At 38.1% G+C, this 280,540-nt stretch overlaps 2 protein-coding genes, 1 long non-coding RNA gene, 1 other non-coding gene and 1 pseudogene across 4 annotated transcripts; 4 read left to right on the forward strand and 1 right to left on the reverse strand.

Annotated features, from left to right (window-relative positions):
• Positions 1-24,190: 24,190 nt before the first annotated feature.
• Positions 24,191-40,966, forward strand: LOC123810310 (annotated as a pseudogene).
• A 28,798-nt stretch (positions 40,967-69,764) lies between these two features.
• On the reverse strand, positions 69,765-131,260 carry ACTR3 (actin related protein 3). Its single transcript, XM_045826024.1, has 12 exons — positions 131,018-131,260; positions 104,959-105,014; positions 101,761-101,885; positions 94,030-94,140; positions 90,411-90,506; positions 88,882-88,989; positions 81,837-81,980; positions 78,559-78,732; positions 74,843-74,935; positions 74,511-74,636; positions 72,088-72,171; positions 69,765-70,981 (listed from the first exon to the last, which is right to left on the reverse strand). Exons 1-12 carry the CDS (start codon positions 131,059-131,061, stop codon positions 70,886-70,888), a joined length of 1,257 nt encoding a protein of 418 aa, XP_045681980.1. The 5' UTR covers positions 131,062-131,260; the 3' UTR covers positions 69,765-70,885.
• LOC123810297 (A disintegrin and metalloproteinase with thrombospondin motifs 12-like) lies at positions 83,486-84,037 on the forward strand (the record flags this gene model as incomplete). The annotated part of the gene is given in 1 exon segment (XM_045825907.1): positions 83,486-84,037. A coding segment is annotated over 1 exon segment (552 nt), but the record flags the coding sequence as incomplete, so codon positions are not given.
• A 133-nt stretch (positions 131,261-131,393) lies between the features above and the next one.
• On the forward strand, positions 131,394-197,405 carry LOC123810364. Its single transcript, XR_006784236.1, has 3 exons — positions 131,394-131,803; positions 181,974-182,047; positions 197,265-197,405. It is a non-coding gene; the product is annotated as an uncharacterized LOC123810364 (long non-coding RNA).
• Positions 197,406-254,016: 56,611 nt separating this feature from the next.
• On the forward strand, positions 254,017-254,120 carry LOC123810535. Its single transcript, XR_006784262.1, has one exon. It is a non-coding gene; the product is annotated as a U6 spliceosomal RNA (small nuclear RNA).
• Positions 254,121-280,540: the final 26,420 nt, after the last annotated feature.

Below are 280,540 nucleotides of genomic sequence, written 5' to 3' on the forward strand. Positions count from 1 at the left end.
TAAAGAAACTGTCATTTTCTGTTAAACATTAAATGGGCTGGTATTTCCTTGGGGTTGAAATTTTTTAAGATTCTAAAAGCAGATAATTACATACAATTTCAAAAACATCAAGAAACACCCAAAGGGGGTAGAAGGAGAGCAGGAGATAAAAAGAACTTGAGTAATCAGGAAAGTAGACCTGCCTATCCTGCCTAGGTGACAAGCACTGCTGAAAAGGTGATAAGGTGAGTGGAAAGGCTTCCTGATCCTGATGCTGATCTCCCTGTGACCTTTAGCAAGTCACTGCTATTCCCTGATCTCAGCAAAGCAGGTGTGGCCTCAATGGTCATGGCCACTAATTCCCTCCCAGCTGTGAAATGGACTTTAGTTAAATGAGAGGGACTTAGTTTTCCAGCCTTCATTTACACCAAAATAAGTGTGTCTCCAACCTTAGAACTCTAAGCAGAACTGATTCAGGTCTACTGGCCTATTCAAGGTCTGTCTTCAGAGGTCTGTATGAAGTTCTCCTATTTAACAAATGTAAAAGCCAGTTGCAGAAAGCTCACTTGAGTTTCATGAAGGCAAAGTGGATTCACTTTAAGAATGTGTGTGAAACTGTAACACCATGAGATGAGAATCTGAGACAGCTCTAGAGATGATCCATTGCCCAGTCTCTCATAGCAGATTTGCTTCTCTTCTCTCTGCTAAACATTCTCTACTCTTCTTTAGTGTTCTTTCCTCTTACAACCTCTTACAACTTCACCTTGCATGGGTCCTCTCGTGGCCTTCCCTGTTTCTCCCTTTATCACAGCCCATCAGCTTCTTCTCCCACTGTTTAATGCACTGGTCACACAGCACTGCACAACTATTTGTGCAGAAATCTCTGCACAAACTTCATCAGCTCAGGTTAGCTTTCTAGTTATAGGCCATGTCTTTGGTCAGTGACCATTCTACAGACTGGCTGCCATTGTGTTACAATGCCGTCTCAGATCCCATCAGTGGTAGCAAGGGAGATCTCACACTGCAGCCCAGGACTTCTCTGGAGCAAGGTCCATAGAGAAAGGAAGCTCCTTGAGGGGTGTGCCCAATATTCTATAATAGGATTGCCACTGCTTACACCCTATTTTCAGTTTGAATGAAATTGCAAGGCAGTTGAAAAAACTGTGGTTGTAAAGTCTGGGATCAAGGTGACATGGACCCTCTCAAGCTCTGCTTCCTCATCTGTTGGGTAGAGACCATCATTCCTGCCTGCATTATTCAGGAATCTCCAGAGAAACTGAATCAGTAGGATATATAGGGATAGAGATTTAGTTTTAATAATTAGCTTACTTGACTGTGGGATTAGCAAACCTAAAATTTGTATGGCAGGCCAGCAAGCTTGAAATTCAGGTAAAAATTGATGTTACATTGTTGAGTCTGAATTTTGCAGGGCAGCAAACTAGAAACTCAGGCAGGATTTTTATGTTGCAGTCTTGAGAGAATTCCTTCTTTTTCAGGAAACCTCAGTCTTTGTTATTAAGGCCTTCAACTGATTAGCTGAGGCCCACCCACATTATGGAGGGTAATCTGCTTTACTTGAAGTCAACTGATGGTATGTGATAATCAGGTGACTCAGCTGGTTGGTACATCATCCCGCACACCAAAAGGCTGTGAGTCTGATTCCTAGTCAGGGCACATACCTAGGTTACAGGTTTGATCTCCAGTTGGTACATATGCAGGAGGCGCAACCAATTGATGTTTCTCTCTCACATCTGTGTTTCTCTCTCTCCCTGTCTGTCTCTGTCTCTCCCCCACTTTTTTTCTCTCTCTCAAATCAATAAACATATCCCTTGGGTGAGGATTGTTTTTAAAAAGTCAATTGATGGTTAATGTTAATTATACAAAAAAAAATACTTTTATATGGACATCTAAATTAGTGTTTAACCAAACAACTACTCACCATAGTTCAGCCAGGTTGACACATAAAATTAACCACCACACTGCCCTTCTTGTTTCACAGGCTGTTGAGAAAACATCATTCTTATGTATTTTATTCATTGCTTTATCTCTAGCACCTACATAGTTTTGGACACACAAGAAGCACAAAATAAATACTTGGTGAACACATGATGTAATAACATTTTGAAACTATGAGCAATTATACATGATAGGCTCTGATGGCTGTGGTTTGTGTATATTTTTGAGCTCATTTAAGTCTCACTCAGCTACACTTTGAACTAATTATTCAACTAACACACTAGCCCAGCGATTCTACTTCTAGAAATTATTTTTATGAATATATTCACACAGATGTGCAATGACTTAAGAACAAAGTTATTTATTGTAGCATGGTTTATAAAGGAAAAAGTTGAAGCCCTGACTAGTGTGACTTCAGTGGGTTGGGTGCTGACCTGCAAACTAAAAGATTGTCATGTTGATTCCCTGTCAGGGCACATGCCTAGGTTGAAGGCCAAGTCCCTAGTTGAAGGCATGCATGAGTCATCCATCAATGTTTCTCTCCCGCTCTTTCTCCCTCCCTTCCTCTCTCTCTAAAAGTAAATAAATTATTTTTAAAGCAGAAATTAAAAACAACCTCAATGCCCATAGATACAGAATTTTGTTAAATGAGCTTAAATTTTTTAAATAATTTTTAAAATAAGGAAGTTTTTTATTATGTACTGATGTGGATTTACTAAATAGATATACTATTAAGGAAGAAAAGTGAAGTGGATAACAGTATAAAATGTTACCAATTATATAAAAGAGAGAAATGAGGGTTAAATAAGATGTCCTTCTTTATGCATAATATATTCCTGCAAAGGTACATAAGAAATTAATCCTACTGGAGAGTGACTAAGACAGGGAGGTGGGAATGAGAACTTTTACTTCATACCCACTTACACCTTTGAAATTTCAAATCACATAAGTATATTACTGATATAGAAATTAAATTTTTAAAAAGAAAGAAAATAAGTTCACCTAGAACCTGATATAAAAGTAAATAAGCAAACAATTGGGTGGATAAACATTTTTTATAAACTTCTATCTGCTCCTGAACTTTATGTCATCTCTTCTGGAGTCTGAGGATAACTATCTCATAGAATGAGAACTATTGAGAAGACTGATGCAGGCTCAATTTCCATAGGGAAAGTCCTAAATTTTCGATTTTGGGATTGATACTTGGCTTGTAATAGATTTTTCTCTGGAGAAAGAAAAGAAAGACAGGGAGCAAAGGGTTCACTTAAAAGAAATCCCAGGAAATTGATCTGAGTCAGAAGTAGTAAGAAAAGTTTTTTGAGAAGACAGCCAAAATACATCAGCCCAAACATAATGAGAGTTCAAGAGAACCTCTAGTTATTTAGTTGAAAGACAGAATTCCAATGCTTTTTTTTATATATATGCAGCCCATCAGAGCTGAAGCTGAAGAGCCAGAAGACTGTAGACAATATTGTAAGCAGCATGTCCTTAGAAAACACAGCTTGCAAGTTCAGCCAACTCTCAGTTGGCCAGAGGTTGGCAGATCAATTCAGACTAATTCTTCATCTCTTTCAGATCCCTGCTATCTGCTTTTTTCAACACTTCACAGACTCCCTCAAGCCTGGGAGGAAGCAGAAAAAGAAAAATCAAAATAGTTCATCCTGGAATTTGGATTATCTATGCTGCTTTTCTTCCTGTCAGTAAAGTGATATTTCTCTAGATCACAATCTCTGCTATTTATCAAATTTTGTGGTCTGTTTCTTTACTAGTCGGGTTATATTAGGTTACTCTGCAGTAATTAACCCCAATATCTTAAACACTTAAAAAACAATGGCTTATTTCTCAGTCATGCCAACTATCCTGAAAGTTCTGGCACCTTTCAGGGAGCTCTCTTTGGTGCTGCACCACTGTGTCATCACAGTGGTCATTGTCTACTTTCACTATTACTGCAGGAGACCAAGAGAGAGGGTAGAGAACCACACACCAGTTCTTAAGCACTTCCACCCTGAAGTGACCTACACTGCTTCCATTCACATTTCATGGACAAAAAAAAATTGCATGGAATGTCCACCTTCAGAGTCTGGGGAAGTACAATTTTACTCTTTGCCTAGCAGAGGTGTCCAATTTGTGGCCCATGGGCCACATGCAGCTCAGGATGGCTATAAATGCGACCCAACACAACATCTAAATTTACTTAAAGCATTAAGAGGTGGATTTTTTGTGTGCTATTACATGTTGCAATGCATTTAATGTGTAGCTAAAGACAACTCTTCTTTCAACATGACCCAGAGATGCCAAAAGGATGGACACACCTAGTCAAAGGAAGGAAGGCAGAATGCATGGGTGAACAGCACTAGTATCTGCCATACCTGCTCTGCTCCCCAAAATAAAAAATCTTGTTACTGTTTGATTTTTACTCTGATTTTTGAACCCCCAGTGTGTGGTTGGGAGGTCTATCCTAATGCTGAAGGTATGAGTGCTTGAGTACATTAACTTCTGAAACAGGTCTGGTCGACTTTGTCCTGCCTATCTGACATAAATCACTTCTTCAAAGCTACCCTCCCCACACTCAGGTGGCTCTCGGGGCTCCATCAGTAGTGCACATTCAATAGGGTTCCATTTTAATGAGCTGTTCTCTTTCCTTTCATGACTCTTCCTTATAAATAATGTCAAGCACCTATAAAGCTAGAGTCTTTTGAGAGTTTGTAACCAAGTTTCAGAATGTCTAAACTGATAAAAACCATTAGAAAACACTTTCATTTCAACCACTGCACGTTACAAAAGAGAAACTTGATGTTCAGAAATGAAGTGCCTTGCTCAAAATCAGAACCTGCATAACATGAGTATTAAGTCACTAAATGAGTGTGATTTGTTATACAGTGGTAAAAAACCAATACACAGTTATTATCTCAAGAGTAGTTATATTTTAATTAGGTCCAAATTAAAACATAAAGCACTAAAAGCAGTAAAAATACCTTGACATCCCACAGTCACTACCATAAGTAATTTAAAACAAAATGTTCGTTTTTTAAATTACACACATAGTTTACATATATGGTATAATTACATTTCTTAGAGATTTTATGATTTCAAAAATCTTTATCTTTCTATCAACATAAAAATTTTTTACTCTCTTTTAACCATTAATTTTTAAGATAAGATGTTGCGTGGGTCACCGGCCAGCAGTGACCACAGAACGCTGTAGATGGCTCGACGAAAAACACGTGAGAAAAAACATGCACAGAGACAAACTAGTTTCTGTGGAGAAGTAGGGACGGTGGAAAGATCTACTTCCCTGAAAATTCAACGCATCCTATGACATGCCCGAGAAAAAGTACGGGGTCGTCGGCCCTTACCTGGGCTGTTAGCACGCAAATCCACCTGAAGTTGATGCGTTGTCCACAGTGACGGCTCATAGTCGCTGGTTCCAAGTGGTCTCGAATGGGGTCCCACCTCTGTGGCCCCAAATCGTTGCCCCACATTGGGCGCCAGCTGATGCGTGGGTCACCAGCCAGCAGTGATCACTGAACGCTGTGGATGGCTCGTCGAAAAACACGCAAGAAAAAACATGCACACAGACAGACTAGTTTCTGTGGAGAAGTAGGGACGAAATGGCCACCCCTTCTAGTGAGGAGCACGCCAATTTATCATCCATACCTGCTTTTATTGGGCTCATTTTGCATAATAATTCAGGTAAAGTACAGTACTCATTAGGGGGAAGTAAGGAACCATAGAAAACAAGGAACTCTGAGGGTCTATTTTGAGTTGGGGTCAAAGAGCTGTAAGACTTTGAGGAACAAACTAACTTCCTCCTTGGACCCCTCTCATTCAACTGAGAGCATTCTAAACAAAGAAGGGTTCACAGTAATTTACATGTTCTTTCTTAGGCCTGATCACCCGGGGAATCCGCCCTTTTCAGCACAGAGCTGCACCACTCTGTCATTGTTTCAGGCTTAGGTGGAGCAAGGGAACTAAGGCAACCAAGAGATAAGGAGATTTTCTCCCAGACGATGAGAACTCAGGCTATGTCAAAGCCAAGGAGCGAGGGTCCATCACCCCCTTTTGCTGCAGCCCCCCCAAGTCCTTCTTTTGGGGGGACCTACTAAAGTGATCGTGCCTGTCTTAGGTTGTTCCCCCCTTGGGGAATCTTACCCATCTTTGGCTAACCGACCAAGCTTTTGGGGGTTCAGTTATGAATAAAGCAGCAGAAGCAGCATTCCTGCCAGGGAGATAAGCTTTTGTCTCCTTGCTGGTTTACGGTTCCAAGGGCGTTTCCTTAGCCTTAGCCTAGGCGGGGGTTTCAGCTTCTGATACCAGTCAGGGCGGTTCCCAACAATAAGATAAGAAGCCTTAAATTTAAAAAGCAAACATCCATTTATGGAATTTGAGAGATCAGGATAGGAATGGGGACAAGTAGATGTCATAGACAGGGACCCTTCCCCAGGGTCCAGAAACCACCTCAGTCTCCATTATGCTTCCAGTCAGCAGCCTGACTACCTGGGTGACCTGGTTTCATGAAGCAAGGCATTACCAGATGGTCCCCTTATAATCCTCATTGGGTTCTCTCACTCCTTCCACACTGCTTTTGATTGATGGGTCTACTGCCAGCCTTTCCATATGCATCAGGAAACTAAACACACAATGGAATTGTCAGATGCCATTAGGACCAGAGGTGAAATCATGGTTCAGGTTGCCTCTGAGATGGGAGGAACCAGTGAGGCATGGTTGCCAGTCTCAGTGTGGGCCCATGCTATCACCCACCTACAAATAGCTCAAAAGCTGCTGAGTCAACATCCCTATTCAGGGTAACCACTGCCACTGCCATCACCACCCTTCATAGACACTGTTTATAGAATAGTGGTTTGGGACCAAGGCAAGGAGAGAAGTAGAGAGAGCAGGTGTTGATACCCAGATTAGAGAGAAAATTTCAGGTTTCTGCAAGTTTTACACACCTTAATCATCAGCAGAAACCAACAGGGCCACCATCAAAGCAGTGCTGTGAAGCTTCAAAGTATGGCTTTGGCAGGCTGCACTGTATTTTTTGCTGCCTGTCGTCCTGGACAAGTTACCTAACTTTAGAGGAGCATCTGTTTCCTCATCTGTAAAATGGAGTGGATGATAAGACTAACTCCATCATGGCAGGGTGGGGTGAGTAAATCTGTCATGAGGAGGGAGGTTGTTGAGGATTAAACAAATTAAAACATATAATGTTCTTAATGTGCTTGGTCTAGCACATAGAAAGTACTCAAAGTGTCTAGCGGATAGAAAGTATTCAAAACTCTATTACCAAGGCACTCTTTCTAATATTTGGTAAACTTTCTTTCACCATGGAAGGAAAAAAAAAACCACCTCCACCTTTCTTCATACTCTTGTCTCAACTCCCAGCAAGAGCCTAGGTCTTGTTTAACCATATCCAGTTCCCTTGCTTACAGGATGAAAGCAAGGACTATTAGTTGAAGTTTATTTTGTGTTTTGAAAAAGCAGCTTTTGATTTTGCACCAATCCTATGTTTGAACTTCAACCACTGCTCATCAAGTCAGACCCCAGGAGCTGCCTCCAGTGCAGCAGGCAACAGATGGGGCAATTAATTTTTTTCCCTAAATTGGTGTCCACAGGCAATGACTTCTTTTGAGCAAAGGAATCATAGCTCTGATAGTTCCCAATGGAGAGGAGATCTGGACTAAGTGCAAAAAGAGGTTGTGTCTCCTTCTATTCCAAGTTTCCTGGGGAATGAATCTGTGTGGAGGTGAATCCCAGCATAAGCATGCAGCCTGAGTGTTGATGCCCACCTGAGAGAAGAATGCACAGATCCCGTTACACAAAGGAGTTAGCAAGACCCAGAACAGCACCTTGAGCTACAGAAAAAGCAATGACTTGTAAAAGAAGAAACACAATCAACAGCATTGTGACTTTAAATTATGCAGTCTTTATTTAAAGAGGTAAATTGCTTTTAAACCAATATAGATAGAAAGGCTAATAGAACCACAAACACCAACCAACTTCTGAGTCCAATTTGCAAAACTGCATCATCATACTGGAAAGAAATTACTCAAAAGGACTTTAAAGTCATAGTTCAAAAATTACATTTCCCCAGTCAAACTTTCTAGCTTGTCCTTTGGAAGAACTCTCTCTTCTGCTCAGGATAAAATGAAAATAGAAATAAAGGGTTCTAGTGAACTATGATCCCCACAGGGCAGGTCCAAATGGCCCTAACAAACTCCAGAACCTCAGAGTAAAATTGTCTGTCACTCAAGTTATAGGTGGAAAATTCAGATTCCCAGAGTCTCCATGGATGAGACAAACCAGCATACATACAAGGAGGGACAAAAAAAATGAAATTACCTTCTGGAGGGCAGGCTTCTTGTAGTACAAGCTTCCCCTGCTAGGTGAGTGTTCTAGGAACCCATCTCTATCAGGGTACCAATTGACATTGTTATGAGATCCTGCATTCGGCTTCAGTGAATTTTTTTTGAAGACTCAACATGTTTGCCCATTTCATGAAGAGTGATTTACAAGCACATTTGCTCACACCTTGCTGAATGTTCAGCAGTTTTTGACCAAAACCAACTTGACCCCTATGCCCCACCATCCCTATTCACTTGATCTCACCCTGAGAAATTATGTTTCCCTGGATGAAAAAAAATCCCCAAAGGGAAACATTATGCCAATGTAAAAGAGGTAAAACCAAAAGAAGAAAGGAGAGGAGAGGAGAGGAGGGGAGGGAGGAGGGGAGGGGAGGGCAGGGGGAGGGGAGGGAGGGGGAGGGGGGAGGGAGGGAGGGGGAGGGGGAGGGAGGGGAGGGAGGAGGGAAGGGGGGAAAAAAACAGCAGAAGCACTGAAAGGCATCAGAATCAATGAGTTCAAAAACTCTTTTGAGCAGTGGAAAAAATCTCAATAGGTGTATTGTGTCAAATGGAGAGTACTTTGAAGGTGACTGAAGTTTAAACATGTAAGAATAAATACACAATTTTTTATAAATAAATTCCAGTTTGGAGGAGTACCCCCCTCCTACTCTCTGAGCAACATTAAGTTGAGGAAATTTTTCCTATTTCCTTTTCAATGTAGAATCATCTAATGTTCTAAACCTCATGGTTAGGACCTGGAGAGTTATTATTCCAAAATGCACTGATTCCATTTGTCCATGAAGTGGATGGTAATGTGCTCCTTCCCGAAGACAGCAACAGCAAGAACGGAAATGTAATTTATTTTTATTGCTGAGCTGGGCTTTTTCAAATGATTTTTGCAGAAGGATCTTTAATAGATTTTCAGACATATTATATTTGTTGAAAAATTTCCATGCCTTGCATAATTTCAATTATTCAGTAGAAACCACAGTTTGGGGAATTGTTTCCAGCCACTTATTCAGCCTTTTGAATGAGCCAGATTCTTAATTTGAATTGATTACTTTGTCCATTTGGAGATTAGTCCGGACGAAGGGGGATTAAGAGAGAACCTGTTTCAGATCCCTTTTCCTTCTGCAATCACAAAGGAGCCTTTCATTTCTTTGGAGCAGCCTGCAAACAGCTTGCAGTCTGGCCTTTCAGGCCACTGGGGAGCTGCAGGAGAGGGCAGGTGTCACTGAAGATTCCAGGATGTGTAGCTGCAAGCAACAGAGGTCTGTTTATTCACAAAATAAGAAATCTAGAGATGGGCAGTCACTGTTCCTGGTTCAGGAAATCAACAAGGACCCTAGCCAATGTCTCAGGGTGTTTTGTGACCAAAGATGGGTGCTACAATACAAGTTGTCACAACCATGAAGAAGATTAAAAGGGAAAGGCCACTTCAGCATGGTCTTTGCCTTTTCACTAGGAAATTAAAAACTTTTCCAGGAGTCTCCAGCTGATATCCACTTATTTTCACTACCCCTTTGCCCAAACCACTTTCATATCACCCCATTGCCTTCTAGTTTTCTTCATAAACCTTCTTTCCCTGGCCCACATTCTGTCTTTTCTCAACACAGCAACCAGAATGAGCCCATTAAAGTCAAAATCAGATTATGCCACTCCTCTACTTTGAAATCCAATAGCTTCCCTGCACACTGAAAAACCCAAATCCCTCAGAGAGTCTTAGAAGCTACTTGATCTGAATACCTTGTTTCTTCTTTGGCATCACCCCCACTGCACTGACCTTGCCCATTCTACCCCAGCCACATTAGTTCCCATTATTTTATTAAGGCCAGCCTTCCCCCTGTCAGGGCATTTGCTCTTCCCTTTGCCTAGCATGGTTTTCCCGTCTGCAACTATATGGTTGGCTCAACTCCTTCAGCCTTTGCTCGCATTCAACTTTGGTGGTGAGACTTTCCCTGACCACCCTATTCATAATTCCAGCTTCCCTTTCCTCATTCCCTTTCATGTTTCATTCAGTTGTTATTATACCACATTATCTAACAGATATACCTATACCTATTATTAATTTTTACCTATTTATAATTTTTATACCTATTTATAATTTTTAATGTTTCCCCCAATGCTCAGAACAGTGCCTGGCACATACAAGATGGTCACATACTATCTGTCAAGTGATGTGTAGAAACATGAAAAAATGCTGGGACAGAACTAGCTTCATGGCCTCTCCTAGCAAGTACTTGAGGTACTCTGACCTCTAGGGCAAGAGGCTTTGAGGAGAAAAGGGGCTAGGAATGACCTGTGAGTGGCCGACAAATAGTGAATGATATGGACCTGCCCACCCTACTCCATTAACACAAATTCCCAGTCTTCACTACTCATGAATGATCATAGCAAAACTGCTAAAATTAACCCTGGATTTTCTAATTAAGTGAGGATCCTGAAGATTAGAGTGTTAGGGTTAGGGGATAAAAGAAAAAATTAAAACATAAGTCTTTTCTTTTTTCAGCTATATCACCTTTCTTTTTCTTTTTTTCAGTTTCTTTTTATTGTTGTTCTTGTTCAAGCTGTCTCCAGCTTCCCCTCAACACTTTCCACCACCTCACCCACTCCTACCTCCTCCCCTCAGTCCTACCCCACTTTGGCTTTGTTCATGGGTGCTTTATACATGTTCCTTGATGACCCTTTCCCTTCTTTCCCCGTTATCCCCCTCACCCCACCCCTATGGTTACTGTAGTTTGTTCTTTACTTCAAAGCCTCTGGTTATATTTTGCTTGCTTGTTTGTTTTGTTGATTAGGATCCACTTATAGGTGAGACCATATGGTATTTGTCTTTCACCGCCTGGCTTATTTGGCTTAGCATCATGCTCTCCAGTTCTACCCATGCTGTCGCAAAGGGTAGGAGCTCCTTCTTTCTTTCTGCTGCATAGAATTCCATTGTATAAATGTACCATACTTTTTTGATCCATTCATTTACTGATGGGCACTTAGTTTGCTTCCAGCACTTGGCTATTGTAAATTGTGCTGCTATGAACATTGGGGTGCATAGGTTCATTTGAATTGGTGTTTCAGGATTCTTAGGGTATAATCACAGCACTGGAATTTCTGGGCAAAAAAAGTAGTTTCATTTTTAGTTTTCTGAAGAAATTCCATGCTGTTTTCCACAGAGGCTGCACCAGTCTGCATTCCCACCAACAGTGTACTAGGGTTCCCTTTTCTCTACAACCTCACCAGCACGTACTTTTTGTTGATTTATTTATGATGGCCATTCTGACCAGTGTGAATTGGTATCTCATTGTGATTTTAATTTGCATGTCTCTGATGGCTACTGATACTGAGCATCTTTTCATATGTCTATGGACCCTATATATGTCCTTGGAGAAGTGTCCAGGTTCTTTGCTTGTTTTTTAATTGGATTGTTTGTCTTCCTGATGTGGCATCCTATGAGTTCTTTATATATTTTGGAGATCAAACCCTTGTGAGAGGTATCACTGGCAAAGATATTTTCCCATATAGTTGATTCCCTTTTCATTTTGCTGATGTTTTCTTTAGCTGTGAAGAAGTTTTTTATTTTTATGAAGTCCCATTTATTTATTCTTTCCTTTATGTCCCTTCTTTTAGGGGACATATTGGTGAAAATATTGCTATGCGAGATATCTGAAATTTTCCTCCCTGTGTTCTTCTCTAGGATTTTTATAGTGCCATAACTTATATTTAAGTCTTTTATTCATCTTGAGTTTATTTTTGTGTATGGTGTAAGTTGGTGGTTGAGTTTCATTTCTTTGCACGTAGCTGTCCAGATAGGAGCAACTCTGTTTGTTGAAGAGTCCATTTTTACTCGATTTTTTGATTCTGCCTACTTTGTCAAATATTAATTAACTGTAGATACGTGGGTTTATTTCTGGGCTCTCTACTCTAGTCCATTGGTCCACTGTGTCTATTCTTATGCTAATACCACACTGTTTTGATTACAGTGCCCTTGTAATACAGTTTGATACCAGTTATTGCGATCCCTCTGACTTTATTCCTCTTTCTCAACATTGCTGAGTCTATTTGGGGTCATTTATGGTTCCACATACATTTCTGAAGTGTTTGTTCTTATCTGTGAAATGTGTCATTGGTATTTTAATAGGGATTGCATTGAATCCATCAATTGCTTTGGGTAGTATGGACACTTTGATAATGTTAATTCTTCTAATCCATGAACATCATATATGCTGCCATTTATTTGTGTCTTCCTTAATTTCTTTTTTTTTTTGGTGTTGGGTAATTTTCTGAGAACAGGTCTTTTACATGCTTGATTAGGTTTATTCTTAGGTACTTCATTTTTCTTGTTGTTATAGCAAATGGGATTTTTTCCCCTAATTTCTGTTTCTGATATTTCATTGTCGGTGTACAAAAATGCCTTTGATTTCTAAGTGTTGACTGTGTATCCTGCTGTTTTGCCAAATGCTCTTCTTACCTTGAGTAGTTTTTTGGTGGAGTCTCTAGGGTTTCCTATGTACACTATCATATCATTTGCAAATAATAAGTTTTACTTTCTCCTTTCCAATTTGTATGACTTTTATTTCTTTTTCTTGTCTGATTGCTGTTTCTAGAACTTCCCACACTATGTTGAAGAAGTGGTAAAAGCAGGCACCCTTGTCTTGTTCATAATCTTAGTGGGAAATTTTTTAGTTTTTGCCCCTTCAGCATGATGTTGGATGTAAGTTTCTCGAATATGGGCTTTATTATGTTGAGGTGTGCTCCCTCTACTCCCACTTAGCTGAGTGTTTTTATCAAATTCTTTTTCCATATCTGTTGATATGATCATGTGACTTTTGTCTTTCCTTATATTTATGTGATGTATTATGTTTATTGATTTGCAAATATTGTACCATCCTTGCATCCCTAGGATGAGTCCCACTTAATAATGGTGTATGATCTTTTCACGTATTGCCAGATGCGGTTTGCCAATATCTTGTTGAGGATTTTAGTGTCAATGTTCATCAATGTTATTGGCCTGTACTTTTCTTCTTTTGTTGTGTCTTTTTCTGTTTTGGAAATTAGGATTATTCTGGCCTCATAAAAAGAGTATGGGAGTCTTCCCTCTACATGGACTTTTTGGAATAGTCTCAGAGGGATAGGGGTTAGCTGCTCCTTAAATGTTTTGTGAAATTCTCCCATGAAGCCATCTGGTCCAGAGTTTTTGTGTGTTGGGAGTCTTTTGATTACTGCTTCAATTTCACTAGCTGTTTTTGGTCTGTTCAGGCTTTCTGCTTCTTCTTGATTCACTTTTGGAAGATTTATGTGTTTCATTTAACCCAGGTTTTCAAATTTATTGGCATAGAGGTGTTTGTAGTAATTTCTTTCAACATTTTTATAATTTCTGTAGCATTAGTTGTTATTTCTCCTCTTTCATTTCTGATTTTATTTATTTGGGTGCTCTCTCTTTTTTTCTTGATAAGTCTGGTTAAATGTTTCTCAATTTTATTTACCTTTTCAAAGAACCAGCTCATAGATTTATTGAACCTTTGAATTGTTCTTTTAGTCTCTATATCATTCTATTCTACTCAGATTTGGTTATTTCCTTCTTTCTACTCACTCTGGGCTTTGTTTGTCATTGTTCCTCCAGTTCTTGTAGGGTTAGGTTGTTTATTTGAAATGTTTCTATCTTTTTTAGGTAGGCCTATATTGCTATGAACTTTTTTTTTGAACTGCATTCCCTGTGTCCTAGAGGTTTTGGACTGTTGTGTGTTCATTTTCATTTATTTCCAGAAAGCTTTTGACTTCTGTCTTGATCTCATTATTAACCCATTCATTGTTTAATAGCCTAGGACTCAGTCTCCATGAATTTGAAAGCTTTTGAGTATTTTCCTTGAGGCTGGTTTCTAGTTCAGGTCCTTATGGTCTGAGAAAATGCTTGATATGATTTCACTTTTCTTGAATTTGTTGAGGCTTGTTTTGTGTGCTACCATGTGCTCTATCTTTGAAAATGTTCTATGTGCATTTGAAAAGAATGTGAATTTTGCTTCTTTGGAATGAAAGGCTCTGTATATATCAGTAAAGTCCATTTGATCTAGTGTGTCATTCAGTGCCACAATATCCTTGTTGATATTTTGTTTGGAATATCCATTGTTGAGAGTCGGGTGTTAAAACCCCCTCCTACAATTGTGTTGCTATCTCTATTTTTCTTGAAGTCCTCCAAGATTTTCCTTATGTATTTGGGTGCTCCTATTTTGGGTGCATATAAGTTTACAATATTTATGTCTTTGTGACAGATTCTTCCCTTCAGTATTATGAGGTGTCCTTCTGTGTCTCTTTTTATGGTCTTTGCTTTGAAGTCTATTTTGTCTGATATAAGTATTGCTGCTCTACCCTATTTTTCTTATTCATTTATCTGGAATATTTTTTTCCATACCTTCACTTTCAGTCTGTGTAGGTCTTTTGTTCTGAGGTGGGTCTCTTTTAGGAAGCATATTTTTAGGGTCATGTATTCTTATCCACTCAAATACCCTATGTCTTTTGATTGGAACATTAATCCATTATATTTAAGGTTATTATTGATAAGTACTTATTCATTGCCATTTTCCCCCTTTGTACCTGTGTTCCTGTCTCTCACTCTTTTTCACCATATTCTTAAAGCAGATTCTTCAGCATATCTTGCTGGACTTGTGGAGATGTATTCTCTTTGCTTTCTTTAGTCTGAGAAACTCTGAATTTTGCCTTCCATTTTAAATGAGAACCTTGGTAGGTAGAGTAGTCTTGGTTGCAGGCCTTTGTTTTTCACTGCTTGGAATTCATTTCTTGCCGTTCCTCTCTGGCTTGCCATGTTTCTCTGCAGAAGTCAGCTGCTAGCCTTTTCAGAGATCCCTTGTATGCCACTTCCCATTTCTCCCTGGCTGCCTTTAAGATTCTGTCTTTGAATTTTTCCATTTTAATTATAATGTGTGTTGGAGTGGGCCTCTTTGGGTTCCTCTTGATGGAGACCCTCTGTGCTTTCTGGAATCATGTGACATTTTCTGTCATCATTTAGGGAAGTTTTCTATCATTTCTTTTTCAAACAGGTTTCCTATCCTTTGCTCCTCTTCTTCTCCTTCTAATACCCCTATTTTACAGATATTATTACATTTCATGTTGTCCCTCAGTTCCTTTAACCCCTCTTTTTTCTCTTTGATTCTTTTTTCCTTTTCTTGCTTTTTCTGGGAGTTTTTTTTTCCTACCATTTTCTCCAGCTTGCTGATTCAATCCTGTGCTTCATCTAGCCTGCTTTTGATTCCTTCTACTGTGTTCCTCAATTCAGAAATTGTATTCTTCATTTCTTCCTGACTCATTGATAGTTTCACTATCCTTTTTCATGCTGATGTAGTTGTCAGAAAGTTTCCTGTAGCTTCCATGTAGTTTTTTGTTATTCCCACTGAGCTCATTGATCTTCCATATAACCATTGTTTTGAACTCAAAATCTGATAGTTGATTTGCCTCTATCTCATTTAGTACTCTTTCTGAGGATTCCTCCTTTCCTTCCAGTTGTGGGTTGTTTCTCTGTCTTTCCATTTTTGGGGAGACTCTTCTTGTTTGTTTCTGCTTCTTAAATTCATCTGTTTTGACTCCTAGTGGTGATTACCTTCTTTGGTAGGAGACCTGTGAAATTCAGTGGTGCAGTCTCCTTGATCTCCTGAACTTCATGCTTTGAGGATATCTTTATGCTGTTTATGTTGGCTCTCTGAATGCAATTGGGTTTTGAATGTTGTTGTGTCATTCTTTGGTGGGTCCTTCCCTCAAGCTGGTTAACTGTCACCCCACCCACCGAGTCTTGTATGCTGTTGTGCAGATGCTTCCAGAACAAAACCACAAAGTCCAGGAAACAAACCAACACCCAAACAAATAATTCCCCCTGTAATCCCACTATCAACACCAAATGAACTGTATTAATAAGGGTGTAAAGAGATTAAGACTATTATTAAAAAAAGAGAGTGAATATGAGATGATCTACTGAGTAAAAAGTGATTTTGAGAAGGTGGAGCCAGGAGCACTAATAACAGCAGGGAATCAGAGCACTGCAAAGAGAGGAAGTAAAATTTACATCATAAATAAAGAGGGACTGAAGAAGGTAGGATGGAGTAGGACGGGATATATATAATATTAGGTTTAAACAGGCATTTAAAACAAATAAAATAGAGTGAAAGTGAGAAAGAAAAAAGGAAAAAAGGAAATAAATAATTTTTTAAGATTTTATTTATTTATTTTAGAGAGATGGGGAAGGGAGGGAGAAAGAGAGGGAGTGAAACATCAATGTGTGGTTGCTTCTAGCACACCCCATACTGGGGATATGGCCTGCAACCCAGGTATGTGCCCCAGCTGGGAATCAAACCGGTGATGCTTTCATTCGCAGGCCTGTGCTCAATCCACTGAGCTACACCAGCCAGGGCCGAAAAGTAAATAAATAATTTTAAAAAGAACCAAAACGGAGAGAAAGCTCCACCACTGCACTATCAACAACAAATGAGATAAAATTAATATAGGTGGGATGGAAACAATAGGGGTAAAAAAGAAAAAGAAAGAAAGGAAGGAAGAAGGAAGGAAGGAAGGAAGGAAGGAAGGAAGGAAGGAAGGAAGGAAGGAAGGAAGGAAAGCTTAAGAGATGTCTAGAGGAAAGGGAAGTGATTTTGAAATGATAGAGGGAGAAGCAATACTAAGACTAAGGAACGAAACCAGGCTAAGACAGGGAAAAGTTAAAATTTGACATGGAAATAAAAAGAAAAAAAAGGCAGGATGAAAAGAGGGAAGAAAAACAGGCTGAGACAGGGCAAAATTAAAATTTGAGATGTAAAAAATGTAAGAGAGGGGAACCATAAAACTTGAGATTTGAAGTACAAACTTAGTGAACATCTAGAGATAAAATTGAAAAAATGCAGCAACTACCCTATCCACAACCAACAAGCAAAGATTGCTGAAGGTGAAGAGATGACACAGATATTTTAAAAGCAAGAAAAAGAATGTGAGATGACCATTGGCAAGACATTGGTTTTGAGAGGCTGGACAGGGGAGAAATAGTAAGAGTGCAGAATGGAAATAAGTTGTAGCAAGAGAGAAGACAAAATTTAAAATGAAAATAGTAAGAGGAAAAAAGAAGGTAAAATGGGGTAAAAGAAGGGAGGGGCAAAATATGTGAATTGAAGTGAACTATAGTATAAAATCTAGTGACTTAATGCACAAACTTGAAGGACAAGAAGTGAATGTTTAAAAACTATACAGAGAAGGAAAATATTGCAAATCATGTAGAAAACCATGGTGGATTTCATCTTGGTAGCATCTAGTACCTAACACTGTTTTTTCTCTCTGGATCCACCTGTGGTGACATCAGATCATGCCCAGTCTGGCCTTAGGCAGCTTGTTAGAGACTTCCAGGCTTCTACTGTCTGTGGCTGACTCCTTCGGTTGTTAATCCAGTCACTCTTTACTCAGCAGTCAGGCTTAAATACCACAGGGCCGGTCAGGGTGCTTCCTGGGATCGGGGTATTGTTTGCCCTCAGGCTGCTGCCACTCAGAGGGGAGCGGACTGCCTGAGCTTGATGGCTGCTGCAGTATGGTGGATGACTCAGCACCAGGATCCTGGCAGCTACTCTTTCAGTTGTCTTCCCAAAGCCTCTGTCCCCAGTCTCTCCTCAAGCATCTCTAGCCACTTCTGCCTTTACCAGAGCCCAGGGTAAGTGGCTGCTAGTAAACATTTATGTGTTGGCCATTTATGTGTTGGCTCTTTGTGTCTCCAGCCATCATCTCTGGCAGACAGCAACCCTGCCACTTTTCACACCTGAATCTCATCTCAGTACTTTTCGAGCTCTAGTGCTCTATGCTGGGGATCCCAACTGAGGGCTTAGACCCCCACTTCTCAGTGGGATCCAACTGGCCACTTAAACATCTCTCCAGTACCTCAGTGTCTGGGTGCTCAGCCAGCCCTGTTGTGTCTCCATTGCACTCCTTACCAGTCATGTCGTGCTGAAGCAGATTCTTCTGTTTGTCTGTGCTTATAAGGCTTCTCTCTCACTATTTTTCAGTTGTTTGTTCTGGGTGATTTCTTCACAATTTAGTTGGAATTCCAGATCGGTCCTGGGAGGAGGTTAGTGTAACTGTCACTCACTTGTCTGCCATCTTGGATCTCTCCTACTGGAAAACTCTTAATAGTTTTTGGTATATAAAACAAATGCCTTTCACAATAATCATTCATTCTTGCAGCACTTTATTCTGGCAGTATCATTTTTTCCTTAAATATAGAATTCCCCAATGAAAACATATGGGCCTGCTGCTTTCTTTTTGAAGGGTCATTAATTATTGATTCACTTTCCTTGAATATAACTACTCAAATCATCTATTTCTCCCTGTGCAAGTTTTGGTAGGTTGTGCCTTTGAAGGAATTGGCCCATTTCATCTTCATTATCAAATTCATGGGCATGGACTTTTAACTAACATTTCTTTATTTTCCTTTTAGTGTCCATGGGAATGATAGTAATTGTCCCTCTTTCTTTTCTGACAGTAGTAACTTACATCTTCTCTCCTTGGTTAACCTGGGTAGGGGTTTATCAATTTTACCGATTTTTTTTTAAAGAACCAACTTTTGGTTTTGTTGATTTTTCTCTATTAATTTCCTGTTATCAATTTCATTGATTTCTGCTTTTTTAAATCACTTCTTATCTTCTGTTTGCTTTGACTTTATACTGTACTCCTTTCTCTAACTTCTTCAGGTTGAAGCTTAGATTATTAATTTTAGATCTATCTTCTTTTCTAACATGTTCACTCAATGCATTAAATTTCCTGTAAGCACTGCTTTTGTTCCAGCCTACAAATTTTAATAATTTTCATTTCCATCTGAAACATTTAAAAATATTTTCAAATTTTTTCTCTTTTGAGCCATATGTCATTTTACAATGTGTTGTTTAATCTTTAAATATTTTGAGATTTTATAGCTATCTTGTTAAATTTCTAGTGTAATTCAATTGTGGTCTGAGAATATAATTTATATGATTTATATCCCTTTAAACTTGTCTAGATTTGTTTTATGACCCAGAATGAGGTCTATTTTGGTGAATATTCCATGTAAGCTTGAGAAGAATGTATATTCTGCTCTTAATGGGTAAAGTATTTTATCAATGCCAGTTAGAACTAATTAATTGACGATACTGTCCATTTTAGCAACATCCTCACTGATTTTCTGCATGTTGAATCTGACAACTACTGATAGAACCACATCTGTTCCTCTTCTTATAACACCAGTCACCCTGCTTCAGCATGACCTCATCTGAACTGATCCTATCTGCAATGATCCTATTTCCAGATAAGGTCACATTCTGAGGAACTGGGGTGAGGACCTCAACATAGTCTTCTTTTTTGAAAGGGAATAAGGGGTACAATTCAACCCACAAAAACATCATTCACAATCCATCCCTACCTCGTGGGTGGTGGGCCATGGAGCCTGGTGTGTAAAAGCAGAGGCCTAGATCCTGAGAGATCAACTTCAAATCCCAGCCTTCTTACCAGCCATAAGATACTGGGCTGGTACCCAACCTCTTCTTCTGCCAAAGTGGATACAAACATAAGTACCAACCAGGTCATTACAAAAATAAAACAACCTGTAAAGTGCCCATCGTTGTGCATGTTGCAGGGTCCACAGGTGTCTAAATTAACTGTACCGAGCGGTTCAGTGGGCACAAGTGAATGACCAGCTGTTGGATACAGACTCCCCTGTATCGTAAGGACACATCTGCTGAGCCAGCATGCATAGTGAAGATCATCCAAATGCCCCATAACGAGAAGGGTGACTTTGAAATCTACCATCTCTTCTTTTCCTTTGATTTCTTTTCCCCTCCATGGAGGAAGTTACATTTCAAGGCCAGTGGACTGTGGTGAGGTGAAGGCCTGGGGTGGGAAGTCAGCAGCGCATTTCAGGCTGAGGGGCTTAACCACAGAGCCCCTCAGATTCCACGTCACTGTGGCTGAAGTGTGGAGTGAGGAGAGTGAGGAGTGAGGCTGCTGCAGAAGCAACAGCCAGGTCAAGAGTCTCACCTACCTCTTGAGGAGTGTGGACCCTGCTGAGTGAACATGCAGAGGCTCTGAAAGGTCTTCGGTAGAGGAAGAGAGGAGCAAGACTAGAGGCTGGCCCACTAGGAACTGCAGTGATCACTGCAGTGAACCTCACAAGAGGTGCCTTGCAGTGGCTCTGACCTATAGTGGTGGTAGTGAAGTGAGAGTCAGTAAGTGATATTGGCAGGACTTGCCCAGTCCTGGATGCCCTGAGGGGCCAGCTGCTCTGTTGTGAGAGGGAAGCACCTGGTCCAGGATTTGTGACACATAATCAGCCCCGGCACAGCCCCCTGCCACCACAGCAGCCCCCTAGCAGCAACATGGTTCTCTCTGTAGTCCAGTTCACCCCCCATTCTCCCTGGTAGATGATACACAGTGGGACAATATTTCATGAGCAAATGCCCTTGACTTCTGTCTGGTGGCAGAAGGAAGGAGATTCCAGCAGTACAGTGACAATCCCAGTCCTCATAAGAGGATATGGGGGCATTATATCATTATCTACTTGGATATCTACCTTCATCACCAGGCAGCCATTGCCTGTGGCAGAGAGGATGTCTTTATTCACTACCAAAGACAATACACACTTCACTTCTTAAACTTGGTGTGATGGGCCCATGGCTTCCTCATTTTTTCCAGGGTTTCATTTTTGTTTTGAGGGTACTTAGTCTTGGTTAACTCAGGAGTCTTTTCCTCTTTCCCCAGGAACACACAAGTATGGCAGGTTGGGGCTTTGCTGTGATGGGCAGGGTCAAGCCCAAGCCTCACAGGCTTCTTTGGTCCATTCCAATCAACATGCAACATCCCTGAGAAACCCTAGCCAGCCAGGGCCTGGACCATCAATTCCACAGGCTGTGCTAACCCATCCAGAGTCCTCTCTGCTTGGATACTGACCTGCTTCTTGCCCACTCACAGGCAGAGATCATTCCATGTTTCCTAATGTAGAACCCAACCCCAGGACTGACTGGATGAGGTCTCTCATGGTTTCCCATCACCACCATGTGTGCAGGGGTCAGCCGGAGTTCCTATGCCAGGCTGTGTGGAGGATACCGGCCAGCAGTATCCATCTCAGCTGCGGATGTTCATTGAAACATGCTAAAAACATACACAGAGACAGCCAGGTCCTGTGAGGGAATAGGAACAGAAGGGCCACTCCTCACGTGGGGAGTGCCTTGTGTCCATACCCAAGCAGCTTTTTATTGAGAAAACAGACTTAGTTTGTGGATTCACAGTCTAGTAGAAAAGATCAAAAGATGTAAACAACTTACAAAGGTAGGGACAGAACTCCTGCTGAGATTCCAGGCAAGGTTTGGGGGTTTTAACATACTGCTTAAAGGGCTAGTTTTGGTTTCCTGTCTGTGCTTTTAAATTTCAAGATAATAACATTCTCCAGCAAACAGATCTCACAGGATCTTGCATATTCTATGTCCCAGGCCTGATTACCCCGGGGGTCTGCTCTTTCTGGTCTGGGCTGCACCGCCCCTGCAGGCCTGAGATAACAGAGAAGACAAAGGCAGCCAGGAGACTTGGATTTCTTACATGCAAGAGCAAAGACTCAGGCATTGGCAAAATTGGTAATTGATGTCGATCACCCCGTTATTTCCACAGCCCCATGAGTCTTGTCCCTGTCATTCCTTCATGAACGCATCTGTCTCAGATTCATTCTCTATCCAAGAGAATTGTTACCCATCATTGACTGACGTTCAAGCATGAAAAGGAATGAGGCATATGAACGGAGAAATGCCAGGGAAATAAGTTTTGTCTCCTTCAGTGGCTCCTGATCCAGAGGTCTTTCATTTAGCCTAAGTTATGGGGGGTTACAGCTTCCTGAGACTGTTACAGAACAAACAAGGGGGGCCTGGGACGATATATTATTATTGAAAAAAAAGCCCCCAGGTCTGTCATGTTCGCCACCTGGGGAAAGATGTCTCTCAATGCCAAAGATTCGTGAAAAGGAAAGGAAATGTTTATTTAATGCTATACAAACTTAAAGCAGTGATCTAATGTCTTTATCAAAAAATCCTAAAGTCCCTTAAAAGACCCACAAACAGACATAGTCCTTCCTTCCTTCCCCCTTTGCCCAGTCCAAAGTACCATATCTCAGGAAAGGAAATAGAAGTCCATGGCTCAGGCAGTCCTCTGGTTATTCCCAGCTAGTACTCAGTCTCGACTGGGAGACCTCCCTGGGTTCCCAGCACCCTCAGCTGAGTCGCCAGGACCTCTGCTAAAACCAGGTGGTGGTTCCCCCTTCTAAACCTGCGGGGGTCCCCACTCTGGCAAAGGCACGAGGTCCTCTCTCCCAGGACCACGGGAGTCCCCACTCCGCCAGAGCCACATGGTTCTCTCTCAATGGCTGCCGTGTCTGGGTTTAAATCCCCGTGCCAATCTTCTTCTGCAGCCCCATTTCCGACTCCTCCTACACTTGGGCACACTTTGCCCTCAATCTGCTGTCTTCTCCAGCTTTTCTGGTCACCATCATGGGTCTGATGGTGACCAGAAAAGCTGGTCACCATCAGACCCATGGCTCCATGACATGAGGTGTCACCCCATGTCATGGAGCCAGTCTTCTCCCAGCTCCCACGCAGGTGCTGTAACTCAGGGGACCTGCCTCCCAGTCCCATCTTGGGGGGAGATCCCTTTCCATTCCCCTGGCCTTGAGCCTGGCCATAGCTATTTAGCATATCTAAGCAACCAGCCAAAGGCTATAGGTATGTTAAATGACCACGCCATGGATTAGCTGCAAAACTGCCCTGCATGCTCTTGCTCTGTGTGCCCCTTCCCCCAACTCATACCTGTGGGGGAAAGGGTGAAGACATCTTCAAATCTCCTGGACACCTTGAGTTCTGGACCCCATTTCAAATGCCCATTTGGGGTCCCCCCTCTTGGTTGCACCCTGTAACAAGACCAGGCAGGGTGGCCTACAACAAGGCTGGGCCACTGTGATCTCTGGGAAGCTCAGCACATGGCCCCAGCCTCCACCTGGGCACAGGGAGCAGCCTGGCCCTTCTGGCTTTCTGGTGGCCATGCAGTGCCTGAAGCTCTGCCATCCCCTCCACACAGCTTCCTCACTGTGAGGTTGTGAGAGGCCAGCACAGGGCCCCTTCTCAATGACCTGCCAGTGTCTTGGGGTGTCTGCAAGGGAGCCATTATGAGTGCACATGGAGGGGGAAGGCAAGACAGTGAAGAGCTGGTGGAGTAATGGATGGGGCCCCAGGGCCCTGAGAGGGGCTGGGATGGAGCACTGGGGCCAGTGTAGGTGGTGGCATCACAAGAAACAGACATGAGGGTTGGATCTGTGACAGGACAGCTGCCATTGGTGGCTTGATATGGTACTGGCTTTCTGGGGCATTTGCTTGGGGACAAACCAGCACCAAGAAAAAATAAAGGGTCACTGAATCTGTGAGGTGAGTCCCTGAAGATTCTAGGCCCCTAGATCCCTTAGCCCCAGTTGTCAGGCTCATGGAAGTTCTAGGAAAAATCATTCAGTCACATGTGGGAGGGTGTGGGTTTGCTCCTTTCCATGTCACATTTCCTGAGCCTGGGGTCCAGTGCTAGGAAATTTCCACCATTGTCATGGAAGTCTCCTCAAGGTCCTTCCTGAGATCCAGAGAGCAGGGGATGTTACTGTGTGAGTGACAGTGACTGTACAGAGGGGTTTCCTCCCTGACTGTGGTCACTGGTCCTTCTCCTGGGCCAGACAGGGAGCTAGGGAGGACAGGGTTGGGCTTGGGGCTTGTGCCTGGCTCACTGTGTCCTAGCATACAGCCCTGGGAGGACTCAGCCCTCTGAGCTCTTGCTTCTGGAGCAACACTCACTGCTGCCTTTGTTGCCCTGGCCCCACCCCCACCCCTCAGCCTGCAATGCCCAGAAACAAACTGGACTGCCCCTGTTCATTCCAGGAGATTCCTCAGCCCAGACATCTTCTGGGCACCCAGGCTCAGGGACCAGCTGAGCCCCTTGGCCCTCCCATGGAGCAGCTACTGGAAGAAGGTGAATGTGCCCAGGAAGGAGGGGCCACTCCAGATCACCAGCCAGCTTGGCTCTCAGGCAGCCTCCCCAGGCAGCAAGTGGGCCAGGATGCAGCCCCAGCCCAGGTGACTCAGGCTGTAGGAAGGACATGCTCTTGCTCTGGCCCAGGCAATGCCTTCAACAGTCTCCATTAAGACCTTGGTTTGCTGATCCCTACAGTGCACACAGTTGTGCTGCAGTCAGGCCGTCCAGGTCACTCTCTCTAGAATTCTCTGCTCCTGAGGTCACAAAGACATGACCTGAAAGAACAGAGGCAGACATCTGAGATTCTAGAACCCCATGCTTGAGTTAGACTTTCATTCTCTGCATTGGCAGAGATGAAGAAGAAACATGTTTCTTTTGCTCATCTCCCCAAGACCATATTCTCCCACCCCTCTTCCCTCTCCCTCCTCCCTCTCACATTTTTCCCTCTCCTCCTGCTCTCAACATGCCCCCCACTTCTGGATCTCTGCCTGTCCCTCCCACTGTTTCCCCACCTGGCCAAACCAATTTCTCAACTGTCACCAGTGGGGCCACTCCTCTCCTACCAGGCCACAAGGCCAGCAGCCTCCGCAGGTCCTTTGGGGCCTATAACACCCCCTGCCCTGTCAATGTCCCTTCCTCTACTTCTCTTCCCCTTACCCAAGTGGTCTCCCACACTGCTAGTCAGTTTCCTCTCCTCCCAAATCCCCTTCCTGGTCCTTTTCTGGCCTCTGGCCCTCTGGGCATTGGGTCTCTTGAGTGCCCCCCACTAGGGACATGGCCCATAACCCAGTAATTTGCCCTGAGAGGGAATTGAACCTGTGACCTTTTGGTTGGCAGTCTGGCACTCAGTCCACTGAGCCATGCCATCCAGGGCTTTTGTTTTATTTTTAAAATTTTTTTATTTTGTCAATTACAGTTGTTCCCATTTTTCTCCCATTATTCTCCCCTGCCCTACCCACCCCCACCTCCCACATTCAATCCTTTCCCCGTTTTGTCTTTGTCCATGGATCCTTTATACAGGTTTCTTGATTCGACCCTTCCCCTTCTTTCCCCCGTCGTCCCCCTCCCCCCATCTCTGGTCACTGTCAGTTTGTTCTTTATTTCCATGTCTCTGGTTCTATTTTGCTTGCTTGTTTTCTTGATTAAGTTCCACTTATAGGTGAGAGCATATGGTATTTGGCCTTCACCACTTGGCTTATTTCACTTAGCATAATGCTCTTCAGTTCCACCCACACTGTCATGAAAGGTAGGAGTTTCTTCTTTCTTTCTGCTGCATAGTATTCCATCACGTAAATGTACCAGAGGTTTTCTTTAATCCACTCATTTACTGATGGGCACTTAGTTTGCTTCCAGAACTTGGCTATTGTAAATTGTGCTGCTATAAACATTGGGGTGCATAGGTTCTTTTGAATTAGTGTTTCAGGATTCTTAGGGTATAATCCCACACTGGAATTGTTGGGTCAAAAGGTAGTTCCAACTTTAGTTTTTTGAGGAAATTTCATACTGTTTTCCACAAAGGTTACACCAGTCTGTATTCTCACAAACAGTATACTAGGGTTCCCTTTTCTCTACAACCTCACCAGCACTTCTTGATTGTTGACTTGGTTATGATGGCCATGACCAGTGTGAAGTGGTATCTCACTGTGGTTTTAATATGCATCTCTCTGATGGCTAGTGATGCCGAGCATCCTTTCATAGGTCCATGGGCCCTGTGTATGACCTCCTTGGAAAGTGTCTATTCAGGTCCTTTGCCCATTTTCAATTGGATTGTTTGTCTTCCTGGAGTGGACTTGTTTGAGTTCTTTGTATATTTTGGAAGTCAAACCCTTGTCTAAGGTATCATTGGCAAATATATTTTTCCAAACGGGTCGCTTTCTTTTAATTTTGCTGATTTTTTTCTTTACCTGTCCAGAAGCTTTTTATTTTCATGAAGTTCCACTTGTTTATTCTTTCCTTTATGTCCCTTGCTCTAGAGGAAATATGGGTGAAAATATTGCAGCATAGGATGTCTGAAATTTTCCTACCTGTGTTCTCCTCTAGGACTTTTATGGTGTCATGACTTATATTTAAGTCTTTTATCCATCTTGAGTTTACTTTTTATATGGTATAAGTTGGTGATCGAGTTTCATTTTTTTTTTTGCATGTAGTTGTCCAGCTCTCCCAACACCATTTGTCAAAGAGGCTATTTTTACTCCATTTTATGTTGCTGCCCCCTTTGTCAAATATTAATTGACCATAGAGACTTGGGTTTATTTCTGGGCTCTCTTTTCTGTTCCATTGATCTCTGTGTCTGTTCTTATGCCAGTGCCAAGCTGTTTTGGTTACAGTGGCCTTATAATACAGTTTGATATCAGGTATTGTGATCCTTCCTTTCTCAAAATTGTTGTGGCTATATGGGGCCACTTTTGATTCCATATAAATTTTTCAAATGTCTTGAAACACGTCATAAGTCTTGATAAACACTTAGTGTGTTATTTCATTCTTTAAACTCCCAAGACAGCCCTGGAGGAGTGAAGTTCACAGGTGTTGAGTATGTCCACAGACCTCAGCTGGGATGTAATGCTAAGGGTTTTATTCCAGCAAAGTTATTTGCCACCCCACTGTAGAAGCCTGCACCACCCACTACAGGGTTCATCAGCCACATGGGCACTTGAAGTGTGGCTAATCCAACTTGAGGTGTGCTATTAGGATAAAATATGCACCAGAATTTTGATAACTTAATATCAAAAATGTAAAATAGCTTGCTAGAACTTTTTTATATTGATTATATAATGAAATGAGACTATTTTGGACATCTTAGGTTAAATAAAATATACAATAAAATTAATAACACCTGTCTGATTTTACCTTTTTAACATAGCTACTACAAAATTTTAAATTACATTTGTGTCTCAGTATATTTCTGTTGCACAGCACTCATAGGGACAATTCATCACATGATGTCATTATTTGTTTTATCTCTAGCTATCCCACTAGACTGGAAGCTCAAGGCAGAGAGGAAGAATATCTTCCAGTGCCCAGAGAGAGGCTTTATTTATAGTATATATTCCACAAAATGCTTGTCAAATGAATGAAGCTATGACCAAAATAAAATAAAATAAATTGAACCTATAATGATTCAATGATTCTGAAGTAACCATTAAATCACTTGGAATTATATGCTATGAATTGTTATTGAATTGACATTAATCTCTTCAGTGTGCAGATGACTTTCAACACATGGTTGGTATGTGTGCCCCTATATTCCCACTGGTGTAAATATTCCAAAACTACACTTAGCCTTATGTAACTCAAGCTTGCACATTTATCCTGTGGGTGAGTTGGGCAGGCTATTAATTTATAAAATGAAGTTAAGTGACTGTTGCCTTTTCTTGGAATTTGGCTGTGTAGTCAGTTGTAGTCATCTACTCCTTTATTACCCTATTGGTGATTACAGGACCAGCAGCATGAGCATCACCTGGGAGCTTGTTAGAAATGCAGAACTTCCATTTGTACCTCAAACTTATTGAATCAGAACAAAATCTATTGCTAAATGTATAAACTTAAATTTTGAGAATCCCATCCCTCTCCATTCTCTACAGACTTTTTTGCTAAAAAAAAAAAAAAGTTTGAGCATTCAGTTTGGGTAAGATGCTGTCCTAGGCCCTGAGACATGAGAATGAACCAGATACATGGCTCTGGGTTCTGATACTTGTTTTTCCCATTCTTGAGCCCTCACTCTTTGTGGAGTCCCAGAACACAGTGGGTACTAGAGTCCCAGAGAGCCTGAAGGAGAGGAGGACAGGAGTGAAGGGGTCAGACATGGTGCAAAATGGCCCCCTGTCTATAGTGAATCTATAGACAGCTGCTTCACAAATCATGCATTATGAGGATGTCCAGAGGAAAACAGCCAACACTACCCTTCTCTACAAGAAGGAAACTTTCCCAGAAACTGCCCATTACCTTGGAGACACAAGAAGCTGCAGAGCCTCCATCAGCTTTCCAGTCCCTAGGTTCATATTCAAGCCACCTTAATTCCCCTTTGTCTGGGCCTCTGGGGATCATGAGTTTTCTTACTCTGGAGGTTGTGGGTTTTTCCCAGTATTATCTATGTGTTGTGGAGAGCAAAATCAACTCAAATTTGATCTCAATAACAGTCCTCTCTCTGTGGCTGGTACATTGCATCATAACATAAATCAACTCTCACCCAAACAATCAGAAGTTCAACTACCAGAATTCTTTTCCTCTATTTCTACAAATATAATTGTATTAACCTCATTAGTCAAATTTCTTGAATACTTACGGTGCCTACTATGAAGTCTACAGAATAGCACTTCCTAACAAGAGAAACTGATGTGTAAACAAGAAATAATTTAATACTCTCCCATGGCTCTCATTACTTCAGATATGGAAATTATCCTACAAATGCTTGTCTTACCCAGATCTGTGTCTTTGACAGCTCCTGGCTCATCTCACCCACTTCCTCCCTGCACCCTGCACTCCAGCCAGTCTAGCTGCTCACTCTTCAAGGGCCTTTACCTAGAATGTTCTTCTCATCTCCCACCTCCTTCACCTCTTTTTTTTGCCTAGTAAACTCCTATTCATCCTTCAGATCTCAGCTCAGGGATCTCTTCCTCAAGGATCTGGATGCTCATCATCCTGCTTGACTTGGGTCTTGCCCTGTGCTCCCAGGGCCTTTCTCCTCTCTCACACCCTCACCACTTGTCCCTTAGAGTGTGCACCTCTTTGCTGACTGATACAGACTCTAGTCTACAGACTCTGGGAATCTGAAATTTTTTGAGCAAGGGAGAGATCAGATTAAAGTTTGAGGAAGATAAATTGTCAGCTGTGAGCAGAGTATATTAAACAAAGGAAGAGATTGCAGGCACAGGAAAGAGACTAGAATGATTATCTTTTAAATGTCAGGCCTGGGGCTATTTTAAAAATATTATCTTCTTTGTTCTTCATCACATATCTCTGAGGAAAGCATTGATGTCCCCATTTTTTAGCTGAAGAGACTGAGACCGAGAAGGGTTTAATAACTTGCTCAAGGCCACACAGCTGGTATGCCAGACTTGCCTGTCTTCTACAAGAGTCTGCCTCTCAGGGCATCTATCATAAAAGCTCCTTTACAGGAAGATAATGGAAAGGAAAGTATTGACCTAACAGAGGTTATAGAGGAAAATTAACAGAATGTATTGAAGACATAATGTGGGGACAGAAGTATAGGAAAGGAACTCACCCAAGAGGACTGAAGTTCTTAACTGGCCACTTCCTTCTGGAAGCATTCCCAACACCTTTCCCTGTGTTCACTCCATCAGAGCATTTTTCAAATAGTTTTCCAATTCCCAGTCTTATCTGCCTGACTTCCCAACTGAACATCCACAGTGAGGGCGACAGCCTACAAGTGCCCAGTAAAGACTTGCCACATGAGCACAAGGCGATCGATGAACAAAGGACTAGGTAGGCGATTGGGAGAGTGGGAATGCCAATGACAGATTCACAGAGAGAAGAGCTCAGAGTAAAATGCCAATGATCAGTCAGCCAGAGCATGTAGAGCAGCTCTCTGAGGCTCACCTGGAGTGTTTGTCTGTGAGGACCTCTGTGACTTAATCCCACTAAAGAATAGGATCTTCCTTGTAAGCTTTAGTGATTGGACAGGGCAGGGCTTCCTCATCCAACTTTAGAGGAGCTCAGCTTGGTGCATCCAAGGCTAGGTACAAAATCAATAATACCACAAATCTCAGAGAATCCCCTTAGTGATTTATTGGTTGCTACATTTGGCACTTGAACAACAATTTATGCCACAGCTTGTAAAACTTTAACAACATGAAGGATTGATTTCTCTTGAGAGTTTGCAAAGATGCCCTCCAGAGATAGAGGATCTGTATGTTGGCTCTTAAAATGGAAGCTACCCCAAACTTTCTCTATTTCCAATCTGGGAAAGGGCCAAAGAGCCCTACAAACCTGTGACCACCACTATGTTACCTCTGGAAATTACAAAAACTCCTCCTTGCACTCCGGGGAAGTCTCCATATCTCCTCCACATCTTTGTACTGGCCAACTTCTCCATTATCTCCCGAACAAACCACAGCAGTCATCTCTTAATCTGCTTCCAGTAGGTCTCACCTGCTTGCCTCTCCCTCCACACTGTTAGAAGATAAGTTTTTCTAAACACTGGCCAGAACTAAGAGTAAAAATAACAATGCCTTAGGCTGTTTGGGAGGTTGGCAATGAGGAATAGAAAGGTGATAGGTAAAGGGTACTGAGTTTCTTTTTGAAGTGATAAAAATGCTCTAAAATTCAGTCTGGTGATGGTGGTATCTGTGAATATACTAAAAAAAAACTTTGGATTACACATTTTAAATACAATTATTGTATAGTATGTGAATTATATCTTAAAAAAGCTGTTAGAAAAAGTTTCAGCCATTGTCCATTGGGGTCTGTTTGTTACAACAGTTCAGTCTACCCTAACTAATACAACCCACAATTTCACAATCCAGTAATGTGCTTATTTTGATATATACCCTCTTTACTTTGTTTTGTATGAACAGAATTTTTTAAAAAACAAACCAACAAATATTCTTTAACCACATTTATTCATTAGTTAATTATAACTATCTTGCTTTGCCAATACATATGGTCCTTTTTCATTTAATGTAATACCCAGCATTAAAATTTTTCAGTTTTATTATAGATTGAAATCTTGTGTTCAGTAAACAGCTAAAATTTATATTTTTCAATTTTTCTTTTATTATAATAATATCAATTTTTAACTTTGTAAATCTTTGTTGTTGTTATATTTTACATTTAAAAAGTCTCCTTTACTTTGTATAACAATCCTTCTGTCATCAATTTTAAATTGCCAACCTTCTATCCTTTTCTCTAAACATTCTTTGCTTATAGCATCCTGTTCTTTTTTATGAATGTAAAGGCTCATGTCTCTAAAGATATTAATTACATGTTTTTGAAGTTTTTGTCTGATATTCATATTACCTGTTTTCTCTGAGTTCTTTTGTTTTTTCTCCTGTTAGTTTTGCCCTCTTTCATCATAGAGTGTTCTTCTAAATATACATTCTTGTTTGGCTTCTGTTCACATTTAAAAGTGAAACACTAGCCTCAGCCGGGTGACTCAGTTGGTTACAACATTATCCCATACACCAAAAGGTTGCAGGTTTGATTCCCAGTCAGGGGATGTATCTCGGTTGTGGTTTCCATCCCCAGTTGAGGCTCACATGGGAAGAAACCAATCGATGTTTCTCTTTCACATTGATTTTCTCTCTCACATCAATGTTTCTCTCTCTCTCTGCCCCTTTCCTTTCTCTCTAAAAAGTCAATAAGGACTATATCCTTGGGTGAGGATACACACCCACACCCACCCACCCACACACACACATAATCCACCAACTCTCTTTTTAAAAAGCTTAATAAATAATAAAATAAAAGTGAGGCACTAAATCATGACTAGAACCTGTGTGTGTGAGAAAGCAGTATGCTAACTTGTACACACACTGTATAGTCAGGGACTAGTTACTCCTCAAATGTCAGAATCTGGAGTTCTTCCATCGTACTCTAGACAGTTTCTCCAGGCAGAGGTCCTCCAAACTCCAGCCCTGCACACCTAAGTTATGACTGCCACATTCTGGTTGCCAAGGAAGGGAAGTAAGTTGGAGGTGATGCTACTCAGTATGTAGAGTTTCTTTTGATCCCACTTTATCCCCTTGCCTTACTTCTGTCCTTAGCTGCGTGGCCATCCCCAAGCTTCTCATTCTCAGTCTTTTCTCAGCACACCTCTCACTCTTCAACCCATTCTGATTGGTTTTCCATCCTGACCTCTGCCATGAACAGTCTGTTCTCCAAGTCCTCAATGGCCTCCAACTTGCTAACACCAAAAGTGTGTTTTTTGGTGTTATCTGTCTTCATCTTATGTGACTTCTCAGAATTTTTCACAGTTTTGTAATCCCTCTTTGTAGAGACTCCTTATTTATTCCACAACAAGAAATCTCTCTGCCAACTTGCAAACCATTTCCCAAAATCTTTTGTAAGTGTTTTAGGGTTCTTAGGACATAATCCTAGCAGTGGGATTGCTGGGTCAACAATAGGCAGTTCCATTGTCAGTTTTCTGAGGCAATTCCATGTTGTTTTCCACAGTGGCTGCACCAGTCTGCATTCCCACCAACTGTGCACTAAGGTTCCCTTTTCTCTACATCTTCTCCAACACTAGTTGTTCATTGTTTTGTTTATGATGGTCATTCTGACCAATGTGAAGTGGTATCTCATTGTGGTTTTAATTTGCATCTCTCTGATGGGTAGTGATGCTGAACATCTTTTCTTATGTCTCTGGACTCTTTGTAGGTCCTCCTTGGAAAAGTGTCTGTTCAAGTCCTTTGCCCATTTTTTAATTGGGTTTTTTGTCTTCCTAGAGTATAGTCATAGGGCACCCCAACATTCATAGCAGCACAACTTACAATAGACAAGTGATGGAAGCAACCTAGGTGCCCATCAGTAAGTGAATGGATCAAAAAACTATGGTACATTTACACAGTGGAATTCTATGCAGCAGAAAGAAAGGAGCTCCTACCTTTTATGACAGCATGGATGGAACTGGAGAGCATTATGCTAAGTGAAATAAGCCAGGCAGTGAAAGACAAATACCATATGATCTCACCTATAAGTGGAAGCTAATGAACAAAACAAACAAATAAGCAAGCAAAATATAACCAGAGACATTGAAATTAAGAACAAACAGACAGTAACTAGAAGGGAGATGAAAGGGGGTAATGGGAAAATGGTATAGGGTTCTCAGGAACATGTATAAAGGACACATGGATAAAACCAAGAGGGGTGGAAGCAGGGGAGGGAGGTAGAGATGGCTGGGGTGGGAGGAGTAGTGGAGGAGAAAGGCAGACAACAAAAAAGTTTTGTACTTGAACAACAACAAAAAAATTAAAAATAAATTATATAAAACAGAATCTTTTGTAAATGTAAAACAGAAATGTCACTCTCCTGCTTAAAACACACTAAAGTGTCTCATCATATCTTGAAAGTATGCAGTTTCTCTACTGTGACCCATAAGGCTCCATATCATCTCTGATCATCTTTTACACTCATTCTGCCCAACCAACCTGACTTTTTTCTGTGGTTCAAATGTACGCAATTTGGTCACCTGTTGGAGTTTTGCACTTATTTCTTCCCCATTAAGCACTCTTTTCTCAGATCTTCCTGAGGTTAATTCCTCATTTTTCAACTCTCAGCTCAAACATCATCTTCTCACCCAATCCAGTAATATATTCCTACCATTAATAGCTCCACTACACTTACTGTATCAGTCTATTCTATTGCCAACATGACATTTAAAATTAATGATATATTGATTTTTTTTATCCACAATTTGGTCTAAATCCCCTACATGAATGGGAGCCCCACACGGACAAATGTCTTGTTCATTTTTCTCAGCAGTGCCAACAAATGGTGTCTGGCACATAGAGGGTCCTTGAAAACTAAGTGTGCACTGTGTGAATAAGTGAAGTGGCTACCCAGTCATATGCTGCTCACCCTGTGAAAAATCCCTGCAATCCAGCTCAATGAAGTGTCCATTTCACTTCAGAGTATCACCTGGATGGAACTCTTACCAACAGAACAGATTTAAATTCTCCTTTACCATCATAGTTCCCAGAACTACTCATCACTTCATGGAGCACAGAACTTCTATCCAGAAAGGCAGAGAACATATCTCACAGAGCCATTTCCCCTCAGTAGAAAAGCCTTCACTAACAAACAGAAAGATCTTCTAAAGAGATTAGTTAAGGAAAACTTCTATGCTTTAAGACAGAACTTTTCAACAATTAAAATAAAAAATATTAAAAAAAGAAAAAAAGACAGAACTTTCGACAAGTACACAAGTATTTACTAAGTTAGTATTTATTTACTTAGTAAATACTATTTACTAAGAAGTTAGCATAGATAAGTGCAACACGAAATAAGTAGAAGTATATCTAAAATAGTCTAAAAGAGACCCCTGTGGTTTTAGCCACTTCCTTGGTGTGAAAGAACTAAAATTTGCCATCAAGACTTGCTGTAAATCTTTTTGCTTTTATGTTATATAAATATGCATGGTGAATTGTATATAGGTTACAATAAAATGGTGATGGATCAGTCACTTTCAACAAATTCTGAGCTGAAGAGTATGTCTTGATGTTCCATATATACAGCACACAAACAAATGAGCACTAATTGTCACTTCTTAAAAGTGTGAACACTTTGTGGCCCTACAATTCTACTTTAAGGAAGTTAATCAAAAGAGCCAATTAAGAATGTAAATTTTTGGCCATAAGGATAGTCATCACAATATTGTCTATAACAGCAACCTAATGTCCAAAAACAGAAGGCAGTTATAGCCATTTCAAAAGTTATTCTGTGGATAAATATTATTGGCATTGAATGAGTTCATTAGGTTGAAAAAGTAGGTTTTAAAGTAATATGATACCACTATTTATACAGTGCATATATATAGTTCAGCTCCATATATAGGAACATATATATGATATAAATGTAACAGAGAGTGAAAGGGTAAGGAAGAACATACACTAACTGAGATCTTAAAAGATCTTAAAATAAGCTTCTCTACATAGTAATATTACAAAGGGTTTTTTAAGTATATGTTTTGATTTTCTGTATAATAATTTAAATTTTCTCTTTTTCCTAGAAAATAATGAATAGTTGCTACCTTTGCAGTACAAAGAAAAACTATAAAATTTTAATAAAAGCCTTTTTGGTGATGAGAATGAGCACAATCAAGTAAAAAATATCCTCTAAGTGTTTCTTAACTAGTTTATTCCTCCTAAAACTGTCATATATCATGCACACAGATGACGACACAAAGATTTAAGCCCAGAATAAACTAATAGAGTCCAAAAAACACCTCCAGTTAGGACCTTTTTTTTTTATTGTTCTTCAAGTACAGTTTTCTGCCTTTTATTCCCATCCCAGCCCATCACCCAGCTTTCCCCATCTCCCTCCTGTTTCCACCCCCACCCCTTGTTATTGTCCATGTGTCCTTTATACTTGTTCCTGCAAACCGTTCCCCTTTTCCCCTGAAATTCCCTCCCCTCTCCCTCTTGTCCCTGTCAGCCTGTTCTCAATTTCAGTGTCTCTGGTTGTATTTTGCTTGCTTGTTTGTTTTGTTGATTGGGTTCCTGTTAAAGGTGAGATCATATGGTATTTGTCTTTCACTGCCTGGCTTATTTCGCTTAGTATAATGCTTTCCAGTTCCATCCACGCTGTTGCAAAGGGTTAGGAGCTCCTTCTCTCTTTCTGCTGCATAGAATTCCACTGTGCAAATGTACCATAGTTTTCTTATTCATTCATTCACTGATAGACACCTAGGTTGCTTCCAGCACTTGGCTATTGTAAATTCTGCTACTATGAACATTGGGGTACATAGGTTCTTTGGCATTGGTGTTTCAGGGTTCTTACCATTTCTTCTTATATCTGTCTAATCCTTTAACCACCAAGAAGCCACTATTCCATGCATGTCACTTTAGCCTTCTCTTCAGTCCTTTCATTCTTTTTAATAGGCTTCATGCCTTAGCTCAGGCTACCATAACCAAAATAAAAAAATAAAAAATAAAAATAAAAAACAGTCTGGGTGGCTTAAACAGCATGAATTTATTTCTCACAGCTCTGGAGGCTGGAAATTTAGGATCAAGGTGCCAGCTGACTCAGTCCCTGGTGAGAGCTTTCTTCCCAGCTTGCAGACAGAACCTCTCTATGTCCTCACATGACCTTTCCTTGGTGCATGCTTGCAGGGGGAGAGATATTTCTCTCTCTCCCTCTTCTTATAAGGCCACTAATTCTACTGGGTCAGGGAGGTCGCTCTCATGACCTAATCCAACACTACCTCCCAAAGGCCCCAACCTTCAAATGCCATCACTTTAGGGGGTGAGAATTTTAACATATGAATTTGGGGGGAACATAAACACTCAGCCCATAACACTTTACTTCTTCTTATTAAATGTGAACATTTTCCAGGGCTCTGTCCTGATGCCCTACACATTCTCCATTTTTTACACATCAGTGGTTTCTGCCCCATCTTTTTTGAATTTCAAATATGTTCCAGAGAGACCCAAAGTCCAAATCCAGACCTAACTCCCCCTCCCCGCCAAGTCTCACAAACCACTCAAACTCACATACCTTAAAGCATCTGCCTTCTTCCAACCCTACTACTCCTGTGATGCTCAGCACTTTGGAGGGTGAATGGACCCATTTGCCTGGGCCAGAAGGCTGGAAGATGGCTCCAATTCTTCCCATTCATTCCTAGTGGCTTATCAGTCAGTATGAGTCGGGAAGATTGAAAAATGAAAAGATAAAACAAACTATCCTGAAAAGATTTGAAAGCTCCTGAAATATTGATTTGGTGACTTTCTGATATCTATGCAGAAACACTGCAACTCAAACCCATCTTTTCTTAGCAAATAAACTACAAAAGATGACCCAGGGAAACAAATCTCATTGAAAACAATAGCTCTTACATGTGTGCTTTAATCAGAGGGTTTGAGATGTGATCTTCCCAGGCAGCCATTGACCTCTTCTGCCATTTTACATTTCCTTTTTAATCAAATCCCTACATTCTACAGCTCTCACTTGCAGAGATTTAAAAAGACACTTTGATTAATGGACTTGATCAGTGTCTGCTCTGGTTTAACCATGCTGTTCTCCTCCACATTTCACATTTCATACCTACATAGCACCACTTCCATTTCATTACAGGAACTGAAAAATGTGATAGCCTGCCAGACAGCAAAGTAATTTATGAAAAACATATTTTTAAAAAGAGTATTAAAGCTTGAAAAAAACCCTCACAGCCTGTTGCTGTTGTAACTTTAAATGGGCTATGCAAATAATTAAATGTCAGGTCATATTGACACTATCAAATTTAGGGGAGTATAGATGCTATACAACCCCAAAGTCCTAGAAGATATTAAATCAGAGTTTGATTTCAACATAAAACAACAGTACAACTGAATAAAAAATGACCCCATTTCCAAAGGCCTCTACATACTACAAATGTTTCCATATATACCACAATTCTTTAAAAAGAGATAAAAATATAAATGAACTCATAAAGACATTTAAGTACTAAATCCCTCTTTGGTCTTTTATTTTTCTCAAGCCTCTGCTGCCTCACACTAGCCTATTTCAAATGTTGACTTCCAGGAGAGGATGGATGAGAACAGAAAATAATCAGGGCTAAGGTAATGGATACTGCTCACTCTACTTTAGAACAGTTTAATTTGGACATATACCTGAACTTTGCTCATAGCTTTGTACACTTAAGTCTCAATTATTCCCACCAATGTGCTCTGTGTACTAGGTACTGCTTAGTGTATACTAGGTACTGCATAGTGTGTACTATGGTACAGTATTTCAGGTTAGCATCAAAGTTGAAAATCCCTTTAAGATAACACTAAAAAATGGTCAGTAAATAAATATTTATTGTGTAAAGCATTTTGTTTTATCGTATAAGTCCTGTGATAAATAAAATATACTGTAGAGGAATGACAATAACAGCAGAAAACTTGCCTTTTTCTGTTTAAATTATTAATTGGGATTAAGGGGAATTCCTATTTCCAGAGCACCTATGATTTGTCATCAGAAGTAGGACCAGAATCAGGCTGACAGTCAAAATGATTCCAGTTCCACATCCACAATTGGTTAGCCAACAACAACCAATCCTATAATGACAAAAGCTGGCCCTGATATCATGACGTGCCCCTCCATAGTCCATAGCAGACATCACAAACCAATCACAACATTGACTATGTAGTCCACAAGTGTTTACTGAGTGTTTTCTACATATCAGCATCTAATAAGCACAGTGGACACTGCGGTGGACAAGGTAAACCAAGTACCTGCCCTCTTGGAGCTTACATTCTGGTGGGAGAAGGCAGCACACAAAAAAAGACAAGTCATTTCAGATAATGTGAGGTCCTACCAAAGGAGACAGAGTGTGGCTGCAAGGACGGGAAAGGGAAGGCACTTTAGCTAGAGTGGTCAAAGTCCTCTTGGTAGAGGTCACATTGGGAAGAAACTTGACCAGGAAGCAAGGGCCAGACTGACTCCTCAACACAGCACTCCACACAGCCATTACCAATCAATTCCCAGTTGGCTGTGCTATTGAGGAGCCCCGTGCAAAGCATTCAGTGTAGCTATGGGAACATATTTAATATCAAATGCACAAGATTTTGACACAGAGGGAGGAAGGAAGACTTGGAACACTTGTATTCTAGTCTTCTTTTTAACCTTTTAAAATCTTGGTTCCCTCATCAGTAAAATAAGAGGGTTGGAGCAAATGATCTATAAAATTTCTTTTATATCCTATGGTCAATAATTCTAACTAAAAAGTGAAGTAGGGCTTTAGACAATTAGAGAGATAGAGAAGTCTTTCTGGAAACAGGATCATTTGAACAGTTAGAAGAGAAAAAGATGTAGCTATAGCTTCTTAGAAGCTTCTTGGTGATTTCAGAAGGAGCCATAGTCAGCCCCAGGTTGTGCAATCAGCTTCAACTGTCAAAATCCAATGCATTTTTCACCTTGAATTCTGAATGAAAATGAACTGGTGTCATCTTTTCAACCACACACATAGCCAAAATCACCAACATCCCAATATGTCATTTGGTCATCTTGGAATACCAAGGGCTACACAAAGGCAAATCATCATGTCGCAGAATAAAGAATAAAGTGTTATGAGAGATTCACCAGGAAGTATCCACCTGTCACTGCCACCTGCCAACAAGACAGACAGACCTCAGAAGTGCCATCCATAGGAGAGGGTTATAAGCTTGCATGGTAATGGTGTATCTAGATCAAGATGCAGATATTTGTTTTAAAATTTCCTGAAATTGCTCCATAGCAGCATTAAAAACTGTTCCCTAGTGCATAAAAATGTTCCCTTTCTTACAGGCAGTAGTTCAGTTTGGGTCTTCAGCCATAACACAAATACTTATATGCTACTGTGATATTGTGAGTTTAGATGATAAATGATTAAAATTCACTTTGTGAGTACAAAGTGCTTCATAAATACTTAATCTCCAGAGAGACTTCAACTGAGAGTTTCTGACTCAATTTGGTTTCTGTTTATCCAAGTCACACAGGGTCCCTGTTCGATTTGTACGTATTTCAAGTTCCACACTATCCTTTTCCCACTTCCCCTTGCAGCTGATAGATGCAGACTTGGATCTTGCCATTGAGGCAGACTGAGAAATCCAGGGCAAGCCAGGAATGGCTTTGAGTTATTTATGATTTGCAAACAGCGCCACCAATGTACTGTTTCTCTGTTTTTCATGCCCTGAATCAAATATGAAACTATCTCTGTGACTTATTGCAGACCACAGGGATGGATGGTTTCACAGGAGGACACTTTCTCCAGAAAAAAGCTCATGCTACCAGTCTAGCACTTTGGGCCCACCAACCCTTTATCAGCCAAAATGCAGCCTTCCACCCCCAAGCCAAGAGCCAAACAGGAGAATGACCAAAGACTCACATTCCTCGGAAACATACAAACAAGGGCAGTAGAATATCAACCCTCTAGCTCCTTCCCTAAGAAGCAGCAATTCTGAAGACACTCGCTCAACACAGCTTTGGTCTATATTCTAGAGCCTTTAGGGCCAGGCTGGAGTCTTATTGGCCAGAGAATTCGTAGTTAGTAATGCAGCATAGCAGTGATACTACTTCATTTTCTGGGTCCTCAGTCTTCTCATTTGCAAAATGAAGGTGTGCATCTTCTCCTGAAGTTTTATAAATGATGCTTTGTGGATAAACTGTGTTCAAATCCTATCTCTGGCACTTACTGCTTGTGTTGCCTGGCTTTACTTATCTGTGTAATAAAATAAAAAATGCCACACAGTGTAATTCCAAGGAACAAGTTAACTAAGCATATGCATGCATTGTTAAATTGGTCGGCTACACATTTAAAAAGTCCAGCCATTGGTAACATAACAAGAAAGGTTTGTATGACATTGATGTAACCTGGCAGCCAAGGAGAGTGGACTGGAATGTGCATGCATGAACAATGACAACTTCACTGTACTAGTCAGTGAGGGTGGTAGACACTGTTGAGTGAACATGTGTACTGTGGGGCTGTCACATTCAAAATGACTGAGTGCTGAGCTGTAGAGAGGCAAATAGTAGACACGGTTCTGTTCGAGTTTCTACATACAGAGATGGTGGCAGAATTGTGAGTGCACAAACCCAACCCCGATCCCAGGCCCCAGGGAACAGAAGATGAACCTGTTGGTGCTGGAGAGCATGGACTTCCACATGGGCCAAGCCCTGGGCAAGAGGTTGCCCTGGGAGACGCTGGCCCTCAGGGAGGAGCTGGATGTCCTCCAGTTGCTGTGCAAAGACCTGTGGGTGGCGGTGTTCCAAAAGCAGATGGACAGCTTCCACACTAACCACCAGAGAACTTACATCCTACAAGACAACAGTTTTCCCCTGCTCATCCCGGTGGCCTTGGGCCTGCAGTATGTGGAGGAAGCACCTAAGTTCCTGGCCTTCACCTGTGGACTCCTACGCAGCACCCTCAGCACGCTGGGCATCAAGAGCCTGGTCACCACCTCCATGGTAGCCCTGACACCTGGCTTCAGGTGGTGATGCAGAAATCCTGAGGAGCCCCAGACCCCAATCCCCAGACCCCACAGAATATCATCCAGGGCTGCCAGGGAATCCCAGGCCCTGGGGATAGAGAGCAAGGCAAGCGATCCAGCTACCTCGGGGTGTCGCACATAATCAACAAATGGGTGTCAAAGGGGGAGGTGTGGGCATCCGGGGCAGGGAGGTCACAGCCACCATCAGGCCTGGTGTGGAAAAATTCCTGTCTGGCACATCACTCACTCCGCAGCACAGAAGCTCAATAAAGGTTCTGTGTGTCTGGAAAAAAAAAAATGACTGAGTGAGTAAAGCAATGAATCTGTATCAAATTTTGTGTTAAGCTTAAACATTCCTCTGTGGAAACTATTTGGATAATTCAGAAGGCTTTTAGGGATGATGCAATGAGTGCAGCACAAATAAAAGTGTGGCACAAACACTTCAAAGATAGTCAAGACTCTGTTGAAAGTGATCCACATTCTGGGAGGCCTGCAACAAGCAAAACACCTGAGAATGTTGAGAGTGTACATGCTGCAGTCAACAAAGATCAGGAACTGACAGTGAGAACTAGAAGCTGATCTGAGGATTCCAAAAACTAGTGTCTGAGATTTTGGCACAGAATCTTGGCATGAAACCTGTCATGGCAAAATTTGTTCCATGGCTTCTGTTACCAGAGCAGAAGGAACACTGTGCTGTAGTTACCAGTGGTGCTGGGAGAAGGGTGTGAGGTCCCAAGGTGACTACTTTAAAGGGCACTAAGCCATAGCCATACTTGTCCTATGTACAATGTCTCTTTTATCTTCTTCAATAAATGTCTCTACTTTTCATATTACATAGCTGAATACTTTCTGGACAGATCATATATATATATATGTATATGTGTGTGTGTATATATATAGAGTCACCTCATATATATATATATATATATATATATATATATATATATATATATATATGAAAGAGAGAGACCTCTCATATTACCATCTATCACAGTTTTCTCCCCCATAGACCTCACTAAACACTAGATTGGCTACTTCTTGAATTTAAGCTGAAAACAGAGTTGGACCTGCAGTGTAGCCCAATCCCTGCTTGAATGAAGCGTTTATCTGGACCACCCCTGTTGAAGATGGAGATCCCAGGCTAATCATACCTTCCACTCATGAAATCTGGTCAAAGCATCCAGGCATGCAACATGAGGATTGAGATAAAGAGGAAAGGAAGATCATATACCTAGGGGTGACTATAAAGTGTATATGTATCAGTTCTATCATCTTAGTTGCTAAAGACAAAACCATATTATTATATCTTGTGATTTTGTCAGTCAGGAATTTAGGCCAAGTTCGGCTGGAGGACATAACAGTTCTATGTGGTATTAGCTGAAGTCAGTCTGTGGTATTTAGGTGGTAGCCTGGACTAGAGGGTTCAAGACAACTTCATTCTTATTTTGGGACTGGCCAGAAACCTGTGCTCAGCTGGACTGTCAGCTGGAGCACCTACATGCCAAGCCAACATGGCAGTCTCAGGAGAGTCAGACCTCTTCAAGGCTTCCTCGAACCTAGACTTGGAAGTCATGCAGTATGACACTTGCCACATCCTATCCGTCTAGTTGTTCTATTGGAGCTCTAAGGCTGGTCCAGATTCAAAGAGATGAGTAGCAAAGAATTTTCAGTCATCTTTAATGTACCTCAATACTTGAGACTCAGTTTCACTTCGTAGAATCAACTGTGGGTACCACCTCTTTCATCCTCTCATCCTTCCCAATGTCACACCAATATCTTCACTTTGTAATGAGGAAGTCAAGACTGAGGTGTCGCCAGAACAACAGAGCACCTCAACAGGTAAGTTGACTTACTCTGACTTTCCACCATCTCAATTTTTCATATGCTTCTTTTATTGTGGGTTGGCTGTGCCTTTGTTCTGCATCATCTTCACCCCAAGATTAAGACTGAGAAAGCAGCTTCTATATGGAACACTGCCTATTGTCATAGCAGAGATAAGGATGAACAAGTGGCTCTTAATGCTTCTGTTCAGAGGTGACACCTGTCATACACACAAGTCATTGGTCAAAGCAAGTCAAATGGTCACACTGAATTTAACAGGGGATAGAATTCTCCCACCACAAGGAGAGGTTATGCAGAGAAGGGCACCCCAGTACCTGGTTAATAGTAATGTAATTCACCATAGTCTGTTTCCTGGACACCAAATGTGAAATTCTCTCCCCTTCCCAAACAAAAAGACACTTTTCCCTCCCCAAGGGAGACAACCCAAACCTCCCCTCCAGGTGCTGCTCTGAGATCAAAGTCCAGGATCTGTGTACATGGCAGGAGCATCACTATGACAAGTTTGGGGTGCTTCCTTTGGGTGGGGACACCTAAAAAAATTAGAAAACAAGTCCTCCGCTCCCACAAGCAAACCCAATATGAAATTAGGAAAAAGACACAATAAGCATGTCCAGTGGAAATGGAAGCATAGAAGCATACAGCAGGCCCTGACCCATAGTAATTTGAAAGTCCCCCAAGGCTGTGATGTGAGCAGCAACTTTTCCTGAGGGTGAGGCAATGTCCTTGATTAGCCCACTCTGATTCATTCTTCAGAAAAAACTCCCAGTCTGTTGCATTCTATCTTCTTTGGCTCTGTCCACTGGAAGTTCCTTCTTTTCTCATTATCTTCCTTGGCTACATATCAAAAAAAATATGCCAAGTGTTGGAAACAACCTAAGCACCCATCAGCGAATGAGTGATCAAAAAACTATGGTACATTTACGCAGTGCAATACTACACACCAGAAAGAAAGAAGGAGCTCCTAACCTTCGTGACAGCATGGATGGGACACGAGAGCGTTATGCTAAGTGAAATAAGCCAGGTGGTGAACGACAAATACCATATGATGATCTCACCTTTAACTAGAACCTAATCAACAAAACAAACAAGCAAGCAAAATACAACCAGAGACACTGAAATTAAGAACAAACTGACAGTAACCAAAGGGGAGGTGGGATGGGCTAATGTGGGGGGAAAAGGGGAAGGGATTTCAGGAACATGTATAAAGTACACATGGTTAAAACCAAAGGGGGTTAGGATCAAGGGTGGGAAGTGGGGATAGCTGGGGTGTGGGGAGTGGTGGGGGGGTCAGTGGAGACAACTGTACTTAAACAAGTATAAAGAAAAGAAAGAAAGAAATATGGTCTCTGTTGGGGGCTGAACACAGCTCCCAGTCTCTGTCCTACCTATAAAATGTTAGGGATGCAAGGTCGTTTTAAGTATCAAGTGGGTACAGTCTGTTTTTTTCTCCAGACTCATAGCTTCTTTGCCCATACAATTCTCTTAAAATGTTAGTTGGTTTTTTATACGTTTGATTCTAGTCAGCATCCAGAACTAACCAGAAAAGATAATAACAAAATGATTACTTTTGCTTTAAGCCCTTTAGTTTTGGGTTGGTTTGTTACATAGCCATAAATTAGCAGAACACACTATGAAAAAATACACACACCCAGGCCCTATCAAGGCCATTGAATCAGAATGTCTGGCAGAGAAGCCTGCACTTCACTAATTAATCTCTCCAGTGATTCTATAGCAGCTGAGGGTTGAGAAACTGCTGATCATCTGCAGGCAATGCCCTTGATCAAAAACAAAGAGCTGTGCAAGAAGTCATCTTTGGCTTCTCTTTACAAGAAAGTACTTTTCCATTCCCACTATGTTCACTGAATAGTCAGATATAACTAACTAAAGAGTGACTAGATGGTAAAGGGTTAGAAACAATATTAGAAGAGGAAACAATGGGGAAGTGTTTAATGCAAAGAAGAAAAGATGAGGGGCAATATTGAGTTGCCTTCACATATTTAAATGGATATGTCTGCTTATTAGAAATGAATGGTAAACCATTAGATAGAAATGACAAGGATAAAGATTATACTTGATATTATTTATTACAGTATAATAAGCTTGAAAAAGTAGTATTTTGTAGCAGCTTTTACCAGAAAATAGTTAACTGGGGCAGCAATTTGAGCTTTTCACAAGTAGCCTGAAACTGTCTCATCATGAGCACATTGTTGAATTCTATTTCCCTACCTTTTTGAACTTAAGAAGGCGAAATGACTCACTTTGACCAAAGAAATGTGATTGGGAAATTATGTATATTACTTCCAAAGGAAAACTCAAAGCCAGTTGCCACAATCTCCTAATTGCCACATCTCCTTTCTTGCTGAAATATTCACATAGTGGACACACCATTAGCCTGAGCCCAGAATGAGGATGTTAAGCAGAGACCCAATATGGAGTGGCCAGATAAAATACAGGCTGCCCAGGTAAAATTTAAATTTCATAAAATAATAGTTTTAGTATGCACTTTTGGAGATACACATGTAAAAAAATTCATTGATTATTTGAAATTCAGACTCAGCTGGGGGTCCTCAGTTTATTTATTTTTTTGTTAATTCTGGCACCCCTATCCCCAAGGGACCCACATAGGTCATATAGAAAGCATTAGGAAAAGTAAACTTTTGTTGTTTTAAGCCTAGAATCTTAGGGATTGTTTGTTATAGCCAAATAACTTAGTCTATACTGACTTAACTATTTTCCATCTTTGATGAGATGTTATTTTGATGAGGCACAGGCTAGTACTAATATTTGAAATAAAACAGGACATTTATCTATATAATAAAAGAGATAATTGAGAGCTCTGGGATATAATTTGAGAAGGAGAAATGGATAGAAAACTGTTAAAACACAACATTAGTTATCAAGGAATTTTTTGTCTAACTAGAAAATAAAATTAGAAAAAATGATGGTAAAGAGTAGTCCTGAGGGCCTAGAGGTCATTGTGGGCTTGAGTAAGCATGGAATGACTTCATGGGAAAAGTAGGCTTGCCTGATGTAGGGATGGCCAAGTAGTAGGATTTAGACTACTGAAGAGCTGAGCACAGGAATGCACTGTGAGGACATGGCACAGCCACATTTGCTCTACGCTGCCACTTTCCAGCTTCTGGGCAGGGCTGGACATAACAGGGTAGGTGGCCAGCTATGCACAAGTTCACAGGACTGCTCTGATGCTGACAGAATGCATTCCCCATTACAGATGTCTGTGACGTTTCTGGGCTTCTGGACATAGTTAAGTACTTCGGTGGGGAGTTGACATTTCAACACACAAATCCAAACATTTTTGCTAATTTTTGTTTAAAATATCTGTGTTGCCCAGCTGGCGTAGCTCAGTGCATTGAGCATGGGCTGCAAACCAAAGTGTCGCAGGTTTGATTCCCAGTCAGGGTACATGCCTGGGTTGCAGGCCATGACCCCCAGCAACCGCACATTGATGTCTCTCTCTCTCTCTATCTCCTTCCCTTCCCTCTCTAAAAATAAATAAGTAAAATATTTAAAAAATAAAATAAAATAAAATATCTGTGTTATAGAAGACTCTTTGATAGCAAGGCCCTGGTTGTCTCTATCTTCAGGGGCTCCAAGATTAGTGCTTGGTAGGTGAAATATAGAGAGAATGTAATTAACAAGACAAGGCCCTAAGTGTGTTGTGACACACCATTAGCCACTGCAGCTGCTCCTTTTGGCCACCAGGGAGCGGCATGGCATCTTGAACTATAAAATGAGTTTCTAAATCAGAGTGGACTCAGTGATTCTCAAAAACAGTTGGTACCAGAATGCCAATCTCTGCCTGACATTTTTCTAGGCCCTGAACAAAGGGAGACAGACTAGGGCAAAGCAGTTATTTTTTTCCCATAAATCTCTATCCAGTTTAAAGGAGCATCTTTTATTCTGATTGTCTTTCCCAATGTTTTGTCATTAAAACATCCTTTCTTTATGAAATGAAGATCACCATTTGTGGTAAGGGTTTTGGTTGGTTTGTTTATTCTTAACATTCTTTTTTAGTCAAATAAATAATGACAACATTCTGGTGTTCCAGAATGTTATTAGAAAATAACTTTAGGTTTGTAAAATCAAAAGTCAGAGATCCAGTAGCATAGGCTGTCAGAATCAGACAGGGCTTATGACAAAAATAAAAATAAAAATAAAAAACCTAGGGGAATGTATAAACTTTACCTTTGAGTCCCCTGGGCCTTCTTTTCTGTTGCCCACTGTTACCTCCTTTTCACTCACCCATGGTTCTCTGCTCTCTCCCTGCCCAGCCTCCTCCCTCTGGTTGAAACCTGTTCTTAGAAAAGAATCTGCTATCAGCAGCTTAGATGTCAGTGAAAATTTAAATTACTTCTTCTCCCTCCCAGAAAAACCTGCCTTCCTGTCTTATCTCTGATTCCAGAAAGCAGGTGTCTGTGGCCAGTTCGAGGGATTTCAGACATCAGCAGACAGGAAGGTACAAGAGTGAAGAAGAACAGCCAGTGTCAGGGAAGCTGGCAGACCAGGTCTCAGACAGAGAAACCCCAGAAGCTCATTCTGCCTTCACCCCTCTGGAAAGTCACAGGTCACACCAATTTGTGCTTATAATATTCTTGCCCTGATGTCAGAGAGTCTTCTGTCTATTGGACTAGTGCCACTAGTGTCAGAGACAACACCCCAATTCATCAAGGGCCTGCTGCAGCCACAAACCAGGGGATACTATCCCTAGAGCATTGTGGAATACAGTGGTGTTTTTAATAATGATTACACCAAACAAATAATGTCCCTGTAACATTAGCTTGGTGCCCACCTACCCTGTGAGACTTGCCATAGAGGGGGGCACCAAGCTAATACTATAGGGACACCAAGGGTAAGGAAGTGGGATGGGGTTGTTGCTAGCACAAACACTGCAAAATGATTGCCAGAGTTGAAAAAGAGATGACCATCCATTTGGAAAACTCAGAAAGACTTCACCAGCTGGGCCTGGAATAACAGGTAGAATTTTGACAGGAAATAGGAAAGGAAGGACCTGTCCGGTGAAGAAACAATCTGATTTAAGGGCTCAAGGAGAAAGCACAGGGCTGTGTTCAGGGTCCAGGGTCCAGCCCAGTTTGGTCAAAGTATCAGGCACATAGTAAGAAAAGAACAGAAATGATAGTGAATGGCAGGAAGGCTTGGCAGAGGTGGCCTTGAGTCCCACTACCACAGCAGACCCTTTGGTGGCCTCGACCCACTCCGTGTTCCGTTCCTTGACCATCAGTTGTGGATAATGGTCCTTAGTCTTCAGAGAATTAAATAAGGGAATGGGTTTGTAATTGGTATTAAATTTTAATCTACAAACACAAATAGTTTTTTAAAAGTCTTAAAAGTAATGGTTACTTTTTTATCACTCAATTTCTGTTTTAAGCCTTGTTTTTCCTGATGTCAGAAACATCATCTCATATAGTTTGGGACTCCTGCTGCAGACAACCTACGCTAAGGTGGTCCCACCCAGTGCTCAGTTGTCCTCTCTCTGTACTGGCTTCTCCAGAGACTTCTCTCTCCTCACCTGCTCCTCGGGTGTGGCCCACATGATTGCTTCCCCCTCAACCTTATTCCTGTCTGCATTACTTTGCTAGGGCTGCTGAAAGAGAGAATCACAAACTGTGTGTCTTAAAAATAACAGAAATTTACCCTCGCACACTTCTGGAGGCTGGGTACCTGCAATCAAGTGATGCACAGGGCCACGCTTCTTCTGAAGGCTCTAAGGAAGACTCCGTCCTTGCCTCTTCCTGGCTTTGTTGGATACTGGCAATTCTTGGCATTCCTTGGCTGCAGTCCTCCAGTTTCCACCTCCATCTTCACAGGTCACCTTCCATCTGTGTGTGCATCTCTATGTCCAAACTTCCCTTTACTTATAAGGACACTAAATCATTGGATTACAGACCCCTAATCCTGTATGATCTCACCTTAACCTGATTACATAAGGGGGCACCAAAAAACCCAGGAATTTATTTTTTGAAATATTGTGTATTTATTCTCATTAAACTTCAGTCACCTACAAAGAACTCTCCATTGATGCAATACACCTATCAAGACTTTTTTTTTCCACTGTTCAAAATAGTCTTTGAACTTGTCAATTTTTGTGCCTTTTAGTGCTTTTTCCATTTTTTGTTTCACCTCTTCCACATCAGTAAAACGTTTCCCTTTGAGGACTTTTTTCATCCTGGGAAACAAGCAAAAAAAGGTCTCTGGGGGTGAGATCAGTTGAATAGGAAGGGTGAGGCATGGGGGTTATGACGTTTTTGGTCAAAAACTGTGGAATACTCAGCATGGTGTGGACAGGTGTGCTCATAAATCACCCATTATGAAATGGGCAAACACACTGAGTCTTCAAAAAAATTCACTGAAGCTGAACACAGCCTCCCACAAGAACACCAGCTGGTACACTGATACAGATGGGTTCCTAGAACACTCACCTAGCTGGGGAAGATTGTACTAGAAGGTGCTTGCACTCCAGAAGATAATTCCAGTTTTGGGGGGATGCTCCCCTAGTACCTGCAAAGACTCTATTTCCAAATCAGGCCACATTCTGAGATTCCAGGTACACATGAATTTGGAAGGGATTCTGCATCCCAGTACACTTTCAGAGGTACATTCCAGGCACAGATTCTGTGCTTCTTCTTCTTCTTTTTTTTTTTTTAATCCTTACCTGAGGACATTTTTTCATTGCTTTTAGGGAGATAGAAATGGAGAGAGAGAGAAACATTGATGAAAGAGAGAAGCATCAACTGGTTGCTTCCCGTACATGTGCCAGACTGGAGATGGCACATGATGGAACTGGGGACTGTATATGCCCAGACCACATCTGGACCATGCCCAAACCAGGGATCGAAACTACAACCTAAGTATGTGCCCTGGCTGGGAACTGAACCCACAATCTTTGGTTATGGGATGATGCACCAACCAAATGAGCCACACCATGCTGGTTCTGTTCTTCTTAAAGACACCTGGGTTTCTCTGGTCCTCTACTCTGGGGCAAGAGAATAGCCCTATCCTCTCTGAGATTTTCACAACCTTCCTATGTTCTACCCAGCTGGGACAGCACAGGCCCCTCACTGGAGATGCCACAAACCCATCCCTCCTCAGAGAACATGGGTAAGGGTGGGTGAGAACAATGCAGCCTCCCTGCGCACAGGCCCACCAGCACCCAATCTCTTATCACCACACCACCCTCCTCTCTCTCCCTAAGCTAAGAAACTTGCACAGATCTACCACATCTACTGATTTACCCAAATCTACTGAGTAATGCCTAAAATTCTGAAACTCAAAAGCCAAAAAGAACTTTCTTTCCTGACATGCACCTCACTGGCTAAATGGCACAAGGGCATCTGGTAAGAAAATACCGACAATAAAATGATTCATAACTTGAAAATATTATCCCACTGTCACTCTCCAGCTCGTCTCCAGTGTGTACATTCCAGGCAACCAAGAATGCCAATCACATAGGTTTGCTTTACACTTAGTGTTAAGAGTAGGAAAGCACCAGTTAAAACAGGACACAATGGTCTCCGCACAGTAAAGGTTCGGTATCTTTTGGTATTTTCCCTGACCAAGGATGCTACACAACCTAGGGAGATTATGTCTTGGGCCTTAGAACCCAAATGGTCAAACAAATGAGGAAGTCTCTCCAACAAAGGCTTTCTTTTACAGGACAACTGGCTAGCATTCCTGAGCACTCCAACAGCCCTGTGCATACTCAAAGGTACTTGCAAACTGTGAGATAACACAAAGGCATCATTGAGGACTTCTATGGCCAGGCCCCTGGGGAGCTTACCTCAGAGCCCTTCCCTCACCTTGGCCTTCTCTGTAACCCTGTTCCTCACACCTGCAAGTGGCTCCCCCATCACAAAAAAGACACTACATTCTGATCCATATTCTTGAAAATAAAAACACTGTAGGGACCCCCACTGCCCCTGCCCCAAGATTCATTCATATGATCTTTCTTTTCCTGTAACCATAGCCAGAGTAGGCATCTCCTTCTATAGCTTGTCTGTGGGGCGGAAAAACAATTTGGATTTCCACAACCTGAAACCTAATTTCTGGTGGGAAGGTACCATCTGGTGGATATTTGAGAAACTGCTCACGTCCTGGGTTTGAACATGAACATCAGAGGGCAGCTGTCCTAACAAAATGCCAATGGAAGTATTACTTCCAGACTGAATGAGAGCTCAGCAATCAAATATGGGCTGATTCCCTTAAATAGCTGACTCCACACTCAGGCGATTATTCTTAGAACTAATCAGAGGCAGCTCACAGAGTCTTCTCTGCTTTCTGGTCTCCTTGGTCCAACTTATAATAAATTAAAACAGCTATTCATTGTCTATCCTCTTTCTTTCGAAAAAGAATTCTTATTCCTCTTTATCCTGGATATTTATCTGTGAAAGTTGTATCTTGAGAAATCTAGTCAGACCTCATTCAGAAGCCTTCTTGTCACACATTGGCCTTGACACTGGTTGGTTCCCTCCCCAGCTTAGCAACAGCCCCTGGCTCTGAGACAGTGCACCCTACTGAGGTGGCGGAGACTTGTGCAACAAGTCTCAGCTACAGGTGGTTGGACAGGGGTGGCCATCTCACTCCCGCTGAGCAGTCAGATGCTCGCTATCCTGGGATTTGGGATTTGGAAACAGTATTCAGAAACCATAACATAGTGAAGCTAAATCAGTGATGAGGTGGACTCCAGCACCGCGGGGCACTGCTGCTGCCCTACACATAGGAAAGCAGCCAAGGCTGACCTGCCAAGAGTGGACCCCAGCCCAGAAACAAGTGAGCTGAGTCACCTGGGCCCCAGCTTCTGTGCCTTTCATGTCCCAGGCTGCCCGCTTACCCTTGGGCTTGCTGAGTTTCACTGTGTCTAACAGGGACGGGCCCTCTTCTGCTGGAGCAGGCCCTGGGGGTTACTTGCCCTTTAAGATGCACACGCCCTTTATGAAGGTCTGATTATCCATAGATCCTGAGCCTGAGCTGTCAGAACTTTGAGGACTCCTGATAGATACAGGGACTTTTCACCTCCAGTGCCCAGAGGACTTCACAGAAATGAAAAATTGCATCCAATCAAAAAATTCTGAGGGCCTTCACTCTGTGTAACAGAACATCTGTGATAAACAGTGAGATAAACCAACCGGCCCTGTGCCTGTCTGAAGATTCTAGCAAGAGAGGTGGTTACTCTCTGCCCAGCTGCTGAGCAGGTTTCCTTTGATCATCTTCCCTGATGCAGACGGTCTGGGGAGGAAGTGCAAGTGATGGAGAAGTACACACTCATATCCCAGCAGCACCTGGAGTGTCAATGGAATGACAGGCAAGGCAGCCAGAGGTTCCAGGACTGTGCCTGGGTTCCCAGGGAAGCTGGCTCTGAACAGCTAGTGGGCAGGATATTGCGGGGTGGGGTGGGGTACAGGTAGAAGCAGTAGGGGTAGAAGCAGTGGGGAGCAGAGGAAAATGGAGCTGTGATACAGTCTAGGTACAGCCTGGATGCCCCTGGCGGCCTGGGGTGTAAATGGCTGGCTAGGGCTGCCTGACTTGAGCCAAGATGTCCTGACCTTTATGTTCCAGCAAGAGTCAGCCATTGGATATGAGTCACATGGCAATGGCCAGGACCTTGGACAAGGAGGTTTTCTACAGCTGAAGGCTGTCTGTTGGCATGCCTCCTAGCAGAGGTGACACTTGGGGTGACAGTTCCAATGGCTCCTTCCCTGAAGGAGTCCCTCATCTATAAAAACCAACTGGGCTCTTAATGTGGTGTTTACCCCTTGTTAAGCTCTCTTTCCCATTAGGAAGTGGCATCTTTCATGTTCTTTTCTTCCTTACCCTCATGCAATGAGAAATCAACTTTGGAATTTACCTAAAGTAAATTAAACCACCAAGACCTGGACCTATGTAAGGAATATTGTAAAGTCATCAATATCTGTTCCACTTCTACTTTGTTCCTTTGCCCCTTCCCTTCACTGTACTGTTTCTCTCTTTTCTTGGTTTTCTACCCTCTCTCCTTTCCCTCCTTCTACGGTGAGAGTTTTTGTTTCCTAAGAAGATAAGCAACGGGACAGACTGATTCATACTATAGAATGAATGCTTGCTAAATGATTATTCCCATTCAATGCAAACATCTCAATTCCTGCTATGGTCCAGATGTTCATCACAACTGTATTTAGACAGTCTCGTCCTTGGTCTCCCTTCTCATTTCTTCTCTAGTTCACCCTGACCACCAAAACCACCCAAACCAGTAATTTTTAAATGCACTTATGTCATGTCACTCCCATATCCAGTGTCTCCTCAATCCCTTACATGTGCAGTCCAAGGACAAGGAGCACTGGACCAGGAGCCAAAGACCCAAGGGGACATGCAGCTCAGAAATTTAAAAAAGCACAAGTTCTGGGGTCCAACTTCGTGGTGTGAGTCTCAGTGCCATCTCTTACAGGCTCTATGGCTTTGGGAAAAATACGTGTACTCTTCTTCCTCAGTTTCTCCATCTGTGAAACAGAGGTGAAAGTAACCTAATATGCTATATAAGCTAAAGCACTTAGAAGAGTGGCTGGTGTATAGTAAGTATGGTGCTCTATAATCTTAGCACCATTAGCACTATTATCAGTAGTATTGTTACTAGTATTTTTATTACTCTCATTCATATTATTAGTTATTAGTACTAGCAATAGCAGTGCTATTAATCACTGAGTGCCAAATAAGAGAGTGACCTTGACCTTGACCAAACCACTTCATCTTGCTAAGGAAGGGCTTCAGTTTCCTCATCTTTAAACTGAGGGGATGGCCTAGTGTTACTTCCAGCTCCCAAATATTGTTTCTCTCATCTTCTTCATGTCATTCAAGCCATCAACACACATTCCTACATTGCCATATAGTGGCTACTCAGTAGCTGTGAAGACACCAGTGGATGTCTGTAATCTCCAATAGTACTATATATACTCCAAAAGCCTATATATACTATGTTTTTTCCTATACATATATACTATATACTATGTTTTTCTATACATATATACTATATACTATGTTTTTTTCCTATACATATATACATACCTACAGGCTCAGTAAGATTTTACAGTAACTAAAAATAAAACAAGTATAACAATATACTGTATAATAAAAGCTCTCTGAATGTGATCTCTCTCTCTCATAAATCTTATATTGTACTCAGCTTTTCACTTAGAGGAAGCACTTTCTGGCCTGTCTTTGGTGTGTCTGAGTAACCAGCATCAGTACTCTCAAGCACTGAGACCATTATTTAAAGTGAAGTAAAGGTGGCTTGAACACAAGCACTGTGATACCACGATAGTCCCCCTGATAACCAACAGGACTGCGCAGTGACTAATGAGGGGGAGCAAACAGCATCCACGGTGGGGATGGACGAAGGATGGGTCCGCGTCTGGGGTGGAGCTGATCTGGACCTCGAGAGGTTGCCTTGTGCTACACAGCATGGCCTGGTTTAAAACTTATGAATTGCTTATTTTTGGAATATTTCATTTAATATTTTCAGATCTTGGTCGACTGCAGATAACTGAAACCAAGGAAAGTAAAACTGAGGATAAATAAAGGTGGACTAATGTAATTTTCAGCTCACCCCTACATACGCCTGTTTTCCCTATTCCTGCTCTGCCTTGAGTTGTTCCTGAGCCATGTGTGTGGTCAGTCTTCCTAGATGAAGGACAAAATGTAGGTCTGTGATCTCTGAGTGTGCCTACAGTCTGGAACAGCTTCTTCATCATAGGCAATCAGGAAGTGTTTTTTTTTGACTAAACTGATTCCAAGCACCAAAAGTTTTGGCTACTTTCCAGCTATTTGTCCTGCCTGCTCTCCCCCTCTGGAATCACTCCTCCAGCAGAGGGCCAGGAAACGCTCTGGCTTTTTCAATTGCCAGTTTAATTTGCCACCATCTGCCACGGAGTATGAGAGTTCCCAGAGGTCTGCAGCACATCTTTCAGGGGCTCAGCACTGTTTCCATTCCAACTCCAGGCAGAGAAATAAATCCACACACAGAAAAGCCCAGGATCATGGTGGGAGGGGAGAGTGAAGGCGGAAGTTGGAAGGGGTCACACAGCTGCAGCCTCCAGTTTCTGAACTATCCCCACTCAGTGTTCATTGACAGAGTTTTGGAAATTGATTTCTAAACATTTAGAAAAATGAGTATCCTTAAGTAATTTGCCAGAAAGATAGCATCCTAGATATATTGTTTATTCTTTTGTGTGTTAACACCTATAGTACCTACCACAAAGCATTGGGGTTAGGCCATGCTAACGGAAGGAATGGATAAATCTTAAGATCCACAGGTGTGAGAAAGAGAAGTGGAAGGTGACATTTTTTTCCTATAGGTATCAATGATCAAATCTGTAATATTGGATAAAGAAACTAACATAATGTGAGGAAGTGGAGCAGCCTTAGACCAGTGTACTCTACCTAGAACATCAAGTATATTTATAGCACTTTCAGTTTGTGTATACTTGGGCCTGTTACACTGGCCATACTGTGTATACTTGGGCCTGTTACACTAGAATACTAGCTGGGGTTATTAAAAATTATAACATTCCTTTTGAAAAGCAGCCAGATTTCTAGCAACTTCAGCCCTCCAGCACACAACCAGGAGCCTGGAGGTCAAGTAAAAGATGTCACTGCCTCTCTGTACCACCAAATGGTGTGCACTCAGGACAGAATCATTCTAGCCTGGGCAAACAGTGTGCCCACAATCATCATATTAAATGTGAAACCCACTTAATCTTCTGGGAGTCCCTTTTGTGCTGCAGATATAATTTTGAAAATGAACGCCGACAAGAGGCACTTCTGAATTCAAAGTCTGACATGCCCCAGTTTCGCCTTGCCAACCTCCTCAGCCAATACTAATCCCAATTGTTAATGCTGGGTAATTCCATCCCTGATTAATCCAATCAAAGAACATGTGCCCAGTGTCCCTTGTTAACACATCATGGTTTGGTTCCTAACCTACAGCTTGCTGCCATCTGCCACAGTACAAACGGTTACAGGTTGACTCTTGCGAGAGCGATCTCTACCATGTAGCCTTGAGCAATTGAAAAGTCCTCTATATGTGCTGGTTTGAAATTCAACCTCCTAAACGCTAAAAGGGATATTTTATAAACTTCACATATTCAGAGTAAATAGAACAACAACAACAAAAATCTCTTAAGGAACCATGTCATGCTGAGGACAACCCACTAGAGCTGAAACTTCTCCATTCCTACCCAGGAATGCCTCACCCATCCTCTCCCCTTCTACTGCTTTCTGAGAAGAGAACCAACCCATCACTCTTTTCCAGGAGCTACCCCACCTCTTCTCTCTTTCCATACCACTGTCTCTTACCTCTTCTGGAAACTTGAGTCAGAAAGCACTCTCTCTCACCTAGTCCAGGGCATGCTCAATTCTCCTCAGGGGAACAAAACCACACAACCTGTCCTCCATCCTTTCCTTCCATCCTCCTACCATTGAGCCCTTTTCTACTCCTTTAAATACTCACTTCATGGGGAATAAAAACAGCTATTTACAATTATTGGATCTGTCTCCGCACTCTCTCTCATCCCCTAGCTCCTTGTGATCGGCTTCAGTTCCCATTTCTCTTCTGAAATTGATCCTCCAAAAGCCACCAATCATCTCCTAACTGGGAGATTTAATAACTTTTTATTCAATCTTCACCTTGGTCAACTCTGCAGCTTTTGGCATTTCTGTCAGCTATTCCCTATATGTCCTCTGTTGTCCTGGTTCCCAGGACACACCACTCTCTGCAGTTCTCATCCTAATACCATGACTACCCCTTCCTTCCTCCTTTGACTCTGTCTGCACAGCGTTGTCCAAAGACTTATCCTTGGCTTATTTTCTTTTTCAACTTTCTTTTCTCAAGATTTCAGCATTTACTTCTGAGTGGTGAATGCTTAATCTTTGCTTTCAGTTCTGAAGATGCTATTAAGCTAGTATTTCTATTTGCACCTGCCTGGTGGACATTTCTATTGTTACCTTTCATATACCCCTTAAAAATCAGTAGGTACCAAACTGAACTCATCATTTTCCATACTAAACTTACTCTAGGCCTATTTTTGCTATTGCCACCAACATGCATTCTCTCCCCCAGTCATCCGAGTCACCACCCAGGCGAAGCTACGCAGCATTGTCCTTCCTCCACCTCTGCCAGATCTAATTATGTACCAAACTCCTCCAATGCTGTTTCTGAGCTAGCCTTCTCATACCACTCCTCCCCCTCTTCCCATGCTCCACTCCCACCCAGACCCTCAGCGTCCCTTCTCTGGGTGATTCTATGCATTTTGTGTTGCCTTTCCCCTCCTCTCTTCTATGAAAACAGCTAAACATCTTGTGCATCCTTAAGCCTTTCTGACTTTTATTGGAGAAAGTAGTTAATGCCTTTGAAGGCAACAAGAGGAGAAGGAATGCTTTAAGGAAAGAGGAGGAGAGATCAGCAGACTTAAAAAAGAAAACAAATGGAATACTATTCAACGACGATAGAAAGTAATACCAAGCAAAAAAAAAAAAGAATAAATTTTGACATACACAACGATGGATGCGTCACACAGGTACACTGTTGGATGAAAGAAGGTAAAGGATTTTATTCATACAAAATTCTACAACTGGCACAATCCTCTATGGGGATAGAGCTCAGAAGAGTAGCTGCCTTGAGGCAGGGGGAGGACTGACAGGAAGGGGGCACAAAGGAACAGCATCCTGTGCAGGGTGGGTTCCACCTAGTACCCTGAGCTTGCAAGACAGACCACCATGACCCTAAACTAAAATAAGTGAACTGGAAAATAATCTTTCATCTTTCTTAAATATATGTAAAGCTCATATTTATTTCAATGTTTAATATTAGAAGTGTTTTGGGTCTTTATTTAAAAGTTTGGTGATGATTTGGTGGCCAGAAATATGTCATAGTAACTTAACTCTTGTTTATATCAATTAGCTTATGGTAGCACTGGTTTCATTATACCTTGTTTACTTAAAGTCAGAGCTTTCAAAAACCTATTGATGACACTGAGGACTTACCTGCATCTGGCCAGCCTCATTGTTGGGGACATCAAAGGTACCTGAGATGGGGGTCTGCAGCTTGTTGGGGCTGCCACAGCAGGGGTGAACTTCAGACAACTGTGGGCATGATGCCTCCAGGCAGAAGACACCGAGGGCACAGGCCAGGAATTGTCAGCAAGGTCTACAGTTCCCATCAAGCTATAATGAATCTGTAGGATTAGGGACGAGACTGGCAGGAACAGCTTGTGGAGGACAGTTAACTTCCCACCCTCCCAGCCCTCAGGGAGCCAGCAGGGAAAAAGAGCAACAGGAGGGAAGCCAGGCCCTGGGCCTCTTCACCCCAAGTTGCCTAAGCAGCCTCGCCCAAGTTGAGCTGTTCAAAAGAGCAAGAGCTTTGAAAGGACTTGAGACTGCAGTTCACATAACTCCGTCAGACCACAATGTAGTGGTTCACAATGAATTTAACAGAGTAGGTTGGGATTTACTTCCTCCTGGTTTCTTCACAGGCACTTAGTGGAGGGGAAAATAAAACTGTTCCAGGTGTTTCCATCAGTGATCTTGATTCCTCAAACCAGTTAGCCCAGAGGAATGCACAGACAGAAACACAGATAAGTCTCTCGTCAGTAGCTCAGAATCTAATGTACCAACATTCCTTAGGTAACCAAATACCAGATAACAGAGCTTTCAGACTGCATGTCAAGCATGAGGGAACTGAGACCAGCAAGGAAAGAGGATGGACTCATGCAGAATGTGGACTTTTATCAAATCATTTCTAGTCACCGACTTCTTCCTACTATTTCCTACTTCTGCTAGTTTATGAATACTTGCATACCGAAGTCTCAAGTAAGGAAAAGTGTAACTTCAGGTTTAAGTAGGTGACACAGATTCCCTTCGGACCACTGAGAGCTGTTTCTCACAACTCCTCTGCATCAAGGGCAGGGCCCACCCGGAAGGTAATGTAGTAAATTGAGACTGCTTTTCAATGCTGCTGTATTCAGATCTATTAATACTTCAGTGGTTTCCCTGAGTTATATTTAATTAATGGTTTATTTCATTGTACCTCAATCAACGTGGTGGATGAACAAAAGTAAATATACAAAGGTTTGAAAAACAAATCAAGTCCCAGCGCATTTACTCTGGCCCATTTTCAACTGCAAATGACAATCTGTATTTCCCTAGATTGGAAATCTGACAGCTTATCACCTCTTTGAGTCCCTGTGCATCTATTTTATCTCTAATGATAGTGCTAATGGGGGGCCTATTTGCACTCATTGCACATTATGACAAACACATCTATCCATTGACATTTAGGTAACTGCAGACAAATGGAGCTATAAAAAGCTTCAATTGTGCATTGCCTCATTGCCTAAGGGTGATTTGTACTTCATTAGACAGAGGTGGGATTGTGATGAAGAGGATACCACAATCTGTTAGGTTTCAAACTTGGGTAAAGGCTCAAGGAACCAGCTAAAATGTGAAGCTTTTGATTCAATGTAGAAAATTTTTATTGAACACCTACTACATGGTCAAGACAAAAAAATCAAATGGAATTTTTAGCACAGACTCCACCCTCCAGGAAGAGATAATTACTTTGTGAAATAAAAGTGTGTACATGCAAAACCATTATAAGTGAAGAAACAGGACACAGGCAGATATATAATGTATATATTATGTAAATACATTACGCACATACATTTAATGATAAATTGAGAATTGTCAAAACAGAAAAAATTATTTCAGTGTACTTGGTCTCATATCTATATTAAATAAACTGTTAAAAGTGACATCTAAAAAATTAATGCAACTGCCTTCTTGCAGTGTACCTGATATTCAGTTAAAATCAGTTTCTCCATCTTTTTATGCTTTATACTTGGAATATACTTCTAGCCCAACAGGTTAAGAGTGCAGGACCAAACCAATAGTCTGACAAAGTCAAGTTTGTTGACCCACTACTATAAAGGAGACTACATGTGGAGGAAATGTAAAAATTATAAGATTTGGGGTGTGGACCCTGAGAAGACAGATTGATTCATTCTGTAAATGCTGAGAAAGAATTCATCTACTGAAACAGACTCCCTAAGAAGAGCCTAGTGGCCATTTGCTGACAGAGGCTCCTCAAGTACTCTATACCTAGAAAAAGCGCAGACTCAACTCTGGGCTTCCTGCACAATGCTGGGCTTATTTATAGCATCTGCTTAACCACAGCAAGGAAACCCTGGTTTTATGTACCACCAAATTGAGACCTGTCCTGTCCAATCAGAACAGCACAATTTGGATTACTTATTTACACAAAATGAACCTAAGAACCTGGGCAGAAACTTTCACTTTAAAGGAGTCCTCCCCTTTGTATTGGTGGAACAAATTGCTACCTGAATCTGTTTCCTGGGCTACAGCAACTTGTTGGCTCAAATAATTTTTTTTTTATTTATTGCAACCTAAAATTAATTTTGATTTACAAGGGTAAAGGTAAAATTTAAATAAATCAGCACGAGAACAGGCTCAGAGCAAAGCAGGGCTGTGTGTCAAGAGCCAAACCTGAGACTGGAAATTGGACCTTAGGGCCCTCTATCCTTAGAAACTACCAAGTTTAGATGTTGTGTCCCCAAACCCCTTTTCTGAGGCTCTGAATCTTGTTTGGGAATTGAGGCAATTTTTGTGTCAAATTATGTTATAGTGTGCACTTTCATTTCATTCTAATATAATTTCAAATAGCGAAATTTCTGATAGTTTATGATTTTGGAGAGCAGCGTTTCTCAGCAAGTAAAAAACAAGTAGTCACTCAAAGGGAGCCATTATGACATGTTACAGCAGCAGCATGTTCTTGGGAGAAACACTGTTTCCCATTAACTCTGCAGCTGACTTTATCTGTATCTGATAAAGGGGAAGGCATATTTACATTTTCTCAGTCTAAACTAATTTTCTCTTTCTCACCTCCATTACAACCTCAAACACACAGCACCCTGAGTTTTGGTGGGTAACGTTCAGGACTCTCTCCATGCTAGCCTGTAAATACAAAAATGCTCAGTGTCCCCACCAAGGTCTAGCAGTCTTCCACGTGGTGGATGCTCAAAAAGATTTCTCGGACTGAACTTGATTACCAAGAAATAGCCACATTTCAAGTTCATCAAAGATGGCACATCGGGTCCAAGTAAAATGAAGATTAGGCCAAGTCAAGTGGCAGGTTAAGGAGCTCTTCCACAACAAAAAGACCTCCACACTTGCAAAACTGAAAGATGGGCATTCTTTCTCAGCTGGAAGAAACATTATTTTAACAGGATTTCAACAGGAATCCATTCAGCACAGTTTCAGCCTACAAAGGGAACTTTCAAAGGAAATGAGCTGCTACACTGCCCGTTAGCCTTCTGTGTAAATCCTGCTTAGGAGCAATACTACTTTCAAAACTGTGTTCTGACTTTGCTTTTTATGAATGGTGACAGTCATCAGCTTTTTGTCTTATCCCAGGAATACATTAATTGCTTTAAAAGGCAGAGCCTATCAAGTTTTTATTGCTCAAGTAATATATGTTCAATCATCTCAGCTTAAATGTGTCATCAATAAACAATTACACCCATTATAGAGAACATAATGAAACCATTGGGAGTGGAAACTGTTCTTAACCCTACAGAACCCCTTAAGTAAAGGGCTTTTGTGTCAGAGGAACACTTTCCACTTCATCTCACCATGAAATGTTAACACACTGCAGAGTTGTTTGTAAACTGGTTTTTTTTGGTGTAAACCAAAGAACAGAAAGTACAGAAAGCTGTTGTTCATGAGACCTAAAGGCATGACTAGAATCCCTCACACATTTAACAATTCTAGGGTAACTACTAGGATTTGGTGAACACAAAATTTCTCATCTGATTAAGCAGTTCTGATTCACACCAAATTGCAAGCAAGAGTTCATCAGTCAACATTTAGACTACTAAAAAAAAACAACTGGTTTTAAAACACATTCCTCACCAAGTATTCCACAAAGTCCTGTTATCAGTCACAGCTGGGGGAACTGGCCCTCATCTCAGGGCAGTCACATAAAACACACATTCAGAAACAGCAGTGATAACAAATGTCAGCAATGCCGCTCGGATGAAAGATTGCTTTGTCTTCATTCAGTGTGTGGAGCCCCCTCTTGAGAACAAGGCGACGTGACACATGTATTACTGCAGCTGTCTTAGAGCCCGCAGTGCCCTTCTTTGTGCAATTCAAAAGCTCCCTCACTAGAGGGTATCTCGAGACAACCTAAAATACTTACGTACTGTAAAAACAATACACGGACATTTACTCCATTTTTAAAAACATTTGTATCTCAGGCAGTGTTCATCTAAAAGCTTGTGCTATTTGAGTTCATTTTACAGGTTTTAGGAAGATGCACCATATAAGAAAGAGCACAAAGAATGACTTCTTTTTCTTGAGAAAGTATAACTTCAGTCCATGTCCACTTACTTAAGGAACTTGAATCACTTCCTTCTGCTACAATTGCTCACTTCTGAGAATGAGCCCAAGCAGGAAAGCTGCTTGGAAATGAAAAATAATCTAGCCAAGAATGTAGGTGACCCAGAGCTCACTAAGTCCAAGTCTCAGAACACCACAAATTTTCAGTTGTTATAATTTCATGATTTTGACCAGCTAAAATGTTAAAGATTTTCTGTGGGATATACTAACCACAGAAATGATCAGAATACCAAAGAGAGATTATATCCTAAATATATTCTGGAATATAAAATCAAAATTAGTCCTCTCCCATGCTAAAGCTTAAGTATCTCAGGATTGGGACACCTATGGTTAGTTCTAGGCTAACATAGCAAGATCAACTGGCTAATTTCATACATAAATGTAAAACACATCATTCATGGAGTCTAGGTCACATGTTGTAAAGTGAAAATAGTTTTTGAGCTTTTTTTTTGGTATAAGAACCTTCATTTACACTATATACAGTAGAAAAAATGGAGGACATAAGTTGATGGGTGTCTCAAATCTGCATGAATAAAAGGCAGTTATCATGTCTGTGTAATCTAAGTAAATCAGTCTTACATTTTTGTTGACTTTGCATCTTTTCAATGATCTATGCCACTAAAGAGAACTTGTACAAAGTCTTACCTTAAAGAAACAGAGAGAACACTAGTAAGTACTGCTAAAAACTAAACTTTAAGGATGAAAGTAAGCTTAAAATGTTACCCAATCCCTTACCTTTTCTTGCTTTCCTTAATGCAAGAATATAAATGATTTTGGTTCCGATACTGAAATTTGAATATACTTTGCTGTGGCTTGGACATCCTTTTAAAGGGGTGTCAAACTCATTTTCACCAGGAGCCACATAAGCCTTGTGGTTGCCTTCAAAGGGCCGAATATAATTTAGGACTGTATAAATGTAAATACTCCTTAACTAGGGGCAAGGAGCTCAGCACTGCTGCCAGGTAGAAACAAGGTGCTGGGCTAGATAAAACAAGTTGGAAGGCTGGATTCAGCCCACGGGCCTTGTGTTTGCCACCTGTGTTTTAAACCAGGTTTGTTTTGCTCACTTATTATATCCTTAGCACCTTGAAAGTGTTTAGCATATAAAATGTTCCAAATTGATTTTGCTGAATAAATAAATCCCACTGTGAATTACTGTTGAAGCCTAAAAAAATCTTTGTTTTTACTGGTTATGGATCCATATTGTAATATGGATCTATTACATTCTTTAAATGGGAATATAAAATGTGTTATTTCCATAACCCAGATCCAATTTGCTTTTCACAGCAGCAAATCTAATTGATGTAAATTCATTTATCAACAAAGGGAGACAGGAGACACCTAGTGGATGGATTGAGAGACTAAACTCAAAACTCGTATCTGCCACTCCTTCTCCTGCTGTCTGAAAAAGTAATTTGTCTTTGTGAAATAGGTCAAATGCAAATAGTTACTTCAATGTCAAGAACACCAGATCCTCTGCTTGGGGTTTAAGAAGTCATTCCCTTCCCCTTGGGGGAAAAAGAGAGTGCTACTTAAAACCATTTCACTCATGCTTCTAGTGCCCCGAGGAATGTCAAGTTGCGACTCCATTTCATAGAGATAGGAAAAGACAGCACTGCTCAGATCAGATGCCACACATCTTTCTAAAGTAGACACTACTCTGCCTGTGTCTTAAATATTCTCTTTAATTACTGAATCAAAACAGTGAGAGGATCAGAAATACCATTTTACAAATCTTTTTTAACCCATATAACTTTATTCAACAAATACTACAGCATTTGCCACAGGTCAAGAATTGTATTTCATAACATTATCACAAACTTCACTTTTATTTGTAGCCTAAAAATGTTTTCCCAGGCTTAAAACTAGTTGACGTACTTTCTAATTCGCAAAAATCCAATTATGTCACCAAGAAGTTTAAATTTCAGTAAGATCTGAAATAAGGTACACAACTTTTAGCACTGATTTGGAGATTTGTGGACCAAATATGCAAAGAGCTCAAATAAGCACTTGGCCTAGATCAAGACAGTTTCAAGTTCCAATTGTTCTGTATACAGAGTCCTTTTTGTCCAATTCAGTCTTGAATAGACTGGTTGAGTTTTAGGCTCTTGCAATGAGCTCAACACTTCAGCCTGGTAACTATAGGCCTCGTGCACGATTTGGTAGACATATTTAGGTCATTTGATACCTCTCCCCTCAGGAGCATCTACCACAATAATGTTGATATCAGCTCTCCCAACAAAATGAGTCAGAGGCTAACTAATGTTGCCAAATAAATTTTGGAGGGAAAAATCTAATAAACCATATGCTATTTAGTATAAATAAAACATTAAGAGAATTATTACTGAGTCCTACTCTGCCACTATTTATATAGTCTTTGCAAATTCCCTTAAAATGTTCTCTCACCTGTAAAACATATTTGGGCTAGACCAAACTCTAAAATTCCACAATGTAACTAACTGATGTCAAGTGTGTGCATGTGTGATTTCCAGTTTAACAGCATCAGTTTTTAAGTTTTTCTGTCAATGTTTTAGAGTGGCAGATACCCTCCAATTGTATCCCTTAGTCTTCTAACTCACAAATCTCATCATGCTGACCCTTCCCCCAATTACTTAGACTGTTTAAAAAACATCTTGCTCACCTACTTTCCATCTACCAAATTTTATTCATCTTCCAAGGTCGTGGGAAAAAGAAATCAGTCTATTCCAGGAGAAACTGTCCTGCATAAAATAATTTAGTCAGCTCATGAATGTATATGACATCCCAACAAAGCACATGGCACCAAAAAACAAGTCTCAGATTTTCTTACTGCCCAATCCTCTAAACCGATGAAGAATTCGGGGAGAATACCAAGTACTCTCAGTAAGAAAAAAAAAAACATGTATGGTTCCAATTCCTGTATCAACTTTCTAATAAACCTCCAAATTAAGAGTAACAATCTACTGCACCACTGACTCACACATTAAAAATGAAGAAAACTTTCAAGTCATCTCTAAATTAATTGTTTCGAAATGGGATTTAGACAAAAGAAAATCAAAATTGTTAAATAAAATTTAGATTTGGGAAATAGCGTTTCTACTGTTGTTCCATGTTATAAAACATGTAAGAGCATTTCAGTTAGCATGGTACAATGCTGATTTAGAGCACCCAATCATTTACACTACGGTGACTTCAATGTGATCAAAGATGCCCTGATGGAGCAGCTCAGTGGATTAAGTGCTGGCCTACAGACCAAAAGGTCACCAGTTCAATTCCTAGTCAAGGCACATGCCTGGGTTGTGGGCCCCAAATGGAGACCTGTAAGAGGCAACCTATTGACGTATCTCGCACATTGAAGTTTCTCTTTCGCCCTCCCTTTCTCTCTCTAAAAGTAAATAAAATCTTTTAAAAATCTATGATCAAAGAACTAATTAAGGAACTATTGAAAACATACATCCAAAAACTTATGCTAACAATAATCCTCCAGTTTTATGTAGATTGCCACTGTTTTATTTTAAGGCAAACACTGGTGGAATAGAAAAATGTAATAAACCATTCTTACTTTCTTGATAAATAGGTATTTTTAAAGGAACAAAAGTTGTAGTTCAAGTAATTCAGTTTTAATTTCAAAATGAAGGATTTTATTCACCCATTCACTAATCTATCAGACACATTCACTGAACCACTACTATATGCTAGGCAAAATATAAGGCACTAGAAATACCAAGTGAGTAAGACAGATCCTACTGTGGAATTACTTTCTTTAATGCTTCTTGTAACATTTATCATTTTAAGAATTTTAGGTGCACACATTTAAACCATAGCCACACTTTACCTAGCTGAGTTCCCTGCCCCCCACCATCAACTTTGAGAATTTTTTAAATAACATTGCAAGGGATTTTTAAATTTAATCCTTATTGTATTTTTTCCATCACCATATTAGTCCTATAATACCACCCTCCTCCCAGCAATCACCACACTGTTGTCCATGTCCATGAGTCCTTTGTCCTTTTTTAGTTCAATCCTGCCACCCCTTAACCTCCTCCCACCACTAGCTTTCATCTGCTCTCCATCTATTTCCTTTGGAAATTTCTCCATCAGTCTTTCCCCATTTTCCTTTTAGTTCAGTTTATTCATTAGATTCCACATGAGTGAAATGATAAGCTTAGTAAGAACTCTCAAATCTTTTTTTTTAAACTTTATTTATTTTTTTAGAGAGGGTAAAGGAGGGAAAAAGAGAGGGAGAGAAATATCAATGTGTGAGAGATACATGTGTGCCTCTCACATGCCCCCAACAGGGGACCTGGCAGGCAACCTGGGCATGTGCCCTGACTGGGAATCAAACTGGTGACCTTTCAGTTTGCAGGTTGGTGCTCAATCCACTGAGCCACACCAGCCATTAAGCTCAGAACAGAATGTTTTATTCATTTTCATGCATAGTACTTGAACAACAGTATACAATCAAGAAATATCTCTGGGATTGGAGGCCCAAGATTTGATACTATTACATAGTTGGTATAAATGATTTGTAGCATTTGAATAAAAGTGAAACTATTTTGATTCAGTATCTTATCTTAGTTTCAATGTAATGTGTAAGTGACCAAAAGTGGTAGAAGACTAGAAAACAATAGAGATTAGTAATTTGCTAAATCAAAAGAACAGAAACAGTACTTCTAGTTTTGTTTTTGCCTTTCACGTTTCTTTTCAGTTGTCATTTTTTCTAAATCATTCATTTCTATTTTTTGTTCCCTTTTATGCTGCTCCTGTGATCACTGAACAATGTTAATAGAATTCTAAATTCAGATAGGTATTATTTAATTTCAGCTTCCCAGTTCCAAATGCATCAGTTAAATTGGGTTTTGGCATAAAGATTACCAAAGACAACCACAGATTTTAATTTTTCATGGCCAAGCAGGTTTTAACAAAAGATCTGGTGTGCTGAAAAGCAAATTATGGAAGAGGGATGAACATTTCCACAGTACCGAAGTGTTATCAACAGTGAGTAGCAGAAATTCCTTTTCACTGAGGTCTAAAAACTTTCCAGACCCTCCAGCAGATTCAAGCAGTCCTACATAAGGTTAACTTAGATGTGGTTATGTCCCTAATTAGAAAAACAAAGTGCTTATTTTCAGGATATGCTGTGAAAGTTCCCCATAACCTCAGTAACAACTCTGTCCTTAACCAACTGTATAGACTAAGTGCTATTATAGATATATGTTCTAACACAGGTTTCCAATCTGAGTGGGAGAATGTTTCACTCTCGAAGTTTTTGCACATATTTTAGATTGTACTTTATCTAATATATTTGGTGCCCATTAACCTAAGTTGGAATCTGGGTGCTAACAGTTGAAGAAGACTGCAGAGGGCTATCCAAGGTGCTCATGCCTGTTGATTATGAACTATAATAAATGAGGGAGCAGAGGGTCACAGAGGTAAAACTGGGCTGGTAACAAAGAAAAAAATCACTGGACTTTACTACTGACAGATTAGTCCACTACTGAGAATGACAACTCTTTACAATGGTACAAGTTTTTACACTTCATTTCCTCAATGTTACAAATACTATGATACCATTTTTAGGGTAATCTGAAAGTTTCTATTTATATAGATATATTCTCTAGGACTTCTCTGTCCTAGATAATATAGTCTATTATCACTATAACTCATATTACTTTTAAATATTATTTCTAGAAATAACTGCAAGAAGTTAGTTCAATAGTTAAAGTAGTCTTGAAAATAAACCAAAAAATTATATTGAGAGACCTGAATAACTGTGTTATCTCATGAGAAAGGAAGATAGATCAGAAGAGGGTGATTACTTGCAGTATATGCCACTTACTAATGATTACGGGTTAGGTTGTGAACATTTGCTTACTAAAAAGAGTAGTCATCAGGTTAGCCAGGCATCATCTATTTTATTTCTGTCCATTAATATTTCCCATAGATCAAAGCGCTATTAAGAAGAAGACTGCTGGTTATATTCTCAGAACTCATCAAAACTGCATAAAGCTAGATATCATCATTACCTTACATATAAACTAAGGTCCAGAGAGTTCAAAGAAATTTGTCCAAGATTACACAAATATGTCCTTTATGTTTTAAAGATAACAACAAAAATAGCCCTGGCTGGTGTAGTTCAGTGGATTGAGTGTGGGCCTGTGAAGCAAAGGGTCACCAGTTTGATCCACAGTCAGAGCCCATACATACCTGGGTTGCAGGCCAGGTCCCCAGACATGAGAGGCAACCACACACTGATGTTTCTCTCCCTCTCTTTATTTCTCCCTCCCCTTCTAAAAATAAATAAAAAATTTTTAAAAATAATCAAAATTGAAGGAGTTGTTATCAGCAACTTGGAGAACTAGAATGAAAATTTCAACCACTGAACTGTTTATTCAATGTACCATGTTCATGCAGCCTAACATCAAACCAGCGTTACAGATTTGAATTCATCTTGGTCAACCTCTACACATATACAACCAAAAATTCTATAAATTGGAAAAAAAAAGATACACAGTGACAGAAGATGAAAAGAAATGAGCACTGTTTCTATCATATTATTTCACTACTATAAAAAAGCAGGGCAAAAGTTCTATCAGGAGTCTTGTTTTCCCAAATAAACATAAACTTAATAGAAAAATTTTGACCTTCACATTTTCACATAAGAGCATATTTATTTAAGTACGCATGAGATTGCAATCTGCAGCTTTGTAAACATGTTTTCTGGGCTCCCTCATTCACTATTTAACCATCCCAGGTGTAAAAGACGTTTATGACAATGCTAACAATACTTTATGGAGCCAGGAGCGTGAAATTTTTAATGCTTATAAATTTAGGTCTATATCAAAAGATACTTACAACAGTATATATAGTAAAGCTCCTATCTGTGTAAAGGAGGTATATTCATTTCAATATGTACGGAAAAGTGTAAGGACACATAGACATGTCTAACAGTGTAATGATGAGAAAATGAGACAGGCTAGGATGGGAAAGAAACCTACTTCCACTATTTATTAGTACTATTTAAATAGCTTTTTTTAATGTTTATGAAATATTTCTTCAAGTAAAAAAAGATCTTTGATAGTCATACAACTACAGCTATAGGATATATAATGTTCTTTACTCCCACACTCAATTAAGATTCATGTAAATAATTAACATAATTTTAAATATCCAGTTTCATTCCAAATAAAAAATAAAGTTTATACCCCAATTCTACCTTTATATTAGAAACAAACAAGAGAAACACTTTGTTCTTTAACTTCTGGATAGAAGTATGCTAATCCTATGTGTTATTTTCGTGGGTAATGAAGTTCAAGGGTTTTTTGGTACTACTGCTTAAGTTCTAAAAAAGCCTGTAAAATCTTCCATTTTTGTCTTCTATAAATAACAGGTAAAATTTGAAGTTCACAAGAAATTTCTAATACATACAACATAGAGATTTCAATGAATCCAACAGAAATAGAAATCACAGAAAATACATACACAAAGTACAATGACACTACTTTAAAAAAAAAACATTAGAAAAGATGATTCAGTTTTAATTTATTTTCATGTTTTCTTCATGATCCAAATATCTTAAAATGCAAAGAAAATTAACTTTTCGTGATATGTCAGGGACTGGCACTAAAAAAATTTTCAGACTGCAAATGAGTTATACAAATGAAATATCAAATGGAGATCCAGTTATCAAAATGAAAGCACTCAACATATTAAGAGTTCACAATTATTTGTTTAGAGCACATAACAAAGTCAACTTGCTAACCAACTGTTGTGATTTGAAAACTACTGCAGAGATTTGAAAATAGATTGTTAACCATTTATAAAGATTAAAGAGCTTGAAACAAATATTAAAAAGAAATTTGTGCCTTTATTAGAATGGTGTTAGGCCTTAAATATATGAATTTTGGTAATCAAATGATTCACTTTTTAGTAAGAAATGACACTACAGAACTGCAATACAGGTCCAACAATCTTGTCTTTACTTTTCCTTTAAAGCAACAAATAGAATGCGAGTAATCAGAAAGCACAACCAGGGATCAGTTCATCCAAGATGCTAGCTTCTTAGTTCCAAAAGCACTTGCAAAGAAAACCACTGGGGCAGCACAGGGGGATGGCAGCAATTCATAATAACTGGAATCCCATGAGCATGTGTGTATGTCAAGTCTCATGAGGCTATTTCTTGAATTTATCCTTACTTGGTCACTGTTTTTGTACTCAAATACTAGTTTTTCTTTGACTTTTTTCCTCAAAGTATAAAAAGTATGAAATATAAACAAGCTCTTGCATTGCACACTTAGAAGTGTACAACTCAAGCATTATAGAGCTATCTACATACTGATAAATCCCATCAAATCTCGGATAATTCAATAATATACAAAATATCGGGGCACAGAAAGAACTAAAACCCATTTCTTTTTGTTATACATAAGATTCAAATATTCAATCTAAAGAAAAACACAATCATTTTTGGCTTTCCTCTACATTCGCATGTTGATATAGTTATTAAAATATTCCTGTATAATTATGTTTGGTCTCATTATTTCAAGTCAGGTTTAAAACCTCAAAACCAGCCATCCAGACAAAACAAGTAATCAGAAAGATTATTTCTTTCCCACCTCCCTAACCCCAATAACTATGAAGTCAATTTTACGACATGACTCCAAACACTGGATTGTGACGACAAATGCTAGGTCCGATTTCTTCATAATCCTTTTTGGTGTGGCATACTTGGTAGAACTCAGGCTGAAAACAAAAACATGTATTTTCATAAAGTCAAAAATCTACCATTTTTCAATATACTTTAAAATAGATTTGATCTAAAATATTTATTAACAGTCTATGAATAGTACTTAAACAAAGCTTAGAAACTCTAGCAACCATGACTTAAAATCATCTATAAATCTAACTCAGAATTGAAAAGGAATGTTTAATTCATGGCTTTCCACCTCAAAATTGTTTGTCCCAGATTTTGAAATTTTGAAGAATGGAAGGTTGATTCTCAAATGCCAAAATTACTGTACTGAGGTTTTCCCAAACTATATATTGAATTAATAATCTAAAGAAACAGCATTAATCTGAAGCACAGATAAACTACTGTTAGCCATTCTACAAAAACTTGTTGTCAATTTGCTTTCCTCATTGTAGGTCTGGTATGCACAGACGTTCCATGCTCTTTCAGTTATCTCATTTCTATCAAAGGGCAAAACTGCAAACTCAACTAGGTCATAAAGCACAAGTGAAGACAAATAAAATTAAGGAAAAAAAATATTTTTATCTCTTATTTTTAGTGGTTCTAAATTCAACATTGTATAGTTTTCAGTTAATTCAGAAAAAAACACCTTCATTTTATTTAACACTTGTGCATTATGGGATAAAGTACGAATATTTATTAGGCTAATGATACTAAAATACCTTTTAAAAGAGGCTTTAAGATGTTTTGGTTTGGGAAGAGGGCTCTCAGAATTCCCTTTACTTGGTTTAGATCATGATACTTTCTATATGTGAAACATTACTTTTAACTCAATGCTTTTAAATTATTTACACAGAAAGAACAATGACCTTCTGGAATCTGCATTACCACAAGGTTAAAAGAATTTTCCCTACAGATAAATTTAAACACTAAATGCTCATTCTAAAAAAATGTCTACCAAGCGAAGAAAACTATAAACATTAAATCTAAATGACTTGTACTTTTAAAAAATACCATGTACATATGTGTCCAATTTAAAAATTTTAAAACATTTTTAAAAATTTCCTTTGTTCTTTGAAATTTTTTAAGTACTAAAAGATTCTTCTATCTAAAACGCAAACAAAAATTAAATTATTAAAATAAGCTTCATCTCATTTACCGTGGAAGCCAGCATCGACCCTCCAAACCAAACTGCGTATCGCTGCATGTGGTGTGTAATCACTTGTACATCAATAGGTTTTGGCTAAAAAAGACATAATAAGATCAGTTCAACAGCAAATTAAAATAAGTTTCTGTATTATTTGCCTTAAATTTAAATTTACACTCATTAAATGTAATGTTTCACATACTTGAAAATAAATGAAACTTGAATTTAAAACATGAGGCTGCACACTGGGCAAAATGATACAGAGGAAAAGTATTAAGCTCATTTAATTTTTTTAAAATGCATAATCATACTGAAGTAGGGGAAGAGACCAATCCAAGTGACTTGTGAATCCAGGATTATGATTATGCCCTCAGAGTGAAGAGTGAAAAACAAAACAAATGCTGAACTATAGTTAGTGGGCCTATTTCTCATAGTGGTATGGATCAACAATTCTAAAATTATTATAAACACATACTCCAGGATTGAGCAAAAACATAAAATATACTGTAGGTAACGGAAGCCAGGTTTCTCACTGTCAGAGACAAGCATTACAATTATGGAAAAGTAGAAGGTTAGAGTGAACCTTCTGGTTTTCTGGAAATGGCAGTATCAGTATGAATTCACAATTCTAATTTACAAAGAGAACTAGATATAGATGTGCATGCGCACACAAACACACACACAACCTAACTTGGATAGCCAAAAAGGCATAGCAGTGACACCCAGCAGGAATGAATACATCTGGTGTCCAAAACTTGATTTCTTAATAGCATTCCCCATTAAAATGAACAAGGATGTCTTCAGGGTAGGAAAGGGCTGATTCCTAGACTGGAGAAGAGAATGCATAGAATGAGCCTGGAATATATCTTGCTGTGCCAAAAAAGTAAGAAAGTGCTTGAAGAGTACTGGGACCACATCAAAAAAGCTAGGCTCCATTGCCTAAATCTGAGAAAATATGAGCATCAAAATTAATGATATTAATAGTATTAATAATATGTTAATATTAAATCACAGTATTAATGATGTACCTTATGGAATAATGTGAGAAGTCAGCATTTTACACAGAAATTACTGAATGAATGAATGAGAAGAGAAAACTTGTCTGTAGGTAAAATGAGACTAAAAACCATAAAAGGACTGATAGAATTTGCAAAATACCATTTGGCAACTACCACAGTAGTAACTATTTTAGGAAATATGAATGTTAAAACCAGTGGTTGAAAATTTGATGAGGATCGTTGGTTCGATTTTCAGTCAGGGCACAACATGCCTGGGTTTCAGGCCAGGTCCCTAGTAGGAGGTGCACGAGAAGCAACCATACACTGATTTTTCTCTCCCTCTCTCCTTCCCTTCGCCTCTCTCTACAAATAAATAAAATCTAAAAAGAAAAAGCTTACAAAATGACTATCGAGTAAAATAAAAGGGAAAGAAGCAGAATCCTATGTCAAGTTTTCCCTATGTCACTAAATGTCAGTACACTGCTGACATCACTGGCGGAGGGGAATCCCTCATTTCTTATTTAGAAATGTACCAAAAACTTTAAAATATGTTAAACAGTTTTCCTTTATTGAAATACTATACTCAAAAAACAGCACTTCTTTTTTCATTTCATGTAGCTGTAATGAGTCCATTCACTACAAACCAAACCAGCAATTTTCAACTGGTGCAAGAATTTTTAAAACATGTGCTAAATACCTGTTTATAGGAGCACTGATCCCTTTTCCCATAGACTGTCAAATAAAATTATAACAGACAACACAACAATAGCCATCTGGTGTGAATGAATCAAAATTATACCAATTTTTTGGTCAGATCAGCAAAAAAATGTAACATTTTTGGTGTGCCACCGAATTTTAGTAATTAATTTGTGTGCCATGAGATTAAAAAAGCTGAAAATAGCTGAACTAAATAAACTACTGCTTAAACATACTTTTTAACTGCACTAAAAAGAACAGGTTTCAGATCATCAAAATTTAGGAGCTGAAAACAGTCAGCTGCCACACAATTTCTCAAGAGACCGCAAGTTCTAAAGTGCTATATTTTACTTTTAAGTAATTCTGACTGATTATGGTAGCCTCAGATGGATCCCTCATTCTGGTAATTTTCTAATTGAATAAAATGTGTTTTATTCAGCAACATATCCTCTGAATCAACATTTTTGTTTTAATATTTGACACTGAACAAGGATGAAACATAGATCTCTTATAGCTACAATTAAAAATATAGAAAATGTACATAATATTCTAAGATTGGAGGAATCAAATGATGAACAATATGGATATGAATCTATAATATTAACCACTTTCCATTAGAATATCTGACAGGTTCCACTTATTTTCCTAAGTAAAGCAAAACTAGGCAGACATTTCACATTCCCTTTACAATAATTAAGGCACTCTCAACCTTCCCACCAATAATAGAAAAAAAAAACCAACCTTCAATCTACCACCACTCAATTCCTCACTCAGTTTCAGCCTGGCATCTACAGTTCTTTTCAAATCTCTTTGCAAGCGACGTCCAAAGTCCCTGAACATGGTTGACCCTCCGGAGAGGACAATATTCTGTATTAATGGAGAAAAGTAAATTAAGTAAGTATGACCTTTATTTAAAAAGAAAGAAAAATTTCAAAGATATAAAAATTGTACTAAAATCCTATTATAGCCTATTGGAGAGAAGTGTTTTGAAATTAACATTCAACAAGGGAGAGAAGATAAAAGAAGTTTTTACTAGTATGATCTTGAGTAACAATTTAGGTGCAAATACTGACCTTGTAGAGAGGACGTCTAACATCAATAGGACAATTCTGAATTACTTCATCTACAACTTCTGAGATAGGTTGAGTAAAGTCTGGATTAGCAAACTGAAAAGTAAGTAAAGTTGGATATATAATAGAGGTTAGAACATTACTGACTTAAATATCACAATTAAAAATTAGGTTTTAAAAACATTTTTAACCTCATTCCATTTCTGTAATGATTTAAAAACTGTCAAACAACTTTCCATCTCAAACCTACCTTTTTTTAACCAATGTTAAAAAAAAATGTGAAAAGTATGTTGTCTAGCACATATTTACCCACCACCCCAAATAACCTCTATAGCCTGAGAACCTGTCAACGGCTTAAGAGATTTAATCTGCAAAACCTAGACAGACAATACTAACAACCTGACAGAAAATATGTTGTATAATATTCATTTTAAAAAATGGTATCAAGATATAAATATACAACTTATAATTCTCTACACTAACTTTTGTCAACCATAGTTTTCAGTATTTACCTAAAACAACACACACACACACACACACACACACACACACACACACACAGATAACCTTCCCACAATACTTTCCCTACCTTTAAGATAGTTTATGTGCTATACCACGAGCAAGTAAAAAGCAGGGACAAGGGTCATTCATTCCTGTGCTGTATCTCTCTACACCCTTCTCATAGCAGTTTTTAACTGAGACTATACAAAAATAAAAAATTTACAGAACCTTTTAATATTCACATAACCTGGATCTACCCACAGAAAGAAGTAAAATCTGATTTGAATATTATGTTTTGAAAAATTTCAGGGACTAAAGTATTATAGAACCTCAAGTGATAAGTAGAATAACATGAAGTAAAACAGCAAGCAATGAATATTTAATACATAAACAAAGGAAAAAAAACAATAAAAAAATTAACAATAAATTGTTGGAGGTTATTCAATACTTTAATACTAATAGGCTCAACCTAGGGTCCCTATTAAGAATCTTTTTGGGCTTACTGGAAGTAAAAGGATCAGTTCTGCCTCCAACTGCCTCAGATTAGGTCTTCATATTACTGAAAGTGGTTATAAGGGACAAATACTCTCAATTCTCTGAAAAATTTATGACAAATACACTCAACTAATAAACAGCAATCCAAATAGCTCTGGGTGCCCTGGTTGGTGTGACTTGGTGGATTAAGCACCAGCCTGTGAACTGAAAGGTCACCGGTTTGATTCCCAGTCAGGGCAATACACCTGGGCTGCAGGTCAAGTGCCCAGCTAGGGACATGGGAGAGGAAAAAGAAAGATGTTTCTCTCACACATTGGTATTTCTCTCCCTCCTTCTCCCTCCTGTCACTTCTTTCTAAAAGTAAATAAATAAAATCTTTAAAAAACAGCTTTGTCAAAAATGTTAATCTCCTTTAAAAAACAAAAAAGCAAAGTGCCAAACCCATTCCTTCTAAAAACAGTTCTTGTATTTGTGATAAATTTAGCAGTTGAAAAATAAATATCCGTATTCTTGCATACATTTTATCTTCACTATTCAAATTCAGATGCCTATACTTCCATCTAATCAAAACAAAAACCAGAGTGTCCTTCAACAACAGAGGACCTATGACAGAAATATCTCCAACTGCAACAGAAAGAATCTTAAAATTCACTTGGGAATGACACAGTTCATATGATACAAAAAACAGGTCTATTCTTGAAAAACATGGTAAACCGAATGCACATATCTAATCTTGTTCTTTCTCTACTTAAAGTACCACTAAAGAGAATTTTTTTTAAGGCATAATCCCAGGACTTTCACCTCTCACTGATGCAACAAGCTGCTTCTATCAAACCATTCCACTGAAACTGCTCCCCTAGAATCACCAATAATCTGGATGCTAAAAACCTATGAGTACTTCTCAAGTTTCCTCTCTCACCATACTGTGTCAACTGACACTACTATTTAACCTCACTTCTTGAAACATTCCCTTCTCTTAATGTTAACACCACAATCCCTTGGCTTGGCTTCTCCCATTCTGCAATCTTCAGTATTCTTGTCAGGCTCTCTTATGCTGCCCGTCCATAAAGTGCTGGTGTTGACTAGGGGCCCGTTCTTCCTCTTCTTCCCACATCCTCTCCCTGACCAATCTCTTCCTTTGTTTCACATGTGGTGAGGTCTTCAAATCTATCCTCACTCAAGAACCCACCACAGTTCATAACCCTCAGAATTAAAGTGTTCATTGTGGAACCTTTTTAAGATTCATAATAGTCATTTCACGTTTCCACCTCACCTAGTCTTCCCCTTCACTGTTCCTAATTTGAGTGGATAGCACATCTTAGTTGCTCACATTACAAACTTGGGAATCATCATACTCATTCCTCTTACGTCAGAGCAATCAGTAAGTCATTTTGATCCTATTCATTTATTCTTACCTCCTTTCCCATTCTCATTGACCTACTGACATTATGTATCTTTCATCTGAAAAACTACAATAAACTCACCCATTTCCAACACAATTCACACCTCTCTTACAACCTATCCACTCCAGTGCAGCCAGAGTGACCTTCCTAATACTATACATAAATGTGTGTCATTCCATGCTGAAGTTTCCTGCAGGGCTACAGAATCCTGTAACTCCTTTGCACAGCATATTAATCCCTCATGAGCACCTATCTACCTGGATCCATCTCCTACCACTTTCTTCCTTATATTTTATTGTCTTGTTCTCTCATATACTCCAGACCTCTACCCAGAAAGATATTCCCTTAGCATACCTGCCTAAGAAATACCCACTCATCTTTAAGTCTCAGTTCAACTGTTATCTCTAGAAAGTTTCTCTGGTTCTCCCAAGCAAATTTAGATGCTCTTTGCTTCTATTCCCTCACCTGATACATGCATCCACTGAAGCAAGTACACCTGTTTGGATATTCATCTCTCTTATTCTTTAAGCTGGGTAAGAGCAAGACAAAGTTTCTGAATATTCACTGCATAAACTGAGACCATAGCAATCATATTCACTCACTATTTGCTAAATGAATAAATAACAGCAGGCATTTAACATTAGTAATTCTATTAATAAAGTGAAATTTCTAATAAGTTACAAGAACCTGTCATTATTAAAAGCACATATTATTAATTTAAAATAGCCTGTGTATTACTGACATTTTACAGAGACAGAAGACTATTTTGCTAATAATTTATATTTTTATGTCAATTGAAGGCTCTTTTACAGTGGTCATTTTACATTTTGTTTAAATAATCACAAATTTTAAGGGCTCCCCTCTTTCCATGACCCTAAAAAACAGCCACAAATATTAAGTTTTATTTTTCTAAATATATAAAAATAGTAAATGTTTAGCCTGTCTTAATATGTCATTTTTTAAAAATATTTTTACTTTAAAAATTTTTTTAAAGATTTTATTTATTCTTCAGAGACAGAGGAAGAGAAGGAGAGAAACATCCAAGTGTGGTTGCCTTTCGCACGCTCCCCAATGGCGATCTGGCCCACAACCTAGGCATGTGCCCTGACTGGGAATCGAACCAGTGACCCTTTGGCTCGCAGGCCTGTGCTCAATCCACTGAGCTACACCAGCCAGGGCTCTTTCTTGAAAAATGTAACTCATTATAGCATTTTAGTATACAATAGAAAGTTCCTGAGATTAACTCTCCCTGAATAATCTTATAGTTGACTAATATTTTGTACTGAATATTTTTAAACAATTCCATCTAAAAAATATTACCTCTGGATGAAAGAAGATCTCAGGTCCCAAGAACCTCTCATAACCAACATCAATGGAAAATTCTTTCTTTGAGATAGCATTGATTCCAGTATACTGTTTAATCCACTTTGAACCATCTGTGTCATACTTGTTAAATTCTTTTACTAAGTCTGGGCAGACATAACTATAGCGCTCCTAAAAAACAAACAAACAAAAAAACAAACAAAAAACAATTAATTTTCTTCCTCATATCAGGAACGGCAAAAAAAAGGCATAGTTTCAGTAAACTAGAAACAAAATACAATTAGGAAATTAAGCTAAAGAAAATTTTGTTGGAATATCAATGTATATGTAGTACAAATAGACAACTCATTTCCTATATATAATTCCTGGCTTTATATATGAATAGGTTATGATTTGATAAATTAAAGAGTTAAGTTCTACTATTTTAATGTTATTTCATGAAAACATTTATGAACATTTATGTTGGAAAACATTTATAAATGTCATCCAACATTTTCTACTATTTCAGTAATTAATTGAGTCTATATTCTAGAGAGAGTATAAAATACACAAGAATTGAAAAATAATAATTGATTAATCCAAATCATATACATCCTAATTACCTATCAGGAACAAAATTGATTATTCTCTAACTAAATAAGCAAAAGAGAAGAAGGCCAAAAATATAAACTATTCTTTCTCACTCTATCACCCTCAAGGCTGGATTATTGTATATTTGGTCATATGTCCCAAGTAAAAGTTATCATCTAAAATACAATTCAAAAATGGTTATCAGTTATAACATTCTATTTTCAATTTCTGGACTCTTGACTGCCAATGTCATTATTTCTTTACAAAGAAAAATATACATTTCACATATTTTTACACATCAAGAATTGTACCCAAGATAGATGCAAACATTATTATTGATAATCAAAGGACATAAAATGAAAAAATATTAGAAAACAAAATATTAGAAAACAAAAAAGATGGTTATGTCGTATCAGGTATTCTTTCTCTGAATCATAGAAATAGGAATTATAAAGAAATAATGATCCTTAAAATACATTCAGACTGAAGATCAGTATTCTCTAGAATAGATTTAAATCTTTGGTATTTTGTTTTTTTTAAACTCCATGTACTTCCGAAAGATGCTAAAACAATAGCGCTCATGTTCATTTTTTACATATTTAATACTAATGTCACCAACTTGAGGTGACTCTTGGCACTCATTTGGTAATTCCTTTACTACTTAAGAAGTAGCAAATTCATTTTCATCCCTAACACCTTTACAGCAGGGGCGTCAAACTCATTTTCACCGGGGGCCACATCAGCCTCACGGTTGCCTTCAAAGGGCCGAATGCAATTTTAAGACTGTAGAAATGTAACTACTCCTTAACAGTTAAGCCAGAGCTCAATGCTGCCACTGGGTAGAAACAAAGTGCTGGTGTTACAGGGTGCAGCCAAGAGGGGGGACCCCAAATGGGCATTTGAAATGGGGTCCAGAACTTAAGGTGTCCAGGAGATTTTAAGATGTCTCCATCCCCCCACCCAGGGTGTGGGTTGGGGGAAGGGACAAATGGAGCAAGGCCATTGAGATCTGTTTTGCATAGCAACAGCCTTGCAGCTACCCTCTGGGGTGGTCATTTAACATATCTATAGCCTTTGGCTGGTCGCTTAGATATGTTAAATAACTGTGATCATCTCTGAGCCAGGGGAATGGAAGTAACTTCCCCACCAACAGGTGACTGGAGCAGATCCCCCCCGCCAAGCTACAGCGCCTGCGTGGGAGCTTGGAGAAGATTGGCTCCAGGACATGGGGCCACACCTGCCCAGACTCAAGATGGCAGCCCAGCAAAGCTGGAAGGATACGAGTTCCGGCATGTGAAGCCGAGTGTGGGAGGAGTCAGAAATGAGGCTGCAGAGGAAGATTGGCCGCGGGGATTTAAAACCCAGACTTGGTGGCCATTAGGAAAGAGAACCACGCGGCTTTGACGGAGTGGAGACTCCTGCATCCCAGAGAGAACCGTGCTGCTTTAGGAGAGAGAAACACGTGGCTTTGGCAGAGTGGGGACTCTCCCCTTCCCGCAGCCCTGAGAGGGAGAACTACGAGGCCTGGGCAGAGTGGGGACCCCCGCAGCTTTAGAAGGGGGGACCACCACCTGGTTTTAGCAGAGATCCCGGCGACTCAGCCGAGGGTGCCGGGAACCCAGGGAGGTCTCTCAGTCGAGAAGGAGGACTAACGAAGAACCAGAGGACTGTCTGAGCCATGGACTTCGTTTTCCTTCCCTGAGATACGGTACTCTGGACTGGGCAAAGGGGGAAGGAAGGAAGGACTGTGTTTGTGGGTGTTTTGGGGGCCTTTGGGATTTTTGATAAAGACATTAGGTCACTACTTTAAGTTTGTATAGCATTAAATAAACATTTCCTTTCCTTTTCACGAATCTCTGGCATTGAGAGATGTCTTTCCTCGGGCGGCGGACATAACGGACCCAGGGCCTTCTTTCAATAATAGTATATCATCCAAGGCCCCCCTTGTTCTGTTCTGTAACACTGGGTCTAATAAAAAAAGGGGGAGGGCCGGGTTTGTCCCACAGACCAGTGTTCACCACCTATGCTTTCAAGAGTGAGAAAAACCCTATAATCATGCAAAGATAAATAACCTAATGACGTTTTTTGCCAGGGAAGTTTTCCTTGTATTCAAAACATGTGATAGACACACTGAAATTTTCTAGGTATGTTGACAAATGATAAATTTAAAAAGCAAGGCTAAGTATTCTGATAGTTTGTATGAAACACTGATATAATAAAGACTTATGTAGCATTTAAGTTGTTAAAATAACTTACACACAAGCCCTTACATTTTTCTATTTGTCATTAACACTTGAGTCAACTATTCTATAGCCAAAACAATCACATCAACAACACTGTTAACAGAAAACAATTAAAATCAAAATAATGAACTCAGTGAAGAAATTGAGATTGAGAACTCTGACGTAAACTAATTTATTTTACAAAAGGAAATAATCACCAAAATATATGTTAGTCAACTGGCAGAAATGTTCTTTTATGCTAAGTCCTCTCAAATGTTGAAATGTGAAGAGACCAGGCAATGGTTTGATAATCCCCCAAAATTTCCTTATAAAGAAATACAAAAAATATATACATAATTAAGAGTAATGATTTGTAACTGGTTAACAAGTTTTTTTTAAAGTACTGTTCTTAAGAATTTGTCATGTTAATATTATAAATGTAATTTTAATTTCTAACGCAATTACACTCTCATCACTCTTTACCTTTACTGCCTTAGCAGTTTCCAAGGACTGCTCCGGAGGGATTCCTACTTCTCGGTCTCTCAGCAATTGCTGAATAAAATATGTTATATCTCGTCCTGCGATGGGAATGTGCTTAATACAGCTGCCAATCACATACCCTTCAGCCTACACAGAAGGGAAGAAAGTAACAAATTTACTGTCTTCAAAATTAATATAACCTAAATAATTAGCTATTAAAGACCAATACCTCAAGTTACTGTATTTGTATCTTAATTATTGTTTTATCCCAGGATAATTCTGGCAGTCTTTATTTCTCAACTGTATTCTCCATAGTTTCCTTATCACAGAATTTATAATACTGTACAGGTAACAAGAATGGCCAGCAAATTTATAACAAGACTAAAATGGGTCAATAACAGAAATAATGATTTTCAGAAGTATTAGATATTTTACATAGCAGACTTCAGATAAGATGATTTTTAAATAGGTTATATTGAAATAAGTTTCAATTTCTTGCTCTTCCCCTTCTGGTACCCCTATGGTTCAGATTTTGGAATGTTTTAAAGTTATCCCAGAGGTTCCTAAGCTTCTCATTTTTTTGGAATTCTTGTTTCTTCATTATGTTCCAGTTGAATGTTTACTTCCTTATGGATTCATTAATTCTTCCTTGTGGTCCAAACCGTTGATTTGAGTCCCCATTTCCTTCCTTCACTGTTGGTTCCCCATATATTTTCCTTTATTTCACTTTGTATAGCCTTAATTTCTTCCTTCATTTTGTGACTGAACTCAATCATTTCTGTGAGCATCCTAATTGGCTATCTCCTCATCACTTAGTTCTTTTTCTGGAGTTTTGATCTGTTCTTTCATTTGGGCCATATTTCTTTGTCTCGGCACACCTGTTATGCTGTAAGGGACAGAACCTTATATTCTCCAGGGCAGGGCAACCCTCTGTGCTGTGTTGTGGTGCTCTAATGTGGGGGAGGGGTTAGAAAGGGAACAGTGCCGGCTTAACAGCTTGTTCGGCTCTCGCTTTCCACAAGCGGACTATAAACTTTCAGGTGCTTATTTGCAGCGGGGTGGGCTTATGGATGTTCTAGGATCCCATGGACCTCTCCAAAAGACTCTCCTGTGAGATAGTGAGTTTCTCCCACTGCCATAACCCCCACAAGTTTTTTAAGCCAGAGGTTTTGATGTTTTTGATTTCCCCACGCTGGAACCCTCGGTTGCAGTTTGTTTCGCTCCGCAGATGTTCCTCCTGGGCTTATCTGCATATGAATGTGCAAACTCCTGTAACCCTACCTCTGCCTCTGCCTCACCTGCCTGGTCTCCAGCCACCACATTGCCACCAGTCCTTGCTAAGCTGCTGTCTCCGCTCCTCCCACCACTCTGGATGAATGTTTCTTCTTTAACTCCTTTGTTGTTGAACTTCCATGTAGTTGTGATTTTCTGGCAGTTCTGGTTGTTTTTTTATTTTTAAATTGGTTCTTATCCTTCTTTTGGTTGTGCAAGGAAGTAAAGTGTTTCTACCTATGCCTCCATCTTGGCTGGAACTAAGAAACTTGAAAAATACTTATAGGAGGCCACCACTCTGCCCCACTCCTGGACCATGCACCCCGGCGTCTCCCTGCTCAACCACAGGCGAGGACTCAGTTCCTTAAGTTGAGAGCTAAAACTTGGTGACTTTTACTCTCCCCAACAACGTGCCCAGTGCCCAGGTAAGCTGGCTTGCAAACCTCTCGGTGGTGTCTCAGCTCCTGACCCTTATGGGGCTGTGCTATGGCAGACACCCACAGCCCGGCCAGGTGTGCTTCCCAGATAGGAGACAAGAGCATTTCATCAAGGTCCTGCCAGAGTACCACATGGTAGCACCCATCCGATTATATGTGTATGGGAATTTTCTGTCACATGGCTTGCACCATCCCTTCCTCAGCAGCAGGAGGAAGAGGGCTGTGGATGGCTCAGAGGACCGGGTGTACTATAGATTTTGGCATGAGAAGGACCTGTTTTTCAACTTGATGGTCAATGAGGGATTTTTTCCCAAGAGCTACATCGTGGAGAGAAAACATGGCAGTCTCTCCCATGTTAAAATGATGGCTTCCTTCAGGCCCCCCTGACACCTCAGGGGCACCATTCTGTAGCAAGGCACCAGAGTGGGGACTGCAGCCCTCAGTTGCTGCCACGGACTGATCATTTCTGCTGCAGGTCACAAACTGCATTGTTGATGATCACCTAGACCCTGAATCTGCAACCCAAAGAATAGGCCACGGTGCTCAGAAGGTGGGGTGCTGTCTTAGTACCAGTCACCCTTCAGGGATCCTGTGTCCTTGTGTTACCATTCTGGGCAGGACCCTCCCTGGGTGTCAGGAGGTATTTGAGAGGACCTGTCCAATTCTAGATTTTGCAGTGGCCTTGGCCATGGGGCAGGGCTGTCAGGACTGTCTCTGTTACCTGGAGTTTTCCTCTTGGGGAACTATTCATTTGCCATGACAAAATATTTTGTTTCCTCTGGTAGTAACAGTGAAGAGTAGCCAAAATAAAAAGGAGGCAATGAAGGGGTCAACTTCACCTACACCCATCATAAAAAAATAAGTATATATTTAAAGGAGTCCAAACATCAAGGACCTAATAATCTGAATATATAGTACCCAATCAAAAATTATAAGCAAGAAAGAAACCAGGAAAATACAACCCCTGACCAGCAGAAAAATCAATCAATAGAGAAACAGAAATGCTGTGAAAGATACAGAATTAGAAGACAAGGACATTAAAATAGCTAATATACTCCATATGATCAAGAAGATCAATGGAAACATGAGAAAGAGAGAAATGGAAGTTACAAAAAAACCCAAACAGAACTTCTAAAGACAAACATAAATGATCTGGTATTAAAAATACATTAAATGTAATTATAGCAGATTAAACAGTAACTAAAACATAGAGAACATGAAGACAGAAATAGAAACTATCCAAAATGGTACAGGGAAAATAAGGTTAGAAAAAATGAAAAAGATTATCAGTTAACTATGAGATAAGGAAGTAAACGAGGGACAGAGCAGATATGTGAATAGGGAACAAAACCTTTCCAGATACGATGAAAACTACACACCCATAGATCCAAGTAGCTAATTAGAAGAAATGAAGAAAACATTTAGGTACCATCCCAATCAAATGGCTGAAATCTAGTGAACCCAGAATATGTAAGGATATAACCTGAGAGCAGACAGACAAGAAACATTACATTCAAAGGAAGGAACACTGGAATTACAGTAGACATTTTCAGAAACAAAATAAGTCAGAAGACAGTAGACCTACATCTTTAAAAACAGAGCAAGGAAGAAAACTATCAACCTAAAATTCTATATCATGTAAAATAATCTGTCAAAAATAAAGGCAAAAAAAAAAAAAGATTTTGTCAACAGATGTACAGAAGTTGAAAGAATTCAGTCAGTAGATCAGCATTATAAAACCACGTTAGAAGCCATCATTCAGACAGAAAGAAATGATGCTAGATGAAAATACGGACGTTCACAAAGGAATAAAGAATACTAAAAATTTTATGTGAGTAAATATAAAAGAATTCTATGTGTTTTTCAAAATCTCTTTTAAAGACAACTTTTTGTTATGGGCTGACTTGTGACCTATCCCTCCCAAAATTCTTATGTTGAAGTGTTAGTCCCTAATATAAGAATGTGACTGCATTTGGAAATAAAGGCATTTAAAGAGGTAATTAAGTTAAAATGAAGTAATTAGAGTGGGCTCTAATATGAGACTGAGACACAAACAGAAGGTTTATAAATCAAAGAGAGAAGCCTCAGGAAGAAGTCAACCCTTCTAAGAACTTGATCTCAAACTTTTTAGTTTCAATATCTGTGAAAAAATTAATTTTCTATTGTTTAAGCTTCTCAGTCTGTGGTACTCTGTTATGGCTACCCTAGCAAAACTAACATACTATTTATAATGAAACAAATTAATATGAACTATTGAGTAATAACATGTAGAAGTAAAACAAGTGATGATGACAATATAGACTAGAAGAGTTATGAATGTTAGAATAGTATTTTGAGTTAGACTGTGATAAGTTAAAGATGTTTACTATTTATAAGCCCTAGAGCAACAATCCCAAGAAACTAGCAAATGACATTTAAAAAAAAGACAGCATAGCTAACAAGTCAATAAAGAAGATAAAAGAGAACTATTAAAATAACCTATTATTTCAAAAGAAAGCAAGAAAATAGTACAAATCTGAGCAGTCATTTTAGATCTATGAGGCACAATAAAAAAGTTAATATGTTATTGAGATTAGAAGCACGAAGGCCTTGGCAGAAAAATGCTATCTGGGACAACAACCCAATTTGACGCATTTTTCTTAATATCCTTTACTAAAATTCAAATCATAAAGCACAATCTTAAGTTTTTTATTCAAAAAAAACCAGTTCTCTGAAAGTCATTAATGGTCATATGCTCACAAGTGTCATTTAGTTAATATACACACCAATGTGAAATTGTTGATCAAGGATGAGAAAGACTATCAACTGGCTAACAGACACAAACACACATCAAACTGGAACACAGAAGTCCATGTTTAAGAAAACAAGGCAATGTATTCCATTCTAGATACTCCAATTCATCAGTTCCTAATTATGAATTAGAAACTATTTCTAGTAATTTTCTAATTATTTTCTAGCAGTAGTGCAAAACTATAGCAAAAGAAATGTTTTAGAATTTGTTTATAAAATTTTAACAATGTGAGCAAAATACAGCTATAGCTGAACAAATGGCCAAATAACAGCAAATTTTTAAAATGTACCATTTAATGTTTTTAGAAGTGGTATTAATTCATACATTTTAACTTTGCCAAATGTATTATCTGATGTCCTATTCAGTAATTTTAAAATATCCTGGGCCAAGACGGAGGCATAGGTGGACACTGTGCCTCTTCCCACAACCAAAATTAAGAACAACATAACTTTAGAAACAAAAAACAACCAGAACAGACAGAAAACTGAACTGTACAGAAGTCCCGACAACAATTTATCCAGATTGGTAAGAGGGATGGAGTCAGCAGCCAGCAGAGAGGGGTCGCAGCAGGAAAAAGCAGTGGCTAGCAGACCCTTGTGGCGGGCATGGGGAGGCAACGAGCAGACCCAGTGAGGCATGCAAGGCAGCTGGCCATACACAGTCACATGTTAGAGTGCAGATAAACCAGGTAAAAAACGGGCAGCAAGACAGACCGTGCTACCCAGGGCCCCAGTGCCAGGAAATAAAGCCTAAAAGCACTGATTGAAAACACTTGTGCAGGCTGAGGTGCCAGAAGAGACTCGAGCCTCACAGGCGAGTTCATTTGAGAGACCCACAGGGTCCTAAAATGTACACAAGCCCACCCACCTGAAAACCAGCACCAGAAGGGCCCAATTTGCTTCTGCAAAGTGGCACAGGGGACTGAAATCCAACAGAGAGCAAAGCAAGCTCCGTTGTTCCCTCTCTGACCCCGCCCCCACATACAGCGTCACAACCCAGCCACTAGGTTGCCCCACCCTGGTGAACATCTAAGGCTCCACCGCTCATATGTAACAGCTGCAACCAGATCCCCCCGCCAAAAAAAATGGCTCAAACAGAAGAACAAATCAAAGTTCCACAGCCAATACTTTTAAGTGATCAAGAGATAGCCAACCTATCAGATGCACAGTTCAAAGCACTGGTGATCAGGATGCTCACAGAATTGATTGATTTTGGTTTTAAATTAGATGAAAAAAATGAAGGCTACACTAAGTGAAATGAAGAAAAATGCACAGGGAACCAACAGTGATGGCAAGAAAACTGGGTCTCAAATCAATGGAGTGGACCAGAAGGAAGAAAAAAACGTACAGTCAGAAAAGAATGAAGAAACAAGAATTCAAAAAAATAAGAAGAGGCTTAGGAACCTCCAGGACATCCTTAAACGTTTCAACATCTGAACTATAGGGGTACCAGAAGGAGAAGAGGAAGAGCAACAAGTGGAAAAGTTGTTTGAACAAATAATAAAGGAGAACTTCCCCAATCTGGCTAAGGAAACAGGCTTCCAGGAAGTCCAGGAACCTCAGAGAGTCCCAAAGAAGTTGGACCCGAGGAAGCACACACCAAGGCACATCATAATTACATTACCCAAGATTAAAATGAAGGAGAGAATTCTAGAAGCAGCAAGAGACAAGGAGACAGTTACCTACAAAGGAGTTTCCATCTGACTGTCAGATGATTTCTCAAAGGAGACCTTGCAGGCAAGAAGGGGCTGGAAGGAAGTATTCCAAGTCATGAAAGGCAAGGACCTACATCCAAGATTGCTCTATCCAGCAAAGCTTTCATTTAGAATGGAAAGGCAGATAAAGTGCTTCTCAGATAAGGTCAAGTTAAAGGAGTTCATCATCACCAAGCCCTTATTACATGAAATGTTAAAGGGACTTATCTAAGAAAAAGAAGATAAAAAATATGAACAGTGGCCCTGGCTGGTGTAGCTCAGTGGATTGAGTGCGGGCTGTGAAACAAAGCATTGCAGGTTTGATTCCCAATCAGGGCACATGCCTGCGTTGTGGGCTAGGTCCCCAGTGGGGGTCACGTGAGAGGCAACCACACATTGATGTTTCTCTGTCTCTCTCTCCTCCTTCCCCTAAAATTAAATAAAATCTTTAAAAAAAATTTGAACAGTAAAAAGACAGTAAACTCACAGTTATTAACAACCACACCTAAAACAAAAACAAAAACAAACTAAGCAATCAGCTAGAACAGGAATAGAACCACAGAAATGGAGACCACATAGAGGGATAGCAACAGGGGAGTGGGAGGAGGAAAGAGGGGGAAAAGGTACAGAGAATAAGGAGCATAGATGGTAAGGAAAAAACAGACAGGGGAGGGCAAGAATAGTATGGGAAATGTAGAAGCCAAAGAACTTATGACACATGGACATGAACTAAACCAGGGGAATTTGGGTGGGAGGGGGTGTGAAGGTTAAAGGGGAATGAAGGGGGGAAATGGGACAACTGCAATAGCATAATCAATAAAATATATTTAAAAAATATTTTTTTAAAATCCTTACCACAGGAATGACATGAGTGACACCGTCTCCACTGTCTATTACCGTACCGGTCAATGTCCGTTCTCCTACTTGTCTTGAGGTCCAGGATGCAGCTAAGGCAAGAACGGCCTTGAATAAAAAGAAATATTACAGGTAAAAAGTGAAAACAAAGGGAGTTAAAAAATAAGTATTTTACTCAAGTACATTATTCAACTTTAAATGTAGTATGTCTGGAAAGAAAATAAGCAAAATTAACACTATGCCATCAAATTGTTTACATCCTACATTTTATTATGACAAATTACAGGCTTATGTTTGCTTTTATGAGCATGTTTAAAAACTTTCTATATTTTAGTGGAGGCTATTTTTCTCTTAAAGCCAAGACTAACATGAAATTGTAAATTACTAAGATTGCCAAGACTTAAACTATGTTTATATGGAATAGCCTGTTACAAACAACAGAATACTAGAAGCATACAACCAACCACCCAATCACAAGACTTATTCAATACACAGATGGTCATAAACAAGTATCATTCTTAAAAAAATTATCTCCACATTTTCTAAGTAGCATGATTTTAGGGATATATATATTTATCCACAGAAGCCCTGGTACACTTCCAAATACTATGATTTAATTAAGAAACAAAGTTGATAACATTTTTCTGTGAAGAATTGTGGCATGGGCAATAAAGTGTAATTCTTCTAAAAAGGTGTTTGCAAATTAATAAATTAACACAACTAGCTCATTTTTAAAAATCTAAATTTCATGCAATCTAAGCCTCAAACAAAATATGACTAATAATTTTAAAAAGAGCTAAACTGGCTTTATTTTATCTACTTTCAATATATAGCTGAAAGGAACCTAGGAACATGTCTAGGCCGACCTCCAATTCTAACACAGGATCACACCACAATCACTGTAGGCTAAGAGAACTACACAATAGTTTATATACTCATTAAGCATTTGTGATATGCCAGGTATCGCAATTACTATGGGTTTAAGAAAATAAGAGGTGAGTTCCAGTACTGAGGGGTGGGACAGAAGCTGAAGATTATATACAAACTAAGTGCAATAGAGTATTACAGAGATTTATGATATACGGGATATGAAGAGGCACAAAGCACAAGGTGGTCAAATATGCCTAGCAATAAATCAGTCAAAACGGACTATTAAAAAAGGACACAACAAATGTTATAAGGATAAATGAATACATATAAAGTTTTTGACATGAAGTAAATAATATTAGTTCCCTTTTTTCTGTTCTATAAAAGACCTTGAATTAACCAAACACCATTAACTTTGACACTTCTCTTTTGCTGACTAGATAACTCAATTTACTATAATATGATTTCTAAATTATCAAGAAAGAATTGTGATTTGCTTTGAGATTATTTTATATCTGTGTATATACACATATATAAATAGAAAAAATATATGTGTGTGTATACATGTATATATATTTACATATTATATATTTTAACAGTGAATTATTAAGCCAGACTAAAATTTAAAAGTCAAGCATATCTTAATTTGTGAACTTGCTTACCTGCACAGCAATGTACAAGCCTGGAACATTGAAGGACTCAAACATTATTTCAGCAGTATATTCCCTGTTTTCTGGAGTATTCAGAGGAGGTTCAGTCTATTAAATTGAATAACATTTTAAATAAACAATATCAGATTATTTTGATAACTTTATAATTTTAATTTAAAAAATTTATTTCAAACACTGTGTTTAAAAGGCATTAAACTCAGAGATAAAGACAGACACATAGACCAAAGAAAAATACAGAGAGTTCAAACAAATTTATACATGAGAAAATAATGTAGTTATTCACATAAAAAAAAGAAACTATTACTATGTCACAACACTCACACGAACTAAACACTGAGAAAGAAAAGGAGGAAAAGAGAGAGGAGACCCAGTCAAATCACCTTGTAAACATAGTAATCACAGACCTCCAGGCAAACTTATCAATGGTATTTGTTAGTGGAAGCATCCTTATCTATGCAATGGTTATAGCAGGATGTACCTGGTCTGTCTACAACTGTAGTAAATAAGCCCAGATTCTACAAATTTATGGTACAGTTTCCTGGGAAATGTTAATGAAGTTACATAACTATTAAGTGAGTATAAAATGTTTACACAGTTCTCTTCAGTTTAAGTTACGGGGCTGCATACATCACTTAGGGTTAAGTCTGAGGAAAAAAGACCTAGAAAACAGCACTGGTAATCCTGAACTTCATGTTTTGCCTATGCCTCATGATCATTTAATTCATTTAAATTATTAAAGTTGGAAATTGGGTAAGACCTATTATTCTTGTGAGTCTGGTATGACAACCCAATCCTTTTTCTTATCACAACGATCTGAACTTGAAAGGCAAAACTGTTACATTTAATGGAGAAGAATTGTCTTTTCGACCTTGAAATCAGTCACTGATCCCTGAGAAAAAAATTACAAAAAAAAAAGAATGACAACATTTGAATTTATTACATATTAAATCTTTTTTCAATTTTAAAAGATACCATAGAGAAAGTTTTTAAAAAAAGGAGTAGACTTTTTTTTAAGATTTTATTTATTTATTTTTAGAGAGGGAAGGGAGAGAGAAAGAGAGAGAAAGAGAAAGAAACATCAATATGCGGTTGCTGGGGGCCGTGGCCTGCCACCTAGGCATGTGCCCTGACTGGGAATCAAAACTGCGATGCCTGGTTTGCAGCCCGCGCTCAATCCACTGAGCCACGCCAGCCAGGGCAGGAGTAGACTTTTTCTATATGTGAAACCTGTAATAGCTACACTGCCTGGTTTGAACTTATTTAAGAGAGTTTTAGAACCATGTTCAACAGTATAAAGATATTTAGCAATACATACAAAAGTAAGCAAACTAAAAAGCCAAGGCAAGTAAATTATAAACTCCAAGACAAACAGAAGTACCATGTAAAATATAGTCAGAGATTTCACAAGGAAAACATACAAATAGGTAGTAAGTACACTAAAACGTGCTCAATGTCATTAAACATCAGGAATATGCAAATTAAAATCAAAATGAGAAATCTTACACACCCACTAAAATGGCTAAAACTAAAAAGACTGACATACCAAATGCTGAACAGGATATATAGCAAACAAATCACTAACACATTGTTGGTAGGTGTGCAAAAAGGTCCAACCCCTTAGAAAAAGTTCTGGAAGTTTCCTATAAAACCTATTACTCACCTACCCTATGACAGAGCAATTCCATATCTAGGTATTTACCCAAGAGAAATGAAAACACAAATCCACAAAAAATTCGGTATAAGAACGTTCGCAATAGCCAAAATAATCTCAGTAGTCAAAAACTGAAAACAGCCCAAGTGATCATCAACAGAAAATACATTAGTAAGGCATATTCATATCATAGAATACAACCCAGCAACAAAAAAGCAACACACTACTGGTACCTTCAACAACATGGATGAATCTCAAGACTATAATGACTGAAGTGTTATCAAAGAGCACATATTGTATGATTTCATTTTATGTGTAAGCATGAATCTATACTGAAATGTAAGCATGAATCTATACTGAAAAAAATCAGAGCATCAGTTGCCTCTAGGGCATGGGGGCAGGGATTAACCAGAAAAAGACATGAGAAAACTTTCTAGGCCATAATGTTCTAGATGTCCATAAAAGTTTAGATTAGGTTACACAGATGTATACATATGTCAAAATCAGGGGATGAGCAAACTACATCATGCATCTTGTAGGCCAAATCCAGCCCAATACTTGTTTTTATAAATACGATTTTATTATAATACAGCCATACCCATTCATTTCAGTATTGTCTGTGGCTACCTTCCTGCTTACAATAGCAGAGCTGAGTAGCTGCAACAGAGACCCTATGACCTACAAAGCCAAAAATATTTGTTCTCTGTTCCTTTAAAGAAAGTTTGCCAAAACCTGTCTACTCAAAACCCATAGAATGGCAGGGTCAAGATTTGTACATTTTACAGCAAGTATATTCTATATAAAACAATAAATATAAACAAATAATGAATTCTAGTTGGTGTTCATGCTAAACTAGGGGTGAAACGACTCCATCTGAGACTCATTATGATTAAAAAAATAAGATGGAATAATGAATGGATAACCCAATAGATGTCATAAAGCAATTATAGTAAAATTAACTGTTGAGCCTAGTTGTGGGTATATGGCTATTCACTGTCAAGTTCTTTCAACTTTATGTTTATGGTCCAGCCATAAACAATACATGCATACCTTGTTTTAGTGCACTGAGTTTTACTGCACTTCAGATGTTGTGGTTTTTTTAATAAGACTTCAACCAACAAAAAGATTATTACTCACTTTACTGCAGTGAGTAAATATCGCAGGTTCGGTCTGGAACCGAACCTGCGATATTTCCAAAGTATGCCTGTATACACAAATCACTGTAACAAAATGTAAAACATTGATTTAACCAAAATCTATGATATAACTATACTGAGAGAGGAGAGGGAGAAGAAATAGATTTCATGTTAAGGGAGGGGAAATAAAAGAAGAAGAACAGAACATCATCACTTTCACTAAGTAGTGAAGAGTGTCTAATATTTATAAAACAAAAAATAGAAGAAACATTGTTTAAATTTATAAAATACTATTCAGAAAATAACTCTGAAAATGTAAAATGTTTGTCTCTGGGGAATACAAATCAAGGGTTGGGAGAGGTAAAAAAGGAGAGAGCTAATTTTTTGTGTTTTAAATCTCTTAAGATTTGATTTTTCTAAGCTATAAGCATGTACTACTTTGGTAAAAAGAAGAACAAGGTTTAAAAATGAAGCTGATTATATTTTTGTTATGAAGAATTACAAAGAAAATAATCAGACTAGAAATAAAAAAGGGAAGTGATTTCTGACTTTTTTCTAAATCTTACTATTCCTATCAAAAAGATCACATATTAATTATCAAAAGAACTCATTAAGTACCTAAATTTTGGTGTTTCAACATTTTACTGGTCTAATGGAACCTAGACCTGAATGGTCTTAAAGATGATAGAGCTTTCTAACAAAGTTTTTCAGACATATGACAATTTAATAAATAGTAACGTATGCCCTAGTGAATATAGAGATGTGATGAAAACATTTTCATTTAGCTTCAAGTTTCCTCACTGAAATTACAATATGTACTTACCAAGAGAAAATAATGGTCTTCAGGTTCTGCCCTTAAATATTTAAAGATCACTTGTTCCATAAACCTTTCCATCAAATCCCAATCTTCAACTATACCATGGCGAATTGGCCACTATAAAACAAAAATAAAACATAAATATTATTAACATCAAAATAAAACTACCAAAAATTAAAAACCAAAGGAATACTACATCATTAGTAGATATTTGATGAGGACAGCATTTCTTAGGTGTGATAATCAAACTAGAGATCATTCTTAAAAGATGAATATATAAATACTTACAAATAAAATTATTCCTACAAAGTATTTTCAGATGGTTCATTATATTTTAGAAAAATATGATGAAAACAAGTCAAAATGTTAAAAATTGTAACTTTCGATGGAAGGTCATTACACTAGTCTTTCTGCACATGTTTCTGAGCTCCAAAGGCCAACTATTTGTCTAACAATGTATTAGATGTCTTTCAGATACCTAAAACACAACTTGGTAAAAACTAAACTTATCCTCTCCTCCCTATACCACACCCCAGTCAAAAGTATTTCTCTGTAAATCTCAATCTAAAAAAATAAAGAAGAGCAAGGAAACTATCCAAGAGCTGGGAATTATCCTTAATTATAATGTGCAAATTACCACCAATATCTTGTTAATCATGCCCTGTTACTCCATAAATATCCACCTTTTTATTCTTGGCCAAAACAAAAACAATGTTTGTACACACATCTAATGAGACTTCTAGATTTAACTATCATTTTTTAAGTACCCCAAAAGTAAAATATAGAAAAGTAGAGGATCATGTTAAATGACACAAGGATGCAATTATCAAAATACAGAATGAGACATTTAACAAAAAAATAAGCAAAATTTTTCCATAAAGAAAGGCAAGAAGAAATAATATGCACACAGAAAAGAACCTATAGATAAACAAACGGAAGTGACATCAACCAAATCCAATGAGTAGATGTTGTCTGAATCTTGATTCAAACAGATTAACTTTCAGGGAAATTTGAGCACTGGCTAGATTCCAGATACTAAGAAATTGCATACTGTATTTAGGTGTGATATATTTAAAATACATTTACATTTTTGAAAGTGCTTATCTTTAAATAATATATGTAGGTAAAATAATATCTGGGGATTTACTTTGAAATAATCTGGGGGGAGATGGGTAGAGAGAATCAGATAAAACAAGGTTGGTTAATAACTTCCAAAACTCTGTGAAGGGTACCTGAAGGTTCACTATATTCCTTTCTGTACTTTCATGTATTAATTTTCCTATGATGAAATTTTTACCATTTTTAAATCATTTTTATTTTTCAATTACTTATGTACATTATTGTATTAGTTTCAGGTGTATAGTATATCCCAGTGATTAGACATTATTAAGTTACTAAGTGATCATCTTGATAAATCTCACAGCCACTGGATACCAAACAGTTATTAGAAAATTGACTCTATTTCCTGTATTTTAATATTCCCATGACTATTCAGTAATCGCCAATTTGTACTTAATACCTTCACCTTTTCCACTCATACCCCCAACATCCCTCCTATCTGGCCACCATCAAAATGTTCTCTGAGTCTGTTTCTGTTGTTTGTACTTATTCATTTGTTTTTTTAGATTCGATTCTTGATATGTATTTATTGCCATTTTATTGTTCATAGTTCTTTTTTTGTCCCCTCTTAAAGATTCTTTTGCATTTCATGCAATACTGGTTTCATGGTGATTAACTCCCTTTAGCTCTTTTTTTATCTGAAAAGCTCTTTATCTGTCCTTTTATTCTGAAGAATAGCTTTGCTGCGTAAAGTAATCTAGATTGTAGGTCCTTACTTTTCATCACTTTGACTATTTCTTGCCAATCTCTTCTGGCTTGTGAAGTTTCTGTTGAGAAATCAGCTGACAGTCTTATGGGAGCTCCCTTGTTAATAACTGCTTTTCTATTGCTTATTTAAAGATTCTATTTGTCTTTATTCTTCGGCAATTTAATTATGATGTGTCTTGGTATGGGCCTCTTTGGGTTCATCTTCTTTGGAACTTTCTGTGCTTCCTGCACTTGTATGTCTATTTTCTTAACCAAATTAGGGAAGTTTTCTGTCAATATTTTTTTTCTCACAGGTTTTCAATTTCTTGTTCTCTCTCTTCTCCTTCTGGCATCCCCATGGTGTGAATGTTGGTATGCATGATGTTGTCCCACAGACCTCTTAACACTATTCTCATTTTTTTGGACTCTCTTCTTTTTGCTATTTTGATCAGAGTTTTGGGTTTGCTTGGTTTTTTGCCTCCTTATATTCTAAATCACTGAGTTGATTCTCAGCTTCTACTCTACTGTTGATACCCTGTAAATTATTCTTCACTTCAATTAGTTACCCTTCATTTCTGTCTAGTCCTTTTTTATGCTGTTGAAGTTCTCACTAAGTTCATTGAGCATCCCTATAACCAGTGTTTTGAGCTCTGCATCTAGTAAATTGTCTTCATTTTGCTTAGTTCTTTTCCCAGAATTTTGTTCTTTCATTTGATGCATGTTTTTTTTGGTCTCAATGTTTTGGCACCTTCTTGTGTTTGTTTATATTTATTAGGTAGAGCTGCTATGTCTCTCAGGATTGGTAGAGTAGCCTAAGTAGTTCAGTGTTCCGTGGAGTCCAATGGAACAGCTTCACAATCACCCAAGCTGGGTAACTTGGTGCACCACACCTTGTGTGGCCTGTGTACACCCTCCTGCTGTAGTCAGCCTTGATTGCGTATGGCATGTCAATGGGAGGGATTTACCCCCAGGCTGATCAGCTGCAAAGACTGGGTGCAACCACCAATCATTGTGGAGGTTCAGCTGTGAAGGGGTCCACCACAGAGCAAGACTTACTTTAGCCTGGCTGATGCCCAAAGAGTCTACTCCTTAAAGAGTGTCACTTGTGAGGTGGTTGGGTACCGATGCTCTGATACAGTCTGAAACTGTCCACTGGATGCACTGGCTCTGGGGTGTCTTTGGAGATGCAGGCCAAGGTCAGTTGCCACATGTGTTCTGCCCAGGGCTGCCAAACATGAGCTACAAAGTGATCTGCAGAGGACTGCTACTTGTGCTGAGGTTGGAGGTAACCAGGTGAGGCCAAGCTGTGAATCAGGGCGAGAAGCTTCTAGTGCTGGGCCTGGAGCCACTTTGCAAAAGGTATGAGGCACACTGGGGCCAAATGCTACTTTTTAAAAATATATATTTTATTGATTATGCTATTACAGTTGTCCCACTTCCCCCACTTCACTCCCCTCCACCCTGTACACCCTCTCCCACCCACATTCCTCCACTTTAGTTCATGTCCATATGTCGTAAGTTCTTTAGCTTCTACATTTCCTGTACTATTCTTACCCTCCCCCTATGTTCTACCTACCATCTATGCTACTTATTCTCTGTACCTTTTCCCCCTCTCTCATCCTCCCACTCCCCTGTTGCTAACCCTCCATGTGATCTCCATTTCTGTGGCTATATTCTATTCCTGTTCTAATTGATTGCTTAGTTTGCTTTTGTTTTAGGTGTGGTTAATATTGTCAGTTTTACTATACATGTTTTTTGTCTTCTTTTTCTTAGATAAGTCCCTTTAACATTTCATAAAATAAGGGCTTGGTGATGATGAACTCCTTTAACTTGACCTTATCTGAGAAGCACTTTATCTGCCCTTCCATTCTAAATGACAGATTTGCTGGATAGAGCAATCTTGGATGTAGGTCCTTGCCTTTCATGACTTGGAATACTTCCTTCCAGCCCCTTCTTGCCTGCAAGGTCTCCTTTGAGAAATCATCTGACAGTCTGATGGAAACTCCTTTGTAGGTAACTGTCTCCTTGTCTCTTGCTGCTTCTAGAATTCTCTCCTTCATTTTAATCTTGGGTAATGTAATTATGATGTGCCTTGGTGTGTGCTTCCTCGGGTCCAACTTCTTTGGGACTCTGAGGTTCCTGGACTTCCTGGAAGCCTGTTTCCTTAGCCAGATTGGGGAAGTTCTCCTTTATTATTTGTTCAAACAACTTTTCCACTTGTTGCTCTTCCTCTTCCCCTTCTGGTACCCCTATAATTCAAATGTTGAAACGTTTAAAGATGTCCTAGAGGTTCCTAAGCTTCTCAGTTTTTTGAATTCCTATTTCTCCATTCTTTTCTGCTTAGTTGTTTCTTCCTTCTGGTCCACTCCATTGATTAGAGTCCCGGTTTTCTTCCCATCACTGTTGGTTCCCTGTCTATTTTCCTTTATTTCACTTAGCATACCCTTAATTTTTTCATCTAATTTTCAACCAAATTCAACCAATTCTGTGAGCATCCTGATCACCAGTGCTTTGAACTGTACATCTGATAGGCTGGCTATCTCTTGGTCGCTTAAAAGTATTGGCTCTGGGGCTTTGATTTGTACTTCCGTTTGAGCCATTTTTTTGGCAGGGGGATCTGGTCACAACTGTTGCATATGAGGGGTGGAGCCTTAGGTGTTCACCAGGGTGGGGCAACCCAGTGTCAGAACTGATGCTGTATGTGGGGGTGGGTTCAGAAGAGAACAATGGTGCTTGCTCCTTTCTCCATCGAATTTCAGTCCCTTCTGTTGCTTCCCCTAAGCTAACCGAGCCTTTCTGGTGCTGATTCCCAGGTGGATGGGCTTGTGTATGTTCTAGGACCCTGTGGGTCTCTCCAACGAACTCTCCTATGAGGCTGAGAGTTTCTCCCTGCGCCTTAACCCCCACAGGTATTTTCAATCAGTGTCCTGAGGTTCTGTTTCCTGGCACTGTGACCCTGAGTTGCGAGGCCGTTCTCACTACCCAATTGCTCCTGGTTTATCTGCACAGGAATGTGGCCCAGACAGCCAGGAGCCTTGTGCAGTGCCTCGCTTCACAGTCGCCTCCTCGCTGGGTCTGCCAGCTGCCTGTGCTCTTGGGCTCAGGATGCCTTACGCGTTTGGTCCCACCGCTTTTTATGCCACGACCCCTCTCCTCCTGGGTGCTTGAATCCGCCCCTCCTACCAGTCTGGATGAATGTGTATATTTTAACTCCTTGGTTGTCCGACTTCCATAGAGTTCCATTTTCTGTCAGATCTGGTTGTTATCCTGTTTCTAAATTTTTGCTGTCCTTATTTTGGTTGTGTGAGGAGGCACAGTATGTCTACCTACGCCTCCATCTTGGCTGGAAGTCCCAAATGCTACTTTTTTGAGAGATTTTTTAAAAATCTGAAGCATAAGCCAGACAGGACACTCATATGGAAAAGCCACTGGAAACAGCTTGGGTGGACCTGAATTTGGATGGAACAGGGTCTCAGGGAATCACTAGGACAGAGCAAACAGAGTAAGACAGGTTAATGAAGTCTCAGATATGGTGCTTACCTATAGGCTCTGTGGTGGAAGGGCTCTTCAAAGGAACAATGGCCTCTGCCAGCACTTCTCTCTTGGAAAAGGTTGCCCTCCCCACCCCAATTCTTGCCCTGATGACAGATAATTCAGTTCCTCCCCTTATAACCCTGGTACCTTTCAAGCTTCTGCCCTAGCACTGGAGCACAGAGGGAATGAGTCTGAATACGTCCAAGTGCAGGCCCTTGAAGTAGAATTGCCTCAGCCTCCAAAAGCCCTCTAGCTCTCTCATTCTCAATCCTCACTAATTTTTACAGCCAGAAGTTATGGGGACTTCTCTTCCTGGCACTCAGCCCCAGGGTGGTAGGGGGTGGGGGTCTGGTATGGGGCTGAATTCCTCATTTTTCAGGGGGGATCTCTGTAGCTCTGATATCCCTCATGCAAGTGGGATGAGGCATCCTGCACCTCCGTCCCTCCTACTACTCTGGATGTGTCTTCTTTTTTAATTTCCCCACTTGTAGGACTTTCACTCAAGCAGATTTCAGATAGCTCTGAATGAGTGTTGTTCTGTAGTTCAGTTATAATTCTGATGTGGTTGTGGAGGAGGCAGGTAACAGGTTTACCTATGCTACCATCTTGACTGAAAGTCCCCATAATGAAAGTTAAAAGTTTAGTCCTGGCTGGTGTGGTTCAGTGGATTGGGTGCAGGTCTGAAAACCGAAAGGTCACTGGTTCGATTCCTCGTCAGGGCACATGCTTGGGTTGTAGACCAGTTCCCCACTTAGGGGCATGCAAGAGGCAAATGATCAAAATATCTCTTGCTCATCAAGGTTTCTCTCCCTCTCTCTCCCTCCCTTACCTCTCTTTAAAAATAAAATCTTAAAAACAAAAAAAAGAAAGTCACATGTTTGTGTGCATACACACAATTTCTGTTTGTCTCTATCCCCACTGCCATCACTGTAGTCCACTAAGTCCTTGCCTTAGCTATTACAATAGTCTGGTCTTCCCAGAATGATGCTGTGTCCCCAAATAATAAAAACAGCCAACATACTGAGTTTTCATTATTTTTAAACACCATAATGATTGCTTTGTATGCATTATTTCATTAAGCCTCCCAACATTACTATACTAATATCTCCATTTTATAGGCGAAAATGGAGATATTACACAAAAACCTAGAAAGGTTGAGTTACTGAATGGTATCACAAACTAGAAAGTAGCACAGCCAGAATTCTAGCCAAAGGAGAAAGACTTCAATATTTGTGTTTTTAATTAGTATTTTTAAACCCATTAATGTTGCCCACAGGACAACATCACCAAACACCATGTTGAACTATCTTATCTTGGCCTACCTATCCAGCCTCCTCACATGTTTCCACCTCATTCTCCATGCTTCAGACACATTGGTTGTTCACTTCTAGGCTCCCTCATATTTTAAAGCCTTCCTTAATATTAGAGTCTCTCCCTAGAATAACTGCCTACACAATTCACCTAACTTGTATTTTACCATTCAAGCCTCAGCTTAAAAGACTTACTCCTCCAAGACTTTCCTCAGTCCACAAACCAGGTTAGCGACTCATGATATATATTCCCAGAGTATGCTGTACTTTACTTTTTGTAACACCCTTAACACTTGTAATTATTTCTTCCCACCACACTGCAACAGCCTCAACATCAGGGAAGCATTTTTTGATTTACCACTGTATTCTCAGCACTTAGCTAAGGTTTTCCCACATGGCAGTTGTTCATCAATGAATGTAAGAGAAGAAATGAAGTACAAAGGAGAAAATTTGCAAATCAGACAAAGTCAATGTTCAAAAATAATAAATGTCAGAATAGTATTTACCTTTTGGAACAGGTAGGAGCGGTAACTAAGCGTGGGCAACTGGGTTACTAGATTTACTCTGTATCCTAACCTTTTATGATTAGAGTCATAAAATTTTTTTCATTGTATAATTAAGACTTACCTAGTTTACTATATATAAATTACACCTCAATAAAAAGGAAGCAGGGGCAAGAAGGGTAAGAAAGGGTAAAAGAAAAAAAGGGATAAAGAGAGAGGCATTTCCAGATGTTACAAACTTCAAAAATAAGAGAAATGGTATGGTTCTGAATACCAGTGAGGGGGAAATATCTCTAAATGTGGCAATGTTGAAGTCAGAGAAAGCCAATCACACTGATGGTTCTGAGATCTAGTGGGTATGGAAAAGTAAATAGTTCTGCTCACATGAACATGCTTAAATTTTCCTCTTGGGGGAAAAAAAAGCTAAGTTCGGAGGGGCTATAAGGAAAGAAGAAATTTTTACTGTAAAGAAGTTAAGAGTATTAGGCCTATAATTGAATGAAATTTTAAATGGTACAATCATTAAACACGCTAATTTTTTGAAAGTATATATATTATTTATTTTTACAAATCATAAAATATACCTTTGTTGCATATGTAGGCTTTTCTATTGCTTCATCACCAATGAAAAAGTCTAGGTCATCAACGCCTTTCATCACCCTCCTTTGAGCTTGATCACCCACTTTTGCTGACTCCTTAATAGCAATACCTTTAAAATAAAAGTTTTTCATACATATCAAAAATTTTATTATTTTCAATTGAAATAAATTTATAATTTATACTTCTTCCATTATAAAGTGCTATTAAACAAAACATGATCTAGCATATTTAAATTATCAAACTAAAGCACAAAGGTCATAAGAAACCAATGAAAAAATTCATTTAACACAATGAAATCTCAACCTAAAGACCCTAGGGCTCAAATGTTAAAAGCCAAAAAAAGAAGCACTACTCTGGGAATGTGTAAATGATACTTTTTAAAATTATGTTAACATCTATTTTAATTTTATAATCCCATCGAATCAATATATGCTTGATGGACAATCAGAAAGAGAAAATTGAAAAACACTAACAAATGACAACAGGAAAATTTCAAGGGGTATTTTTTCAAAAATTAGTTTTCTTCATATTCCTATCCTATTCACACTATTAGGAATTAGTAATTTAAATATAACACTAACGTAAAGTTCTATTAAGCTTTAAATCATATATGAAAGAAAAATCTCAAATCATTTAGGTAAAACCCACAATTATCTCCTTAAATAACTTCAGAAACTCAGCATACAGATTCTAGACTTAAAACATTACATATTTCATAATTAAGATATAAATTTCTGCATCCTCCTAGTTAAGCAGTCCCTTATTACTATAATCAACTATATATAATACCTACATGTAACATCTATAATATAAATAAAAAATATTTATTTGCATACATTTAAAGTTAATCTGGCATTCAACTTACACTTTCATTTAGGAACAATTATATCCTTAATAAGGTGGGTAGAAAATATGGAAGGAAAGAAATTCTAAATCTACTTCTAAATGTTAGAAATCTTCTCTAGCAATTCATTTATAATGTACACACACATCCAGATAATTCACTGTAAATTGCTAAATTTATTCACTAAATTAAATTTTTAATGACATAATGCTATTAATGTTATAATGCCTTATAAAAGATTACAAATTAAAAGACTGCAAAATCAGCATTTTTGTGGTTTGAATTGTGTCCTGCAAAGGACATGTTGAAATCCTAACCTCAGAAAATGACTGATCTGGAAATAGGGTCTTTGAAGTTAAAATGACGTTATTAGGGTGGGCTCTAATCTAATGCCTGGTGTCCCTAAAAAAAGGAAAAATTTGGACACGAACAGCCACACACAAAAGAAAGACAACAGGAAGACACACAGGGAGAAGGGATTCAAGTGATTATATATACAAGCCAAGAAATGTCAAGGAATATCAGCAAATCCCAGAAGCTAGAAAAAAGTTTCGCCCCTAGAGATGTCAGCAAGATCATGGCCCTGTTGACAATTTGATTTTGGATTTCTAGCCTCCACAACTGGTAAGTTCCTATTGTTTTAAGCCACTCAGTTTTTGGTATTTTGTTATGGTAGCCTTAGGAAATTAATATATACATAATATAATAGTCTAACAACAGTAAACTCAAATTGGGGGGCAAAAGTAGGTTTACAGTTGTAATACAAAGAAATAATATAATAATTAATAAATAATATAAGAATAAACTGTTTCAAGCACTCACAACTATTAACCCACTTTTGCCATCCTGTGTAACTAAAGTCAAGTACTAGTCCACAACAGTATTTCTATGAGTCAGCAATTGGGCTAATATTTGTCATCAAATTCTTTTTAAAAACAATCAATAAACTGATACATAAATGTGGGGAAAAAGTAAAGAAGAGCAAACCTGTCTTTCAGTATACACGAAGACAACAGTACCACCAAACTAAGACTCTCTGAAAGAGCCTTTTCATTAGTGTCACCTAAAATCCATTCTAGGTATTAAAGAATTAGACTTAGATGTTAGACTAATTACTTACAAAAACAATTCCTAGAAAAGTATACCAAAAGTATATCAGAAGTGCAAAAGTCAAATAGGTTTCCAAAGTGTAAAATAAGTATAAATCAATCAATCAATCAATCAATCTCCCCTTTTAGGTAGACACTAAAAGGGGAGTATCTTTGATACTATCTTTGATAGTATCTTTCTCATATTTCACACATTTCATTTTGTTCTTGCTATATAAATTATAAAACAATTGACTTGTTCATGTCCAATGAGTGCCCAACTGAGACTAAAAGATCTGCAGTTTTTGGCAAGCCTAATAACTTCTCAACTTCACTAATTCTGAAACCTAAGCTGCTTTCAGTCCTCTCTGAGTGTTCATTTTTCCATTTCTTTCTTATTTTCATAAATTAGTAATACACAAAGATATTCAAACAGTCACATAAATACTACTGTGCAAAACAAGTGACACTCCCAAAATTAAATTATCTAGGAGTTAGCACCACCAAGCAAAGGTTCAAAATGTTTGTCATCTAATAGGCTCAAGTTTTAATTGAAGAGCAGGATAAGTACATCAGAGGTGTTACTATATAGCATGCAAAAGGCAAATCATTTGAAAATCAAAAGCACAAAAGCATGCCCATCAAGAACGAAATACAATAATTTGTACTAACAAATAAAAGCACTAACAAACCAAGTGTAAGAGTATTTTTTAAAAATTACTGAAACACAAACTACTGGAAGTTGATGGTCAATTAAACAAAAATAACACAGAAAAACAACACTGTGTGTAGTATTTTATAAATACTAGAAACACCTGAAGTTAACATCAAGATGAGATGCAATCCTTATTTTGAAACACAGGCTCTTGTCAGGGAAGTTAAGAAGCACAAGGCCCTGCTGGCATTAATCAAATCCACAAACAAAATGAGTCTTCACAGGTGTGTGATGGAGGCATCACTTCTTAACAGTTAGTTCAAGCACACCCTGTTAACAGTGATGTCTTTAAAGCAGAAAATTAATTAATTCATTTCTTTTCTTTAAAAAGATATTTGGGAGATTTGGTAAATGAAGCTACACAGAGATCTGAAATGAATGATTACAGGTGCAGAACTGAGGCCACACTTAAACTTCACAAACTCTGTATTTAAAGGATGAAATATTAAAAGATACAGAAATGATTCTCTCTTATTTTAATTAAGAAAAACGATCTTTAAATCAGTTTATTTCAGGCTTAAAAGAAAATACTTACATGAAGGGATGATAAACTGTGGTTCTGTATTTCCAGCATATCCTAGTTTTGTATACCTGAGAAACAAACAAAAAATGTGTAAGGAATTTACTTACATCTTAACAATTATGAATGCAATCCCTAGATTTCCATTTATTATAAAGCGAGGTTCCATGGTAGGTAAATAATACATAAAATTCCATAGCTTAAGTTCATTTAAACACCTCTACTTTCAAAAATTATGAATACCCATATTTTTTGTTTAAAATCTTCGCCCAAAGATATACTTATTGATTTTACAGAGGAAGGGGGGAAAAGAGAGAGAAGGAGAACATCAATATGAAAGAAACATCAGTTGCCTCCCTATGTACCCTGACTGGGTATTGAGCTTACAACCTAGGCATGTGCCCTGACCAAGGATCAAACTTACAACCTTTTGGTACAATGCTCCAAAAAACTAAGCCACCCAACCAGAGCAATATCCGTATCTTTTAACCAGAAATTCCACTTCTAGAAATTGATCCTACAGGGATATTCATACATATTTCAGTGAACTAACTTATAATAAGACCATGTTATTGTACATATATGTGTGTGTAGATATATATACTGCATCTTTTCTGCTACAATTCTGCTTATAACAGCAAAAGACTAAAAACAACTGAAATACTCATCAAATGAGAAACTAGTTAAATATGCTAAATTTATACTATGGAATATTATAGAGCGATTTAAACACAGACTGAAGCAGCTCTTTGTGTACTGATAGGAACAATCTCCAAAATGTATTAATTGAACAAAGCAAGGTACAGAACAATGTTTTAAGTATTCTGTATTTGTAAAAAAGTAAAGGGACAAGGTAAAGACATATAAAATAACAGTTGATTGTACAGGTATAGAATATTTCTGAAAGAGTACAAAGAAATCAGTAACTGTAGTTGTCCCCAGGGAAGGGATCTGGGGTAGGTGGTCAGGGTGAGAAGGGGATTTTAATTGTATATAGTCTCATACCATCTGAATGCATCACTATTTAAACAATAAATATAATTTTTAAAATGTTTTGCCACAGTGGATACAGCCTATATTCTGACAATAACAAAAAATAAGTAACAAGCAGAACAATGGGGGCTTACTTAGGAGACAGCTGGACACCTTATGGCTATATGGGAAAAACCTACTAACCATGACCAGGCTTTAAAGAGAAAGTAACATACTATTATATCATTCCATATTCAAACCTACTGCTAAATAGTAGGCAGGTAAATTACTGATATTCTTTGTATTCTAATAATATCCACAGAACTATTTTTCTTATATAAAAGGAGAGAAAATCTCTTAGGGGGTATAAGGCCCCAAACATTAAGAACCTGAGAGTACCAAATAGAATGAATCATTAAAAATAACAAAAGCATAAACTGTTCAAAATGTGATATTGCTCTACTGACTAAACTCCTTCAAAAATTCCCCATGGCCTATGTTTTTTAAAATTATGTTTTATTATATTTTTCCCATTACTATTTGTTCTCCTTAAACCCTCTCCCACCTCCACCCACCCCATTTCCCTGCAATCACCACACTGTTGTCCATGTCCAGGAGTCGTTTTTCTTTTTTGCTAGATCCCCTAACCCCACTACCAAGTCTGTCAGCCTGCTCTCTTCTTTGGGGCTGTCTCTATTTGGCTTGTTTTGAATATAAACAAACAAAATATCTCTGCAAGGCATACAAGAGAGCTCCTTTAATACCTGGCTCCTGACAGCCTCCCTCAGAGGCCCTGACACCATACCAGCCTTCCTCCCTAACCATAAAACTGCTGAGTTTCTGAGCAGACAACTCATTTCATGCCATGGAGCCACTATTAACACTGTTCTAACTACAGGAAATGAGCTCCTTTCAATACTGATTACAACATCTAAATTCTTACTCATCCTGAAAAATTCAGGTTAAATATCACCACCTCTGTAAGAAAACTTTAAAAACTTCCCAGATAGTGATTACCATATTTTCAGACTATAAGGCACACACCCCCAAATTTGGAGGGGGAGGGGTGCATCTTATAGTCCGAATGTAGCTTACCTGGCTCGCTGTGGGGGAGGGGGCAGTAGAGCAGGGTCACAGGTTATTAAATATTTTACCACATTTTTTGCTTCAAAAGTTTTTTTCCTATTTTCCTCCTCTACAACCTGGGTGCGTGTTATAGTCCTAAAAATACGGTACCTCTGCCCTTGTGAGTACAAGTATTATTTAATAATAATTCCGAAGTCTTAAGACTCCCTCATCTGTAAAATAAGAACTAACTCAGTACTGTTCACAGTGTCAAATAAGAGAACAAGATAAAGCATTAAGCACAGGACCTGGCACAAAATACCCATTCAATACATGTCAACTGTAATTACTATTACTCTTTTCATTTACTCTCTCCAATTTTTCCATTCCTCCAATAATCAGTTAAAAGCCATGCAAGTACCTTAACTTTTAAATGCTTATAATCATAGTACACGTTATCCCTTTACCCACAAACCAAAGTCAATCTGTAGAACATTTTTCAGATTATAGCTCATATCTGATATATTTTTATCACCCTTCCAAATGTTTTTATTCTTCCAAATCAGAGTCTTTTATTAACATGAAACCTTTGTGTAAAGTAAAACAGAACCCCTGTAATAGATGGATGTCATCATGATTGAAGAGCTCACATTCTCCTGGTTAGAAGACAGAAAAATTAGAATTATTCAAATGCACAAAACAACCATCAACTGGTATGAATCTGTTCCCATTGAATTCATTGAAAATCAACTGTATGATGGTGAAGTAAGAGTGTAGAATCATTTAAAACAGTACCTGAAAAAGTAGAGACTACAGTGGCCCTGAGAAGAGAAGGGTCAACAGTATACTTAGCCCTTCCGAAGGAACAAATGAAACCCTGCCTTATCAAAATAAAGGCTTGTTTAAATAATACACTGCCTAAAACTGTCTGAGCCACAACACCCTAAAAGTCTACTGTCTAACCAACACTCAGAGGGAGGATTAATACCTAATTATTCCTTCTGCTAATCCTTCCACTTTTATTACCATTTGTCACTACAGCAGTTCATTATGTACAATACCCTAAGAAACAACACAAAGAACATCTTGTTTCCAATTCTATGACCCCTACAAAGGAGAACAGAACAATCTCCCAAAAAAACTCACTGCTTAACTCAAAAATCTTCACCCAAGGCTGTATTGCCTACAAAATCAAGCATAAAAATTGTGCCCATTTCTATAAAATAACTAATTGTAAATAGTTCCTAAAGTCCTTCCCAACAAAAATTATGATTCTGATTCCTTCAGCTGATTAAGGTTCTCCATAATAAGTCCGAATTCTACTTATGTGTCTCCCATTGTTTGCTTCCATGAACACAACTCGAGGCCCACTTCTTTTCGCCTACACGACTTACACATTTTCCCTTCACATAATATCTGTGCTTACACTTCACCCTCTCAAATACCTCTCAACCTTCCTAGGTTGTGAGCTTCCTCCATGAAGTTTTTGTGATCATTTTAGCTATTAGCCAGTCAACCTTTCCTTCAATAAACTATCTCTGCCACTTGTTGAACATGTATACAAGCCTGTATTACTTTTGTGTATAAATGGCATCTCCCAAATATAACACTAAGCTATCTGAGGAAGAAACCATATTACTGTAGAAAGTCTCTTAAGAAACCTCCATTTAACAAATTCACCAGATTAATCAATACTCCACTCTTGGTCAAAATCAAATTCTTTAGGTTGAGCATATTCAGCAATGAATTACTTTTAAAATAAAACCAAAAGAATCATCTAATTAACTTATTAATACAAGAGTCAAAACAAGTATGTTTTTCCTCAAAACACATAAAAACTATATGAAGCATATCAACTATATAAATATATCATTACAACTAGCCATTTCTACCACAATGAAAACCCCATAGCAAAATAATTTTCTAAACTGAAGGGTGGCGGAACGGCCAAATATATATACTAATGTTCTACTGCCTTGACTTGAAAATTTAAGTAATATTTCTAAAGAACAAAATCATGTAAACCCTAAAGACACTGGATAGAGATCACTAAATTATAGTATTTCATGATTATCAGAGATGACAATATTTTCACTTTTAAAAATGAGGGAAAATGTCCTAGTTCATTTAACTTTAAAAGTTGTTTGGCCTCTAAAAGTTAATTTGGTTCCTGGCCCAAAGAAAACTGTAGTATAGAATACAATATTAAAAAAAACGGAGAAAATCATATACTAAAATCTAGAAAAGACTTCCTGAGTTAGACAGAACACTCAAAAACTTGTATTTTTCTCTGGTGGCAGACAGCCAAGTGTTAGGTGACAAAATAAGAATTTGACTCTTTAAAAAACAGTCCCTTATACTGTTACAGACTTTCAAAATTGGTTTGGAAACTGAGCTTTGAAATTACTCACAAAAAAAATAAAAGTTAAGAAACAAAGTACAGAAAGCATTTAGAAAATATGTCACAAGAATAAAAAAATCAGATTGGGACTACAGAACTGTCAAACTTAAACACAACGCTCATATACGATGAGCAGAGGTTAGAGGCATATAAGCAGAGGAAGAGAGATGAGAGGAAATGAGTCTAAGATTTGAGGGAACTGAGTCTAACAGCTAAGTCTAAAAGGATGAACTGGAAAATGAAGTATATTTCCAATCGGTTACATATCAATGCATAAAAAGTGGTATTTAAAAAGCACATTCTAACAAACTGGAGGAAACTTGGATACAGCTAAAAAAAAGGTCTGCTTAAAAACTTCATTTAAATTTACTTTATACAAAATTATTAGAAAAATATAAAATAGTAATTTTTTAAAACTTTAAAATGAAAGCTTTTCAAATGCATGCATCCATTAACTTAATTTTATCAATTTTTATACTTAAAATGGCTAATTTTATCAAGACATTGTTACAGTAAACTTTCAAAATGTTTGATGGATACCATAGAAAAGAAACTGAACAAGATGGCAAAAAAGTTCCGTTCACTTTTTGTCTGATTAAAAGAAACTCATTTCTCAAGGTGGCAAAAGATATTTCATGCAAATAGAAATTAAAAAGAAAGCTGGGCAGCAATACTGACATCTGACAAACAGACTTTAAAAAAACACTACAGTAAGAGACAAAGAAAAACACTACATAATGAGAAAAGGAGCTATCCAACAAGAGGATATACACCTTATAAATATTTATGCACCCAAGAGCACCTAAATATGTAAAGCAAATCTTGATAGGCATAAAGGGAGAGATCAACAGTAACAGTCATAGTAGGGGATTTTTAACACCCCATTGACATCAAAGAACATATCTTTCAGATAGAATATCAACAAGGAAACAACAGCTTTAAATGACATACTATATTATATCAATTAAATCCATCTGATCTATTCAGAGTATCTGACCCCAAAGCAGCAGAATATATATTCTTTCATGTGCACATGGAACATTTTCTAGGACACACCATGTATGAGGACACAAAACAGGTTATCAATATATTTAATAAAATTAATATCAAGCATCTTCTCTGACCATAATGATATAAAACTAGAAATCAGTCACAAGAAAAAAACTGAAACACACACACACAAAGACACTAAAGCTAAATAACATGTTACTAAATAATGAATGGGTTAAAAATGAGATCAAGGGAAAAAGAAACCAAAAGATACCTTGAAAAATATGAAAATGGGAACACAATAACCTAAAATCTATGAGCTACAATGAAGCAGTCCTAAGAGAAAAGAAATTCACAGCGTAACAGGGTTATCTCAAGAAACAAGAGAATCTCAAATAAACAATATAAGTTTACAGCTAACGGAATTTAAAAAAAAAGAACAAACAAGACCCAAAGTGAGTAAAAGGAAAGAAAGAATTAAGAATCAGAGAAGAAACAAAATAGTCTAAAAAAATACAAAAGATCAGTAAAACCAAGAGCTTTGAAAAGACAGATAAAATTGACAAACCTTTAACCAGACTCACCAAGAAAAAAGGAGGAACCAAATAAATATAACCAGAAGTGAAAGAGAAGTAACAACTGACACCAAACAAATACAAAGGATTGTAAGAAAAGTTTACAAACAACTGTATGCCAACAAACTGGACAACCAGATAAAACTGATAAATTCCAAGAAACATACAATCTTCCAAAACTAAATCAGGAAGACTCAGAGAACCTGAATAGACAGATTACAACTACTGAAATTGAAGCAGTAATCAAAATACCCCCAACAAAAAAAAAAGTCCTAGACCAGATAATTTCACAGGTGAATTTTACCAAACATTCAAAGGAGAACTAACACCTCTCCTTCTCAAACTACTTCAAAAATTGAAGAGGACAGACTCCTAATATCATTCTATGAGGCCGGCATTATCCTAATTTCAAAACCAGATGAAGACACAACAGAAAAAAGAAAATTATAATATCCCTGATAAAGACACTAAAATTCTCAACAAAATATTAACAAACCACATATAGCAATACATGAAAAAGATCATATACCATTACAAAGTGGCATTTATTCCAGGATGCAAGGTTGGTACAATAGCTGTATATCAATAACTGTGACACAGCACATAAACAAAATGAAGGATAAAAGCCATGTAATGATATCAACAGATGAAGAAAACCTTTTGATAAAATCTAGCACCCACATACGATAAAAATTCTCAGTGAGAATAGAGAGAACATACTTCAATGTAATAAAGGCCATGGCAAACCCACAACCAACATCATATTCAATGGGCAAAAACTGCCAAGTGTTTCCCTTAAGACAGGGAACAAGACAGTGATGTTCGCTTTTATCACTCTTATTCAACATAGTACTGGAAGACTAGCAACAGCAATCAGACAAGAGGAAGAAATAAAAGGCATCCAAATTGGAAAGAAGTAAAATTATCATTGTTTGCAGATGATATGTTACTATATAATCCCATTTACAATTGCTTAAAAAACAAAACAAAACAAAACAAAAAAAACCTAAGAATAAATTTAACCTAGGATGTAAAAGGCCTGTACTGAGAAAATATTAAGACACTAAAGAAAGAAATTGAAGAACATATAAATAATTGGAAGCATATATCGTGTTCACGGATAGGAACAATTAACATCATTAAAATGGCCATGCTACCCAAAGCAACCTATAATTCAATGTAATTCCTATCAAGCTACAAATGGCGTATTTCACAGAACTATCACAAATATTCCAAAAATTTATATGGAGCCACAAAGACCCCAAATAGCCACACAGCAATGCTGAGAAAAAAGAACTTTAAAACAAACACTACAGTAAAAGACAAAAGTATACATGGGGGGGGGGGTGTGGACCATAGCACTTCCTGTAAAGTATGCTGTGGTTCCCCTGATGTTTGCCCCCTGCTATCTGACATCCAACTACACTATACTATCTAACATCAAACTATACTACAAGGCCATAGTATTCAAAACATCATGATACTGCAATAAAAAAAGACACAGATCAACAGAACACAATAGAAAGCCCAATAATAAACCCAAGCCTTTATGGCCAATTAATATTTGACAAAGGAGGAAAGAACATATAATGGGGCTAAAACAGTCTATTCAATAAAAGGTGCTGAGAAAACTGGATACATACAAAAAATGAAATCAGACGACCTTCTTAGACCACACACACGCACAAAAACAAAAACCTCAAAATGGATTAATGACTTAAATGTTAAGACTCAAAACCACAAAAACTCTAGAACACAATATACACAGTAAAATCTCAGACATTTCTCATAATATCATTTTTTTCTGATATGCCTCCTCAGACTAGGGAAACAAAAGAAAACAATAAACAAATGGGACTATATTAAACTAAAAAGTGTATGGACAGTGAAGGAAACCATTAACAAAATGAAAAGACAACACACTGAATGGGAAAATATATTTGCTGATGATATATCTGATCAGGGGTTAAAATCCAAAATTTGTAAAAACTTGTAAAACTCAAACCAAAACACAAACAACCCAATTAAAAAATGGGCAAAGGACCTGAAGAAATACTTCTCCAAAGAAAACATACAGATGCCAAACAGACATAAAAAAATGCTCAAAGTCACTAATAATCAGAGAAATGCAAATTACAGCCATAATAAGATGTCACCTCACATCTGTCAGAATGGCTATCATCAATAAATAATACAAACAACACATGCTGGTGAGGATGTAGATAAAAGGGAACCCTGGTGCACTGTTGGTAGGAATGTAGACTGGTGCTGCCACTATGGAAAGTAGTCCAGAGATACCTCAAAAATTTTAAAATGAAACCTCTGTATGAGCCAGCAACTCTACTTCTGGGAATATATCTGAAGAAACTTGAAACAATTTGAAGAATATATGCACCCCTATGTTCATTGCAGCTTGATTTACAACAGCCAAGATATGGAAGCAGCCCAAGTGTGTGTCAGTAGATGAGTGGATAAAAAAGCTGTGGTACATTTACAGAATGGAATACTACTCTGTTATAAAAAAAGAAGGAAATCTTATCCTTTGCAAGGGTATGGACAGACCTGCAGAAAGCATTATGCTAAATGAAATAAGTCAGTCAGAGAAGGACAAGTGCCATATGATTTCACTCATATGTGGAATCTAATAAACTAACAAACAAAAAAGAAACAAGCTCATAGAGAACTGACTGATAGCTCTAACAGGGAAGTGGGGTTGTGGGACTGGGTGAAAAAAAAATGAGGTCTAACACACACACAAAATAGCATGAATAGACCCAGACCAGTATGGTGATTACCAGAGGGAAAAGGGTGTTAGAGAGATAGAAGAGGGTAAAGGAGGGTATTAAGTGGAGACAGGAGTCTTGACTTGGCATGGTGAACATACACTACAATACAAAGATGATCTATTATAAAATTGTAAATCTGAAACCTATATAATTTTATTAACCAAAGTCACCCCAATAAATTCAACAACAACAAAAAAAGAAATTCCTTTCTCTCAATTTGCATTCAATAATTCAAACTCTTTAAATTATAACTCAAGGATGTGATCACTTTATTTAAACTAAAAGCTCTTGCTTTTCATTGACACAGAAAAAATCAAATTGTTTGTAACAAAGCAAATAAAAAATTCCATATCAAACATTTTTATATTAAGAATTTCTCTAAGCATACAAATATAGACCTCTCCTAGTTATAAAGTTCTTTAGAATTAAAATACTGACCAAAGACCACAGTGAACCATTTTAACCTTACTTTTCCAAACTAAATGTTTTGCTTTGCATTCATAAATTTTGCCAATATAATTTATATTTCCACAGCCCTTGTAATTTTCTATTAAGTTTGTGTGTTCAAAAAAGTCATTTATATAATTAAACAATTTCAGAAGGCAATACCCAACTAGATATAAAACACAAATATGCAAAAAAGCATTCATACACACATCAAAATCTTTCTATGGTGCCTTCAGCAAAAACTCTTCCATTAGAAATTTAGCAGACACTTTGATAACAATGCCTCTCATTAAGTTTGAAACAATGGATTAAATAGCTTGGGTTTTTCTTAAATTTGCATCTGGATAACCTCATTTGGTAGAGGATTCAGACTTGGGACATTTAACATTTTCAAGAAATTTTCTCAAACTGACCTACAGATTCATGAAGTCCCTATCAAAATCCCAACTAGGTTTTTAAAGAAATAGAAAAATCTATCCCTAAAATTCATGTGGAATCTTAAGGGATCATGAATAGCTAAAACAATCTCAAAAAAGAACTTTGGAGGTCTCACACTTCGTGACTTCAAAACTTAATACAAAACTACAGTAACCAAAATCACATGGTACTAACATACAGACAGGAATACAGACTAATGGAACAGAAAAAAGAACAAGAACAAACTCTCCCATTTATGATCAAATGATTTTTGGCAAGGGTGCCATAACCATTCAAATGGTGAAAGGAAAGTCTTCTCAACAAATGGTATCAGAGAAAACTGGAAAACCAGCTAGCTGCAAATGAGTAAAATTGGAGCTATTTAACTCAAAATACATCAAACACCTACATGTTAAGAGCTAACACTACAAATCTTAGTGGAAAGCATAGAGAAAAGCTTCATGATACTGGATGTAACAATGATTTCTTGGATGTGACACTAAAAAGCACCAGCAAAAAAAATATATAAATTCACTGGACATCATGAAAATTAGCAACTTTTGTGCACCAAAGGGCACTTATCAAAAGTGTGAAGGAAAAAGTAGTAAAAACCTTTTCTGAAGAAATAATGACTGAAACTTTCCCAATTTAGTTTAAGACATAAGTGGCTCAAGGAAACCCATGCAGAATAAATGCAAAGAAAACCACAGTAGGACACATCACCACCAAACTACTGAAAATCAAACAGAACAAGTCTTATAAGCAGTCAGAGAAAAATGGCCCATTAACAAGAAACAAAAATACATATTACACCATATTCTTATGAGAAGCTACTGAGACCAGAAGACAGTAGAATAACATTTTTAAAGTGTGAAGTAGGTGAGGAATCAGTGAACTGAGAAATCAATATAAACAAAAATGTCCTTCAACAATGAAAGTTGACAATAAAGACAATGCAAGATGTCTTCTATTCTTTGCATGAAGTTTTAAATTATTAACTCTAAATGGTGAGTAGTAACTTTTTTAAAAGATGTATATTGTAATCCCTAATCACTAAAAAAAAATTGAAAAGAGATTTTTTAAAAGTCAAACAAAATCAAATGGAGTTCTGAGAAATTCAAACGATATAAAAAAAGTGGGAAAGAGGAAAAGGACAAGCAACAAAGAGAACAACTTTTTAAAAATCAATGAATAAAATGGTATACCTAAATTCAACCAAATCAATTATCACATTACATTAACCCTCCTATTAAAAGGGTAAAAATAGAATGTTTTTTTTAAGGCAAGCCCCAACTATATGTTCTCTGTATGACATGCATTTTAAATAGAGATGGAGAATGTAAAAAGATGTATGGAAAGCAAACAGTAAGCATAAGAAGGTTGGAGGGGCTATATTGGTATCAGATAAAACAATTAAGAAAAAGAGTAACACCAGAGATAAAGAAAAATTTTGTAATTATAAAGAGTAAAATAATCAAGGAGACAGCATACTCTTAAATATAAGAGAAACTCTGTCATCTGGTCTCTCAGTAACCAATAATTAAATTATCCCCCCCAAAGAAAAATTAGTGAAGGCACATAGAGGATCAACGCTAACAACCATTATGACCTAACATTTATAGAATATACACTTAAAAACTGCAGAATGTGAATTCTTACTAAGTACACATGGTATATTCATTTGGACAATGGATCAGCAAACTGACCCAAAGGCCAAATCTAGCCTGTGCTCTGTTTTGGTGTCACAGGTCAGTTTTAAATGGCTTTTATATTTTTGACAGGGTAGGAATGGCGGATAAGGGAGGGAAAGCGGCAGCAGCAGCAGCAGGGACAAAAACTGTATGTGATCCACAAATCCTAAACTATTTACTATCTGGCCCTTAACAGAAAAGGTGTGCCAATCCCTGCCCTGGACCAAATGCTAAGCCATAAAACAAGTCTCAAAAAATATTAAAATATTATTATTAAAATAATAAATAACTGATGTTCTCTGACTACAAATAAGTTAGAAAACAGTAGCAGTACCTAGAAAAACCCCAAATAGCTAGAAATTAAACACACTTCTAAATGTAATTGATCAAAGAAATCACAAGGGAAATTAGAAAATATTTCAAATTGATTAGTAGTGAAATTTTTTTTTTAAAAAATCAAAATTTGTGGGATGCAGCTAAAAGCAGTGCCTAGAGGGAAATTAACAACTTTTAAGTGCTTATGTTAGAAAAAATATATAAAGGTCTAAAGTCAACGACCTAAGATTCCGATTCTACCCTAAAAAGCTAGGAGGAGGACAGCCAAGCAAATCCAAAGTAAATGGAAGAAAGGAAACTAGTAAACCTAAGGCCAGAAATCAAGTTAACAGGAAACCAATATAGAACATTAACAGGTCAAGAGTTGATTCTTTGAAAAGATCTGTTAGGCTGATCAAGAAAAATAAAATACAGAAATAGCTAACATGATGAATGAAAAATTGGTTAACCCCATATACCATACAGACATCAAAAGGATAAAAAAAAGAGTATAAAAAAAACCATTGTATCAAATTAAACAACTAAGATGTAATGGGAAGATTCTTTGAAAAACTTACCAAAATCAACACAAGATGACACAAAATCTATTTGAATAACCCCATAGCTATCAATTATCAGTAACCTTACCAAAAAGCAAACTCCAGGCTCAGATGGTTTCACTGGTAAATTCTGTTACACATTTAAGGAAAATATAACACTAATTTTACATAAAGCACTTTTAAATAATAGAGGAGGAAATCCATTCCAAATTCTTTCATGAGGACAGAATACTTCTATTATCAAAATCATATAAAAACATTCCAACTAAAAAAAAAAAAAAAAATGGCAGACCAACATCTTCAATGTTGACTTGAATACAGGGGGTTAGAGGTGCCAACCCCTCTGCAGTCAAAAATCCACATATAATTTTTGAATCCCCCAAAACTTAACTAAGAGCCCACTCTTAGTCAATTAATACATACTTTGTGTGTTACATATTATATACTGTATTCTTACAATAAAATCAGCTAGAGAAAAAATGTTAAGAAAATATAAGGAAAACAGATTTTCATATTAAAAAAATATGTGGACTTTAACAGTTCAAACCTATGTTCAAGTATCAACTGTAGATGTAAAAATCCTTAACCAAACAAATACAGCAATATGCAAAAAAGATAACATACCACAACTAAGTAGGGCTTAGATAAAGAATGCAAGCTTGGTTTAACAGTTGAAAAATCCAACCTCACATTTTAGAAAATCTCAATGAATTTAACTCGTTTAAAGACTAGTCCCAAAGAAAATTCATGCATAGACATGTATATATATTACTTTAATTTAAGACATGTCATTGGGTTATCTCAGAACTCAAATTATGAATCCACTTTACTTGTTTATGCTATCCTACACTTAAAAATGAAAGTGTCATGTTTTAAAATGAGTTTTAAAGAGGCTATAAAATGAAAAAGGCAAAGCTATCCAATCTAACTTTATAAAAACTCCCAAGGTAAGTATAATATTTTGAAAACCTAAACCAAAACTTTCCTTTGTGGTCAAGGAAAGCAAGGTAAATATTTAAAAAAAAAATCTCCCTGGATTATGGAAGCAATGAAAAAAAAAAAAAAAACAATGCTGATTTTGTCTCAATTGGAGGAAAAGGGACTTGGCAATTGCTTAAAGAAGGGAACACAATAAAAAGGAGAGAATTCAAAAGCACTTTTTAATTTAACAAAGATTTGATGGCTAGAACAGGAGTAGAAATGTTATAAAATTAGCCCTGGCTGGCGTAGTTCAATGGATTGGCAACCATTGTTGTCAAGCACTGGCCTGACAACCAAAGGGTCACCAGTTCGATTCCCAGTCAGGGCCCATGCCTGGGTTGTGGGCCAGGGTCCCCAGTAGGAGGGTGCACGTGCGTGAGAGGCAACCACACGTTTGTTTCTCTCCCTCCCTATATCCCTCCCTTTCTCTCTAAAAATAAATAAAATCTTAAAAAAACAGAGAGAAATGTAGTAAACTTAGCAAGAAGGAAAGACTGGACTGATAGTAATATAGTCCAGTCTTTTGGCAAAAAAAATGAGTTTTATAGAAGAAATAGTTAATATCTATTATGATCCTTCCTAACTGCCTCTGGGGAGAGGAAAAGTCTTGTTGATAGTCAACAACAATGTACTTTTACTGTTAAAAAACCAAGAGAGATTAAACAAACATAGTAAACTATTAACAGGTAATAATTCTGATAAACAGGAGCATATTGTTATGTTAATCACTGTACTTTTCTAAAACTGTTGAATGGAAGAACCTGGCCTCCTCTGAGTCAACAGAAACCACATTCTGTTAATCTTTTTAGGCCTAAAAAAGTACAATCTAATTCCTTTTCAGTACTGGCTAGTAAAGAACATGAACCTTAGAATCAAAAAGTCATGAGTGAAATGTCTGTTTCAGCATCTACTATGCTGTAATCATAGACTTTATTTCTAATGCATAAGGAATAAAAGTGAATTCACAAGGATGTTATGAGGATTGAAGAATAGAGTGACTGGAACTAAGTGTTCAGCAAATATGTCCTTGCCCAGATGGTTTTCCTTTATCCATAGGATTCCTTTCATTCTTCTATCCATCCCTGTAATTACTTTTTCAAAGATTCTTGGCAATGTTTTCCCAAACTTTCTGCTAGTACACCAACGCAACTACGCACCACTAAAGATGTAAATAACAGGAGTCAATACTTGTCTTCTGAAAGAAGCCAGTCAAAAAGAGCCACAGACCATTTACAGGAAATAGCCAGAACAGGCAAGACAGAAAGTAAATTAGTGGTTGCCAAGGGCTGATAGCAAGGAGAATGGGAAGTTGATGGCTAGTGGGTATAAAATTTCTTTTTGGAGTGATGAAAATATTAATCCCGAAATAAGGCAGAATTTAAATAAATAACATAAACTACTTGCTGTCCTACCGAGCAAGTAAGGCAATCCTAACTGTCCTCTCCCCCTCAAATATTGTGGAACTCCTTCCTGACTTCCCTTCATCAATAAAATATTTACTGGGAATTATCAAATACTGTGCACAAGGTCATAACTTGGAGAGAAGGTAAACAAAAAAGACATGCTACCATCCTAGAACTTTCAACTTAGTTTACATATCTTACATTGATAGTCTTCCTTCCCTTCCACCTATCATATCCTATTTATGCTCTTCTAAGCATTTGGTCAAGTTCAGCTCCTTGATAAACCATCCTCCAAATTCTACAGCCCTTATTAACTTCCCCAAACAACTGAACACTAAAACACCATCCTTAATTATTTCACATACATTAGTTTTATCTCTGGAACTAAACTGTAATCCAAGTGTAAGATCATGCTAGTTTTCTGTATATACCATAGCACTGAGAATATTCTAAGAGTTAAATAATTATGTTCAATATACTTATGTAATTATAACCATAGCTGCCAATAATTATTATGTCAACTATTTTTGCTACATGCTTTATATTACACTAATCTTTATCATAACCCCATATAATAGCTGGACTATCTTTGTTTACATAATATTGGGAAACTGCAGCTCAAAAAAGCCACTTCAGAAAAGTAGTAAAGCCAGATTTGAACTCAAGTATCTATAATCCTCCAAGTCAATGCTCTTTTGTAGTTTCCCTTAAGCATGGGTAGTTGCAACCAAAATAAAACCTGAGAAAGAACAGTATAGTCTAGCATGCTAGCTACGTGATCTTTGGCAAGTAATTTATACTCTGTGTCAGGTTCATCTGTAAAAGAGTAACAGTATCTAACTCAATAGGGTTAGGTATCAAATAAATTAACATACGTAAAGCAATTAGAACAGTTCCTGGTACATAGTATGCACCATATAACTACTGGCTTCTACTTCTAGCTTGATAATTCACCATAATAAAGCCATCATATATACTCTCTACTTTCGTAAGTCTAGTTTATGATAGTTTATCGTTTCATACTACCTGGAACATAAATACCAAAGTTAGTGTAGAATTCAAGAACCTTCAAAATTCCATAGTCCAGCTCTAACATATATTTTTAATTTAATTCAACTCAAGAAGCACTTACTGAGTATCTACTATAATCAGACTCTTCCACTACTTCCCTGTACCATATCAATCATTTCGATTCTTTTGTGTACCATATGTACATTACTAATTCCTTGTATATCAAACCTAACATACACAAATTCAACCTTTACTCTTTCCCCACCTCCTTTTGTTTCCTCTCACAGTTCTCTCACCTGGTACACTAGCCTTATAGCTGCCTATCAATCATTTACTCATCTTTGAAGGCCTACTTAAGTTATTATCTCTACCAGGAAAGCTTTTTTCATCTTCCCTGGAAAATATAAATGCTCCTGCACCTGTAATTCCAAAAAGTTCTAATTAATGCTTTCCAGTGCACTTACCACATTGTCATAATTACCTGTGCACATGTGAGCTTCCTAAAGGTAGGCACCATTTTCTATTCATCTTTACACTCCCCACAACAAAAAAGTACTGCAAAAGTATTTATTTGCCTAGTTGATGCTTACCAAATATTTACTGAAGACCAATTTCTCCAACTACAAACAAAGAGATGCATAAACTATTTCCTTCGTTTCATATGTGTATCTCATTATCTTTTGAAACAAATGAGTGCAGCTCAAATTATTTAAATTATAATTCTGGTTCACTATTAAAAAAAAAACTAAAGAACTAGCCACTCATATTACTGCATTAATAGATCCTATTTTCCAAAATATTCCATAATCACAAGATTACTAGACCATTCTACTTCTGTTCTAACAAAAATCCTCTATTATTCACACCATCAATTATTCCTTAAAAAAAGAAACCTGCTCTTTCACATGTTTAGAATGAACACAAATTCTAAGGGTTTTTGCACTTTTGGAAAAGAATGTTAATTCAAACTGCTAGTTAGTAACAGATCAAGCAGTAATTAAAATGAAATAATAAATTTAAGGTAACATAAAGAAAAATGGTCAACATATTTTCCCATACCAGTCTTTTTCCCTATAGCGGACACTCATCTTCTGCCAGCATGGAATTCCCATTCCTATTCTGAAGGACCCACCTATTTTTAAGACTTGGCTGGAGGCAAAACATCACATCCTATTACAGGAGGGAACTATCATTCCCTTGGTGTCAGCTACTATACATCGTATGATCCATGTCAAGCCAATCTGAGGTTAGGTCAGAACCTTAAATCTTGACAAGATGAAGAGATGGGTTAGAATTCATATGGCTAGTGCCTAGTTAATAATAGAATCCTGCAGACCTTCTGCAGCTTATTGGCAGACTGTTATTACCCAGCCTCCCTGAGCCTGGTTCTCCAACCTCATCAATTTTGTGATGAACACCACAGCCTTTCAAGTAATTCTTTTATTTGTTTGTTTATATTAGCTAGAGTCATTTTGTTATTTGCATCCAAAATTCCTCACAGGTACAGCAACGAGCTACATTTCTCTCACTTCCCAGAACCTTCCCATCAATTATACATTCTGTTCACTTAAATTAAAAAAAATCAAACCTTTGTTTTTGTCATTGTTTTTTAAGTAACTTTCCTGACAGCAAGGCAATCTAAAACAAGCAAGGCAGGCCCCTTATAAAGTCATTTTGGAAGCAATAAAATTTTCAACTAATCTTTTAAACAAACAATAAATTAACCAAAAAAAAAAAAAAAGGGCAAGGAAAAAAGTCCCATAAGGTCTCTCTTCTTTGCTCTGCTACCTCTACCATTTTTTATTATTACACAGCAAAATTTTAAAATACTTTCAAGCAGGAAACATACAAGCTTTTACTAAAACTGTTTTTTTAACAAAAAAAAGCATCTAAGCCCATCATATATACTCCAGAGAGAATAATCTCTTTAATTCTATTTTTAAAAACTTTCTAGTAACCCATGAGTTTCCCTTAATCTATATATTAAGTCTTCTGAGTCTAATTAAAATAATCTAGCAGTCCTATATTATTAAGTTATTCTTAGGTTGAACTATTTCATTTCTGTGTTTTATGTAATCATTTATGAGGGGACTGACTTTTTTAAAGCATCCAATATTCCTTTTCAAATTGCAGCTTCAGAAATATATATACCTTCATTTTAAAGTTATATGTAATTAAACACCATTTCCTCAATTGAACTGTCCTGAATTCATCAGTAATTGTCAGTTTTATTGTGTTAGATAGAATGTATGCCCTTGCAATATTCACACAATTAATAAATAAGTCTATGTCATTTAACATGCATGTGTTTCAGGTTAATCAAAGTAATAAATTAGTCACTAAGACATCTCTATATACTTCATATTTGTACTGAAAATTGGTTCTAAAAAGATTATTTATTTATATATATAATCCATATATAATCCATATATATATATGGATATAAACATACATATATACATACATACATATATATATATATATATATATGTATGTATGTTTATATCCAAACATGCTTGAAAAACTGGGTTAACAATTTAACCACCCTTGTTGTATATATCCCAGCTGGGAACAGTATAGCAGCTGACTCTGGAATTAAGACTGCCTCAGGGCTCAAATTCTAGGTTTACTGCTCAACTGTATCCACTATTTACTTTAGCAAGTTACTTAAACTCTCTCTACCTCAGTTTCCTCATCTTTAAAATGATAATAGTAGTTATTCATAGGGTTTCTAAAAAGGTTATAAACAATTATCTCAAAAGTAAAACTATTAAAGTACCTTGAAATGTCTCATTTGTACACATCCCATGTAAATAACTGAAATCCAAAACTAAAATATATCTAAGATTTATATGACTAAAATAATAAAAAGCATATTTCTTTATAAAGAGCATTCATTTTATGAAAATCTTCTCTAAACTTACTTTAAAATGTTATGTTGGGGAACATAAAACTAGTTTTTCTTATCTCTCATATAATACATGTTTGTATTACAACAAAAACACTAAAGAATTTCGATGCTAAGCACTGCATCAGGCCTCAACCAAAACTACCTTAATAAATAACATACATTATACCAACTACTAATAAGAAATTTCAACTACTATAACCCATGAATGTGAACTCCAAATAAAATTTAAGAAAATCTGACAATGATGTCAATGAAAAATTAGGAACACTCCTGAAAAACTTTTCTCAACTCTAGACCTCTACTTCATTTGTAAAGTGTTTTAAATTATTTCTCAAATTATCTTTCAGCTCCGTATTTTAATGTGAGTCATTAGGCACTTCCCTTAATTCACAAAAAGTGTCACAAGTACAAATTAAATTCTACTTTTGTAGCCTCGAAGTAAATGAATTTGAAAAATGCATATATAGAAAAAAATGCCCTGTATTTAATACTAAGCTCTAAAAGTTTAAATGAGCGAACGCTTGTATTTTATCACAGACCAATACTATACAGATTATGTTTTAAAATAATTTCAAAAACCAACCCTAAACTGAATTTCCCCCTTTTAAGATTTTATCTTCCTTGTAGCAACCTCTCATTAACAGTAATTAATGTAACTTACAAAGTCTTAAAGACACCCTTCACAAAGGGCAAGAAGCCTTCAAGAAGAGAATGTTTAACTACAGAATATTCAGCACAAGAGCATATAGAAACAATGTATTTTTGAGGTATGTTTCAGGGATAGGGAAAAGAAGCAAAAGGGAAAAAGAATATATTTGACCATACAAATTCAAAACTGTTCCTTTCTTGATTACAAGGTGTAAATTCAAGAATGATTTGAATTTAAGTCAACAGTTTGAAATTTTTTAGAAACAATTTTTGAAAGAAAATTGTTAAAATTCTGCAAAAATGGCCCTTTGGAAAAATTAGGGTATTTGTCTTTTTGCTCTGGTACAATTCAACTATGTAAGTACCTTTTATATATTTTATGATATAAAGGCCCACATAAAGATATAAAACAAATAGCACATTATCCTATTATGAAGAACCAAACTTAAAACATTAGTCCACTAACATCCCCTTATCTTGCTTTGTTACTAAATAATGTATTTACAAGTGATCGGTAAGCTATAAAGCACATTAATGTAATATTACCATATTACTTAACTGCTTTACTCTTGCCTCTTCATATCAGTGGCTATTACAGATCAGTAGTAGTAGTATGAAAAAGCCAACAAGTTCCAATAGAGTTATTGGGGAGTATTCAAATGCCTTTTTTTAAAGAAGAATTTTGTTTCAAAAACCATACTGCTTAGAGCTACATTTTAACCATTCCGCACTTCTGCCCTAGTCCAAGCATTTATCAGCTTCCACATATTGGAGGAGGTGAAGTTAAGGAGGTATACTGTGTGGAGGAAAATTTAGCCCTATTTTGAGCAAATTTTCCTCCTAAGCAGAAAGAAATAGGATGAGATAAGACAAAGGCTGTCAGCATGGCTGATCTCTCACCCCTTCAAGCCACATGTGTTCAATCATGCCTCTCACTGTGATATTCAGGAAGCCATATCACATATTCAAGATTTTTTATAAGGAACATTAACATTCAACCTTTTGTTTTCTCTTTAAATTGTCATTTTATTAGCTTCAATGTACAAATTATAGGAATACTTGCCAAATTCTTCCCTTCATTCCTGAAGTTCCTGTATTTTTAACTTCCTCTAGAATATTTCCAATTATGGATCATGATTCCAAAATCTCTAACGTATTTCAATTTTACTCAGCTTCTTAAAATCAACTCCCCGTCCCACTCAAATTCACAATCAGTAAAATATTCACTGATGCCTATTTACAACCCACTACAACCAACTGCCAAGTCTTAGTTAGACACCTCCACTGTGCAACGAAATGAAGTAAGCAAAGGCACTGCAGGAGATAAAACAAGCATGACACTGTGTTCCTTTCCTTAAAACCTTCAATTCAATAATAAAAGGTCATTTTTATTGATAATTGAAATAATTACGATGTACTGAGCTCTTACTATGTGCCAATCACTGTGCTGAGCCACTTTCATTATCTTAAAAAAAAAAAATTTGGATGCTATGATGTCCAAATAACACATAGAAAGTACTATGTTGTCCAAATTAACAGAAGGGAAAAATAAGACCTGAAGAATTCAAAGGGTCCAGCTTCAGGTCATCCTAAATGGTAGAGCTTGAACTGAAAAACAACTATCCCTTACAAAGACCTTGCTGACCATAAATAAACAATCCAAAACAATGCCGTAAGAAAGGTACAAATTAAACAAAAGTAGCAACCTTTCCCAAATTCTTTCTTCTTCTCCATTCCCACTGTCAATACCCTATATTTCAGCCGTCTCTGCAAAGCTGGCACTTAGAGGGCTTCTTAAAAATATCTAAGAAGCCTATTTAAATCAATATTCCAAGGCCCAATCCTTGAAATCCTGAGTCACTGGGTATGGGTATTTCTGAAGCAGTTTCTTAAACCACACCCCTAATTCTTGCTCACTCATTCTACAAAGATTTAAGTTCTTACTCTGAGCCAAGTTTCATTAACTGCATCCCAAATACCTTTTACATCTGATCCTACTGTATTGCACCCCGAAAATATTCTGAAATCCCTATTTTCAAAATTTCACTCCTGAGATTTTTATTATTTATCAAGTAAAATTATTTTGAATCAAAGTTCTACTGACGTATAAGGAACACCTGGGTACACAGTAAGTACTCAATAAATGTTAGTATCTTTTCACATTACATAATCTAGTCTGCATTATGTTATTATGTAGTCCTCAATTCGTAAGGGAGGTGGTACAACACATGCTAAGAGGGTTACAGACAAGAACCAGTTACTCTCCCCTTTTTCCTAAATATGCTTTACCCTCTGAATCCTTCCAAGTCCTTAAAGAGAGAGCTCATATCCTACCTTCACTAAATGTTCCTTGACTAATGACAATGGTCTCATTCTTCCCTTACAACCTACAGAATAGGTATTACTGTCAGAAAAGTATCTTAATATTTGATTAATGTAGTCTTCTACCATGCTCTAATTGTTTAAAATGATTTTTATCTCTTGTCTCATTAAAATTCTTGAGAACAGACTGTATTATATATTTTCATTGTATTTCCAAGAGTGCCTGGCCTGCTGCTAAGAATATACACATAATTCTGGATAAATATTAGCTGTTAGTACCTGATAAAACCTTTTTTGTTTCTCTCCTCTATTTTATAAGAGAATACATTTTTTTCTGGGGAATAAATTTAAGTTACAAGGAAATAAGGCTAGGAATCCACATATCCAAGAAAAAAAAATCCTAAATCAGAAAGATTTACTGTTTGTTTAGGAGAAATGCACAGTAATGTTTCTCTAATTAATTAAAACAAATGCATAATGCTAGGGTTTTTAAAGATTAAACAAGAATAAATAATGTTAACATTACTAATAAAAATAAAGTAAAGTACACAGTTATGAAAAGGGGTTGAGTCCCCATGGTACAATAGAGAAAACATAGGACTTAGGTACAGAACTGAAGTAAAAATAGCAACCCTCACCAGCTGCTAACTGCATGACATTTAAAAAGCAATTTCAATTTTCTAATCCAGTTTTCTCACTTGTAAAATTAGGTTAAAAAAAAAGCTGTCACAAGATTAAATAAGATAAGGTAAATAAAAAGCATGGCCAATACATCTACTGGTGGATCCTTCCCTTCTATGCTTAAAAATAAAATTTGATGTATTATTTTACAATAAGGCTGAAAAGTTCATTAGATGCAATATATACCCAATCCAAAAATCAACGTTTCAACACAAAATAGAAAAAGAAAGGAGAAAGACTTTAGGAAAATGTAAAGACGACTCTAACTTCTCAAAAAGAACATGTCTGTTACACTTACTTCAAACAGTATGCAAAACATGACCAATTAAGAAATAAAAATTTTCGATTCCCAGCTAGGGTACATTCCTGGGTTGCAGGCCATAACCCCCAGCAACCGCACATTGATGTCTCTCTCTCTCTCTCCCTCTCTCTCTCTCTCTCTCTCTCCCCTCACCCCCCCCTTCCCTCCTTAAAAAATAAATAAATAAAATCTTTAAAAAAATAAATAAAAATTTTAATAAACTTTTTTGAGGTAACAAGATATTGTGAATGTTTCTTCCCTTGAAGATGGCTGAAGAAATAAGTAGCATTATAAAATATTATATACAGAATTTATGTAAGAAACATGAACTTTCTTATTTTTCCCCCTATGCACTCAGCTCTTCCTCTCTGCTTTCAAGATCATCCCATCTATCCTCATTGCTAGAATGTGACTACAGGATGAATAAAATAAGCTCCTCATCCACTGACTCCAACAAAATATTTGTTTACATTTTAATTTTAAGATTGCTCAGAAGTTTAAGTCAACTAGGGAAATTTTTTAATTCACTCTAGATCTGAATATATCCAAGAGTTCTAATTACAGTAAGGCTATATTAACCTCTTCAATCATAGTTAATGGAACTTGTTTATCAAAGCAGCATGCATCAGGGGAAAAAAAAACAAAGTCATAAAGGGGAAAAAGAAATTTCACCATGCAAAGCTCTGTAACCAATCCACAACATAATAAAAGTACATAACAAGCTCCCTCATTTGGCTTGAATGTTAAAAAAATCTGAGTGAAACATACAAAAAATATGTAACAGGACAATTTTAAGTGTTATAATGTGTTTAAAAGCACTTTAAAAAATAAAATGTTTTCCTCACCACTGGTATTAGGTTTGAGTTCTCTAATGTAGTTCTTAAGCAACCATCTCTATCAATGAGAATCTTTGTGGCCAAATTTTATTCTACAGCACTATTCTAGTACCAACCAAAAAAGTTGTGGATATGGTATCAATATGAAAGAGTATTTCTCTCTAAAGTCTTTTCAAAAGGAATTACTTTCTTTTATGATCTGAGCTTAGATGATTCTTCATCTTATATTGAGATAAAAGATCTTTGCTGAAGGATCTTTAAATTCTGGAATTAAGTGTTTCCTAACTCTCTTTTCTTATCTAAGACCATCAAGTTTCATAGATGGCCACTTTTTTCAGTCACCTTTCCCTAACATATAATGAAACGGAATGAACAACCTGATTAAGGTTTTCATTTTTCACTTACATTAAGTGAGTAACTGCAATTAGAGACCTAAGATATGAATGCATTCTCTACAGCACAAGGAACACAGAAATTACAGGTGCACAATTTCCATCTGGATACCACAGTACTCTGAGACATAAAACTCAATTCTATTTAAGGCCTTACTCAGAGATACTTATCCCAGGTAAAATCACAATGAGCTATCCTCTACATGCTAATAAGGACTTGTATTAATATGCAACTGAAAGACCAAAATAAGTGGATCCCTAGAAATGGAAGCTCAGATTAGGATAGACAGTAAAAGAAAGTGATGGGCAATGGAGAATCCTAATTAGTTCCATTCAAACCATAGTTAAGTGTCCAGTTAACAACCTCTGTGAGGTAAAACTAATATAATTATGGAAAATGTAATAATGTATTAATAACTGAAATATTTAAAAAACCCTAAACATAGATTGAACCCCTCTCTCCACGCCTCCAGGTCACAGGTGTTTTAAATTCAAGGTTGTCTTATCAGAAAGGTCACTTAAGGACCATTAACCTCAATGAAATACCTGTATAATTTAAAAATAACAAAAATTGTATTTCAAAAGGGAAAAAATAACATCCCAGTTAAAATGTTAATTAGGGTAACAATTACCTACACTAATTTTATTGAAAACCGAATAATTTCTAAAGCATAAAATATTAATTATGTAGCAGTATTTTTCACTGTAAAAAAACAGACTTGAAAATTCCTTCTCAAACTAAATCTAATTTTAAAACTAACCCAAAACATAAAAATATTCACCAGTGGAGAGGAAAAAATACTGGTTCAGGGAAGTGAGACTGGATTAAGAAAAAAATTAATGAGCTATCCAACAAAAAAACATACACAGAGGCTCCAAACCTAAACTAGGCTAATTTTTCCCAAGGGAAATTTTTAATAGTTCTGTTGTTTCCCTATGCGTAGCTGGGATTTTAGAAACAGTCTAACTAGCATGAAGTTAGAGAAATTTTACAGAGGGCAAATAGGGGAGCATCCTTTAATAGTTTGCCCAATAATAAGAGTGGGGGAGATGAAGGCTGGCAATCCACCTGTCCCAACCTCTCTCCCCCAAAATATTTTGGGAGTATTTTGGGAGTTAACATACGTAATAATAAATCAGCACAGGACACATCCACAAAAAGAAAATACTTCCAACATTGTAATATCAAGAAGTCATTTTACATTTTAGAATATAGACAATATTTTCTATGTAACTCTAAAGTGTGGTATTAAAACGCCTTACAAATGGAAAAACCACTTTAACGCCACTCCATACTTCAGCAAACTACACTACAGATCTATTACAAACAACTCCTTGCAAAGCAAGCACAATCCCTTATAACTCTGTACCTTACTTCTCACTTTAAGATACCGTCACTGAATGAACGTACACAACTTAAAATTATTTTCCTGGGTCTGCTTCCCTTCCTTCTTCGCCGTAGAACACAAATGTATTTTTTAACTTTACATAAATCGACATCTAGCACCAGCAACTCAGTCTATTTTAAATCGGCTTAATTTTGAAAGTTCTAATAAGAAGAGTTCAGGTTGGAAACGAAAAACTACCTTATAAGGGTATAAAAGACTGAAAGCAGGAAGCGGCTTTGACAAAACTAAGGAAGTTGCAGCGCGCTTGCTCACTGGGGGACTTTTTTAAGGCAAGAGAAGTAACACATGACATCCTTCTCAAAGTGTGACTTGGTTCACCGGTTAAAACGCAGTGTAAGACGGTAAAGACCGGGAGTTAAAAAGGAAGAGGAGGTGGGTAGCTAAAGGAAAGCCCGATTTAGGTTCCCATTTTCAGAGTCTGATTCTTCCCATTCTCCCGCCCACACCCGGGGCAGTGTTGTCACAGCAATCTTGCAAAACCTACCAAGAGCGCTTCTCGTTTCTCTCTCCTCTGTCAAGCCAGTCCCCGCGCTCGATCCCCTAAGTCCCCAAACCCTCGAGCAGGAAGGGGCACAAAGAGAAAAGGCAGCCGGGTGCCGGGCTCGGGGACCACCTCACGACGTCCGCGCGCCCCGGGGAGGCGACCACAGCGCAGCTCCTAAGACAGCGCTGCCCACCGCGGTGGGGGAAGGGCCTGGAAGGGTAGCTCAGAGAAATCCTTTCGGGGTGGGGGGAGCGGTTCTCGGCCCCCGCGCACCCGCCCAAGTCCCAGAGGGTGAAACTAGGGACTGAGGGAGGCCCTGTTTCTTGGGCCCCACCCCTTGTAACCCGGCGGGGCTAGGACTGACACCGCAGGCTGCAGCACCTGGCCCTACCATTCATCTCGGGACTTCCTCCCCCCCCCCTCCATTTTCCTACCCCAGCCTCAGTTTCCCCATACCTGCCCACAAGTCCGCTTACCCGGTGCCACAGTCCACCACACAGGCCGGCAGCCGTCCCGCCATCTTCCTCCTCGCCTGCTGCTGCCGATGCCGCCGTCTGCTCCGTACTGGTTGTGGTCGTGGATTGGCGGCGGGAGATAGGAGCTATCTGACCATCCACAGCCAGGCCGTCCTCTGCGTCTGTAGGGAAGCCGGGAAGCTGAAGCAGTAGCGAGAAAGAAGCGAGCTCGGTCAGCGGCTACCACTTCCGCAACCCAGGCGGGCAGGCAGTCCCCGCCCTGCCCCGCCGCGGCCTCCACCCCCTCCTTCTCCCCTCCTCTTCACTCCTGCCCCCACCCTACAACTTCTTCCCCTCGCGCCGCCTTTCCCGGGGAAGCCAAGATGGCTGCCGTTGCCGACGCCCTGGCCCGGCCAGGCCAGGCCCAGGAACTAGCGCTCCCCCTTCCGGCTCAGAGCGGGAGGGGCGACAGGGCATGCGCAACGAGGTGCAGTTGCCGGAGGCCGCTTCCATCCCTATGTTAAAGAAATCCTCTTCGGGTTTTCCTAGAGCATGGGGGGCGGAGAAGTCAGCCCGATCCTTCAATTCCGAAGCTGAAAAGGGCTTTTAGTTTCAGTTACCTGAGGAACGGATGGAATCGTGTCCCGCAGCCACGAATATCTTCTCTCGTGCCCCGAGGAAGACGGCCTAGTTGAAAACGTTGTCATCGGCACACAACCAGTCTTATAACTTGAGTGGCTGCTTTTCTGGGTGGTAAAGAGCGATATCACACCGGGGGTGAGCAGTCCAGGGACGGATGAACAAAAGGTTTGACCGCGGCTCTTACGCCTCTGTGCCCAGGTTTTATTCAACTACACTTGTGCGTTATTAAAGCATTGCTTTAGAGTTGTTCCAACCTGTTTAGATGTGTAGGCCCTCCACAGAGCAGGCCTCTGCCCACGAGGAAGGCAAGTCTCTGGGGAATATCCGTGTATTATACATAATATACAAAAATAGGCCTTTATGCAAAGCTTTTGGATGATGACAGAGATTTTCTTGTGCAGTAGTTTAAGATTATACTATTCTATTAGCAGGATTATACCAAGGATTAAGTACCAAAAATTTTAGTTAAAAAAAAAGAGGTTAAAAACTGGAAAGCCTAGAAGGATGGTTTTCAAACTTAAGTGTGTATCAGAATTATCTGGAAGGCCTATTCAAACATAGATTGCTGGGCCACACCCCTGAGTTTTCTGATTAGGTGATTTGGAGTGGGATCAGGTGATGGTCAGGAATTCCACCTGGGGAAACTATTGTAGAAGTTTATTAGCTTTCCTCTCCACCAGGCTTATCTTCTGATAAACCTTGTTTGTATGAGGATGTATAAAAATATCTTTCCTGAAAAAGGATGTCTAATTCATTCCAGAGGATCACATAGTGTGGTATTAGACTGGCCTGGGGGATGAAATGTAGGCTTTTCATTCATTTGATTAAAAGAATACTGTTTACCTACTCTATTATGGATGAGGAGACTATGCTGACTCTGAATGTTCAATAGGCACAAAATGGTAAGGTCTCTTCTCTTGTAGGTGTACACTTAGGTGGGAAAACACAAATTGCATTAAGAATAAAAGCAGAGAGCAAGTGGCTATGAGAAGTGGGGATGTCATGTGGGGTAGGAGAATGGCTGGGAGGAAGAAGGTAGGGAAGGCTTCTCTGACAATATGGGATTTAAAAGCTGAGGGTGAAGGATAGTAGGAGTTAGGGAAAAGGGAAAAGAAAACAGGGAGCCCTCCAGGTAGAGGGAACAACAAGCAGCAAGGCGCTGAAGTGGGAAAGAGCATGGCTTCTTCCACAAATTGGAAGAAGACCCAAGTCATCCAAGTGAAGTGAGCAAGGGAAGATGCAAAGGGAGGTGAAGTCTGAGAAATTAGGAAGAAGCGATCAATCCAAGGATTTGTAGACTTTCCTAAGCATCTTAAAGTTTAGCCTCAAAGCAACTTGGAAGCCATCAAAGAGATTTAAGCAAGGATATGCCATGGGTGCTTTATAGGCAGCCATGACCACAAAGTAAAGAGTGATGTCAATGGTCTCTGTTCTACAATGTATACTGTAGTTCGGGGGAAGATGCTGGGATTCTTTGCTGCCTTTTCTACCATCAGTATGTAAGTTCATTGGGGAGAGCAGATGTCTACAGGTTGGCTCTGACAGAAGAGGGAGATGTGGCTTAGTAGAGGAAATGGTTGTTTCCAGCATTACAGGTGTAAGCCAGGACTGAAGGGATCCTACCAAAGGGGACCCAAGGACAGAAGTAAGGGACTTGAACAGGTCACTTTGGGAAGCCCACATTGGAAATCCTCAAGATGGCAGCCCACATGCTGGCCTTTGCTGGGTTGTCATGAAAATAGTTCTGTCAAGGGTCAGAAATGAATGCTCCCAGGATCCAGACAGGTAACATTATGAGTGAAGAGGGCCATGAGGAGGGTACAGCAATCTGGAGAACCCACATCCTGACCAAAGACAGTAGAAAACTCCCTATGCAGGAATGCAGGCCCAGTGTTGCCAGAGCCACCCTTTTTTTGAGGAAAGTCAGAAATCTGTATTGTTATCTGTTGGTAACAAATTTCTTTGCAAGCTAGATCTGACCTGTGGGTTCAAATTTTCAACTTATGATTTGAAAGGCTATTTAACATTTATTTGCACACTGCATTCAAATATGAAGCTCATATTGGTGCTAGGTACTGCATTCGTTTTGCAGGCATGAGGAAACCATCCCCCATTGTCTCTTGCACATAGTCAAGACTGTCCTTTCTCTGTAAAGGCTGTGACTGTTAGAAGCATTTGGAATATTCCAACATTTGTTAGAAGTGTTATTTTGTGCTTGTTCCTCATAATTTGTCTACCCAAACCCCTTGTTTGCTTAACACCCCTTCGACTTCCTGCTTGCTAGATGCCAAATTGGTCAGCCTCTGTACTGCTGTGGTGGCTCAGCCCTCCTCAGTTGTGCAGAGCCTTCAGATGCACATCCGGCCAAAGCATTTCTGACCTCTGTTTGCACACGTCCTCTTCCTGCTAACCTTTCTCCAAATACAGAGAAGCAGAGGATGTCAGAGCTAGAAGGCATCTGAAAGATTATCTCTTTTGCTCTGGCTGGTGTGGCTCAGTAGGTTGAGCACTGGCCTGTGAACCAAAAGGTCACAGGTTTGTTTCCCAGTCAGGGCACATGCCTGGGTCTCAGGCCAGGTTCTCAGGGGCCTGCAAGAAGCAGCCAATTAATGTTTCTCTCACACATTGATGTTTCTCTCCCTCTCTTTCTCTCTCCCTTCCCCTCTCTCTAAAAATAAATAAATAAAATCTTTTAAAAAACCATCTCATTAGATTTGAAAAGGAAAACAATAGTGGATAGGTGGGATTTGTTTGACTGCTCTATGTTCATTATTCCCTAATAACACCCTGATTTCCTTTTAACTCAGGTCAGCCAAGGAGCTTGGTTCTTGTTGGTTTACAAGTCTAGTTTCAAACTTTTGAAACATTTGTGAACCTTGCCATATCCTTCCAATAAACCCCTCCCCATTTTTTAAGTTAATAGTAAAAAGTTTCTATATCTTGCATCAATTTTAAGGACCCCACGTGTCAAAGGAGCACAGAGTTTAAGTGATTTTTCCCATTACTTTAGAAAAGCTAGGGAGCAGAGTCCAGATCAAAACCCAATTCTGATCCCTTTTCAGTGCTCTTTAGTTGTAATGCCACGAGCATTGTTTAATTTTGACTGATGTACTGGTTACCAGTTACCATGAAATTTCCTAGGATTTTCATTCCTATGCTTTAAGGCCAACCTAGTAAATACTTCTTAAAATGTCCAAGAAATTCACATGTCACTCAATCTCCATTATTTTAAAATGAGAGAGATTTTTAAAAATCACAAGTACTGTCCTGGCCAGGGGGCTCAGTTGGCTGGAGTGTTTGTTGTCCTGTGTACCAAAATGTTACGGGTTCAATCCTCGATGAGGGAACATGCCTGGGTTGTGGGTTTGATCCTGGGTAGGGTCATGCAGAAGGCAACCAATCCATATTTCTCTCTCTCTGTGAAATCAAACACATCCTCAGGTGAGGATTTAAAAAAAATCAATTTAGGTACTTGCTGTAGGGATGACTATTTGCAAATAGACTAACCAAATCCACAGAGAGCATTCATTAAGGGCAAATAGATAAATGGTCAAGATGTCCATGCAGCCTAGTGGTCAGGGATGTGGCTTTAGATAGCCTCCTATTTTGTTGTGTTTTAATGTTATATTGTCTCTTTCTTACTTTTTTAGATATTTAGAAGTTTCTGTCATTCAATAGTCGTCCCTAAACAAATACTTGATTTTTCTTAATTACCATCTTTGTTCTACAACAGACTTTATTTATTGTAAGAGCTTAAACTTAAAATTGACAATTACTTTCTTCCCTCTTTAGAGGTGGGTGAACCTGGATTCTCCCTTCTCAAGTCATGTGATCTTAGACAACTAACTTAGTGTGTAAAAAGAGCACTGAACTTGAAACCAAGAGACTCGAGTTAAGTATGAGTTCTTTAATCTTTCTTCATCTATAAAATTAGCAGAAATACCTAACCTAGGGTGTTGTAAAGCTTGAATTTTTTAAAAGCATATTATAAATTACAGAATTACCTTATGGACAGATCAAAAGAAATATCGTATAATTATAAAGTAATGGTTCTTTTACTTATTACTTAAACATATAGACTTGAACATCCCAAACCAGGTCCCCCTCTTTGCAGAAGTTATCTAGGGCCTGTGTAGCTACTCTTTTAATGCTACTATTGTGCAAAATAGTTTTAGAAGGTCTTCTTCAGACTTCCTTTCAGAGCATGTAGCACATTCTTTTAAATATTTTCATTGGTGGCAAATCATGGCCCTTTGTGGGTAGATTTGACTTTTGGAATTGGCCGACAGTCATTTTTTTTAGAGCCAAGTTCAGTGAATAAAATGGCTGATTAACTAGGGCTATGTTTTTTGATGAAAAGCTTTACGTTACTATAAAGTAATAAAACTAGTTTTCATAGGTGACTTATCAACTGCTTCTGACCATGTTCTAAAAAAGAAGTTCTAGAAAGATTTTACTCAGTGGCCACATACATTCTCTGGCATAAAAATATTATATTCATTAGATGTTTAATTTCAATTGAAAATATATTTCATATAGTAATAATAACTGTACGGTGTTTAAAATAAGGTGAGATTTGGTGGGATATCTCTCTTGTCTTCCTATTACTTCTGAAATAAAATAGTTTATTTAAAACATAACTCTCAAAGAAAGATTGAGAAAGAAAATAAAAGTTAGATTCCACATACATACATCGTATTACATATAAAAACAAATTCCAGATGAACTATAAATCTTAAATGTAGATTAAAATCCACACCTTTCATTGCAGCCCACTAAGCCCTCATGTTTTGGTACCTGCCCCCTCTCTAACTTGTCTCTACCTTTACCAGATGCATTAGCTACATCAGACTTCTTGCTCTTCTTTACACATACCAAGGCCATTTCTCCCTGCATCCTCTCCCTGTACTTCCTCCCTAATCATTAGTTATTCCTGAATCAGTTTAAATTTCACCTCCTCAGAGATGCTTTTCCTGAGCACCCAAACTGAAGCAGCCTGCCTCACACTACTATGCCACTATGTTTTCATTCTCTATTGAAATGCTTGTGTTATTTATTGGTTCATTTGTTTGTTGTCAGTCTCTCCCAACTAGAAAATTTACCCACTAGAATTTGAAGAGGATCTGGCACATAATAAGTGCTCAACAAATATTAGTTAATGACTGAGTATAATAATAAAAACAGAACTATAAATATATGAGAAGGAAATTTACGAAAATGTATGATCTACAAGTGCAAGAGACTTTCTTAAAAAAAGAAACTCATAGCCATTAATGGAAAGATTTAGTTGCATAAACAATTACATTTCTATTTAAAGATTTTTAAAATTATAGAATAAAAGAAAATATTTCCATCACATATAACAAAGGTTAATATCTCTAATAGTTTAAAAAAATGAGAAAAAGGCAAACAATCCAACAGAAACTGTGACAAAGGTATTAAAACAAATTCCCATACAGAGGAAAATTAAACAGACAATTAACATAGGAAAAGAGGCTTTTCATTACTGGTAGTAAGGGAACTACCAATTAGATGATGACAGACATTTTTCACCCATTATTCACATTTAAAAGAAGCAAAAACGACCCAGTGCTGATAGTTGTATAGGAAAATGAACATGTACCCACCCTGTTCCTGAGAATACGAATTGCTAAAACCTCTTGCAAGGTTAACCATCGATATCTATAAAAAGTTAAAATTTGTATATGTTAGTTTTAGAAATCCCATTTGGGTGACTCCTAAAAAAAGTAAAAGTATTAGATTATGAAGGGAGAAAAGATTACGATCATGAAGAATTATTTAAAAATTTGAAAATTTGGAAATACATCCTTTATTTCAAGGGCTTTTATGACCAAGTATATCTCAGGGTTCTTTTGACTTAGAAGGGGAGCCTGGATGTAAGGGGGCACTCTCATACTCTTCCACGTGTCTGTTTTAACTGCAAGGATGTGAAGCAGAGGTTATTTATGCTTTCTTCTTAATAACAGCATCTGGATTTTGTTCAGATGCATATGTGCCCAACCAAAAGACTACATTTCTGAATCTCATTGTGAGGTACGTGTGTCAGTGTGATTAAGTTATGGCCAATGAAATGCAAGTAGAAATAGTTGAGTGGAACTTCTGGAAAGTATCTTTAAAGGAGGTTGACTCAGGAAGCATGCCATTTCGGTTTTCTGTTCTCCCCATTTCTTCCTGCTTGAAACACAGATAAGGTGATTAGACCCTTCTCAAACATTATGGAATATTAAGTTACTTTGAGACTAGAAGCTATCTATGTCCTAAGGAAAGTGGAGCCAAAAAATAGGAACTCAGGTCCCTAATAACCCTGAAGTAGTGCCCTATAAAAGCCCTAGACCACCTACTTCTGGACTTATTTTACATGACAGAAAAATAAACCCTTAGTGTTTAAGCCAGTGTAATTTGGTGTTTTCAGTTCTATGCCGCTGAATCTAGTTCTAATTGATAATGGCATGATATGTAAAATCCAAAAAGCAAGTTGCTAAGTAATATCAGAAGAATATAAATGCGAAGGCTTATAGGGGATAGGCCAGAAATATAGAAGTGTGGATTAGTAAGGGTGTAAATAATAGGAAATGGACATAGGGGAGCCTGTGCAGTATCAATACTATTATTATCATATAGGCATGTGGATCCAGATCTTCCAGTTTTCATGTTAAATTTCTGTAATAGTTTGCAAACAAAATGTTTTCCCTGATATATCTAGTCTGCAGGCTGTCAGTTTGTGACCTTTGATTTGTAGCATGATCTAATATTTGGAAAAAATACAGAAAAGGAGGGGAAAAGGAAGGATGGGCCCCATATGTATATATTTACACGTGTAAATATATTTATATATTTATGCATATAAATATATATGTATATATTTATACATATATATACATGTATATATTTATACATATATATTTATAATATGTGTATGTATTTATATATGACATAAACAGATGATATAGACAGTTGTGCATGAAACAATGGGAAACGTAAGAGGGATGAGATTAAAGGGGAAGATTATCCACTTTTTGCTGTAACTATATTTTCTGTCTTGTTACAATAAACACACATTAATTTTGTAATTTTAAAAAATCTAGTAGGATAGGAGAAAAATTTCTAAGTTACCTGGACTGGAAATCCAGTACCAACGCCACAACATAATCAAAGAAAGTTTTTAGGATAATTTAGCCTGACCAAGTTTAACCTGTCTTAGGAGGATGTCATTAATTTGAGTATCAATATCTAAAACTAGAGGAAAAAAACAGATGTGAGAGGGAAAACACAAAGATGCTATAGGTTGCAGTGACATTTTTATGTGTAAATAAACTGGAAGTCATACATAAACACGTGTGCTTGCCAACTGTATTTAAAAGTGTTATAGGAAATGCTACCTTGATCATTTTTGAAATAAAAGATAAAAAGAAGTACATTTTTTTAACAAATTGAATTTATTGGAGTGACATTTGTTAATAAAATTATATAGGTTTCAGGAGTACAATTCTACAATTCCTCATGTACATATTGTATTGTGTTTTCACCATACGAAGTGAGGCCTCCTTCCATCATCATTTATCCCCCCTTTCCCCTCTTCTACCTCCACCCACACTCCTTTCCCTTTGGTAATCACCATACTGCTGTCTATGTCTATGAGGTAGTTTTTTTTTTGTTTTTGTTGTTGTTTGTTTTGGCTTAATCCCTTCAACTTTTTCACCTAGCCTCCCTACATACTCCACTCAGATAGCTAGTAGTCTGTTCTCTGTATCTATGAGTCTGTTTCTATTTTGTTAGTTTGTTTTGTTCATTAGATTCCACATGTAAGTGAAATCTTATGGTACTTGTAGTTCTCTGACTGGCTTGTTTTACTGAGCATAATACTCTCCATGTTCACCTATGCTGTTGCAAAGAGTAAGATTTCCTTCTTTTTTACAACCAAGTAGTATTCCATTGTGTAAATATACCACAGCTTTTTTATCCACTCGTCTACTGATGGACACTTTGGTTGCTTCTAAATCTTGGCTATAGTAAGTAATGCTGCAACAAACATAGGAGTGCATATATTCTTTCAAATTAGTGTTTTGAGGTTCTTTGGATAGATCCCCAGAAGTGGAATTGCTGGGTCTTAAGGCAGTTCTATTTTTAATTTTTTTGAGGTGACTCCATACTACTTTTCACAGTGGCTGCACCAGTCTGCATCCCCACCAACAGTGCAAAAGTATTCCCCTTTCTCCACATCTTTGCCAGCACTTGTTTGTTATGCATCCTTAATTCTTTGAAATTACAACATGGCCCAATGCATACATTGCATTTTGTTTAACATATCTTGTTGGTTTTTACTAAAACTGGTTTTAGTTTTACAGTGGCTCAGATTTTTAAATATTCATTGATGTTTTACTACTTCTGTCTTAGGCATTGCCATTCTCCTTAAAACACATTTGAAAGATGTTTAGGCTTCTCATCTCAATTCGAAACTGTGTATTTGGTTCCAGTTTAATGACAAGGAACTAGATTGTGAATACATTTTTTTCTGATACATCTTTTATTTATATCCTCTGATAAATTTGCCCTGGCTGGTGTAGCTCAGTGGATTGAGAGCGGGCTGGGAACCAAAGTGTCCCAGGTTCGATTCCCAGCCAGGGTACATGCCTGGGTTGCAGGCCATAACCCCCAGCAACCGCACATTGATGTTTCTCTCTCTATCTCCCTCCCTCCCTCCCCTCTCTAAAAAATAAATAATTAAAAAAAAATTTAACAACCTATGACAGGCCTCACATTTCTGGAACAAGTCTCCCAGTTACAAAAGAAATGAATAATGATAACATGATAATAAATTGTTAGACTGCCTTGGGTTCATCGAAAAGTAATCTTGCCAACTTTTCTCTTCTTCCTCCACCTTCCTCCAAGTCCTAGATGCATATTGTGTGCCATTGCTGCATTTACACTTGGGTATTATCTGTAAATAGCAGTCAGTTGCTCTCACATTGTATCATTGTTGTTTTTAATAGAATAATTTTTCAGAAGGACTTAGTATAACTCCCCCCATTTAGCAAATGAAGAAACAGATGCAGAGAAATAAGTGACTTATTTAAGATTTCACAACTGTTGGAGCACTTCTACTTAAATATATCTCTAGAGATTCATAGAAGATAAAAGCTATATTGAAAATTCACACAATTCTTGTGGACTGTAACAAATTTAATGATGTTACAGAACCTGGCATAATGTCTTACTGGTCACGACACTTGTAGTAAATGAAAGAATGCAAACTGAAACCAGCTTAAAATTAAAAAGAACCTTTTTTCCTTTAAAGTGAGTGGAGCTCAAAGCGTAAATTCCAAGGGGTAAATTGGGTTCAGGCATAACTGGATGCAGACTAAAAATATCAGAATCTGTGTTCGTTTTTGGCTTTGTTTGCCACTGTGTCCAGTTCATTCTCAAGCAACTTTACTCATATAGTGGCAAAAATTGCTTAAGTTCTAACCCCAGTGTACAGAATACATCTTTCTCTTTGGTACCAACAAAGGAACTGGGAGTAACTCCCATTAGCTGTCTGGGATCAGGGTTCTTCCTGAGCACTTCACTGTGACTCCAGTTGGCTAAGCCTGGAGTCGCATGCCCACCCCATGTCCACCAGTCACGCCCAGAAGAACCACGTGGACAGAAGGTGCAGGAGGGGTAGTCACAAGGGAGAAAAAATAAGTGTTTATTACCTGAAGAGAGGTAATGAATGTTAAAGCAAGTAAAAACAAGTGCAGTTCATTAAAAATTCCAGTTATGTTGCATTGTAAACCTACACAATGAAGTTAATTCTTGCATAGTGAGTGGTTGGGGGTTCATGAGACATTCACTTAAAAAATACTACCAGCACTAAATAAGAGAATGCTGTAAAAGCAGGAAAAATAGAAATACTACATTGAAAAACATTGTTGACTGCCAACAAAAAATGCACTGCATGTGTGTGTTTATAATGTCAGTCCATAAATGAACACAAAGGCAAATGAAAAATAAAAACATTGGACATCTGCCAAACATTACATTAAATGGGTAAAGATCTCCTCAGTCCTGCACTAGGAAAGCAGTCGTTGTATTTTTGCAGTAACATTTGTTTATTTTGGTTTCTAATTCATCTCAAAGGCTGATGAACTTGTGCTCGCTACACTTAATTTCATTCTATTGGAAGTTACATAATTATTCAGCTCATAAAGAGTAATGGCCTCATATACAACCAACTTTTATCATAATGTAACTAGAACTCTGCTCATTCATTTGTCCATTCATTCATTCATTTATATTATGTGCCAGTTATGAATCAGGAACAAGGCTGCACACTAAAACTAAAGAGGTGAGTAATCTGCAGCCCCACCTTTTGAAGAAGTCAAAGTGCAATAAAGGAAACATAAGTAAAAAATTAAAAATACACCATGAGATTTACACAGGGCTTTAGAAGAGAAGACCCATCGCTCACTCAGCTGAGAGATCCAGGAAGGTTTCAAAGAAGGAGGCTTACAGAATGCTTTACAGAGAGGGAAAGGAAGTAAAAAGGCAATTCTGGAGAGCATAACATACAATGATGCAGAGGTTAAGAGAACACTGGGGGTTCTTTTAGGGTATACTGGGGAAGAGTCGACATGAATATGTGAATGACTATGTGCTAAGTTTGACTTTATCTTGCAGCACTATAAACCTGGCCTCCCAAATAGAAACAGGGTGACAGTAAAGAACCATCTGGAGAACTTGTAAATAATACAGATTGTTCTGGAAATTTTTATTCTGGAGAAATCTGTGTGGTTTTTTCCAAGTTCCCTAAGTGATTCTGGAGCACCTCCAAGTCTGAGGAGTGAGCAGTGTGTGTAGGCAATGGGGATCCGTCAGAGAGTATTGGAAAAGAGAAGGTGTTTTGGAAAGATAGCTCTTTTGCCAGTGGAAAGTGGCAATAGAGCACATCAAAATAGGGTGTGGGGAGACCTCATAAGAAATTGTAATAGAATAAATTAAGAAATGGCAAGCAGAACAGTGCAGGTGCAGAGGAGGTGAATGTTCAGAGATATTTCTGAGAAGTATCAACATAACTAGACAATCTGTTTGATGTGGGAAGTGAAGTGTGTGTGTGTAGGTGGTGGAATTCTGATTTGTGAAGGGTGCTTTTGTGAACTGGGAGTGAGAGGTTAGCAGGAGATGTGGCAGTATGTACAGCAATGTGATGTTAGCTCAAGGTGGCAGACCAGGATGGAGCTTGCTGTGGGCAGGAGGCTAAGGCCTGAGATGAGCTATCGCAGATCCAGAGTATCAGATCTGCCAGCCTTGAGGTTGAAAACTTGATGATGGCTCCCCACCTGGGGATACCTCCCTTCTTTGTGCCACCAGTGGTCTCTGCCAGTAGTCATCTCTCACAGCACATAGAGTAGCCTCTTAGCTTATAAACTTCTGTGGCCATGAATTTTGTGATCCTATCTGTTCTGAAAGACTAGCATAGTACCTGCACATACTTATTTAATGCTCACATTTCTAGGTGAATGAATTTTATTCATTACTTAGATAATTATAGCTACATTAGCCTCATTATATCTGTATAGGTTTTGGGCCTCATTTGTGTGTGTGTCATTATATAAACTTACATTTCTGTAATTCTACATGTGTCCTTATTACATTCCAAATTGCACATTTTAATATTAAATAACAGCATGCAAAATACACTGCCTTTATCAAACATTAATTATTGCAAGATACCTATGTGATTAGTGAACCAGGCATCTCCTATAGCTATTTAGATTCCACCAAAAGAGCTTAATTAATAAAAAAAATTTTAAAGTTTTTTTCTTTTTTTAAATTATATTTTATTGATTATACTATTACAGTTGTCCCAAATTTTCCCTTTTTGCCCCCTTCCACCCAGCACCCCATACCCTCTGAGGCAATCCTCATACCATTGTTTTCTATCCATGGGTCATGTGTGTAAGTTCTTTAGCTACTCTGTTTCCTAAACTGTACTTTACATCCTCATGGCTATTCTGCCACTACTTATTTGTACTTCTTAATCCCCTTATTTCTTCACCCATTTCCCCACACCCAGCTTCCATTAGGTAGCCATCAAAATGCTCTCCATATCCATGATTCTGACTCTGTTCTTGTTTGCTTAGTTTGTTCTTTAGATTCAGTTGTTGATAGGTATGTATTTATTGCCATTTTATTGTTCATAGTTTTTATCTTCTTCTTTTTCTTAAATAAGTCCCTTTAACATTTCATATAATAATGGTTTGGTGATGATGGACTCCTTTAGTTTTTTCTTGTATGGGAAGCTGTTTATCTGCCCTTCAATTCCAAATGATGGCTTTGCTGAGTAGATCAACCTTGGCTGTAGGTCCCTGCTTTTCATGACTTTGAATATGTCTTGCCAGTCCCTTGTAGCCTGCAAAGTTTCTTTTGAGAAATCAGTTGACAGTTTTATGGGAACTCTACTGTAGGTAACTGTTTTTCTCTTGCTGTTTCGAAGATCCTCTCTTAATCTTTAACCTTGGGCATTTTAATTATGATATATCTTAGAGTGGGCCTCTTTGCATCCATCTTGTTTAGGACTCTGTGCTTCCTGGACTTGCATGTCCATTTCCTTCACCAAATTAGGAAGTTTTCTTTCATTATTTTTTCAAATAGATTTCCAACTTCTTGCTCTTTTTCTTCTCCTTCTGGCATCTTTATGATGCAAATTTTGGAATGCTTAAAGATATCCCAGAGACAGCTTATACTATCCTCATTTTGTTGGATTCATTTTTCTTCTTGTTATTCTAATTGGGTGTTTTTTTGGTTCCTTATGTTCCAAATCATTGATTTGAATCTCGGTTTTCATCCACTCTACTGTTGTTTCCCTGTAAATTGTTCTTTATTTCAATTAGTGTATCCTTCATTTCTGACTGGATCTTTTTATGCTATTGAGGTCCTCACTAAGAATCTTGAGCATCCTTATAACCAGTGTTTTGAGCTCTGCATCTGATAGATTGCTTGTCTCCATTTTGTTTATCTCTTTCTGGAATTTTGATGTGTTCTTTCATTTAGGCCATGTTTCTTTCTCTCTTCATTTTGACAGCCTCCCTGTGTTTGTTTCTATGTATTAGGTAGAGCTGCTATGACTCCCTGTCTTGGTAGCATGGCCTAATGTAATAGGTATCCTGTAGTGGCACAGCCTCCCTTATCACCCAAGCTGGGTACTTGAGGTTTGCCCTTCCTGTAGGCTGAGTACACCCTCCTCTTATAGTTGAGCCTTGGTTGCTGTTGGCAGGTCAATGGGATGGATTAACATAGGCCAATCAGTTGTAAGGAATGGCTGTGACCACTGACCACCAACCTCCACTCTCCATAGAGGATCAGCTGTGCAGGGGCAGGGTTGTGGTGCCTTCTAGCTGTCCACTGGGTGTGCAGGCCCTGGGGCTTCCCAGGTGCTTCAGGCCAATTCAGCCCCCATCTGTGTTTTGTCCACAGTCACCCTGCCAGAGCTATAAAGCAAGCTGAGATGGCTGCTAGTTGTGCTGGGTTTGGAGATTCCCAGGTGAAACTAAGCTATTAATCTAGGCTGGCTGCTATTAGTGCCATGCCTGGGACCACTTAGCAACAGGTATGTATGTGGTGGGGGGGTTCTGGAGGTCACCTATTGCTTGTTTGAAAGGATTTAGGAAGTTGTGAAGCATGAGCCAAGATCAGCAATTCACATGGAAAAGCTCCTGTTAACAGTTCTAAGTTTGGCAGGATGGAGCCTCAGGGGATCTGCAGGGCAGGGAAAACACTGTTAGCCAGGTTGATGGCATCTTGGATATCTGATGCTGTGGCTATCAGACCCAGTATAGCCACAGACCCAGCAGGCAGAGCCACAGACACCTGCTGGGTCAGTGGCTCTGCCTGCCTTTCTGACTGGAAGAAGTCTGTCCCCTAAGTCTCACCTTGATGCCAGACACTTCAGTTCCTCCCTATATGCCATTGGTGCCTTTCAAGATGCTATCCCTGTGCTGGAGTGCAGAGGGAGTGAGTCTGAGTGAGTTCTTGTGTGGGTTCTTTAAGACAGGGGTCCTCAACCCTTGTTAGGAAGTGGGACGCACATTAGAAGGTCAGCTGCGGGCCAGCAAGCCAAGCTTCATTCACACTACCACCTGAGCTCTGCCTCCTGTCACCCCACACTTATCCATGGAAAAATTGTCTTCCATAATACTAGTCCCTGGTTCCAAAAAGGTTTGGGACCACTACTTTAAAAGAAACTGCCTGGGACTCCAAGAAGTTTCTCCCACTGACTCAATACCTGCTGGTTTCTGCAGCCAGAAGTTATGGGGTCTTATCTCTCTGGCACTGGAGCTCTGGGCTGGGGGGCCTGGTGTGGGGCTGGGACTCCTCACTCCCAAGATATCCCTACCAAAATTTGTATCCACCACACATGGTTGTGTAACCAACCCATTTGCATCTCTGCCCCTTCTACCAGTCTGGATGGATGTGGTTTCTTTAATTCAGCAGTTGTCAGACTTCCATTCAACTTGATTTCTGATGGTTCTGAGTGATGGTTATTCTATAATTTAGTTGTAATTTTTATGTGGTTGTGCAAGGGGGCCAACCATGTTTACCTATGCCACCATCTTGAATAGAAGTCTTAAAAATTATCAATCTAATCATTTAGGACTTCTGGCCAAGATGAAGGCATAGGTGGACACATTGTGCCTCCTCACACAACCAAAAGAAGGACAACAATTTAAAAACAAAAAACAACCAGAACTGACAGATGATTGAACTGTATGGAAGTCCAACAACCAAGGAGTTAAAGAAGAAACATTCATCCAGACCGGTAGGAGGGACTGAGTCAGGCAGCCAGGTGGAGAGGACTAACCTCAAGGTGGCGGCTGGCAGACCTCAGGTGCGCAAGGCAGCAGCGGGAGGACCCAGCGAGGTGGTGGATTGTGCTCAGGAGTGGGGCACTACGTGGTTGGCAGACCGGGCGGTCCCACATTTGCACACAGATAAACCAGGCAAAACTGGGGAGTGAGATAGACCACACAACCCAGGGTCCCAGCTCGGGGAAATAAAGCCTCAAAACATCGATTGAAAACACCTGTAGGGGTTGAGGTGCTGGGAGAGACTCCCAGCCTCACAGGAGAGTTCATTGGAGAGACCCACAGGGTCCTAGAATGTACACAAACCCATCCACCTGGGAACCAGCACCAGAAGGGCCCAGTTTGCTTGTGGGAAGTGGGGGAAGTGACTGAAATCCGGCACAGAGTGGAGCAAGCACCATTGTTCCCTCTTGGATCCCAGCCTCACATACAGAGTCACAACCTAGTGACATGGGTTACCCCACCCTGGTGAACACCTAAGGCTCTGCTCTCACTATGTAACAGGTGCATCAAGACAAAAAAAAAAAAAAGAAAAGGCCCAAACAAAACAACAGATCAAAGCTCTAGAAATAGTACAACTAAGTGAGGAAGAGATAGCCAACCTATCAGATGCACAGTTCAAAGCACTGGTGACCAGGATGCTCACAGAATTGGCTGAATTTGGTTGCAAATTAAATGAACAAATAAAGGCTACACTAAGTGAAATAAATGAAAATGTACAGGAAGCCAATAGTGATGGGAAGGAAACTGGGACTCAGATCAATGGAGTGGACCAGAAGGAAGAAAGAAACAACCAAACAGAAAAGAATGAAGAAACAAGAACGCAGAAACAAGAATTCAAAAAAATGCAGAGAGGCTTAGGAACCTCCAGAACATCTCTAAACATTCCAACATCTGAATTATAGGGGTACCAGAAGGAGAAGAGGAAGAGCAAGAAATTGAAAACTTCTTTGAACAAATAATAAAGGAGAACTTCCCCATTCTGGCAAAGGAAATAGACTTCCAGGAAGTCCAGGAAGCTCAGAGAGTCCCAAAGAAGTTGGACCCAAGGAGGAACACACCAAGGCACATCATAATTACATTACCCAAGATTAAAATGAAGGAGAGAATTCTGGAAGCAGCAAGAGATAAGGGGACAGTTACCTACAAAGGAGTTCCCATCAGAATGTCAGCTGATTTCTCAAAAGAAATCCTGCAGGTAAGAAGGGGCTGGAAAGAAGTATTCCAAGTCATGAAAGGCAAGGACCTACATCCAAGATTACTCTATCCAGCAAAGCTTTCATTTAGAATGGAAGGGCAGATAAAGTGCTTCTCAGATAAGGTCAAGTTAAAGGAGTTCATCATCACCAAGCCCTTATTATATGACATGTTAAAGGGACTTATCTAAGAAAAAGAAGATAAAAAACATGTACAGTAAAATGACAGCAAATACAAGTATTAACAAATACACCTAAAACAAAAACAAAAAGAAACTAAGCAAACAACTAGAATAGGAACAGAACCACAGAAATGGAGATCATATGGACGATTAGCAACAGGGGAGTGGGAGGAGAGGGGGGAAAAGGTACAGAGAATAAGTAGCATAGATGGTAGGTAGAAAATAGACAGGAGGAGGGTAAGAATAGTATGGGAAATGTAGAAGTTAAAGAACTTATGAGTATGACCCATGGACATGAACTAAAGGGGGGGATGTGGGTGGGAGAGGGTGTGCAGGGTGTAGGGGGGTGAACAGGGGAAAATGGGACAACTGTAATAGAATAATCATTAAACTACATTGAAAACAATTAAAAATTATCAATCTAATTAATTAAAGACTAGCTATAATTTTCAGTTCAGCTATCCAAATAAGCACATATAGATTCAGAGAGATTATTTTTAAGTAGAGTAATATGATCATTTTAAAGTATGTATCTTTTTCTCATATGGTGAAAATGGAATAAATGGGAGATTGTCATGAAAGGATAGAAAATGTAAGACTAGAGTGGAACCTTGGTTCTTGAACTTAATTCACCCTGGAAGTCTGAGAAGCAGTTTGGTCTAGGTGGGAGATGTTTGGGAACTGAGGTTTGACTGTAACTTGAAAGCTACATTACCCTTTTATATGTAAGTTTTTGTTCTGATAATTGATCAGATGATTCCTCTTTTTATCCCTCATTATCTTTGCCTTCTTCAATGCAGTTAAGTGCCTTCTGAGTACTAACAGGAATATCCTACTTAAAGAGTTTGAAATCAAGAGAAAACTAAAATAGTTAACAACTTTTCTTTATAATCTCCTTGCATGAGAAAGAGCAATGACAAGTAGGCAAGGCAATATAAATGATTATAAAGTATAATTTTCAAGTAGATGTGGAAGTTATCTTTTGGATAACCAAAAAAATTTAAAATGCCAAAGATATTAGCAAAAACTAAGAAAGGCATTTTTTTGGATTCTACTGTCTACATTTCAAACTAATTATTTGAAATTAATTCCTCCATAGAGATAACGAATTGTATACTTCTCCAAGCGTATTTCACCATGTGTTACTTCACCACATGTGTTGATTTTATAACTTCTCTGTGTGGCCTAATTATTGGAAAAATTTGTAACTTCTTGTTTCTCCTGATCTTCGGAAAACTGTTTTATTCTTCTCAACTTATACTTTATGATATGTATGTGCTAGTCCCCTATATTGCCTCAACTTCTGTTTATGACCCTGTATTTTTTCTCTTTTTTAAAAAAAATTTATTGATTGATTTTTTTAGAGAGAAAAACATTGATTTCTTGTTCCACCTACTTATGCATGCACTGGTTGCTTCTTTATGTTCCCTGACCAGAGATTGAACCTACAACCTTGGTGTATTAGGACAATGCTCTAACCAACTGAGCTTGCCCAGTCAGAATGTATAATCCTGTATTTTGTATGCCACATCCATCATACCTCACTGCCTTTCCCACCCCCTGGTTTGGGCTTCTCTGACTTGCTTTGACTTTTGCTAACCCAAACCCAATATAACACACTGCTCTAGACTTAAGACACGGTCATTTTCCTACTTGCTTTCAGATCTACTCATTCCTTGCCCTACTCTTACTCTCTAATTCAAAGGAAAGTTATTCCTGCCAACTCCATTTGCTACACTCACTTGTCCATGCCCCAAAGGAATCAAGACAATGAAATATAAAAGGATGAAGTAGGAGCACTGATAGAAGAGAGAAACCAAGATAATTTCTCCCCCTTTTTGACTCAGGGAGCTTCTCTCCCAGTGGCTGCTGCTTCTCATCAATTCTTATTCTAGGTCCAGCCAGAGACAGTGGCTCCAGGGGTCTGTTAACTCAGCTCCTCTGTTCATCTCTCCAACTTTAGGGGTGGAGGGTAAAGGCTTTTGCTAGTCTCTGGGGTGCTCCTCCTTGCCCAGTTTGGCTTTCTGGCCTTTCTAATACTTTTGTAACTAGTTCCTGGTATTAAATTTCCTCAACTGAACTACCTCACTTGGGCTCTAATTTCTGACTAGACCCCATCTCAGATGCTGAAGTGACAATACCTGGCAAGTTTTTAGGCAAGGAACAGATAATTGTCATTATCACAGAAAAATTTTTGTCGGTATTGCAAGGCTCACATCCCAAAATATCCAGCAAAAGGTATAATGAATGAACATATTGTTGAAAATAGATAATACAATGGAAACTGATTTAATTTTTAAAGTCACTTTCATTAGGTTATATCTTCATTTATTAGTATAACCCCCATCAATAGGGAAACCATGGGAAAAGGAGCAGAGTGAACAAAGAATCATGCCCACACTGTGCCCAAAATAGCTCCAAGCAGATTTGCCTGCACAAAGCATGGAAAGATGTACTCAATATCCAGAGTAGGTAACAAAGCACATTTAAGACTGTTAAATAAAAATGAAGACCCCCCTCCTGAAAACCCCTGATGTTCTCCCCACAGTAACTCTTTTTCTCTGCATTAATTTGACCTTCCCATGACACAAAAGCAGTTGAGCTTGTTGCATTAAAGACTCCAGGGCAGTTGGCAGTGGCCTAAATGGCCTTGGAGTGACCTATTCCTTAAGATAGGTTTCCAAATCACAATTTTGTGCTCTGTGAAAGGTGGAGGCTGTGGTTTCATGCTCATAGGTAGGATTCAGTTCATCATGTCCAGTTTTAAGTAATTCCTTTTCTGGCTTTATCAAGATGGAGCAGAACTAGAAGACATGGCAGGGACTAGTTTCATTCTTCAACCAATGATGGGCCGTGTATGAATTTCCTGGAACTGCTGTAACAAAGTGCCCCACACTGGGTGGCTTAAAGAACAGAAATTTATTGTCTCATAATTCTAAAGGCTGGAAGTCTGAGATCAAGGTGTTAGCAGAGTTGCTTTCTTTTGAAAGCTGTAGGGGAAGGATCTGTTCCAGGCCTCTCTCCTAGTCTTTGGTGGTTTGCTGATAATCTTCATTGTTCCTTGGCTTGAAGAAGCATCATCCTGATCTTTACCTTCTTCTTCACCAGCATTTCCTCAGTGTGTGTGTGTGTGTGTGTATGTGTGTGTGTGTGTGTCCCTGTCTCTTTCTATATTTCCCTTTTATAAGGGTACCAGTCATTTTGGATTAGTGCCTACCCTGATTGTAACTGTGCAAACTGGGTTTCACCCACTTAGCACCTTGAATCTACATGATCCAACAATGATGTGTGTTGAAGGAAACAGGTTTTTATTACCAGGGTTCCAACTTTGGGGGACACTGAGGGCATTACTGCTCAGACCCCTTCTCTCCCATGAGACCCAGAACTTCCCCTGCTCTTCAAAAGGCTTTAAGCCAAAACCATGCCCAGGAGTTCTCTGTTTTCTTACCTGCCCTTAAGCTGGTCACTCAAACAGATCTTCATCTTCTCTGGAAGGTACACTGGTGTGTTTCTGAGTTGCCATCCTCTTACAGCAGTTTCCTCCTTCAGGATCTGGGGTGCACTGCTCTCAGTCTCCATGTAGCTGTCCAGGAAACTGTATGCTGTGCTACACTGGACCATGGTGTCTCAGATGCTGGAGGCCAGAGAGGCACACATTCCTGTATGGGACCCTGCCTCCAGGAGTGTGCTCCCATACTTCTGGTCCCATAAGCACTCCTGTCCATGCAAGAAGCAGGGCCAGAGGCCCAGCATATCAAAATGCCAAAAGTCCAGAAGGAGAGAGCTTGAACCAAGCTCTACAGCTCCATACCAAGAGCTCCCCTACCAAGAGAGCAACTTACCATACATCCTTCAGAAAAGCAGGAGTCTGCAGCTCATCATTCCAGGTCACAGTTTGGTTCCATGCATCTCCCATGTGTCTGTGTCCTTGGCCAGGCAACTCCCTACAGCTCCAACAGCTCTGCTGCAATCTTCTCCTGACCTCTAGACCTCCAGGCAGACATCCTGACCTTGTAGCAGACTTCCCTTCAGACCTCGTGTTGCTCCGCCCACTCTAAATGCTCAGCTCAGAACTTCCTACATGACTGAATATCTGGCTTTTCCTATGGTACATTAGTGTCCACCATTTTTGTCAGCTTCCCAGTGTTTTTGACACACTTTTGGCTGCCATCTTTAGTCAGGGCAAGAGTTCCCAGCAATACATAGGTATCCGGGGAGGGCATCTGCTCCCGAAGCTCATGTAGATGCTGTATGAGTTTTCCTTCTGGCTATGTCAAGAGTCACTCTGCCAGTGCATGTACATAATTTTGCCCCCCTTTCTTCCCTTCAGAAGGCATGAGCTGTTAATCCACCTTTGTTATGCAATGAGCCTGAAACACTGTACCTTCTACTCTCCCTGCCCCCCTGCTCTGCATTTTTACAGGATTAGGGGTTTGGGGTTCCCCACTTTTCAGGGGACCCATGCTCTATACCCTGATACATAATGATCTCATTTTATGCTAGTTACCTCTGTAAAAACACTATCTCCAAATAAAGTCACATTTTGAAGTACTGAGGGTTAGGACTCCAACATATCCTTTTAAAAGGGACACAATTCAGCCCACAATAGACCATTTTTCTAGGTTGCTCACTATCTCTTGCTGAACTCTTCATACCAACCTATCCATTTCTCTCCATCAACACCTCTAGTCAAGAAAACATTGGATAAACTCATTTATAATAAAATATAATTGCCTAAAATTGTTTTATCAATTTATAAAGTACAGCAGTCTAAAAATATATAAATTAACAGTAAGAAACTGCTAAAGCTTAATATGTTGGCCCTCCTAACAAATCACAAGGAATTATATCCATTCCTCACTATAACATAAATAGTAGCAAAACTTGGAGGTATTAGTAAAAACTTGGTTTTCATTGTAGTTGACAAAAACCCCCTGCATTTTCTACTAATAGCAAAATAAGGTTGAGTTCTATGTTGATAAAATGATATGCACTCATAATTCTCTAATGAAAAGTACTTCAAATTTCTTTTTTAACACTAATAAAAGATACAAACATTCCTGAAGGAACTGCAAACTTGGTAGCTACTGCTACATTATCTGTTTCATAAGTGGTTTAGAATCTATGAAAATGGAAAGATATTTGAACCACTCAAACCAACAATGACTTTTTAAAAAGTCTGTGCCCTCTGGTGATACCTTTATTGATAACATTTAGGAGCCATTTTTGTATACTCCCCCCACTCCCAATTTATTTATTTAAACTCAAGATTGTAGAATATGAAAGCATAGCTATCATATTTAAGAAAAACTTAAACTGACATGGAGAAGTAAAAAGTAAGATAGGAAAACTTGACTTTATGTGTTAGCCTCTAAAATACAGTTATTCGTATTATTTTCAGTAGCTATATTCTATGAAGTCTCTGCCAATGCTGAATTAGCACATACTGAACCATTGCTCCTAGGGGAAATACAGGGTTAGGCTCCTGCAAGCCTCAATTCACAATATTTTTGTCAACCAAACACATAACTTTTTTTATGTGTGTTCATTTAATAACACCTTATTTAATATACATTATTGGACTGATATTGAACTCACAGCCAATACCACTGTAATTCATGCCTGAATGAAGCGGATCTAACATTATATTTTCTCCATAAGACACATCACAGTCTTCATGCACTTAGGAACATGAGACAGAACTTCTACATTATACTTGGGGGCCATTTTAAGGAGCAAAATCAACAGCAAAAAAACCCAAAATGTGAAAAATGTAGCACTAAAGGGACACTTATATGACAGCTGAAAGAAGGCAAAGTGTCACCGTGTTTAACTTCAGCTAGGAACATGGTAATCAGCAATTTAAATCTTTTGCCACTCTCCACATGTCTAGAAATGACTGTGAAAGTACCATGGGTATTGATTTCGGGGAAACAAATAAAGCATGAGTAAGTAGAAGAATTAATAAATATGAAATCCAGGAGTAATAAAATACCTTAACCTGGCTTCTACAGCCCATAAGCCAAGAAATAAAAAAGGCTTTATTTGCCTAACCAAAACAGGTTGTTTTTTTAAAAGATTTTATTTATTTTTTTTAGAGAGGGGAGAAGGGAAGGAGAAAGAGAGGGAGAGAAACATCAATGTGTGGTTGCCTCTCATGTGCCCCCCAATGGGGACCTGGCCTGCAACCCAGGCATGTGTCCTGACCGGCAACTCTTTGGTTCACAGGCCCATGCTCACCTGGCTCAGTGAGCTATACCAGCCAGGGCCAAAAGCAGGTTATTTACATTTAGGGTTAAAAGTGGGTTGGCCAAAAAGTCCATTTTGTTTTTTCCGTAAAATAAAATACACATTTTTCATTTTCATCAATAACTTTATTGATTTTGATATTTTGAGTATGCTCTTGTCTTCTAGTTGGTAGAGGGCGGGGGTGGTGCAAAACATTTACCAATGCATAAGACAGCCCCACAGCAAAGAATTATTTGGCCAAAATGTCAATAGCACCAAGAAGCTTTGCAAACTACTTTTGACACGTTCAATAACTCACAGCTCTGTACAAATCTTTTTTTGCATTTCAGTTGTGTTTTTACATTTCTTAAAATAATAAAGTATAACATGCCCAAAATGTTGCATATTTTCATCCACCTTCAATATTAAAATGGCTGCACAAAAATTCATCAATTTTTTAAATTTTATTGATTATGCTATCACAGTTATCTCATCCCCCCCTTTATTCCACTCCACCCTGTACACCCCCTCCCACTCACATTTCGCTCCCAACACTGTTGGTTCCCTCTAGATTTTTCTTTATTTCACATAATGCAACCCTCATTGCTGCCTTGGTCTTTTTTATGCTGTTGAAGTACCCAGAGAGTTCCTGGAGCATCCTGATAACCAGTGTTTTGAACTGTGCATCTGATAGGTTGGCAATTTCTTCATCGCTTAGTTGTATCTTTTCTGGAGCTTTGATCTGTTCTTTCATTTGAGTCATTTGTTTTTGTCTCAAAAATTCACCAATTTTGATAATTTTTGTAAGTGTCTGCTGGTATGACAGCTATCACAATACAGTCTAACAAAATTGTTCCAAATAAAGTTAAAGACAACTAAACACTACTGGAGTCATCATATGGAAACAAATTAAATGAACTTTTTGGCCAACCCAATATTTGTAATGTGGGAACTCGTCGTGTTTAGGATGAGTGTAATTACTACTAAGCCTTACTACTGATTCTCTGAGTTTCCTTGGGCAAAGGGATTAGGTTTCTGTGGGCCTCAGTTTCTTAGTCATAAACTGAAAGTCTTGGACTATAGCTCTCTCTCTGTCTCTGTCTCTATATATGTCTCTCTATAGATAGATAGATAGATAGATAGATAGATAGATAGATAGATAGATACACACACACACACATATATATAGAGAGAGAGACATATATATATATAACCTGGCAGCCAAGGAGAGTGGTCTGGAATACATATGCATGAACAATATGACTTCAGTATAGTAGTCAGTAGGGATGGTAGATACCATTGAGTGAGCATGTGCACTGTGTAGCCTTCACATTCTAAATGACTGAGCGAGTATAGCAGTGAATCTGCATCAAATTTTGTGTTAAGCTTGAACATTCCTCTGCAGAAACTACTTGGATTCAGAAAACTGCAGCTATGGGCAACTGGTGATTGGCAGCTTTAACACAACATGCCCACTCATACATCACTTCTTGTGTAGAGTGTTTTGTTAAAGTATCCAATCACCCAGGTGGCTCAGCCCCCCTACAGCCCAGATTTGGTGCCTTGTGACTTCTGGTTTTCCCCAAAACTAAAATCACCATTGAAAGGAAAGGGATTTCAGACTGTTGATGGGATTCAGAAAATTATGATAGGGCAGCAGATGGCAATTGGGAGAACTGTGTGACGTCCCGAGGTGCCTACTTTGAAGGAGACTGGAGCATCATTGTCCTATGTACAATGTTTCTTGTATTTTGTATCTTCTTCAATAAATGTCTCTATTTTTCCTAGCACATAACTGAATACTTTCTGGACAGACCTCATACTTCACAAACCACTTTCTCTGAAACCTGAGTCTACTCACTACCAGCTCCTGGATCCAAACCCTTTCAAGTCTCAGCAAGCAAACAAATCTGGCTCTGATATACTGAACACTTTCTAAGCCTTGAGTACCTTCAAGGCATTGGCTTTGAAATACCAAAAGCTTAATATTTTGCATTCAACAGAATCTTCTTTTAAACTCTTTCTTGCTTATGATTTTAAGTCTATTTTGAAATGCAAAAAAAAAAATGTCAAGAATCAGCTCTGGTTTTTTTTTTTATTCTTTTCTTAAGACAATAAAGGCAAAACAGTTAGTAGCCTGAAGGGTGAGGATGAAGTGAGAAGTATAGATAATGGGAAAGAACAGGTGGCTATAAAGGAAAACACCAGTTAATGTTCAAAATATTGTCCTAACATACATTTACTATTCTTTTCTCAACACAGCTTCCCAGATAGTTCTCAAACTTGAATGGCCCAGAGGAGATACACAGACCCTATTTTATTTGAAAAAATACTACTCTGGATGAGAGAAATAGGCTAACCCATATGGTTACTTTTAATTTTAACTGTGAACATGGCCAGATAGAAGTAAGACTTTGCAGTCTTACAAAATAGAAGAAAAAGTTTAAGGTGAATAAAACTGAAGTTCATTTTTCTACCATGAGTTGAATAGCAACCTGGCAGTGTTTGAATGGCAAAGCCTATTGTGACTGCGGATCTGTGGACCTTTTGCTTTGCCTTTGAAGCAGTTCTTTTAGGCACAGATGGCCAGATGGCATGCTGGGCGATTGTTTCGGCAAGACTCATATAAGGTAGAAATTCATCAAAATGATGTAATAAACCAGAGAGGAGAGTCGAACTAACTGTATCGTTATGCTGCATCTAAATTGTAAAGGAGTGTATGGATGGGGAAAACTGTAACTAGAGAAGGATTTTAAGCTCTCCCATAGGAAAACAGCAAAATATTCTGTATTTGAAGTCACAGTGTGAACTTGAAGTTCTAAGATGATAGGGTTAGAGACAGGGAATAAGGAGAAGGGGGGAATAAAGGGAAGAAGTCACAATGTGTACTCAGACTCACAGGCAAAGTATTTGATCTGATACCTCAAGGAATGATGGAAACAGTTCTGGTGGAAAGGAATAGTAAAATAACATTTTTCCTAAGTACAATGAGAAATGTAAGGCTGGAGAGAAAACAAATGAGAGAGTGGGGGAGGGTTTCACAGCACAGAAAAAACAGACATGGAATCATGGAATATTACAAGGGATAGAGTAATAAAATTGATTTTTTTAAGTAAAAATATTTCACTAGTAAAAAGTCTGTAGGCATGCCAGTGGTGTTTATTTTAGATTATGCAGCTTTATCACACTTACTATGTATTTTTTCTAAAAAGACATAAAAAGTGCTACTCAACCTTTTTGGCCACAGTTCAGAGTATGGTTGTGGAGTCTGTCTCATGGAGACCCAGAGTTTCTTTTTCTGAGGGTTAATTTTGTCTCTGCCTGACCCTGCCAAACTGAGAAAACAAAAACAACCTGTTTCTTCAGCAAGAAGCAACTCTCAAAACTGCTCTAGTTCTCAAAGGAGAGGCAAAAATACCAATGTATCAAGTTTCTCTTGCAAAAAGTTTCTTATATAAAGAATCTCTCACATGGTTATATAGCACCATGTGCTTTGAAAGCCCTTTCAGATGCTCTTCCTCATTTACATTTCAGTGGATTCTGTTATAAAGAGCCTTTTCTATATCATGTGTTTTTACATAGTGCTTTTTCTACTATCAAAACCAGTAAAACATTGGTTATGGTTAATGGACTTCTTATAACCTAAATACTCTTAACCTTTGACTCTTTTCACTTAGTTTATTCCTTTCACTCTCCTGACTAAAGAGCATTTTTTGTTGCTGGTCAGTTCTCTTGACTTTCCGAATCTCTAGTCTTTCACTTAGCAAAGTAATACAAGACCTGTAAGACGTTGAAAAAAAAAAATCTGGACTGAGATGAATATCTGGCCCTACATGTAATAGCCAACTGCCAAGTCATTCATTGTTAGTGTGAGAAACATTGTGGCCCATTGAGGTAGTTGAAGGTCACCTAAGGCTATCAGCCACAATTTCAAAGGCAGATTAGACTTGGCTTTGAACCCTGGATTTATCATGAAAAACCTGTGTGGCATCCTCCATAAAGTGGTGGTAACTATTTCAAATCATTTGTGAAGCCAAGCTCCTGCCATACAGTAGGCATGAATGAATGTTCATTGCTCTCCCTTACCTCCTAGGATGACTGTCAAAATCACCCACAGTTTATATGACAGGGCTGGGGTTTGATTTTCATGAAAGAAGTAGAGTTGGGAACTCTACCCTCAAACAATTACCCAGGGTCATTGTGAGCAACACTAAACTCTGACCAGTCCACCAAGCCTGCTGAAAGCAGGGTATCTGCTGACACCCAAGTGGATGACATAATCCCTATCAAGCAAGGCCATGAGACACCTGCATACCGTAATCCCAGAATGGCCCAAATGCATACCATAATTCCAAAGAAGACCCTTCTAATCAGCTCTGTAGTTACACAACAACAAATACATATATTGCCAGCCAAACAACATCACTCATTTTACTGTCCTAATATGGGACAGAAATAGTTTGAGTATTTTTGCCTTAAAAGATCTACCCCCCTTTCCTTTTCCCAAATCTTATCCCTGAGGGGCTCCTAGATCTGTGCCTCTGCCTGGGTCAGTGTGCCTGCCTTTCCACTCAGCACTCAATCTTAGGTCTCTAATCATCTATATTTCTAAAAATATTTAACAGCACATAGGAAGAATTATTGTCTTAGCCTCTGCAGAAAACCTTGGCCTTTATTCCCCTATAGAAGAAAGGAAACAAAAGCCCCTGTGAACATAACATGACAGAAGCTGATTCTCTGCCTAAAAGAAAAGCTGGCATAACTGAACTGTAAGTTAGGAAGAAATTGCTTCAACAGAAAAACTGATTTCTCTGTGACAGGCAGAGGCTCAGTTTCAACAAGCATGTATGTACATACACTGGCCAGATACTGCACAAGATGCCAAAGATATGAGGTGAGCAGGACATGGTCTTTATCCTAAGGACCTCAAAGCCTAATGGGAAGGATAAATGAAATACATAGTACAACACATCATGATTGTGAGTGATGCTAAAAAAGACTCAAAATGAGAAGTACTTTTGGGAAAAGAGAACCAACTTTATGGGGAAACATATTTGCCAATGATACTTCTGACAAGGGCTTAATTTCCAAAATATATAAAGAACTCAAACAACGTCACTCTAAGAAGACAAACAACCCAATTAAAAAATGGGCAGAGGAGCTGAACAAACACTTCTCCAAGGAGGACATACAGATGGCTCAGAGACATATGAAAAGATACTCAGCATCACTAGCCACGAAAGAGGTGCAAATTAAAACCACAATGAGATACCACCTCACACTGGTCAGTTGGCCATCATAAACAAATCAACAAACAAGTGTTAGAGAGGATGTGGAGAAAAGGGAACCCTAGTGCACTGTTGGTGGGAATGCAGACTGGTGCAGCCACTATGGAAAACAGTATGGATTTCCTCAGAAAACTGAAAATAGAACTGCCTTTTGACCTGGCAATTCTACTGTTGGGATTATGTGGAGGATGCTGGCCAGCAGTATCCATCCCTGCTGCAGATGCTCATTGAAACATGAGAAAAACATACACAGGGACAACCGAGTCCTGTGGGGAAATAGGGACAAAATGGCCACTCTCTCTAGTGGAGAGCACTGAGTCCCCACCTGAGTAGGCTTTTATTAAGAATACAGACACAAGCCCTGGCTGGCATAGCTCAGTGGATTGAGTGCAGGCTGCAAACCAAAATGTCGCAGGTTCGATTCCCAGTCAGGGTACATGCCTGGGTTGGAGGCCATGACCCCCAGCAACCACTCATTGGTGTTTCTCTCTCTCTCTATCTCCCTCCCTTCCCTCTCTAAAAATAAATAAATAAAATCTTTGGAAAAAAATAGAATACAGACACAGTTTGTGGATTACAGACTGGCAGGGAAGATCAAAAGGAATAGGTAGTTTTCAAAGGGACTGACAGAACTCCTGCTGGGATTCTGGGCAGAGTTTGGGGTTTTATCACTTAAAAAGACTACAAGACCTAAAAGTTTCATTTCCTAGTTTCATTTCCTGCCCGTGCCTTCATATTCTAATTCAATAGCATCCTCCAGCAGGCAGATCTCATAGGATCTTGCATATTCTATGTCCTAGGCCTGATTACCCCGGGGGTCCGCCAACTTTGTCTGGACTGCACTGCCCCTGTTATTTCCGCAGGCCTGAGTTGGGCAGAGGAGACAAAGGCAGCCAGGAGACTTGGATTTCTCACAACTAAGAACAAGGACTCAGGCTTTGACAAAGCTGAGGGAGCAGGGGTTGATGTCGATCACCCCTTCATTTCTACAGCCCTTAGTCTCTTCCCTGAGGCCTTCACATGATCATACCTGTCTTAGGCAATCCCCCCCTCCCCGTGGGAAATCTTACCTGTCATTGGCTGACTGATCAAGCATTGGAGGCCAGGCACAGAACAGGCAGCGTTCATGCGAGGGAAATGTTTTGGCTCCTTAGTGGCTCCTGGTCCGGAGGTCTCTCACTCAGCCTTAGCCACTGGGGGTTACAGCTTCCTGAGACCAGGCAGGGCAGACCCCAACAGAATATACCTTAAGAATCCTGAAACTCCAATTCAAAAGATCTTATGCATCCCAATGTTCATAGCAGCACAACTTACAATAGCCAATTGCTGGAAGCAACCTAAGTGCCCATCAGTAAGTAAATGGATGAAAACACTGGTACATTTACATGATGGAATATTACTCAGCAGAAAGAAAGAAAGAGCTCCTACCTTTCATGACAGTATGGGTGGAACTAGAAAGCATTATGCTAAGTGAAATAAGCTAGGCAGTGAAAGACAAATACCATATGCTGTCACCTATAAGTGAAACCTAATCAAAAAAACAAACAAGAAAGCAAAATATAATTAGAGACATTGAAATTAAGAACAAACTGACAGTAACCAGAGGGGAGGTGGGAGAGGATAGTGGGGTGAAAAGGGGGAAGGGTTTTCAGGAACGTGTACAAAAGACACATGGAGAAAACCAAAGAGGGGTAGGATCAAGGGTGGGGAGTGGGGTTGGCTGGGGTCAGGGGAGTGGTGGGGAGAAAATGGAGACAACTGTATTTGAACAACAATAAAAAAAAGAAAAGTACTTTGTGTCACAAAGGGGGACTGGTCAACTCTAATGGGGGAGGGAGTTAAGGCTTCACACAAGGGGTAATAGTGATGCTAATTAGGATCTTCATGTTGGTTCTATCCCCAGTGATTTTGTGAAAATAAAATAAGTTATGTAGTTTATTGGTATTTCTGATCTGTCCTAGTTCTTTCATTTTTAAAATGATCTTTTCAACTTATTTGTAAATTGTATTTTTCAAGTGTGTATATATGTATATATATGTACATATACGTGCAAATATATGCATATTTATGTGTATCTATATATTAGAAATACTGTGCTTTGTTTTGTGACTCTTATTTCTGCTTCTCTGACATATGTTCAAGTGTTTAAATATACTTGAAGATATGCTCCTTCTATGTTGTAGATATAAATGGTGATTTCTTCTAAATAAACTGAAACTGACATCAGTATGCATTTTATATATATGTATTCCTCTTTTGGCATTAACCCCCAAACTTTTTTCCTTTCTTCCTGTGTAAGACTTTATTTTCTCTCTGTACTTTCCTCACCATGCTTGCTGTAAGCATGGGTGTCCAACCTGCAGCCTTCCAGCCGCATGCATCCCAGGATGGCTATGAATGTGGCCCAACACAAAATCATAAATTTACTTAAAACATGAGATTTTTTTTGTGATTACATGTCGCAACGTATTTAATGTGTGGCCCAAGACAACTTCTTCCGGTGTGGCCCAGAGACACCAAAAAGTTGGACACTTCTGCTAAAACTTACCATCATTAACAGCCTGTGACCCAGCAGGATGCCCCAGGCAGGGTCCCTTAGAAGAACATAGAAAGGCCCTACATTGTGGTCTTAGTATGCAGGCTCTGTTTTTACTTTCAAAGCTCCATGCAGTCCTGTAACTTCCAAATAGGCTTACACTTTGGAAAGTGCTGCTGTCTTTGCTGGGAGGAGATGTTCTATACCCTGTACTACTCTCTTGATTGACATCAAGAGTGCTTTTATTTTAATAGTCTGTGCTGGAGTTTTCAATTTCAACCTGCCTAAAGTTGCCCTTCTTAAACTGTTTCTGAGTCACAATGATTAAAGAAGAAGGAATTTTTCTGCCCAGGTTTCAATAGGAAGAGAGTTTGAAGTAGTATCACTTAGTAAAGATTCCTTCCCTGGGCCAAAGATGCTACCTTCTGTGCAGTCCCACTAAGTACCCTCCCTAGCTGCTGTTCCTTCAGGGTTCTGTACCCATTCCTGGAGAGTGGGGCAGCCTTTGTGGAAGCTTACCTCATATCATTCTACTATACAGGCCACAGGAGCACTTAGCAAACCATAATGCATTATACAAACATAAAGCATTATTACAATCATGTTGGAAACAACAACCAATTAAAGAGTAAAGTCTTTCTGCACAAATCATACCCATCTCTCCTTCCTCTATCACCATTTACATGAACTACTTTGGGACAAAGTTGCCTTGTTCCTTGAAGCCATGAAGAGTCCACCCATGTGACTGCTGAGGGGTCCAAAAGAAACATAAACTTTTCAAGAATATTTATTTTTTCTTTAAATAATTGTTTTAGATTTTATTTATTTTTAGAGAGGGGGAAGGGAACAAGAAAGAGAGGGAGAGAAACAGAGATCGATTGCCTCTTGCACGCCCCCAACTGGGGATTTGGCCTGCAACTCAGGCATGTGCCCTGACTGGGAGTTGAACCAGTGACCTTTTGGTTCGAAGGCTAGCACCCAATCCACTGAGCCATACCAGGCAGGGCAGGAATATTTCTTTATTTTAAAATAATATAATGAGCATTGATTAATACTGGGTCTTCATGTATTTTTATCAGAAATTTTTTTTTCTGCATTTGTAAATGTCTTCAAATTTAAAAGTTGGGAATCTTCCTTAGCAGAACTGAATACCTGCTAATACATACATAATTTACATAAAAGAAAACAGAGACATAATTCTGCCAAATCAACTGGCTCCTAAAGATAACTTCTAAATCTTCCACATCTACCTTTTAAAAAAATGTTCATTTTCTAATTTTTCCTAGCATCCTCTCTCCTATTTATGTTGAGAATACACACAGTGCCTATAAGAGCATATTTATAACATAGTAGTCCCCTGTTATCCATGATTTCACTTTTTGGGTTCTTAGTTACCTGTAGCCAACCACAGTCAGAAAATATGAAGTGGAGAATTCCAGAAATAATTCATAAGTTTCAAATTGCACATCGTTCTGAGTAGGATGATCAACTCTCGGGAGTCTCATTCAGTCCTACCTGGGCCGTGACTCATCCCTTTTCCCAGCATCAAAACTGTGAAGGCCCCCTGCCTTACAGTCACTTAGTAGCTGTCTTGGAGATCTACTGTTGAGGTGTCACAGTGCTTGAGTTCAAGTAATCCTTATTTTACCTAATAATGCCACATTCACATAATTCTTATTACAATGTATTGTTATAATTGTTTATTATTGTTGTTCTTAGTCTCTTACTGTGCCGAATTTACATATTAAACTTTATCAAATGTATGTATGTATAGCAAAAAAAAGTATATATAGAGTTTGGTAGTATATGTCATTTCAGGCATCCACTGGAGTTCTTGGGACATAACCCCACAGATAAGGGGGCTACTGTAGTAACAATGGAAGTATAAGGCACTAGGTGAAGACATTGAAAATGATAAGTCTAATGACTGAAACTGTGTCATTAATGCTAATTAAATTTTAAAAGTGGCATATTGAATTTTATTATACTATGATTAAAATTAGGTATACATTATATACATACTACATGTGAGTGAAAGAGGGATATGAAAACTGAGGAAAAACTGGGAAGGAATATGAAGAAACAAAAAATTACTGTATGGCAATATGGGAATTATGGGTGTCAAAATGTCTCTTGAAAAAATTTTGTATGTTTAGTAATAAAGAAGAATGAATGTCCTTGCATTAATATCTTCATGCCATTGGGCTTTTCTTTTGCCTTCCGTTCTTTTAACTTTGTGCTTTCTTTTATGACTCTTGCTTCTGCTTCTCTGGCAGGTGCTCAAGTGTTTAAATGCTGTATGCTATATTTCTTCTGTTATACATTGAGCTATAAATGGTAATTCTTTTGCATAAGCTAAAAATGGGTCAGTGTGCAGATTCCTGTCTCTTCTTCCTTAAAATTCACTTGTGTAAAGTGTGATTCATGCTGTTAAGCAGAATAGGGGCCAGTCTTGTCTCCTGTTCCCTGAAACACCCTTTCTACCCACACTCCGAGTGCAGTGAGGAGATTGTTAGGGAATGTCCTCTTCAATTTGTGCATGAAAGTTCAATCTTAAATCTCTTAGCAAAATTAGACATTACCTTCCTGATTCTCTCCTTTTGGTATATCCCATAATTGCCCTTAAGCCAACAAGCTATTATTTTTCAACCTTTAATGGTGTATTCTGTGCCCAGTGAGTCATGCTCCTAGAATTTCCTTTGCAGTGAGTTTACCCCAAACCTGAGAATTTAGAAATATTAGTGCTCCTCAATCCCCATAGCTTTCATTTTACTTTTGAAAATGTCATTATTAAACATATGCTATACATGGATGCCAAAATATGTGTCAAAAATACATAATGTACTAGAATGATAAGCACTGAGTTAATAAGAGGTTTTGATATTACTCATAAATGTTAGAATGGAAGAGAAATAGAGTCAGCAATTAGTATAGGAGCACTCAAGGGATCAGCAATGTTTTTTTTTTAAAGGGGAGCAAATACATTATAATGTTAAGATTTGATGAAACTGAGTGCGGAATGCATGTGTTTTTATATTAGTCTCTACCATTGTGTACATGAACTATTTCGCATTTTTTAAAAATGTCTTCAAAACTTCATATTCCATTGTGGTGGTTATTTGGACTTTTTCATTGAAATCTTACAGAAAACAGCAGTGTGAAAATTTTGAATTGGAAGGGGAAGGGACCTATTCAAAGTGTAGAGTAGAGAGATACAGATTATAGTTAATGGAAATACAAAGGCACATACATTAAGAAAGTTATGAAAAGGAACTGAAGCAAGTATATTACCTAAAATTATAATAGAGGAATTAAAAATAGTGAGACATTCATATTGAGAAGGGGAAGGGGTAAGTGAACTGAGATCTCATCCAGCAGAATGGGAAGGAAGTTCACAGAACGTCTGTTTGATAAACAAAGAAGTGGCAATATGACTGTATTATTGAGAGATAGGGAAGTAACCACCCAGAAGAATTTAAAAAACTATAGTTCTTGAAAGTTTAAACTTGGTTGCTTCTCAACCAAGTGGGTCTAGGGTTTGAGTGGAAGAGAAAGGGGTGGGGTAGGAATGGAATGTAGAAGCAAAGCATTCTCATTCAGTGAGGTCCTCAGTGTCATTGGGTTTTGTTGTTGTTGTTGTTGTTTTGTTTTACAAACATGCTTTGATTAAAAACTTTTTTTAAAAGATAAAACAGTAGTAAAATCATCAGAACTCCCCAAAATGCCCCTTTCTTCAATAATCTGATAAAGTTACTATTTACATCTTAAGCTATGTCTACTGCTTGCTAATAAATTATTTATATCTTCATCTTTTAGTTGTTATCCTAGATTATCCTTTGTTTTTCTTTCTGTTTGTTTGATCTCTTAATTTTATAAATTAAATATTTTATATTTAAATATTTTAGAAATTTAGATTTCTCTACATTAAAATTTGAAAACTATTAATCCATTTATGGAAAGTTTGTTTCTGATAAACTATCAAGTTAAAAGGAAATTCTACTGGTTTCAGGCATGCTTCTGACAAATACATTAGGGATTGCAGGGATGGAGAATAGAAAGTAACTGCTAATAGATTTCTTGGGAGGTGTAGGGGGTTGATGAAAATGTTTTAGACTTAGAGAGTGGGGATGGTTGCACATCTTTGTGAACATACTCAAATATCTGAATTATACACTTTAAAGGAGTGAATTTTATGACACGTCAAATATATCTTAATTAAAAAAAGAAAACACATCTATAAAATATACTACACAAGAATAACCTAAAATGATAGTCATTGTATGAGAATATTTTTTCTATGTTCTACTTCCCCAAAGTTTTGGTGGTATGATATTAATCATACTTTCGTAATTTCAGAAATATTTTAATACCATTATCCTCAATGTCTGTACCATCCTCATTTGTCTAATTTTTCCTAATTCCACAACACTTTATTTTATCCTGCCCTGTTGGGAACTGCCCTGCCTGGTATCAGAAGCTGTAACCCCTGCCAAGGCTAAGGCTGAGGGAATGACCTTGGACCATAAGCCAGCAAGGAGACAAAAGCTTATCTCCCTGACAGGAGCTCTGCTTCTGCTCCTTTTACTTCACCATGCCTGGCCCCCAATGCTTGGTAGGTTAGCCAATGACAGGTAAGATTTCCCAAGGGGGGAACGATCTAAGACAGGCATGATCATGTAGGAGGCCCCCAAAAAAGGACTTTGGGGGCTACAGCAAAAGGGGGCAATGGACCCTCGCCCTTAGGCTTTGACATAGCCTGAGTCCTCATCGTTCTGGGAGAAAATCTCCTTATCTCTTGGTTGCCTTAGTTCCCTTGCTCCACCTAAGCCTAAAACAATGACAGGGTGGTGCAGCTCTGGGCGGGTTCCCCGGTGATCAGGCCTAAGAAAGAATATGTAAAATCCTGTGAAACCTGCTTTGTTTAGAATGCTCTCAGTTGAATGATGAGGGTCCAAGGAAGAAGTAAGTTTGTTCCTTAAAGTTTTTTACAGCTTTTTGACCGTAACTCAAAATAGGCCCTCAGACTTCCTCGTTACCTATTGTTTGATCCTTGCTTTCTGGCAATGAGTAAGGAGCTTTACCTGAATTCTTATGCAAACAAAACCAATAAAAAGCCTCTCTGGTGGGGGAAACAGAGCACTCTCCCCACCAGAGAGAGTGGCCATTTCATTCCTACTTCCCCACAGGACTTGGTTGTCTCTGTGTATGTTTTCCTCGTGTGTTGACAAGCCATCTACAGCATTCTGCAGTCGCTGCTGGTCGGTGATCGCGACACTGCCCTTCAAAATGCATAATTATATACTTACTTTTTAATCTGTTGTCTTTATGATTTTGGGTTTGGTGTTACTCTCACTCTTGTTTGACTCTTTTCATCTAATTGGTGCCAAATCTTTACCTGCAGTTTGTTCTTTCTGCTCTGTTTTCTTCACTCACTATACCACTTTCCTTTGCTGCTTTCCTTGAAAGCTCTCCCTTAATTACATATTAATGCCTTAACCAATTATAACTTCCTTTCAAGGGGAGCTGGACTTTCCTGCCCTGAATCATTCCTCAGTCTAATAAAAACTGACTGGGAATCTGGGGGAGGATAGAAAAGAGGACAGGAGAGTAAGAAGAGGAGAGACTAATATTTATTGAGTTCCTGCTATGTGCCAGGCTTGGTACATGTACTTTTTCAGTCTTCCCTCAAGCCTGAGAGGCACTATTACCCTTTCTTTTTAATGTACACTCAGTGGCTTACACAGGCTAAGCGACTTGCTCAAGTTCACACAGCTGGTAAATAACAGAGGAAAGTGTCAGACTCAGTTATGTTTAACTTCAAAACCAGTACTCTCTCCTCTACACTTTTATTTTTAATTATGTTGATTCTGCTGAGACATATTGCCAAGATGGCCTCTAAAATGTTATATTAATTTATGCTAATGATCAATGGATTTTCATGTTTATTGGCCATTTGTGTATTTACCATACACATATATTATTATGTGTATCAGTCATTTGTACAATATAATTTCATCTCTGAATATCCTGCTTATTTTGTTTTCCTGTTCTTGTACTATGTTATATGTTGTTTATAATTCTTTTTGATTTATAGCATTCTATATTATGACTAGTGATTCTTATTTTCTGTTATAACTATGATTTTCTTGATTGCCATTTACCTCCCTAATTTGTTTGCAGTATTTTTATTTTTAAAGTATATTTTATTGATTATGCTATTACAGTTGTCCCATTTTTTTCTCCCCTTTATCCTGCTCTGCCCTGCACCTCCTTGCCTCCAGCATTCCCCCTGCTTAGTTCATATCCATGGGTCCTACATGTAAGTTCTTTGGCTTCTCCATTTACCATAGTATTCTTAACCTTCCCCTGTCTATTTTGTGCCAAGCAATTATGCTTCTTATTGCCTGTGCCTTTTCCCCATTCTTCCCCACCCACCCTGCTAATAACCCTCCATGTGATCTCTGTTTCTGCAATGTTGTTCCTGTTATAATTGTTTCCTTAGTTTGTTTTTGTGTTTTAGGTTCAGTTGTTGATAGTTGTGAATTTGTTGCCATTTTATTGTTCATAGTTTTGATCTTCTTTGTCTTAGATAAATCCCTTTAACATTTCATATAATAATGACTTGGTGATGATGAACTCCTTTAACTTTGCTTTATCTGGTAAGCACTTAATCTGCTCTTCCACTCCAAATGATAGCTTTGCAGTATAGAGTAATCTTGGATGTAGGTCCTTGCATCTCATGACTTTGAATACTTCTTTTCAGCCCTTTCTTGCCTGCAAGGTTTCTTTTGAAAAGTCAGCTGATAGTCTAATGGGCATTCCTTTGTAGGTAACTGTCTCCTTTTTTCTGGCTTCCTTTAGGATTCTCTCCTTATCTTTAATCTTGGGTAACTTAATGATAATGTGCCTTGCTGTGTTCCTCTTTGAGTCCAACTTCTTTAGGACTCTCTGAGCTTCCTGGACTTGTATGTCTAGTAATTTTGCCAGATTGGGGAAGTTTTCCTTCATTATTTTTTTCAGATAAGTTTCAATTTCTTGCTCTTCTTCTCCTCCTGGCATCCCTATGATTCAGATATTGGAATGTTTAAAGTTATCCCAGAGGTTCCTCAGTTCTCCTCATTTTTTTGAATTCTTGTTTCTTCACTCTGTTTCAGTTAGATGTTTGTTTCTTCCTTTTGTTCCTAATCTTGATTTGAATACCAGTTTCCTTCCCTTCACTGTTGGTTCCCTGTATATTTTGCTTTATTTTCACTTTGGGTAGCCTTCATTTCTTCTTCATTTTGCAACTGAGTTCAACCAATTGTGTGAGCATCCAGTGTTTTGAACTCTGCATTGGACAGATTGTCTATCTCCCCATCACTTAGTTCTTTTTCTGGAGTTTTCATCTGTTCTTTCATTTGGGCCATGTTTCTTTGTCTTGGCACACCTGGTGCATTGTAAGGGGTGGAGAATTAGGTATTCTGCAGGTCAGGGCAAACCACTTTGCTGCATTGTGGCACTGTATGTGGGGAAGAGATCAGAGAGGGAACAATGCCACTTGCTAGCTTGTTTGGCTCTTGCTCCACTTTCAGTCACTTTCCCCACTACCCACAAGCAAATTGTGCCCCTTCAGGTGCATCTTCTCAGGTGAGTGGGCTGGTGTACATTCTAGAATCCCGTGGGCCCCCTCCAATGGACTATCCTGTGAGACTGGGAGTTTTTCCCACTACTGCAACCCTCAGAGTTGTTTACTGCCAGAGATTTTGTGTGTTTAGTTTCCATTGCTGTGGTCTGTCTCACTCCCCAGTTTTCCTCCCGGTTTATCCTCATGCAAATGTGTGATATCCTGTTCTACCAGCTGCCACCTTATCATGCATCCTTTCCACCCCACCCCTCATACCAGTCTGGATGGATGTTTCTTCTTTAACTCCTTGGTTGTCAGACTTCCATACAGTTTATTTTTTCTGGCAGTTCTGGTTATTTTTTGTTTTTAAATTGGTTGTTATCCTTATTTTGGTTGCTTGAGGAAGTGAAGCATATCTACATACACCTCCATCTTGGCCGGGATATATTTACCCTGTTTATAGTACTTTCGAATATAAAACAATTATAATTGTTTATGTTTTAATTTTTTTATTGTTATGGGTTTAATGTTACTCTTAGAAAGAATTTTATCACCTTGAGATAATTCACATTTTTTTGAATTTTGTTCTTGGTAGTTTTATACTTTTCTTTTTTATTAAAAAATATTTAGGTCTTTGAACCTATCAGGAATTTAGCTTAATATATAGTATAGGAAGGAATTAACATTATTTTTTTCTCTAAACAATAGCCAATTGTCCCAAGCAAATTCATTTTATTATTTATACTGATCTTGTGTGCCACCTTTGTGGAGTAACACAAATATGCACACACACAACAACCACACAAGAATCTGTCTCTAAGTTTTCTAGTCTGGTTCACTGATTTACTGCCTATTCCTAAACAAATACCATGTTGTTAATTTTGACATCTGGTTGGGAAAATTCCATCTTCTTATATCTCATAAATAAATAAATAAATAAATATCTAGCAAACCAAGAAATAAATAAAACTTGTACCTTGCTAAATGACTTGCTCAAATTCACATATCATTCAGAGACTGAATTCAGAGGAGAATCTCAGTTTTTTTTTTAGTTTGAGTCATTTATTCAATTTATTTAACAGATTTTATTGAGCACCTACTATATACCAGGAGCTACTCTGGTTTCTAAGAATCTAGCAATGAAGGAAACAAAAGAATCTATGCCTTCATGGGTCTAACATATATTCAACATTATTATTCATTTTCAAATAGTTACATCTTTCATATACCTCTGCTAATTTTTCCAATTTTGAGAAATAAATATTAGTTAGGTCAGCATAATTAAGAGTTAGAATCTTGCACTTTTTATTTCACAGCTTCTTTTTCTTGCATTTAAGTTTTGTAAACTCTACATTTTCATCTCTATCTCTTTATTTAATGCTAAGTAGTCTCTCATACATCCAAGTTTGGTTTCTAAAAGTTTTTTTGTAGAAAATTAATTGTTAAGGAGATTAATATTGTGAGGAAAATTAGGTAAATCAAGGTTATAATTAAACTAGAAAAATGCATATTTCCTTAGAAATTTATTAAACTAAGTAATACATCCAGCATATTATGCATCTGAAATTACTAATTAGTTTCCACCCAGCCTTTCTTCCTTTGGGAGAACTTTTTAGAATTTCTCTTGTATTAAATTTCAGCAAGATGCCTGATTATTTTATTTTATAGCACATGATATTCATTATAAGAGCCTTTTCCCCATTTTTTTAGTTCTTAGCATTACATTTCAAATTTTATGACTGTAGTAGTTGATTCCAACTATCTAGTCCAAAATGATTCAAAAAAAAGAAAAACAGCATAACTTAATAGGAATTAAGTAAAGTTATATGTTTGGGCTCTGAGGTTGTTCAGATTTGGATTCAGAACCAGCTTTGCCACAAAATAGCTGTGTGACCTTGAATAAGTGAGATAACCTCTTAAGTTAGGTTTTCTTACATATAAATTGGTGAGTGCTTCACCAATAGTGCTTCAAAGACTATGGAGAAATTAAATAAACTTGAACATGTAAAGTTAACAGCCCAGTGCTTGTCACATAATACATGTTAAATAAATGTTAACCAATATTATTATTAAGATGTTTGTCAATATCTCTTCACTATGAAGAACAATGGTTCATCTGGTTGATGGAAGTAAGAATATAGTGAAGATATTTGTGGAAGTGAGGACTATACGTACATCCTGGGAATTCAGGAAAAGCTAGGGAGTTGGGCCTCACAGACACTGGCAGTCACTCAGGAACCAGAGACATGTAGTGAAGAGTCACTGATCTGAGTCCTCTCACTGACTTGACAAGTTTAGGGATCCCATAATTGCAGTCACTCAGCATCCCTTCATCTGCACAGCTACCAGTCCTATTTCTATTCACCAGTTTGTCAACTCTCCTGTGAATCCTTTTGATTTCAGCTTACTTCAACCTCTGCTTGTTCATAATTGGTTATTCAACTTTTATAATAACTCAAAGCTTCAATTTATTAACAATTTGTCAATTACAAGTCAGATTTCTAGGTGATAATGTCGGCCAAGCCTACAATATCCCTATTTGAATAGAGGTTCTGTGTCAACCTCTTCATAAGCCATACACAAATCTAAAAATTAGTTGCCTTGGGGTTCCATGTTAATTCCCAGTTCTAGTCAGCTAAGATGGAAGAACTGGGATTGAAGAGTTAGGGAAGGAAGCAGAGGCCATGTGCTGGAAACATAACTACCCCCTTAGCAGGAGCCACAGACTATGTGTTTTCCCAAAAAGGGGCTGTAGGGTTGTCCATAAGCTCTACCTTGGGTACATCTTATCTAATTTACTCAACATAGACAAAAGGGAATATATCACTCTTTTCCCCCTCCATTCATAGTTATTTTATTATTTTGGTTGGTTTTAAGTGCTGCAAAATGGGGAACTTATTGGCTGAAAGAATCCAGAAATATTTTAAAAAGTAGATGCCCAAGCCCAGTCTTTCTTTCTTTTTTTTTTTTAAGATTTTTTATTTATTTATGTTTGGAGAGGGAAGGGAGAGAGAGAGAGAGAGAGAGAGAGAGAGAGAAACATCAATGTGCGGTTGCTGGGGGTTATGGCCTGCAAGCCAGGAATGTACCCTGGCTGGGAATCAAACCTGCGACACTTTGGTTCGCAAGCCTGTGCTCAATCCACTGAGCTACGCCAGCCAGGGCTTCCCAGTCTTTCTTTCCATATTATTTTGTTCCTTATTTTAAAATTATACCCTATGTCTTCCTTTTCTGATCCATGTAAATTGTGACTCTAACCTTAAATGATCTAATCATATCAGAATGACCTCTTTCTGGTTTGCATAACACTTGACCCATATGTGTAATGGTTTATTTTTAGTGCCTCTAGGCTTCATTCAAATTCCTTTTGCTTCCTTAAATTCTTAATTTTTTACTTCCTTTAATCTCAGGATTCATGTTACTTCCTTTTCTGTATTATTCTTCTTTCAGTAACTTAGGTCCTCCATGGTGCTTCTCATTTACTTTGGGCTTTATTACCATGAATTTTCCTGTGAATCCTTTCCTCCTACTTCTTTCTTCCTTTTTTTGTCATTGAGTTCATGCAGTTTTCTCCCCCACTGACTCAAAACAAGAGTATCTCTGCTGGAGTAAGTAATCTTAGCACTCTTTCCTCAACAGAGGTTTATTGCAGCAACCACTGTCCACTTTTTCTTAGTCATTGTTTTTAATCTACACCATTTCCTGAAATCCATCTTCTTGTTTAATCCAATCTCTTCTATTGCCCCCTTTATTCCCTTCTTGTCTTACAGAATCAGTTAATTCACCTGAATTCAAAAGGCAAATGATACCAGGTATTTCCTGTCTTAATTTGCTAGGTAGGGCTGCTATAACAAAGCACCATAGACTGAGAACTTAAACAAAATAAATTTATTTTCTCACAATTCTGGTGGTTGGAAGTCCAACATCAAGGTATCAACAGGACTAGTTTTTTCTGAGTCATCTGGCATGTGGATGGCCATATCTCTGTGTCCTTGCATGGTTTTCTCTCTGTGCCTGTGTCCTAATTTGTTCTTTTATGTGGGTACCAGTTGTATTAGACTAGACCCTACTTTAGTGACTTCATTTGAACTTAATCACCTTTTTAAAGACCCATGCTGTGTCCAAATATAATCATATTCCAAGGCACTGGGGGTTAGGACTTCAACATTCAAATGGAGAGGGACACAATTTGGCCCATAATACTGCCTGCTTTAAAATACAGGTCAAACATTTCCTCTTTCTCCATGACGTTTCCTGAGGAAAATCCCACAGCAATTTGGTCTTTCTAGAACTTGTATGGAAGTTACTATCCTGACCATCTATTTGGTAATCAGCCATGTGTTCTCTTATAACATCTCTTGTTTTGCCACATTAGTTATTATGTATGATTTGTGTTATTTTTTTATGCTCTATTTCCCAAATAGGGTAGATGAAGATGAACTATACCCCTCACTCTCTGACTCTCCATAATATCTGATCTAGTACTTTGTATGTTGTTTGTTCTCAATAAGTAAGTTTGACAGTTTAGTTTCTAGATTGTCCTAAGTTCAAAGAATTGTAAAGCTTGCCACCAATTAATTGGGTTCAGTTAATTTCTAAAAAAGTGTTCTCTTTTGAAAAGGGCCACATTGAGTGAGATTAACAAGAACCCAATCAGGTAAAACCAGGGAAATTATGGGATATGCTTGAGATTGATTCTATAGAGGTCAAAATCAGCTGGTATTGCTGGTAAGGTTTGGATTGAGTCAGTTCAGGACCAGGCTCTTAATAAGATGGTGGTCAGAGAGCAAGATGATGGAGTGCATTTATTTGATTGGGAAGGCGAGTTTGGGGCAAAGACAGACCCAGGTGTCAAGTTAGGCTTTTGTTGGTGGAGCAAGGAGAAGGGCTCAGTCAGTGGATAGCACTTTGGTGAGTGTGAGACAGAAACTCTGCCTTAGTGCTCAGCTGATCAAGGATTATTTTTACTGAATGATTCACTGTCAGGGTTCACAGTTGTTGCAATGACTCATGTACAAGATTTCATCTTCCTAACTGGGAAAAAACTCTCCCTGGCCCAATGAGTGTGGCTTTAAAGAGATCCTTAGTTTCTAACTCACTGGAGACTTCTTCCACCTGTGCCTCAATTCCCCTGCCAGTGGGCATTGCTATATCTCTCCAATATTCCCAAATGCCCCCCCAAAAGTATGGGGCTTGCGGTCTTCTTCCATCTGGCCACATCTGCATCACTAACTATGCTCCCTCACAAAGCAACACGTAATTTCCTCTTTCCTGACAGGGCCCTTGCCCTTTATTGCCTTATTTTCTGAAATCTGGTTATCTAAAACCATTTCTCATGTTATTTCAAAGTATATTTTATTGATTATGCTATTACAGTTTTCCCAATTTTCACCCTTGCCCCCCTCCACCCTGCACCCCCCAATCCTCCAGTATTCCACCCCTCCTTATTCATGTCCATGGGTTGTACTTATAAGTTCTTTGAATTCTGTTTCCTATACCATTTTTTACCTCTTCCCATCTATTTTATGCCTACCAATTATGCTTCTTATTACCTGAACCTTCCCCCCTCTATTTCTTCACTTCCCCTCCCCACTGAAAACCCTCCATGTGATGTCCATTTCTCTGATTCTATTCCTGTTCTAGTTCTTTGCTTAATTTTTGTTTTTGTTATTTTTCTTTTCTTTTTTTTAGTTTAATTTGTTGATAGTTGTGAGTTTGTTGTCATTTTACTGTTGATAGTTTTTGATCTTCTTCAGTTTCTTAGGTAAATCCCTTTAACATTTCATATAATAAGGGCTTAGTGATGATGAACTCCTTTAACTTGGCCTTATCTGGGAAGCACTTTCTCTGTCCTTCCATTCTAAATAATAGCTTTGCTGGATAGAGTAATCTTAGATGTAGGTCCTTGCCTTTCATGACTTGGAATACTTCTTTTCAGCCCCTTCTTGGCTGTAAGGTTTCTTTTGAGAAATCAGCTGATAGTCTTATGGGCACCCCTTTGTAGGTAACTCTCTCCTTTCCTCTTGCTGCTTTTAAGATTCCCTCTTTATCTTTAATCTTGGGTAACTTAATGATGATGTGCCTTGGTGTGTTCTTCTTTGGGTCCAACTTCTTTGGGATTCTCTGGGTTTCCTGGACTTCCTGGATGTCTATTTCCTTCACCAGATTGGGGCAGTTTTCCTTCATTATTTGTTCAAATAAGTTTTCAATTTCTTGCTCTTGTTTTTCTCCTTCCAACACCCCTATAATTCAGATATTGGAATGTTTAAAGTTGCCCCATAGGTTCCTGAGATTCTCTTCATTTTTTTGAATTCTTGTTCCTTCATTCTGTTCTGGTTGGATGATTATTTCTTCCTTTTGTTCTAAACCATTGATTTGGGTCCTGGTTTCCTTCCTGTCACTGTTGGTTCCCTGAATATTTTACTTTATTTCACTTTGGGTGTCTTTCATGTTGTAACCAAGCTCAATCATTTCTGTGAGCTTTTGATTACCAGGGCTTTCAACTCTCCACCAGATAGGTTGGCAATCTTTTCATCACTTAACTCTCTTTCTGGAATTTTGCTCTGTTCTTTCATTTGGGCCATATTTCTTTGTCTCAGCACACCTGTTAAGTTGTAAGGCGATAGGGCCTTAGGTATTCACTAGGGCAGGGCAGCCCTCCTTGTTGTGATGCAGCGCTGTCTGTGGGAGAGGGGCTAGAGAGGGAATAATGCAGCTCACCTGCTCAGCTCTAGCCCACTTCCCAATGAACCCTCGTGTGAAACGGGAGTTTCTCCCATTGAGGCAATCCCCACCATAGTCCACAGTCAGCTATGAGTCTCAGTTTCCTGTTCAGTCAGGCCCACCTTCCACCGCTTCCCCTGAGTTTTCTTTGTCTGCCTACCTTACGGGTCTGGTTGGTCTGGTTGACTATTTCTTTAATTCCTTGGTTATTGGAGTTCCATGCAGTTTGTCAATAATTCTACAACAAATTATCATAAATTTAGAGGCTTAAAACAATACATTTATTCTCTTTCAGTTTCTGTTTTCAGGAGTTTAGGCACAGGTTACCTGGGTCCTCAGCTCAGGGTCTCACAAACTGAAACCAAGGTGTCAGCTGGGTCTGCCATATATCTGAGGTCCTCTGTCAAGTTCACTGCTTGTTGGTAGAGTTCAATTCCTTTCAACAAGATCCACAAAGTCCTGCTTTCTTGCTAACTTTCAGCTGATGACTGTTTTCATTTCCATGAGATCACCCTCAGGTTCTTGCCATCTCATGGTCTGTTTGATTTCTTCGATGACAGTAGTAGAGTAGGAGGAAAGTCTCCCTGAGCCTTCACCTTCTTCCTTATTAGGCTTACCTGTTTATGTCAGGATCACCCAGGATCATCTCTCTTTGATTTACTCCAAGGCAACTGATTAATAACCTAGTTACAGGAGTGATATCTCATTATATTCACTGGTGCCATCCAACACTCAGGGGAAGAGGCATGCATACCATAAGGCAGAAATATTGAGGCCATCTTGGAGTTCTTCTCACCACCTGGAGTACCACTGTGACTTCACATCTTACAGATGTGAAGCAGTCACACAGCTTATAGTGGCAGAGCTAGAGTAGAATTCCAGGCATTCTGATTGCTTTTTTAAAAAATCCTTATCCAAGGATGTGATTGTTGATTCTAGAGAGAGTGGAAGGGTGAGGGAGAGAGGGGGAGAAAAACATTGATTGAAGAGAGAAACATTGATAGATTGCCTCTTCTACATGCCAAGACAGGGGGCTGAACCAGAAACTAAAGCATGTGCCCTACCCAGGAATTGAACCCACGACCTTTCAATTTACAAGACAATGCTCCAACCAACTGAGCCATGCTGGCTAAGGCCAGGCATTTCAATTTCAAAACCAGTGTTCTAATTCAATGTACTAAACTGCCTTTATTATCCCAACTTCTGCCTTCAACATTGTCCTTATCTGTATTTCTGCTTGAAAACTTGTATTTCTACTATTTGTCAAAGTTCAATATAATTTTCATGTCCTTCATGAAGTCCTTTTGACTAAATAAGCCTGATGTTGGGCACAACTAACAATCATTCCATGGGAAAACTTTAGTTATAATTTCTATAATTAAAAATTTAAAAAATGGAAAGCTTCACTTGTTTCCATCCCTCAAAAGGTTATAACCAATGATATGCCCTTAGACCAAGATAAAAACTATATCAGAAAGAGTAAAGTGTCTTTTGGGAATGAAGCCAGCAAAACATAGCATCAATGTGACTAATAACTCCAGATCAAGCTAAATGTGTTCAGGAAAATTGGTTCAGGAGAAGTCTTGCTTTCTGATGCAGGAGTTCTCAGACTTGGGTACCTCAGAATCATCTGAGGGCTTGTGAAAATACAGGTTGCTGAGCTCTGTTCCCAGAGTTTCTGTTCAGTAGATTTGCGGGGGCGGGGGGTGGGGGCTGAGTTCCTAGGTGATGCTGATGCTGCAGTCTGGGGGCCACATTGAGAAACACTATTCCAGAAGAAAGAACAAATGGCTGGAAAATATAGCTAGTTTTAGCTAAAAATCTGGAGGAATCCTTTTAAAAATCATCGTTCCTCTCCTACAATGGCCAGATTCTTCCATGAATAAGAAAGCTTTTCATGACTAGAAATAAGCAGACATTGGATGATTGCTCATGGGGGAATTGTAAATTTGGTTGTTGTATAAGCAATCCATGAAAGCCAGGAGGTGATTGGTAGGAATGAAGGAGGAAGACATAGAGTTTTGCCAGGACACAGCCATCATAAAGAGAAGCTTAAGTGCCAAGACAAATAGGCTTGGGATTATCTGGAAGAGAGTTTTATATTTCACCAATAAGAATGAGAAATTAAAGCAGTAACTAGGGAAGAAAGCTTAGTCTGGAGCTAGGATTAACAGACCTGCTTCATTCTAGAGAGGATTATGTGGTTTATAACTGCAGGGTTGGTAGAAATGAAGTCAAGGTAGAAAGAAGGAAAGCAAGGCATTTCTGGATGATAATTCACAAATGCTGGGCATCCATAAAGTGGCCCTATTGTATAAGCCTGGTTAAACATTTCCATATTGGGAGGATGGGTAGAAGACAGAGTGGTGAAGAGAAATCACTAAACATACCAGAGTTGTACTAGAATTGCTTCTCAAGTCTAGCAGATCATTGGTCACTAAGGCAGAGCTTTTAACAACTCCAGGTTTCAGGGTACCAGTGAGGTTAGGGTTAGTGGAAGGGAAACACAAATCTGTGATTCCCAGGCACTTTCATGTTTGGAATCCACTCATCCTGATGATCTCTATTAACATTAATGTTTGGCCCCTGTTCCTAAAGTTTAACAATGGGAGACTTGAACCTTTGAGGTGTTAATCCTTAAGCAATTCCACCCATTCCTCTTGATAGAAACAAATTTATTTCTATAGATAGGCCACTGAATGAACCATGCTTCTACTTTTATCTTTTTTTCTGAATTGAGTTGTAATGTGATCATTTTATTTTTAAAAACCAATTTTAAAGATTTATACTTTTAAAATAAAGTATTTGAAAACAATTGAGTAGTAGTGAAAGAGGGGTCAGCCTTTGAAGACAAACAGAACAAGTTTTGAATCCCAATTCCACCACTTATCCCACAGCAACCTTGGGTGAGATGTTTAATCTTTCCAAGTCTCGCTTTCCGTATTAGTTTGTGGTGAAAATGATGCCAGGCTTGGATAGAAGTGGTTACAAATTCTTTAAGGTCATTGTTGTATTCTTAGTCCTTGGTTCTATGTAATTAGTCACAAAAAGTTTCTGAAAAAACTAATAAAGTATATATAAACAGTTTTCTACAGCACCTACTTAGTAAAAGGGAGTTCATATTATTATTGCCACCAGCTTTTTTGTTTTTCATCATGTTCAAATTTTGCCAGGAGATAACCAAAGGGAACTTTATTTTGACATGTAACTTTTATAATTTTTGCAAGGAAAATATATTTATGTATTATTTCTTCAATTAGGAAGAAAATGGAAAAGTTTAAAGTAATCTTAAAAACTCCCTCACATCACCTCATACATGCTCTGCCAGCAAGGATATGGTTGTTTGCTTGTCTGTTTTTTATTTTTCAAACACATACCACTCACCTTTTTAACTAAATAACATATTTTTCTTTCCATTAAACAAACTGTCTTAGCTGCATAACTTTTTTGTTTTAGAGAAATATGTATATCTCTTCTTATTCAGCAGTTGCCTCATTCTCGGTCATCTAAAGCCCTTATCATGTTCAGAACAATTCTGATTAATTTATTTAAGTCCTTCATCTTATCTCAGGAAAGACTCTGGTTACCACATCCCTTTTCCTCATTGGGGAGCACAACACAGAGTGCAGTGGTGGTATATGCAGCCTGGGCATAGAGTGACCTTAACCCTTTGCTGCCCCAAAGCTTCCATTTGACAACCATCAGTCTGAAATTCTCTACCTGTCTGTCAGGACCCACCAGTCTGGGTCTCACTTGACTTAGCATTCTCTCTCAGCCTTGCGTAGTAGACTCCTCAGCTCCTCCAATGGATGGTGAACTCCTTGGGAGTGGCATCTTAGCCTCCAAACTATTTCTGTCTTTTTTTGCCCAGTAGTGTCTTGGTTGCAAGGAAATGTTCCTGTTGGATGAATGAAACTAGAGTTTTGATCTTATATATAAAAATATTGTTCAGTTATTACTTTTTATCTACAATAAATAGAAGTTGTGGCCAAAAAGCAACTTCCCATTTTTGTAACAATTTCCAATTCTCTACTATTTTTCAAAATTATCTCTAACTTCTGATTAAGTTTTTAAAATGTGAATGTTTTAACTTCTCTTGACCATGTACTTAAAGTTGACCTGAGCTCTACTCTGAATGCCCTTTATTTCCCCCCACTGATTTTACTAATTACATCTTTAACCTCTGCTCTTACAGAATATACTGATTTTATGGTTTATTTTCAGTGACAACTATGTCATCAGATGGGAATATTTTATTGGAGAAATTTCACATCTTTTATCCGGAGAGTGTTTTGTTTTGTTTTTGTTATTGCTTAGTAAAGGCCACTGACTTTGAAATTAGATTTGATCTTGAATCCTGAATTTGCCATTTAGCAACTGTGTAGCTGTGAACTACTTATTTTACTTTTCTAAGCCCCATTTTCTCATTTATAATATTAAAAAAACCTGCCCTGGCTGGTGTAGCTCAGTGGATTGAGTGCGGACTACGAACCAAAGCATCGCAGGTTCGATTCCCAGTCAGGGCACATACCTGGGTTGCAGGCCACAGCCCCCAGCAACTGCACATTGATGTTTCTCTCTCTTTCTCTTTCTCCCTCCCTTCCCTCTCTAAAAATAAATAAATAAAATCTTTAAAAAAATATTTTAAAAACCTGCTCATATATAATTATTATAAGGACTAAATGGGGTAATGATGACAAAGACTGAGCTCAATGGCCAGTCCATAGTTAGTGCTTCATGAATAGTATCTATGATTATTATCAAGGTAGATACTGTAGACTTCATTCATTTATTCATCCACTTATCCAATTATTATAATGTACATATTGTAGCAAAGCTATTTTTGTAGGTACCATGGGAAAACAAAAATGATTGAGACACACTTCTTGCTTTTACTAAATGTACATGCATGTATGTGTGTGCAGGGTTTTTTTTTACTATTTCTGTATACTTCACTATTAAAACCATGGTGATATAATTATAAGCTAATAGCAGTATCTATGCTTTTTAATGTTAATGACTAAAACAACAAGTCTTTATTACATATTGTCAATGCCTGATACCCTGAGGAACTTGGAAATGCTGTGCACAAAGGAGTCCTTACAAGAAGTCCCCATAGGGCTATAAATACATAGGTACCAAAGCACTATATATAATTAGAGTATCAAAGTCCAAAACTGTGGACTACACATCAGTGGTTTGCAGCCTTTTCTGAGCCAAGACACACCTAGGGGACTGTAATTTACAGGGACACACTCTCTGGTTAAGGGTGGTTGTGCCAACACCTACTCCATTTCCATTAACCTTACTCAATAGGATTGAATGAGTAAGTGTAGTGTTAAGATAGGGATACCTCTAACTGAATCTTTCTGTTCTTAAGTCCACTATAATACAAATTTCAGTGCTTTCAGTGCTATCAGGTATAAATGATTTGGCTGTAATGGAGTAGCAGAGTCAGAAAAGGGACATAAAATAAAATGCCTATAGGGAGTGAGACTAGCTGAAGCTAAGAACCCACAGAAAGCTGTGGAGGAAAACCTTGGTGCACAGGATGGCAACACCTCCTAAATGGAACTGTAATGTAATTTATAAATGATATACATGTACTTGAAATCTATGAATTCAATGTTAATGCCTTCTTTCTCACAGAAGAAAGTAACTCTTAGCAAATGTTCTCACTTTTTTCTTTTTCACCCTTGTGTGCCCTTTTGGTAGGCACTGCAGAGACTGTTGCCTGGACTCTGGGTGCTGTAGATGTTTGAAGTTCATGCGACCTAAAGAAATGACAAGTAAGTCTTCCTATTCTCCCACCCCTGACATTCAAGTTCCCAGTTCCCCTTCCCAAAACAGCTGCTGTAAATAGTTTTTTAAATCCTGTGTGTATTTTCATTGCTTATTAATTTATTCAAAATAAATTAATAGCTACTTTGGATGAGGCTCTGCCTTGGATATTTCAGAATAAATGCAATAAATACAACAGACAAATATGGCTACCCTCATGGTACTTTACATTTTGTTGGGGGAGATAACACATAGACAACTAAATATTAAAGATATTTAAATGTCAAATGGTGATAAGTCCTATGAAGAAAAATAAATCAGGATGAGGTGATAGATAATGATAGGTAGGTAGTATATGGGAAGGCAGGGTACAGTGAAAGGGAATAGGAAAGATCTCTCTAAGGAAATGACATTTGAGCAGGGATCTGAGTGAAAGACCAGGCCCACAGATATCTGAGGAAAGCATTTCAGGCAGAGAGGCCATGAGTTGCAAAGACCCTAAGGTGAGAATGGACTAGAAAATGATAAGCATGAGGTCAGAACCAGATCACATGACTCTGTGGAGCCTTGATGAGGAGTCTGGTTTTATTCAACATGTTAAAAAAAAAAACTTAAGGGTTCTGAACAGGAAATAAGTGAATTATTTTTTTGTTCAGTTGGAATCCTTAGGCTGTTGAGTGGAGACTAGACTGGAGGGTAAAAGCAGGGAGGCCAGTGAAGCAATGAGGCCAGTGGCCTAGTGTGGTCAGAGGTGATAGCTTTCCTATGGATGAGAGTGATAGAGGGGTGAGATATGGTTGGAATTGGAATTTATTCTGAAGGTAGACTCAACAGAGCTTGTTTATTAATTATTCCATGTATATACATGCAAATCTTTATATTACCCACTCCATCCATTTTTAAAACATAAATAATAGCTTATAAACTTTTGCATTTTGCTTTTATCACTTGATATTAGACAGAGATTATTGCATATTAGTCTGCAATAATTAGTTGATTTTATCACTAATATCACTTTTATCACTTGATATTAGACAGAGATTATTGCATATTAGTCTGCAATAATTAGTCTGCAAAGACTCTGATTACTTTGTTTGTTTTTTAATTTTGTATTTAAGTTACCATGCACGTACTTTTGAAGACAAGTAGTTCTCTAAGACTTACTGTGAAACACCACAGTCATTTGTCACCTCATTATTTCCTTCCTCCCAGAGGCACCAGTTTTACCTCTTTTATCTGATTGTTTTTGTATTATCTTCATTTTTCTAGATAATATTTTTACATTGTTAACTTTTTGACTTTCTAGTTTTAGATATGATCTCTTGGTTTTCCATTCAGGCAGAGTGAAAGAGTAGGACTCAGCTCCCTTTTATCCTTGACCGCCATTTGTACTGACTTTTGATACCCCATCTTTCTCCTTATATGGCCACATTGAAATTTTGGTTAGTTCAATATTTAGTGTTAACTGACTGATTATAACTAAGTAAGCACTAATTACCACTAAATTTGTTGCAAACTATGCTTATTTTAAATTGCTAAACAATGTTCTGTTATTTTCAGAGTTAATAATTTCCCATTTTTTCTTTGCATAGTTATCTTTATATTTATTATTAATTCAACACCAAACTCTGACTATTGTCAAATCATTGCTCAACAAGTTTAGACATATCAGGTACATTTTGCCGATTTCACCTTCCTAAAGGATTTTCTGCTGGAACCTTCTGATGAGCTATGTGATAGAGTGATAGCAAAATGGATAACAATTCCCTTCCCTGTGCCTATCCTCCTTTGCTCTGTAACTGAATGTACTTTTCACTTTGATTCTGAGATTGACCATGTGATTTACTTTGTACAATGAAGTGTTAGCAAACATGACACAGTAGAGGTTTGAAAAGTGCTTGTGCTTTGGACTCCTGGAGCCCTGCTGCCATGTGAAGAGTAAGGCTTACCTGTTGACTGAGCAGAGAAACATAGCCCAGGCACCTCCACGGCTTCAGCCACCACCAAGCCACCTGTCAGACGTGTGTGAGGCTAACTGAAACCAATTATCCTCAGCTGAATTGCTAACAACAGAAACATGAATAAGGCCAGCCATGATCACCTAAAACTATGCAGCAAAACTAAAAGATCAATAGATAAGTTTTTTAAGCCACAGCATTTTGGGTTGGTTTGTTATGCAGTATTACATAACTGATAAAAGCAGCGAGATGGACTGGTTTGCTCTGGTGTGTAATTACCATCCTGGGATTCTCTTCACCATCATTCTGAAGTTGTCTTTTGCTTTTTCCCTATATTGGATCTCCTGTTTTCATCAACTTGTATCTTACTCTTGCTTGCTTTCCTCCAGTAGCTTCCCAAGAAAAGGTATATGAAAAGTAAATTGTTTAAGATTTTGCATGTCTAAAAATATATTTTTTCTTTTTTAAAAAACAGACATGGAAAGAACAAAAGAAGTCAAACCTCGAATTCTGGCTCACTGAATTTTTCTGCTTCCTATGAGAAAGCACTTCTGAGCTGTTATCATAGTACTGTTGCAGAAGACAAAAGACAATTTAAAGTAAACAGACATTTTATGCACTGGTGATCAGCAGCCCCACATAGCTTTTGCAACTAAAAGAAAGGGATTCCTTAGGCATATTTTTTAAATTTTACTTTTCAATTATAGTTGACATTCAATATTATTTTATATTAGTTCCAGGAATACAGTATAGTAGCTAGACAATTCCATAATTTACAAGTGATCCCCTGATAATTCAAGTACCCACCTGGCATTGTACATGGTTATTACCATTTTCTTGGCTATATTCCCCATGCTATAATTTACATCCTTATGCTTAATTTGTAACTACCAATTTGTACTTCTTAATTCCTTCACTTTCTTCACCCACCCCTCAACCCTCTTTTCTCTACAATAAGTTTATTCTCTGTACATATGAGTCTGTTTCTGTTTTGTTTGTTCATTTATTTTTGTTCTTTAGATTCCACATAAAAGTAAAACCATAAGGTATTTGTGTTTCTTGTCTGACTTATTTTCACTTGGCATAATACCCTCTAGTTCCATCCGTGTTGTCACAAAAGATAAGAGTTTATTCTTTTTGAAGGCTGAGTAATATTCCATTGTATAAACATACCACCTCTTCTTTATCCACTAGTCTATTGATGGGCATTTGGGCTGCTTCCATAGCTTGGCTATTGTAAATAACACTTCAGTGAACATAAGGGTACATGTATCTATTCAAATTAATGTTTCCAGTTTCTTTAGATATAAACCTAGAATTGGATTTGCTGGGTCATAAGGCAGTTCCATTTTTCATTTTTTTTTTACAAAACTCCATACTATGTTCCATAGTAGCTGTACCAATCTTCATTCCCACCAACAGTATACAGGATCCCTTTTTTCCACATCCTCCTCAGCACTTATTTGTTGATTTATTGATGACAGCCATTCTGTCATCAGATGATCACCATTCTGTCACCTCACACCTGACAAAAATAAATGACCAAACAAAACAGAAACAGACTCATATATACAGAGAATAAACTTATCATTGTTTATGTTGTATAGATTTTGTATCTTACTTTCATTTTCATTCTCAAGGTATCTTTTAATTTCTCTTTTGATCTCATTGTTAACTCATTCATTGTTTAGTAACATATTATTTAAAGTTTTTTGTGTGTTTCAGGTTTTTTTGGTAATTGATTTCTAGTTTTATGCCATTGTGGTCAGAGAAGATCCTTGATATGATTTGAATCTTTTTAAATTAATTCAGAATTGTTTCATGGCTTAACACATAGCCTATCATGAAAAATGTCCCATGTGTATTTGTAAAAAAGAATGTATATTCTGTTGCCTTGGGATGAAATACTCTAAAACTATCAATTAAATTCATCTAGTTTAGTGTGTCATTTAAAGCCACTGTTTCCTTGTTGATTTTCTCCCTGGAAGATCTATCAACTGATATTAAGGGGGTGTTAAAGCCCCCTACTATGACTGTAGTACTGTGAATCCTTCCCTTTATGTTCATCAGTGGTGCTCCTATGTTGGGTGCATACATATTTACAAGGTTATAGCTTCTTGTTGGAGTCTTCCCTTTGTCATTGTGTAATGTCCTTCTTTGTCTTTTATCATAGCCTTTATTTTACAGTCTATTTTGCTGGATTTAAGTATTGCTACCCCAGCTTTTTTTAATTTCCATTTGCATCAAATATATTTTTCCATCCCTTTACTTTCAGTCTGTGTGTGTCTTCTGATCTGAAGTGGGTCTCTTTTAGACAACATATTTATAATGTCTTATCCATTCAGCTCCCCATGTCTTTTTTTTGTTGTTGGATTGTTTTATCCATTTACATTTAAAGAGATTATTGTTAGATACATAGTTATTGCCATTTTATTATTTATATTATGGTTCTTCTCCTCCCCCTCCCTCCCTTCCCCCTCCTCCTTTCTTCTCCTTCTTCTCTTCTTCTCCCTTTAACATTTCTTATAAAACTGGTTTGGTAGTGATAAACTCTACCTTTTGTTTCCTGGGAAACTCCTTATCTTTTCTTCAATTTTAAATATAGCCTTTCGGGGTAGAGCAGTCTTGGTTGTAAGTTCTTGCTTTTCATCACTTTGAACTCTTCTTGCCAGTCCCTCTGACCTGAAATATTTCTGTTGAGAAATCAGCTAACAGTCTTATGGGAGTTCCCTTGTGGCTAACTCTTTTTCTTTTGCTGCTTTTAAGATTCTCTCTTTGTATTTAACTTTTGCCATTTTAATTATGATGTGTCTTTATGTGGGATTCTTTGGATTTATCTTGTTTGGTCCTCTCTGAGCTTCCTGGACTTGTGTATCTATTTCCTTCACCAGATTAGGGAAGTTTTCAGTCATTATTTCTTCCAATAGCTCCTTAATCCCTTGGAAGCTTTCTTCTGGGAACCCTAGAATGAATGTTGTAACCCTTGACATTGTCCCATTGATCCCTTAAACTATAGTCATTTTCTGTTTTTCTGCTTTAATTGGGTGTTTTCTACTACCTTGCCATCCAAATTACTGATTTGAACCTCTGCTTTATCTAACCTGCTGTTGATTCCTTCTAGTGTATTGTTTATTTCAGTTACTGTGTTCTTCACTTCTGACTGGTCCTTTTTTGTGTGTGTGTTTTTTATGTCCTTTTTTATGCATGTTTCATTGTCACCTCAGTTTTGCTGCCTCTCTGTGTTTGCTTTTGTTTGTTTTAAGTAGATACCTTATGTTTTCCAGTCTTTTTAGGATTGCCTTATGTAGTAGGTGTCTGTGGGAATCATGTGGCAGTGCCCTTGATCACCTGGGCTGGGTGCTCTAAGAGTGTTCTTTCTGTGGGTTATGTATGCCTTCTGTTGAGCCTTGATTGTTGTTGGCACATTCACGGATGGGGATGACCATTAAGCTGACTTGTTGTGAGTACTGGCCATGACCAAAGTGTATGAGCAGGAGTTGACCCCATGACGCAGAGTTTGGTTCAGCATGGTCTGGTGCCAGCTGGGACCTACCTTTGGGTGTGCTGCTTGTGGAGGTAATTGGGTGGTGGTCTGTTGAGGTCTGAAGCCAGATCTCTATGTGTTGTTTCTGAGGCCTTTGGAGGGTCTCATGCAGATCAATGCCTGATGCTGCCTGTGGGCAGCCCTGGGCTACCTGTTTAGGCTACAAAGTAATTTGTGGTTGGTAATTTCCTCTGCTGAACCTCATTGAGCATGGGAAGGGCCCAGTTGTGAACCAAAATTGGCTGCCACCAATATTGGACCTGAGGTAGGTTAGCAAAAAAGCCCAAGACACTTTAAGACCTCCTGCTGCATGCTGGCTGTCTGTTGGGCTCAGCCACTGAAAAAACCTTGGGTAGTGTGCTAGTCACATGAGACAGGCTTTCAGAGTCAGTACTTAGAGGCAAGTGGTGTTTACTAGGTTAATCCAGTTTCAAACTCAGCACCCATGCTGGGTCTAAGGCCACTTAGCAAAAGTTTTAGGGTATGCTGAGGCCACACATCACCCACCTGGGGCCTGTGGACTTTTGCAATGGAGTAAGAGATCTCAGGGATTTGTAAGTGTGGAGCTAATCAAGTTCACCAGGCTCTAGCAGATTTAAGACTTGACAGGGTGGAAGAAGGGTTTAACCGAAAATGTGGAGCCTGTCAACTGTGTGGGAAGATGGTCCTTGCCTTGAAGCAAAACAACTCCAGTTTCTCCCTGTGTATCTCTGGCATTCCTTGAGCTTGACAGGAATTCCTTGAGAGTTTTTTTTTAAAGACTGCAATGTGGGCTTCAGGCTGGTTGCTGCTGACAGAGTGTTTGGCTGTGCATGAGTTGGTTAGGGCAGGGCCTAGGGAATAGTCAGGATGGACTAGTGTAACTCACCAGACTACTGCTGGGTTAGGGGAGTAATTAACCCACAAAAGATGGAGGCCATGGTGGGACTCAACACAGGGGCACTGGAGACTTTCCCTGCAGTCCTTGCCTCAAAGCCACAATGCTCAGTCTCTCCCTGTTTTACTCTGTTACCTTCTGAGCTGACATCCCTCTGCTGGAGCCCAGAGTAAGTGCCTACAAATAAGAGTTTTTGTGTTGTCCCTTTAAGAGGATGCCTGGGTTCCCAGCAGTCTTTTGTCTTCCAGGGGGCAGATGGAACCCCTGCTGATTTTCACAGCATATTTCGTGGGCTCCTCTTCCGGGCACTGGTGCTGTGGGCTGTGGAGCCTGGCATGGGGTTGAGACCCCTTTGCTCCTCAGGAGGGACTTCTGCAGTTGAGATATCCATTTGGATTCATAACTACTGCACATGGGTGCAAGGCCAGCCAGTTTCACATCTCTGCTCCTTCTACCAGTTCAGTGTGGCTTCTTCCTTAGTTATGGGACTTCTGTCTAGCTACTCTTCAGATGGTTGTCCAGGTTGATTGCTCTATAATTTAATTATAATTTTGATTTGGTCCAGAGGAGGTGAGTGCATCTTTCATCTACTCCACCATCATGGACTTTCCTCGAAAATATATATTTTTCTGTTCTCATATTTAAATGATAGTTTTATTAGGGGTACAATTTTAGGTTTCAAGTTATTTTCCTTCAGAATTTTGAAAATCTTTCTCCATTGCTTTGTAGCTTCCAATCCTCTTTTTCAGAAGTTAAAAATTAATCTATGTCCAAAGATGATGAAACCATCACACAGTGTCTGAAATGAAAACAAACATGAATTTACTGCTTGCTGTAGTAAGAAAGAACTATATTGTTAGGCTCAGTCTCTTCAAGCAGAGCAAACTTCTAAGCTTGTCTTGGGTTTTTGGGAAGCATGGAGTTCAGGGACTGGTGGACTTTCAGAGGCTTTATTGGGTTGCTATCATCTGTAGAAACATAGTTCTTTGGGTGTGTTTATTGTAGTGAGTCTACCCCTGATTGACCAATGTTCAGAAGTAAGGGACTGATGCTGGTTGTTTGGCTTTCAAAAGCATGTTCATTGAGAACAGTTGACTTTGATAAATTAAAAACCAAATTTGGATGGACACTTATTACCATGACAGAACAATTATCTTTATCTAAGTTTTGGGGAACTCTTTTTTTCTCACTAATTGCTGATCCTATGTGTATGACCCGGATATTTTTTCCTCTTTACAGCCTGGCAGGATCTTCTCTTTGCCTGAAATGTTTGAAATTATACAGTGTTATAGAATTAGCCTGAGTCTGTTTTCACTTGGTAAATGTTTCAGTCTGGAAACTCAGATTATTAACTTTTTCCTTCCATTCATTTTCTGTTTTCTCTTTCTTTCTTCCTGTCTTTCTTTCCTTTTTTTTGAGTTCAGGCAGTTTATTTAGGAGGTCATCTAAGGGAACACCAGTAGGGAAGTAGAGAATGAAGACAAAAATAAAGGAAACCAATAAAAATGTTCATTATCAAGGACATATTTATTGCCATTTTTATTTTTTTAACTATGTTCCTATTAAGTGCAATCCTGCTGGGGATTTCTGGAAGCAAGTAAAAAATATTCATGGTAGTTATCCCATCTATGGTGCAAGGGAACTAAAATACTCTTATCAGCCATTGACAGCCAGCTCCTGTCAATCAGCCATTGAAGGTTCTCCCTGCAAAGACAGGGAGAGTCCATGCCTAACACATGCATATAGGTAGATTAGGCACTAGTGGTCACAGAAAACCCTCTGCAAGAGGTTTATGTGCTGGCACTCAGGATGTCAGGCTGGTGTGCACTGAAATGGTAGTCATAGCCAAATAGATTTATGTGGAGCACTACATTTTTCTATGTTTTTAAATGCTAATCTTCATTGATCATTTTCCTAATTGTTTTAGTTTCTTAATCTCCTAGTTCCATCTCTTTTTCTTTTTACTGGCAAAATTTGTCAACTTCATATTTCAAACTTTCTATCAAAAATTTTCATTTCTGCTATCATAATTTCTAACACCTTTCTGATGTTGTGGTTTTGTTGCATTTATTTATTTACTTGTTAATTTATATTGGGGTAGAATTCTGTTCTTTTTTCATGGTTATAGTAGCTTCTCTTTGTGAGATTTTTGACATTTGTTTTACTTTTATTTCCTCCATATTACTTTTTCCTCTTTATTTTATGTTCTATCTTCCAGGTTAAAGGCTTTTCTCAGATAACTTAGTCTTTGTATTTGACAACATTTAAGAGTAAGACACAAAAACACAGGCTGGAAGCTTGGAGGCTATGAGATGTTGGTCTAATGTGAGTTTCACTGTAGAAGCATCAGAGTGGGCTGTTTAATGTGGAAACCTCACATTTCATTATCTTTTCAGTGTCTTGTCTTTCATCATGGACTAGCTGTATTTCCCAGGACAGATTCTTCCAATGTCCTGCCAGGAGGGTGAAAGTCTAGATTTCAGTGTCCTGGACTCAAAAAGGAGAACAGATGTGGCATGTTATGTTTACAAAGCTAATATGCACACACTCATTTAATCCCCTATTATTACTACAGTTCCCTCATCCTTAGCCTCACTGGTATTCTTCCACATAGACCATCTACTTCACCTCATTCTGATAATGAACCATCACTCTTTGTCAGTTAAGAATGGGCAGTTTCTGGGATGCTGCACAGATCTGGAGAGAATTTTAGGGACCCAATTCTTTCTAAGACAAAATTTCTAATAATACTCCTTATTGAGTGCACATTCCATTTGATTCTTACTTTCATAAAGTACCTGAGACATTAGTTTCTAAGTCTTTGGATATTCTTAAGTCAGATTTATTCTTAGTTTTCTCTACTGTTTGATTAGATTCAATTTTCTCAGCTCTGCGTATTCTATCACTATGTATTCATCTGTTTCTTGGGTTACTTTTTCTGTCTCCATTCATTGAGTTTCAGCTTGAAACTGTCCCTTCACTTGTGTTAGTGGAGGGAGTTCCAAGAAGCTGAAAGGTAGAAGTACATGTTAAATCATCTTTACACAGAACTTGTTTTTCATTTTCTATTTATTTGAAATGTGTTAATTCCTTCATAATTGAATCTATCTTGTAATTTATTTGTGATAGATCTAACACTGGTTTACAAAAGATGACTCCAATTACAATAGTCTTAAAGTAATGTTTTCCTCTTTAACAATACAGAACAGAAAAAGTAGTTTGGCACTAACCCAGTTGAAGGGGAACACATAATTGTAAGTCAAGATTAATATTCCTGGGAATATCTTTCCATGCATTTGTATGCCAACAGGTTTCATAACAACCTTAATGAGAAAAATGCCTAAGCCTGTGCAAACTTGTAGGAGAGGTGTAGTCATGCATAATCTTACACTAAAATCTGCCAAGGCAGTGCATGCTATGGAATTCATAATTTCAGTCTTCATTCCACACAGTAGCTCAAAGCCAGAAACATATATGCTCCTGAGTCTTTGTCAAGTTAATCACCTTTCCCTATTGTACCAAAAGTGCAATACATACTTCTTAACAAGCTGTCACTATAGTAATCTGCTTACTAAACATACAATAAATCACATACAATGTAAGTTAATGTTGTTCTGTAAATTGCAGTCATTTTTTCCAGAACATTGTTTTCTGTTGCTTTTTGGAGATGATGAGCTTCCTTACCTAGAACCAAGCCAGACAACAACACACACAAAAAAACCACAAAGTACATGAAGGCAGTTAGTCCATTTCCCTCTGAGATGGCTCTGTGTTCTCTGACTGAAACCATGATCCTCTCTCACCACCTGAAGAAAATTTTCCCTTGACCCTGCCAACTCCTGAAAGTTGACTCTGACCTTTCAGTTGTCATTTTTTTTTTTTACTTCTATCCTCTTTCATACCTTAGCAGTATTTGCTGAGATGACTCAGACCTTCTTTATTAAGAGATAACTCATAAAACAACAACTCAAATATAATGGGCCTCAGTAGGAAATCTTGATTTCCCACCTCAAACTCAAACTTCTCTCCATTAAGCATATTCTAGTTGGTAATAATAAAAAGTATTGAACAGATATTTAGATATTGTGCTATTACTTTATATATATTAACTCTTTTCACCATCACAATAATCCTGTGAAATACAATCTATTTTGCCCAGTTTTATAAATAAGAAAACTAAGTCCAGAGAGTTTATGTAATTTGCATGAGGTAAAATGCTGGTCAGTGGTGGTCCATGTATGTGAACAGTAGTACCACCATTCATCCAGTGACCCAAGCCAGAAACTTAGGAATCAGTATTAATTTCTCTTGTTCCCTTTCTTTCTACATTCTTACCATCGTAGGCCAGGCCACCATGGTTTCTCATCTGCACCACGGTACCAGCCCTCCAACTATTTTCACTCATGTTTCTTATAGATTATTTTCCATATAGCTGATGTGTGGATTTGATAAATCCACAATCATAATGAGATTTTTAACAAACTTCTTTCAAAACCTGACTTCATGTTATTGACATAGTTGTATAGATAAAAATGTATATTGTGTGGATAACACAATTAACAAACTAAATCTGATGTTTGCATATGAAATATTGCACATATATACAAAGATAAAGAATATACTTTTTTTCCAAAAACACTTGGAACATTTACAAAACTTGACTTTTGCCTAAGTCACATAGTCTCAACCAATATCAAATAATCATTATCCTATAGACCACAATATTTGATCATAATATAATAAAATCACAAACCAGTAACAGAAAGGTAGTCAACTTCTCAGCACTGTTTTCCCCTTACTCTTCCCCCTATAAAAGAGAACTACAATTCCCAGACTCCCTTGAGCTCTGGCATTCAGTCTCTGCCAAAGGAACACAGGACAGGATGGCTCTGAGCTTAGATTGGGAGGAAGAGTGGAAAAAGCAAGTTGTTTCCTCCTTGCCACAGATAGCTTCTCTTGGCTTTCAGCTTCTGTTGGGACATCCCCACTTCAGATGACTCCAAGTTTAAGCTTGGGGTAAGCCACCTCCTTCTATCATCCCTTTAGACCTACAATGGTAATGGCTTCCTGCTGTTGCTACTTTCTGGATTGACTCATTGTACCCAGTTGGCTTCTTAGCACAGAGTCACCATGGAATCAGTTCTCTGAATTAAATCCTTTCCAGTCAAATCTATATATCTACATTTATTCATTTATCATTGTTATGTAAAACTTTGTGGTGGAAGAGCCCAAAGAAAGAGGCTGACAACTCCAGCATTACAATATAAGTTTATTAAGGGAATCAATATAGAAACTCATCTTGGGCAGCAGCAAGATGACATGGATATCCTCAAGGCTATATGGCAGGTGCCAAGCAGATATATATGACAAAACAGGATGGATAGGGGTATTAGCATGTTTCCTGCCCCAGGTAAGGGGGAAATGCCTTACATACTTACACAGGGTAGGGCAAAGGCTGTTCTAGGAACCAGCATGCTTGGGGCAGAGGGGAGGAGTCAGACAGCCTCTGAAGGGGTTTACGGAAAGCAGTCTCTGTTCTGGCCCAGATCTAGCTGATCTAGCACAAAGGCCTGGCAGCAGCAGCCAGACAGGGTCAGGCATATCACGGATCAGTGTTTCTTCCACAGTCCTCTATCTCTCTGTCATGACCAATATAACGCATATATTTAGAAATGACATCTAAATAATTTATGGGTTAATATTTGGAGATGAGCAACAATATAAACTATATATCTTTGATTTTGGGGGGATGTAAGTAAAGTATCACTTACAGAGAAATTTATATATCAAAAAGTAAGATCTCAAGTTGATCTTCCTGGTTTGCCTTACTTGTACTATACAAGGTACTTGTACTTACTTGTACTATACAAGGTACTATGTGCCTTACTTTGTACTATATTCACTAGTCTATTTGTTTTAATTATTTTCCTTTTTCCACCAATTACAATTTTATAATTACACTTTTAGAGTTATAATTATAACTCTTTTCCTTTTTTATCAATTATTTGATTTTTGAGGCACCTGTAGCTCTGTTGCTAACCTCCATTTATACTACACAGTTAGCCTTGGAAGCAATACTTCCATGCCATGCCTGCCCCAGGCTTTAACTTTGTGCTGGTTGGTATACTATAAAATTTATACTGTTGCCCTGGCTTCTCTCCTAACCTCCATCCCCATATTTATAAATGGGTATAGACATACATTTTCAGATCACCCAATTTAAAATAGCTAAAACTAAGTTCATCATCCTGCTCCTCCACCTCTAGAATATCCTCTTCTTAATCCTCTGCATGGCCCTGTCACTTTTCCCAAAACCTGTCCTTGAAAACTCAGATACTCTCAGGGAAGAAACTACATTTCACTCATAGTAATGGCTTTTGTTCTAAGGAAAAAGCCCAACATGCTAAGTATGAAATAAGTATCTTTTGAATCATCAAAGGCCTCCACCCTCTTTCTAATTCCATATACCTTTCTATTTTTTTATAGCTCTATAATGCCCTCTCAAACCCCTCCTTTTCCTTCTATTTTTGTTGTGACTAGTCCTCTTGACCACTCATCTGGAGAGGTCAAAGGCAGGCTGAAACTCTGAGTTAAATTAAACTAATCTCATAATAGAAATCATGTTAAAATGCAAAATACTTCTTAGTCCACAGGAAGAGTGAGACCTGACTGCAAGTTTCTCAGAGCATAATTGAGAAAGAGTGTGTTGATTAGATGGGGTGTTGGTATGCAGAAAACACGGTAAAGGCTAATGATGCCAGCAGAGCCTAGTCAAGCCCTGCTCAGAATGCCTCCCAGTCCCAGGGGTTCAGCTTCTTCTGGTGATGGATGTCCAGTTGTTGCAGTATTTTTTTGTTGGCTTTAACTTCTCCAGAACCAAACCCGATCAACCTCTAAATTTCTGGCTATCCCACAACTATTCCTTCAATTATCCAGGCTCAGAATATAAAAATTATTACAGACTCCTTGTCCCTTCTATTTCTTGTATCTACTTGATTGATCCATTTTGATTCTTATTCTTTCCTTTTCTCTCTCTTTTTTATTCCTGCTTCTTCCCTTCCAGTCGTAACTCATGAGTTACTCATTAAAACACACCCAAATTAGTGTGTAACTAGATTGCTTTGCTTATTATCACCCCTCCTGAGAGTCCTGCCCATAGTACTAGATTCCTCAAATTCTGTGTTGCCTTTCACTATGTAATGACAGAAGACCCAGGAGCATACAAAGATTCCTAGCAGCCTTTCCATCCTGGTATTTAAAACAGGCACCTCCTTCCTCAAAACCTAGCACTTCCCTTCTCACCAACATTGCTGTGGGTTTCAGCCATATGGAGTTCTCTTCCCTTCTCTGAACAAACTATGTTCATATTTGTTCCCCACACTTTGCACTGAGGGTTCCCAAATCAGAGCCATACATCAAAGTCCCCTTTCCTCCTTAAAACTTTTGCTGATATTCCTGACTGAGATCCATTCCTTCCTTCTCTGGCATTCTTTAGGCCCAAGGACATTTAGGTGGAGTGAATTTGCCACGAAGCTAATGAGGCTTACATTTGAGGGCCCCTTTCTTGAAACCCTCTCCAAGACTAGGTACTTAATTTTTATATATATATATTTTTTCTTAAAAGAAGATCTTTCAAGTCATAAAAGCCTTGGGTCTTACATCAACTGGATCTGTTCCTGAGTTTAGGTACTTAATTATATTCTTTCCTTGAAGTGTTTTCAAACTGGTTAATGCATAATCAATTTGTTTTCTCAACTTAGAGTTTACTGCTCTATAATGCTGTACAGCATATAGAGCGGTAATTAAAATGGTCATTGGCGAAGATCTATAGGCTCCAAACATCACCTCCTCCATTGCCTCACTTTGTGACAACTTTTACTTCTTATCTTTATTGAGTCTCAGTTTCTTCATCTGGTAAGTGGAAGTGACTATGGTGAAGATTGCATTATGACTTTCACAGGTTCACAGGCTTTTGCCTTATGGGCCCCTTATTCCATAAAAATATTGCAAACTATACTATTTATGACTGTGAGTATAACGGCTAATATCTGTAAGTATAAAGGCTAAAATAAAGGTTATTTTCTCTTTTGATTCTGAAAGAAACTAAAACATTTTCATGGAATTCTAAAAGTATTGTGGACCCCAGGCATGGTGGCTAGTGAGCCTAATGATTGGGTCAGCCATGATTACGGTATCCATGCAGTAGGAGTGTATTGGGTAAATGATAAATGAGACAATGAATGTGAAGCACTCATTGAGCAACAAAGTGCCTGACACACTTTAGGTGCTCAATAGATATTAGCCATTATTATTTTTGTTACTACATGCCTCTTTTGTACCCTTTACAGTGAATAATTAATATAAATGCTTACCAAAATTATTTGAATAGAGCATATTTGTAGTGTTAAAAGACAAACTGAGGCATCTTACATTTTTAAGTTTATTTGAACAAAAATTTATTGGAAAAGGCAGCACCAAACTGAAAGAGGTTAGGAATGCTACACAGATGGGAGCCAGTGGAAAGACTTTTAAAGAGAAGAGATGGAAGTAAAGCAAGGAAATTATTTGACTGGCTATAGGTTAAGTGGTTGCCTTATCTGGGAAAGCCTAGTTTGCTGTCTGTGATTGGTTGTCCTTAGATTTTGGTTTCTTAACCCTGGAGCAATCAGACATATTTTTTGGTTTGCTTACTTAGGCTACTAAGGTACTAAAGCTACCTCAGTCTAATGGCCTCCTTGTTTAATTAATTTAACAGTGGCAATGGGAGTTGGGAAACAGAAATGCCACATTATTGTGTATTACAATATCAATTAAAGCATTTACTATGTATTTGCTTGTGTTTCCAGGCTTGACGCCCACCGTGCATTTACAAGAAATTATTGTCTGCCAAGTAGAGGATCAGATACCTTTGACTCGAACTTCTCAAGAGTCTCTTGAACATTAGATTTCAAGACTTCACCTAAAAGATTCTAGTTCTGGAGGGGGATCTGAAGGTATGCTTTTTTTTTTTTAATCTCACTCCAAAGGTGATTTTGAAGAGCAGCTACATTTGTCAGAAACCATCATCATAGGCAAGTCAGTAGAAGACAGAGGTGACTGCAAGAGTGGCATGTGAGGGCTCTGACTAACCTCTTCTCAAACTTTGTAACACCCACCCCCAATCACTGCAAATAAAAATAGCATGTCTGCAACACAAATTCAGCTTCAAGACAAATCCTTTAGACACTAGATTGTACCCTATAACTTCCTTAACTAAGTAATTCTGAAGTTGCCAGCAGAAATAACATAATCCATACTGTAGCTCTCAAGAAACTTCTTAGATATACACACAGAACTAGGATAGCATACCTTAAGGGCTAAGTGAGTACTGTAGACACGGAGCATTCATTCAGAGGAAGAAGCAATTACTACATGCTGAGTTGTTGGCAGAGGCCTTACAGTGAAGAGTGATTTCAGCAGTGTTGTGGAAGAAGGCAGACTGGTATGTATGTTAGTAAGGAAAAGGAATGCTGGACTGGGCAGAGGGGGTCAGCAGACCTAGGAATAAATCTAATTTTGCCAGTCACTAGCTGTGTGTTTTTGAAAATGAAGGTACAGAAAGATATAAACCTGTCAGCATCTATTTGAATAGAAAATATGGTATAATAGTGCTAATATTTGCAACGATATAATTTAAATCAAAAACATTTTTAAGAATAAAGAGAAATAACTCTATGATAAGGAACAGTCCACCAGGAAGATAGAATCATCGTGTAGTTATATGCTCTTCTCATTTAAAAAAAAAGCCTTGAAATAAGCTAAGCCCCTAACTGGGAGAATTTCACTCAAATAGCAATAGATCACCCATTTGAAACATTAATAAGGATAAAGAATAGTTGATCTGAACAACAAGAAGGGGAAACTGAAGCACAGAACAGTGAAATAACTAGCTCAAGATCACGTAGCTAGTAAGTGAGAGAACCAAGATTCAAATCAGGGAATACTTCTACTGCCAGACCTCAGCTAAAGTGGTATTTAGAGAGATAAACCATTGAAATGTACTTACAAAAATATATTTAAAATAAGTCAATCAAGTGTTTAATATTCAATTTAACAAGTCAGAAAAGAATAAATCTCCAAAGAAGAAACAAAATATGAAAACTCAAAGTGGGTTCTCGGAAAAGCCTTATCAAACAGACTTCTTAACTTATTGACAGAGAGAAATTCACAGAGAATTTGAGAGTGACAGAGAGAGGAGCAAAGAAGAGGGCATAACTAGAGATACAGCTGAGATTTAAAAAAAATTATAAATAATAGTATGAAGAACTTCCTGCCAATAAATTTGAAAACTTTAAGAAAATGTATTGTTTTCCAAAAAAGAAAAATTACCAAAATGCTAAAAAATGAAAATACAAAGGAAGAAATGAAGAGTAATCAAGAAACTTCCAACCTTCTTCTTATCACTTACAAAGGCAGGTACAGACAATTTTATGGTGTATTTTAACAAACCCTTAAAGAAAGATAATCTGAAAGTTTTCAGAGATTTAAAGAACAAAGAGAAAAAGGAAGAAGAGGAAAACCATGTACTTTATTTTATGAAGTTATAACTACCTTGACACCAAGAAGGGATAATAAGAGTACAAGAAAAAAAATTAAAGATGAAAATTTTGTAAGTAAGGTATTAGCCAACAGACCTTCAGTCTGAGTCCCAGTGATATCTATTTGCAATGTGGAAGTAGAAAGAAGGCAGAAAGAATTTTTTAGAGAAAATTTTAATTGTTTTTATTTTTATTATTTTCTTAATCCTCACCCAAGAATATGTTTATTGATTTTAGAGAGAGAGGAAGAGGGGGAGAGAGAGAGAAACACTGATCAGTTGCCACCCATACATGCCCCAACCAAAGATTGAACCCACTACCTGGATATGTGCCCTGACTGAGAGTTGAACCCGTCACCTTTTGGTGTATGGGATGATGCTCCAACTAACTGAACCACCCGGCCATGGTGGTAGAAAGAAGCTTAACTCAGTGAAACTGCTGGGTCTTCCTGAGTGCCCAGTTTTCCGGATTAGGAAGGATGAGGCATCCACCAAAATACAAGGACAATTTTTTAAATTGGATCATCCTATGGCCTGAAAATGTGAGTTCCTGTGCCATTACCATTGACAGTTTGCTGTTCTTGCCTTGGGTAGATGGAACATGCCTGAGATGCTTGTCACCACCATCACCTTACCAGGATACTGGACAGTCAATACCATACAGGGTGTCTAATATTAGATTACCTGAAGTTGCAAGAATTTTGTTAGAACCATTAATTCCAACCTTCTTCTACAGCATACCTTCAACTAGATTAGCTAGTGCACAATAAAACTGCTTCTGTTCCTCCTTCTGGGTTACATGCCTAATTGTTTCTACTTTTATAGCCAACACTTGGCCAAACAAAAAGTTCACAAAAGGTACTTGCAGGGTGTCAGTTGTCAAAATCTCTTTTTGTTTTAATTAATTAATTGAGTTTATGTTCTTTATGCTGTGAATAAGAAAGTCTCTGTATCAGAGAGATGGTACTTAATATGTTTTTGCTTTTCCTGCCTTTCAGCCATAATCTAGTAGGTGATTTTAGAGCCATTTTATTTAATAATATATATAAAACTATATAATTTTCTATTTGCATATAGGAGACAACATTTAATATTAATTATGAATAAGTGCTTTGGATTCAGAAAAGGTTGTGTTCAAATCTTGGCACTAATAGAAAAGGTCTGGAAATAAACACACCCAGTTATTAGAGGTTTACCTGTGGTATGGGGCACTGGAGAGAAGCTAGGCACTCGACTTTTGCTTTACCCTCCTCTAGATTATGTTGACTTGTTACAATGAGCATGTATGACTTTTGTAACTTGAAAAGAGGAGAAGGGAAGAGAGAGAAAACTAGTTCTGTGACCCTAGGGAAACAATTCTGCCTCTTTATACTGCAATTTATTCACCCATAATATGGGGAATTTTGAGGAATTATTATGAGGGACACATGAGACAATGCATATAAAGCACTTAGCATTCTGCCTGTTACAAATTCTGCACTCAATAAATATAGCTATTATCACCAGGCAAAGTGATCTAGTAAGTATTCAAAACATGCTTAAGTAGTCAAAAAAAAACAAATTTTAAAAAGTGATAGGTATTAGTAATTATGTTTTTAAAATGTATTACAATTTATTTTGCTTATTCTCTTTTTGCTGGACAGGTTCTCCTTGTTTCTTTTTTTTTAAGATTTATTTATTTATTTTTAGAGAGGGAAGGGAGGGAGAGAGAGAGAGAGAGAGAGAGAGAGAAACATCAATATGCGGTTGCTGGGGGTCATGGCCTGCAACCCAAGCATGTACCCTGACTGGGAATCGAACCTGCAACACTTTGGTTCGCAGCCCGCACTCAATCCAGTGAGCTATGCCAGCCAGGGCTTGTTTCTTTGCTTTGTGTTATTTGACCTTGGTTCTTTGTTTAAAGAAAAGATTGGCCTAAATTGAAAGTCATTCTTCAAAATAACTGTCCCAGATTCTTCAAAAGTATTAATGTCATATAAACAAAGATTGAGGAATTATTAATGCTAATTTCATGATATGAATAATTGAATGCTCATTAATGTCTGAAATTATGTTAAAATAATTAGTTACTAAAAATAGGCAGATGATAGAGGAAGATTGTGAATCATTGCTAATAGAACATAAATTAATACAATTTCCCTGAAGGACAAATTGGAAATATCTTTCAAAAACAGAAATGCACATATCCTTTGACCCAGGAGTTCCACTTCTAAGTAATTATCCTACAAAGATGGTTCCACATGTGTGAAATGATTCAAATAAAATGGTATATTCATTGCAAGAATTCCTTGACAGAACAAAGTTTGGATACAACATGCATGACCATCGGTAATGGGATGCTTAAATAAATTCTGATACACTTATAAAATAGAGTAAAATGAATATAATAGACTGCTCTAAATGTACTTTTTCTGGAAAGAATTTCTAGAGTAGGGAAGTTAAGAGAATAAAGTACAGCATGTTGGGCTAAAAAGCACCAAAATATGTGGGCTTTTGCAAGAGTGTAGCCCTAAAGTAGAGTTTATAATTTAACATTTAAATTTTGCTTCTATACGAAGAGTCAACAAGGTTTTGCTTGTGATTTGATTTTGTGGCTGTGATTATCTTATTCTCTTTCAACATGGTAACCCTAACCCTCACTGTGATTCTTTCAGAAAGAGGGAATAACTTTAGCCTCATCTTTACCAGGCACACTGTGGCTACCTACAGTAATTGACCTCATAAGTGAATTGGCCAGTCAATAGACACTGATGGATGGTCATGGCACACCCAGTAATACCCTTTTACAGTTTGCTGCCACAACACACTCTAAGTGCTTGTGTGAGAATGATTCAACAAAATGAGGAACCATAGATTCTAGGGATGTGTCAGATCTAGAAAAGCCATTACAGCACAAGTTCCTTTCCCCACAGTGGCTAGGCAACCTCCTATCTCTCTGAGGTAAAGAAGAAAATCAAGTCAAACAAGCCCTCCTGCAGACAAGGAATGAGATAACTTCAGGTGGCATCTTGTTTCTGGTAATGACACTAAAGTGTATTTTTTGGTATGGACTATTATACATTCTCCCCACTTCTCACCCAAGCAATCAAAATTTAACTATCATCTTTGAAATGTAGATAAAAAAAAAAACACCTACCCACTATTATTTCCCCTGCTGGTATTCTTGCATCGTCTATTTGTTTTACACATTTGTCCCAGGCTTCACGCCAAATACTAGCCCCCCCACAAGCAAAAAATAACCAAAACAAAACACTTGTTATAGAGTAAGATGGGCTGATGGTTTGAATCGTCCCTCCACTGAAGAAGAAACTATTCGGAAAAGAAGGCTGTAAGAAGTTCACAGATCCTGGTTGAAACGGGGAGCTCTGGAGTCAGAAGTCTTAAATTTGAAACCAGCTCTTAAAGGTATCAGCTGTGTGGCCTTACAAAGTAACTCCCTTTTTCTGGCCTCAGTTTTACTTTGTTAATTATGGGTGCTCAAAGGAACTCATTGAACTGGTGATAAGATTAAAGATGATAATGCACGTAATGGATCTAATGCGAGATGTGATGTATAATGCTTATTCAGGAAGTGTGAGCTATTTTCATATGCTAGTTCATTCCCATGTATATGAACATGAAGGGATAGGAGGCTCCAGGAAGGCATTTTGCTGCCCAGTTTCTCCACTCTGCTTAGGGTGGCCTACGGCATTCTCTGGGTAACTCTGGCTGCTTCCCTGTGAGGCTGGCGTCCCATTCCCTTATGTTCTTCACTGATCTGCCAGTCAGTCTTGTAAAGGAATCATCACAGAGATGTTTGTTTGTTTGCTTTTTGACTTTTCAATTAGGAAATGGTGGCTTAAGAAGCGTACATTAGGCGGGGACCATCTGGGGTCATTCAGTAGCCTTCAGATAGCACCTGTTTCCACACAGTTCGGCCCCTCAGGATGGGCTGTGGCCTTTCTGTGAGTTGGCCACCTTGCGCCAGTGGCTGGTTAGGTGGGTGGGTGAGGCCGCTCTTTTCATGCCCCAGGATCCCTTCCCACACTGATGACATCTGTCTTTCTGTTTCCCTTCCCTTCTTCTCCTTTTCTTCCCAGATCAAAGTGGAATAGAGCTCATTAAAGCTTTATAGAAATAGTGCCAATAAAGAACTTCAGGAACTGGGCTTGGTTGAAAACAATCATTACTAAGATCAACTGTATGTTCTGGGAACCATTAGGTAGCCACTCCTTCTGTTTGGTGTTTAATATTGATTGCTTCCTCATAATCTTTGAGTTGCTGTATTATCAATTTTAGAAAGACTGGGGAAAAAGTCCTATAAATATTTATTTTCTACCACATAATAGTATTTACTATTTGTCTCAAAATTTTGAGTTTTGTGTTTCTTATATAAATTATGAATAAAAATAAAAGTCAAGCAAGCAAGCAAAATATAACCAGAGACATTGAAATTAAGAACAATCTGACAGTAACCAGAGGGAAAGTGGGAGGGGATAATGCGGGGAAAGGAGGGAAGGGTTTTCAGAACAACTAACTATAAAGGACTCATGGACAAAGCCAAGGGGGGCTGGAATAAGGGGAGGGAGGTAGGGATGGCTGGGGAGGGGATTGAGGAGGGTAAATGCAGACAACTATACTTGAACAACGATAAAACAATTAAAAGAAAAAATAAAAATAATCACAACTGCTTTCAGGCCAAACACATATTACTGTGCAACAATGTATTATGTATAAGAATATCACAAAAATTGGGAAGGTTGTCCTAGAAGAATTTGAAGTAACACACTGATGACACAGTATTAAAAATTGAACTATCAATGAAAAAATAATCTTTAAGTATCCAGAACCTGTTAGTATATTATGGTACATGTCAAAGGAATTATGGTTGCAGGTGGAAATAAGGTTGCCAATGATTTGACTTTCAGATATGGAGGTCATCCTGGACTATCTGGATTGGCCCAATGTAATCACAGATCCTTAAAATGGAAGAGGGTGACAGGAGAGGAAATCAGAGAGAAGTATGAAGACACTGTGCAGAAAAAAACCTTCCATTTCTCCATATCTATCACCAGCTACTGCTCTATTGTTCTCCCTCCCTTCATGGTTTAACTTCTTAAAAGGATTGTCTATATTCTCTGCCCAGACTTTCTCACCTTTCAACTATGACTTAACCCATGATGCCTGACTTTGCCTTTAAGTTCTACTGAAACTGTGTTCCTCAGAGTTACCAATTACCTCCTTGTAGCTACATCCAGAGACCATATTTTCTGTTCTTCTCTTACACAGCTCTGAGAACCCTTCTGTCCTGAGATACCCTCCCTTGATTTTGGTGGTCCCACATTTGCTGCTCCTTCTCCCACTCCTCTGGTTGTTCCTTTTCTGTCACATTTGAGGCCAACGCTTCCTCTGCCTGTCTCCAAATGATTATTATGATAGACCCTCCTCTTCTTCCACATTCTTTTTTGCAAATGATCTATAGCCACAACCTCAATGAGAAAGAATATATTTGTGACTCCCAAATTGATATCTTTATCCTAAACTTCCCTCCTGAGTTTCAGACTTTAATATTCATTTTGTCTTCTGGAACTTCCATGTGGTTGTCTCACAAACACCTCCTGTTCGGATGCAACTATTTTGGAGGGAGGTGATCCCAGGATGAATTTTAAGGGAACAAGAATTGAGACGAGGAAAGAAAGCAAGCTAATAGTGTTCATGAGCAGATTATCACTATTGGCAAATGTGGCTCAGTGTCACTGAAGACCCTCTGAGACACTGGGTGGAAGATGCCTCAGAATTGATACATAAAGGGACAGAAAAACTGAGGTATTTATTCATCAGTTCGTGTCCCTCACTGTTGATGGTCACTCCTGAGACATTAACTTTCTGGAACTTCCAGTCTGACTACATGTGCTCTGCAGCTCAGCTTACATTGTGGCCAGAGAATGACTTCAGACAGAGAGATACAGAAGTTTTCTATACCTGCAGGCACATCTGCAGGTGACTTCAATGGTAGCCCAAAGGGATGCAAGTGGACAACTGGTCATGTCCACTACACACTTCCCAAACTAAATTCAAGATCTTAACCTCCAAGTCTACTTTCCTCCTGGGTTTCCTGTTACAGTAAGTGACCCCACTATCAACCTAGTGTCCAAATCAGAGACTTAACAATCTCAGTGTCATGCTAGATTTCTCTCTTACACCATCCATATCATGTCTGTCATCAAGTCTTGTTAATTCTACCTTTTATATTTTTCTCAAATCTGCCTATATTCTGCTTTCCACAGCTAATACTAATCTCAGATGACCATAATATCTCACCTAGATCACTACTTAATCCCCCTTTGACCTTTCAACCTCCTGCCTCCAGACTTCATCCAATCTTCAACTTAGCAATCAAAATGGCTTCTAGAAACAAATCTTATCAAGCCAGTTTCCTGCTAAAAACCATTCAATGATTATTTCTATGGAGATAGAGGCCACACTCACTAACATGTTTTGCTAGATTTTCCATAACCTTGCATCTCCTTATTCCTTTAACCTCATGCCTTATCCCTTTTCTCCAAGGGATAAGAGAATTATTCTCTAAAAAGCATCTTTCTCCCCTACCATACACAGATCCTACAAATATGCCAACCTCAGAGCCTTTGCTCACTTTCTTTTCCTGTGGTTAAAAACTTGGGGCCTTTGTTAATTCTCTCTACCTCTGGCTAAGAACTACTAACCCTGAGATCACAATTACAAGTCACTTCTTTCAGGAAGTCTTCCCTGATTGTCTCTGTTATAAGATTCCCATAGCACCCTGTGTGTCTTCATCAAGGTATTTTTCACACTGAATTGTAGGCTGTTTACCCATATAGAGCCACCTTCCTCTTCCAAGATTGAGGGGTCCGTTAGGTGATAGGCTATGTCAGTCTTGATAATTGTTGTATTATTGGTGCACAACACTATCTGGTACAGAGTAGGAACAATACATATCTGTTGAAATAAGATATCTCCTTCCAATAGCAAAAGCAACAAATATATAAATTTGGCTGGTGGTTGACTCTTTTCCAAATGCCTAAAATCTGAGAGCTCAAAGCAGTTTTTATATTTGAATACCACATAGCAAAGAAAGGCCTGTCTCTGAAGTCAGTGGGTCAGAAAACAAGTGATATCAATAGACCTAATTCCCACCTGCTGCTGGAGGAGATTATTACAACTTTGAAGAATATCCAAAAAAGATATGTTTTCCTGGAAAAAACAAACCAATGATCTTTCCAGAGCTCCAACTTTTGGTAACCCATTACAGTAGATTTATTCATCTTTCTGGTAATGATTTTTTTCTTCTCAAAGCACTCAATTTATTTTCCATTGATGACATGTAATCCAGAAATAATAGAGATTGATCTAGTATAACTGATATCTGAAAAGAAAAAAAAGCTCTGTCTTAAGTATTACTAAAAATAATTCTCAGCAAGTCAGAAGGACATGAAAAGACTTCAGTTTTAGGTGATTCTTTATGTTGTTTGTTATAAACATAGTCTTCAGTAGAAAGAGTTAAGCTTGAAGATACCGCTCTGGCACAGTTTTTGTAATACATCCCAGGGTTCAAATCTGAAATTTTTTTCTGGTTCTATTTTCTAATACAGTCCTACTCAGAGGTGCTAAAATTTGCATCTGTCTTTAGAAATCCTAAACTGTCACTGTGTGTCATGTATTCAAGTATTAAAAACTGCTTTGAGCTCTCAGATTTCAAGCATTTGAAAAAGAGTCAAAGCAGATTACTAGAACTCTGGTGAACATGTAACAAAAACCTTTGTCTTTTTAGTCACTAAGATTTGGGGATTCTTTGTTTCTATAGAAGTGATCATTTGTTGTCAACATTCTGACTTTAGAAATGGACACAAGAATCAGACAACTGAAGAACAAAATTCTTATTGCTTAAAAGGCCACTTTGGAGAATGAAGAATAAGAACTACCTAAATTCTGGTTCCCTGATAATTTCTTCTCTGGATTAACCCTACTGATCCCAAACTTCAAGTCTCCCCACTGCAAGACCAGATCCTGACATGGAAAGGTTACCTCATGGAAAAACAGGATGAGAGATTCTTGAGGAGAGGTAGGGCAGAGAGTCAGAATAATAAAGCATAGTGGCCATTCTAAGCATGCTCAGTGCCTTCTCCCAATCACCAGTGAGATAAAGCAATCTCCAAGGGAAGTATTCCCATACTGCACCTTCTGAACAGAAGGACTTATTTACCCTGACTGAAAAAACTCAGGTTGAAACACTGGAATGTTGATCCAATTAAACTCAAAAGCAAAAGCTAAAGGGGCTTCCAGGGCCTTCTTTTACTTCAAATTACTTTTGAAAATGACCAGCATTAGAGATACTAAATTTATGCAATATGACATCTGTTCTGGGAGATAGCACATGCAGGGCCGGCCACCTGTCGTCCAGGAAAGCAGGATCCTGCACTGTTCCTGGGGTTGTGAGAAGCTGGGTCAAATTCATGAAGTCCTCACTTAATGTCATCAGTAGGTTGTATGACTGTAAGCAAAATGATGCATGATGAAACTAATTTTACCACAGGCTAATTGATATAAACAAGAATCAAGTTCCTACAGCATCTTATCAGTGCAACACTGAACTAAATGATATTTTTTGAGAATCTGTTGTAAAACCATACCTGGGTGATAATAATAGGTTTATCTGAGTTCTAAAACCAGATTTGAAGGAGAAAAAGTCCTAAAGGCCAGACTGGCTACAGCAATGTGAAAGAAAAAGAAACAGTCCTATTATTTTGACTTAATATAGAAAAAGAGCTCTATCAACATATTAGCCTTAGTCATTATGTGGTGATAGAAGCACAGCCTTTACACCATCTGCCTTGCTCAACTAACTGCTGATTTTCTCATTTACTAAATGAATGATGCTTAAAACTATTCATTTAAATAGAAGATTTTATGGTGGGTTGTATTATAGAAGTAGCATAGAATTTAGCTATAAGTTCATGAGAAAGAAGTATCTTGCTGAGGAAATGTGATACCACTGCAGCTGAGCAGTTTTAAGCAGGAGGAGAAGCTCCATGTAGTGACACCTTGGCAAAAACAACCAACTAGTCCTGAGATTGTCATGTGGGATTTATCAACTGAGTAACAAACATGTGTTTGACTTTCAAAACCACAAAATGCCTTTGGGCTCTGACAAGTTGTAAAGCATCCATACACAGAGAGAAAGTCAGGGTAGATAAATAGGAGGAAAGAAGGAAAGAAAGGAGGGAGGGAGGGAGAAACAAAAGGAAGAAAGGGAGAATTTCTTTTCCTTTTAACAACTTTATAAATTATATAACAAAAATGAGTCATTTTTGGTCAAATGCCTTTTTTTACTGTAGAACAGCTAAGAAACCATGAGTTCATCATGTGAAAAGGAAGAGTCTGTCATTACATCTTAAATTATAATTATCTTCTCTGCATAACAATTGGAGAAAAGGTTTTCATATTAGTTTATTTTTGTAAAACAGTCTGCTTCAATTGATCCCAGGACATCACTTGGATGAACTACATACAAACTCAGCAACTGTCAGGGTGGGGCTTTATCATTGGTATTGCCATTGAAACTTAAGCTTTCTTTTGTATAAAACTTTTCTACTATTTGCTCATTTCCATCACAGTTTCTTTTCTAGTATATAGGAGCCTGAATCATATTTCTGGAAAAAAATACTTCGGACCTATTTTCAGGAGGATGGGTTTTTTTTTAACTCTCAGGTGCCTCAAACTCAAAACATTAATGTTTCTCATCACACACACACACACACACACATAAAAGAAAACCAAAGTAATTTTTAAAGTACTGGTAGCTGATTATGAATGTGTGTTATTTCTTTCCTGAAAATACAAGTAGTTTAGTTGTGACGTATAAAATGTTCTTTAATATTACATTGACTTATTCTGAAAATTTCAGTTTGGATACAGTTTATCAATTTTATTAAGTGAATATTTCAGAAAGTTATGATTAGCTTCTAGGAAATTTTTAGCCAGAGAAGCACATACTAACTTGAAAGTTTCCCTCATTAATGAGTACCTTTTATCAATAGTTTTAGCTTCAGGTTAGAGTTTATGATTTATTTGGTGTCTACTTGTTGGAAAACATTCTATTTATACTATAAATTTCATTGTGAATTTCCAGCATACCTCTAATATGTGAGTGAGACAGAATTCCACCAGTGAAGTGTATTTTCTGGTGCTTTTAAACCTGAAATATGATTTACTCTCTTGGATTGTTTCTGAACTCTGATCATTCTTCCAAGGTGGATAAGAACAGCAGTGAGCCCCAGGACCCCAGGGGAAAAGATGGGAGTCTGTTTTCTGTAGCAAAAGAGATTATAATAATTTCTGCCCACTGTGGCCTGTTGGTTATAAGAATAAAAAACAGACAGCTGCTCTCTACAAACCATTCACTCTATGTGGTGGTCCTAGGGTGATTAATCTTCTCACTTTGCCTGATGTTGATGAAGTTACCAGGATGTGGGACTTCAATGGTAAAACTGGTGAAGTTCCAGGCAAATCAGGATAAGTTGATCACCCTAGGTAGTTCCAAATTCTGAAAACTTATAATGCCTGATCCGGAGAATTCAGAGGTCTAGGACCACCATAATAAAGGCTTTATAGATGTGCAAATGCAGCTCAATGGCCCAGGTTTGTCTTAAAAGGGTACAGGGAGACCATATCTGTTCATGACCCATGGAGGGTCAGGGTCTCCTTTCAAAAGCACAACTTTTCTTAACTGATGCCACACTACGAAGGGGTTCATTTTTGGTTTTAGAGTCTGGCCCTGTAGTCCACTTGGGTTGCCTTTTCCTCCTAAGGCTTTAATGGGTTTGCTGAAGATAAAAAATAAATAACATTCGTAATCATTTACCATATATTTAAAAACGTTTTTATTGTATTTTTTTATTATCCCCTTATTCCCCTTCTCCCTGCAATCACCACAGTGTTGTCCATGTTTATGAGTTCTTTTTCTTTTTGCTCAATCCCTTGATTCCCTAACCCCATCCCCAATAGCTGTCATCCATTCTCTGTCTATAAGTCTGTCTCTATTTTGCTTGTTAGTTCAGTTTGTACATTAGATTCCACATATGAGTGTAATCATATGGTATTTGTCTTTCTCTGACTGACTTATTTCACTTAGCATAATGTTCTTCAGGTCTATCCATGCTGTCACAAAGGGTAAATTTTTCTTCTTTTTTACCACCAAGTAGTATTCCATTGTGTAAATGTCCCATAGTTGTTTAATCCACTCATCTACTGATGGACACTTGGGCTGCTTCCATATCTTGGCAATTATAAATAAACACTGCAATGAACATAAGGGTGTTTGTATTCTTTTGAATCAGTGTTTTGAGTTTCTTCGGATATATTCCCAGAAGTGGGATTGCTGGGTAAAAAGGCAGATCCATATTTAGTTTTTTGAGGTAACTCCATACTGTTTTCCATAGTGGCTGCACCAATCTGCATTCCCACCAACAGCACAAAAGGCTTCCTCTTTCTCCACCTCCTCACCAGTACTTGTTTGTTGATTTATTGATGATAGCCATTCTGACAGGTATGAGGTGATATCTCATTGTGGTTTTAATTTGCATTTTCTGATGATTAGTGACATTGAGCATCTTTTCACATGTCTGCTGGCCATCTGCATGTCCTTTTTGGACAAGTGTCTATTCAGGTCCTTGCCCATTTTTAATTGGATTGTTTGGGGTTTTTTTGGAGGGGGGATGTTGAGTTTTATAAGTTCTTTGTAAATTTCGGATATTAACCCACTATCAGATGTATTGGTGAATATGTTCTCCCATTCTATAGATTGTGTTTTAATTTTGTTGATGGTCTCCTTTACTGTGTAAAAAGTTTCAATCATCTATTATTTAAATAAGATATCTTTTCATTCTTAACAACTTAAGAGATCATTCACATGATATACAATTTATCCATTTAAAAAGTACAAATGGTTTTTAGTATTTATAAAATTTTGCAAATGTCACCACAATCTAAGATTTGAATATTTTCATCATCCCCCTGCAAAGTAACCCTGTATTTACTTCCAGTCACTCCTCACTCCTACCTCTTCCAGTCATGGATGACCACTAATCTATTTTTTGTCTCTATAGATTTTCCTATTCTGGATATTCCATATCAATAAAAGCATACAATATGATGTCTTTTGAGTCTGACATCTTTCAATTAGCCTAACTTTTTAATGTCTGTTCATGCATTAGTATATGCCATTCCTTTTTATAGCTTAATAATATTCCATTGTATCCATACACCACATTTTGTCCACTGATGCATATTTCAGTTGTGTCCACTTTTTGGCTATTGTGAGTAATGGTACTATGAACATTCATGTAAAAGATTTTATGAACATATGTGTTTAATTCTTTTGAGTGTATACTTATGAGTGGAAATGCTGGGTCATACAGTAACTCTATATTTAAACTTTTGAGGAACTTCCAGACTATTTTCCAAATTGGCTGCATTATTTTGCAATTCTCCCAATAGTGTATGAGGGTTCTAATTTCTTGACATCCTCACCAAAGTGATGTTATTTTTTTTATTTTTTATTTTAGGAATCTTAGTGGATGTAAAGTGGTTCTGTGTTATGGTTTTGCTTTGCATTTCCCTGGTGACTAATGATTTTGAACATTCTTTCACATGTTTATTGGTCATTTGTATATCATGTTTGGAAAACCATCTATTCAAGAATCTTCTATTTAGCTAAATCAAATAAAATAAAATAAAAAATAAGGTGAACTAAATTTCTAGATACCTAATAGAGTTTTATATCTCCTGAGCACCACTTTACCTGCCTCTTTTGAGATATAGTAATCTTCTGACAATAGCACAGTTCTTCCAGGTGCTCTACAATGATGTGATAAACAGATCCAAAATACTTCACCAGCAATTCCACTCAACTTTTGTGACAGGTTAGATTTAGAGTCCCTGTAGAATTGGTAGGATGCCAGTAAGTCTGGGCCTTGAACCCTCACTCATTGGTCTCTTCAAGCATGCAATATAATTATTCTCCCAATGACAAGTCAGTGAGAAAGACTTGATAAGGTCAGCTGTGAGATGGACATTAGAAAGCAAGAGAGGCCTATTATCTCCCATAGGACAGGATAATCATTGCAATCTTAGTTTATTATAATCGAAGCTGGTAGGAAAGGGGACAACTGTGTTACCTGGAAGAGGCAATACTTTAAGCTATTTTTGTCCATCAGTTTCTGTGATTTAGTTTATCAGCTTGGTCAGAAAGCATTATCGAATACTAAGCAAAAAAGTTTGGCTGTGTAGTGAGGAAGTTAAAAAAAAGAGTCCTGGATGATTGACTAGTGAATGAGACCTATTGGAGAAAAGTTTAGGATGCCTAGAAATGTCACAGAAGTCCTTGGGCACATTTCAAGGGAGACAGAGGGTGGAGAGAAATTGTGTCCATTGTTGATACTGTCAACCAACCATACAGCAGATTAGTAGAGTTCTTGTCAGATGATCCCTCACCTTTCTGTTCTAGTTCAGAAAAAAAAGTAGAGTAGGAATAAGCTGCTTTATTTTTTTTTTTTAAAGGAGGGGACTTCTGGGATTGACCCATCAACATTTGACAAAGGCTTTGTTTGGGACTTATGAATCCAGGAATCCTTCAATTTTTAGCAGCTTGCAGGTTAGCAGATAAAAGTCCTCTAAGAATTTCCCTGAGGCTATATTTCTCTGAACCAAGGCAGCCTGAGCCTTGGGGCAGTTCAACAACCTCTTGGAAGAAATGGCTGGTTTTTCAGTTCATCTGTATTTGTTTCCTCCTCATACATAAAGAATGCAAGAGTAGAAGCTGAATACATAAATCTCTCCAACTGTAACAACAATGGTAACAATTGGTTGGAAGCTTACAATACTCCAACTGTCCCCAGTTTTTTAAGGAATACTTCTCTAGTTTGCTTTCAGTATTTCTGTTGATATTTTAAAACCTTGTTGAGGCAAGAAACGTCCAAACTTGTAGAGCATTTTTATAAGAATTTATTTGAGCCAAACTGATAACATAGGCCAGGGAACAAGAGCTCCCTGAACTGTTGTTCAGGAGAACAACAGTTTTGCAATTTCTCTTATGCATTTGATATTAAGGAGGAGACATAAGGATGATTACATGGCAGTGGGAAAAATCAGGGCAGGGATTGAATTACGGGATAGTTAAACAAGATTATGCGCTCTCTTGAGGATGGTTCAACATTCAAAAATTAATTAACGTAATCTACCACATCAATAGACTAAAGAAAAAATCACATGATCATTATCATTAGAAGTAATAAAAGCATTTGACAAAATCCAATAACCATTCATAATAAAAATTCTCAACAATATGTGAATAGAGGGAAACTTCCTAAACTTGATAAAGAACATAGATTTAAAAATATACAGCTAACATCATATTTAATAGTTAGAAACTAGAAACTTTCTAAGATTGTGAACAAGGCAAGGCTATTTCACCACTGATTTTCAAAATCATACTGTAAGTCCTCGTTAATGCAATAAGACAAGGAAAGGAAATAAGAAGTATACAGTTTGGGAAGGAAGAACTAAAACTGTCTTTGTTCACAGACAGCATAATTGACTATATAGGCAATAAAAAAGAATTGGAAAAAAATCTTCTGGAACTAATAAGCAATTATAACAAGGTCATAGGATACAAGCTTAATGTACAAAAGTCAGTCACTTTCCTGTATATCAGCAATGATCAAATGGAATTTGAAATTAAAAACACATTTACATTTGTACCTTCCATTTTGAAATACATATAAATCTAACAAAATATGTATAAGATCTATATAAAAAAACTACAAAACTCTGACAAATGAAATAAAGGAACTAAATAAATGGAGAAATAGTTCATGAAGACTCAATATTGTCAAGATTTCAGTTCTCTCCAACTTGATCTATAGGCTCAATGTGGTCCCAATAAAATACCAGCAAGTTATTTTATAGATATTGGTAAAATGATTCTAAAGTTTATATGGAGAGACAAAAGACAAAAGAGCCAACACAATACTGAAGTAGAATAAAGTTGGAGGACTAACATTACTTGACTTCAAGATTTACAGTAATCAAGACAGTGCAGTACTGGTGAAAGGACAAACAGATTAATGGAATCAAGAGAGGAACCAGAAATAGACCCATACAAATATAGTTAACTGGTCTTTGACAAAGCAGCAAAGGCAATATGATGGAGAAAAGACAGTCTGTTCAATAAATGGACATGAACATACAAAAATTGAATTTAGACACAGACCTTACAAACTTCACAAAAATTAACTCAAAATGGACCACAGATCTAAATGCAAAAGGCAAAATTATAAAACTCTAGAAGGTGACATCAGAGAAAATCTAGATGACTTTGGGTTTGTTGATGACACATTAGATACAACACCAAAGGCATGACCCAAGAAACAAATAACTGATAAGTTGGATTTTATTAAAATTTTTAAATTCTAAAAGACACTGGCAAGAAAATGAAAAGGCAAGCCAGAGACTGGGAGAAAATATTTGCAAAAACCACATATGATAAGGGACTGTTCTCTAAAATATCCAAGAGTTAATAAAGATTCAACAATCAGAAAACAAACAATCTGATAAAAAAATGGACCAAAGACATTAACAGACACCTCAACAAAGAAGACACACAGATGGCAAAGAAGCATATGATAATGCTATCCGGGAAATGCAAATTAAAATAGCAATGAGATACCACTACACACCTATTAGAATGGTCAAAATTCAGAATAGAATAGTCAAAATTCGGAATACTGACAATACCAAGTGCTGAAAAGGAAGTGGAACAACAGGAACTCCCACTGACCTCTGGCACTGTCACCTGAGAAGACAGCTTGGTAGTTTCTTATAAAATTAAACATATACTTATCATTTGATACAGAAACCAAGCTCCCTGGCATTTATTCAAAGAAGTTAAAAATGTATGTCTACACAAAAACCTGCACTCAGGTATTTACAGCAGCTTTATTTATAATTTCTAAAACTTGGAGCAACCAAGGTGTCCTTTATAGGTGAATGAGTAGGTAACTGTGGTACATACCATTGATAGGATATTGTTAAGTGCTAAAAAGAAATAAGCAATCAAGTCATAAAAAGACATGGAGGAAATTTAAATGCATTACTAAATGAAAGAAGCCAATCTGAAAACGCTTCATGGTGTATGATTCCAATTATATGACACTTCAGAAAAGGCAAAAAGTATGGCAACAGTGAAAAAATCACTTGCTGCCAGAGGTTAGAGGGAGAAAGGAATAAAAAAGCAGGCATAGAGGATTTTTTAGGACAGTGAATCTACTCTGCTTGTTGCTATAATAATAAATATAGGTCATTATAAATTTGTCCAAACACTTAGAATGTATAACATCAAGAGTGAACCCTACAGTAAACTACGGACTCTGAGTGACATATACCACTGGTGGGGAATGTTGATAATGGAGGAAGCTACATGTGTGAACCTGAAACTGCTCTAAAAAGCAGTCTGTTAACAACAAACAAAATCAAAGGCCAAATTTTTTCCCTCATAAAGCTAACTGTCAGAAGCTTAGCTGAGCTAGGAGAGAAAGAAAGAAGTCAGAGTAGCATTTTAAAGAAATAAAGCCAAAAATCCAAGTTAATTCTTCAATCATTTACTGTGAGGGTACAAGCAGGAGTCTAAAACTGAAGAAGTGTAGATGTTCTCTTTTTACATTACCGCATGAGTGGCATACCAGTGAGGAGGAGGTGGATCAGTGCAAACGTGACAGTTTTCAGCAGTTGTATGAACTCTGGGGTGGAGGTATGGAGGTGGGAAGGGTAAGAAGTGGAAAAATACTGGCTACTGAGTCAGAGTGGGGAAAACGGACTTCGAGGTTTTTCTGTCTTTTACCTCTCCTTCATAAGGTGCCAGTAGAGACACCTGAAGAAGATTGCTGCCTGAGAGACCTCAGTTAAAGAGACCGAGGAATGAAGAAGACCCCTGGGTTTGGAGTTTAAATGTGAGAAATAGCGTGATTGGCCCCATTCTGGACTGTACCTCCCTTCCGAGACTGTGATGCCCTGGCTGTGAACTGAGTCTGTGTGGGAAAGGCAGCTTTTTCCTGGAGGTCCACCAGGTAAAGCCTTTGTAATCACCTATGGTCAGGCCTGAAAATCTCACACAGGTTTTTAACCAGGGACTAGACAACTCACTAACATTCTAAACCAGCAATTTTCAACCATGTGCCATGGCAGGCACACTGGCGTGCCACAAGAACTTTTAAAACATGCAACGAATACCTGACTATTTAGTCAGGGATACTGACCTCTTTTCCCTCAGACTGTCAAATACAAAAATGACAACAGCCAACATAACAATAACTATCCAGTCTCAATAAATCAAAATTATACCTATTTTTTATGAGATCACAAAAAATATAATGTATTTTTTGGTGTGTTGCAGATTTTAGTAATTAGTTTATGTGTGCCAGGATATAAACAGAGGTTGAAAATCACTGTTCTAGACAATAAATAGGATAAACAGATAAAATACATGCTATATTAGATAGTGGTGGATACAAACTAACTACATAACTAAACAAATAAAGTATGGGGCATTTAGGAGATAAATGAGGGTTTGGGGGTGGGCATGTAATAGGAATTTTAGACAAAGGAAGGCAAAGAAAGCCTCACTGAAAAGGTGGCATTTTGTGAAAGACTAGGAATTGAGCCTTGCAGATATCCAGGAGAAGAGCAGATCATGCAGAGGGAACAAGATTACAAATCTTCTGAACCAGCAGCCTACATGTTGGAGGAGGCCCATTTCCCTGACTGGAGTGAGCAAAGGGAAAGGAGCAGGGCATGGGGTCATGGGATGGAGAGCTAATGAAGGTCCCCATCCTGAGGGTCTTGTAGCCTCTGTTAGGAAGTGAACTTTTTCTTTGAGTAAGATAAGAAGTCATGGGGATTTTCAACATGATTTAACCCCACCTACCCTCTTGAAAACAGATTTAGGAGAAAACAGTAGATGTTCAGGGCAGAAGCAGGGGGACGTGTTAGGAGGCTACTAGAATTATGTAGGAAACAGATGGTGTTGGGTTGGACCACGGTGGTGGGACTGGAAGTATAGAGAAATGGTTGGATTTATTTTATTCTAAACACACATTTTCCCTTCATATTTAAACATATCTGAAATCAGAAATGCATCTTATATTGGGATAGCATCTTAGGATTGCTAGCAGCTGGTGGCAGTCATGATGTAGTGGTTTAGTTAGCTAAAAACCTTCCCATGGTACCATGTGGGAATTGCCAGCATTAATCCATAGATACAGATATGTTGTGACCAATTCTTATTTTAGGTAATTATATTTTAAAGTTTTATATCTTTACTCAGAAACACATCATAAATGTGGCTTCTTCCCTTAATAATACCTTATATGTGGCTCTCATTTTTTCGTACCTCCTTTTGTACCTTCCTCGAGATTTCTCCAGGTTTCTGGTCCCTTGCCTGCAATAAGCAGGCTGGTGCCCAAGTTATGTTCTGGAAAATCAAAGTTGACCACATTGCTGGTGTGTATGTCTCTGATACTGTATGGTGGCTACAGAATCCATTCTAAACTCTTCAGCTTCGTATAAGACCCCCACAATGTGCCTTTCATCTATTTTTCCAGCCTTATTTCCTACCACTTCCTAACTTGTTCATCCTACTTAAGTTATACTGAACTCTCAGTTTCCTGTGCGGTCAGGACCTTGTTGCAGTCGTACACTTTTTCATCCTTTTCCTCTGCCTTTCTCCCAAATGCTGCTCAGATATCATGTCCTTCACATAACTTTTTTGACTCTCCAAGCAGACCTAAATATTTGTCTTCTCACAAACCATGCTGCATTGACATGATGATCATCTGTTTGTCCTTCTATCTCCTTCAGGAGGCTGTGAGTTAGGAACCTCATTGATATTTGCCACACAAAGTCTTTGAATATAGTAATATATTTAGCACTGAACAGGTATGCAATATTTATGAGTCCATTTTTATTATACAGAATTTGACAAACCACAGTTTCTCTTTTGCAAAATGTAGATAATAATAGAACCTACCTCATAAAGGTGTTTTAGGAGATTTTTAGGATTATGTAAGGTAATGCGTATACTAGATACAGAGAACAATGTTTGGTACAAAAGTGTTCAATAAATGTTTGCTCTTTTAAAAGTTTGCATTACATTTTGAACATACTACTCTGAACACTTTTTTAATTATCATAATATATTTAAAACTCCATCTTAAAACTGTAACATCTGTTTTTAAGCCTTAGAATAGGATCTCTCATACCACAGAAACCTCTGATGTGTTCAACAAAAAAGAAAATAAGCAGTGAAAAGAGGTGGTAACCCCATTTTATTTCTCTCTTGATGACAAAGTGCTGGTATCTATGATTATTTGAAGATTCTAAATATAGAGCACTGATGACCCTAAAGCTCTTCTCAGATTTCATTTTTTCTAATAGGTTCTGAAAAAACACTCCCAGTAGTATCAACTCTGTGTATCAATTTAGGTAGTTTATACAATTTACAGTAGTGTATTTCATTTTATCTCATTGACTTTATCTCACAAGAGTCTATTTATGTCCAGTCTGCTGTGGTCATGACAAATGCATTACCTAATTACTTAGTCTCTGTAATATGGAAATAAGCAATAATGCATTGGTTAAGTCACTAAAACAGACATAATTAGTCTTCAAGTCTGACTAAGATGTGTGACTCTGAACAATACTTTAATGGGTACTTCTTTCCATGACTTTAGGAATTTTCTTGATTGCTGAAATGATGCTGATAAATTTTGAATCAAGATTATTAAGTTCTTCCAAGGTTTTTAAATAAACTTCTTCAATAAATTCATCTTGACTGTGCACTATTTTTTTGATACTTATAATGATTCCCCCCTTGTTCTTTTTCTTACTTGGAATATTGAGAAACTTTAGAATTAATTGGGTGAGAGTCTACACATGCATAATTTTCAAATTATCATGATCAACATGTAAAGTGTACTTAGAGAATATGTCTCTAATCTCTCTTCTTCTTACTGATGACCTTGACTCATGCTTCATGAGAAATAGAAGCAAACAGGTATTCTTTCATCTTCCTCCCACTGTATCTCTACAGCCTCTCAAATCAGGACCTTGCTTGCAATCTGCTAGTATAGGAGAAATTGTTCCTGCTCCTAACTTGGTCAGCCCTTCACTTGCACTCTGGATCTCATCCTCTTTCACCTTCTCAAAGACTTTAATTCTATAAATAGACACTTTCTTTCTGCATTATTGATTTCCCTCTCTCCATCTAGGGGACTGTTTCCATTAGCCAACAAACCTGCTCTTGACTTTCCATTTCTGTCCAGCTACTGCCCCATCTCCTGCTCCCTCACAGAAAAACTCCTCAAATGAATGGCTTTCCCCACCACATCACCTATTTTATTTCCTCAATTTATTTCAATTAGACCTCTGTCCTCACCACTATATCTGAAACTTCTAAAAGATTCAACAATGATCTCCACATCACTAATTACAATGGTCACTCATTGCCTTCATCTTAGTCAGCATCTCAGTGTCATTTTCCCCAAGTGATCACTCTACTTGAAACTCTGTCTTCTTTTTTCCTTGATAACTTACTCCCCTATTTTCTTCTTATATCACTGCCTATTCACTATAGGCTGGTAACTTTCACATGTACATAGCCAGATCTAACCTCCCTGAAGATCTATATTTGTGTATCTAAATACAACTCTGGCCTCTCTATTTGGATGTCTAGTGAACATCAAAGACATAACTTTTTATCGTGATCACCTTTTCATATAAATAAATAAATACACATTTAGAATCCTTTGGCTGTTCACTCTGCCCAATACTCTCTTCTCTCATCTTTTCCCTTTATTTCCTTCCTCTTCTCCTAAACTGACCTCCAGTAGCTTAGGCCCCTTGGTGATTCCATAGCACCCAGTAGTTATCCTTTGTAGTAATTAGCACACTTATAGTCAATTAGTCAATGTATGATTATCTGTTTAATGTTAATCTTTCCCGTTTAGTTTCTAAGATCACTGAGGCCAGATCACTGACATTCGGTATATCCTCAGGACTCAACAAGTACCTCACATATATTAGGAGCATGATAAATTTATTTCTTTTCAATCTTTTTACATTGAGACTGTTTGCTAGTTTTCACAGTCATATGAAATTCTACCGTGAACACTTATGTAGCTACATCTTTGGCATGTTTTTAATCATGTACTTAGATAAATTCCTGGAAATAGAATTGCTGATTTTATTGTGAGATTCACATTATCAAGGCTTTTGTTACGGTGTGGTAGTCTGCAGAATAGCCACCATTATCTTATTTTCTCCCTGTACAAGCAAGTCACTCATCCATCAAATGGTGAAGTCTCCTTCCCTTATCCTTGAAGGACTTGCTTTGACCTTTAGAATGTGGTGAAAGTAAGACTGTCAGATAGAATACAGGATACCCAGTAAACCTAAAAAGTCAAATAACAAGAAAAAATGAACATAGTTATACTGAAAAATTATTTGTTATTTATCTGATATTCAAATTTAACTGGGCATCCTGTATTTTTATTTGCTAAATCTGGCATGATGGCATTATACCAGTTCCAGGTCTAGCCTATAAGAGAACTGGCAGTTTCTACTTTGGCCCTCTGGAAGCCACCTACCATGCTACAAGGAATTTTGGACTAGATCCCTGAGTGAAGAGAGATCACTTAGAGAAGCCCAGGAGGATGAAAAGTCCAATTGGATGATATCCAATTTTGGATGTTCAATCCTAGCTGGGCTCCCAGTCCTGGGAGTAGAAGAGCTGACAACATGTATCCAGGTAGCTTTCAGAATTTCCATAGTCCTGTTTTCCTTGTCATTAAATGGGGCTGTCGATTGTGGCCTTCTTGTCACTTTCTTATAATTATGTGCCTGGTAGGGGTGGAAGAGTTGAGGGAAGTTGGGGAGGGGTAGCAAACAGTTCATAGCTCTCCAGGTCCAGAGAAGCCACATCCACATCTGGACATGATGCAGATCATGCACATTGACCTTTGATACTGATGCTTTCATGGATAAGGCTTTGAGATATCTTAGTAAGTGGTGAGGGTATTTTTTTTTGTTTTTGTTTTTCCTATGTGGGAAGAATATAAATAATTTGTGGTCACAAGGAAGACTATGGTGGATTAAATATGGCCACAATTGTATGTCACTCCTCTAATGAAGAGGTGAAGCCTGTTTCCCCTCCCACAGGACTCTCAGCTGGCGTTGTGACTTGCTTGGATAAACAGAATGTGGTGGATGTGAAGCTGTGTGACTTTCAGGAAATAGTGTTCTCAAAAGTCAGCACTTTGAAAAAAATATTTAAAAGCCCTGATTCATAGAATTTGCCAGTTTCTATGGTGTAAATACTTCAACCATGGCTGATTTCAAGCTACTGATGTTACATCACTGATCATGGAGTTGGGAAGAGATATATGTAATTGGTCCTTATTAGCCTTTATAAATGGGCCCCTCATACCACTAGATCTAGTCTTTAAGTGGTCTGTCAGTTTCCATTTTCACTTTCTTGGAATCCAGCTGACACAAAGGATCCTTGGGCTAGGCTCCTGAGTGATGAAAGGCCATATAGAGGGGAAAGGAAACCTTGGAATTCCATCCCTGGCTGAGCTCCCAAGTGAGTGCAACTACAGGAGTGGTGCCAGCCAACTAATTACATGGATCATAAGACCAGCTAGCCAACTCACAGAAATGTGAGGGATAATAATGCATTGTTGTGAATTTTGGAATGGTTTATTAGTCAGCAATAGGTAGCACACTTATATTGCCAAGTTGTCATAAAAAAGGTTGTTTCAAGTTTTATTCCCATTAGCAATGTCTGAGAGTGTCTTGTTCTTTCCATATTAGCCCACACTATGCATTATCATCCCCAGATTGATAAGTTTAAAAAAAAGTATACTGCAGTTTAATTTATATTCTTTGAAAATGAGTTTAAACATTTTTTCCTGTTTATTGGCCATAAATTGGCTATGACCTCTTCCCATTTTTGTATCAATTTATAAGAGCTTTTTTAAAAAAATGATTTTTAGAGATAAAGAGGCAGAGAAAAAGAGAGTAAGAGAGAGAGAGAGGGAGAGAGAGATTCTAGTATATGCTCTGATTTGAGATCAAACCTGCAATATTGGCATATCCAGATGATGCTTCAACCAACTAAGCTACCTGGACAGGACCTATTAAGAGATTTTTATATTTTGACTTCCGGCCAAGATGGAGGCATAGGTGGATGCACTGTACCTCCATGCACAACCAAAATAGGGACAACAACAATTTAGAAACAGAATAACATCCAGAAATGACAGAAAATTGATCTGAATGAAAGTTGGACAACCAAGAAGTTGAATTAGACCCGTGCATCCAGACTGGTAGGAGGGGCGGAGATGAGCAGCCAGGCGAGGGTCGAGGTGCGGAGAGCAGAGAGTGGTGGGACCGGGTGCATAAGGCATCTGGGGGCATGTAAAGCATCCAGGGCATGCAAGACTGCAGCAGGTGGACCCTGGGTCTGCAGGTGGCAGCTGGCAGACCCCGGCCCAGGGGCGGCAACCAGCAACCGGCAGACCCAGTGAGGCAGCAATTGTAAAGGAAGGCAGTGCACACAATCCAGGATCACAGCGCTGGGAAATAGAGCCTCGGGACACTGATTGAGGATACCTGTGGAAGTTGAGGTACACGGAGAGACACCCAGCCTCACAGGGGAGGTTCTTGGAGGGTCCCATGGCGTGCACAAGACCACCCACACGGGAATTGGCACCAGAGGGGCCCAGTTTGCTTGGGGGAAGCAGCAGAGGGGACTGAGGTCCCATGGAGAATGGAGCAATCATCATTGTTCCCTCTCAACCCCGACCCCACATACAACGTCACAACCCAGCCACTGGGGTGCCCCGCCCTGGTGAACACCTAAGGCTCTGCCCCTTACTGTAACAGGTGTGACCAGACCAAAAAGAGAGAGAGAGAGAGAGATGGCTCAAACAGAAGAACAAATCAAAGCCCCAGACCCCATCATTTTAAGCAACCGAGAGGTAGCCAATCTATCAGATGCACAGTTCAAAACACTGGTGATCAGGATGCTCACAGAATTGGTTGATTTTGGTCGCAAATTAGATGAACAAATGCAGGCTATGATAAGAGAAATGAAGGAAAAATGCACAGGGAACCAATAGCGATGGGAAGGAAACTGGGACTCAGAACAATAGAGTGGACCAGAAGGAAGAAAGAAACAACCAAACAGGAAAGAATGGAGAAATAAAAATTCAAAAAAATGAGGAGAAGCTTAGAAACCTCCAGGACATCTTTAAACGTTCCAACATCCAAATTATATGGGTACCAGAAGGAGAAAAGGAAGAGCCAGAAATTGAAAACATATTTGAACAAATAATAAAGGAGAACTTCCCCATTCTGGCAAAGGAAATAGACTTCCAGGAAGTCCAGGAACCTCAGAGAGTCCCAAAGAAGTTGGACCCAAGGAGAAACACACAAAGGCACATCATAATTACATTAGCCAAGGTAAAAATGAAGGAGAGAATCCTAGAAGCAGCAAGAGATAAGGGGACAGTCACCTACAGAGGAGTTCCCATCAGACTGTCAGCTGATTTCTCAAAAGAGACCTTGCAGGCAAGAAGGGACTGGAAGGAAGTATTCCAAGTCATGAAAGGCAAGGACCTACATCCAAGATTGCTCTATCCAGCAAAGCTTTCATTTAGAATGGAAGGGCAGATAAAGTGCTTCTCAGATAAGGTCAAGTTAAAGGAGTTCATTATCACCAAGCCCTTATTTTATGAAATGTTAAAGGGACTTATCTAAGAAAAGAAAGAAAAGAAAAACCAAGTATAGTAAAATGACAACAAACTCAATTATTAACAACCACACCTAAAACAAAACCAAAAGAAACTAAGCAAACAACTAGAACAGGAACAGAACCACAGAAAGGGAAATCACATGGAAGGTTAGCAACAGGGGAGTGGGAGGAGGAGAGAATAGGAAAAGGTACAGAGAATAAGTAGCATAGATGGTAGGTAGAAAACAGACAGGAGGAGGGCAAGAATAGTATGGGAAATGTAGAAGCTAAAGAACTTATGACACAGGGACATGAACTAAAGGGGGGGAATGTGGGTGGGAGAGGGTGTACAGGGTGGAGGGGAGTGAAGGGGGGAAATGGGACAACTGTAATAGCATAATCAATAAAATATATTTAAAAAAGAAAGGCAAATACCATATGATTTCACTTATATGTGGAATCTAATGAACAAAACAACTGAACAAACAAAACAGAAACAGACTCATAGATACAGAGAGCAAGACAGCTGTCACAGGGGACGGGTGTAGAGGGATTGGGTGAAAAAGGCAAAGGGATTAAGCAGTACAGGCTGGTCATTAGAGAATAGCCAGAGAGAGAGATGTAGATGGCAGCATTGGAAATAGTCAGTTATGTCAAGATAAATGTGTGTAGGGCCAGGTGGATACTTGAAGCAGTGGGGGGACCACTCTGTAAAGTACATGATTTTCTAACCTCTTTGCTGTATATCTGAAACTAATACAGAATAATATTGCCTGTCAACTGTAATTTTTAAAAATCCAAAAACAGAAAAGAAAACCCATACTCTGTGTATGCATTAAAAGCCTGGAGGAGTCCACTGTTTAAAGAGCCACTTCTGCTTGGTGGGATTGTTGGTGACTGTTCATTTATTCCTGTTGTGCTGCAGAATTACTGGTGCTGAGAAAAGTGTAATAAAATGAGAAAAGATGCACTATCAAAAAAAAGAGATTTTTATATTTTAATATAGTAACAGGGAATGGGGAATATTTTACAATATATGTGATGACATGATTTGCTTGTATGTTTTTGCAGAAAAAGTTTAAACTACTTGTACAAAAAATGGTGTCTGACTAGGCAATTTTCTGAGTGTTTCTTATAGCATGATCATATCCAGTTTTGACTTGTTTGTTTTCAGTATTCCTTAAGTTATTATTTTTTTAAAATTTTAATTGTTGTTTAAGTAGAGTTTTCTGTCTTTTACTCCCAGTCCAACCCACCCCCTCCAAATCCCCCTCACCTCCCTCCCATTTCCACCCCCCCCAGCCTTAAGTTATTCTAATATTTTCCTTGGATTTTCTTAATAGTAATTTTTTTTTTCAAATATGGTCTTCAGCTTAAACCCAGTACAAAATACACTCCCTCTAATCCCCTCACCATTTCAATTTGAACAACATTGGCTTAGGCCACTGCAGTAGGTTAATTCTTTTGCATTTTTGTGTTTGAAAGGTCTTTGGATAAACAGTATAGTTTTATTTCATACCAATTTAAATTTTTCAAATTTGAGACAGCATGATTTAAAAATGCTATTAGTTTATACAAATTTTAAATAATGTGAATCCTTCCAAAACTAAAAATAAATTATATTGAATTGGATTCTGGAACCAAAAAAGAAGCATTAATGGAAAAACTAGTGAAATTTGAATAAAGTCTTGAGTTCAGTTAATAGTACCCATGTTCATTTCTTAGTATTGGAAAATGTACCATTCTAATGTTAGATGTTAACAATAGGGGAAACTGGGTGAGGGGTACATGAAAACTCTCTGTATTACCTTTGTAAAACTTAGAAAATTATTTCCAAATAAAGTTTATTAAAAAAATAATTTTTTCCTCTCTCAAATGCTCTATAATGTTACAAGCTTATGTATTCTGAGAATGCTATTTCTTTTACATTATATTGATTTCTAGAGAAATAATCTGTCTAGAATTACAAAACTTTTGAATCAAGTGAGGGTTTTAGGATCTTATCCATGAATACATTTCATTGCCATGTAAATTCCATATTTACATCCTATTTAAAAAACTGACACAGGAAAAACTGAAGATTTAAACCTAACTCAAAAGCTGAAAGAAATACCTACTCCTAACAACAACCAAAAACAAAACAAAACTAAAACTGTCTGTCTTCCAGTTTCTTACATTGGTATCCTAGCAGTAAAACCTTGTCGCTTCATGTGATCTCTGAACAATATATGATTAAAGGCCTAGCTTTAAGTGTGAAATCTGGGAACAAGTTCTTTAGGTAGTGCTTGGTCTAACTCCATGAGACAAAAATGTAAGCACATGAATCCAAGTTTTGCAGGCACAACCATAAGTTTTTATTAGAAATTAAGCTTTTGCCCATGCAATTGGTAGAACTTCCCACCCAACCCCTCCTTTTATGTTCTCTTCCATCACAAGTGTCTTTGGAATTAGGGGTTTTAGTTTTGTCATCATTTCACATTTCTCTGTAGGTTTCTCTGCAGATTAAATTAATAATTTTATAGGTTTCACAATTATAAAAGAAATTCCAATAATTTAAATTTTAGATGTTTTGAGATTTACAGTTTCTAGTATTTTTCTCCCTACGTAGAGTAGACAGAGATGGCAAAAGTAAGTGCAGTGTACCATTGTGACATTCCTTTGTATTAATAAAGCTATTGTAATAATAATCATCTGCATGTCTTTCTCCATATGAACATCTGCAAACCTACTTTTGCCTATCCCCTTTTTCAAAGGGGATTTTATTTTACTTTTAGACAGAGGGGAAAGGAAGGAGAAAGAAAGGGAGAGCAATGCCTGTGTGCAAGAGAAACATCTATTGGCTGCCTCTCCCATGCTCCCAGTAGGGAACCAGCCCATGACTCAGGCATGTGCCCTGACTGGGAATCACAGGCATCAAACTGGGGACCTTTCATTTTGCAGGACAATGCCCAACCAACTGAGCACATCAGTCAGGCTTGTCTATCCCTTTTGAAATCCTATGATACACTCTTCTGTGTCTCATCTTTTATAATAGCTTCTCTGATATTGAATGACCTTTGGATAAACAGTGCAGTTATATTTTATACTAATTTGAATTAGCAAATTTCAAAGAGTGAGCAATGAAAAATATTATTAAAGTCTCAGTTTATGTACATACACTGAAACATTGTGAGTTCCCCACATTAAAAATTGTTTATTGTACACTAACGAGTAAGTTTGATATAAGGAATGCATTACATTGGGCTAGGTTTATGTTCACTGAGACTGTTATTTCTTGCATTACAATTTTTCTTAAGGGGAAAATCTGTCTGGATGTATTACACATGTTTTGAGTTATGTGAAGGTTTCAGGAGCTATTCCCTAGCATGGCTCTCCAGTGGCTTGAATAATCCAACACCTCTACTCTGTTTTATTATGTTGCTGATGTAATTGCTAATGATTAAAGTGATTGATTACTTAATCCTGTGCCATATACTATGCTGAGTACCTGTGTACTCAACAATGTATATTACTTCATTATCTATGAGGCAGATATTATTTTAATCATTTCCATTTTGTAAATAAAAAATGTCATACTTGGTAAATTTAAGTAACTCTTGTCCAAGGAAATATCTTTGGATTTAGAGCTGGAATAAAGATTTCTTTCTCTCTAGTTCCAAGATTTTTGCTAATCAATGAAGTACAAAATATTTACCACACTTCCCCATTATTTTAGCACTGTTGAAAGATAGGTATATCTTTGCTTCTGTGTCATGGTCTTCCAATTTTAAGTTTTGATCTGCTTCTTGGTTCCTAGGTCACTCATCTGCCTTTTAGGAAGGCAGCCCCACTCCATTAAGGTGGTGATGGGACAAAGAGAGTAAACCACTTTTCCTCTGGAATTTTTCAAAAGTGAAGAAGATGGTTAAACTTTTTTGTTTGTTTCCTTGTTTTTCCTTGTTTCTTTTAATGTTTGAGCTCTTCCATATGAATTGAAATTGCTTGTCTTTTTCTAAAAGGCACTACTTACCACTTCTTTAAACAACAGTGTCTCTAATCATGATTTTCCCTCTTTGTGGAAGTGGTTGATATTATTGATTGTAAAATGAAAACAAGTAGCTTTTTCATCTGCAAACATTTTTCTTTAGGATTTTTTTTTTAAGGTAAATTGACTCATCTTGAAGAGAGGCAACTTGGCTCCAATTTATCTGAGGCATTTCATGGCCTACGATGTGATTTCCTTACCTAAATCTTTTTTTTTTTTAAAGATTTTATTTATTTATTTTTAGAGAGGGAAGGGAGGGAGAGAGAGAGAGAGAGAGAGAGAGAGAAACATCAATGTGTGGTTGCTGGGGGTTATGGCCTGCAACCCAGGCATGTACCCTGGCTGGGAATCGAATCTGGGACACTTTGGTTCCCAGCCCGCGCTCCATCCACTGAGCTACGCCAGCCAGGCCTTACCTAAATCTTTTAATTAAGGGAGGCAGACTGGCCCTAGGGCAGGGAAGGAACTAATTCTTTTCAATGTTTTCCAACCTTTGCCTATGTTTAAACACCTAGAATGGAGGAAAATGAGTTGAGCTGGAATTGGGACTTTCATACTCCAGTTATATATTTTCTATTCAGAAAGGTGTAACCATTTAAATAAATTCCTATTAACCAAAGAGCTGAATTCTAGCTCCATTACTATAATAATCTTTGCAGAACCTTCATTATTAATTCATTTCCTGTCATTCAGTTAAAAGTGAGCTGTCCTGGCTGGTATGGCTCAGTGGATTGAGCACCAGTCTGTGAATCCAAAGGTTGCTGGTTCAATTACCAGTCAGGGCACATGCCTGGGTAGCAAGCCAGGTCCCCAGATCAGGGTATGTGAGTGGCAACCACATGTTGCTTTCTCTCTCTCTCTCTCTCTCTCTCTCTCTCTCTCTCTCTCTCCCTCCCTCCCTCCCTCCCTTCCCCCCCTCTCTAAAAATAAATAAATAAAATCTGTTTTTTTTTTAAAAAAGTGACCTTCATGAAGGCAGGGACTTTGTCATAGAAGACTGCCTAACACATAGAAGAAATTAAGTGTATTTCCAATGAATGGCTATGATTTAATAACAGATCTCTTTAAAATGCTTTCAGATGAACCTAAGGAAAGAGGTAGAGAGTAACAATGTAGAACCAGCACTGACAGAGGAGTCTGGGTTCTACCTTAGGCTTTGCTTTCAACTGGTGAATTGTATAACTTTGGACAAGTCCCTAAACCATTTAAGTCTTTCCCAGTCTAATTAAAGCTTTGGATAGTGACTTATATTTTGTTTTACTTTCTGAAAATTTTGACTAAAAGTTCTTATAGATTTAGGTGATGAAATACTGAGATATGGTACACTTAAACAGTCTAAATCTGATGCCAGAGATTACACATTAGCATATTTCTTAATTAGAATATTAAAGCTTGTGACTTATACTGTAGACTTAGTAACTGTTGCATTTTATGTTGTATCAAATGTTACTTATTAAATAGATTTTAATATCTTTAAAAAATAATTTTCCTAAGGCCTTCTGTACTTATGTTTGTACCTAGGTATTTACTTTCAGGGGTGTTTTCAACCAATGGCCTGTGGTCCCCATGCAGCCGAGAATGGCTATGAGTGCAGCCTAACATGAAATCGTGAATTTATGTAAAACTTTTTTTTGCTTATCAGTTTTCATAATTGTTTGTGTAATTAATGTGTGGTCCAAGACAACTCTTCTTCTTCTTCCAATGTGGCCCAGAGACACCAAAAGGTTGGACATCCAAGCATGATTTCACATTGTTATTTCACTAATTTAAAAGCTGCTCATTAGGTAATTCATTGTTATTAAAGAGACTTCAACAGGTTCACCCTACAAATCCAGAAGCCAAGTCTGTGATGCTGGATGCCTATCTGGAATTGGAATTATACTTGTTAAGCAGCCAGAGGAGAGACAATATCCCTATTGGGAATCAGCATTTTCTAATCTTTCTGATCACTTGAAAATGCCAGAGGCAAAGGCCAGTTGAATCCTGCTGTTAGAGAGGCACAAAGTATTTAACCTCTTTAAATTTAGAGTATGAGTTAACTGGGACTTTTGATAGCTGGAACCCCAGTTACCATTACCCAACAAATGTATTCTTAAGAAAGGCAAATACCTAAAGGCAACTACAATTGAGCCATTTGATATTTTTCTATGTAATTTCATTTTTTTGAAAGTACTGGTTATGTTCCACTAAGTTAGTATCATGACCTTCTAGATTAAAAACAAACGAACAAATAAACAAACACACTATTCTACATGCTTTCAGGAGACTCAAAGAGAAATTACGTCCCTTGATGAACAGAGAGGCATACATTTCACTAAATAATCAACAGAAAGGCAAACATAATAAATAATGAATGTCCTGGGCACTGGGACCACCAGATATCCACACATGAAAGAATAGTTTTTGTTGGCAGGTTTTTTTTGGTTACCAGCCCAACCTCTGTATTTGTAATAGGTGTGTTTTCAATTTCTATTTTTTTAAAATTAGTTTCAGTATTGGTGTCTTTTTAGGAATTTAATCATTTTATCTAGGTTTTACATTTTACTGGTATACAAGTATTCACAGTACTTTGTTTATTTCAATAATGTCCATTGTAATGTCCTCTTTTTTTATTCTGGATGTGGTAACATTTGAATCTTATTTTTTTCTTGTTCTGTCTAACTAAAGGTTTATCCCTTTTCTTGACTTTTTCAAATAACCAATGTTTCAGTTTGTTGATTTTCTCCATTGTTTTTCTATTTGAAAGGTTTTCTTAGGCTCCGCTGAGGAATAAATGCCAATCAGCCACAAAGGTAGGCAGTATAGAGCTTTATTGAGGTTTGTGCACCCGGGCGAGGTTCCCAGGTCTGCACAGTGGGGCTGGGAAAGTCACGCCTGAGCAGGGAATATAGTGGGGTTTTATCTTGGTTGGCTCAGTTCGTGGGAGCTGGGGATTGGTTCCCTTTGAACAAAACAGCAACATATCATTGATGGTTCTCCTCGAGCCCTGGTTTGACGTCAGCCATCTTTTCTGGGTTATAGTTCAGCCGACATGTTTGTAGTTCAGCTGCCATTTTGTCCTACCCCGCTGATCCTGACACTGTTCTATTTCATTTTTTCTCCCTTAATCTTTATTACTGCTTAACTTGTGTTTACTTTGGTTTTAGTTTGATTACCATGACCCTCTATCTCCTACTTCCAGCTTCTTAAGGTAGAATGATAGGATTTTAAGATCTTTTTTCTTTTTTAATGTAAGCATTTATAATTATTAATTTCCCACTGAGCATTGCTTTTGCTATATCCCATACATTTTGGTATGTTGTTTTTTCATTGCTATTCATGTCAACATATCTTCCAAAAGCTCTTGTGAGTTGACTCATTGATAATTTGAGTGTGTTTTTAAATATTCATCTATTTGTGGATTTTCTAAATTTTCTTACATTATTGACTTTTAATTTTATCCATGTTATTAAAAGGATATACTTTGTGTATTTTTCAATCCTTTTAAATTGAGGGAGACTTATTTAATGGTCTATATATGACTTATCTTTAAGAATGTTCCTTGTGCGCTTAAGAAGAACATATGTGCTGCTGTTGTTCTGTGCAGTGTTCTATAGATGTCTGTTAAGGCTAGCTGCTTTATAGTGTTTTTCAAGTCTTCTACCTCTTACTAAGCTTCTGTCTCATTGTTTTATCCTTTATGGATATTAGTGTATTGAAGTCACCAATTATTATTTTTACACTATTTGTTCTTTCAATTTTGTCCCTTTTGTATCATATATGATGGGTTGGTATTTCTAGATGCCTACATGGTCATAGTTGTTATATCTTCTTGATTGATACTTTTATCACTATAAAATGTCCTTATTTATCTCTATCACAAGGTTTGTCTATAATTTATTTTGTTTGCTTGTAAGGAGGAGAGAATTTTCATAAATCAGTACATCATTTTTATTAATGTCATATCACCTTACATTGTTTCTTTATTATTTGTATAATATATCCTGAGAATTTCTTTAGTTTTTATTGTAGTACTAAATTTTTTTTTAATGCTACTAGGTTGTACCTTGGAAACATATTTTAAATTCTTATGGAAATATTTTTCAGAAACATTTTTTCTAAATAGATTTTCTGCAGAGAAAAATGAAGCAAATGTTTCAGTTTCTAATGTTTGATTATTAACTGATACTTATATGTCAATGTAACTTGAACACCTTATTTAAAATTACAACTCTCTTCTAAAATCCTGTCTTTCCTGCTTTATATCTTTCCATACCACATATCACCATTTGACTACATATTTTACTTATTGTCTTTCTTCCCCCACTCCACCTAAGCATCATAAAATTAAAGATTCTCATCTGTTTTGGTTTACTTTCCATTGCTTTAGTTTCAAGAACTAGAACTTTAACTGGTTCATAATAGACACTCACTCAATGAAAAGATGAGATTATAATATCCTTATTTGGGCCACATGCTAAAGACCTTTATAGGTCAAGTGCAGACTATCCCTTAGATCCACAAACATTCAATGAAGACTTGTCTGCTAGGTTCTGATACACAAAAATGCATTCCCTAACCTCCATGTGGTAAATGGAATCATAAAAAGATATCACTAAGGCTGTAGTATAGATCTTTACAGAAGCAGAAGCAAATGGAGGAAAGGCAAAGAAAGAAGGAAGAGTAGATAGTGTCTGAGAGTAGATAAAAAGAATAAAATTTCCATGCCCTGGCTGGCATAGCTCAGTGGATTGAGCACGGGCTGTGAACCAAAGTGTCGCAGGTTTGATTCCCAGTCAGGGCACATGCCAGGGTTGCAGGCCATGGCCCCAAGCAACTGCACATTGATGTTTCTCTCTCTCTCTTTCTCCCTCCCTTCCCTCTCTAAAAATAAATAAATAAAATCTTTAAAAAAAATTAAAAAATAAAATTTCCTCAGTTTGAGCTGGGGTGTAGGGCAAGGAGAGCAAAAAACCTAAAAGGATAAGCATTTGTATTAAGGATATTGCAATTTCTTTCAAGTTTTGGGGAAGGTGGCTGTAAGGAATGACATTTTAGGGTAAAAAGGGTGAAAGGTTTAATTAAGTTCTTTGTCTGCCATTTTAGAGAGTTTTTCCTCTTTATGAAGGGCCAAAGGCATCCATTATTTTTGAGGGGGTGATGTTTGTATTCATCTCTGAGATGGTCAGTTGAATGTGGCCAAAAGGAAAGACAGTAGAGAGGTTCAGGAAAAACAAAACTAACAACAAAAAAACCACACCCTAAGTTTATCATATTCACAAGGCCTAAAGACAGTAAGCACAGCATGTCCTGTAGGACCACATGGAAAAGCCACCAGCTGGTCAGAAAGCAAAAGACAGGAACAAGGGGAAGGTTTAGGCCATGACCTATATTAGGGCTTCAAAGGGAAAGGCAAGTCAAGGCAGGGTAGATAGTTTAGGACTGGCTAATCTAAATAATTTTGATATGGTCTAAGCTGTAAGAGTAATCTCCAATTATCTAGCACCTGGCCATGGGGTGATTAAGGAGAGTGATATTGCCTCCTGGGGTGCACAGGCCTGATAGAGGAGACATGGCTCTGAATTGGTTAGTTTGTATATCAGAGACATGGTCCCAGCAGAGCACTTTGCTGTTGCTAAGAATAGGCTTGCCCAAGAAAGGGAAGTCTCTTCCCAGTTAGAAAAGATTTTTTGCAATGTCAAAACAATCTTGAGTATCTGTACCATTTAGTGTTCATTCAAAATGTGTTCAGATCTTCAAAAAAAAATAGGTTACTAAGTGGATGTAGGTAGCACCTGCCTATAGCTTAGAGTCATCATGACTATTCTCATGAATATCCCTGACATCAGGACCTATTGCTCAGATTACTGTCCCAAACACAACATTTTATGGTCTCAAAGACTGTTCTTGAGCCATACTGCTGTTCTTTCTGATATCACCACGGTACTGTCAGCATTGTTCTTTCTATACTTTACTACTTTGTTCAAATCCCATGAAAAAGAAAAAAAAACACACTGGCTTTAGTTATCCACTCATTAGCAATAAAAAATAATAAAAATAGCAGCTAACATTATCAAGTGTTTGCCACATGAAAACTTCCTTATATACCTTATCTCATGTAGTCCTCACAACTCATGAGATAGGTGCTATTTTAATTTTTGCATTTTAGAAAACTGAAACACTGATCACACACCCTTTGGTAAAAATTTTACCTCTCATTTTGATTCTGTAAAATGATGATTAAAAGAAGAAAAAAAGTAAGAAAAAAATCTCTAGGCACAAATATGCTCTCTCTTGAGTCCTTGTCTTGCACCAGCTATTTTTTAGTTCAGAAAACAGAGGCTCAGGAAGTGGGACCTTGAATGAATTTCAAGATCAGCCTCGAACTTCCAGTCAAGATAGTAACATAGGCAGACATGGATCACCTCTTCACACAACCAAATCAAAATGACAACTAAAATATACAACAACCATCACTTAGAACCATCAGAAATCAAATTTAATGGAAGTCTGACAAGTACGAAATTAAAGAAACCACATCCATCCAGACTGGTAGGAGGGGCACAGATGCAGAGGGGGCTGGCCCCTGAACCATGTGTGGTAGATAAAAATTCAAAGGGATATCTTGAGAATGAGGAGTCCCAGACCCACACCAGGCCCCCCATCCCAGGGTTCCAGTGCCAGGAAGAACAGTCCCCACAACTACAGGCAGCAGGGATTGAGTCAGTGGAAGAAACTTCTGGAGACCCAAGCTTTCCTCTTAAAGAACCCACACATGGACTTACCTACTCAGAATAACTCCCTCTGAGCTCCAGCACTGAGGTAGCAGATTGAAAGGTACCAGTCATATACAGGGAGAACTGAAGTGTCTGGCATCAAGACAAGCAGAGGTCACTGTCCCTTTTCTAAACCCTCCCCACAAAGAGCTGGCAAGCTGGGACTTCATCAAGCTGGCTGACAATGTTTGATCTGCCTTGGAGATCCCTAGATACTCTGCCCCACCCAAATTATGGGCCCACCCAAACTGCTTTTCCATATGAGGGACTGGTTTTGGTTATTCACAACTTCCTAAATCCTATCAAATAAGGAGCAGCTGGCCTCAGTGAGTCTAGGCCTAGTGCTAGCAGCAGCCAGCATAGATTCACAGCTTGGATTCATGTGGAAATCTCCAAGCCCAGCACAAGTAGCAGCTATCTCAAATGGCTTTATAGCTTAGGCAGCATGGCCTGAAAAAAAACAGGCGGGGCTGATGTTGGCCTGCACCACTTGAGAATGCCAGGGTCAGAGCACCCAGTGGACAGCTACAGACCGTGCTGGAGCACCATCACCCTGCCCCTGCACAGTTGATCCTCCACATAGGGCCATGGTTGGTGGTCAGTGGTCACAGCCAGTCCTTGTAGCTGACTGGCCTATGTTAATCCCTCCCATTGTTCTCCCAACACCAACCAAGGCTCAATTACAAGAGGAGGGTATACTCAAACCACACAAAGGGCACACCTTGAGTACCCAGCTTGGGTGATAAGGGAGGCTGTGCCCTGGACCCTACAGGACACCTACTACATTAGGCCACACTACCAAGACATGGAGTCAAAGCAGCTCTACTTAATATATAGGAACAAACACACGGAGGATGCCAAAACGGGGAGACAAAAAAACATGGCCCAAATGAAAGAACACATCAAACTCCGGAAAAAGAACTAAACAACATGGAGACAAGCAATCTATAAGATGCAGAGTTCAAAACTGGTTATAAGGATGCTCAAGGCACATAGTGAGGACTTCAACAGCATAAAAAAAGATCCAGTCAGAAACAAAGGTTACACTAATTAAAATAAAGAACAATTTACAGGGAAACAACAGTAGAGTGGATGAAACCAAGATTCAAATCAATGACTTGGAACATAAAAAAGCAATAAACAACCAATCAGAAAAACAAGAAGAAAAAAGAATTAAAAAAATGAGGGTAGTATAAATAGCCTCTGGGACAACTTTAAGCATTCCAACATTCCCATAATAGGGGTGCCAGAAGAACAGAAAATGCAAGAAATTGGAAATCTATTTGAAAAAATAATGAAAGAAAATGTCCCTAATTTGGTGAAGGAAATAGACATGCAAGTCCAGGAAGCAAAGAGAGTCCCAAACAAGTTGGATGCAAAGAAGCCCACTCTGAGACACATCATAATTAAAATGCCCAAGGTTAAAGATAAAGGAAGAATCTTAAAAGCAGCAAGAGGAAAACAGTCAGTCACCTACAGGGAGTTCTCATAAGACTGTCAGCTGATTTCTCAAAAGTAACTTTACAGGCTAGAAGGGATGGGCAAAAAATATTCAAAGTCATGAAAAGCAGGGAACTACAGCCAAGGTTGCTCTACCCAGAAAAGCTATCATTTAGAATGGAAGGGCACATAAAGAGCTGCCCAGACAAGAAAAAAACTAAAAGAGTTTATCATCACTAAACCATTATTATATGAAATGTTAAAGGGACTTACTTAAGAGAAAAATAAAGATCAAAACTATGAACAATAAAATGGCAAAAAATTCAAATATACCAACAACTGAATCTAAAAAACAAACTAAGCAAACAAGAAGAACAGAGACAGCATCATGGATATAGCAAGTGTTTTGATGGTTGCCAGATGGGAAGGGCATGTTGGGGAATGGGTAAAGAGGTGAGGGAGTGAAGAAGTACAAATAGGTAGCTACAGAATAGCCATGAGGATGTAAAGCATAGTATAGCAAATGGAGTAGCCAAAAAACTTATGCTCAAGATTCATGAACATGAACAATGATGGGAAGATTGCCTGAGGGAGTGGGGTTGCTGGGTGAAGGGGGGCAAAGGGTCAAAAGTCAGGATAACTGTAACCATATAATCAATAAAATATAATTTTAAAAATGCCACAGAATGTACAAATGTTTACTTAGAAGAAGACCTTGGTCCAATTCTCTCACAAAATAAGGGAAATAAAGTCTCAAGAGGTAGACACTTTTTCAAGCTAGGGTTAGTAGTGTTTAAATCTTAAAAGAGTCAGGAGAACTTTGGATTTTTGATGGTTAATATTATTATAAATTAAGGGAAACCAGGATTAAAGGGCAAAGAAGAAGGAAATAGCAGACATTAGAAACAAAATATGCATTTGCTATGGTCTGTTGGACCCAGACATAGGTTTTGCAGTGTTGCTAAATAGGAGTTATAATGGGAATAACATGTGGATATTAGGCTAGAATTACTTCACGAGTACCATGAGGATAGGTTAATTTTCTAAAATTGTAATGTAAAATACTCAGTGTTCATTTAGTGCCCTCTGCAGTTCTCTTCAGAATCAACTCACTGTGGAGTGGTTTCTATTTGGTGCGCCCTCCCATTTCATTTCCCAATAATCTACTTGCTTATGTTTCTTTACCATAACCAGAGACCTAGTATCCTCTTTTTATACTCTGGAAGAAAGCCTATTCTGCAAGAGAATTAATGTCCCCCTTCATTCATATATTTAATATACACACACATATGTGTATATTCATTGATGAAAATTTAGAAAATACAGAAATTAAAGCAAAACTTAAAAGTTACCTTTAGTTCCACTATCTAGATATAAAAACTAGTAGTATTTTACTGTATTTCCATTCAGTCTTTTGGGAGTTTTTTTTAATAACAAATACATATACACACAGATACACAATTTTAAAAAATTATAGGGACCAAACTACATATGTCATATCATTACTTGTTTTTACTTAACAGTGTATCACTACTACCTTCCTATTTCATAAAATAATCTTCTAAAATATTGTTTTAAATATTTAAATGTTCAAATATTATCTAAAGTACCAAAATTTACTTAAATCATTCACTAGTATTGGATATTCACTAGTATTGTGTTGCTTACAATTTTGCTCTAACATAAAAAAATGACACATTGAATGTTATCAGAACCAATCTTTGCACACATCAGTGTTGATTGTTTACTCAGGATAGATTCCTAGAAATAGATCAAAGGTAAGTATATAATTAAGCACAAATACATAAGAATATACTTAAGCATTTTGATATATACTGTGCAATTGTACTCCAGAAAGATTGTGCAATTTTACAGTCCCATTAGCATTATAAAAAGGCAAAAGCAAAATGTGTATGTGTATTTGTGTTTGTTTGTGTTCGTGTGTCTATAATGTGTGTGTGTTTCTTCTAGTAGGGTAAAATACTATTCAGCTTAGGTAATTATATTGGAGAAACTCTAGCTTATTATTTACTATAATAAGTAAAACATAAAATTGCAATGGCTTAACAAAACAGAAATTTATGTTTTGCTCAATGAGAGGTTCCTAGTTGAGGATGTCTTTCCTCAATGGAGTGATTCAGGAATTCAGATCCTTTCATCTTATTGCTAGGAATTTTCTTTTCTCTCTTTCTTTTCTTTTTCTTCAGATTTTATTGATTTATTTTTAGAGAGAGGGTAACAGAGAGACAAAGAAGGTGAGAAACATTGATGTGAGAGAGAAACATTGATTGGCTGCCCACTACAACCCAGTGCCCTGACCAGGAATTGAACCAGTTAACTTTTGCTTTGTAGGATGAAGTCCAACCAACTGAGCCACACTGGTAAGGGTGTGGCTAGGAATTTTCTAGTGCCTCAACAATATTGTATCCACATGGTGGTTATACAGAGAAAAGAGAAAGCATAATGGAGGCACAATTGTACATTCCATTGCTAGAACTCAGTCCACTGGTCAACCTAACTGCAAGGGAATGTGGGAAATGTAGTCAGGAAGAACTGTTACAGTGGCCTAAAAATGATAAATATAAGTAGAACAATACGTGAAGTTCATAGGATAAAATAACCCAATGCTGCCTATGTTGACAGAAGAGGCCAAATGCCGTCATTAGCAATTTCCACCCAGAAATTAAAGTTGACCTGTTTAATTTTAATTAGGGCAATTAAAATTCTCTAAAAACTTTCCACCTGCATATATGCAAATATATAATAGTATTTTTATATCAATGTTATACATAAGAAGCCCTTTCCATTCAATATCATTCTGTCAATTTTTCAATATAGTACATTTACATATTAATGAAAAGATATTACATGCCTAGTTAAAATAATCATGCATAGAGCATAACTTTTCATCCAGCAATATTTAATTTATTTATCTGCTATAGTGTTTAGAATAATACCTACGTAAATCTGCAGGTTTGTAGAGTGATGATGAAGGCTGTCCTTTGATTTCATATGCGTGTTTCCTTTGTCTTCTTTTGGAAGACAATCCATTGCTTCACAAAGATGTATTTAAAGTCAATTTGTAGAAGTATGAATGGCTGTATATTTTTTCTCCTTTCATATTAAGTTAAGCAGTTTGTCAAGATGATCATTAAATGATCTCAGAATGTTATTTTAGGAGATTCAGTGATATTTTAACAGAACTTACAAAACCATACTTTCTCTCAATAAGCATTAGTTTCAGTATATTCTGGTTACATAAAAAGATTTATAAAGAATGGAGTACAATTTCAAGAGATGAAACATTGATCTTTTCATAACGACTCTATTCCTTAGCTGATTATGTTATTTTGTATCCCCAGTGGAACTGTGACAGAGAAAAGCTGGATTAGCCCTCCTTCAAACCTTTAAGTATGTCAAAAAGAAAGAGCTATATAAATTCAAGATATAATTTTGAGTTATTTTGAGCCAAGTAGTAATTTACATGGATTAAAGCCCATGATCTTCATGAAATGCTTTGTTAGAATTTACCATTTTTTAAAAATAACAACAGTGTTTTACATAAAGTAAAAGTGTGAAATAAACAATGAAATAGGTATTAATATTTGCTTCATTGAAAGCAAAAGAACCAGCAGGATACAAAATTAATACGCAGAAATCAGCTGTATTTTTGTATGCCAATAATGAACTAACAGAAAAGGAAATAAAGAAAATAATCTCATTCACAATTGCTTCAAAAAGAATAAAATACAGGCCCTGGTTGGTGTGGCTCACTGGACTGAGCACTGACCTGCAAACCCAAAAGAATAAAATACATAGGAATAAATCTAATGAAGGATGTAAAAGACCTGTACTCATAAAATTGTAAGACACTGAAGACAGAAATTGAGGAAGATACAAATAAGTGGGAGCACATACCATGTTAATCAATAGAAACAATTAACATCATTAGTGTCCATGCCACCCAAAGCAATCTATAGATTCAGTGCAATTCCTATGAATATTCCAATGATGTATCTCACAGAACTAGAACAAATATTTCAAAAATGGAACCACAAAAGGCCCCACATAGCAACAGCAATCCTGAGAAAGAAGGACGAAGTTGGAGGAATCATGCTATGTAATATCAAACTGTACTACATGGCCACAGTAATCAAAATAGCATGGTATTGACATAAAAACAGTCCTGGCTGGTGTAGCTCAGTGGATTGAGTGCAGGCTAAGAACCAAAAGGTCACTGGTTTGATTTCCAGTCAGGGCACATGCCTTGGTTGCAGGCCAGGTCACCAGTGTGGGCCACGCAAGAAGTAACCACACACTGATGTTTCTTTCCCTCTCTTTCTCCCTCCCACTCTCTCCAAAAATAAAATTAAAAAAAAGAAAAGAAAAGAAAACCAGACACATCATAGATCAATGGAATAGAATAAATAGCCCAAAAATAAACCTACACCTTTATAGTCAATTAATATTTGACAGAGGAATCAAGTACATACAATGGACTCAAAATAGTTTATTTGATAAGTGGTGGGGAAATTGGAGAGATATGTGCAGAAAAATGAAACTAGACCATCTTCTTATACCACTCACAAGAATAAATTCAAAATAAATTAAAGACTTAAATATTAGACATGAAACTATAAAAATCATAGAAGAAAACATAGGCAGTGAAATCTTTGTCATTGCTCATAGCATTATCTTATCAGATATATTTCCCCAGGCAAAGGAAGCAAAAGAAAAAAATAAGCAAATGGGACTCATCAAACTAAAAAGTTTTTGCACAGCAAAAGAAACAATCAACAAAATAGATAACCCATGGAATGGGAGAACATTTTTACCGCTACATCTGATAAGGGGTTAATATCCATAATTTATAAAGAACCTACAAAACTCAACACCAACAAAACAAACAATCCAATTAAAAAATAGGCAGAGGACCTGAATAGACACAGCTCCAAAGTGGACATACAAATAAACAATATAAGATGCTCAAAGTCACCAATCATCAGAGAAATGCAAATTAAAAGCATAATGAGATGTCATCTCATACCTGTCAGAATGGCTATCATCAATAAATCAACAAACAAAAAGTGCTGGTGAGGATGTAAAGAAAGGGGAACCCTTGTACACTGTTGGTAGGAATGCAGATTTGTGCAGCCACTGTGGAAAGCAGTATGTAAAGACCTCAAAAAAAAAATTAGAAGTGGATCTGCCTTTTGACTCAGTGATCCCACTTCCGGGAATATACCCAAAGAAACCCAAAACATAAATTCCAAAGAACATAAGGACCCCTATGTTCATTGCAGCATTATTTATAACTGCAAGATATGGAAGCATCCCAAGTATCCATCAGTAGATGAGTGGATAAAACAACTATGGGACACTTACACAATGGAATAGAACTTGGCTGTAAAAAAAAAAAAAAAAAGGAAAGGAAATTTTACCATATGCCACAGCATGGATGAAAATGGAGAACATTACGCTAAGTGAGATAAGCCAGTCAGAGAAAGAAAAATACCATATGATTTCAGTCATATGTGGAATCCAATGAACAAACATGGAAAACAGAGACAGACTCATAGATAGAGAGCAGGCTGACAGCTATGGTGGAAAAGATTAGGGGGTGGAAGGATCAAGCAAAAAGTAAAAGGGATTCATGGACATGGACAACAGTGTGGTGATTACTGGGTGAAGAAAGCAAAAGAGACTCTGATAAGAAAATATTCAATAGGGCTATTGCCCAAATGTTAAACTAGAGATAAAAGCAAGAATTGAGCCCTATCAAAAAACATGGAGCAGATAGTATAAAATGGAAACAAGAGTCAAATCATTGCTTTCAGATATTCAACATGTATGCCAAACAGACATAGACCTACAAGCTTAGTAAACATAGTGGTCAGAATAAGGAAGACAAAAAAAGATAAATGAAAATGAGGTGAGAAAGAATGTCCTAAAATATGTTTAATGTATTTAAGGGATAAATAAGTTGTTTTTTTAAAGCCCCATAAAAAATTATGTGCCAAAAAAAATTATGTGCCAAGATATTAAAAAAAATTTCTTTTAATATTCTTGCCCTGATTGCCAGCCTCTGATTCTTTCCCTTAAAAAATATTTTATTTCTGGCACTTTAAACAGAAGAGGCTCTTATATACATAAGTGCCCCCTCCCCACGTATTCTAGAAAATACCTACCTCTACTCATATCCTTGTTTATTGCTTCTATTGTTAATTCAGTGTTACTTTCTGATAGGCATCAGACTGAATTCTTCTATAGTTGTTGCATCTTAATTGAATAGCAGACTTTCTGAAAGCACAAACTTCTACCTGGACTTGTATTTAGTGTTACAAGGGATAGAATAAACATATATTTTAAAGACTTTCAATGATTGGAGGGGAAAGATGGTGGCTTCACTCTAGGCAGCGTGATTCTTGGCTTCTGTGAAGAGGAGGGAAACTCACGGATTGGTGGAGGAACAGAGCAAGTGGCCTAGGTTACCGAAACATTTTTGAAAACAGGACATCAAAAATTATTGCAATCATTGAAAAACCAGACGGTAAGGAGACTGCTTTAGGACAAAAGGGACCCAGGGATCAGCGTGGGGACCAGGGGGGTTGCAGTCCCCAGGCCTGGTGCTCCCGGGTCTGCCTCAGGGCTCCTGGGAAAGGGGAGTCACTGCTCCCTCCCCGGAATATGGGGGTTGAGCAACACTAGGGGAGACCTTGTTGCTTGAAGGCACAGAGAGGCCAGTTGGACTGAGGAAAACATCACCCAGGGACTGTGAACACCCACCCAGAGGCTGGGGAGAAGTGAGTGCCTACAGCTGGCACGAACAGGGGCGGCCTGGAAGTGCGCCCGCACCCCTAGCCCAGTGGGAGTGTGGATCGGTGGAAAACCCAGACATTGAAGCCCCGATCCAGGAAAGGACACAGGCGTTCTTAGGTTTCTGGAGCCTGTGGTGCTGAACTGTGGAAGTGTGCACCCCATTGGGAATCCTGACTCTCTCGCTGTGAACCCGGAAGGGACGTGGCGCTTAGTGCGTTCCTAGAGCGTGAAACTCAAAAATTTGGTGGATGAGCACGCCCTTTTATGATCCCCAGAGATGGCACCATGAATCCCAAAACATCACGGGTGCTTCCTGAGATCATAGAGCTTGCCGTGGTGTAATTTGGGGGAAGGGCAAGGCCCAGGAGCTAGCATCCTGAAACTGAAAAGTCGCAGTAGCCCTTCGGGGGCCCCAGAGCCCGGGAGACCACGGCAGTGAGCTCTGGAGAGCGAGCCTGCTCAGGAGCACCCAGGGTCCTGTAGGGGAAAGTCAGATTGGCCCTGGAGATACTACCTGAGAGACTTACTGAGATTTGGCTGGAAAGAGTAATAAGCATTTCAAACGTCCCTCAGCCAGCTGAAGCCAGCAAGATCAGAAAAGCTGGTCTGGCCAGTTAGAAACCAACAAGAAGTTATTTTGTTTTGTTTTGTTTTGTCTTGTTTTGTTTGTTTTTGTGGCTGTTGTTGGTTGATTGATTTTACCTTGTGTTTTAAGTGACATTTTATTTTTCAATTCTTATTATTTTTATATATCTCAATCCCTTATGTTTCTCTTCCATTCATCCTAGTATTATTCTTTCCACTCCAAATTTATCTCTCCTGCACTCCATCTTCTGCTTTTTTCCTTTTTTTATCTTGCAAATTACTGTAAATTTGTATTATCTTTTTCTCACTTTTCTGACATTTTTTTATCTTAATAGTATTTTGGTATTCTTTTTCTTTCTGTATAATCTTCTTTGCTTGACTGGTTATATTGTCATTTGATAGGTTCCCCCTGGTATCTCAGTCACGTTGTGTTGATAATTTACTATCTTTCACCTGTGTTCCATTAATACACCTCTCAAGGTTCTATACTCCTTATTATTGGTATCTAGATCTCATTGATTCTGCCACAAGACTGTTGCTTTACTATTGCTGTTAATAAGACCTAGTTCATACAATTGTAAATACTACTCAACACCCCTACCTGATTTCAGCCCACTTTGCAATTTCCTGAACTATACTATTGTGGGGGTTGTCTCTATTCTTTTACACACTACTCCTGTTTACTAATCTTTATTCCAACCCTACCTTAGAATTTGACCTCCCACAGCCTCACAGCTTTCTAGTCCCAACTAACAATCCTTTTGTCCCCAATAAGAGTCTTACCTTCTTTCCATTCTTTCTAAAATGTGGATAGTGGGGTGGAGGATCACAGTTAACACTATAAGGAGCCAAAGGATAACCCATCTCTTCTCTACTGGCTGCTAATGTAAATATTATAGTATCCTGTCTTGCTGTCTTAAACCATTTTGCCTTACTCCTCGAACTGATCACAAAAAAGAGTAGGAGGAAGTTGTGAACACCAGGATACACGAAGGAGACTGCACCACTGAATCTCACAAGTATTCTACCACAGAAGTTCACACCATAATTACAGGGAACCAGATCATATCAATTTAAGAAACAGAGGCTAACAAGAAGAAACCCACGAACAATGAGAAAACAAAGAAACAATCCCCAATTGAAGGGAAAGGAGGAAGCCTCCGGAAAAATGCTAAATGAAATAGAGGCAACTCAACTATTAGATAGTGAGTTCAAAACAATGATTATCAGGAAGTTCAATGAACTCACGATGAGCTATCAGAAACTAGAGGGAAGCTATAACAATCTCACTGCAAACTATATAAACATGAAAAAGGAAATAGAAACTCTCAACAAGGGCCAAGAGGAAATGAAGAATGCCATTTCTGAACTGAGGAACACAGTAGAAGGAATGAAAAGCAGGATTGATGAAGCAGAGGATTGGATTAGCGAGCTAGAGGACAAAGTAGAAAACAACATCCAGAAAGAGCAAGAAAAGGAAAAGAGGCTCAGAAAGAATGAAGAGGGATTAAGAGAAATGCAAGACAATATGAAACACAATAATATCTGTATAATAGGGATACCAGAAGGAGAAGAAGAAGAGCAAGGGATCGAAAACCTAGTTGAAAAAGTAATGAAGGAAAACTTCGCTAATTTGATGAGAGAAAAAATCACACAAATTCAGGAAACACAGAGTCCCAATCAAGAGGAACCCAAAGAGGCCCACCTCAAGACACATCATAATAAAAATGGCAAAATTTTAAGACAAAGAGAGAATCTTAAAGGCAGCAAGGGAGAAACAGGAAGTAACATACAAGGGAGACCCAATAAGGCTAACAGCTGACTTCTCAATGGAAACACTTCAAGCCAGAAGAGAATGGCAAGAATACTCCAAGTAATGAGAACCAGAGGTCTGAAACCAAGGCTACTTTATCCAGCAAGGCTCTCAATCAAGATAGAAGGCCAAACAAGAAGCTTCCCAGGCAAAAGAAGTCTAAAAGAATACACCTCCACCAAACCAGCTCTGCAAGAGATTCTAAAGGGACTGCTTTAAGGAAGAAAGAAAAAGAGAGACAGAGAGGAACACTCATTCATAAAAGACAATGAATAAGTACCTATCAATAATAACCTTAAACGTAAATGGATTAAATGCTCCAATCAAAAGACATAGAATAGTTGAATGGATAAGAAAAAATGATCCACATATATGCTGCCTACAAGAGACACACTTTAGGATAAAAGACCTGCACAGGCTGAAAGTGAAGGGCTGGAAACAAATCTTCCAAGCAAATGGACAGGAAAAAAAAGCCAGGGTAGCAATACTCATATCAGACAAAATAGACTTCCAAAAAAGGTCCATAAAGAGAGATCCAGAAGGTCACTTCATAATACTTAAGGGAAGAATGCACCAAGAAGACATAAATATTGTAAATATATATGCACCCAACATAGGAGCACCCAAATACATAAAGAAAATTTTAGAGGACTTCAAGAAAGATATGGAGAGCAACACAATTATAGTGGGGAATTTTAATACCCCACTATCAAAAATGGACAGATCTTCCAAACAAAATATCAACAAAGATATTGTGGCATTGAACAATACCCTTGATGAAATGGACTTTACTGATAAATACAAAGCCCTCCATCCAAAAGAAGCTAAATGCACATTCTTTTCAAATGTACACAGAACATTTTCAAAGACTGACCACATGATAGGACATAAAAGAAGCCTGAACAATTTCAAGAAAATTGAAATCATACAAGCATTCTCTCAGACCACAAGGGACTGAAGCTAGACACCAACTTGAAGGAAAAAAAACCCAAACACTCAAAATCATGGAGATTAAATAGCATGCTATTAAACAATGGATGGGTCAAGAGTGATATTAGGGAAGAAATCAAAAGGTTTCTGGAAACAAATGAAAACGAACTCACAATAACCCAAAACTTATGGGACACAGCCAAGGCAGTCCTGAGAGGGAAGTTCATAGTGATACAGGCATTCCTAAAAAAGGTAGAAACATTCCAAACAACCTAATCCTACATCTACAAGAACTCGAGGAACAACAACAAAGACAGCCCAGAGCAAGCAGAAGGAAGGAAATAACCAAGATCAGAGCAGAATTAAATGACATAGAGACTAAAAGCAAAATTCTAAGGATCAACGAATCTAAGAGCTGGTTCTTTGAAAAGATAAACAAAATTGACAAGCCTTGAAGCAGACTCATCAAGAAAAAAAGAGAGAAGACCCAAATAAACACAATCAGAAATAAAAAAGGAGAGATTACAACAGATACCACAGAAATACAAAGGATTGTAAGAAATTACTACAAAGAACTGTATGCCAAGAAATTTGAAAACCTAGGTGAAATGGACAAATTTCTAGAAAAATATAACCTTCCAAAACTCAATGAAAAAGCAGCAGAAAGCCTGAACAGACCAATAACAACAAAAGAAATTGAAGCAGTAATCAAAAAACTCCCAACACACAAAAGCCCTGGACCAGATGGGTTTCACAGGAGAATTCTACAAAGCATTTAAGGAAGAGCTAAACCCTATCCTTCACAGACTATTCCAAAAAATCCAAAAAGATGGGAGACTCCCAAACTCTTTTTATGAGGCCAACATCATCCTAATTCCAAAACCAGACAAAGACACAACAAAGAAAGAAAACTTCAGGCCAATATCACTGATGAACATTGATGCTAAAATCCTCAACAAAATACTGGCAAACCGCATCCAACATTACATTAAGAAAGATCATACACCGTGTCCAAGTGGGATTCATTCCAGGGATACAAGGATGGTACAATATTCGCAAATCAGTAAATGTAATACATCACGTAAACAAAAGCAAAGACAAAAACCACATGATCATATCAATAGATGCAGAAAAAGCATTTGATAAGGTTCAGCACCCATTTATGATAAAAACACTCAGCAAAGTGGGAATAGAGGGAGCATTCCTCAACATAATAAAGACCATATATGAGAGACCTACAGCCAACATCATACTCAATGGGCAAAAATTAAAATCTTTTCCACTAAGATCAGGAACAAGACAAGGCTGTCCACTTTCACCACTTCTATTCAATATAATACTGGAAGTTTTGGCCACAGCAATCAGACAAGAAAAAGAAATAAAAGGCATCCAAAGAGGGAAGGAGGAAACAAAACTGTCACTGTTTGCAGATGACATGATAGTGTACATAGAAAATCCTATAGACTCCACCAAAAAACTGCTTGACCTAATAAATGAATTTGGCAAAACAGCAGGATACAAAGTCAATATGCAGAAATCAAAGACATTTCTGTACACCAATAATGAAACAGAAGAAGCAGAAATCAAGGAAAAAATCCTATTTGAAATAGCAAAAAGAAAAATAAAATACCCAGGAATAAACCTAACCAAAGAGGTTAAAGACCTGTATTTAGAAAACTACATAACACTCAGGAAAGAAATCAAGGAAGACACAAACAAATGGAAACATATACCGTGTTCATGGATTGGAAGAATTAATATCAGCAAAATGTCCATACTACCTAAAGCAATTTACACATTCAATGAAATTCCTATTAAAGTACCAATGGCTTATTTCACAGATATAGAACAAACACTTCAAAAATTTATATGGAACCATAAAAGACCCTGAATAGCTGCTGAAATTTTGAGAAAGAAGAGTAAAGTAGGAGGTATCACAATACCTGACACTAAACTATATTACAAGGCCACTGTAATCAAAACTGCCTGGTACTGGCATAAAAACAGGCACATAGACTAATGGAACAGAACAGAGAGCCCAGAAATAAACCCAAGTCTCTATGGTCAATTAATATTTGACAAAGGAGGCAGCAACATAAAATGGAGTAAAAATACCTCTTCAACAAATGGTGTTGGGAGAACTGGACAGCTATGTGCAAAAAAACTGAAACTCAAGCACCAACTTACACCATATACAAAAATAAATTCAAAGTGGATAAAAGACTTAAATATAAAATGTGACACCATTAAAGTCCTAGAGGACAACGTAGGTAGGAAAATCTCAGATATTTCACACAGAAACTTTTTTACTGACTTGTCCCCTAAAGCAAGGGACATAAAGGAAAGAATAAACAAATGGGACCTCATCAAAATTAAAAGCTTCTGCACAGCAAAAGAAAACAGTATCAAAATTAAAAGAGAACCAACTGTATGGGAAAACATATTTGCCAATGATACCTCAGACCAGGGTTTAATCTCCAAAATATATAAAGAACTTACACAACTACACTCTAAGAAGACAAGGAATCCAATTAAAAAATGGGCAAAGGACTTGAACAGACACTTCTCCAAGGAGGACATACAGAAAATCCAAAGACACATGAAACGATGTTCAATATCACTAGCTATCAGAGAGATGCAAATTAAAACCATAATGAGATACCACTTCACACCAGTCAGAATGGCCATCATAAACAAAGCAACAAACAACAAGTGTTGGAGAGGTTGTGGAGAAAAGGGGGTCCCTAGTGCACTGTTGGTGGGACTGTAGACTGGTACAACCACTATGGAAAGCAGTATGGAACTTCCTCAGAAAACTAAAAATGGATCTGCCTTTTGACCCTGCAATTCCACTGCTGGGACTCTATCCTAAGAATACTAAAACACCAATCCAAAATAACCTATGCATCCCAATGTTCATAGCAGCACAAGTTACAATAGCTAGATGCTGGAAGCAACCTAGATGCCCATCAGTAAATGAATGGATCAAAAAACTATGGTACATTTACACAATGGAATTCTATGCAGCAGAAAGAAAGAAGGAGCTCCTACCCTTTGCAACAGCGTGGATGGAGCTGGAAAACATTATGCTAAGAGAAACAAGCCAGGCAGTGAAAGACAAATAACATATGGTCTCACCTTTAACAGGAACCTAAACAACAAAACAAAGAAACAAGCAAAATATAACCAAAGACACTGAAATGGAGGACAGGCTGACAGTGACCACGAGGGAGAGATGAGGGAATTTCAGGGGACAATGGGAAGGGTTCACAGCAACAAATTTAAAGGACACATGGATAAAAACTAGGAGAGGGTGGTAATGGGAGGGAAGGGGGGAGGGTTGGGAGGGTGGGCTGGATTGGGAGTAAAAGGGAGAAAACTGTACTTGAACAAACATTAAAATAAAATAAAATAAAATAAAATAAAATAAAATAAAATAAAATAAAATAAAAGACTTTCAATGATTACTAATACATAGTTATATACTGTACACAGATTACTATACGTAGATACACTTTGCCTCCTTGTACAACCAAAAGAAGGATAACATCAAATTTAAAAACAAAAAGAACCAGAACTGCCAAAAAATTGAACTGTATGGAAGTCCAACAACCAAGTAGTTAAAGAAGAAATATTCATCCAGACTGGTAGGAGGGGAAAGTGGACACAAGACAAGGGAGCAACTGGCAGATCAAGAGGTCCCACATTCATGTGCAGATAAGACAGGAAGAACAACTGGAGAGCAAGACAGACTGGGCAACACAGGGTTACAGTGGGAAAGCAAAGACTCAAAACTTCTAGTGGTAAAAACCTGTGGGTGTTGCAGCAGCAGGGGAAACTCCCAGCCTTACAGGAGAGTTTGTTGGAGAGACCCACAGGGTCCTAGAATGTACACGGTTCCACCCACCTGAAAATACGCACCAGAAGGGCCTAATTTGCTTGTGGGTAGTGGGGGAAGTGACTGAATGTAGAGCAAGAGCCAAGCAAGCACCATTGTTCCCTCTTGGACACCTCCCCCACATATAGCACCACAACACAGTGAAATGGGTTGCCCCACCCTGGAGAACATCTAATGCTCCCCCCACTTACAACACCCTCAACAGGTGTGCTAACACAAAGAAATATGACCCAAATGAAAGAACAGATCAGACTCCAGAAAAAGAATGAAGCAATGAGGAGATAACCAACCTATCAGATGCAGAGTTCCAAACACTGCTAATCAGGATGCTCACAGAAATGGTTGAGTTCAGTCAGAAAATAAAGGAAGAAGTGAAATCTATACAAAGTGAAACAAAAAGAAATATACAGGGAACCAACAGTGAAGGCAAGGGAACTGGTTCTCAAATCAATGATTTGGAGTAAAAGGAAGAAATAAACATTCAGCCAGAACAGAATTAAGAAATAAGAATTCAAAAAAATGAGAAGAGGCTGAGGAACCTCTGAGACAACTTTAAAGGTTACAACATCTGAATCATAAGGATGCCAGAAAGAGAAGAGGAAGAGCAAGGTTTTGAAGTTATTTGAACAAATGAAAGAAAACTTCCCTAATCTGGCAGGAGAAATAGACTTTCAGGAAGTCCAGGAAGCTCAGAGACTCCCAAAGAAATCGAACCAAAGGAGGAACACACCAAGACACATAATTAAATTTCCCAAGATTACAGACAAGGAGAGAATCTTAAAAGCAGCAAGATAAATGCAGAGAGTTACCTACAAAGGAGTTCCCAGAAGATTATCAGCTGATTAATCAAAAGAAACCCTACAGGTAAGAAAGGACTGGAAAGTAGTATTCAAAGTCATGAAAGGCAAGAACCTACATCCAACATAGCTTATGTAGCAAAGCTATCATTTAGAATGGAAGGGCAAAGTGTTTTCCCAGATAAGGTCAAGTTAAAGGAGTTCATCATCACCAAGCACATATTATATGAAATGTTAAAGGGACTTATCTAAGAAAAAGAAGATCAAAACTATGAACAGTAAAATGAGAAAAAACTCACAACTATTGACAACTGAACCTAAAACACCGAAAACAAACAAACAAACAAACATACTAAGCCAACAACTAGAATAGAAACAGAATCATAGAAATGGAGATCACATGGAGTGTTATTAGTGGGGGGGCGGGGGTTGTGGGGGCAGAGAATGGGAAAAGATACAGGGACAAGAAGCACAATTGGTAGGAAAGAAATAGACGGGGGGGGGGGGGGGAGGTTAAGAATAGTATAGGGAATGGAGAAGCCAAAGAAGTTATATGTACAACCCATGAATATGAACTAAGGGTGGGGGTGATGGGAGAGGGGTGCAGGGTGGAGGGGGATAAAGGGGAAAAAATGGGACAACTGTAATAGCATAATCAATAAAATATACTACAAAATAATTCCTGAGATCAGTTTTATGATTTGTGTAGAATATTACATGCCTTGTGGCAAATACCCTGCAGCTGCTTGGCTTGACATTCATGGCTTGCCCTTATAAATTCGGCCTTCTCTATTGGTTCTTCTCTCTTGGTCTCTCCTTGTTTTCTTATAAGCTATAATTCTGAATCCCTGTCTTTGCTTTAATTGCCTAGACCAGAGCTAGAGTACAGTACCCCAAAACTATCTGATAATATCTGATACTGTCTTCAAGATGCAAATTGAGTCTCATAATCTCAGTCTGACCCCATGATTCCATGATCATCTTTCACCAACTTTTAATTTCATTTCTTCTTTTATTGAACAAGTATTTGTTGAATGCCTGCTGTGGGACAGACACTATTCTTTGTCTTAGATGTAGAGCTGAGAACAAAACAAGTTCCTGTTCTCAAGGAGTCTATATTTGAGCATGGTGATGCAGATAGTAAACACTTTATATAATATCAGGTAGTTATAAATGCCAATGAAGGAATATAAAACAGGGAAAGGGGGACCAAAAATGATATCATCATGGGCAGAGGGTGCTTACATAGATGATCAGAGGAGGCCATATTACAAGGAGACATTGAGCAGTGTTCTGATGTGTAGAGGAGTGTAGGTGATGTAGGAAGTTTGAGATAAAGTATTCTGGTGGAAGGCTTGTCAAGACTTGTATTAGGTATCTATTGCTGCAAAAACAAGTTATCCCAAAACTAAATGGCTTAAAATTACAATAAATATTTATTATCTCACAGTTTTTATGGGCCAAGAATTTGAAAGTGACTTAATTGGGGGGTTTTTGCTCAAAGTTTCTTAAGAGATTGCAGTTAAGATGTCAGTTAAGATGCCAGCACATGCCTACCCTTGGCATGTGCTGGAGGATCCAATTCTAAAAAGGCTCACTAATATAATGCTGGTTGTTGACATGAGGCCTCAGTAGGTCTCCACATGGATCTCTCCAAGGGCTGCCCGAGTGTCCTCATGACACAGTGGCTGGCTGGCTTCTCCCAGAGCAAATTGTCTAAGATGGGGCAAAGGTAGAAGCCACATGTCTTATGTGTCTTAACTTAGAGGTCACACACCATTGTCTCTGCAAAATCCAATTGTTTCATGTGGATAGAGGGAAAAAAAGGTTCTATAAAAAGTAACCTCACAGTGTGATCTGATCATAAATTCTTAACTGGGCAGGTTATGATGGGTAGTCAGTCACACCCCAGGCATATAACCTTTTAGTGAAAGATTTATCTTTGCCTTAAGCAAGCCCTTTCTATTGTTTCTGTGCATATAAGTTAACATACCTTTGAAATAAGCACCCCCAAGAGAGCACACAATCATCGCTATCTTGTAATCCAACCCTTGCCTTGCTTTCTCCCACCTGCATGTAAACTTCCATAAATTCTCTCCTTAATTTCAATGCACAGAAGATACAGTACTGTTATTCTCTGGAGTATTTGAGATCATGTTTCCCAGTATGCCTTCAGTTTGGCTCTAATAAACTCATAAAAATCTGTTCAGATTTGGATATTTCTTAAGTCAACACAAAGATCAACCCTATTCAGTATAGGAGCAGACTATATAAGGACATAAATACCAGGAGTTGGGCTCATTAAAGATCCTCCTGGAGGCTAGCCACCATAAGGCTCTGATAAGGAGAAAGCTTGGTAAGTTCAAGGAACATGAAGAAGCAGAATGGAATTACAGTAGAATTATGAGGAGGAGCATAAGAAAAGACAAGGTCTGAGAGGGAACAGGAAGTCAAGTCATGCTGGACTTGCCAGGCCAAAGTAGGGACTTCTAATTGTCACTGAGTGAAAGGAAGAGTTATCAGAGGGTTGCAGGGTAATTTATTGAATCAGTAAATTTTGTTCATTCTTCCAACATTTTCCCTTACACCCTTATCCATTCTCTGCCCCTGGGCTTAGGTTGAACAGAAAGCATAAACAGCCTAAGGTTAAGGAATCCTGCTGGGTTGGTAGAAACCTAATCTCTAGGGCTGAAGAACTTTCAAGGGATTTCTACCAGGTTTCCTTGAGGAGAAGAGGAGGAAATACTGCTTTAAGAAGCCCCAGGCTGGAAGAAAATGTTCTCAGAGGGACTGAAAGCCATTTACAATCTTGGGCCCTGGTTTTGCTCCCTTGTGAACTGGGATAGGATGGGAATGGCTTTATAGGCACCTGGGAGGGGAGAGTTGAAGCAGACATGAGTACAGTTTGTGAGGTGAATGAATCAACAATAACTAGTGTGGTACTATGTCAGCCTCAGGACATTTTCACATGTCTTTTTAGGAGCTAGGTCCCCAACGTCATTGAAGTTGAATTTCTCACCTGAATTTCTCCGTCTGATAGGAGATAGGCTCATAGTAATTAGCAAGTTCAATGAAAAGAATGTAATAGTCTGTGCCCACTTTGGCAGCACATATACTAAAAAAAAAAAAAATTGGAACAGAGAAGATTAGAATGGCCCCTGAGCAAGGATGATATGCAAATTCATAAGGCATCCCATCAAAAAAAGGAAATACAGTATTTTTAGTCACCTCCTTTTGTGTGCTGATATTAATTCATAACATATAGCTAATGTGTTGTATCTAATTTCATCACTGTTAATGTTTACTAATTGGGGCTGAGATAAAGTTCTTGGCTTATAGATCACATTGGAACAGACATTTTAAATCCAGATAGATTCCCACAGAGTAGTTCACCTCTTTGTCTGCATTGTCATATTGAGATGTGATAATGGCTTTGTCTGTCATTCTTTGTAGCAGCTGAGTCTCTTTAATTTGGGCTTCCAGCTGCAATTACTGCAGATGTTACCAGACTGAAGCGGCCCATTTGCCTGTGTGCATCAAAGCCTTATATGGCACAAAGAGGAGTTTGGGCCAAGAAAGTAAGGATTTATTAAGGAGGTGGCACCATGCCTCCTCCTTGAGTCATGCTCAAAGTAGCTCATGCTCAAAGACCTGGCTCTCTGGTGGCTTCCAGGGGAGAGGTTATATAGGGAAAAAAATCACTAATCAAAGTGGAACCACCTTTTGACCCAGCAATTCCACTGCTGAGATTATACCCTAAGAACACTGAAACACCAATTCAAAAGAACCTATGCACCCCAATGTTCATAGCAGCACAATTTATAATAGCCAAATGCAGGAAACAACCTAAGTACCCATCAGTAAATGAATGGATCAAAAAACTATGGTACATTTACACTATGGAATACTACACAGCAGAGGGAAAGAGGGAGCTCCTACCCTTTGTGACAATATGAATGGCACTGGAGAGCATTATGCTAAGTGAAACAAGCCAGGTGGTGGAAGACAAATACCATGTGATCTCACCTATAAGTAGAACCTAATCAACAAAACAAATAAGCAAGCAAAATGTAACCAGAGACAGTGAAATTAAGAACAAACTGACAGTAACCAGAGGGGAGGTGGGAAGGGATAATAAGTGGAGAAGGGAGAAGGGTTTTCAGCAACATGTATAAAGGACACATGGACAAAACCAAAGGGGGGGTAGGATCAAGGGTGGGGAGTGGGGATGGCTGGGGTGGGGGCAGCAGAGGGGGGAAATGGAGACAACTGTACTTGAACAGCAATAAAAAAATCATTAATCATGGTGACTAAGGAGTTAAGAGTCCTGGCCTCTACTGATTAGTTGGTGCTAGACTAGGGGATAATTGATCATCACATCTGATCAGCCATCGAGTTGTTCTGTCCAACTTCATCAGGATTTGTTTTGTGGGATTATTTAGCATTCCTGGGTCTTGAACTAAAATACAACTGAGGCCAAAATATTGTCTTTCATTTTATTGAAAATTCTGTTTCTATAGTCAGTAGACCCAGGACCTTGTTCCTAAGACTACTGGATGCTGACTAGAACTCATTGTCCTGAGGGCTTAATGATTAAGCAAGGATGAGACAGGTGGGTGAGTCAGGGTGCTGAATGATGCCTGTTTGAGTCAAAGGAAAAAAGTCAAAAGAAAGAACAAGTTAAAGAAGTAAGGTTTCTGTGCTGTTACATAGACATCTACCTAAATAATGGTAACTTAAAAGAAAATGCAGAACTCTGGCTTACAGAAAGCCATCTTTGCCAAGATGTCTTGTTTGATGGCCAGACCCACTCTAGAGGAGCATTCTTGGGTCCAGGGATGGAGCATTGGTTGCTGTACTCTGCTGCAGTTATATCATCATTGACTCTGGCTGGCCAGTGATAGCAGAGGCTCAGAGCACACTGGTGAAGGCAGCTGAGAAGGTGGTGGCTGCTTTTATGGGTCATTGCACATTCTAGGAAATATTTTCCATGTTTGTACTGGTGAAGGTTATTGAAGTCAAGCTGCCTGGATTTACCAGTGCTGATGACTGATTTACATTTGGGAAGAGGAGCTTGATGGCTGTTAAGTCTGGCAAGACCTTTCAGAGATGTTGATGGAAGGATGACAGAAACAGGTGGCTGTATTGTCTTATATGATTTAAGAACCTGTGTGTTCTGTGTTGTAGATTGTGTTCCCAGAGAAAACAGTGGGAAACTGAGATTTCCATGTAGGAAATTTATGATGGGAAGAGCTGCTCTTAGTATAACATCAATGGGTGAGTGAAGGAAACAGGGATAAACAGAAGAAAAGAATAAATTACTATCCAGTCACAACAAAGACCTCAACTGTTCACTTAAGGAGCACTGGACCTATAGGTTATCCTGACTGAGACAAAGGCATCTTCATTCCCATCATCTTCCCACCCCGATTTTAGTTGAGAGCTGCTTTCAGGACTGTGATCTTAGATAAGGCATCTCTCTACTGATTCAACTAAGAGCCATCACTATTGCCAGTAGCTAGAGAAACAAGGGTTGTGTCCTTGAGAATATAGTGTAGGGAAGGGAGAGATGGATCTTGCAGCACACAACCACATCCACCACAGTCTTTTTCATGTTGGAAAAAGCAAACAGGAGATGTTTATTATAAGTTTACAAAATTAGGCAACCAGAAGACAAAGGAGACTTCTAGGCAGTTGATGTACTGACCACATGTAAAACCTAGTATCATTCATGATTCAACAATAATTGTGTTGCTCAGTTAAGCATGTGGCCACCTCAGAAACAGACATATTGCTCCCACTCTTGTGACTCCAACATAATTGCAATTTAGGTTTCTTCTCTGTGTGTGTCCCACTCTACTAGGCCTCCCTTTCAACTGTTTACTCTTTTTACTTGTTCTAACTGCTCTTCTTTCTGTACTCACATATTCCTAAGAAAGAATCTGTTAGGGTCTATGAGTTACACTACAAAATAGATTGTCACAGTTGGATTGATTTAGGGGCATGGCTGCCTCAACCTATAAACTGGTTGCTTTTGGTCGATGATACAATGTTTAGTATCAGTAAAGATACATCAAACACATAGTACCAGAGAGGTTTCTGTTGGTCTTTTCTTATGCAGGGAGGGGCTAAACCTTTATTTTTTATGTTTCTTGTTTTGGACAATTTCAAACATCTGTGAAAATAGAATAATACAATGAACTTCCAGGTACCTATTATCCAGATCCAGTAATGATAAATTTATGACTTATGCTGTTTCATCTGTATCATTAGCTCTTCCTCACCCCAATTATTATGAAATAATTACCAGACCATTCATCTGCAAATAATTCTGTACATACCTCTAAAATAGAAGGCATATCCTTTCAAAAACATAACCACTGTGGTAGTTCATATATAATCAACCCCACATTTTTACCGTGCCTTCCATTGAGAGCTAGAGCCTAATTCCCTTCACCTTGAATCTCAACCAATAGAATGTGGCAGAAGTATCATTCTGGCATTTTCAAAGTTAGGTCTTAAGAGGTCTTGAAGCTTCCATCTGTATCTCTTGAGACACACACATTCTCTGAGAGCCCTGAGCTTCCATGTGAAGTCTGACAACCCTAAAACAGCCACACTAAAGAGGCCATATGTAAATGCTTGCCTCAAAAGTCTCAACCGAGCCCAGGCTTTCATTCCTCTCTACAAAGCACGAGACATGTGAATGAACTCATCTTGGACCCTCTAGATCTACCCATCTGCCAGCTGAATACCACCATGTGATTTCAGATGGTGCCACATGGAGCAGAAGAATCACACAATTGAACCTTGCTCAAATTCTTGACCCACAAGGTTTTGAGTCTGCTGTTTTGAACCATTAACTCTGGGGTTATTCATGATGCTGAAATATAAAAAAATAAAACAGTAAAAAACCATTATCACTCTTAAAATAATTGTAATAATTTCCTACAATATCAAATAGCCAGTGTTCAAAGCACAAATAACCTTTATTGTCTCACAATTTTTTTTTAACATTTTGCTTCAACCTGGATCTAATTAAGGTCTATACATGGTAATTGATTTTTATATCTCTAGAAATCTTTCAATCTATAGTTTCCTCTTATATACCCCCCAATTATATGTTTAGAAACCTAGATTATTAGTCCTAAGAATTTTCTACAATCTGGATTTTAGTATTGTTTAATATGTTCTTGTATTACCTGTGCTTTCTGCCATCTGTGTTTTAGAGGCTTGATCAGTTTCAGGTTTGAATTGTTGCAAAGCTGTTTCATAGGTGGTGTTGTATACTTCTCTCAGGAGATACATCACATCAGGTTGTCCTTTGTTTTGTGATGTGAGCAGCAATTGACAATCATTGCCCAGATCCATTCATTAATTTGGAGTTAACTATAACTATATAGGAAAGAATCAAATAATCTCAGCAGTATATATGTATTTAGCTTATTTACCATCACTTGCACCTCATCTTGTTGGCCTAAGCAAGTCATATGACCAAATCCAAAGTCAAGAGGTGGCAAAGTAGTTCTGCCTTCAGTGGCAGGTGAAGAGTGAGGCTCTAGGCAAAACACTCTATGCAACCTTTCAGGACTAATCATAGGCAATTACAAGACTTTGCCTGGAAGGCCTCTTGGGGATCAGCTGTCATTCCCATGCCAGGCTCAGTAGCAGGCACATTATAGTCTGTGGAGGTGCAATTAAGGACTCATGCCCGGACCAGCCATGGTCTTATACATGTCCGCATTCCTAGCCTAGAGTTATCTTTATTGGGGACCTCAGCTGAGGCACTTCTCAGGCACATCCTCTAAGTTTTCTTTACTGGGGCCTTGGCTGAGGCATTTTTCTCCAATTTAACTCAGTACTTTTGTACTCTGAGCATTTGCCTTCTCACCCTTCTCCCATTTCCTGTGTCCACACTCTACAAATAGGCAGGAGCCTTTTGTTCAGCACTCATCTGAAGAGAAATGAATATCCCTGTCTGCAATGCATCTACCACACCCTAGTCCAGTGTTGTTCCAGGGGGAAATGGAACACTGGGGAGCTGATGGCTTTCTCTTTTGCCTTTGCCTGTATTGCTGTAATAAGTGAATAATACTTAATTGTTGCTCAACAGGAGGGCATTGCAACATTATGTTAAAAAGTGTGTGCTTACTGGAAGGATTGCAGAGTTTGGTCAATAATACAATCTATCAACGTGATATTTCATAATTATTCTTCTTTACTAATTAGCCAGTGTACTTCTATAAAAAGAAACATGCTAGTCTTTCAAAATAATTAGATTCTTAGCATTTAGAAGTTTTAAAGATTTTTAAAAAATTAACTTATGAATTTTGAACATATTTGGTACTTTAAAATTTTTTGTAATTACTATTCTGATTTTGCTCAAATTTCCATCTTTTGCTAGTAGAAATTTTGTAAAGCTGCTTCTGAATCTTTTTGATGTGACCATGTAATCTTTGGTATCTTCCTTTCTTCTGGCAGGACAATATGCTCCAAACCTGAAATTAGGCATTCAACACTTAACTTTATGATGTGTAGACAGATCTAGTGATGGAGGGTCAACTTAATTTCTAATGTATCTAAATAGTTTACTTTTATTTGTTGAAAAGTAAGTAATTTTGTTACAAAGACAACCTGTATATGAAATATTCTGTAAAAATTCAAATTGTTTAATACAAATGTGTGATTGTTATCATTGCATTTCTAAAGGAAAGCCAAGCCATATTTAGAGAGGCCTCACTTCAAAGAAAGTAAGGGAAGACGATTGTCACCATGTGTCATGTCAGCTTCATCCCTCTTCAGTAGAAACAGAAGCAACATCACATCTTCTATAGATACCAAGAACTGGAACTCTTTGGCTTTATACAGCCTCAAAGACAGCTGCTACTTCTCTCCTTTAGTCAAATGTATTTAATTCATTACTTAATTTGATTCAACAAATACTAACTGAGTTCTAGCATTGTGTGAAAGTAACCAGCTGGGCTCTTTGTGAAATACAGGAGAAATACATGAGAAAAATAAAATTCCCTGATAATACAGTCAAGCTAGAGAAAGAAGATTAATTCAAGAAAAACTAGATCATGATCCAGGATAATATATAATTGTATGTTCAAACAAATGGTACTAATACTTATTGCTACAGGATTTCAGAGGAGAGAGAGATTAGTTTAGCATGACCTGAGACAGATTTAGGGAAGAATTCTTGCTGGATCCAGACCCTGAAGAATGAGTGTCATTTCCATAGGCTGAGAAGGAAAGAGGGTAGAGCAGTTACAAAAGTGAGAGTAAAAATGACACAAAGGATAGTGGGGAAACTAGCCACCTTGCAATGTAGGACTCAGGCTGGGAAGTTGCACAGATACATTTGGAACACATGGGCTAGAATCAGTCCGTTGGCAAGTCTGAATGCTAGGCTGAAGAGATTAGATTTCAGAGAAGCATCTGTGCCCTTCATCTCAGCTGCCAAGTTTTTTGCTGTTAAACAGTTGCTGGCATATTTGTTTCTGGAAAAAATCCAGGCACACAATTTAATTAGGTAAAGAACTATCAGAGATGGAAATGATAAAGAAAACATATACAGAATAGAGACTTAAGTGATGGCAAGAAAGTGAGATAGTAAACTCAAAGAAGGGAGTGTACTCATTTATTTAACAAAAATTTGTTGAATACATATCTGTGCAGTCATGTGCCAGACACTGAAGATAGAGAAAAGTATGATTCATTAAGAACTTATAAATGGCCTGAATAATTGAAGAAGAATCAATACCTTGATGTAGATGACTTAATAATTTAATCCTTAAGAATAGAATTTCAGGCTATGTAATAGTTTAGTGGAGACAGTATATTTTGTCACAGATGCTTTACCTGTCCTCTCAGATGATGCCATATGTTAGGGCACCAAATCTCTCACCAATGTACAATGGCAAACTTGAAAAGGGAATGAATCTCCTTCATACTGTTGATCTCTTTCTCTATCCTCTCATATTCCTGGGGTTTAAGAGCTTCCAGGAAGGTAAGGGTGCAGTGAAAGCAAGACTTCTGAAAAGTTGAGGAAAACAGCTTTGTCAACTACCTATCTCCAGCTACCTTGGAGCATGGGGCTTCTTTAAGAAAATTTGTGAGAGAGAATTTTCCATGCATTCATTTCAACAAAAAATATTAATTTATCTTGGGTGAGGGGGAGTAGGAGGGAAAGGAGACAACTGTACTTGAACAACAATAAAAAAATTTAATTTAATTCATTGTATGTTTTAAACACTGACAGATGCTGGAGATGCAGTGGTAAAAATACAGAAAAAGTTCCTGCTCTCATGGAATTGATATTCTGGTAGAAAACAAACCAATAAATAAATCTGGTACAAAACAAATCAATAAATATATATGTACTGTATTTTCAGTTAGTGGTAAGTGCTATGAAAAAAAGTTTATAGTCAGGTAGGAAAATACAGAGTAGTAAGTAAGTGTGTGTGTGTGGTGGTGGGTGAATAGTAGACCCATTTACTGAGATGGTCAAAGGCTGTGAGAAGAGGAGGTTGGCACTCATTTAGTTTGGAAGAATTGGAAAAAATCTCTCTGAGGAGATGACTTGGATACTTCAGGGATAGTGTTTCAGTGGAAGGGAATGACAAAGGCTTTAAGGCCAGAAGGGCTAGGGATGATGGAGGGAAAGTAGAAGGTAGTGTGGCTGGAACACTGTGTGCTAGGTAGTAAATGATAGAAGAGATAGGTATTTAAGGCATTGTAGGCCTTGGTAAGAATTTTATATTATTATGATGGGAACTGTGGGATAGTTTTGAGAATAGGAATGATATGATTTGATTTATGTTTTTAGAAGGTCATTCTAAATGTCTATTCTAATTTGGAGAATAGATTATATAGGGCAAGAGTAGAAGCAGATTCATAAAGAGGCAGTTTTGCTACTCAAGGTGAGAGGGATGGTGGTTTGGACTAGGGTGTGGGGGTGGAGGTTGAGAGAAGTGTCTAGATTCAAGACATATTTAGAAGCTGGAACTAGCAGAACTTATTGATGCACCTGGGTGTTTAAAAAAAAGAGATGAATAAAGGGTAATACTTCTCCATACCCCAGAGTGAATGGTGAGAGGCTGGGAGAGGAAGAGTTTGGCCACTCATTAAGTATTCATTAAATGATCCAAACAATCAATGATGCTCCAAACTTGGGGTGATGGGGATGATGAGTAGTTGACTTCACTGTTATGAGATGATCAGAATATGTAATCGTTTGAAATCACTCTAGATCATGATAGAATTTTAAAAATTTCAGGTGTTGGGGGTATAAAAACCTTTAAAGAAATAACATAAAATTTTGAAATGCCATAGCAGAAAAAATTAAACCAGACCCCTAGAAGAATTAGCAATAGACTAGAGGTCAGAATATTTTCAGGGCTTGAGATGAGGGATGAATTAGGCATTTCCCCTCAGGGCCTTTGACTTTCACTTTGATCATGTTCCTCCATTGATGTGTTTAGACATTCCAGGAAAAATGGAAAAGTAAAGTTTTTCTTGACAATATAGGAAAAAGCAGTTGAGCACACTCCTTTAGCTGAAACAGGAAGTTAGAAAAATCTCTCCATACAAGTTTTGTAGGTTTTTATGTAATTGTTGTTTTGGCATATGTCACCTAATAAGAAAATCACAATGCTTCCTTAGTTAGCTTAACCCATCTCACACATGAACCTTCTGTAGCTACAAAAGAAAATCATATTTTTATCAGGTGGCAAAGGTGTAATTTCTATTCCAGAAGACTACCTTTCACTTTTGTTTGTTGTATGCATTCAAATAATTGCCAAGCCAAAGTTAATTTTCTGTAAAATATTTTCAATATATATAATTTAAAAATCCTTTACTTAGAAATAATTTAAAGTTATAGAACAATTGTTAAAAATTGTACAATACTCTGTATTCTCTAACTGTTAACATGCTATCATATTTGCTTTATCACCATCTCTTTATAGCTATATATACATAAAATGCACACACATATACTATTATTAATACTGCTATTTGTGTTGTTGAAAAATTTAAGAGCTATTAGTAGATCTAAAATGTCAGAGGAGTAAGTGGAAGCTACACTAACCTACTTCCAGGACCAATCTGGAATTGCAACAAAATTGTAGAGAAAGCATCCTGAATAAACAACTGAACACTATCCAGAGAGAAGTTTTATAACCAAGGCCAGCAGAAAAAGCCACTTCACCACAATGAGAATGATAGAGAATATAGAGGATGTGCAAGAAAGCTAGCTGGGCTTCCATAAGTGGCAGCTAATGTTCTGGAGGGATATTTCAGTGGCTGGGGGTTCACCCTGAGAAGTGTGAGGTCTAAAGCCCAAGCTGGATTCCCCAGCCTATATCACCAGAGCTGGAAGGGAACCCAGATAACATCCAGCTGTGAAAAGTAGTAGAATTTCTGTCTACCAGGGAGAGTTGGCTGGAGACTCAGAGAGCCTCTTAAAGGGCCAATGCATAAAATTTTGTTCGCAACCACTTAACCTGGACTCCAGCAGAGGGAGGGCAGACTGGACTACAGACAGTTGAGGAGAGTCTGGGGTTGGTGGTTCTAGGGAGAGAATTAAAGGGATAGCCACCAGGATCCCCATGCTGAGTAATTCCCCATATGGCAGAAGCCATCTTTCTCATACAGAGCATTTCTCTCCAAGTTACTTCAGCCTGAGGGGATGCAATAGTCCCACACCCAAGAATTACTCTGTCCCATTCTGTGCAGTGTAAGCTGAGCTGCAGATTCTGACTTGAGGGTGTATCACTGATCAGTTTAACAACTAAGGCAGAAAATACAAAGAAGCAGCCAACATGGGAAGGCAAAGAAACAACCCCCCAAATGAAAGAATAAGAGAATTCTTCAGAAGAAGAACTAGATGAAATGGAGGCAAACAATTATCAGATAGAGAGTCTAGAGTAATGATAAGGATACTCAACAGCATGAAAAAAAGACATAGAAACCACAATAGGACCAATCAGAAATAAAGAATGCAATATCTGAAATAGATAATACACTGGAAGGAATAAAATGGGGTTAGATGAAGCAGAGGATTGAATCAGTGATTTGGAAGACAAGGTAGCAAAAAACACCCAGGCAGAGCAGTAAAAAGAAAAAAGAATTTTAAAAAAATGTGGAGAGCTTAAGAAACATTTTGGACACCATGAAGCATAACAATATTTACATCATGGGAATTCCAGGAGAAGAGAGCGAGGAAGGGATCAAGAACATATTTGGAGAAGTAATGACCAAAAACTTCCCTAATCTGGTGAAGGAAAAAACCACACAAGTCCAGAAAGCTCAGGGGGTCCCCAAAAAGTTGGACCCAAAGAGGCCTATAATGAGAAATATCATAATTAAAATGCTTAAAGAAAAAGAGAGAATCCTAAAAGCCATAAGAGAAAAGCAAATAGTTACATACAAGGAGCACTAATTAGAATGTCATCTGATTACTCATCAGAAACATTTCAAGCCAGAAGAGAGTGGTATGAAATATTCAAGGTCATGAAAAGCAAAGACCTACAACAAAGGCTACTTTACCCAGCAAGGCTATCATTTAAAATTGAAGGGAAATAAGGAGCTACCCACACAAGAAAAATCTAAAGGAGATTGATAACACCAAACCAGTACTGCAACAAATGTTAAAGGACTTGTTTTAAGTAGAAGAAGAAAAAAAAAAAGACATAGGAAAAAAAAAAGAGGAAAATAGTCTAACAATAAAATGGAACTAAATATGTATCTATCAATAATCACCTTAAATGTAAATGGCTTAAATGGTCCAACCAAAAGACGTAGTGTAGCTGAGAAACTACATTTTCTTATCTAAGAAAACAGAACCCATAGATATGCTCCAAGAGATCCATCTCAGATCAAAAGATACACAGAGATAAAAGTAAACGAATGGAAAAAGATATTTCATGCAAATGAAAAGGAAAATATAGCTTGGGTAGCAGTACTTATATCTTAGTTTTAAACAGGCTTTAAGACCAAAGCTATAATAAGAGACAAAGAAGGACATTACATATGATAAAGGGAACAATCCACAAGAGAATATAACCCTAGTAAACATTTACACACCCAACATAGGAGCACCTAAATATGTAAAGCAAAACTTGATGGACATAAAGGGATTGACAGAAAAACAGATAGAGTCAGGGATTTTAATACCCCAATGACTCAATGAATAGATCTTTCAGACAGAAAATCAACAAGGACACAGTGGACTTAAATGACACACTAGATCAAGTGGATTTAACTGTATATTCAGAGCATTTCACTCCAAATCAGCAGAATATACACAATTTTCAAGTGCACATGGAAAGTTTTCTAGGATAGACCACATTTTATGGCACAAAGCAAGTTTCAATAAATTTAAGAAGATTGAAATTATATTAAGCATCTTCTCTGATCACAATGCTATGAAATTAGAAATCAACCACAAGAACAACAGGGAAAAAGACACAAAGACATGGAAGCTAAATAGCATGCTGTTAAACAATGAATGGGTCAACAATGAGATCAAGGAAGAAATCAAAAGATACCTTGAAAAAAACAAAAGTAAGGGTACAACCATACAAAATCTGTAGGACACTGGAAAAACAATCCTAAGACAGAAATTCACAGCATTACAGGACTATCTCAAAAAAAAAAAAAAAAAAAAAGCTCAAATAAAGAATCTAACTTTCCACTTAAAAGTACCTTGGAAAAGAACAAACAAAGCACAAAGTGACTAGAAAGAAGTAAATAATAAAGATCAGAGCAGAAGTAAATGAAATAGAGTCTAAAATGATGATACAAATTATCAATGATTCCAAGAGCTGGTTCTTTGAAAAGATAAACAAGGTTGACAAACCTTTAACTAGATTCCTCAAGAAAAAAAAGGGGAAGGATCCAAATAAGTAAAATCAGAAAGGAAAAAGGGGAAATAATAACTGACACCAAAGAAATACATAGGATTGTAAGAAAATATAATGAACAACTATATGCTAATAAACTGGACAACATGGACAAAATGAGTAAATTTCTAAAAACATACAACATTCCAAAACTAAATTAAATGTTTAAATAATTAAAATGCTTAAAGAAAAAGAGAGAATCCTAAAAGCCATAAGAGAAAAGCAAATAGTTACATACAAGGAGCACTAATTAGAATGTCATCTGATTACTCATCAGAAACATTTCAAGCCAGAAGAGAGTGGTATGAAATATTCAAGGTCATGAAAAGCAAAGACCTACAACAAAGGCTACTTTAGGCTGATTGTAGGATTTGTTTTTCCAAAGGCAACAAAGGCTGATTCTTGAGGAAGAATCAGAAACTCTGAATAGACAGATTATACCTAGTGACATTGAAGCAGTAATCAAAAAGCTCCCAATAAGCAAAAGCCCTGGACTGAATGGCTTCACAGGTGAATTTTACAAAATATTCCAAGATGAACTAATATCTTTCATTCTCAAACTATTTCATAAAATTCAAGAGGAGGGAAGGTTCCCAAACTCATTTTATGATGACAGCATTATCCTTATTCCAAAACCAGATAAAGATGCTACAAAAAAAGAAAATTATAGGCCAATATCCCTGATAAACAAAGACACTAAAATCCTCAATAAAATATTAGCAAGCCTAATACAGCAATGCATCAAAACAATCATACACCATGATCAAGTGAGATTTACTCTGGGAATGTAAAGTTGGTACAACACTGGCAAATTAATTAGTATGATTTACCACATAAACAAAATGAAGGATAAAAACCTCACAAGCATATCAATAGATGCAGAAAAATCATTTGATAAAGTCCGGTACCCATTTATGATAAAAACTCTCAGCAAAGTGGGAATAAAGGGAACATACCTTAACATAACAAAGGCCACATATGACAAACTCACCGTCAACATCATACTCAATGGGAAAACACTACAAGTGTTCCCCTTAAGGCTGGGAACAAAACAGGGATATCCTCTTTCACCGCTCTTACTCAGCATAGTCCTGGAAGTCCTAGCCACAGCAATCAGACAAGAAGAAGAAATAAAAGGCATCCAAACTGGAAAGGAAGAATAAAACTATTGTTAGTTACAGATGACATAATGCTGTACAGAAAGAATGCTAATGACTCCACCTAGAGACCATTGAAACTGATAAATGGATTCAACAATGTAGCAGGATACAAAATTAATATCCAAAACTTGGTTTCATTTTAATCACCAGTAATAAACTACCAGAAAGGGAAACTGAGAAAACCATCTAATTTACAATCGAATCAAATCAAAACAAAACAAAATACCTAAGAATATAATTAACCAAGGATGTAAAACATTTGTACCTGAAAAATTATGAGACACTGAAGAAAGAAATTGAAGAAAATACAAATAAGTGGAAGTATATACCATGTTTATGGATAGGAAGAATTAACATCATCGAAATGTGCATGCTACCCAAAGCAATCTATAGATTCAATAAAATTCCCATCAAGATTCCAATCAGGTATTTCACAAAACTAAAGAAATATTTCAAAAGTTTACATGGAACCACAAAAAGCTCCACATAGCAACAGCGATCCTAAGAAAGAAGAACATACTTGGAGGAATCATGCTACCTAGTATCAAACTATAGTGAAGGGATTGAGCAAAAAGGTAGAAGGACTCATGGACATGGACATGGACAACAGTGTTGTCGCATTGCTGGAAGGAGGGGGTTAACAGAACTAAATGGTAAAGGAAAAAGTGCAATAAAAATTAAATTAAAAAGAAGAAATAAAAAATATAATTAAAAATAAAAAATAATTTAAGAGTAAATTTGCAGATACCATAACTCTTTACCTTTTCCTGATGTATCTTCCATGGACAAGGACATTGTCTTACATAATTATAGAATAATGATTAAATTCAATAAATTTAACTTTGATACCATATTGCCATCTAAAGTACAGTCTATATACAAATCACACCAGTTGTTCCAATAATAGTCTATATAGTGTTTTCCCTTCTGAACCATTGCATTGTGTTTAATTGTTATTTATAACATATTCTATGCTCCCCCTTTCTTCCTATCTCTACAGTCAGAGCCTTTATACTAAGAAATGGATCTTTTCCTAAGGCACTACACACAAATTACTGAGTGCCTGCTAAATGGTTAGCATTATATTAGGTCAGGGTGAGACAAAAAAGAAGTAGGGATGAAATTTCCTTTTGAGCCATCTCTTGGGAAGACAGTATTATCGTTCCTGAAATGATGAGATTGTAAGGCAGAGAGAGAGGGAGGCAGGAAAAGAGGAAGGAGGGAAAGAAGGACAAAAGAGATGCCAGGAAGGAAGGAAGGAAGGAAGGAAGGAAGGAAGGGAGGGAGGGAGGGGGAAAGGAGGAGGAAGAAAAGGAAGGAAAGGAACAAAGGAAGAGAAAGAGACAGAGAGAGAAAGAATGAAAGAATGAAGAAAGAAAGAAAGAAAGAAAGAAAGAAAGAAAGAAAGAAAGAAAGAAAGAAAAGAAAGAACGAAAGAAAGAAGAAAGGAAGGAAGGGGGGGAGGGAGGGAGAAAAAAAAGGAGAGAGTGAGGAAGGAGGAAGCACTAGTGAGCACACTATAAGGTCAGGGTTAGCCTACAACTATCTGTGCTGGGCCTGCATTTCTCTACTGGCTACCAAAATAGAAGGGCAACCTAGTCACCATAAGTTTTTAAAATTCGCCATGTGATTCTACATTGGTCACTAGGTTGATAATTACTGTACTAGAATCTGAAAACATCACAGTAAGCAAAACTTGCTGTCCTGATCAATTTCTGTTTACAGCTCTGAGATGTCTGAATTGACCTAAAAACACTTCATTCTAAGTTAGGATTTCCAGAAGGTGGAATTCTCCAAGGAGGATTTAGTTTACTGTTCAGCAAATCTGGGAGTAACATATTTCTATTCATTAGACTGATGTATCTGAACCTCAGGCCTATTGACATTTTGGGCTGGGAATATTTTTGACACTATTGGCATTCTCTGTTAGGGGGCTGTCCTGTCTATTAAAGGTACTTATCAGCATCCCTTGCTTCTACTCACTAGATACCAGTAGCAACTTCCCCCTTGTCACAAACCCCAAAATGTCTCTCAGTGTTGCCAAATGTCCTTTGGTGGGAGGGGTTAAACTCAGCTCATTGAATATCACCATGTTAGACTGAGCTCCTCAGGGATAGGGGTCATTTCTGATTTATTTGTTACTGTGCAGCAAAGCAGATTAGCTGGCACATAGCAGGTGTGTAATAAAAAGCAAGCTAATGAGTCAAAGTACCAGATTTCTGCAAATTGTTCTGTATCCTTATTTAGTTCATACTGAATATTTTACAGATATTCCCAGGAATGGAATAAGAAAGGATTGCATTGGTTCCATGTAACCTTTATGATGAAACAACATTTCAATCAAAGTTCAAGGCCCTACCCATTATAAAATGTGGACAGCATGTTATGCAATTATTTTTTTTAAATCATTGTTTCATTTATTTAAGGAAAAGAATCATTGGCAGTTTAAGCCTGACAGAGCAGGTGGTAGGATGAAGGCAATGGACACATTTCACTGAAAATAGAAAAAGCTTTCCTAGAATATGTGGAGACACTGGTTTTAATGCCCCTGGAGGAGTGGTCAACTTGGTCTGTAAGGACAACTGAAGGATCAATTATGCCAAACTGAGAGAGACTCCGTCCTCACTGCAACAAATGCATATTGTGAAAGACAATTTTTTAACTTGTTTATTTTTGTCAAACAAGAGAGGTGTGGAAAAATTGTGTGTATATAAAGTCACCACATTTAAAATACTGCCTTCTGGTGTGGGATGTTGGTAGAAGCAGAGGCTATGGGGTCAGGGGTAGGGAATATATGGGAAATCTGTACTTTTTACTCAGGTTTTGCTGTGAACCTAAAAATGCTCTTAAAAATAATCTATTAAAATTAAAAAATACTATCTTAATATTTGCTAAAATGTTAATGCTAAGTGTTGTAGAGTCCAACCACATTTTAAAAACTTTCCTATTTCATGTATCCTTCTCATACTTAGTGATATCAAAAATCATACTGTTTCAGTGATAACAGCTGCATGGCAAACTCCTGGAAGGAGTGGAAGCTGAAGTTAAGGTCATTCTAAGATGAGGACTTTCTGAGAACTTGGGCTGCTTGGTCTCACCACCCACAAATTTCTGATTTTGAAAGTCTCTAATTTGTATCTTAACTGAACTGCAGTTCAAATCCATTGAAAGCACAACATAGAGGACTTTGGAAGGTGAAGCAATATTTTAGGTATTTTCCATTTTTGCAAGGAATGGCATTTAAAATCTACCCTAACAATATCTATACAGCCAATAGGTCACTGCTTAAAAGATATATATCTTTTATGAGCCAAATTAAGAATATTTTCAACAAGATTTATATTCCTCTACTTCCTGCAAGGCACTTTTTGGTTGCTAAACCCTATTAGTAGTAGGTTCTTAACTCACCCCATTTCCCAGCATTGAGTAGCATTAAGGTCCACTTTGCCCCATATTAACCTTATTTTATGATTCACCTGCCTGCAATCTAGAATAGCTGATGGCCGCTCATTTCATCTTTGATATTATCCAGTGGACTTTATAGATAACATACAAAATTCTGAAATAATACAGAATACATAATAAATTATACATAACACAATACAGAATACTATTGTGTAATTCTTGTGTGGTTCCTACATTACTACATGCTGAGTCAATTTTATTTATTCAACAAATACAGTCATGTTCCAGTACTCTTTTAGGCATGAAATTATTCAGACTGTCTCTGCTTTAGGGATGCTATTTAATACTCTTCATGTCAATACCACATCCAATTTATCAGCGAGTTCTATTTTCAAAATCTGTCAGATCTGTCCTTTACTTTTCCATGACTGCTTATCAAAACCAAGACATTGTAATCCCTCCTAGGGCTCCCACAATAACCTTCAGATTTGTCCTTTCCCTCGTTATCCAGCATTCTGTTCATTCTTCATATAGCAGCCTGAATAATTTTTAAAAGACTATTACCCAGAATATTGTAACCTCCTTGATTAAAACTGATCAGTGACTTTCCTTCTGCATTAAGAACAAAATTGAAACTTTTTACCAAGATGCTCAGGGCTTTGCATGTTGGCTGCTATCTGCCTCTTCACTTCTATTCAGTACTTCTTGCCTACCAAGGCTTTAGCCACACCTGGTCTTCTTTTTTAAATTCACCTGTTATTTGCTCCACTGGGTTATTTGCTCCACTAGCTGTTCACATTACTGGCTCCTCAGTCTTCAAAACAAAGTGACCTCCTTAGAGAGGCCTTCTCTAACAGATCCACTGAAAACTGGTCTCTGCTAGTTATAATAGCATCTCCATGTTTATTTCTTTCAGAGCATTTATCACAATCTGTATTTACTTATTTATATATGTTTGCTTATTTATTGCCTACCTCCTCCCTCTAGAAAATAAGCTCCAAAATATAAGGGCTTTATTTGTTTTGTTTATTGCTATATCTCTACTGTCTTGAAGTTAAGGTCATTCTAAGATGGGCCAGTGTCTTCAATGAAAGATCTAATGTAGTAGGTATTCAATAAATATTTTCAGAGTCAATGAACATATCCCCACATTGTGTGGCTCTGGTCATAAAAGAGACAACCAATAAATACTTTTTGATCAATTGTCACAAATAGGCCTATGCTCGGAATCAATACCTTTGCAGACATATAATATTGAAATGTGTTTTGCATTATAGTTCTATAATATTTTGTTCTTCAAAATTACTAGGAATTACAGTGTCATATACTTTTGGTGTAAACTAGAATAGTGAACAATCTGAATACACACATTTGTACAAACCGGTATTGCAATGCTTTCCAAAGGATGTCCTCTGTGTAGAAACAGAAATCTTAAATATTAAAAATATTATATCATGAATAAACTTCACTTGTTAACAAGTCTTTTTATGAGCTCCAGGAGCAAAACATAGCCCTTGAAGTCTTGCCTGAAGCAAAGATCCCAGACTCATTTTGATATTTCTTAGAAATGTAACACCAGCCGAGGAAGCAAGCCCCCTTCAATAGAGCCACTTCCTAGGAAGTACTCTCTCACTTGGTTAGAAGTAAAGCAGAGAGGTGAGATGGTTGTCCCCTACATCCACCAAATACTCTTGGGAATAAATCAGGCAAATTAAAATGAGGAGAGGTCTGGCCAAGATGGAAGCATAGGTACATACACTGTGCCTCCTCACACAAACAAAAGAAGGACAACATCAAATTTAAAAACAAAACACAACCAGAACTGCCAGAAACTGGAACTGTATGGAAGTCTGACAACCAAGGAGTAAAGAAGAAACATTCATTCAGACAGGAGGGGTGTAGATGGGTGGAGAGAATGCATGGCAAGGCAGCAGCTGACAGACCAGGCAGTCCCACATTTGCATGCAGATAAATTGGGAGGAACAACTGGAGAGCGAGACAGACCACACAACCCAGGGTTCCAGCGTGGGGAATTAAAGACAAAACCTCCGACTGAAAAAACCTGTGGGAGTTATGGTGGCAGAAGAAACTCCTAGCCTCACAGGACAGTTCATTGGAGAGATCCACAGGGTCCTAGACCATACACAAACTCACCCACCTGGCAATCAGCACAAGAATGGCTCACTTTGCTTGTGGGTAGTGGGGGAAGTGACTGAAAGCTGGCCGAGAGCTGAGCAAGTGGCATCGTTCCCTCTCAGACAGCGCCATGATGCAGTGAGGTGAGTTGCCCCACCCTGGAGAATACCTAAGGCTCTGCCACATACAACATAACAAGTGCGCCCAGACAAAGACACATGGCCCAAATGAAAGAAGAGATCAAAGTTCCAAACACAGAACTAAGCGATGAAGAGATAGCCAACCTACCAGATGCACAGCTCCAAACACTGGTAATCAGGATGCTCACAGAAACGGCTGAGTATGGTCACAAAATTGAGGAAAAAAGTGAAGGCTATGCAAAGTGAAATAAAGGAAAAGGTACAGGGAACCAACAGTGACGGGGAAGGAAACCAGGGACTCAAATCAATCGTTTGGACCAGGAGGAAGAAATAAACATTCAATCAGAACAGAATGAAGAAAAAAAAGAATTCAAAAAAAATGAGGAGAGGCTCAGGAACCTCTGGGACAACTTTAAATGTTCCAACACCCAAATCATAGGGGGGCCAGAAGGAGAAGAGGAAGAACGAGAAATCAAAAACTTATTTGAAAACATAACGAAGGGGAACTTCCCTAATCTGGCAAAAGACAGAGACTTCCAGGAGGTCCAGGAAGCTCAGAGAATCCCAAAAATGTTGGACCCAAGGAAGTATACACTGAGGTACATCATGATTACATTACCCGAGATTAAAGATAGGGAGAGAATCTTAGAAGCAGCAAGAGAAAAGGAGGCAGTTACCTACAAAGGAGTTCCCATAACACTACCAGTTGATTATTCAAAAGAAACCTTGCAGGCAAGGAGGGGCTGGAAAGATGTATTTGAAATCACAAAAGGCAAGGACTTACATCCAACATTACTCTATCCAGCAAAGCTATCATTTAGAAGGGAAGGGTAGATAAAGTGTTTCCCAGATAAGGTCAAGTTAAAGAATTTCATCACCACCAAGCCCTTATTATATGAAATGTTAAAGGGACTTACCTAAGAAAAAGAAGATGATAAAAATTATGAACAGTAAAATAACAACAAACTGACAACTATCAACAACTGAACCTAAACAAAAACAAAAACAAACTAAACAAGCAACTAGAGCAGGAAGAGAATCAGAGAAATGGACACCACCTGGAGGGTTATCAGTGGGAAGGGGGAGGGGGGAGAATGGGGGAAAACGTACAGGGAATAAGAAGCACAAATGGTAGGTATAAAATAGACAGGGAGAGTTTAAGACAGGGAACAGTTGCTATACTAATAGGAAATGTTCTTAGTTTCATGTCTCTGGTTATATTTTGCTTGCTTGTTTATTTTATTGATTAGGTCACTTATAGGTGAGATCATATGGTATTTGTCTTTCACTGCCTGGCTTATTTCACTTAGGGAAATGTAGAAGCTGAAGAACTTGTACGTATGACCCATGGACATGAACTCTGGGGGGAAATGCTGGTGGGAGGGGTGGTGCAGAGCAGAGTAGAACGAAGTATGGGGGGGGAATGGGACAACTGTAATAGCATAATCAATGAAATATATTAAAAAGCCAAAATACCTCAGACTGGGTGGCTTATAAATAACAAAAAGTTATTTCTCTCAGTTCTGAAGGCAGGGAAGTCCAAAATCAGGACACTAGCATGGTCACATTTTGGTGAGAAACTTTCTGACTTTTGGCCAGCACCTCCTTGCTATGCTTTCATGTGATGAAAGGAGCAAGGGATCCCTCTTGGGTCTCTTTAATAAGCACTAATCCATTCATGATGGTTCCACCCTCATGACTTAAGGACCTCCCAAAGGCTCTACCTACTAATACCATCACATTGGGCATTCTGATCACAACATAAGAATTTGGGGAGGACAAACATTCAGACAATTGTGCAACCCAAATGTTCATCAACAAATGAATGGATAAACAAATTGTGGCACATATATGCAATGTAATATTGTTCAGACAAGAGAATTAAGTACTAATTCATACTACAATGTGGTAGTGGATGTATCTCAAAAACATCATACTAAGTGAAAGACATCAGACACGAAAAGTCATATATTATGCAATTCTATTTACATAAAATATCAGAATAGGTAAACCCCTAGAGACAATATAAATTGGTATATTCCAGGGGCTGGGGGGAGGGAGAATGGAGAGCAACTGCTTAATGGGTTTAGAGGGCTTCCTCTGGGGATGATGAAATGTTTTGGAACTAAGAGGTGGTGGTGGCAAAATAATGTGGATGTGCTAAATGCTATTGAATTGTTCACTTTAGCATATTTTATGCTATGTAAATTTCATCTCAATGAAAAAAATGTTTAATTTAAAATGAGAGAGAGAGATTGAGAGATTATATGTGAGCATATGTGAGGAGCAACTAGAAACTCCAGAAGTCACTGGAGAGCAAATAGATCTTTTGAGGTATGAACTCTAACAGTACATGTGTATGCAGGTGGGAGTATGGGAGTACACATCAGTAAAACTGGAGGTATAGCTGCTTTATGAACTTGTACCAACTCCAAAGTGTGGGAAAATTCAGGTTATAAGCATAAGGTCTATGCTCAGTGGTTCAAGTCACAGATGCTGAACTTGTTCAGTCCCCAGGTGATTTTGAGCACCATATGTCAGGTAGAGGCAGGTTTATGTTTTGGAGCCATGAGAAAGTCCCTTGTCCCTGTGGGAAAATTAATTACCTCATGAAAAGATTACCTGCTAACACTAAGAATCCCAAGAAAAGGGAGATTTTTATATTTGGTAACTGTTCCTTAATGGCTAGCAGTTGTCTATTAGCCTCTCCTCATTTCATTTTATATTTTTAATTTTTTAAAAGATTTTATTTATTTATTTTTAGAGAGGGAAGAGAGGGAGATAGAGCGAGAGAGAAACATCAATGCGGTTGCTAGGTGTCAACAACCTGCACAGCCTGCAACCCAGGCATGTACCCTGACTGGGGATCGAACCTGTGACACTTTGGTTCGCAGCCCACGCTCAATCCACTGAGCTAAGCCAGCAAGGGCTATTTTTAATTTTTTAATATATTTTATTGATTATGCTATTACAGTCGTCCCATTTTTTTCACCCCTTTATTCCCCTCCTCTCTGCACCACCTCTCACATCAGAACCCCCACCCCCACACCACTTAGTTCTTGTCCATGGGTCATACACATAAGTTCTTCAGCTTCTACATTTCCTATACTATTCTTAAACTCTCCCTGTCTATTTTATACCTACCATTTGTGCTTCTTATTCCCTGTACGTTTTCCCCCATTCTCCCCCCTCCCCCTTCCCACTGATAACCCTCCAGGTGGTGTCCATTTCTCTGATTCTCTTCCTGCTCTAGTTGCTTGTTTAGTTTGTTTTTGTTTTTGTTTAGGTTCAGTTGTTGATAGTTGTCAGTTTGTTGTTATTTTACTGTTCATAATTTTTATCATCTTCTTTTTCTTAGGTAAGTCCCTTTAACATTTCATATAATAAGGGCTTGGTGGTGATGAAATTCTTTAACTTGACCTTATCTGGGAAACACTTTATCTACCCTTCCCTTCTAAATGATAGCTTTGCTGGATAGAGTAATGTTGGATGTAAGTCCTTGCCTTTTGTGATTTCAAATACATCTTTCCAGCCCCTCCTTGCCTGCAAGGTTTCTTTTGAATAATCAACTGGTAGTGTTATGGGAACTCCTTTGTAGGTAACTGCCTCCTTTTCTCTTGCTGCTTCTAAGATTCTCTCCCTATCTTTAATCTCGGGTAATGTAATCATGATGTACCTCAGTGTATACTTCCTTGGGTCCAACATTTTTGGGATTCTCTGAGCTTCCTGGACCTCCTGGAAGTCTCTGTCTTTTGCCAGATTAGGGAAGTTCCCCTTCGTTATGTTTTCAAATAAGTTTTTGATTTCTCGTTCTTCCTCTTCTCCTTCTGGCCCCCCTATGATTTGGGTGTTGGAACATTTAAAGTTGTCCCAGAGGTTCCTGAGCCTCTCCTCATTTTTTTGAATTCTTTTTTCTTCATTCTGTTCTGATTGAATGTTTATTTCTTCCTCCTGGTCCAAACGATTGATTTGAGTCCCGGTTTCCTTCCCGTCACTGTTGGTTCCCTGTACCTTTTCCTTTATTTCACTTTGCATAGCCTTCACTTTTTCCTCAATTTTGTGACCATACTCAGCCGTTTCTGTGAGCATCCTGATTACCAGTGTTTGGAGCTGTGCATCTGGTAGGTTGGCTATCTCTTCATCGCTTAGTTCTGTGTTTGGAACTTTGATCTCTTCTTTCATTTGGGCCATGTGTCTTTGTCTGGGCGCACTTGTTATGTTGTATGTGGCAGAGCCTTAGGTATTCTCCAGGGTGGGGCAACTCACCTCACTGCATCATGGCGCTGTCTGAGAGGGAACGATGCCACTTGCTCAGCTCTCGGCCAGCTTTCAGTCACTTCCCCCACTACCCACAAGCAAAGTGAGCCATTCTTGTGCTGATTGCCAGGTGGGTGAGTTTGTGTATGGTCTAGGACCCTGTGGATCTCTCCAATGAACTGTCCTGTGAGGCTAGGAGTTTCTTCTGCCACCATAACTCCCACAGGTTTTTTCAGTCGGAGGTTTTGTCTTTAATTCCCCACGCTGGAACCCTGGGTTGTGTGGTCTGTCTCGCTCTCCAGTTGTTCCTCCCAATTTATCTGCATGCAAATGTGGGACTGCCTGGTCTGTCAGCTGCTGCCTTGCCATGCATTCTCTCCACCCATCTACACCCCTCCTGTCTGAATGAATGTTTCTTCTTTACTCCTTGGTTGTCAGACTTCCATACAGTTCCAGTTTCTGGCAGTTCTGGTTGTGTTTTGTTTTTAAATTTGATGTTGTCCTTCTTTTGTTTGTGTGAGGAGGCACAGTGTATGTACCTATGCTTCCATCTTGGCTGGAAGTCCCCATAGACTGAGGTATTTTATTATAGTAACCTGAGTGGCCTACGTCATTTTTCTGTTTTCCCATTGTGAGTAGTGCTGCTATGAAGATGTGTGTACATGAACATAAGCCTTCTCTTGCTGGGGGAAGCCACTATATTTTGAGTCCCCATAAAGGACTTCCACCTCACAGCACTTGTGCTGCTGAGCACCTCCACTGATGTCCTTGATGACATCAGGGTTGTTTGGTTTTTATATTGTGTTTTGTGTTGAGTTCTTTTAGAATATTGCTTGTTTTCAATTTCTTACAGAATTTTCAAAGGAAGTAGTTTTTTATTTGTTACCTTCTCACTTCTAGTCTTTAGTGAAGCTGAGATGACTGGAAAGAGACCAATACAGTGTTCTACTTAGATTTGTTCCTCTTTTCTGAGGACCAAGATTTTCTTACTCAGTCACAGTCTTGCTATATATTGTTTGTTCTGTGTTTGGGGGCCTGTGCTCAACGCAGGAGACAATAGAAAGAGTCACATCCAACATCTTGTTATACGTACCAAACCTCAGTCTTTTTTTTTTTTTTTTAATTTTCTCACTTGGGACTTGAGGCAACCTGAGCCATACATGAGACACGTGTGCTGACGTGGCATTCCAGGGACTATGAGGCTCAGACTGGTTTATTTGCTTGATGACTTACAGCAGGTGTGAGCTTAGGTGTTGGCTGCAAATATGAGAGGGAAGAACCCAGATTGTACTGGATGAGAGACATCAGGTATCAGGTGTCAGGAGTAGAGCACAAGCCAAAGATAGGAGATAAGAGAGCAGGTTAAAATCTGAGGAGGTCTAGATCCTGTTGAGAAGTGGCTGTGGTTGTCAATGAGCTCATTACCATGCTCTAGCCTGCTGAAATGGTCACTCCACTGACAGGGAGCTGGTCAGCTTGTTGAAGGCACAGCACAGGCATGGACATTGCCATTTGAAATTCCTCAGGATCAACTGGATGGGACTTTTATTTTCTTATCTAGTTTCTTGTCATTTACACCTTCAACAATAAGATATAAATGGAAGTGATACTCAAGTGGGAACATATCAAAATGAGCATCAGTTTGGTATCCAGAATGGTTCAGCATGCTAAGAGGATACTAGAGAAGTACATGTAGATTCAGTATCTTCTAGATTAGTAAACACCTACTACCCTAATTATATCATCAATTCTGTCTATACCATGATTTCTTTGAAGGCAGTCCCCATGTCTTACACAGTGCCCTCAGAATACCATTACGCCGGTGGACATCTATTGGACACTCAAAAATTTCTCATTTACTAACAATATTTCTCTCATTTAAAAGTTCTTAGGCTCTTCTCACAAATTAAAAGTCCAAACTCCCTGACCTATTTTTCAGAGCATGCTACAACCTCCCCAGAATTCATCTATTCTGTTTTATTTCCCACTGCTTCACTACATACATTCTGTGCTCTCCCAAATCAGTTTTATAACTTGCCATCTGACACACCCTTTCCTTTTGCTTATGTAGGGGATCAGAATATGCCACCCCAAAATACCCACTTTGGCAAACCACCCTCATTTGCCTCTGTTTTGAGCTGGAGGCAATTGAGAATTGAGAATCAATAGATGCAGAAAGAAGGCTTCCTGGAGCTTCCCTAAGCTGACTAGAAGCAGCAACTTTTGAAAAATGAGGGCTGTCATAAATCCCCTCTCTAAGGGAAGTTTTATGACCATGAAGGAGATGGAAAGCCAAGAAGAACCCCCACAAACGATCCTTATTGCATTACTCTCATTCATGTATTACTTGTCCATGGTTTGCAGCTCTTCAGTCTAAAATTCTTTTCTTTATCACCTCTCTACCAATTATTGTTGTTTTAATATGCTATAGATGCCCAAGTTCTAACCACTCATTTGAGCTATTCTTCTTTCCAGTGTCTCCAGTATCATGTGCACTCTACATGTTAATAAATTGTTTTTCTCTTGTTATCTACCTAATTTTATTGGGCCCCTGCCAAAGAACCTAGGAGGCTAAAAAAAGAAAAAGAAAAAAGAATTTTTTCACCCCTGCACTCATACTTTTATTCTCTTAAAAAATTATCATTCCTCTCCCTTGTCCCCATCAAAATCCTACACATTATTAAAATGAAGCTCAGATCCACCTGTTTCCTGAACTCTTCTCTAAATATTCTTACCAGAAGAGATCACGCCCTCAGGACTTGTGACCATGCCCTCAGGGGGATGGCTATGAGTGACCATCAATCAAGTACTATTTGGAATGCCTGTTTTATAGAAATTTAGAACTTTCATTCAAATCTCTGTGGATATTTTGCTTCTCCAACCTGCCTCATGACATAGTCATTTATAATTTTATCAGGACTTGAATTTGAAATGTAGTCTTTGACCTTGGTGTATAGAAGAGTTAGTTAGTGACTGCTCTGTACACACATACAACCATGCTGTTATATTCATATTGTGGCATATGTACTTTACTGGGGAAATTATATTCTCTATATTTCAGGGGATTTTTTTAAGGTGTTAGACTTCATACGTGATGGATTTTAAGGGTCTACTATTGAGAGATTTCAAAAGGACTTGAAGAGTAATTGACTGAAGAGTAAAAGAAAATTAATGAAAATGTAAGATCAAACTTCTATGCTTGTGAGACTAGGAAAATAGTGATACTAGCTGACAGAAATAAAGACATGGGAAAGGAATTAAGTTTTAAAAAGCCAAGAGACAAGAGGATGTTCAAGTTCATTCAACAAATATTGACTGCCAGCACTATTCTAAATGCTAAGGATATAGTGGGGAATAATATAGGCAAAAGTCTTTGCTCTTGTGGAACTTATATTTGTAGACAGTTGGGATTTGGTAGGGAGAAAAAGATAAAGATAAGACATTCACATAAAAATGAGTAAAAGTTATCAGATCAGAAAGCAGTTTTCAAAGACTTTAAAGTTACTGAGGACTTAATCTTGGGCAAACTATATGGTGACAAAAGAAAGGAATGCCTAAGGACACAATGGTGTCACAGCACAGAAATCACACAAAGTCCCATTGTCAGAGTAGTCCA

This window comes from Phyllostomus hastatus, unplaced genomic scaffold (genome assembly GCF_019186645.2).
Source record: "Phyllostomus hastatus isolate PE091 unplaced genomic scaffold, TTU_PhHast_1.1 phas_scaffold_60, whole genome shotgun sequence".
Lineage (NCBI taxonomy): Eukaryota > Metazoa > Chordata > Mammalia > Chiroptera > Phyllostomidae > Phyllostomus > Phyllostomus hastatus.

Bases quoted from the DNA above. Each gene is read 5' to 3' on its own strand.
- ACTR3 (XM_045826024.1), bottom strand. From the start codon at position 131,061: ATGGCGGGACGGCTGCCGGCCTGTGTGGTGGACTGTGGCACCGG. The intron at 94,141-101,760 runs GTATATTTTATG...TTTGTTTTATAG, and splicing joins AGCCTACATATGCAACAAAG to TGGCCAATTCGCCATGGTAT. The intron at 74,936-78,558 runs GTAATATTTTTT...CTTACTTTTCAG, and splicing joins AGATCTTCTTTCATCCAGAG to TTTGCTAATCCAGACTTTAC.